The following is a 288,358-nucleotide window of genomic DNA, read 5'->3' on the forward strand; positions in this document are numbered from 1 at the left end:
AGCGTCTCCTTGACGCCGAATGCCTGGGTGACTTTGACGTCCTCGACGTCGAGGATCCCCTCAACGACGACCTCCTTCTCTTCGCCAATGGCGAGCGCCTAAGCCGGGCCACCTCTCGACGTCGATTACTCGACGGAGACGACGACGAAATCGTCACCGGTGATCTCGACGGCGATCTATTCAGTTCCCTCGACGCCGAACGTCGACGCCGCTTCAACCCAGAGCCCTGGGGAGACGGGGCACAGACTGTAGTTATCCCTCTCGACGCCGTAGTCGGTGCAATCGACGCCGACGGAGAATGGGGACGTTTGCTGGTCTTCCTGCCCCTGGGGAGCCCCCCAGAGGCCTCAGCATGGGCAGAGGAAGCCCTTCCAGACCCACCTTGCGCCTTCAGTCTTCTGTCTTCCAGGCCTTGGAGCCTGATCTTCATCCTATCTCTCAGGGTCCTGCTAGAGAAGCCCTGCCAGATGTCACACTCCTCTGGGACATGAGATGAGGGAAGGCAGATGATGCACACCTCGTGTGGGTCCGACTTGGCCTTCTTCCTCGAGCACTCTGGGCATTTGTCAAACAATGCAGGCATATTCACAAATAAAGAGTGCACCAAGACACACACAAGGAAGAAACACCAAAGTACTTCAAGAAAAGCACTCAAAAAAACTTGAAAAAAAGTGACAAATCACCAATTAAACCCTTGAAAAGGGAGAGCTCAATGCTCCAAGGTCCTGCTTGCAGGAGCCGGAAAAAAGAACTGAAAGTAAAAGGGACCTGCAGTGCATTCTGGGATACTGTGAGACTTCTGGAAAGTTCTCTTAAAGGCACAGTATCCTGTTCTGAGCCACATAACGGCAGCCTATGGGGGCGTGTCTGTCCATTTCTTCCTCGCTATCATTCCAGAGGGTTTTGCTGTTAAAGGCAAGGTTTTTCTCTTAGAGAAATCTGGACAGGCTGTGCTGTTTGTGGATTTTGGTGGAATTTCTAGTTTAAGTACTGGGCAGTGTAGCCTGTGGATATAGGCTGCATTATCTGTCTTTAAATTCTCTCTTAAGTGTCTGTGCAGTTCTGCATGTTTTGACAACTTAAGAGATTATTTTTGATTGCTCCGGGGTCCACGCACATGGGCGGGACTATTCACTAGATTATGACTATACGCAGAGATCCCCTACTACAGAAGGGTTAGTACCCATATCTCTTTTTTTCTTCATAGGTATAGGGACATCCTGTGGGAGGTCTAACTTCTGTTTTTTAAGAAGAGTAGCCAGAAGGTGTCCTGTTTTTGGATCAATACAAAGTCTTTTTTGCTTTGGATCCAGACGTATGTCTTTGGATGTAAGTTCCTTGGAAGGAGTATCTGTTCCCTTAGGAGTGGAGTTCGGCATCGAAGATTTGGGCTCAGTGTCTTTGGGTGCAGAGTGTTTTGAATCCAAATGCTTAGATTTATTTAGGCTGTGGAATCTTCGGAGTTGTATGTTTCGGCTCCAAATTTTTCAGTGCCGAGGGTGTCAGCTCCGAGCTTTTAGGTGTGGAGTGCTTCGGCTCTGAGGCTTGGACGATTAGGTTTCAGAGTCCTTTGTTTTGGAGGGTTTCGGCTCCAAGGTATTCGGTGTCGAAGGTGTCTTCGGTGCAGAAGGTGTGGGAAGTGGCAGCTGTTTCTCTCTTTATGTTTCGGTGCCGAAGGTGTTGCTTCGGCGCAGGAATGGGGCCGGCTCGCGCTGGAGCCGGAAGGCTTGTGTTTATGTTTCATAGCCGGGCTGGAAGGCGGGGCATCTGAAACTTTTTTCAGCTTCGACCGGAGCCCGAGGACGAGGGTGACACCGGAGCCTTATCTTTGGTTTAAGTGGGCACTTAGGGACGTTGACCTGGAGTGGCATTCAGGTCTTCCTCCATGTCGGAGTCAGCTTCGGACACGGAGACCAGTTCTTCTTCTTCGGCAGGACAGTGTTCTTCGCCAAAGATGTCCGGTACGGAGCCGCTGTTGCGTTGCATCTTGTGGCATTGAGCTCGACGATCACGGATGGTCTTCTTCGATTGGAATGATTGACACGCTTCGCAGGATTGTCTTCGTGTTCCGGGGATAAGCACAGGTTACCAACCTCGTGCAAGTCGGTGCGTGGAAACTTAGCACGACACCCGAGACATAGCTTGAACAGAGTCCGTTCCATCGACTGCTGGAGTGGTCGGCATGGGTAGGCATGACGGCCAGCCTCGAAATTCGCGATCAAAGGTTTTCACAGTGTAGGCGATATGCGTGGAATGGGAAATGGCAATCGAAAGACAATACAGTCAAGGGTAGAGGATTGCTCGTCGAACGGGTTTGAAAACGATACCAAAACGGAGCGCGGCAATACACATCCGAACCCGATGGCAGGAAAAAAACAATCTGGGGATGGGTCAATGCCCATCCGCACTATCACCGAAAGGAGGAGTCACCTACCTCGTGACTGCAAAGACTTCTTCGAACAAAAACAAAGTGCAAACATTCGGACCCAACACCAGATGGCGATCTATGCTAAAGCATATCATCTACAGCTTATATGCCTCGAACATAGTGTTATCGGTTTTGAGGTATTTAGTAGTGGGAGGTGAGGCTCTGGGTGTAGACTCAGGGGTCCCCCAGGGTCAAGGATGCACTCGTTACACCATCAGCGGCACTAGGGAGGCCGGGTGCAGAGTGCTGAGGCCCAATGTTATCCAATGCGGGACAGGGGGCCTCCGGTTGGTGGCTGCTGACAAGCAGGCCACTTGGGTGTGGGAGCACAACTCCTGGACTTTAGCTCAGGGCAAATGGGGAAACAAATTAGCACCAAAGGTGCACCCTCAGTGGCACGAGGGTGGCCAAGTGCAGGGTGCTGTTTCAACGTCGGGGGCCCTGTTGTTTTCAATGGAGAACCTCCGGTTTGCAAAGACACTGCAGGCTTGGGGACAAAAGTCTTCTGGGTGCGACCACCACTTTGAGAGGTAAGTTGGGAACTTAGGGGTTGGTTGGGAACTTAGGGGTTGGTTAGGCACTGTCAGTTTGGGCACATAAGGCCGTGGGGAGTCGGGTGCAGGGGTGCCTTTTGGGGTCAGATCTTCTTACCAGCTCCGCGTCACGGATAGGGGGGCCTTCTGGATTTAGACTGCAGGCGTCGTCTGGGGTCAGTGGACCTCAGGTCAGGTTCGCCGGGGTGACATCCTCGTGGTGTTTGCCCACTCGAGCTCGGGCCGTGGACAGCGGGTGCAGAGTGGTGCGGATTTGTGGTTTCCGGCCAAGGCCAAGGTTGCAGATGAACAAATCTGGTGGTCATGGGAGACAAAGTCTTTGTAGTTAAAGGCAGGCAGGTCCTCCAGAGTTTTTGAGGTTACTGGCTGCAGGACACACCGGGATTTCGCAGCAGCAGGTTCGAGGTGGAGACAGGCCGGTAGGGCTGGGGCAAGTCAGTGGGCGTCTTTCTCTTGTTAGCTGTTACACGGCTGTTCGGTCCTTCTTCTTCTTCTAGTTTCTTCTTCTCTGAGGAAGCAAGGTTCAGGGGTGCCTCTAAATACTAGATTTAGGGGTGTTACAGGTAGGTAAAAGGCAAGGACCAATGGGTACATTCCCTGGGGTGGGTACACTCCCTATTATGCCATCCTCCAGTGGGAGGGGGGCATGAGCCTGTCCCTGGTTGGCTGAGTTGCCCATCTTCAAGATGGCGTGGACTGAGAGTTGTGCTTCACATCGCCTCCCCCACCTGAGGGGTGGAGTAGGAAGAGGTGGGCACACCTCTCTTCCCCACTTGTTTTTCCTGCTGGTTCTCCCACCCAAAGTGGGGGTCAGAACCAGTGGGGACCAGTTGCTGAGAGCAGCAAGTGGCCTGGGGAAGCTCACAAAAATGACAAGCCTTTGAAGCTTCCCCTTCGTGAACCTTGCCCATCTTGGGGGAGGAGGAATGGCACCTCATTTCAGGATGTGCATTGTTTCAGGCCCTAGAGAGCAACATGCTCTCGACCCAGAAAAATGTCTGGTCGTGGTAGCTGAAAACAGCCACTCAGCCTAGACACTAGTGGTAGGTTAGTTTTCAGGGGGCATCTCTAAGATGCCCTCTGTGTGCATTTGTCATTAAATCCCACACTGGCATCAGTGTGGGTTTAATGTGCTGAGAAGTTTGATACCACACTTCTCAGTTTTCAGTATCGCCATTATGGTGCTGTGGAGTTTGTAATGACAAACTCCCAGGACAATATACTCTTAATGGCAGCACTGCATTTACAATGTCCAAGAATGGACTTAGACACTCTAGGGGACAGGACTCATGCACCTGTACCCTCACCACTGGTATAGTGCACCCAGCTAGAGGAGTGACTGACATATGCAAGGGCAGTGGGTTATAGGCATGGCACACAGAGATGTGTGCATGTCGACTCTTCACTTTGTTCTGCACCAAAATACGCAGTCTGCAAAGGCAGTGTGGAAGTGTAATGGTACAGGACCTCTAAGGGTGGCACAATAAGTGCTGCAGCCCTTAGAGGCCTTCTCTGGTCACTTTGCCCTGGGCACCTGTGGTACCATTTACCAGGGGCTGACCTGTGCCCAGAGATCCCAATTTGGTTTAGGATGCAGTTTTACGGAAAGAACATTGGCCCTGGGTACCTGATTAGTACGAACCCAGGACACACTCAGTCAAAGTACATCAGCAATTCAGCAAGAAGTGGGGGCAACCATGCAGAAAGAGAGCACTTTCTCACACCGTTGTCCATAGACAATGTTGGAGGAAGGGGGATAGGGGTAAGGACTACCAACAAGGGGGGATTAATCAATGACTTGCAAGGGACAAATCAATGTACTGCCCAATGTATCTTATTGAATATCCGCTCCATGCGAAAACATAAATACGAAGTGGAGGAACTGATTCAGGCATCCTCCCCAGATATACTTTTCCTGACGGAAACATGGACGGACAACACAGCCGCTCCCGACTGGAACATTGAGGTGCCAGAGGGATATGCCATCATGTCATAGGATAGAGAAAAGGGTTGAGGTGGGGAATAGCCATTATATACCGGGAGCATTTTAAGATACAGACAGAATCTATATCAGTCCTGCCGGCAGAAGCACTACGCTTTTGTATAAAATTAAATAATCTCACTTCGTTTCAGGGACTCCTTATATATCGCCCGCTTGGGGTTAGGCTGGCTTTCACCCAAGCTCTACAGATACTTTTGGAGTCTTGTACAGATTCCCTCCCTCTCACTATTCTGGGTGATTTTAATTATCACCTAGAACTGTCAAATAACTCAGAGTCTGCTAAATTGCTGGATACTTTGGAGGCCTACAGTTTCGGACAACTAGTGACCGGACCGACCCATAAGGCAGGTCATACCTTGGATGGCATCTTTACAAATAATCCAGATATTAAGCTGGGGAACATATCTACCTTAGCTTAGACAAATCATAAGGCTATTCATTTCCCTATTAGAACCATACATCCTATTCGAGAACCCCTCACCAAACCTGGTAAAGTAAAGGTCTGGGGTTGGAATAAGGTTCAGGGTAGTGACTTTGAGGCAGCACTGGTGCTGGTCCTGATCTGCCTTCATCGGATAATAATGCTGCAGCATTCCTGTTTAATGAATGGCTTGAGGTGGCGGCCAGGCAGGTAGCCCCTAAAAAAGTGTTAACAGTAAGGAGGCTAAGGATATCCTCGCCTTGGTACATTCCTCAGCTCAAAGTTCTAAAGGTGGAATTCAGGAGAGCAGAATGCGATAATTGAGGCCAAAGAGCACTATTTTACAATTAAAATTAGAGATGCGGCTAACTCTAATAAGGAATATGCTACTTACCAGTATGCATCTGTTCTTGGCATAGAGGGCTGCAGAGTGGTACATTTATGAATAGATCGCCATCTGGTGTTGGGCTCGGATGATTGCACTTTGTTTTTCTTCTGGAGAAGTCTTTGTCGTCATAGATGACTCCTCCTCTCGGTGTTAGTGCGCATGGGCATCGGCTCCATCCTTAGATTGTTTTGCCATAGTAGGGTTAGATGGAGTAGTGTAGTATAGTACATAAAGATATGCCCATGTAAGTGTATCTAAATAAGATAATGTTGGGACAGACATAGGTTTCCGGGGAGGCCGGGAGGGCATGTACCACTCTGCAGCCCTCTATGCCAAGAACAGATGCATACTGGTAAGTAGCATATTCCGTTCGAGGCATATGGGCTGCAGATGGTACATTTATGAATAGATTGTAAAGCAGTTACCTCCCTAGCGGTGGTCACCAGTGTCTGTCGCAACTGTTTGAAATAGAGTTTTTAATACAGCTTGGCCCACTCTGGCTTGTTGTGCAGCCTGTACATCAACACAGTAGTGCTTTGTGAATGTATGTGGTGTAGACCAAGTTGCTGCTCTACATATGTCATCTAGGGGAATGTTCCCTAAGAATGCCATAGATGCTCCTAGTTTTCGTGTAGAATGAGCTCTAGGAGGAACAGTTAATGTTTTCTTTGCTTTAATGTAACATATTTGTATACATCTTACAATCCATCTAGCGATGCCTGCTTTAGAGATAGGATTGCCCTTATGTGTTGGGGAAAATGCTACAAATAGTTGTTTAGTTTTCCTGAAGTTTTGTGTTCTTTCTATGTAGTACAAAATGGCTCTTTTGACATCTAGTGTATGTAGAGCCCTTTCTGCCACTGTCTGTGGCTTTGGAAAGAAGACTGGTAATTCCACTGGCTGATTGATGTGGAATGCTGAAATTACTTTAGGCAAGAACTTTGGGTTTGTTCTAAGAACCACTTTATTCTGGTGTAACTGTAGGAATGGTTCTTGTATTGTCAATGCCTGTAATTCACTTACTCTCCTGAGTGAGGTAATGGCTATAAGGAAAGCCACCTTCCATGTAAGGAATTGTATTTCGCACCTATGCATAGGTTCGAAGGGTGGCCCCATTAGTCTGGTGAGTACTACGTTGAGGTTCCAGGCTGGGGAAGGTGGTAATCTTGGTGGAATGACTCTTTTAAGGCCTTCCATGAATGCTTTTATCGCTGGTACTCTGAACAGTGATATGTGTTGCCTGTTTTGTAGGTACGCTGCTATAGCTGCTAGATGTACTCTGATAGATGTGTATGCTAGATTACATTGCTGTAAGTGTAATAAGTAGCAAATAATCTCCTTTGTTGATACGTCCAGAGGGTTGATATTGTTATTAGTACAGTGTATAGCAAACCTCTTCCACTTAGCTGCATAACATGCTCTGGTGGTTGGACGTCTCGCTTGTTTAATTATCTCCATGCAATTTGGGGGTAGATCTAAGTACCCAAATTCTAGGATTTCAGGAGCCAGATCGCTAAGTTCAATTGAGTTGGATCTGGGTGCATTATTTCTCCATGGTTCTGTGTAAGGTGCATGGGTAGAATTTGTAGCTTTTGATGTGGCACTTGTGAGAGTTGCAGGAGCGTGGTGAACCACGGCTGTCTTGCCCACGTGGGTGCTACTAGTATCATGGTCATTGAATGTTGTTGCAGCTTCCTGACCACTAATGGGATTAGTGGGAGAGGGGGAAAAGCGTATGCAAATTTGTTGGACCAATTTATCCATAACGCATTGCCCTGCGACAGGTGATGTGGATACCTGGACGCGAAGCTTTGGCATTTTGCGTTCTGATGAGTGGCAAAGAGGTCTATCTCTGGTTGTCCCCATCTTTGGAAGAATAGCTGCAGTATTTGTTGGTGCAGTTCCCATTCGTGTATTTGTTCCGACTGTCTGCTTAAGATGTCTGCTATCTGGTTTTGGACTCCTGGTAGGTGTTCGGCTAACAGATAGATGTTTTGAGGAATGGCCCATCTCCAAATTTCCTGTGCTAGTCTGGATAGTTGGAGAGAGTGCGTCCCCCCCTGTTTTTGAATATAATACATTGCTGTCATGTTGTCTGTTCTGATCAGGACTGCTTTGTTGGTAACATGTATTTGGAAGGCTTTCAATGCTAGAAACACTGCTAGTAGTTCTAGATGATTGATGTGCAGTCTTCTTTCCTGCACACTCCACCTTCCTTGTACTGTGTATTTGTCCATATGTGCTCCCCATCCGGTGAGCGATGCGTCTGCTGTTATTGTCACCTGTGGAATTGGTTCTAGGAACGACCGCCCCTTGGCAATGTTTGTTATGTTCCACCACTTCAGAGAGCGGTGTGTGCGGTCGTCTACCAACACCAGATCTGTAATCTGCCCTTGAGCCTGATTCCACTGTGTCGCTAAGAATTCTTGTAGCGGACGCATTTGTAGTTTGGCATATGGTATTCGCAGTATGCAGGATGACATCATCCCTAATAGCTGCATGAACACTCTTGCTGTTAGTGAGTGTTGTGGCTGAAATCTTTGAATGACTGTAAGCATTGTTTGGATCCTGACTGGGTTGGGGTACACTTTGGCTTTTTCTGTGTCTATAGTAGCCCCCAGATATTGTTGAACCTTGTTTGGTTGTAGGTGTGCCTTTGTGTAGTTCACCGTGAACCCTAGCTGGTGTAGTAGCTGAATTGTCTTTTGTGTGTTTTGAAGACATTCCTCTTGTGACCTGGCCTTTATTAGCCAGTCGTCCAAGTATGGGAAGACATGAATTTGTTGTCTTCTTAGGTGAGCTGCCACCACTGCCAGGCATTTTGTGAACACCCTTGGTGCCGTTGTGACACCAAACGGAAGGACTTTGAACTGATAATGTTGTCCTTCTACCACAAACCTGAGGTATTTCCTGTGGGCTTTGTGAATCGGGATATGAAAGTAAGCGTCTTTTAGATCCAGTGTAGAAAGAAAGTCCCCTTTCTTCAGTAAAGGAAGTACTTGTTGGAGCGTGACCATGTGGAAATGTTCCGAATTTATGTATGCGTTGAGAGGTCTTAGGTCCAGTATTGGCCTTAGAGACCCGTCCTTTTTGGGAATTAGGAAGTATAGGGAGTATACTCCTGTTCCTTGTTGGTGCTGTGGAACTTTCTCTATGGCATGCTTTTCTAGCAGTGATAGTACTTCTTGTTTTAACAGTGTCAGGTGATCTTGTTTCATTGGACGCTGTTTGGGGGGGATGTTTGGTGGGGTAGCTGTGAGTTCTAGGCAATAACCATGTTGGATAATTTGTCTCACCCACCTGTCTGATGTGATGTTTTCCCAGACAGGTAGGAACTGTGATAGGCGTCCCCCGACCGGTGTTATATGGTCTGGGGGGAGCTGTATGAAGTCACTGTTTTGGGGTTGGAGAGTTGCGGTTGTTGTTGTTTCCGCGACCTCTACCCTTGTTGTTGTTACCCCTGTAGCCACCTCTAGAATTACCTCTGGGTGATGTAGGTGTAAAAGAGGTTTGCTGCTGGCTTGTACCTGTATTTTTGAATCCTCCTCTATAGGTGGATCTACGAAAGGAACCTCTTTGTGTCGGCTGTTGCAATGCTCCCATTGATTTAGCCGTTTCGGTATCCTTCTTCATCTTTTCTAGGGCCTCATCTGTCCCTGTGCCGAAAAGTGTTTTCCCATCAAAAGGTTGGTTCAGTAACGATGTTTGTACTTCTTGTTTGAACCCCGATACTCTGAGCCATGCATGTCTCCTTAACATGATGCTTGTGTTTGTAGACCTTGCTGCAGTGTCTGCCGCGTCTAGGGCGCACTTTATTGAAGTGTTAGTAATTAACTTCCCTTCTTGTATGAGTTGATCTGCCCTCTTTTGATGTTCTTTAGGGAGATGTGTGATGAGTTTTTCTAACTCATCATAATGCGCTCTGTCATACCTTGCAAGTAGTGCTTGCGTATTAGCTATGCGCCAGCTGTTTGCCGCTTGAGATGCCACTCTCTTGCCAGAGGCATCTATTAGTTTAGACTCTTTGTCAGGAGGTGGAGCTTCTCCTGTAGATAAAGAGTTTGCTCTCTTCCGAGCGTTTGTGACCACTAGTGAGTCTAGAGGAATTTGCCCTTTAATGTATATTGGGTCTTTTGGAGCTGCCCTATATTTTTTATCGATTCTTGGGTTCAATACCCTAGCCCTCACTGGGTCTTTGAATATCTCTGATGTATGACTGAGAAGGCCCTTAAGCATTGGTAGTGTTCCTGATGTTCTTTGTGCAGTAGGTAGTGTTTCTAATAAGAAGTCCTCTATTTGAGGTTCTGCATGTAGTTCTACCTTATGATATGTTGCTGCTCTATTAATGAGTTGTGCAAACCCAGTATTGTCATCAGGAGGTGAAGGTTTTGAGGGATACAATTCAGGGTCGTTATCATTATCCGATCCTACATTATACTCTTCCCATGGGTCTGCCTCCTCTGGGATTGTGTCTTCATCATCCCCAGGATGTTCCCCCTCCCCTGTGTCACTCTCTACATCTGTTGTAGGTGTAGATGGTCGTGTGGGAGGAATATTTGGCCTATTGTGAGGAAGAGGAGAAGATGGTGTGTGTCTAGGTTTGGGAGAAGAGGGAGGAGTTGTATTCGTCCCCATTGTTCTCTTCTTCGGATGAGTCTTGTCGTCCGAATGTTCATTCTTCCTCTTTTTAGGTAGTTCTGTGACTACCTTGCCAGTCTTTGGGTCAATAAACAGAGTCTTTTGTTTAGGATCATTCCCGTGTTCCTGTGTCGGTACCGCAGTTTTCGGGTCCGAAAGGTGTTTTTTCTTTTGAATGTCCATTTGTATTTTCGGTGCCGAGATTTTATTCGGATCAGATTTCTTCGGTATCGAAGATGTCCCCGGTGTCGAGGGTGTTTTCGACGCCGAAGCGTGCTTCGGTGTCGACATGGTCTGCTTCGACTTCGAGCTTTCCTTGACTTGGAGCTTCGGTGTCGATGTGGTCCGTTTATCGGAACCGGAACCACTATGATGGGAGACCGAGTGTTTCGGTTTCTGTTTCGTTGCCGGGCTCTAAGGCGGGGCGTTGGAAACTTTTTTCGGTTGTCTGACCGGGCTCGAAGGCGGGGTCGATACCGTGGGGGGTCTGTTTTTTGGTAACGGGACGTCGTCACTCACGGTTTGTTGGACGTCGATTTCCTCGACGTCAGACTCGTCCTCTTCAGACCCCGCCTCGTCGGCCTCTTCTTCCTCCTCTTCTGGGTGCTGGTCCTCAAACAGCTCCGGGATTGCTTGTGACTGCATTCTCGATACCTCGTGTCTTCGGGCTCGACGGTTTCTAATCGTCGATTTTGAAGAGAACGCTGCACAGGCCTCACAGTCCCTGGATTCGTGTTCAGGGGACAAGCAGAGGTTGCACACCTCGTGTAGGTCCTTGTGTGGGAACTTAGCACCACACGTTGGACATTTTTTGAATGGAGTCCTTTCCATGGACCCCGGGCTGGACTACGTCGAGTTTCTCGTAGTCGTCGTCCTTCGAACCGCGTCGGTATGGAGTAAAGTCGCGTTCGATAACAATACCGTCGATTTGGAAAGGAATACGCGCCGGTTATAACCTTCTTTGTTGAAGTCGGTCCGGAGCGCTTCGATCCTCATCCGAACCCGATGGCGGAAAAAAACAATCTAAGGATGGAGCCGATGCCCATGCGCACTAACACCGAGAGGAGGAGTCATCTATGACGACAAAGACTTCTCCAGAAGAAAAACAAAGTGCAATCATCCGAGCCCAACACCAGATGGCGATCTATTCATAAATGTACCATCTGCAGCCCATATGCCTCGAACATAACTTTTTAGAGCGGTTCACCTTTTGGCAAAACCACAGCCGGAAAATGCTTTTAAGGCAGACCAGGAGATGTGCAACAAGCTGGCCCTTTTTTTTCAAAACAAGGTCCAAGTAATACATGAGGACCTTTTAAACATGCAGGGATCTTGTGATGCCAATGGGTACTCAGAGGAGGGTCTGTTGCTAACGCAGTGCAGATTGTCCTGCTTTCTAGAAATGGCAAATGAGGAGGTGCAAAAACTGCTCCTTTCTATAAAATCAGGCTCTCCTGAGGACCCATGCCCCCCTGCTATTATCCATTTGTCCTCCAAGAAGATCTGTGAGAGGCTGACGCCCCTCATTAATCAAGTATTGGAGACCAGTTCATATCCTGCATTGTGGAAACAAGTGGCCATTAGACCCTTGCTCAAAAAACCCAACCTGGATCCGCAGGTGCTAAAGAATTATCATCCGATTGCTGGATTACCAATGGTGGCGAAGGTCATTGAGAAATCGTTGAATAAGGTGTTGAGTGACTATCTGAATTTAAACAATTTTCTAGACCCAACACAACATGGCTTTCGTGCCTGTCATTCCACCGAATCGGCCTTGATTGTTGCAACTGAGGAAATACGGAGGGTTGTGGATGGTGGGGGCAGGGCGGTCCTTATTCTCCTAGACCTATCGGCAGCATTTGACACCGTGAATCACACGGTGTTAGTGCAGCGACTGAGGGATCTAGGGGTTGAGGGTTCCGCCCTTGTCCTGCTCTCCTCCTTTCTGGAGGACAGGGAAAAAATTTGGTTTAGGACGGACTCAAATCTGAGAGCTTTCATCTTCCATGCGGGGTTCCGCAGGGATCAGCTTTATCCCCCACACTGTTTAATATATATGTCACCCCGCTGGCTAGGCTCATCAGAAGGTTTGGTTTCGCGTTGGTATCTTACGCTGATGACTCACAACTTGTTATTTCCATCTGCAAGCAGCCTGAGGTCACAGCCGTTAAATTTCATGCCTGCCTATCAAAGATCATTACCTGGATGAACCATAATTTTTTGAAGATCAATACAGATAAAACGGAGGTGATAGAATTTGGAGGGGGACCCCCCGTGTGGAATGATTCATGGTGGCCAGTCGAGGCTGGGAGGTGTCCGTCTCCCGTCTCTAAGGTTAGGAACCTTGGGGTCATCTTTGATTACAAGTTAAATTTCTCCGCCCAGGTTAACAGTCTGACGTCATCCTGTTTCTTTCTCTTAAAAACACTAAGAAAGATTTTCCCATTTATCTCACGTGAGCTTCAAAAGACAGTAATGGTGAGTCTTTTCCTGTTAATGTAATGCCCTTTTTATGGGCATAGACAAAACACAGATGGGAAAGCTTCAGTCTCTTCAGAATGCAGCAGCAAGGTTGCTCCTGAACATCCCCAGGGGTTGCTCAACTTCAGCGGGCATTAAATCGTTGCATTGGTTTCCAGTGCAGCAGCGTGTGGATTTTAAGACCTTGTGCCTGGCTCACAAGGCGCTTTATGGAGGTGGCGCTGACGAGGTTTCCAAATTATTCACGCCCTATACCCCCGTACACCCTCTAAGATCCACTAACCTGGGTCTACTTAAGATGGCTAAGATTAAGCGGGCTAGATGGGGAGGTAGGACATTATCCAACGGGGCAGCGCACCTATGGAACAGACTACCTCTGGATTCCAAGCTGACAGGAAGGTGTTTAGGAAGGACCTGAAGACGCTTCTTTTCTCTGTCATCTAAGCTGTTGAAGCTGCAGTTTTTGGAGCTGTTCACACACATCAGCGTCAAGACGCCACGGCAATCGAGCGCTTTACAATCTTTTATCCTATCCTATCCTATACATTTTACTTTCGTTTGTGGGTTTTACAATTGTTATGCTAGGATGTGTGAATTCCCCCTGCTGAGAGGTACCTCAGTCTCCCGACACATCCGGTTCTTCGATACGTGCAGTCCCTACCAGATCTTATGGTTTGTTTTGGAGTTGTCACATTCTTTAAATATGCATTACAGCATAGGTGATCCCTGATGTTTTAATCTGACTTACACTCTTATTAGTGTACCATGGCTCCTTGTTTGTTTTATTTTATTTAAGGGATTGTGTTTTTAATATTCTGAATGCCCACTATATTTATGATCTCTTAACCTTGATGATGAGGATGACCTGCACTAGCCATCCCTTGATGGAGGGTAGCAAGGCTTTCATTGCCAGCCAGATTGCCATCTCCGAATGTTGATGTGGATTCCGGATTCTGCCAGAGACCAGGGGCCTCTGATGTCCACCTCTCCCAGATACCTGCCCCATCCCAGGACTGATGCATCTGTCACCATTGTCAGATCCAAACGGGGAAGGGAGAGGGGTCTTTCTCTGACCAAATCGCAGTTTGTTAACCACCACTGCAGATCATTTGCAGTTCTCCCCATGATCTGGCCATGTGGGAGAGGTTCACTGATGATGCACCCACTGGAACTGCCGGTCCCACTGCAGAGCCTGCATATGCCAGTGGGAATGTGTCACAAGCATGATGCAATAGGCCATGAGGCCCTTTTTGAGGAGGAAATAATTGAGGCGGTGCAGGTCTAGGATAGGACAAAGGCCTCTGTCCTTCTTGGGAACAGAAATTTGTGGGAACATCAACCACAACCTACTTCTGACACCGGCACCCTCTCTATGGCTCTCTTGGCTAAGAGAGCAGTCATTTCCTGGTGGAGTAAGGAGATATGGTACTCCGTTAGCCTGTCGCAAGCGGGTGGCATGAGTGGAGTCACGAAGGGGAGGGAATCGCCTATGTGTTATTGACCTCCCACTGGAGGTCAATAACATCAGACCCCTGGGTCTGATAACATCCGACCCAGCAGTCAGATGTTATTGACCTCCAGTGGGGCAGATAATGGAGTATCCTCCCTCCTACTGAGTGTTGATGATAGTAAGAGGGCAAAGTAAAGGGGTTTCGAGGCTACGGGTGCTGGGAGTGTGGTGCAAGGGCCTGAACTCTGGCTGACCTACGCAAGGGGTTTGTGAGTACCACGTCTTCAGTCAGACAGAGGCTGGAAAGCTTGCGCATTGCGGTGGCTTGGCGGGTAATGACATGGCTGGAAGACTCTTCCATGGCCGTGAAAGGCAGACTATGGTTAGCGAGGGGCCATGGAAGGGCGCAAGGACCAGGCGTAGCCCTGTTGTCCTTGAAGCGCTCCAGTGCTCAATCCACCTGGACTCCGAAGAGACGGGAGCCATCAAAGGTCATGTCCATAAGAGATGCTTGGACATCGCTGGAAAAACAAGTTCTCAGCCACCGACGAAGAAACCGATCTGCCCAGCGAGTCGGTCATGTCCAGACCACAGCAGATCGTGAACTTAACTGCATCTGCAAAAGCTTGGGAGAGTAGAGCCTGAGCGTCCTCCGAGACTATGGGCAGCACCCACGCAACAGAATCCCACAGTGAATGGGAGTAATGGCCCAAAAGGGACACAGTGCTCTTGGACTGCTGTGCCAGGCTGGTGAAAGACATTTTTTTTCCTAAGGCATCCAGCCTCTTGGATTCCATATACGGTGGAGTGGTAAGGAAAGTGCCAAGAGTTACACAGGAGGTGGAAGCTTGAACAACCAAGTTCTCCGGGGTAGGGTGTTAAGTGAGGAAATTGGGGTCTCCTAAGGCGGGCTGTAGGCAATCGTCCTGTTCACAGGACACCCATGAGGGTGTAATTAAATGGGGTCACTCCCAGCTGAAGCAGCTTGCACCTCTGTCACGACATTAGTCTTGACCGCCACTGACGGTAGGTTAAGGTCCGGGACCCCAGCTGCCCTTATCACCACCACAGTGAAAGATGCTCCCTCCTCCGTAGCCAAGGTAGTAGAGACCATGCCAGTATCTTGAGAGGTGTCCAGTCCACTCGTGCCCACCAAATCCTCACACCAGTCCATCTTTGGGTCTAAGGGCTTATATACTTCAGGGTCCAGAGACCCCTTCCAATCCTCCCTGAGTCCCAGCTCATAGTAATAGAGCTCAGGCTCTGGCCTGGAAGGCATGGCTTCAGTCGGTGCAGGCGTTGGACGGCGCTCCTCCAGCTTCACGGCAGAGTCTGGATGAGAACGGGGACGGTGCCAGAACCGCCGGGAGATTCAGCATCAGGACCGTCCTGGGTAAAGGTCAAGGTGGTATGACCGGCACCAGTCTGAACCCATCCGAGGATTCAAGGGCTCAGACTGGAGCCACAACTGCTGATGGAGAACCAATAGCAGCCCCTCCCCAGCCTGCACCTGCAGGAAAGGAACTGCCCAAATATGAGGTGCTTGGCCTCATGGAGTTGGGTGGGAGTAGCTCCAGCTTCTGAAAGCTTGGGGGGGCTCGGAGCCAGCCCAGGCTCAACCGCGGAGCCAGGCCTCAAATGACAACACTTCCTCGTCTCACCTGGTGACTTCAGCAAAGACGAAGACCTCTTAGACTTCTTACTCTTCTCCTTTCTGTGGGCTTACCAGAGGATGACTGAGTGTGATGAGGACCTTGGGCTCCGGGACCTTCTTTTCGACCGGGATCAAGACCATGGCGGCAACGAACGTCAAGCGGCAAAGTGCTTGAGGGAGCGCTCCCTCAAGGCCTTGGTATGCATGGCATGGCAGTCCACACAGGTCTTCACATTGTGGTCATGCTCGAGACACGAGAGGCAAACAAGGTGCGGGTCAGTCACCGACATCTGGCAGTGAGAGATGACAAAGGGGTTGAATCCGGCCTTCCTATCTGACAGCCTGCCACACACCAGGAGAAGAATACCAATTAAATAAGATTTTCTTTTTTACTTTTTTGTCAAAGTAAAAAAATGACTGGGTATAAGTTTCTATGAATCAGCACCGACTGACACAGAAGAAAAGAACTGATGTCAGTTCTTTGGTGTGGCTCCAATATAGACACTGTGCATGTCACTTCTGGTACGGATGCCACCAATGCCACGTGGAGCCCAACAATACCCCCTACGAGCATGCAGAAGTACAGCTCGCAAATACTTTCCATATCCAGTCTGATGCCTGGATAATTCTAAGATAAGGAATCTACGGCTAGAAGTCTAGGAGATGTATTTGTTACAGAATGTTTGGTTGGTTTCCTTTGCTCATCTATAATTTCTTGCTGTTTTCTGGGAGAGCTCCCCAAAATATTGCTGAATACTGTCCTTGTACACAAGTTCTATAGGCCTGTATCTCCTTAACTCCTTTCTTACGACTTCCTGGATTTATAATAGATCAGTGCAAATCCAGGTAGTGATCGACATGTGCCACCGGGGATCAGTGCTGTCCCTGTGGAAGAAAATCAAAACGAGACAGAGCGAGAAACAAGGGGTAGAACAATAACACAGAGAAATAAATTGTCCAAAAACAAGTATTTATTCTGCATTGTCACATAGTACAAAAAATACAAAACTCAAAATATAGCTGTTCAACGTATCGTCAATGGTCACATAACTGAGTTCAGTAAGCCAAGACATTTCGAAGTTGCCACCTTTTACTTTGTCGTCTTCTCAGTTCTCTAGAGTCTCCCAAACATCTACTCCGTCCCTGCACACCCAATTGTACAACTACTACAAGCACTGACAAATCCAATCAGGCACACATGCACACCCCAGTACAGCTCCTGCAAGCAGTAACCAATCCACCACATGCACAAACAACAATGCCTCACCACTCTATACAACTCCAGCAGGCAATGACCAACAAGCAGGTCTCAAGTCCATGTCACAAAGTACATTTCCTACGGGTGTCAGAGAAGTTTTAACATAGATGATGAATGACTCAACCTCTATGGAGGAAACAGATGCAAGGGGAAGAGAAGGGTGTGCATCCTTCAAGTACATCCTACTATTTGGGCCTATCTAGAGATCGTTATAGGAGTGTGGTACTGTGGTGGGAGTGAAAGGGGATTACCATGCAATCTCAAGGTCTCTTTGTATGGGGATAAATCTTTGGGTTGAAAGTTAATTTTGTATTTGCATCCAAGTTCTGGTCTTGTAGTGCTCTTCACTGCTTGCGCTGCAAATTTGTAAGTAAAGCAAGGACACAACAATTCAGAATGTAAGTCCCAGGCAGGGACCTTGTCTTTGGCTCATGAGCAGCCACACGCGGCACCCCTACATTCTCTTCTGTTGCATGTTACTTTTAGCGTTCTTGGGTGCTCTGCAGCTCAAAAGGACATTGATGCCTACACAGGGTTTCCTTGAACTTGAATGATCAGCAAAATTAAGGGCCAATAAAGAATTGCCTGCGAAGGCAGTTAATTTGGAATGATCAGGTTTTGAAACTATCTGGCTTAGGACGAACTGTAGTATATAAAGTACCCACACCGACTCATGTGGTGAATATCTGAGGCATCCCCAAGCACATACATACCACCTTCTAATCTTTACCACTAACTTAAAATAATGCCCTACGTGTGTTCCTCAATTAAAGGTACTTTGTCGTAACAGGAGATACAACTGCTGGAACAAACTGCAAGGCTCTACAGAAGAGGAAGGAGGTGAGTAGAAAAGGGCCCAGTTCATTTATAGGTTCTGTCAGCTCACCTACATGTAAAATGACTTTAGATTCACATCTGGGCTGCGGCCATCAAGAGTGTATAGGTATTTTGGTCAGTATTCAACCAGCAAGTAATTACCCACTGGTTTGCAATCTGGGTAGACGGTAAACAAACAGAATAAGTGTTGTGGATCTTGAAGCATCCATTATGGACAAGGTCTTGAATAGTAGACACATTTTGCATTACACCAACAGCAGATAACCATTTTCAAGAATCAAACTTTCATTTGAAAACATACTAAAAACTCAATTTTGCGGTGGGAAGCACATTCGGCAGATGGTGGTTATCCTTGTGGCACAAACTCCCCTGGACCCATCATTCACTACACCAGTGTGCAGAGGTTAGTCTGTGACAATATAGTGTAGGAGACTGGGAGACTTCCAGAAAAATAAAATCAGTGCCCTTAATATGCTGGGAACCACTGCCCAGCAGTCATGTGAAGGCCAATTTAGGGTACAAATACGCGAGCACATCTGCTACAGGAAATAGGGTGTCTGCCAAAAACTTTCTTTGACAACAGGATCTTACAATGGAAGAATCAGATATTCTGATGAAGAAACAACCCCCAGATTGACTGTAAATTTTAAATATTCTGAATGGAATATCTGCTCATCAAACTCGAAACCAAGCACAAAGTCTTGCCCTAAACTTTAGTGTCATATAGAGGAACCAAACAAAAGAGGAAGTAAACATTTACTTGTGGGTACAGGCTGTAGCTTCAAATATTCCACTGCTGATGTCTGATTAGTGAAGCTGGAAGGTAGAGGTGCATTTCCAGCTTCTTGTGCACCCTGAGATAGATTTTTGAGCTCAGTAATAGGGTCAATTGTTTGTTTTCATACCCAGATCATAAGAAACAAAATCATCCTACACAAGATGGGTAAGAGCCAGGACGTTGTGTTGCTTGTGGTCCATCGTGATAAAAATATTACCATCTCAAAACACTTTTCTACATCAGGGACTGTTATTTTCTGGCTAAGCCAGATTTCTGGTACAAAGCAACAGAGTTTCAAATTAATCAGTGGATGGTAAAAGGTAAAGCAGCTCCATGGAAGTCAGGCATACTTTCTACCATTACCACTGTCTGGACTTGCATCACAGAATGTTCCTCTTGGTCTAGAATGGGCGATGGAGAAACATACTTTAAGTGAAAACAGTATAAATCTTGTGTAATGTTACTGGTATTTCCCAAAACCGGTTCTTCAGCTCCCTCCCTTCTTCCTCTATGCTCGGGATGGTCATGTGGAGGGCAGTAAGCATAAGTTAGCTGTTTGGCGCCAATATATTTGTCATGACAAAGGGTTTTGTAATCTTCACTTGTGAATCAGGACAACACTTAGAATGAGCATATATTAAATAGATAATACTGCATATTCTCTAAAAAAAAAAAAAAATAGCTCCCACTCTTTTCTGTGGAGGAATACAAGCCTGATGAGATAGGCAAATGGAAATGCACTGAATTCATGGCTTTCTTTCTGGGTCAAAGTGGCACACATCACTGTTTCCTGTGGTACAAACATTCTTTTCTAGAATGAGATGCCATTCTAAATAAGTTAAACCCCCATATTGGTGGCACATGTCAGGCCCTCAGCAATTGTCCACTTGCCTTCTCGCTGCTTTGTGACATGAACTGCCTCAGTTTCTATTTCCTACTTCTCCCTCTTTGTCACTGATTGAACTAGATGACAAAGGTCCACATCAGTTCCTGTATTCAAACCATGACTGTCTTTAAAAGTCAGATTTTTTTTCTAAAACCAGTGGAGCCAAGAGAGTGAGAGGCTGGCGTATGGCAAGCAAGGAAGTTAATGGATTTGGGCAACGAAGATGGTGGACAGGAAACCTTGGCCCCAGGAGAAAACAAAAGGGTGCATGGGAAAAGCATGGGTGAGCTGTACTCACTCACGCTAGGGAACAACGCATGTCAATTTCACCGACAGGAGAAAATGGACTGAAGTAAGGAAGCCAGCAAGCATGGTATGTTGGTGGGTGAAGGCATGGCCTTCAGTGCACTCAGGAACCAAAATGAATAACTGTTGCTTTACAGGGAAAAGTTCAGCCTGCTTTTCCAAAAAGGTTGTCGTAAGAACCCATAAATGTGGACTGAAAATGCAAGACCTCTGGTATTTAACTTGGTCTCATAAAAAGGGCTGAATCCAATCAAAGAATAGTACGCCACTGACCCAACCGCCTGTTCTCTCTTAGAAAAAAATGCTAAAGTATATCTAGCTCCACAAGAATTGGATTATTAGTCTCATGTGCCAAGATGGTTTTACCCACAGCCTTAGTGACCCTCTTCTCATTTCTCTTTCACATGACCTAGGGATTCAAGCACCCTAGGGATGGGATGCAGGCATGCCACTGTTAACAACTCACTTAATATCACTCTTCTAAGTCCACCTCATTTAGCAGCTCCCTGTCTGCTTCCGGTAGTTCAGAACAACAAATTTATTAGATGATCGCACAGATGTAAACAAAAAGAAATCCACTCAGAACGGTCTTGGATGTTGTATGGGCCAGCTGCCAGGTTTTTGGGGCACCTCCCTTGGAGGCAAGTTATAAAATCATGGAAAAATGGAAAACCAAAATTCAGTTCCTCCAGGGCCATGCTTTTGAATCCCACATAGGATTGGCATGAGCAGGAAAACAGTAGGAGTCATAAAACTGGGCCACCAATGCAGAGTCCCTGCCCTCAGGATGTGGGGCTTTAAACAGGTGCCGCGCCATGGACTATGGCAGACAGACATTTGGATGAAACCGAGTTTGAAGCGTTTTACGCTGGTTTGAAGAGTGAAAAGGATGTCCTGGCAGTTATCTATTGGTGTTTACACGACCATAATCAGCCAATGTAGATGCGGTGGAAGTCGTTGGCTCCAAAAGCAGCGTTGCACTTGGGGCATTTCCGCTGGCGGGTGTCGTAGCGCGTCTTGACACACTCGAAGCAGAAGACATGGAAACACTTGGTCAGGACAGCGTCCATCTTGCGCATGTTACAGCAAGGACAGGTTAGGCGGGCCTGTTAGGACGACAAGGGTAGGAGTGAGAAGACATGGAAGTAAACATAGAAAGAGGAGCTAGAGAGAAGAGAACAGACTGAGGGAGGGAGGCATAACAATGGGGGAGGCGAATCAAAGCGACAGAGTGAGCTGGGATAGGTGAAGGGAAAAAGAAACAAAAGACATAACAGAGGCAAAATGAGGATTTGTGAAATGGGGTACAAGGCAGACCATGTATTAGGAGGGACAGAGCGATGAGTGAGAAAGGGAGACAATATAGGAGATACAAAAGTGTGCGGGCAGAGAAGTGTGGGGAAGCATAGGAGAGACTAGGGCAAAATGGGGACAAAGACAGAAGAAAAGACAATCGTGATATGGGTAGAGATAGAAAGAACAAGGTTAAGAGTGTAATCGATGAACAGATCTTCCTACATACACCGTGACAATGTGCCGAATAGCCTACTGTGACCATGGTCTCCAAGTGAATGGGCCACAGTAAGTAAAATTAGAAATAAAATGGAATATGTCCATGTCTTCTGCTGCACAACCATGAGCTCCACGAAAATTGCTGCGTGGACTACTGCTGGCAATTTCAAATTAAAACAAAATAAACACATATAAAAATCTGATCAGTTTGAAGCTAACAGGTTGGACAGTAAGTTAGCAAGAGGCTCTCTTTTCTCATTAGACGGTAAACATGGCCACTTTCAGTTTGAGAGATCCTCACTATCTCCATTACATTGTCTGCCATACAGCTGGTTAACTATCCTTCAGTACACAACTCCAAGGTGAATATCAGGAGCTCGATGTTTTCATGTCCACAATCAGATGCGCTCCATGAAAAAGATTTGTAAATGCCATGATTCAGCAACGATCAGAAGCAAAACAGTAATCAGGGGACACGTTTAACCTGATGCTCAGACCTGTGCATCTCACTCCTCAGCTGAGTCTCAGAGTATGCGCATGCAAGTTCCACCCTGTATGTTATCACTTTCAATGACACTGTAACTGACTGGGTTCTCTGGCATTGCTTCGACCAATGTACAGAGACAGGCCCGAAGCTCCTGAATTTTTATCAGGAAAGTGGACATCTGAACGGGTATAAAATCCATGGGCCCAAGACTGGAGGAGGAAGACAGCTAGAACACACAGGACAGGAATGAGTAAAGGGAAGATGATAATGAATGGAGGCTAGGTTACTTACACGTTACTAGAATTCTCCAGCATTGGTATCTTTCATAGATTTGCCGACTATGCTTCCCAGCTTGACAATGATGAATCTATGAAGGATCCAATGCTGGAGAACAAGTTAGACCATAGAGTAGGGGTGCAGAGGAGTGGCTGCAAGAAGGTCTGGGATAGAACAATGCAAAAAGAACAATTGATGGGCAGAATGCAGAACAATGTCATACATTAACCCCAGTAGAGAGATCTGTGCCTAAATCCATCGTTTTTTTGCTCACCATGCCATTCCAGTTTAGACCCAGCCATATGCAAATCAGTCTTGACCCTGCGCCCCAATGGGAACAGTCCAGCCCGAATTGCCAGGCCAGGTCCTCCCTGGACTGGAAACAAGCATCCCAGTTTCAGGCTTTCAGCCCACATCAGTCAGGAGAGCACCCTTGAGGCACAGGGTTTGATATGGCCATGTATGAACTGGGGTGGCGGAGTGAGCTAAAGAATAATGATGAGTTGACTAGGGGTGAGTGCTTTCAATGTTCAACACTCGGTCCATCATCCCCTTTGGTTTTGCTTTGGTTCAGCAGACCATAATGTAATGGAAGGGGTAAGAGAAATGATTGGGAACAAGGTCATGTGTGAGGGACATCAAGCGAAGGTTGTGTGAGAGAAGATCAGAGAAGTACAAGGAAGACTGCAAAATGAGAACGAAGGAAGCGAAAGTAAAATAAATAAGTGGAAAGAAGAAAGGGCAATAATGTAGAGAGGGCTCATCAATGGCAGTAATCTGAGAAAATAAGTGAGGGAAACATAAGTGGTACGATTAATAAAAGAAGATAACAAAGAAGACACCAGTACAGAGACAGGCATGAGTGAAAGCTAGTCAAGTACAGACCGGCAAGAGCTAAAACAGAGAAGAGCGGAAAGAGTGAAAAAAGAAGAGAGAGAATATCAAACAGGCAACAGTAAAAACCAAGAGACACTGTGGGGTCTGAGAGATGGGGGGTGAGTTAAAGGAGACAGAGTAGAAAATGTGTATGAGAGGCCTCCAGGATTGGGAGAGAAGGCACAATTAAACAAATGAGGGATTGGAATGAATTCAAGCAAATAAGAACATAAAGGCAGTCAAATAAGCGGGCTATCATGAAAATATAGACCAGGCTAGTAAGGGAGCAGAGACGGGAACCGGAGTTGCACTAAAAAGACTGCACAGTCTGTGGCGTGCCTAGTTCTAAAAAGGCAATATGTATCAATGGGCCCTTATAATCACCTTGTATTCTTTGATCTCCTCCATCAAAATCTCGTCACATTTTGGTCCTGTGTCTGGCTTCTTGGTGGTCTCTAGCTTCCTCCGTAGACGCGAGATATCCTCCTGCAAGAGAAGAGCACAATTACAGCGACAGCCACAGGGAATAGGGGTGACGGGATAGGAGTGGTGACGGGGTCCTTAATCCAAAACTCAGGTTCATTACATGCGGGATGAGGGAGGAAAGATCAAGCATATCAGGGATCAAAGAACTGGAAAGATGGGGGAACACCGAAGCTCAAGTGAGGGATTAAATGAGATACTTAATTAAGTTTGTGGGAACCAATTGTACAACACCCATAATCTCAAGAGGGTTGACAACAGTGCACAAAAGCAACAAAAGGAATGAGGGAGAGACCTGCAGCAGCTTTACAAAGATGTGCCCAACTATGGTCCCCATTTGCCTGAAAGGGTGAAGGAAAAGCAAGCAAGGAGAACCAAAGATGTCCATTCACAAACCTGCGCACGCTTGTAGTTGAAGGTGTCCTTCTCCTTTGAGACACTGTTTTCAACTATCTCCTCACGGATACTGCGAAGTTTCTTCTGTAGGGTTTCCAACTGAGCCTTCAGTTCATCTGCCTGCTGGTTGGCCTCCATTGCCTAATGGGCACAAAGGAAAGAGAATGGGTGAAGAGCGTAAAAAGGAGAATGCGAAAATAAAGCAGACTGGAAAGGGGCAGAGAAAGCAAATGGGTCAAAGCAGAGAAGTCTGAAAAAAGTCAGTCAGTCAAGGTAATGTTTATTTAGACCGTGGTCTTTAAACAGTAATAAAAACTATTGCAGTTTAAAACATTCTACAGAACCATTTATACAAAGTTCACAAAATAAATACATTGTTTAAAAAATGGGGTGGCAGTGGAAACGGGTAATTCTTTGGGCGACCCTGCCCTTTAAAAGGTTATATACACTTAAAACAAACATTTTCTCTTAAAAAGCTATATAATTCATCTATTTATAAAATTTCTAAAAGTTATTGCTCATATGCTTTTAGGAAACTTTGTATTACCTTTATATATTTCCCTAATGCAATTGCAATTTCAATAGTAGGCATTTCTGTAAGTAGGTTGACCGCCTGAGCCCGCGTCCTTATATCGTATTTTAAAAATAATGGACGGAGGTATAGTTTACGCTGCTCTAGAATTATTGTACAGTCTAACAGGATGTGCACTATGTCACCTTTTGTACCGAGCCTGCACTTACAAAACTCTTTATGGTCCAACATTTTTATTTTTAATTCTTTGTTTACCAACCATGGGTTTATGCCACTTCATGTTCTTAGTATCTCCTGTCTGTACCAATGGTTTGGTAAAATATCCAGGTAAGGGAACCAGTTTTCATTAGACCATGACTCCATCATGTACTGTACAGATTTTTTCTTGACCAGATGTTCCATGTCTGTTCTTCTAGACGCTTCTTGCCCATGATACTTCAGCTCACTTTTGGCACATTCTACTCGTAAGGATTCTTGGCAGATTCCAACCTTTATATACTCACAGGCCTGCTCAATTGTCTTCCTATTTGCTTTTGCCCACTTTGAATTAGTAGATTGTATCTATCTTCTGCACCATTGGGATACTTTCTGGCCATTCTCATTATACAGGCGTTTCCAAAATCTAATCAAAGCTATTGGGGATTGAGCCCCCCACGCTGTTATTCCTAGCTCAGATCTTATCGCTTGTATCATAGATGAACGTGGCAGAGTCAACAGGGTTTTCAGGCATTTTCCTTCCTCCAGGTCCCAGTCGCCTTTACCGCTCAAATAAAGGACTTCTGCACCATAAAGTACTTGTGAGGGTATCATTGCGCTTAACGCCTTTAACAGCGGACGGTGAGACATATCCCTGTAATCGCGGTTAAAAAATATCAGACCACAGATCGATGTAAGGGCTTTCACTTTCTGAGCCTCAAGATGCACATGCCACTTTAGGGACCTATCAAACCACATCCCTAGATAGCGATATTCATTGACTGATTCCAGTTTCAAGTCACCTAAAAACCAATTAAACTTAATATCTTTTTTTCCAAAGCATAACATTTTTGTCTTTTCCAAGTTTACTGTTAAAAATTTCATTTCACGGTATTGTCTAAAGGAGTTCAGCTTTCTTTGGAGGCCCCGTTCAGTCTGGTCTAGAATTATCAAATCGTCAACAAACAGTAGACAGGGCACTTTTTACCATCCATTCTTGGGCTTGCGCTTCTTTCAACCTCTAGACAGGTAGGTAAATCAGATACAAATATAGAAAATAACTGGGGGGCCAAGACGCAGCCCTGTCTAAGGCCGTTTTCAATTGCTATTTTTGGTGTCAATGACCCCTCAGTATCTTTAATTACTTGTGTCCAGTTACCTCAATGTAATTCTTTTATTATAGCTAGCAGGTCTTCCGGTATGTTTTTATTTACTAGAGTTTCCCAAAGACAGTTCGGATCTACTGAATCGCACGCTGCACGAAAGTCAACGAAACAGCAGCATAGCTTATCATTTTGTTCCGTCGACTTTCGTGCTATTGCCCATAGCACAAAGCAGTGATCTACCCTGGATTGCCCTTCTCTAAAAAAACCCTGTTCAGCAGGTATGATTGAGAACTCCTCTACCCAATCATTTAACCTATTCAGAACTATTTCAGAGAATACTTTTTCACCTATATCTAGCAGATTGATCAGCCTATAATTTTATTATGAATCGGCCTGATTACAGAACCCTTCCAGTTCATTGGGATTCTCCCTTCTGCTAATATTAATTGGATCAATTGGGAAAAGACTCTCGCCCACCACTTTATCTGTGATTTAAGTATTATTGCTGGGAGATTGTCTGGTCCTGCTGCTCGGGTTAATTTCAGATTCAATATTGTATGTTCTACATTCTGTTCAGAGAAATCTGATTTGAAATCTTCCGTTAGGGCTTGCCAAGGCTGGGGCTCTGCAACTACTTGAACACCACTAGGTCCATACAGCTCCTTCAGGTACTTCTCCCAGGCTGCCCCGCTAACGACACAGTTCATTGCTACTGCAGGGGGATCGGCTGCTGCTTTTACCAGCTTCCAGAACTTTCTTACATTTTCTTCAATCGTTTCTAACAGATTTACCCAGCATTTTTCGTTATAAAACCTTTTTGGGCGTGTGACTATCTTTTTATATTCGCTTTTCAATTTATTAAGATATCTTTGTCTTACTCGATTGAACTTTTTCCTTAGACTTCTTGTTACTGTCCTCATTTCCCTTTTTTTATTTTGGCAGTCGGCGGAAAACCATTTAGGTCGGCTAATGGGATTGTTACATCTTTTCTTTTATCTTTTTTTTAGTTCTATTCGGACGCATTGTATTACTTGGTCTATCTTCCCCTCATACCATACCAGATTGTTACTCCCTTGATCCCCCAATTCTGATAGAGCAAGATTTCGCATCGCGACTTGCTCAATTCAAGAACCTCGAAAATCTATTATAATCTCGTAACTTAATTGTTCGTTTTACTAATTTTATGTATTTTGGATGTGCGTAGGTATCATAGAGATGCTTGCCTATGTGTTTTACTAATACGATTAATCCGTGTTTCTAAAATGGCCGCTGCTTGACTTTCCTCTTCTGCGCATGCGTCAGTCACACTCACGTGACTTCATGTAGAGATAGTTTTGGAGGGAAAGGCTGCGCATGCGTAATAAGCAATAAGATGGCTATAACGTGGTGAAGCTTTGTGCTGCTGCTCTTGTGAAATTGTTCGTTGCACTTACCAATAATGCATAGTATATTTTTGTAATGATAAACCTGAAATGTGAAATCATGACATGTAATACATTCATTTATTTTTATGTACTAATTTGTTTTCGCGTACTTTTCATGTATCTTCGGCACTGAGGGGTGAATGGGGATGTGGAGTCCATCTTGGAGGGCAGATCGGCGCATGAGCAGATGCAGTGAAACGGCATTGAAACCAAGCCAAAGAAGGTTGTTGGCAGAGCCTGCCTGGGAACGTGCACCTTCACCCAGCCAGAAGCATCTAGATTATGCTATATTGTAATACATTGTATACATTTTCATTGTATTCCGTGCGACTTCTCGTGGGAACCCCAATCTTGCTAGGCGGCACCTTAGGATGCAAATTAGGCCTTAGAATAGTCTGTTCTGATTGGTGTGTTAACCAAAGCCTACCTTAGGGCCAATCCAAATTGGGGATACTGACATTTTGCAACATTTGGGGGGTGGTACCCTGTCCTAAAACAGTATAACTAGCCTAGGTTTAACTAGAGAAATTGTCCGACTTGTCTGAATAGCTGACCTGTCACTGACCCAACGCACTCAATAGGTGACTTGATACAGAGGTGCTGCGGAGCTCTCTGTCCGAAATCTGACCATAGACTCTGAAGGTTTTACTGAACCTTAAGTGCTGGCGGAGCACTTTTTCTGGGAATTCGCTGACCCAATCGGGGTCCTGATCGATAGCTGCAGAGAGGGTGGAGCGCAGGCGTTGCTTCCGAACTGCGGGTGCTGGTCGTGTCCTGGTGGTCCTGTCCTGATCCGAATCTGGGTTTCCTGTCCTGTCCTGGGGTGTCCATTCTGCACCTGCTGTCTCACTGAGGGTTATCCTTCCTTGAGGGTTTTTCCTGTCCTTCACTGACCCGTGGCCAGGGTTGGTTTTCACACCAGTCTAGGTAAATATCGCTCTGAGTTCTTAAACTGCACCTTTCTATTTTTTCTGTCTTTGCTTCAATAAAGACATACCTTTGCACGTGAATAATTTTCCATGCTTTCTCCTGCAACCATTGCATTTCATAAAGTCGTTTGCATTTGATTTTCATAGCGTGTTCCTATGTTACCCTACCTTTTAGAAATCATTTCTGTATTGCAGTTTGTAACTTTTTGTTATGGTCTTGGTTTTTCTCTCGTGAAACTGACTAAAGTAACTCAGATTTATAGCGTGTTCACTTTGCCCTTATCTTAGTTTTCCTCTCACTTAGCGGGTTCCCTGTCGCACTAGTATTCTATTGATAAAGCTGTATGACTGCTTTTATTTGAATTTAAGATAAAGCTTTCAAAATTTCCAGTTGTCCGTGGTCATTTCATAAAATAAAGTATAAAAGTTGGGTTTGTATTTTGCTGCCTTTCCTTTTACAGCTAGCTCCCTGACCCATAGTGGTCATAGGTACCCATAACGGTGGATGGTAACTTGGGTACACTAGAAGTCATCGAAAGGGAACTCACAATTATTGGTAGTAGATTGTGTGGTCACCTGATCAATGTATATGATAAAGTAAAGTATATGGGCCCGAAGCCAGAAGTGGCGACATTATTGGTCGGGTGACCCGCGATCTCTAGCAGTAATTTTCTGGTAGCAGAGGTATGGTTAGGGACTAATTAAAGGATAGGTAGGACTAGTTAGTCTAGCTAAGTCGGATGCTGCTAACAAGAGTAGGCAATTCGGGTGATCTGATCACTCACTTGAAGAGTTTGCTTTGAAAAATTATGAAATGTTTTAAAATTGTTATTCTTCTTATCATACTGTTATATGTATTAATCCATTCGTACGTAAAACGTCTTGCATGTTGTTAAGAATCCCCAGGGAATTGAATAGCGAGTGGTGAATAGAATCCACTTGCTTTGAGGTCACTGGCCCAAGGAAAGTTGGTGCAGGTTAGGCAGAACTGGAAGCACTAACTAGGGTTTTTCTGAATGTATGATTGAATAAATGTTAGTGACGAGGTTCATTGGCAAAATTCCTACTGTGGCATAACCTAGTGAGGGTCGCACCGGAAGAGTAGCAGGTTCATCGGAGCTCGAGTGAAAGCAAAGGGGTTCGTTAGGGAAACTTTGGGCTCGGATATATCCCGGAAAGGTGGATGAGTCTAGGGGAGTAACAGGTTCTCCAATGCTAGTGTGAAGGGTAGGCAGAAGAGATCTACTCGTAGTAAGTGAAAAGTAAATGGAAGTAGTTTACTTGCAGTAAAACAAATCTTTCTTGTCTAGACACTTGAGCACAGTGGCGAATGTGTATTCGTTGTAAAATAACCAAGCACTAAGCACTTTAGAAAGAAAGAAAGTTTCCGTTACCTTGTGAAGGAGGGAGTCAGTCGCGAAGTTGCTCTGACGTCACTCTGGGCCGCGCGGGGATTGGTAGACGCAGCGGGCTGGTAGCGGAGCTGGAATTGTAAAGGAGGGGCGAGCGCCGGAGCGTGGGAACTGTCTCGCGAAAAGGCCGCGCACCCATTGGTCGAGATTATTTGAACTCGTGCATTTCATTGGTCGCTCGAAAATAATAGACGCACTCGGATTGGAAGGGATTTTGTAAACAAAATCACTCGTAAAATCGTATGTGGCATTCGTATAGACCGCATACCAGACCTGATCCACGTTATATGGGATTTGAGAACGATCAGTGGAAAGGAGTTAAAAACGACATTATGTACGGAACTAAGAGAAAAGTATCTCTTGTAAATAAGGTGAAGAATTATTTCAAAAAGGACAAGCCGATTAAAACTAGAGAAGGTGTTGTCATACCGCAACCTAACACTCCCGCATCTTTCACGATGTTCGATAAAGGGTACAACACATGTGTATGGTTGGAGAATTGGGTGAAATACACGAAATATGACGGAGTATTGGCTTTTCCGTTAGATGGAACATTTAACAGCAGAATTCTATTTAATTTGAGAACCCGAATGAATGATTTACATCCCAGACCTAGATTAACGCAGTATGAAGCGCTAGAGGAATGGGAAATCGAGGCTTTCGAAAGGGATAAGCCACGGATGGACAAAGGGTTAACTAAATTTTATCCAAAGTTGAAGCAGGAAGCACGAGCTGAAAAGATGAAACAGTGGAGGCAGAATATGATAGTGGAGGGATTGTTTCCCATGATGCCAGCAGATGATCCTTCTGGGGGACAGAAACTGTTGGAAAAATCTAAACATTGGGTACCCATCGGAGAGTCGGATGATGAATTATTAGATGACCTATGTACAAGAAGTCCGCCTCCTTATAATGAGGGACATCGACCTTCCAGTGCAGGAGATATTTCCCGAAGACTTCCTCCTCAGGAAGAAGTTAGGTCCGCAAGTGTAGGAGGGGGTTACCACATTCCTCCCTATACCGAGAGTCTAGGACCAGTGGATACCAGAAACATTTACCCCAGAATGTCAGCCAGTGGGGAGACAGGATATTCCCGAGAAGGAGATTTTTGTTCTCGACCTCCCTATGGAGGCGAGGTGAGACCCTCAAGTTCAGGAATGCCGTTATTACAGTCACAATATGAGGAAGAAAGAAGATCCCTAGGTACAGGAAGCTTATTCCCAAGACCAAATTATGGTGAAGGACCTAGTGAGACTCATCCCACTGCCCCAAGTTATGCTCCCACACTAACCCCGCAGGTGTTACATGACAAATCCATAGAGAGATTACTGGAAGAAAAGGAGCGGGAGGTTCTAGCAAAACAGAGGGCTGAGATCATTCAGAAAATGACCCAGTTAAACACCAGTCCTGAAGCATTGACAATCCCAGTAACAATCGGACCCGTGGTTTCTTTGTACGGGGATCGGCATGAAAGTCCAAAACCTCCAGTCATTACTCCCGTAATAGCACAATCCAGACCAGAACCCTTAATTGTAGATGAACAGACGAGTGAGTGTGAATCTGAAGTCTCACTGATGGATCTGCCCATTAGAAATACAGGGAAAAGAATGCAGAAAAGACATAATCCTTTCAATGCGAGGGAGATTCAAATGGAATCGACTTCGGGTACTAGAAGTGTCACTTTGGTCACACCTGAGGAAATAGAAAGATGGAGTCAAGAATTAGAGAAACAAACTTTGCAAATGAAACCTTTAGACCTCTACAAACTGAGAGTAGAAATAGAAGAATTAATGGCAGGAAACGTGGGATTGGACAGATTAAATACCTACTCTGAAGAAGAGCTGTTGTTTATGTGCAAAAGTCTTACCCGCAATGTCCGAGTACTTCATGAAAAATTGACCGATACTGCTGCTAGTATGGGAATAGACATTTCAAAATCGAAACCTTTGCAGAAACCCTACCGAGCAGAATTTTCAGACAAAGATTTGGAAAACCTGAATGTGTCAGGGAAAAAGGCACAGGTCAAGGAACTATTGACAGTATTGCAGAAATGGGGAGACGTGGAAAAATGGAAAGCCAGATGGGCTAGGAAGAAAGATGAGGCCAGGTCTAGGCAGGTAACTCCAGAATTCGCTCTAAGAGAAGCTGAAAAGCCAGAACAGTTATGCCCTATGCGTGAAGTACCAGGGGGAAAATATGTACATGTCCCATGGTCCCGTCAGGATATTGTGTCCTTCACAAATGACTTCCCAAAATTACGAGAAAAACCAGTCGACTGGTACCGGCAGGTAGAGAGATTCGTAAAAGTGCAGAAATGCCTATGGAAAGACCTGGATGGGTTCTTCGACATAGTGGTCCCTGTAGATCTGTGGACTGAGTGTAAAATAGCCATTGCCTGGCCTAGTGAGGAATACCCGAGAGATGACAAAACAGGGGAACCATCGAAGGAAGTGATGAGGAAGTATGAACAAGTAATTCAACATTTGAAAATAAAAGTACCTGCAAAGGAAACTGATTGGACTAAGATAGATAGAACCACGCAGGAAAGGGACGAGACTGTGCATTCCTTTTATGAAAGGCTGTTGCAGGTATTCAAAACATACAGTGGTATAGATAACATCGAGATGAAGGACATGACCCACTTCATTTACAGGTTTGTAAACGGTTTAAGACCCGAAATTTGTCAGTGGATAAAGGTTAATAAAATTTGTTGGCATACCAAAAAGATAGATGAGGTCCTACGGTACGCCAAGTACTGTGAGGACGAAATGGCAGAAAAGAAAAAGGCCCTGAAGGAGAAGGTGATGTGGGCTCAAGTAAAGCTCGCAGAACAGCAAGAAAAGCAACTGAGTAAATTAAATAAAGTTACTCAGAACCAAGGTCCTGGGGGAGGGAATGGAGGAAAGCCCCGACCTAAAATGAGTAGGGAGGAAGCCAAAAAGAAATTTCCCTGCCATCAGTGCGGAGAAATTGGACATTGGCGAGACGAGTGTCCGTATTTACAAAATGATAATGCCCAAACACCTGATTTAATTCCACAGACGCAGAATGAAAAGCAAAGAAATACCCAGCAGCAGGTAAAAACGATTCAAGTGCCTCGAGCGCCAAAGCCTATATTTAAAGGGAAGTCACCACAGGGTGATGATGTAGAAGTCTGGGGAGGCAATGAGGATAGAAATACAGCAACTTCGCAGTATTTGTTGAACGACACCTTTTTCTGTGATGACCAATACTGATGGGGCCTGAGAGGGGAGGACGAGGAGTGCGTACTTGGCGCCTCTTTGCCGGTAGACCAGTCAGGGCCATACATTGAAGGAAAGGTTGATGGAAATGATGTCACCTTTCTATTGGACACTGGTGCTACCCGTTCTACTGTGAGAACAGTGGACGTTCCAAACCTACCCCTCTCGGGAGAAGCAATCCAAGTAGTAGGAGTATCTAATCAATTGATTAGTACACCTGTTACCGAACCCATGGAGATCTCAATTGGAAACTTTAAACAAATGCACAGATTTGTTGTCTGTGATACCAGTCCGGTAAATTTGCTGGGACGTGATTTGCTGTGCAAAATGAATTGTACCATCTTTTGCACACCAAAGGGCGTCGAAATTCAAACACCAGATGAGGACGGTATCTACAAGCTAATGTTAATTAGACCTGACTCAGAAATAAAACGAATGACTATACAGGACTTACCTGAAGAACTCCAGCAGACAGTGAAGTCAGAAGTGTGGGACTTTACTGGAAAGGATGTAGGGTTGATGAAAAACGTGGATCCCATACAAATAACAATGAAAGAAAATGCAGTTTACCCTAACACTAAGCCTTACAAAATGAGTGCCGAAGTGAGAGCAGGTGTTGCCATTGAAGTACAGAAATTGCTAGAAGCAAACATCATACAGGAAGTAATGAGTAGCCCGTGTAATTCACCCATTATGGGCATCAAAAAGCCTAATGGCAAGTATCGAGTAGTGCAGGACCTGAGAAAGGTAAACAAAATTGTGGTTCCTTGCTGTCCCATTGTCCCAAACCCAGCAGTCATCCTGTATCAGATTCCCTGGGATGCTGAATGGTTCACTGTGATAGATCTATGTCATGCTTTCTTTTCGATCCCATTGCATCCAGATAGCAAATTTCTTTTCTCATTTGCTTTCAACAGTAACGTGTATGTTTGGAACAGGGTCCCCCAGGGGTACACAGAAAGCCCCTCTATCTTTAATCAGATCCTGAAAAAATGCCTTGAAACTTTAGTCTTACCTGGAAAATCTGTTTTGGTACAGTACATTGACGACCTATTGGTGGCGTTCAAAAGCCATAGGGATTGCGTGGTTGACACCATTGCCCTACTGAATCACCTGAGTGAAAAGGGACATAAAGTGGCCCCTGAAAAATTACAGTTCTGTTCGAAATCAGTGAAATATCTGGGACACCAGATAGAAAAAGGTATCAGAAAAGTCACCTCAGAGAGAGTCAGGATAATTCAGAATATGCAGTTACCCCGTACTCAGAAAGAAATCAGAATGTTCCTCGGAGTTGTAGGTTATTGCAGGCAATGGATTGTGGGATTTGCAGTTCTTGCAAAACCTTTGATACAAATGACAAAGAAAGGAGCAAAGGACCCAGTTGAATGGAATGACGAGAGCCTAACAGCTTTCACACAGTTGCGAAATTGCCTGTGTACAGCCCCTGCTCTGGGAATGCCTGACTACTCCAAGGAGTTTGGCTTATTCTGTGACACTCGTGACAATTGTGCATTGTCAGTCCTGACTCAGGAGCATGGGTTGACCAGAAGGCCTGTGGCATATTTTTCTGCCACTTTGGATCCAGTGGCTGCTGGACTACCTGGATGTCTAAAAGCTGTAGCTGCAACTTGCACCAGTTTAGAACAAAGTGAGTCTATCATTATGGGACATCCTGTAACTGTATATGTTCCACATGCAGTTGTGATCCTATTGACTCGTACAAAAACTCAGTATCTCACCCCTAGTCGGCTGACTAAATATGAGAGGATTCTCATGGGTGCTGCAAATATCGTTATTACCCGATGTAACATTTTAAACCCTGCCACTCTACTCCCTGACTCAATGGTAATGGAAGAGAAGGGAGATAATGAGCATGACTGCATTAACCTGACAGAGTTCAGTACCAAACCTCGGCCAGACATTAAAGAAACTCCTTTGCCTGTGCATGATGTGGAATGGTTCGTGGATGGTTCCTGCTTAAGACATGAACTAGGAGGCCTAAGTGCTGCCTATGCTGTGGTCATGTTAGGCAAAATTGAAGAAGCATCTTATCTATTTGGAGTAAAGTCTGCACAAGTAGCTGAATTGATCGCCCTGATAAGAGCTTGCAAATTGGGAAAAGACAAAAAAGTAACAGTGTATACTGATAGTCAGTACTGTTACGGGGTTGTGCATGACTTTGGCCAATTATGGCTACAAAGAGAATTCCTGACTTCTTCAGGTACCCCCATTCGGAATGGAAAAGTTGTCCAAGACCTTTTAGAGGCAATCCAATTACCAAAAGAATTGGCAGTGGTCAAATGTGTTGCTCATAAGAAGGGCCTTGACACTGTATCTTTGGGAAATGATTTCGCTGATCGGGTGGCAAAACAATGTGCTAAGGATCGACTGAGAATAAATCCCAATCGGGGTGGGGTTGGAAACAGCTGCCAACTTAGAATGTTTGAAGAAGTGCCTACTTGGGATGAAGTGAGAGAATGGCAGCATGTGACGCCCTGGGAAGAGAAAGAGAAATGGAAAGAACAAGGTTGTAAACCGAGACGTGAGGATGGTGTCATGGTGGGCCCAAATGGTATGCCTGTGTTACCAAGACACCTGCTTGCCCCAATGGCTCGATTGATACATGAGGGATCACACATTGGGAGGGACGCCATGGTTCTGGTATTTCAACAGACTTGGTACAACAATAAATTCAGGAAGGTAGCAGAGTCCCTTTGCCAGAGGTGCTTGACATGTCAGCAGTTCAACGCTGGTAAGAAAACAGAAGTTGAACTGATGAAAATTGGGAGATCAGGGGGTCCCTTTGTGAGAATACAAATTGATTTCATTACCGTGCCTCGTTGTGAGGGAAAAAGATATGTCCTTGTCATTGTCTGCTTATTTTCAAAATGGGTGGAAGCTTACCCTGCCACACAGAATGACGCCATAACAGTAGCTAAGCTCCTACTAAAAGAGTTGATACCTAGATTCGGGGTTCCAGTCTTTATTGACTCAGATAGAGGCGGACATTTTCAGAATGAAATTTTGGCCCAGCTTTGTACAGCATTTGGGATCACACAAAAGCTGCACTGTGCATATCATCCAGAGGCTTCTGGAGTGGTAGAACAGATAAACGGTACCATAAAAAATAGATTGGCAAAAATATGTGATTCTACTGGCTTGAACTGGATAAATGCCTTACCTCTTGTTCTGATGGGACTCAGAAGCATTCCAGATCGAAGAACAGGCCTGAGCCCCCATGAGATATTGATGGGAAGAGTGATGAGACAAGCATGGGTACCAGGATACAAACTGTTAAGCATTTCTGATGATTTGGTACTTGAATACTGCAAGCAACTGGGTGACCAAGTGCGTTCTATCTCTCGCCAGATTGGGGCAGACGCCGTCGCCAACCCGACAACTCCAGTTCACAAATTGGTTCCTGGTGACTGGGTTAAGATAAAGAAGCATACTCGTTCAAGTTGCCTTGCGCCAAGGTGGGGGGAAAAGCGTCAAGTAATCCTGGTAACGACGACAGCAGTGAAGTGTGCAGGCGTTCCCAAGTGGATCCATGCCAGCCATACCCAGAAGGTGATACCAGACGAGGAGCCTGGAGCTGAAGGTCGTCCCGCTGAGGGGTCTACAGACGTTGGTCCTGAAGTAGCTGATATTAGACGGCTGAGCACCAGTCCAGTTGAGGGTCCTTTAGGCGTTGGTCCAGAGGCAGCCGATGACGTATGGCCAAGCACCAGTACTGCCGAGGAGCCCACAGACGTTGGTCCGAAAGTAGCTGATGACGAGCTGCAAAGGATTTGGCCAGAGGATTGGATACCCATAATCGATCTTACTGGAGATCCACTGAGAACAAGAGAGCTAATAAGAGAAGACAGAGAGTGGAATAGAGAGGTCGAGCAAGGCACAGGCGAAGACCCTCAGATCATTGAGATTCACATCAAAACTGAGGACGAAGAAGAAGGTCAGACAGGGACAGAACAAGTGATCGATACTCCTCCACAGACTCCTGATATCGAAAAGGGACAGACTAGACATAGTGTAATAGTTCGAGCAGAAGAAAATCAAGGGATCGAAGTGCTCGAGCAGGATCAGACAGAACTAGGAGAACATGTTCAGGACATAGAAACAGAGACAGTTGAAAGCGAAACACAAAAAATACCTGAACCAGGCCAGCTTAGCGACCAGGCAGAAGAAGTAGATACAAGACCTGGGACTAGTCAGACAGAAAGGGAGAAGACAGAAATTGAAGTGCCACAAACAAGTGAAAATAAAAGGACATTAGAAGAAAGCCAAATAACAGTGCCAGCTAAAAGACTCAAGAAAAAGAAGCACATTGAGCCGAGGTATATTAAAAGACTAAGATTAAGAATAAAAACAGTCCAAGAGAAACTTGCAGACATAAGAAAAAGTCCTCGAATTGCAGAAATACCTGAAGATAACTCCAAGAGAAGGAGTGAAAGAATAAAAAGACAAAACGAAAAATACAAGGATCCGGAGTGGACCTACTTAATCTTGGAAAACTTTGAGGATCTTGATATTACTGACGAAAGTGACGGAGAACCCATTCCTGATTACTCTGCAGAGGAAGAGGAAGAACCGCCGTGAAATTGCTCAGCAATAAAATTACCTGGGAAAAGCTGCAAAGAGGGGTTAAAATTTCCTTCTGAGCCAAAATGTCTGATACAAACGCGAGTGGTAGACCTAGCCGCAGTTGTTGCAAAACATGCTGCAAAGTGTGTATATGTAGTATAGTTATAGTAATATTAATTTGGATAGGATTAACAGTTTTCATTCCCTTTATGGTTAGCAAAAATACTAATATTGACCCTACTCAGATTACCGACACTGAAGAACTGACAACACGAAGTGTAGAAAGACGTGAGAAAGCACTCAGACAGACAAAACGAGACTTAGAAGCATCAGATGAGGAAGGACTACATTACCACGGAGTTAGAAACAAGACACATTTAAATGTTTTCGCAAATTTATTAGTGCATTACGTAGAAACTATGGAAATAGAAGATTGTTATGTCTGCATGAAGCTGCCTACTTCTGTGGCTGAAGGCGTGACATATCATCACCTACCTCTGACCTATGGAATCTCCTGTAGTATTTTAGCAAGCTTATTTTACAAAAGAGGACCGTTACAATACTATTATTCTAATAATGACGTGATCTTTTCTGAACTTCCCATTCGTGGAAATCTGAATCCTGTACATACCAAAAGTGACGTAATACGATATATGGGAGACTATTTTCCGACTATAGGAAATATAGACATAGCTGAAGCACACAGAGATAACTTGACCTGTACATTACATGAACAAGAAAGGAATATGCTACTTACCAGTATGCATCTGTTCTTGGCATAGAGGGCTGCAGAGTGGTACATTTATGAATAGATCGCCATCTGGTGTTGGGCTCGGATGATTGCACTTTGTTTTTCTCTTGGATAAGTCTTTGTCGTCATAGATGACTCCTCCTCTTGGTGTTAGTGCGCATGGGCATCGGCTCCATCCTTAGATTGTTTTGCCATAGTAGGGTTAGATGGAGTAGTGTAGTATAGTACATAAAGATATGCCCATGTAAGTGTATCTAAATAAGATAATGTTGGGACAGACACAGGTTTCCGGGGAGACTGGGAGGGCATGTACCACTCTGCAGCCCTCTATGCCAAGAACAGATGCATACTGGTAAGTAGCATATTCCGTTCGAGGCATATGGGCTGCAGATGGTACATTTATGAATAGATTGTAAAGCAGTTACCTCCCTAGCGGTGGTCACCAGTGTCTGTCGCAACTGTTTGAAATAGAGTCTTTAATACAGCTTGGCCCACTCTGGCTTGTTGTGCAGCCTGTACATCAACACAGTAGTGTTTTGTGAATGTATGTGGTGTAGACCAAGTTGCTGCTCTACATATGTCATCTAGGGGAATGTTCCCTAAGAATGCCATAGATGCTCCTAGTTTTCGTGTAGAATGAGCTCTAGGAGGAACAGTTAATGTTCTCTTTGCTTTGATGTAACATATTTGTATACATCTTACAATCCATCTAGCGATGCCTGCTTTAGAGATAGGATTGCCCTTATGTGTTGGGGAAAATGCTACAAATAGTTGTTTAGTTTTCCTGAAGTTTTGTGTTCTTTCTATGTAGTACAAAATGGCTCTTTTGACATCTAGTGTATGTAGAGCCCTTTCTGCCACCGTCTGTGGCTTTGGAAAGAAGACTGGTAATTCCACTGGCTGATTGATGTGGAATGCTGAAATTACCTTAGGCAAGAACTTTGGGTTTGTTCTAAGAACCACTTTGTTCTGGTGTAACTGTAGGAATGGTTCTTGTATTGTCAATGCCTGTAATTCACTTACTCTCCTGAGTGAGGTAATGGCTATAAGGAAAGCCACCTTCCATGTAAGGAATTGTATTTCGCACCTATGCATAGGTTCGAAGGGTGGCGCCATTAGTCTGGTGAGTACTACGTTGAGGTTCCAGACTGGGGAAGGTGGTAATCTTGGTGGAATGACTCTTTTAAGGCCTTCCATGAATGCCTTTATAGCTGGTACTCTGAACAGTGATATGTGTTGCCTGTTTTGTAGGTACGCTGCTATAGCTGCTAGATGTACTCTGATAGATGTGTACGCTAGATTACATTGCTGTAAGTGTAATAAGTAGCAAATAATCTCCTTTGTTGATACGTCCAGAGGGTTGATATTGTTATTAGTACAGTGTATAGCAAACCTCTTCCACTTAGCTGCATAACATGCTCTGGTGGTTGGACGTCTCGCTTGTTTAATTATCTCCATGCAATTTGGAGGTAGATCTAAGTACCCAAATTCTAGGATTTTAGGAGCCAGATCGCTAAGTTCAATTGAGTTGGATCTGGGTGCATTATTTCTCCATGGTTCTGTGTAAGGTGCATGGGTAGAATTCGTAATTTTTGGTGGGGCACTTGTGAGAGTTGCAGTAGCGTGGTGTACCACGGCTGTCTTGCCCACGTGGGTGCCACTAGTATCATGGTCATTGAATGTTGTTGCAGCTTTCTGACCACTAATGGAATTAGTGGGAGAGGGGGAAAAGCGTATGCAAATTTGTTGGACCAATTTATCCATAACGCATTGCCCTGCGACAGGTGATGTGGATACCTGGACGCGAAGCTTTGGCATTTTGCGTTCTGATGAGTGGCAAAGAGGTCTATCTCTGGTTGTCCCCATCTTTGGAAGAATGGCTGCAGTATTTGTTGGTGCAGTTCCCATTCGTGTATTTGTTCCGACTGTCTGCTTAAGATGTCTGCTATCTGGTTTTGGACTCCTGGTAGGTGTTCGGCTAACAGATAGATGTTTTGAGGAATGGCCCATCTCCAAATTTCCTGTGCTAGTCTGGATAGTTGGAGAGAGTGCGTCCCCCCCTGTTTTTGAATATAATACATTGCTGTCATGTTGTCTGTTCTGATCAGGACTGCTTTGTTGGTAACATGTATCTGGAAGGCTTTCAATGCTAGAAACACTGCTAGTAGTTCTAGATGGTTGATGTGCAGTGTTCTTTCCTGCACACTCCACCTTCCTTGTACTGTGTATTTGTCCATATGTGCTCCCCATCCGGTGAGCGATGCGTCTGCTGTTATTGTCACCTGTGGAATTGGTTCTAGGAACGACCGCCCCTTGGTAATGTTCGTTATGTTCCACCACTTCAGAGAGCGGTGTGTGCGGTCGTCTACCAACACCAGATCTGTAATCTGCCCTTGAGCCTGATTCCACTGTGTCGCTAAGCATTCTTGTAGCGGGCGCATTTGTAGTTTGGCATATGGTATTAGCAGTATGCAGGATGACATCATGCCTAATAGCTGCATGAACACTCTTGCTGTTAATGAGTGTTGTGGCTGAAATCTTTGAATGATTGTAAGCATTGTTTGGATCCTGACTGGGTTGGGGTACACTTTGGCTTTTTCTGTGTCTATAGTAGCCCCCAGATATTGTTGAACCTTGTTTGGTTGTAGGTGTGACTTTGTGTAGTTCACCGTGAACCCTAGCTGGTGTAGTAGCTGAATTGTCTTTTGTGTGTTTTGAAGACATTCCTCTTGTGACCTGGCCTTTATTAGCCAGTCGTCCAAGTATGGGAAGACATGAATTTGTTGTCTTCTTAGGTGAGCTGCTACCACTGCCAGGCATTTTGTGAACACCCTTGGTGCCGTTGTGACACCAAACGGAAGGACTTTGAACTGATAATGTTGTCCTTCTACCACAAACCTGAGGTATTTCCTGTGGGCTTTGTGAATAGGGATATGAAAGTAAGCGTCTTTTAGATCCAGTGTAGAAAGAAAGTCCCCTTTCTTCAGTAAAGGAAGTACTTGTTGGAGCGTGACCATGTGGAAATGTTCCGAATTTATGTATGCGTTGAGAGGTCTTAGGTCCAGTATTGGCCTTAGAGACCCGTCCTTTTTGGGAATTAGGAAGTATAGGGAGTATACTCCTGTTCCTTGTTGTTGCTGTGGAACCTTCTCTATGGCATGCTTTTCTAGCAGTGATAGTACTTCTTGTTTTAACAGTGTCAGGTGATCTTGTTTCATTGGACGCTGTTTGGGGGGGATGTTTGGTGGGGTAGCTGTGAGTTCTAGGCAATAACCATGTTGGATAATTTGTCTTACCCACCTGTCTGATGTGATGTTTTCCCAGACATGTAGGAACTGTGATAGGCGTCCCCCGACCGGTGTTATATGGTCTGGGGGAAGCTCTATGAAGTCACTGTTTTGGGGTTGGAGAGTTGCGGTTGTTTTTGTTTCCGCGACCTCTACCCTTGTTGTTGTTACCCCTGTAGCCACCTCTAGAATTACCTCTGGGTGATGTAGGTGTAAAAGAGGTTTGTTGCTGGTTTGTACCTGTATTTTTGGATCCTCCTCTATAGGTGGATCTACGAAAGGAACCTCTTTGTGTCGGCTGTTGCAATGCTCCCATTGATTTAGCCGTTTCGGTATCCTTCTTCATCTTTTCTAGGGCCTCATCTGTCCCTGTGCCGAAAAGTGTTTTCCCATCAAAAGGTTGGTTCAGTAACGATGTTTGTACCTCTTGTTTGAACCCTGATACTCTGAGCCATGCATGTCTCCTTAACTTGATGCTTGTGTTTGTAGACCTTGCCGCAGTTTCTGCCGCGTCTAGGGCGCACTTTATTGAAGTGTTAGTAATTAACTTCCCTTCTTGTATGAGTTGATCTGCCCTCTTTTGATGTTCTTTACGGAGATGTGTGATGAGTTTTTCTAACTCATCATAATGCGCTCTGTCATACCTTGCAAGTAGTGCTTGCGTATTAGCTATGCGCCAACTGTTTGCCGCTTGAGATGCTACTCTCTTGCCAGAGGCATCTATTAGTTTAGACTCTTTGTCAGGAGGTGGAGCTTCTCCTGTAGATAAAGAGTTTGCTCTCTTGCGAGCGTTTGTGACCACTAGTGAGTCTAGAGGAATTTGCCCTTTAATGTATATTGGGTCTTTTGGAGCTGCCCTATATTTTTTATCGATTCTTGGGTTCAATACCCTAGCCCTCACTGGGTCCTTGAATATCTCTGATGTATGACTGAGAAGGCCCTTAAGCATTGGTAGTGTTCCTGATGTTCTTTGTGCAGTAGGTAGTGTTTCTAATAAGAAGTCCTGTATTTGAGGTTCTGTATGTAGGTCTACCATATGATATGTTGCTGCTCTAGTAATGAGTTGTGCAAACCCAGTATTGTCATCAGGAGGTGAAGGTTTTGAGGGATACGATTCAGGGTCGGTATCATTATCTGACCCTACATTATACTCTTCCCATGGGTCTGCCTCCTCTGGGATTGTGTCCTCATCATCCCCAGGATGTTCCCCCTCCCCTGTGTCACTCTCTACATCTGTTGTAGGTGTAGATGGTCGTGTGGGAGGAATATTTGGCCTATTGTGAGGAAGAGGAGAAGATGGTGTGTGAGGTTTGGGAGAAGAGGGAGGAGTTGTATTCGTCCCCATTGTTCTCTTCTTCGGATGAGTCTTGTCGTCCGAATGTTCATTCTTCCTCTTTTTAGGTAGTTCTGTGACTACCTTGCCAGTCTTTGGGTCAATAAACAAAGTCTTTTGTTTAGGATCAGTCCCGTGTTCCTGTGTCGGTACCGCAGTTTTCGGTTCCGAAAGGTGTTTTTTCTTTTGAATGTCCATTTGTATTTTCGGTGCCGAGATTTTGTTCGGATCCGATTTCTTCGGTATCGAAGATGTCCCCGGTGTCGAGGGTGTTTTCGACGCCGAAGCGTGCTTCGGTGTCGACATGGACTGCTTCGACTTCGAGCTTTCCTTGACTTGGTGCTTCGGTGTCGATGTGGTCCGTTTATCGGAACCGGAACCACTATGATGGGAGACCGAGTGTCTCGGTTTCTGTTTCGTTGCCGGGCTCGAAGGCGGGGCGTTGGAAACTTTTTTCGGTTGTCTGACCGGGCTCGAGGGCGGGGTCGACACCGTGCGGGGTCTGTTCTTTGGTAAAGGGACGTCGTCACTCACGGTTTGTTGGACGTCGATTTCCTCGACGTCGGACTCGTCCGCTTCTGACCCCGCCTCGTCGGCCTCTTCTTCCTCCTCTTCTGGGTGCTGGTCCTCGAACAGCTCCGGGATTGCTTGTGACTGCATTCTCGATACCTCGTGTCTTCGGGCTCGACGGTTTCTAATCGTCGATTTTGAAGAGAACGCTGCACAGGCCTCACAGTCCCTGGATTCGTGTTCAGGGGACAAGCAGAGGTTGCACACCTCGTGTAGGTCCTTGTGTGGGAACTTAGCACCACACGTTGGAAATTTTTTGAATGGAGTCCTTTCCATGGACCCCGGGCTGGACTACGTCGAGTTTCTCGTAGTCGTCGTCCTTCGAACCGCGTCGGTATGGAGTAAATTCGCGTTCGATAACGATACCGTCGATTTGGAAAGGAGTACGCGCCGGTTATAACCTTCTTTGTTGAAGTCGGTCCGGAGCGCTTCGATCCTCATCCGAACCCGATGGCGGAAAAAAACAATCTAAGGATGGAGCCGATGCCCATGCGCACTAACACCAAGAGGAGGAGTCATCTATGACGACAAAGACTTCTCCAAGAGAAAAACAAAGTGCAATCATCCGAGCCCAACACCAGATGGCGATCTATTCATAAATGTACCATCTGCAGCCCATATGCCTCGAACAGATATTTTTAAACATGGCAGAGAAAAGAAGGGAGAGTTTCCAAAGGAAGGCAAATGACAAAAGGCAGAAAACACCTAAATGGGCTGAGAACATGGAAAGCACCTCAAATGGCGGGGCAGGGCCTGCTTTGTTGCTGGATTTCGAGAAGAAAGGGAAACTCTGTCTTCATCGCGAGAAGACTAGTTATTATAATAACATTTTCATTGGTTCCAGTCAATGTGAACATAATTACAAGGTAATTGGAGGTTGGGGATTCAAAAATGGGTCAGAGCCTGTGTTTCCTGGAATTTATTATATATGTGGAGACAAGGCTTATTTCAAATTGCCGGACCACTGGTATGGAAGCTGCTATTTTGGCATTGTCTTCCCGAAAATATACCATGTGAATGAAATTTCTGGAAGCAATGAAAATACTAATGGCTTAGTGCGTAGTAAAAGAGAAAGTGTAGGTGAAATAATGGGTAGTATTTTTAGTGCACTGATACCTGGAGTGGGAGTGGTTCTGAACACTCACAGAATTTGCAAATTATCCACTATAGTGGATGTGTTGTCTACTGACACAGCTCATGGATTTCTGCTGGTCAATACTGAAATGGTTGCGATCAGATCAATGGTTTTGCAGAACAGACCTGCTCTTGACACCTTATTAGCAAAAGAGGGCGGAGTCTGCCGGATGTTGAAGGCGCAACATTGTTGCACTTACATTCCGGACAAAAGCGTACAGCTCAAAAGATATGTGAAAAACATTACTAATTTGGAAAAGGAACTCAAACCACTCGAGGTTGACAGTGCATGGAAGAGACTGGTTGATGGTCTCTCCAATGTAGGTCATTGGTTTGCTAGTTTAGGTAAAAGCTTATTGTTAAAGGTACTGATGCCAATTGGAGTGATAGGTCTTATCCTATTTCTCATATTCGTCTGTTGCAAATGTCGCAAACACCAAAAGAAATACCAAGTGAATGCAAGAGGAGTGAAACGAAGTGCAGATGAGCTTGAATTAGAAGAAATGAATAATAAAATGTATAAAAAGGTGAAAAATTCTCACCCTACTTTAAATGAGAAAGAAAAATTGAATCGCCTGTTGGAAGAGATAGAGATGTACAAGGTGTGAAAGAAAGTTGGCATCTGGTTTCATTTTTTGTGATGATAGTAAATATCATCAAAGAGGGGATTGATAGAGCAAGATTTCGCATCGCGACTTGCTCAATTTAAGAACCTCGAAAATCTATTATAATCTCGTAACTTAATTGTTAGTTTTACTAATTTTATGTATTTTGGATGTGCGTGGGTATCATAGAGATGCTTGCCTATGTGTTTTACTAATACGATTAATCCGTGTTTCTAAAATGGCCGCTGCTTGACTTTCCTCTTCTGCGCATGCGTCAGTCACACTCACGTGACTTCGTGTAGAGATAGTTTTGGAGGGAAAGGGTGCGCATGCGTAATAAGCAATAAGATGGCTATAACGTGGTGAAGCTTTGTGCTGCTGCTCTTGTGAAATTGTTCGTTGCACTTACCAATAATGCATAGTATATTTTTGTAATGATAAACCTGAAATGTGAAATCATGACATGTAATACATTCATTTATTTTTATGTACTAATTTGTTTTCGCTTACTTTTCATGTATCTTCGGCACTGAGGGGTGAATGGGGATGGGGAGTCCATCTTGGAGGGCAGATCGGCGCATGAGCAGATGCAGTGAAACGGCATTGAAACCAAGCCAAAGAAGGTTGTTGGCAGAGCCTGCCTGGGAACGTGCACCTTCACCCAGCCAGAAGCATCTAGATTATGCTATATTGTAATACATTGTATAAATTTTCATTGTATTCCGTGCGACTTCTCGTGGGAACCCCAATCTTGCTAGGCGGCACCTTAGGATGCAAATTAGGCCTTAGAATAGTCTGTTCTGATTGGTGTGTTAACCAAAGCCTACCTTAGGACCAATCCAAATTGGGGATTCTGACATTTTGCAACATTTGGGGGGTGGTACCCTGTCCTAAAACAGTATAACTAGCCTAGGTTTAACTAGAGAAATTGTCCGACTTGTCTGAATAGCTGACCTGTCACTGACCCAACGGGTGACTTGATACAGAGGTGCTGCGGAGCTCTCTGTCCGAAATGTGACCATAGACTCTGAAGGTTTTACTGAACCTTAAGTGCTGGCGGAGCACTTTTTCTGGGAATTCGCTGACCCAATCGGGGTCCTGATCGATAGCTGCAGAGAGGGTGGAGCGCAGGCGTTGCTTCCGAACTGCGGGTGCTGGTCGTGTCCTGGTGGTCCTGTCCTGATCCGAATCTGGGTTTCCTGTCCTGTCCTGGGGTGTCCATTCTGCACCTGCTGTCTCACTGAGGGTTATCCTTCCTTGAGGGTTTTTCCTGTCCTTAACTGACCCGTGGCCAGGGTTGATTTTCACACCAGTCTAGGTAAATATCGCTCTAAGTTCTTAAACTGCACCTTTCTATTTTTCTGTCTTTGCTTCAATAAAGACATACCTTTGCACGTGAATAATTTTCCATGCTTTCTCCTGCAATCATTGCATTTCATAAAGTCGTTTGCATTTGATTTTCATAGCGTGTTCCTATGTTACCCTACCTTTTAGAAATCATTTCTGTAATGCAGTTTGTAACTTTTTGTTATGGTCTTGGTTTTTCTCTCGTGAAACTGACTAAAGTAACTCAGATTTATAGCGTGTTCACTTTGCCCTTATCTTAGTTTTCCTCTCACTTAGCGGGTTCCCTGTCGCACTAGTATTCTATTGATAAAGCTGTATGACTGCCTTTTATTTGAATTTAAGATAAAGCTTTCAAAATTTCCAGTTGTCCGTGGTCATTTCATAAAATAAAGTATAAAAGTTGGGTTTGTATTTTGCTGCCTTTCCTTTTACAGCTAGCTCCCTGACCCATCGTGGTCATAGGTACCCATAACGGTGGATGGTAAGTTGGGTACACTAGAAGTCATCGAAAGGGAACTCACAATTATTGGTAGTAGATTGTGTGGTCACCTGATCAATGTATATGATAAAGTAAAGTATATGGGCCCGAAGCCAGAAGTGGCGACATTATTGGTCGGGTGACCCGCGATCTCTAGCAATTCTACCTTATGCTGAAATTTCCTTAGTTTTTCCAAGTATTCTTCCGTCAACCTTGATGATGCTCGCTTGGGGTTGTCAACTTGTTGTGGGGTTACTTTCTCTCTATGTTCCCTAGTTCCCCCATATGTAATCAGTTGCACTTTTCTCTGCACCACTATGCTCTACTGCAATCCATTTCACTTCACTGTATGCCTTTCTACTCTACACCACTCTACTGGATGCCAGTGCAGTCTACCATGCATCACTGCACTCTTCACCTCTGCACCACTTTATTCAATGCGACTGCACTCTATGACACTCTACTCTGCAAGACTGGACTCTTTGCTACTGAACTCAACGTCACTCTACCCTGCACTCTATGCCAATGAACTATACCCCACACTATTCTACTATGTACCAATGCATTCTATGCCAATACACTCAAAGCCACTCTACTCTATTCTAAAACAAACTACTCTACGCCACTGAAGAACAAGTTACTAACCTTCGGTAATGAAATATCAGCAGGAGAAATATATTAAATATAGGTTCCTTACCTTAGAATTACCCCCAGGCATCAGAATGGATCTGGAGATTTTTTTCTTAGTAGTACCCCTGCGCGTCGGTAGGTGTCTATCATCGTCGCCGTGATGACATCGTGGTGCCTACTTAGATGCCACCCCTGTGCTCTGATGTCAGTTCTGACACAACTTTCCACGCCAGAAGAGCAGAGCCATAAAAGACATGGACCAACGGTGCGCCACAACTAGGGACTGCAAGGGAGTACCTATCCCTAGAAGTCAGTATGCAGAGCAGGGATGGGTGGGTGGGGCGGTAAGGAACCCATAACTAATATATGTCTCTTACAGATACATCGTTACCGAAGGTAAGTTACTTGTTCATCTGAAAGAGACCACTAGTTATTGATTCCTTACATTAGAATAGATACCCCAGCAATACCATCCCAGGAGGAGGGTCTGTGAACTAAGTTCACACCAGAAAGTCCTAGAGCACCGAATGGGCAGAATTGCCGTCCCTCCGGACTTAGCTGTCCAGGCAATAATGTCTGGTGAACGTGTGCAAGGATGCCCATGTGGTCGCCTGACCAGATGTCAAGAAGTGGGGCTCCACGTGCAACTGCAGTGGTTGCTGCCAAAGCCCTAGTGGTATAAGCATGCAGCCCTACTGGAGGTTCCTTTATTGCTAAAGTGTAACAGATTTTAATATTTTTATTTATTTATTTATTTAACTTGTAACGCGCAAGAGCTACCCGCAGTGGGTTTACCGGCGCTAGGGATAGACTCAAGAAGAAAGAAGTATCAGGTAATATCAAGCAGACCAGGACAACGGGCAGATCACTCAAAAAGCAAGGTCTTAAGTCCCTTCCGGAACCGCAGCAAGTTATTCTCCAATTTTAAAGCAACTGGTAAAGCGTTCCAGAGCTTGGGACCTAGATGAGCGAAAGACCGCCCACCCATTGTGGCAAGTTTAAATCTTGGGATAATAAAGTCTCCATTCCCAGAAGATCTAAGGGTTCGATGAGTCCTGTATGGTTGAACTAAGTTCTGTAGGTATTTAGGGGCTGTGCCCTGCCTAATCTTGAACAGATAACATAAGGCTTTAAATTTAATCCGGCTTGAGATTGTAAGCCAGTGTAAGTCACGCAGAGCAGAAGATGCTGAAGTTCTCCTAGGAACCTTCCGAAGCAGGCGGGCAGCCGCATTGTGGACTACCTGAAGAATCTTAATGGTTGCAGCATCAGCTCCCAAATAGAGAACATTACCGTAGTCCAGGCGGGAAACAACCAACGCCTGAACAACAGTTCTCTGAGTGGATAGGGGCAGCATCCATAACATTTTCTGGAGCCATCTTAAGGTGGAAAAGCAGATCGCAGCAACCTTTGTAGCCTGCTGCCTCATAGATAACTTGTCGTCAACAAGGAAACCAAGGTTGCGAACCACTGTGGCTGGTTGTGGAAGTGGTCCCATATCACTAGGCCAATGTAGGGGGCCCCATAGATTTTTATTCTTGCCCAATATCACCACCTCTGTCTTCTCCCCGTTTAATTTCAGACAGTTCTTCTGCATCCACTCGGCCACGCGTACCAGGCCGAGCTTTAGAGCAGAAGGGCTGTTCTCATCTCTGCCTGACAGAGAGAAGACAATTTGGGTGTCATCGGCGTAGGAGAATAGCGTCAGCCCCGCTTCCTCCACAATGGTGGCCAGGGGTCTTACTTAGATATTAAACAGTAAGGGGCTGAGTATGGACCCCTGGGGAACACCATAAGCCAATGAGCAGATTGTAGATGTAGCTTTGACCGAGAAAACCTGGAAGATACGCCCACTAAGAAAGGAGGCAATCCAGGCTAAAGCCGGGCCTGCCACTCCCAGGGAGCGGAGAGATCTCAAAAGGTTGGAATGGGACACGGTATCGAACGCGGCACTCAAATCCAGCAGGATGAGTGCCGATGTTTCACCTTGATCGATACCGTGTCGTAGACTCTCCGTAATTCCGAGAAGTGCTGTCTCTGTGGAGTAGTGAGCTCGGAAGCCGGACTGGGATGAGTGTAGAAAACCAGAACTCTCCACTAGATGGTTCAGTTGAGTGTTGACGTGCCTTTCCAGGATTTTCGAAAAGATGGGCAACAGGGATATGGGCCTGAAGTTAGAAGGATTAGAAACATCCGCACCAGCCTTTTTTAGAAGGGGCACCACCATTGCATGTTTCCATGCCTGGGGTACATGAGATTCCTTTAAGGAGGCATTTAACAGTTTTGTAAATACCTGATATAAATTAGGATCAAACGTCTTCAGGATTTTGGCAGGTAAAGGATCGCTGGGAGACCCTGATTTCACACTATTCAAGCACGAAAGGAAGGAGGCATCATCAAATAGTTGCCATTCCGTGAGCTTCACTGAGGTGACGGGAATGTCAGGCAACAACGAAAATCCAGTCTGGGATTTCTCTGCCGAAGGAGTAGAACTCAGTGAATCATAGATGCGCTCAACCTTTGAAATAAAAAACTCCGCCAGCAACTGACATTGAGCCTCATCCAAGGAAGGGGGAATTGGAGTAGTATCAGCTCCTGTTAATTTCCAGACAACGGAAAACAGAACTCGAGGACAATTTTGCGCTTGCGTTACCGTATTCGTAGTATAGGCAGCTCTCGCACTTTTGCACTGCTTATGGTAACCTCTAAGGGCTTCCTTATAGGCCACTTTCCGCGAGACGGAGTAATTACGCCTCCATCTCCTTTCAAGTGCCTTGCAGTTGGCCCGAAGAAGCTTCAACTCCTCTGAGAACCAAGGTACAGGCTGACGATGTGACATGGAACACTTAGATGTCAAAGGGAGCATGGTGTCCACTGCATTGCTCAACCATTTAGATACCACCTCATTTAGCTCTGATATGGGCAGATCAGCCTCTGGAAGAGACCCTAAAAGATGCCCATTAAACTTAGTGGCATCAAGTCTACCCCAGCGACGTATCTGCTCGTCTTTGCCCTTACTGCTCCTGACCTTGATCTTGCTAGGTGGCTAAGAAAAAAAGACGGCATAATGATCAGACCACTCCAAAGGGCGAGCTTCCTGTGAGCAATTATATTCAAGATTTGAAAGAATTGGATCCAACAGATGACCCGCTGAGTGAGTAGGTCTGGAATTACACAGTAAAAGATCAAAGACTTCAAGGTCAGATAGAAGATGTTGACTTATAGTGCAGGACAAGTCTTCAGGATGAAGATTCAAATCTCCAAGAATAGTGAAATTAGCCACCCTCAGCATCAGAGGGGCTAGTGCTTCCACCAGGGAAGACACCCAGAGATTAGCATTGCCAGGAGGGCGATATATCAAGATGCCCGACAAGGTAAATTGAGCATTGATCGTAAGCTTAAAAAGGGCGGCTTTACATCCACGGAGAGGGAAAGCTTCAAGTTGGCAAGTGTACATTGATTTAAAAATTATAGCTATACCCCCCACTTTACCAGTGTCTCTGTCCTTTCTCATTATTACGTAGTCATTCGTGATAGCAGCTGCAATATCTGGCCCAGAGCTCTCATGGAGCCAGGTCTCAGTTAAAAAGCATCCGGATTCTCGTCGACAAGGAAGTCATGGATATTAAACTTATGCTTAGGGAGGGACCTGCAGTTGATGTTCCAAAACTTCAATGGGGGGCGAGCCATTGCAATTTTATTTTTCCTCAGCCTACCGCGTGCTTGAGTACATTCCTTTGCACCTTATCATTTTCCCCATAGAAAAAGCACAGCCCGAGCACATAAAATTGGGTGCTGGTAGGACACACTGAATGCAGTCTGCGCGAGGAACTTGCCTCAATAGTTTGAGTTCTTCACCGGTGTATGTGTAGACATAAGTGGGAGTAGCATCCGAGACGGAAATTAATCCAGACGGTCCAGCCCCTGGGCCCGTCCAGGCTCGGACGGGCGCAGACAGGCTGGACTCAGGCGTGACTCTGGCGTGCGACCGGCGCACCCACTGCGCGCTACCGCTGCGCGCTAGCGAGGCCATCTTAAATACAGCTCTCGAGTGTCCTGCTGGCCACTAGAGCGCATACAAAGATGGCGCCTCCAGGCGTCCCTTTCTTCCCCCAATAAGGCCGCTGAATCGGATTCGGTAGTGCAAGGGATGGGACCCGCTTAAAGAGCAGTGAAATAAACTATTATAATGCGCATATGCAGAATGGTCAGGCTAAAAACAGGGGAAAAGTCAAAGTAATTAAAATAAAATGACAAAACAGGATGTTTTTAAAATCGCGCCAAGAATTATGCTGAAAGCGCAATCACACTCGCACTGAGCATAAAGTCCCTGATATTACCTTTAAGCGAGGGCTAACACTGACAACCCATCAAGAGATGGTATGCTTTTGAACAGCCCGACGTTTCTTGGCACCTACATAGCCAACGATGAATTGATCATCCACCCGTATATCTTTTGGTGCGGTCAAGGTAGAAAGACAGAGCACGTTTGAGGTCCAGACAGTGGAGTCTCTCCTCCTCCTTAGAAGGGTGTGGAGGTGGGAAAAAGGTGGGTTAAGTGATTGTTTGTCCTATGTGAAAATATGTAACCACTTTCAGAAGGAACAAGGGTCTCGTCCTAAGCACCACAAAGAAAAAAGGAAGCTTATAAATAATAATAAATAATAAATAAATATTGAAAGATAGATCCTGAAGCTCACTCACCCTGCGAGCAGAGGTGATGGCAACAAGGAAGGCAGTTATCAGACTGAGGAGCCTGAGAGGACAGTTGTGAAGAGGCTCAAAGGGAGCACACATACGATAAGTTAGAACAAGATTCAAGTCCCACTGGGGCTTTATGGAAGGAGATGGAGGAAAGAGATCAGAGAACCTGCCAGGAGTTGAACCATCAGGGTCATGCCCTGATGTTACAGCCATGTCCGGGGGTGAAGAGCCTCTTGACATAGTGTCCATGACCCCTCCCCACCCTGTTTGTTGCAGTACCACATGGCTGTGGTGTTGTCTGAACACCTGCACCACTTTCCCTTTGAGAGAGGGAAGGAATGCTTTCAGACGCCTCTGATCTCCGCCTCTCCCAGATGGCCGCCCCAGTCCAGGAGTGACGCATCTGTCACCATTGTTCGGTCTGGTTGGGGAAGGGAGAGAGATCTGCCTCCGACCCAAGCTAGGTTCATTAATCACCACTGCAGTTGTAGTGCAGTTCCCTCCGAGATCTGGACAAAGTCGGAAAGATTATCCTGATGCTGTGCCCACTGGAACTTCAGGTCCCACTGCAGACCCAGCATATGCCATCTGGCAGGATCCACCAGCAGGATGCAGGAGGTCATGAGGCCCAGCAGCCTCAGGGTCATTCTCATCGAAATCCGGGAAGAGGCAGAAACATCGGTATCATAGCCTGAATATCCCGGACTCACTGCTTGGGAGGATAGGCCAGAAACTGAACTGTGTCCAGAACACCTCCAATAAAGGGGAGCATCTCAGAGGAAGTCTGGTGTGACTTCGGCACGTTGATAGTGAACCCCAGCGAGTGCAGGAGGTCAGCCATAGTCTGGAGGTGGTAGACGACTGACTGGGGCGAGCCCACCTTAAACATCCAGTCGTCAAGATAGGGGAAGACTGGAACCCCTGATCTGCACAGACAAGCTGCGACCACCGCCATCACTTTCGTAAACATCCGAGGGGCACTGGTAAGGTCAAAGGTAAGCACAGTGAACTGAAAATACTTGTGGCCTACCATGAACCTTAGATAGCATAGCGTCTTTGGGCTGGCAGGATGGAAAAATGGAAATAGGTGTCCTGCAAGTCCAGCGCCACTATCCAGTCTCCAGGGTCGAGGGCAGACAGGACCTGAGCCAACTTGAGCATTCTGAACTTCTCCTTCTGGAGGAAGCGGTTGAGGTCCCTGAGGTCTAGAATAGAATGCAGGCCTTTGTTCTTCTTGGCCACCAGAAAGTAGCGGGAATAGCAACCATGACCTTCTTCTCGAGCAGGGACCCTCTCAATAGCTCCCTTGGCTAAGAGAGCTAAGACTTCCTGGCAGATAAGCGCCAAATGATCCTCCGACATGCGATCGAAAGACGGTGGCATAAAGTGAGAGGTAGTCTCAAGGGGGAGAGAGTAGCCCCTTCAGACTATTTGCAAAACCCACCTGTCCGACGTGATGGATTGCCAGTGGGAGAGGTGATGGCGAAACCTGCCACCCACTGGCCGTTGATGGGCCTGAAACATCGGACTAGGACGTCTTGGAGGCGGCGGAGGGGAGGAAAGGGTGGACTGGCCCGCCCACTGGCTCGCAGACCCGCGAGGTCGCTGGGTCCCACATCTGTGGCCAAGTAGAGGCTGGGCAGCTTGCATGAACCAGTTGCTAGGCTGGGCTGGACGTGGCTGGGCGCATCTTTAGTAGCCAAGAAAAAGACGAAAAGAAGACTGGGGTGATCGGGAAAGTGCAGCGAGGCTCAAAGATCTGGCCATAGCCCGAGAATCTTTAAAGTGCTACAGCGGGGGGGCGTGGCCAGGATGGCGGAGTGAGTGGTCGCATCTGCTGCGAGCTCCTCTGATCCCGGACCCTAGAACCGTCATCTAGCATCGATCTCCCCCGAGCTGCTGTGATCCGGCAGCGGGGGGGTCACGGGATCCCGGCGGAGTCGCCCGGTGTGGGGGCCGGCCCTGTGACGGCCAGAATCGGCATTGCCGGCGCCATTGCAAGGGACGGCTGACCGAAGCCCGGGCCCGTGGCGCAGAGAGGAGCAGCCCCGAGGGGGTGGTGCGGCCGGAGACGCCTGGCCTGGCGACCCTGCCCTGAGGTGGCGGAGAGGCGGACCCGGCCTCGCGGGGGGCCCCGGAGCCGCGAAGACGCAGACGCTGACGGCCGTGAGTGAGGAGGAATCAGTGCAGACCCGGCGGGAGGAGCTACGAGTGGCCGGGGCTGCGGCCTGCATACTGGGCCCTGGCGGGGGCTGGAGAGCGTCGTCGCCCTACCACACGCTCCCTACCATTGGAGCGGAAGCTGGGACCGGACACTGCCGCCACTCGAGGGGACGGCGGCCTGGGGCCCAAACCCGAAGCAAGTAAGGAGCAGCCCCCGGGGAGGTGGCACGACCCAGAAGCGCCTGTCTCGGCGCCCCTGCTGGGAGGTGACAGGAGGCCCGGCCACGAGGGAGGTCCCGGAGTCGAGTGAAGGCTGCCGCCCGAGGGTGCAAGGACACGAGTGCGGGCCCCGGCGGAGGAGCTACGGGAGGCCGGGGCTGCGGCCTACACACTGGGCCTTGGCCAGGGCTGGAGGGGGCCGGAGCTGCGGCCTACACACTGGGCCTCGGCTGAGGTTGGGGAGCGCCCTCGCCCTGCCACGCGCTCCTTGCTACCGGGACGGGATACCGGACTGGAGCACGCACCCGAGGGGGCCTGTTGTGGCCTTTATTTCTGCCATCGGGAGGTGCTGCGAGACACGCCGGCTGCGGCCCATCGCCCAGGCCCCTCTGGCGATTTGGCGATAATTGGGCCTACCAGTGCGGAAGGGGTGACGTTGTGAGGGGCTGAGGTGGAGTAAGCCGCCCCTCTACAGGATTGCTGCTAGAAGAGGAGGAGGGCTACCTGATTTGTGCCTCTGTGACTGCATGGCCCTGGCGGCTTGGGGGTTCGCCTAGAGTGCCTGGTCTTCGGCGCCCGAGGAGGGGACAGCGCGGCGAGCGGGGCTCCCGAGCGCCTGGGTGGCTCCTGGACGGGTGGAGTGACAGTGTGGCGCCCCTCGTTTGCCGCTGGCCCAGCCCTGGGATTGCGGACCCGGCAACGCTGTCCGGCCTAGAAGAGGGGGGGGACGGAGCGTGGTGCATGTGGCTGGGGTGCGGTGCGCCTCGAGAACCAGCAGCAGACTGCCGGTAGCACCCAGGGGAGGAGAGAGGCGACAGCATCGGATTGGCAGCGCCTTATGTGGCCCAGGAACGCGCTACTGCAAGCAGGATGGCCGGCAACAGAGGGCCCAAGAAGGGGGATCGGACCCTACCGGATATGCTGAACAGAAACGCTGCGAGGCAAGATCGAGGGCAGCAATCTTCGAGCCCCCAGGGTGGCTCCCAGGGAGCGCACGGAGGGGAACCCCCGGTCACCAGATCTTTCCTGGAATCTCTTTTCAGCTCCCTGCGGGAAGACTTTCAGACGCTAAAACAAGAGGTGGCTGGTGAAGTGCGGGAGGTGCGACGAGAGGTTGACGGGCTGGGCGAGAGGGTAGCCACGATGGAGGAAGCCGGTCATGCCCGAGACGAAGAGATCTCACAGCTGCAGCAGGAAGTGGTACGGCTACGGGACCAGCAAATTGACATCCAAGCACATGCCGAGGACCTTGAAAACCGGCCCCGGAGAAACAACATTCGCGTCCGGGGAGTTCCTTCCGGAGCAGAGGAGGAAGACATGGCCGGCTTCTTGAGAGACTTATTCAGGGAGGTCCTGGGGGAGCCGGCCGACTTTCCAGTTCGAAATGATAGGGCGCATAGAGTTGGCCTGCGGCGCCGTTCTTCCGCTCCCCCTCCGGATATCCTAGCGTTCCTGCCAGACTACCCTCTGAAGGAACGAATCCTTCGAGAAGCACGATTGAAACCCTCTTTGGAATTTCGGGGTCACCGGGTGGCCCTCTTCCAGGACTTGTCAACGATCACCCTACAGAAACGCCGGGCCTTTAAGATCGCAACTGACTTTCTGAGGGAACATGACACTCGATACTCGTGGGGACATCCTTTCCGCATCATCTTCCGCTGGAACGGGACCCTGCATCAGCTACGCTCTCTCCAAGACACTTGTGGTGTCCTGGGCATCACTGCGACGGACGAGGAAACCCCGACTCCGAATCGCTGGCGCGTCACCAGGGACGGTTGGCAGGCGGTCCCTAGGCGTCGCCCCTCTGCCTCTTCTGCCCGACCGGACTCACCTACCATTCGAGCTGAGATGGACGACGCGGTGAGAGGAGTGGCCAGGGACACGGCGTCTGGAGATATGGCGCTGACTGCTTAAGAAGTACTCCGGGGGGAGATCGTCAACGCTTCTAGTGTAATGCAGGTTTGGGGGTCCTGGGGGAGGGAGGGGGGCGGGGTTGATGCGTAGTGGCTGGACGTCCACTTTTGTGCCTTTCCACAGACTTGTCCGTTAAGGACCGGACTGGGACAATGGGTTCTTTGGGTCAGTTGGGGGACCAGGGGGAGAGGGTAGGGAGGGGAATCGGGGAATTGGATAGTTCAGGGGTTGTTCGGGGGAAGGGGGGAGGGATCCGGGAGTTGGGATGGGGGGGGGAGGGTCGTCCAGTGCACAGTACGAATGTTGGGAGTTTTGAAGATGATCACACGATTTAGTTTGCCTGCGTCAGGAGGCCACATGCACACATGCATATCCCTCTCTGCTTTGCTCCTTTTGATGCCGTTGTGGGCGCCTTTGCGCTCCGCCTTAGCAGGAGGGGTTCCTCTTGCTTGCTGCCTTTCTTCTTTCCATGCCTCTTACTTCCTTTAAGGTAGTCACCCTGAACGTTAGGGGTCTGAACAATCCTGTCAAACGGCGGGCGGTGCTCTCCCTCCTTGAGAATACACACGCTGACATTTGCCTCTTGCAGGAGACGCACCTGCTGCCGCAGGACACACAGCCTGCGCTCCCGTAAGTTCCCGTCACAGTTCTTCTCATCCAGTTCCTCCAAGACTGCAGGGGTGGCAATTCTGGTATCTAGTCACTTTAAAGGGGAGGTCCTCCACAAATTAGCGGAACAGAAGGGTAGGCTGTTGGCGTATCGGTTTAGAATTGGGGGTCTTATGTTTACCATAGGGTCCCTGTATAGCCCTAATGACCGACAAGAACGCTTCCTGCGTACAGCGGTCGAGGATATCACTGCCTCACAAGATAGATATGTCATCATTGGAGGGGATTTCAACATGGTCTTTGATTCGGCTATCGACCGGTCGGCACAGCGCTACCCGCAGGTCGGGGAGCTCCTCGACCTCTGGCGCCACTTGCACCCCACGGACAGGGACTACTCGTACTACTCCCATGCGCACAAGACGTACGCTAGGCTGGACCACTTGTTGGTCACGTCCCCTGTGCAGGCGCTAGTTTCGGGATCGGACATAGGGGTGCTGTCCCTTTCGGGTCACGCCCCGGTAGATGCCACGTTGAGTTTACCCCCAGTGGTTCTCCCCCCTCGGACGTGGCGCCTGCGAGACACCCTGCTGCACAGGAAGGTGGTGGTAGATCGTATTGACGACGCTATCCGGGAATACCTGACGCACAATGACAACACGGACACCGCCCGGGCTACACAGTGGGCGGCATTTAAAGCGGTCCTCAGGGGGGAATTCCTAGCGATCTCCTCGGCTGAAAATAAAGAGAGACAGGCGAAAAGGGAGGAGCTCACCGACACGGTCCGCGAGCTTGAACAGATCCATCGCAGAACGGGGGCCCCTAGAATATGGCGACAGCTTAAAGGTGCAAGGAATGCCCTAGCTGCTCTGGACTTGGACCGAGCGGAGTACGCTGCACTCCGGTTGCGTCACACCTTCTACACAGGGGGTGACCGCTGTGGCAAGTTGCTAGCCAACAGACTTCGAGTAGCACGCCAGAGTCAACTAGTGAAGGCGATCTCTAGCCCTACGGGGACCACGGAAACGGAGGACGCCCACATCGCGGCCGTTTTCCGTGGGTTTTATGAGGACCTTTACACTGGGGAGCCGCCGGATGCGCCGGCCGTGGCCGCGTATTTGGACTCTGTCGCCCTGCCCTCCCTGGACCCCCTACAGGCGGAACACCTGGACAGGGATATTAGGATAGAGGAGGTGATCTCCGCCATTGCCCGGCTTAAGCATGGCAAAGCACCGGGCCCGGACGGGTATACCGCGCTTTTTTACAAAACGTTTTGTGCATCGCTGGCCTCTATCCTTACCCGTCTTTTCAATTCGTTTGCCGCAACGGGGGCTATTCCGCCTGATCTTTTGCGCGCTTCCATCACGTTGATCCCCAAATCCGGGAAGGACCCGACGCTCTGTGGATCGTACAGGCCGATATCTCTGCTGAATGTCGATCTAAAATTGTATACGGGGATCCTAGCCGCTCGCTTGGCCCCGCACTTATCTGGTCTTATAGACCCTGACCAGGCTGGTTTTGTGCCGGGGAGGCAGACGGTTGACAATACGAAACGGATCGTTCACCTGCTCGAGAAGGCCTCCCGGATCCCGGGGGAACATATGATGTTAGCGGTGGACGCTGAGAAGGCGTTCGACCGAGTGCACTGGCCCTACCTGGAACAAGTACTAGTGAAGGTGGGCATAGGGGACAAGTTCCGCTCTATGGTTTTCAACTGCTACAGACGGCCGACTGCAGTAGTTCGGGTGAACGGGTATGCCTCTCGGGATTTTAACATTGAGAGGGGCACCAGGCAGGGGTGTCCACTTTCCCCCCTGCTCTTTGCTCTTTATATGGAGCCGTTCGCCCAACGGATACGGAACAACCCGGCGGTGACCGGCGTGCGGATGGGAGGCTTTACGCACGCTATCAGCCTCTATGCTGATGATGTCATCTTGTCACTTGACGAACCTCGGACAGCCTTGCCGGCCTGCGTCGAGGAGCTGGCCTCCTTTGGCGCGGTGGCGGGGTTTAAACTGAATATGGGGAAGTCGGTGGCTTTGGATGTCTCCCTTGATCCCTCCACCAGGACGGAATTGCAGAGCCGCTTCCCCATGATGTGGTCGTCAGAAGCGATACCCTATCTGGGGATCCAGATAGCGCCCACCTTACCGGCCATGGTGTCGGCCAACTACACGGCGTTAGGTGTTAAAATCCGGGAGGAGCTGGGCCGTTGGAACCGCGGCACCCTTTCCTGGCTGGGCAGGATAGCTGCGGTTAAAAGGACAATTCTCCCGCAGGTGCTATATTTATTCCGGGCCTTGCCGCTCCAACCGCCGGCAGGGTGGATCCCGCAGCTACAAGCGGACGTCTCGCGCTTCGTTTGGCAGGGGAAGAAACCCAGAATGCGTAGAGCACTCTCATTACTGGCCCCTGAGGCGGGAGGATTGGGGATACCTGACTTCCGTAGGTATTTCCAAGCAACGCAGTTGCGTTATCTGGTGGAGTGGAGTAGATGGGAGTCCGATAAACACTGGCTCTTCCAGGACCAGGCAGTGGCGGGGCGACCCCTGCAGGAAGTCCCGTTTTTGCGTCGAACTCATAGACCCAAGAACTTGTACATCTCTTTTGTTACGCGTGTGCCGCTGCGGGTTTGGGATGCAACGGCCACCACGTGCGGCCTCACCTCTTTCCCGTCACCGCTCACGCCGCAGGTGGATAACCCAGATTTCACCCCAGGTATGGAACAGGGGGCGTTCGCACATTGGAGACGGGCGGGATGTAGAGCTCTGTGCCACTTGTATGGCCAGGAGGGGGTGATCCCCTTTGTACAGTTTCGCCAGGAATTTTCACTCCCCGAGACTGAAAGGCACCGCTATATGCAGGCCCGCCATTGGGCTCTCCAGCCACAGGTGAGGGATGCTGCGGATAGGCGCTTCTTGCCATACGAACAATGGCTGCTTACGCGTACTTCGGATTCAAAACTGATTACGGATCTTTATAAGTTACTGCAATCTCCATCCACACACTTCTATAACCCGGGGAGGGAAAGGTGGGAGAGGGAACTGGGAAGGACACTGAGCCCTAAGGACTGGGAGAACATATCTTCTAGAGCAAGACATTCGGCGTACCATATGGGCCTTACTGACACACTAACTAAAGTTTCCACTTATTGGTACTACACGCCGGAACGGGTGCACAAATTTGATCGCAGCAGGGGGGACACATGTTGGAGAGGATGTGGGCACCGAGGTACTCTTACACACATCTTATGGGATTGCCCCCTCCTGGCCACATACTGGAAGGAAGTGCTAGACGACATTGATACGCATTTTGGCATTGAACTGCCGCGCTTCCCCGCCTACATCTTGCTGGGGCTCCCGAATGGTCTAATGTACCCCCTCAGATCTCGTAGGGGTAGGCAGATCGCCATTGCGCTGGGATCAGCGGTTCAAAACATCTTGATACATTGGCGCACTGCCACGATACCCTCTGTTACGGGCTGGCTCCATAGATTGTGGCACGTGTTGGGCATGGAGAAGTTGTCGCTGATGGTGGCTGGGGATATATCGCAATTTTCAGAACTCTGGCAGCCATTTCACTCCCTGTTGTCAATGGAATTTAAAGAAATTACTTGCCCTAAGTACCTCCGCCTCCTGCGGCTCACGAGCCCTGTAACACAAGCCCCGTGAATTGGTGGGGGACACACTCTCCTCGCAGGCGGGGATCCTGATGTTGGCCTTGACTGATGGCGGTGCACTGGACGTGGGGGGGAAGGAGGGAAGGGGGTTGGGATCCGGGAGTTGGGCTGTTGGGGTGCAGGGGGGGAGTTTGGAATGGGAATGTTATCCCACACTGAGCCGGGGCGCTCCAGGTATAGCCGAAAGGGACTGATGCCATACATTGCATTTAACCGTTGTAGCTGGAACTGGGGTTCTCCCCGACTGAACTGAATGTCTCCTGTTGTTGCTACTTGGTCTTTGTGTGTGGTGCTGAAAAAAATACTTTAAACCATAAAGTGCTACAGCGCAGAGTCTGCTTTGACGCCAAAAAGACAACAGCCATCAAAGGGCATGCCCAGCAAAGTTGATTGGACATCCCCCAAAAAGCCAGTTGTCCTCAACTAGGCGTTGCGTCTAAGGGCTACCGACGTGGCCTAGGGAGTCGGTGGTATCTAGTCCAAATCGGACTATGAATTTGGCTGCATCTCTCCTATCCGCCACTGCCTGGGAGAGAACGGCCTGGGCATCCTCGGGGCACTAAGGCAGCACCTGCGCGACCGTATCCCAGATGGTATGGGAATATTTGCCCAAGAGGCACGTGGTATTCACAGACCCTAGGTGATCCAGCTTCTTGGATTCCCTATATGGGGGAGCAGAAGGGAATGCGCACTTTGAAGAAGAGGCTTGGACCACCAAGTTCTCAGGGGAAGGGTGTAGGGGTAGGAAAACTGGGTAGCCCAAGGCTGGGCGATGGGGGCAGGTAATCATTCTTTCTACAGGAGCCCCTGGGCTGGGTTTGGAACAGGAGCCCAGGAGGACGTCAGTGAGGGCTTTGTTGAAGGGCAGAGGAGGATGGCACAGGCTGAAACACCTCTGTCAGGAGGTTAGTCCTGACTGCCACTGAAGGGAGCTCAAGGGCCAAGACCCTGGCTGCCCTTCGCACCACCACATCGCAGGACGCTTCCTCCTCCGTAGCCATGGTAGGTGGAGAAAGCATGCCTAGGTCTGGAGAAGTGTCCAGAACACTGGCGTCACCTAGGTCCTCTCTCCAGTCCGGTTCTTCTAGCTGGACTGCTAATGAGTCTAGCGATCCCTCCCAGTCCTCATCACCACCTTCTGGGCAGAAGGGAACACCAGGGAAAAACAAGAGAATAAAAGTACTCTCCGCTCCATCTTGGGAGTCAGGATGGGTACGGCGCTGATGGGTGGTACAGCCAGCACCGAGGGGTGTCGTCGTCTGGATCAGCGCTGGAGAATGTCGAGTAAGATCAACCAACATCGATCCAGGGGCCATCCCGGGCCTGGAACTGCTGGCATCAAAGGCCAAGGCCCCCGACCGACTCTGCGGGGCCCAGAGGCACGCCGGCAGAGTCAAGACAAGGTGGAGGGATTCATAGAACTTACAAAGTTGGGCATGGGATGCTCTGGCTCCCAGGAATGGGGGAAGCATGGAGTCGTCCCTGAAGTAGGCACCGGAGACGGAGCTTTAGAGCAAAAACGATCCAGGTCCCTCGTTGCATCATCCGACCGACGAGGAGAAGGAGAAGAGGGCCAGTGCTTCTTCACCTTTGTCTTCTTGGACTTACTTGAAAACCTCGAAGACTTGGAGTACGACGAGGTGTGGATGCCCTCAAGACCTTCCTCTTGAACGAGAACAGGAATGACACGGAACCAATAACTTCTCGGACCGCTCCTGCAAAGACTTCGGATTCATAGCCCGGCAGTCTGAGCACAGCTTTGTGTTGCGCTCCACCGTCGTGCGAGATGACGTCTCGTGTTCAGACATGCACTCCTCACAGCCAATTGTGTCTTCAAAATCTGCTGGAGTAACTACGGCAACCAAAAGCAGCACAGACACTTCTAGCACATGGAGACCTCACAGTCAGGAAAGCGTGCCACAGCAAGTCAAGAGTCGGTCAATTCACTTTACCCTGAATAATGCTGCGCCATGAGTCAAGGTAACGGTGCCTCCACTGTGCCTTGGGAACAACCTCTTACGCCGTTACATGGCTTCCATGTAGACCATGAAAATTCATAGCATGTGCCACTTACAACTCTTAAAGGAACAGATAGAGGCATGTACAATACAGTGGTAACATAAGTATGTAACCACAACATAGTACTACGATTCTCAAGGCCCAACGGACTCCTTTGCTAGCAGACAGGTAGTTTGAATATGTGGAAGCTGTTTTTATGGGCGTATTTGTTCAGGTTTTTGTTATATTTCATTGGTATCAAAGCAAATGAGGGATAGGAGCTACCCTGTGTATTTCTATTCCTTTTTCATAGAAATTATTACTATCTTGATATGTTACTATTTGGCAGTGATTTTATACATTGTATGGGTACATCTCTTATACTCACTTAGGTAATTGTGTTAACGGGTTAATTTATGTGTCTTTAGTTATGCTTTTGTGAATTGGTTATTTACATAAATTGCAGTGGGGACTTGATGCTATTTGATAGGCACAATCAGAAATGTCTGATGGTTCAGAGGTGTGTTTTGCTTTTACCAGTTGGCTGCTTCGAACGTTCTGCACCAGACTTGAATGGTCGAAGAAACGGGTGAGGCTGTGTGGGCCAACGGCCGTGCGCAGCATTACCGAGGTAGTGCTCGCGACGACCGTTGGCCGACGGCAGCAGCCAACGGGTTAAGTTATACTTGGGGTATTATGATAGATTGCTAAATCTTGTGAATTTGTTTTAAGATAATTTAGAGTATTGTTGATTATAAAGAGGATGTAAAGTAATTTCCTTACAAAGGTGAGCACATGTAGTTTGTTAAGCTTCGATTTATGTTGAGCTTACACTCACAGGACAGATAACTTTTAAATCTGACTTGCACATTCACTGGATGAGCCTATGAGGACAGGTGATACGTATTTGTTGGAACTTTGTGGTATATCGGACTTTCATCTCCCTCCATTGGGTGTTTAATAATTAATGGACCATAATTGGGTAGAGAAAATCAAAATGTAGGAGGATATTCTTCCTGAATTACTCACCATGTTTTCTTTGAGTACCCAAAAGGTTGGCGTTTTGCAATAGAGGACTTTCTGTTTCTTGATGTAGTCATGTTTAAGTATGTGCCTATTTGTTTAACATGAAAGGAGTCATTTATTGTTATATATTGTGTGATTTTCTAGCCCTGAGGAAGTCTTTGAAGAAGACGAAACACATGTTGGCTAGAGCGGAGGAATATGAAATAAACAAGTATCGACTTTATGAGGAGTTGGCCTTCTTGTTTTCTTGTGCTCGCAGGTCTCTGTTGTTTGATTTCTGTTTGCTTTGTGTCATTCTGTGTCAAAAACTGCCTATGAAGGTTTCAGTGGCAAAGATCTGCCTTCACTTTGATCTCTGCGTCACTGCCCAGTATATTCAATGTGAAATACAACATTGTTGATAGTCAATGCAGATTGATCAAACAGGTGGAGACAAAGTTACAGCCTATTAAGATTTAAAATGTGCTCTACCCAAAGAGGTAGGACAGCAAAGCAAATGCAACTGCCAAACAATGTATAAAATGTGAATTTAGGCATTTTGCTGAGCACCAGGAAGTTGCCTACTGGTTGCTCTGTATCCTTACCAAAAGGCTTAACACAAGTGTAATGCATTCTAGCCGTTCTGTCTCTATCTGAAATAGTAACAGAGGTATCTTGTAACGCTACATGTATGTGAAAAGGGCTAGTAGAAACAAAGAGTGGCGGATTCACCATGAAAAGATTAGTGTGTGCAAAAACAAGAATGGGGTAGATCTGTCAACACTGACCTCCCTATTGTTACTTTCCAGGGCTGGTGTGTGGTATACTAGTGTGACCGTAGAGAGGTGGGGAAGTGGGGGGTGGAGGACGGTAGGGAAAATTACCAACTCATGCACCCACCTTCCTCTTGTTCATCTCTAGGGCCTGTGTCCGGTGGTTTAGCTCTTTCTCCCCAGCGTTAATGTTGCTTTGCAGAAGGTGCTCCTTCTCTTCCAGCTTTCTCACCACCTGTAGCTGAGCATCCACCTAAGAGGGTATAGGAGAAGGCGAGGGACACACATTTGAGAAATGGGGTACAGGGTCACAGCAGGCCAGCAAAATCAACTGAAAATTAATTTTAAAAAAAGATAAAAGGAGGAGCCTGTGGTACCAATTACCAGGGGCTGACCTGTGGCCAGAGATGCCAATTGGGTTTAGGCTTCAATGCAATTTTAGGGAAGGCACATAGGTCCTGGGTGTAGGAAAGTGGGTTTCTGTTGCAGTCACCCCCCCCCACCCCCACTTGTTTCCAGACTACTGATGCACTTGTATCTTGGTGTGCCCTGGGTCCCTGCCAATCAGGTTCCCATGGTCTGTGTTCTTTCCCCAAAACTAACCCAACTGGCATCTCTGGCCACAGGTCAGGCATTGGTAAATGGCACCAAAGGTACCCATGGCACTGTGACCAGGGAATACCTCTAAGGGCTGCAGCACTTATTGTGCTACACCAAAATGAGGTATAGTGTGTAAAGAGTCCAGGTGAACCCAAAGGTAGGCAGAGGTTACAATTAGAGATAAACCTACTCTCCATTTCTGGTAGAGTGGTTGAGCAGTAAAGCAGTATCAGAGGACAGTATTAAGCATTTGATGTACACACTCAGTCGGCAAATGAATTCACACACTCAATAACTGAACTCTGGGCCAAATGTGTTTGTATAAAAATATATACTGTTTTATTTTTAGAACCAAGCAAGCCTGGTACAGGTAAAAATTAAATACTTTTCAGTGATAAGTTAATGGATTTAGAACAGTTTAAAAATGTAATAGAAATTGGACTTTGTTTGATTTACAGGGGATACAGCAGGTTGCAACACTTCGCTAATACAGTACATTGAAATGAATAGGCTTTTTCAGTAAATTACAGGTAAGTTACTTTTTACGTTACTTTTCTAATTCAGAACTCCACACTTAGAAACTTTCTGGAAGAAAATTGTCAATCCTATGGAGGAAAAACAGGTTATCAGTCACAGGTAAGTTATTGACTGGGAGTTAAGGTTTTAGGGTTAGACTCAGGGGTCCTCCAGGGTCAGTGATGCACTCTTGTTACACCCTCAGCGGCACTAGGGCGTCAGGTGCCGAGTGTTGAGGCCCAATGTTATCCAATGGGGGAATAGGGGGCCTACGGTTGGTGGCTGCTGGCAAGCAGACCACTGGGTTGTGGGAGCAAAGCTCCTAGGGGTTAGATCAGGGCAAATGGGGAAACAAAGAAGAACCAAAGGTGCACCCTCAGCGGCACTAGGGTGGCCGGATGCAGGGTGCTGTGTCAACGTTGGCTGCCCTGTTGTTTTCTATGGAGAACCTCTGGTTTGCAAAAGCACTGCAAGCAGGGAGACGAAGGACTTCTGGGTGCGAACACCACTTCGAGAGGTAGGTTGGGAAGTTAAGGGTGGTTAGGCACCATTGGTTTGGGCACACAAGGCTGTGGGGCGTCGGGTGCAGGGGTGCCTTTTGGGGTCGTATCTTCTTACCAGCTCCTTGTCGTGGTTAGGGGGGCCTTCTGGATTTAGGCGTCGGCTGAAAGCTTGAGGAAGGTCAGGGGTCGCCGGATCTCGGGTCAGGATTGCTGGGGTGCCCTCCTCGTGGTGTTTTTCCATTCGAGCTCGGGCCGGGTTCAGCGGGTGCGGAGTGAACTGGATTTGCGGTCTCTGGCTGCTGCCAGAGGTTGCAGTTGAACAAATCTGGTGTTCACGGAAGAAGCAGTCTTTGGAAGTGAAGGCAGGCAGGTCCTTCGGGGTATTTGCTGTTGCTGGCTGCAGGCACACCGGGATTTCGCAGGAGCAGGTTCGAGGGGAGACAGGCTGCAAGGCTCTCTAAGATGCCCTCTGTCGTGCATTTTACATTAAATCCCACACTGACATCAGTGTGGGTTTAATGTGCTGAGAAATTTGATACCAAACGTCTCAGTTTTCAGTGCAGCCATTATGGGGCTGTGGAGTTTGTCATGGCAAACTCCCAGCACCATATGTTGTAAATGTAAATGTTTTTGTACTTGTATAGCGCGCAGCTACCCGGACCGGGTCTCCCGGCGCTTGTACTCATACCGCTAAGGAACCCTTCCTGGTTTTCCTTGTGAAGTGTCCACTCCTGGGCACCCCCATGGTGAAACCAGGCATCCTCGCGCTGTTGTGGAGATTAAACAAGCTATTGCCCAGAGTTGCAGCGTGGGACCCATGATTAGAATAGACACTGAGGCGAGAATATCCGGTCAGAGGAATTTGAGCCCGAAACCCGCCGAGGCGGGAATCGAACCCTGGTCCCGGGCCAGAGCTCTGCATCAAGGTCTGCCGCTCTAACAATTTAGCCACACTTCTCCACCATATACTCTTAATGGCAGCACTGCACTTACAATGCCCAGGAATGGACTTGGGCACTGTAGGGGTACAGGGCTCATGCACCTGTACTCTCACCACTGGCATAGGGCACCCAGCCAGAGGGGTGACTGATTGTTAGACGGGGACCCGGAGGGTCGGCCGAGTACAGGGGGGAGAGGCCTCCGGTGAGGGTCCTCCCCGGTAATCGTACAGACAGGTAACTTCCCCCCCACAGATAGGCACCACACAGGGACGCGTTCTTCACACTTTTATATTTCTTAAGAGCAAGGTAATTGACGGTACAGCAGGACCAGGATACGAGGACCCTGTCAATTCTAGTCTCTTTGGGGGGAAGGGTAGCGGGACAGTCTCAGTACCGGACCGGTACGGGGGTAGCAGGTGTGGAGCTCACAATCCTCGAGCTGATGGTTCGCAAGGAGGGGCCGCGGCAGCGCCAGCAGGCCTTCAAGATGGTTCACGGAAGGATGGGCCGCGGCAGCGCCAGCAGGCCTTCAAGATGGTTCACGAAAGGATGGGCCGCGGCAGCGCCAGCAGGCCTTCAAGATGGTACACGAAAGGATGAGCCGCGGCAGCGCCAGCAGGCCTTCAAGATGGTTCACGAAAGGATGAGCCGCGGCAGCGCCAGCAGGCCTTCAAGATGGTTCACGAAAGGATGGGCCGCGGCAGCGCCAGCAGGCCTTCCAGATGGTTCACGAAAGGATGGGCCGCGGCAGCGCCAGCAGGCCTTCAAGATGAGTTTGTCTCGGTGTCTCTCGACTCCAGGATCCAACTGCCTTCCTGCTCTGGAGCTGCCCCAGTTATAGGCCTGGCGCCCTTTGATGTCCGGACCCTCGCACTTGGAGGTCGGGGGGTCCGGGATGAGGGAGTCCAGACACCCAGCAGGGGGGTGGAGCCAGCGCCCAGGGAGGCTGGGGCGATCGACACCTGGCGGAGGGGAGCCGTTGACACTCCTTCTCCCATTGACCTGCCAAGTGGTCTCTTTACCCCCTGGGTGGATGGTGGTGCCTCGATGTCGGGGCCTGGCTGGGCCCGAGGCCGAGGTCGACCCGAGGCCACGAGGCCTGGTCGAGTAGTGTCCAAAATGGCGGCTGGGCCGGGGACAGGGGTTCTGGAAAGGACCCGGGCCAGCCGATACGGTGGTGTTCAGGAGCCAGGGTTCCGTCGGGGAAGGGCCGGAGGTTGCCCCGGAGGGCTGCGGGGGTGGTTCTTGTCCGGGGAGCAGGAGGAGCAGGGGTCCGCGACCCGCCATGCGGGGAGGGGACAGCCTGGCCACGAGGCCTGTCCAACATGCGTCCCCCCCACCTGAAGGCAGGGAGAGTCAGCAATCCGCTTGGGTACTCTCCTCGCCGAGGCGGAAGAAGCGGGACAGGCCGTCTGCGTTGGCGTGATCTTGGCCTGGGCGGTGCTCCACAGTGAAGTCCATTCCCTGCAGGGAGATGGACCAACGCAACAGCTTCGGGTTTTCTCCCCGCATCTGCATCAGCCATTGCAGGGGTCGGTGATCTGTTTGTACCCGGAAGTGGGTACCGAAGAGATAGGGCCGGAGCTTCTTGAGGGCCCATACTACGGCGAAGGCCTCCCGCTCGATGGTGCTCCAGCGCTGTTCTCGGGCCAGCAGGCGTCGGCTGATGAAGACCACTGGCTGATCGACCCCCTCGGTGTTGAGTGGGGAGAGGACGGCCCCTATGCCATGATCTGAGGCGTCCGTCTGCACTATGAATTCCCGGCTGTAGTCGGGGGCTTGGAGTACGGGGGCGGTGCACATGGCGGACTTCAGGTTCTCAAAGGCCGTCTGACATTCCGGCGTCCAGTTGACTTTCTGGGGGTTCTTTTTGGATGTGAGTTCTGTGAGGGGCCCTACAATGCTGCCATAGTCTTTTACGAAGCGCCGGTAGTACCCGGTGAGCCCCAGGAAGGCTCGGACCTCTGTCTGGGTGACCGGGGGCTCCCAGGCTTGGATGGCGGCAATCTTGAGCTGGAGGGGGGCCACCAGGCCACTTCCCACCTGGTGTCCCAGGTAGGTCACGGACCCTTGGCCGATCGGGCACTTGCTGGCCTTGATGGTTAGCCCGGCCTGCCGGAGGGCGTTCAGGACCTCCCGGAGGTGGTGGAGGTGTTCTGCCCAGTGGCGGCTGTACACAGCAATATCGTCCAAATAGGCGGCGCTGAATTCCTCCAGACCCGCCAAGACTTTGTTCACGAGTCTCTGGAAGGTGGCGGGTGCGTTTTTCATTCCGAATGGCATCACCTTGAAGTGGTAGTGGCCGTCCGGGGTGGAGAAGGCGGATCGCTCCTGGGCACCTGGAGTGAGGCCGATCTGCCAATAGCCCGCTGTTAAATCTAAGATGCTCAGGTAGCGGGCGGCCCCCATGCGGTCGATCAGCTCATCTGCCCGGGGAAGGGGGTGAGCGTCGGTCCTGGTGACGTCGTTCAGACCCCGATAGTCTACACAGAACCTGAGCTCGGGGGTGACGCCCGGGGCGGCGGCCTTGGGGACCAACACGACGGGGCTGGCCCAGGGGCTGTCGGACGGCTCGATCACTCCCAGAGCTAGCATCTTGGAGACTTCCGACTGGATGCAGGCGCGTACTCGATCAGGCACCCTGTACGCCCTGTGTCGGATAGGGGGGCTTATCCCCGGTGTCAATGTCGTGGAGGCACCAGGGGGTGACCCCAGGGATGAGGGAGAACAGGTCGGCAAACTGTAGAAGCAGTTCTCTGCAGTCTTGGCGTTGTGCTGGGGACAGGGCCTCGGAGAGGTGGACTCCCTCCACGGAGCCGTCTTTCTCGAGCGTTTTCAGGAGGTCTGGGAGGGGCTCGGAGTCTTCTTCAGCCCCACTGTCGGTAGCCATCAGGAGGCTAAGTTCAGAGCGTACAAAGTGGGGCTTGAGTCTGTTGGCGTGGAGGACCCGCAGGGGGTTTCGGGGGGACTCCAGGTCCACCAGGTAGGTGACGGGGCCCTTGCGCTCCACCACTTTGAAGGGTCCTGTCCATTTGTCCTGGAGGGCGCAAGGTTCAACCGGGGACATCAACCAGACCTGTTGTCCCGGCTCGAACTCGATGAAGGAGGCATTCTGATCATACCAGCGCTTCATGTCCTCTTGGCTGGCTTCGAGGTTGGCTTTGGCGAGTTCCCTGAACCGCCGGGTCTGGTTACGGAGAGTCAAGAGGTACTTGTATACATCAGGGGGAGTCTTCTGAGGGGCCACCTCCCATCCTTCTTTGACTAGGCTGAGGGGGCCCCGGACGGGGGGTCCATACAAGAGTTCGAACGGGCTGAAGCCCAGGGATTTCTGGGGGACCTCCCTGTAAGCGAACAGGAGGCACGGGAGCAGCACGTCCCATTGGCGACGTAAGGGTTCTTCCAGGCCCATGATCATCCCTTTGAGGGTGCGGTTGAATCGTTCTACTAGTCCGTTCCCTTGCGGGTGATAGGGGGTCGTGAATTTGTAGGTGACCCAGCATTGTTGCCATAGGGACTTCATGTACTTAGAGATAAAGTTTGTGCCCCTGTCACTGACGACTTCTTGGGGGAAGCCCACCCGCGAGAAGATCCCCATCAGGGCTCGGCCCACCACGGGCGCCGTCACGGTCCGGAGAGGTATGGCCTCGGGATAGCGGGTGGCATGGTCCACCAGGACAAGGATGAACGGGTGTCCCTGTGCTGTCCGGGGCTCCAGGGGCCCCACAATGTCTATTCCCACCCGCTCAAAGTGGGTGGTGACGATGGGAAAGGGTTGCAGGGGGACCTTCAGTTTTCGACCGCTTTTCCCGCTGGCCTGGCAGGTGGGGCAGGCCCGGCAGTGGTTCGCTACATCGTTCCGCATCTTCGGCCAGTAGAAGTGGGTCACCAGGCGGCTGTACGTCTTGTCCTGCCCCAGGTGCCCGGCAAGAGGCACATCGTGTGCCAAGTTCAATAGGACGTCTCTGAATCGGAGGGGGACCACCCGCACCCAGCTGGCTCCAAGTTCGGCGATCTTTTGCTCACTATAGAGCAGCTCGTTGTCCCAGTAGATCCAGTGGGCCCCCGATGTATCCCCTGCGCTCTGGGCTATGGCTTGTTGTCGGAGGCCCTCGAGGGAGGGACACGCTCTTTGTTCCTGGCGGAACTGTTCCTGAGTGGGGCCACCTTCTTGGCGCCACTGGGCCAGCTCCGGGAGGTCTGGGGGCTGATCCCGTTCTTCGTCGTCAGACCCCGGAGGACCAGGCTCAGGGGTGGTTTCTTCGGTGACAATCGGTGGGGGAGGCTCGGGCCACTCTGGTTCCTCTTGGCGGGGGATGGCGCGGGCGGCCATGGATCGGGTCGTTACGCAGACCCATTCAGGGAGACCAAGCATCCCCAGGTGCTCCCTCCGTTCAACGGCTGACCAGGGGGAGCTTTCGAGGTCGTTCCCCAGAAGGCAGTCCACCGGTGCATCGTCGCAGACAGTTACTTTTAGCATGCCAGACACCCCCCCCCCCACTCGAAGGGGATGCGGGCCATCTGGCACAGGCTTTCGGAGTTGTCTGCCGACCGCACTGGACAAAGTACATTTGGTAGGATCTGGTCAGGGGTCACCAGGTGGCAGCGGACTGCGGTCACACTGGCCCCTGTGTCACGGAGGGCTTCCGCCCGGCGTCTATTGATTGTGACCCACTGGCTGTATTTCTGCGTGTTGGCGGGGATGGGCGCCCGCGGGACCATGTCCCTCTCTCCTAGACAGACCAGGGACATGGCAGCTGGTTCCCACTCGGGCTGGTACGGCTCGTACTCTTCGGCGTCTTCCTGGCCTAGCTCTTCTCCCAGAGCGGCGGCGGTGATCTGGCGGTTCATGGGACTCTGATTTTTCGGGCAGTTGGGATCATTGGCGTAGTGGCCGGGTCGCTGGCACTTGTGGCAGGTAACGTTGGCGCGGAAACCTGGTCGCGTTGGAGGGCTACCTCTTCCGGCCGGGGGCGGGGGGTTGCTAGTGGAGGGCACGGTGACGGTGTCCCGGCCCCGACCCTGGCCTCCTCCTCCTCCCCGTGGCCGGTGGGGCCCTTGGGAGGCTCTGTTTTGCTCGCTGGGCCAGCTTCGAGGGACTCGGGTGCTTTCCCATCGGTCTGCTTCGATGGCGAGTTTCCGAGGTTCGGTCAGTTTACTATCAAGGAGGTGCTGTCTTAGTTCGACAAAGCAATTATTGGAGAGGTGCTCCCATACAATCAGGTTGAATAATTGCTCGTAGGTGGTGACCTGGCTGCCCTTGATCCATCCCTCAAAGGCTCGGCTAAAAAAGTTCACATACTCCACCCAAGTTGTACCAGGGATCCGTTTGCAGTCCCGAAATCTCTGCCGGTACATCTCGGGCGTGAGCCCATAGCGAGTGAGGAGGGCGGCCTTCATGTGGTCATAGGATGTCATCTGCTGGTCGGGGAGTTGCAGCAGGGCGTCTCTTCCTTCGTTAACGAATTTACCCCATAGCCCGGCTCCCCAGTCGCTCCGTGGAATTCGGTGGGAGGTCATTGCTACCTCGTAGGCTTTAAACCATTGCTGGATATCATCGTTCCGGTAGTATTCCCGGACGACGTCCTTGGGGATGTGGACCTTGGGGTCTGTCGGAGCAGTGGGGCTTGGGTGCCCGGAGACGCCGAGGTCTTTGTTCTGCCGTCAAATTTCTAGCTCCTTCAAGTTGCGCTCATGCTCGTATGCTAGTCTTTTTTCTTCCAGCTCCCTCTGGCTCTTTTTCTCTTCTCGTTCTTCCCTGAGCCGTAAGTGTTCGAGTGTTATTTTTTTCTCTGCCAATTTGAGTTCTCCATCTAAGCGGAGTCGAGCCAGCTCCAATTCGTGGAGCCGGGTTTTCTCCCGTTCTCGGGCCTCTTCGGACGAGAGGCCCGATCTTCTTTCGTCTGCAGGGGTGGTACTTGTTTCGGTGGTCTCGAGGCTTTGATTTTGGGGTGGGGATGTTTCCGTCTCCACCCAAGCTTCTAAGGCGTGCTTGAGGTCATCTTTCGTGCTCAGTCCCGTGGTAGCAATGCCCAGCTCTATGCAAAATTGCTTTAGTTCTTTGTGGCTGTATTCTTCCAGCTTTTCCATCTGAAATGTTTCCGTTGTTCCACTCTCCTTTGTCGTCATGGTTGCTGTGTGTCGTGGGGTGAGTTACTCTCTGTACGATTATGCGTCGGCTCGGATCGCGCCGCTGGCCACCAATGTTAGACGGGGACCCGGAGGGTCGGCCGAGTACAGGGGGGAGAGGCCTCCGGTGAGGGTCCTCCCCGGTAATCGTACAGACAGGTAACTTCCCCCCCACAGATAGGCACCACACAGGGACGCGTTCTTCACACTTTTATATTTCTTAAGAGCAAGGTAATTGACGGTACAGCAGGACCAGGATACGAGGACCCTGTCAATTCTAGTCTCTTTGGGGGGAAGGGTAGCGGGACAGTCTCAGTACCGGACCGGTACGGGGGTAGCAGGTGTGGAGCTCACAATCCTCGAGCTGATGGTTCGCAAGTAGGGGCCGCGGCAGTGCCAGCAGGCCTTCGGGATGGTTCACGAAAGGATGAGCCGCGGCAGCGCCAGCAGGCCTTCAAGATGGTTCACGGAAGGATGGGCCGCGGCAGCGCCAGCAGGCCTTCAAGATGGTTCACGAAAGGATGAGCCGCGGCAGCGCCAGCAGGCCTTCAAGATGGTTCACGAAATGATGGGCCGCGGCAGCGCCAGCAGGCCTTCCAGATGGTTCACGAAAGGATGGGTCGCGGCAGCGCCAGCAGGCCTTCAAGATGAGTTTGTCTCGGTGTCTCTCGACTCCAGGATCCAACTGCCTTCCTGCTCTGGAGCTGCCCCAGTTATAGGCCTGGCGCCCTTTGATGTCCGGACCCTCGCACTTGGAGGTCGGGGGGTCCGGGATGAGGGAGTCCAGACACCCAGCAGGGGGGTGGAGCCAGCGCCCAGGGAGGCTGGGGCGATCGACACCTGGCGGAGGGGAGCCGTTGACACTCCTTCTCCCATTGACCTGCCAAGTGGTCTCTTTACCCCCTGGGTGGATGGTGGTGCCTCGATGTCGGGGCCTGGCTGGGCCCGAGGCCGAGGTCGACCCGAGGCCACGAGGCCTGGTCGAGTAGTGTCCAAAATGGCGGCTGGGCCGGGGACAGGGGTTCTGGAAAGGACCCGGGACAGCCGATACGGTGGTGTTCAGGAGCCAGGGTTCCGTCGGGGAAGGGCCGGAGGTTGCCCCGGAGGGCTGCGGGGGTGGTTCTTGTCCGGGGAGCAGGAGGAGCAGGGGTCCGCGACCCGCCATGCGGGGAGGGGACAGCCTGGCCACGAGGCCTGTCCAACACTGATCAATGCTAGGGCAGTGGTTTGTGGGCATGGCACACAGGGATGTGTTCAAACAACACACGGAGCAAAGTTTCACTCCGACGCCAGGTGCACAGCTTTGCGTTTAAGTTTTTACTGCTTCTTAGCCATCAGTTTTCCCAATTTCAGACAAACTTGTAAAGTCTACTCCAAAGTGTATTTCATCTTCATTTATTTTCTTCATTTTTGAATTCACACATATGAGACGATTACAGTTATAACAGCTTCATATGCCTCGGGTATGCCCATCCAAGCCTTTTCCTGGGCACGTGCATAAACGTAAAACATTCCCAGATGCAACTTGTGGATTACCCAATGCATTTCGGGCTTTGTATAGCCCTTCTTCAGGGGTTTGCTACAGATAAAAGAACGAAGCAATTAGTCTATGGCTTCAAACAACTCTGATTGACACTGTGAATTATTTAAAACAACAAATCCATGTCAGATTTTGGAATCACCCCATGCTTACGCTTTCCCTCTAAACACATAAACCTTAAGGCTCCCACATGCTGACACTGTGCACAGCTTTCAAACCTCCCGCTTTACTATCCTCATGTTGACTCGCCCACGGTACTGAGACATGCCCATCTACTGATTACCCATAACCTTAATTCCCACCTTAGACCACTTTAGTTTACATACCTTCGTTGCTACTTCGTACGTGGATCCTGTCTTAAACAGTTCCAAAGGTAAACTGGTGTTCCCACCCTTTCTCCACTGCATTTAAACTCAGGTGTTGTTATCCCGCCTCTCCTACCTAAACCAATTTTCTGCCACCACCTCGCTGTGTACTTCCAAGAAACTTCATATCCCATAAAACACCACATCTGACAAGATGTATGCATCAACTTTCTGAACCTTCAGATTCCAGACAATTATTTAGAATACCCCGCCCACCCTTCAGCTGTAAATTATAGCGCAAACAATTCCTAACTGCTGATTTGTGTAAAAAACTAGCGTATGAAATGCAACAAAACTCATCAGAGGTAAATCAGTATTAAAACAATGTAACCACAATGGGCAAGTTCTTTTCATGCGTGGTGTTCATGATTTTAATGTCCAAAAGCTTGATAAAAACCAATTGTTCATTGCGCGCACTTTTTTCTTTGTCTGGAATGGCAGACTCATGTGTGGACGTATATCTTGTTTAAAGTTGATTCACCGGTTCTTTTTCGTGGGTGCAGCTTCTAGGTAGAGCAGATGCACACCTCTTTTTTTCATCGATTACAGATATAACAGCTTCATATGCCTCAGGTATGCCCATCTGCATATAAAGCTGTTATAACTGTAATCGTCTCATGTGTGTGAATTCAAAAATGAAGAAAATAAATGAAGATGAAATTTCAATTAGGAGTAGACTTTACAAGTTTGTCTGAAATTGGGAAAACTGATGGCTAAGAAGCAGTAAAAACTTAAACGCAAAGCTGTGCACCTGGCGTCGGAGTGAAACTTTGCTCCGTGTGTTGTTTGATTGTATCTCAGCGTGAAAAGGGCAGATCACGCCCGCTAGGTTGCACGCAAACTGGAAACAAAAGGATAATGGTTATGGAGTCAAGATTACGATGAAAAAAAGAGGTGTGCACTGTAATTCCTGCAATGTCTATTACACAGGGATGTGTGCCATGTCGACTCTTCACTTTGTTCTGCACCAAGACACGCAGCCTGCAAAGGCAGTGTGTGAGTGTCAGGGTACAGGCACATTAAGTGCTGCAGCCCTTAGGGGCCTTCTCTGGTTACAGTGCCCTGGGTACCTGTGGTACCATTTACCAGGGGCTGGCCTGTGGGCCAGAGATGTCAATTAGGTTTAGACTTCAATGCAATTTTAGAGAAGGAGCATAGGCCCTGGGTACCTGATTAGTTGGAGCCCAGGGCATACTCAGTCAAAGAACGTCAGCAATTCAGCAACAAGCATTAGAAATGCAATCGGGTTCGGATTTATTTGAGTTTGAGCTAATGGCATTGTAAATGCCAATGTCTTTTTGCCATGTGTTATGGAGTGTGTGCATGTGGTGTGTAGTGGAAGTATCTTGGTTGAATTGTAATTTTACCAATGGTGGCATGCTGTGCTTTATATGAATATGTTTAAAAGTAAAGTGTACCATACTGCGATTGCTTGGTGGAAAAGTGCACTGCCGGCTGGAGGTGTGTGTGCCTGGTGGAAGGGTGCACTGACGGCTGGTGGGTGTGTGCTTGGTAAAAGCGTGCACAGATGGATGATGGTTGTTGGTGTTTGTGCATGGTGAAAGCATTCATTGACGGCTGGGGGTGTGTTGTTGTGTGTGTTGTTTTCTGTGTGCTGGTGAGTGTGTGGTGGTGAGTCTGTGGGGGTGAGCCTGGGGAGTGAGTGTGGTGGTGAGTGTGTTGTGTTGAGTGGTGACAAGTGTGTGGTGTTGAGAGACTGAGGCGTGTGGTTTGTGTGTGCGTTATGTGTGTGTGGTGTATGTGTGTGTGGTGTTTTCTGCACACTCACACACTGCCCCTACACATTCACACACTGCTCACCCGCACACTCCCAATGTCACCCTGCATAGTCACACACTGTTTACCCTGCACACTCATTCTGCACACTCACACAATGTGCACCCTGACACACTGTCTCTGCAGTCACTCTGCACTCACTGTCACTCTGCACTCACTGTCACTCTGCACTCACTGTCACTCTGCACTCACTGCCACTCTGCACTCTACAGTCACTCTGCACTCTACAGTCACTCTGCACTCTACAGTCACTCTGCACTCTACAGTCACTCTGCACTCTACAGTCACTCTGCACTCTACAGTCACTCTGCACTCTACAGTCACTCTGCACTCACTGTCACTCTGCACTCACTGTCACTCTGCACTCACTGTCACTCTGCACTCACTCTGCACTCACTCTGCACTCACTCTGCACTCACTCTGCACTCACTCTGCACTCACTCTGCACTCACTCTGCACTCACTCTGCACTCACTCTGCACTCACTCTGCACTCACTGCCACTCTGCACTCACTGCCACTCTGCACTCACTGCCACTCTGCACTCACTGCCACTCTGCACTCACTCTGCACTCACTCTGCACTCACTCTGCACTCACTCTGCACTCACTCTGCACTCACTCTGCACTCACTCTGCACTCACTCTGCACTCACTCTGCACTCACTCTGCACTCACTCTGCACTCACTCTGCACTCACTGCCACTCTGCACTCTACAGTCACTCTGCACTCTACAGTCACTCTGCACTCTACAGTCACTCTGCACTCTACAGTCACTCTGCACTCACTGTCACTCTGCACTCACTGTCACTCTGCACTCACTGTCACTCTGCACTCACTGTCACTCTGCACTCACTCTGCACTCACTCTGCACTCACTCTGCACTCACTCTGCACTCACTCTGCACTCACTCTGCACTCACTCTGCACTCACTCTGCACTCACTCTGCACTCACTCTGCACTCACTCTGCACTCACTGCCACTCTGCACTCACTGCCACTCTGCACTCACTGCCACTCTGCACTCACTGCCACTCTGCACTCACTCTGCACTCACTCTGCACTCACTCTGCACTCACTCTGCACTCACTCTGCACTCACTCTGCACTCACTCTGCACTCACTCTGCACTCACTCTGCACTCACTCTGCACTCACTCTGCACTCACTCTGCACTCACTGTCACTCTGCACTCACTGTCACTCTGCACTCACTGTCACTCTGCACTCACTGTCACTCTGCACTCACTGTCACTCTGCACTCACTGTCACTCTGCACTCAGTCTGCACTCGCTGTCACTCTGCACTCAGTCTGCACTCGCTGTCACTCTGCACTCAGTCTGCACTCACTGCCACTCTGCACTCTAAAAATGCACTCTCAATCTGCACTCTCAATCTGCACTCTGCACTCTCAAACTGCACTCTCAAACTGCACTCTCAAACTGCAATCTGATTCTGCACTCTGATTCTGCACTCTCAAACTGCACTCTCATACTGCACTCTCAAACTGCACTCTCAAACTGCACTCTCAAACTGCACTCTCAAACTGCACTCTCAAACTGCACTCTGCACTCTCAATCTGCAGTCTCAACTCTCAAACTGCACTCTCAAACTGCAGTCTCAACTCTCAAACTGCATTTACAAGTTGTGAAATGAATTCTTTGGCAGACTGTTCTAAAAACGACATAATCAAAGTATGTGTTCCGAGTTGCTAGACTTGGGGAGTTCTACAAACTTTCCTACCAATGTTCTTTACTTTATAAAAAATAAAAACAATAAAACTTAGCACACTTCCTCTTTTGCCATCGCGCAAACGCTGCAACTAGCAGGATACATAGATTCCATTCGGGGTTTCTCCCAGAGCTCGGAAGAATAGAATTTAAGTCAAGAACGGAAATCTACTTCTGCTGCTCCGCCTTTCAGCACGACGGTCAATATACAGTCCCCAATGTTGATAGGGCGCGAGCATCTGTATCAGCCCCACGCAGCCCTCGTGACACGCTTTGCCAGGCGCGTCTTACAAGCGCAGCTGTGGGCAGTCAATTTTCTCGCAAACACCAATCCCATTAGGAAAAACAATACCAATAAAAACCCCAAACGAAGGTCCGTAACTGCAAGCAAACAGTTACCTCACCTTTCGTTGTGTCAACAACTGACGGGCTCCTTGAATAATTCCTTTAAAACTCTGCTTGCTGTCTGAAGGAAGTAACAAGGCGCATTATTCAGAGAGAACAAAACTGTTGGAAATTCGTGTGTGGAAAAAAGTTGACGCAGGCGGTATGGGAAAATACAAACAATACAGCAGCCTGTCAGACTATGCTGAAGTTCAACACCACTGCAGGACTCTGCCCAGAAAGCAAACAGTTCTAAAAGGCGCTGCCTGCCAGCTTGCTATTCATTACCTCAGCTCCGAAAACAAAAGCTGCTGCAAAGAAACACATTATAAACTCGAGAGAACAATTCCATTCACACCGGCCACGGACCATTCCAAAAAAAAAATGAAACTGAGATTAAAAGAACAGCCCATGACAGAACGTCAGACTCTTGTTCTTGAACTAATGAAGCCCTTTCCCGGCCTGGCATGGAGCAGCTGCGCGCTGAGCGCTGCTGAATGGTGAACGCGCCCGGCCATCTGGATTCACTTACGGAGGCACCCTGACAGCTCCTAATTATAATTAATGTACTTCTTTGCGCGCACACGAACGAAAAATGCCCAACATGGCGGACGAAAACTACATTTACCCTATCACTTCAAGGCTATTAAAACGACACCACAACGAAGACGAATCACTGGCCAGATGACATAACACACTAAGGAATGTGTGGAATTTGTCTCGCCAAAGCCCTAGGAGATACTTTTTTTTTCTCTTCTTTAACATTAGGATCTCGAAACTCCTCCCACTTAAGTGGGCGGAGGCCGAGCCCTAAAAAGTGGGGGCATACCATGCAGAAAGAGGGCACTTTCTCACAACTACTCCCACATATTAGCTGAAAATCTTCAACGTATGGGTCAGGACTTGTGACCATGGCTTAAAAAAAAAGGGGAAGGTCCAGTAGGCAAGCACAGGTAGTGTGCTGATCCTGCACTTTAGACAACAGTGCTATTGCTGAGCGTGCACCGTTTTTTTTTTACAACTCAGCAATTACACAAAGTATTTTTTTTTACTTGGCAGTCTTCATGGAGATCACAAATAGTGGCAGAAAAACACTGGCTAAAAATAGGCTGGCATGAGAAAAACACAGCCTACTTAATAAAAAAACTCTTCTAGCTTTAAAAAAAGAAATTCTCACCTATTTTTTGATTGCATCAAAACTCTGGTAGAGAAAGTGCAACGTTTGCCAACTCCATGGGCAAGGGTTAACATTTCAGACATCTCCGATTATTACCTGCACCGTATTGCCATGCACAAGTGGATCAGTAGAACTGGCCAAATATCCTCAGACCTCAACTGGGCAACACACCCAAGGTTGCTAGTTCAGTATTAAACCCTCCAATTACAATCTTTGCATATGGTCTGCAGACATGGGTCAGTCACACTCCCACCTGATAAGCAACTGTTCGGCCACCTCTGCTGCGGCTTCATTCCATCCTATATACCTGTGTTTTGAGCGTAAGAAGCTGGTCAGCCAGCTCTTCCTTCTCTTCTTTAAGCAGCTTGTGGATCTGGTTTGACTTAATGCGCTCAGACATCAGTTTGAAGTTCGCATCATCCTTTTCGCGCAGCTGTTGCATAAGGCGGATGTTCTGCTCCTGCATGTCCTCGAAGGCCTGTCCTGTGACGTCCATTTCTGAAAGCAGCGCCTCCTCCTCCTGCTCAAACAAAGAAAGACAGATCAAATATCCCAATAACTAGCTATCCAAACACTCTTATTTACTCTGGCAGATAAATGAGAATTGTGCATGCAAAACTGCTTAGCTCATGAACTTTTCCAACATACTAGTATGTCAATGGGCATGTGTTGGCCTGCCAGACCCCTCTTTAACCTCCCATATCAAAAACATCACTAAATAGGTTAATTCCAGCTCCACAGGTACAGCTTTTCACTCAAGTTTGAGATCTAAGATTTGCTTTCTAACTCTTTTGCTTTAGAGACATGTAAAGGACATGGCCCATTACTCAGCCATAACCCACATTTCTACTAGCCAAAGCCATGTTACATGCTGAAGCCCGTCTTAACATGATATAAGATACTACAACCAAAGGATCACGCTTTCAGCTGTCCCCCTCATTTATAGTCGGCTCTTGGATCTTTTAAAAATGGAGTCTGAGAAAATTGCATTCACCTCCAAAAACTGACAGACCTAAAAAAATAGAACCACATATACAGAGGGTAGCTACCCAGCAGAATATATGTTCACCGAAAACTTGTGGCAAGACATTGGTACAGTCTATGTACAGAAATCGCTTGTACTTCTTCACATTTTCTTCACACCCACTTAGCTCTACATCACTGTCAATATGGTTCATTAAATCAATCACATTTTCAAATACCACAAGGTAAACGTATAATGGCGAAATCTAAATGTAACGCTCTGGTCAAATTGCTAAATCTATGCTTTTGTGTTATTTATCCAACTTCAGCCTGTACACTTTGCTGATAAACTTACCTCAGCAGCTCAGAATTTAAAATGGCACAAAACGTTGGTAACTATGTAGCACTGGTAATCTGATGCCACTTCACCCTGCTGTACAATGAATACAAATCTACAATAGTAACACTGATAGCCTTTTCTGCACCTTTCTACCTTTCAAATAATATATGTGCGTATTTGAAGACAACCTAAGTAGCCAACACCAAGATTGTTAAAATCAGTACTGTTTTGAGATCACAATTTCCAACTATTATCACAAAACTCTTGAATTTTCATCAGGGTTTTAATCAGGAAGAAGACAAACTTTAAAACTCATGACAATATTGGGTTGTTCGTAGGATCTCTGGGGTAGCTTAAGGTTGTCAGGAGGATCCATAGCTCAGCTTTAAATAATAATATTAGAGAAAACAATAAGAAATGTAGAATTCCAATCAACATTTGGAGAGAGCCCATTGTCTAATCATCGTACCACTCTTAAAGGTTAGCATGAGTTTATTCTTCAGTTATTTACACTAGGATGCAAAATTCCATGGGCAGTTACATTGGGAGACCAAATACACCAAGCTGAAATTAATTCATGAAGGACAATAGTATGTATGATGTTGAAAATCTTTTAAAAAGGTCATAAATTAATGAAATATGTTAAATATAAGATGCTCAATGAAATCATTCTGAATATGGATCACCACGATTACTTTCAAACTGATTGATGTTCAAGAAAAACATTTGAGAAACTCTCTTTATGAGCACGGCTAGCTTACCCGCTAATTGAGATGTCTATGGATCTCAGTCTCTACCAATTGTGGCCGGTTTTATTCACCATGTAGTGCACTTTGAGATTAACAACTGATTCTGACCCGCCCACCACCCGCTGCAGGCAACAAACATCTAACTCATGTCTTGATATTAATTGTACAAACTTCCCATCTGAACGAGACCTATGCTATAAAATTGTTCGATAACACTACTGTATAACTGAGAATAAAATAAGAATTAAAAAACAAACACATTGAAAGGTCATCGAGTTCAAAAACAGCCTCAAAGCCAAAATGTGTGACCAATAATTATCACCTCAGACCTAGCTCTTTGTTCCATTTTTAGCTTTTATTATCTCTCTAACTTAAAATAGTCTACATGGCACAACCTTTCAATGGGAGCCCCTGCAAGTCACCCAGAACCCTTTCAATCATACTATGACCTCACACCAAGCAGTAGTTCCTCCATTACGTTAGCGTTGTCTTGTATTTTATCCTTTTCATTTCCGCTGCCATGTTTCGCACTCTTTACTTTGTGCACTCAATATTTTTTATGTGAAGTTTTGCCCATTCTTATGCAAAGCATGTAGATGTACCAGCTTGGGGGGGGGAGAGGGGGGGCTCTCATGTTACGTGCAGCATGTGTTGAGTGTGTCTGTGTCCCTCATCCCCATGCCACCTCCCCTCACCTGCTTGGCGATGGCCAGTTTCTTCTGCAAGTGCTCAATCTGCTCTTCCACTGCCCGGATTTTGCGCAGTGCATCCTCGTCAGCCATCTTCTTACTTTCCTTCTTCTCTTTGTCTTCCAGCTCCCTCAGTCTCTGCCTCAGCTCGTCAAGCTATCAGGAGAGAATGGAGAGGATTCAGATGTGTAGAGAACAGAAAAAGAAAACAGGGAAGGGAGATACAGAATCATAGTCACTGCAATAGAAACTGCATCGCTTGCCAGAAATACCAACATTACAGCTGGGCTCTGCATATTGACCAAATCAAGTCCATACAGTAGCACAAACTAAGGACTGCAGTGCCATAAGGTGAAAAAAACTAAGAACACACAGCCTTTCTCCACAGTCCCCGTTATCAGATGTCAGTAAGGATAGCTCTTCTCAGAGAATCCCAGTCATAAAACATTGACCAATGCCCATCAACCAATAACAGACAACCTCAACATGAGGGAGTACTGACTATCTAACTGAGGCTTAGGAGACCGAGGGTACTTTTGTCCTGAAGAGACCCACTTGTTTAAACATCAACACCATCTCAGAGTTGTCCTTTAAAGTTATCTCTAAAAATAATGAACAATATCCACATTGCACTTGAGATCATCTTGAACAGGGTTCACCCCTGTTTGCATATATGTGTATCATATTGTACAGTTCATAGAACTTTCACTTTTGAGCACTGCACTGTCTATTTGTTAATTGTTGCACTAACCAAGGGGAAAACAATAATAATGTTGTTTTACACTTCGAAATGTCTTTGCTGTTTAATGTATTATGAGAAGTGTGTCCTATGCAGTTTCTCACATATGAGAGCAGACCTGCCAAGAAACAAGACCCACAGAGCGGTCCTTCTAATTCTTGTCATAGCTCGGTTTCCACATTTGGGCACAAAGTGTTTTTGCCTCATGTATATACTACTTCATAAGCTCCTCTGTCCAGAATGACAAACCTCGGCACACACACCCCAGACACTGTCCATGAGGTGTCATGAGCTGCAGTGTCCGGACCAACAAACCCCAGGTACAAGCACACACACCTCAGACACTGTCCTTAAGGGGTCATGGGCGGCACTGTGCAGAACAAACCACAGCTACAAGCCCGCACACACACCTCAGACACTGTCCGTGAGGGGTCCTGGGCTGCACTGTCTGCAACGACATACCAGCCGCAGCATCTATTATTAGCCAACAGTGACTATCAGGCTGTGGAGTGCGTTATTTAACTCCTCGTTCTTGTCCTAATCAGACACCATGGGCTGCATTGCCTCATGCAGCAAATCAACCAACTGCAAACAGACAATTGCTCAACCCTGGCCTCCTCAAGAGACATGAGCTGCATCGCCTCATGCAGCAAATGTCACCCAACCTCAAACAGACAATTCTTATGCCCTGGCCTCCTCAAGAGACATGAGCTGCATCGCCTCATGCAGCAAATCTCATCCGACCGCAAACAGACAATTCCTCAGCCGTGGCCTCCTCAAGAGACATGAGCTGCATCACCTCATACAGCAAATCTCATCCGACCGCCAACAGACAATTCCTCAGCCCTGGCCTCCTCAAGAGACATGAGCTGCATCGCCTCATACAGCAAATCTCATCCGACCGCAAACAGACAATTCCTCAGCCCTGGCCTCCTCAAGAGACATGAGCTGCATCGCCTCATGCAGCAAATCTCATCCGACCGCAAACAGACAATTCCTCAGCCGTGGCCTCCTCAAGAGACATGAGCTGCATCGCCTCATACAGCAAATCTCATCCGACCGCAAACAGAAAATTCCTCAGCCCTGGCCTCCTCAAGAGACATGAGCTGCATCGCCTCATGCAGCAAATCTCATCCGACCGCAAACAGACAATTCCTCAGCCGTTGCCTCCTCAAGAGACATGAGCTGCATCGCCTCATACAGCAAATCTCATCCGACCGCCAACCGACAATTCCTCAGCCCTGGCCTCCTCAAGAGACATGAGCTGCATCGCCTCATACAGCAAATCTCATCCGACCGCCAACAGACAATTCCTCAGCCGTGGCTTCCTCAAGAGACATGAGCTGCATCGCCTCATGCAGCAAATGTCACCCAACCTCAAACAGACAATTCTTATGCCCTGGCCTCAAGAGACATGAGCTGCATCGCCTCATGCAGCAAATGTCACCCAACCTCAAACAGGTAATTCCTCAGCCCTGGCCTCCTCATGCGACATGGGCTGCATTGCCTCATGCAGCAAATCAACCAACTGCAAAAAGACAATTGCTCAACCCTGGCCTCCTCAAGAGACATGAGCTGCATCGCCTCATGCAGCAAACGTCACCCAACCTCAAACAGACAATTCTTATGCCCTGGCCTCCTCAAGAGACATGAGCTGCATCGCCTCATGCAGCAAATCTCATCCGACCGCAAACAGACAATTCCTCAGCCGTGGCCTCCTCAAGAGACATGAGCTGCATCGCCTCATACAGCAAATCTCATCCGACCGCCAACAGACAATTCCTCAGCCCTGGCCTCCTCAAGAGACATGAGCTGCATCGCCTCATACAGCAAATCTCATCCGACCGCCAACAGACAATTCCTCAGCCGTGGCCTCCTTAAGAGACATGAGCTGCATCGCCTCATGCAGCAAATCAACCAACTGCAAACAGACAATTAATCAGCCCTGGCCTCCTCAAGAGACATGAGCTGCATCGCCTCATGCAGCAAATGTCACCCAACCTCAAACAGACAATTCTTATGCCCTGGCCTCCTCAAGAGACATGAGCTGCATCGCCTCATGCAGCAAATGTCACCCAACCTCAAACAGACAATTCTTATGCCCTGGCCTCCTCAAGAGACATGAGCTGCATTGCCTCATGCAGCAAATGTCACCCAACCTCAAACAGGTAATTCCTCAGCCCTGGCCTCCTCATGCGACATGGGCTGCATTGCCTCATGCAGCAAATCAACCAACTGCAAACAGACAATTAATCAGCCCTGGCCTCCTCAAGAGACATGAGCTGCATTGCCTCATGCAGCAAATGTCACCCAACCTCAAACAGACAATTCCTCAGCCCTGGCCTCCTCAAGAGACATGAGCTGCATCGCCTCATGCAGCAAATCTCATCCGACCGCAAACAGACAATTCCTCAGCCGTGGCCTCCTCAAGAGACATGAGCTGCATCGCCTCATACAGCAAATCTCATCTGACCGCAAACAGACAATTCCTCAGCCCTGGCCTCCTCAAGAGACATGAGCTGCATCGCCTCATGCAGCAAATGTCACCCAACCTCAAACAGACAATTCTTATGCCCTGGCATCCTCAAGAGACATGAGCTGCATCGCCTCATGCAGCAAATGTCACCCAACCTCAAACAGACAATTCTTATGCCCTGGCCTCCTCAAGAGACATGAGCTGCATCGCCTCATGCAGCAAATCTCATACTACCTCAAACAGACAATTCTTATGCCCTGGCCTCCTCATGCAACATGGGCTGCATTGCCTCATGCAGCAAATCAACCAACTGCAAACAGACAATTGCTCAACCCTGGCCTCCTCAAGAGACATGAGCTGCATCGCCTCATGCAGCAAATGTCACCCAATCTCAAACAGGCAATTCTTATGCCCTGGCCTACTCAAGAGACATGAGCTGCATCGCCTCATGCAGCAAATCTCATCCGACCGCAAACAGACAATTCCTCAGCCGTGGCCTCCTCAAGAGACATGAGCTGCATCGCCTCATGCAGCAAATCTCATCCGACCGCCAACAGACAATTCCTCAGCCCTGGCCTCCTCAGGAGACATGAGCTGCATCGCCTCACACAGCAAATCTCATCCGACCGCCAACAGACAATTCCTCAGCCCTGGCCTCCTCAAGAGACATGAGCTGCATCGCCTCATACAGCAAATCTCATCCGACCGCCAACAGACAATTCCTCAGCCGTGGCCTCCTCAAGAGACATGAGCTGCATCGCCTCATGCAGCAAATCAACCAACTGCAAACAGACAATTCATCAGCCCTGGCCTCTTCAAGAGACATGAGCTGCATCGCCTCATGCAGCAAATCAACCAACTGCAAACAGACAATTCATCAGCCCTGGCGTCCTCAAGAGACATGAGCTGCATCGCCTCATGCAGCAAATGTCACCCAACCTCAAACAGACAATTCTTATGCCCTGGCCTCCTCAAGAGACATGAGCTGCATCACCTCATGCAGCAAATGTCACCCAACCTCAAACAGGTAATTCCTCAGCCCTGGCCCCCTCAAGGAACGTGAGCTGCATCGCCTCATGCAGCAAATCAACCAACTGCAAACAGACAATTGCTCAACCCAGGCTTCCCTTATGCGACATGAGCTGCATCGCCTCATACAGCAAATCAACCAACTGCAAAGAGACAATTCTTCAGCCCTGGCCTCCTCAAGAGACATGAGCTGCATCGCCTCAGGCAGTAAATGTCATCTGACCTCAAAAAGACAATTCCTCAGCCCTGGCCTCCTCAAGAGACATGAGCTGCATCGCCTCATGCAGCAAATGTCACCCAACCTCAAACAGACAAATCCTCAGCCCTGGCTTCCTCAAGAGACATGAGCTGCATCGCCTCATGCAACAAATGTCACCCAACCTCAAACAGACAAATCCTCAGCCCTGGCTTCCTCAAGAGACATGAGCTGCATCGCCTCATACAGCAAATCAACCAACTGCAAAGAGACAATTCTTCAGCCCTGGCCTCCTCAAGAGACATGAGCTGCATCGCCTCAGGCAGTAAATGTCACCCAACCTCAAACAGACAATTCCTCAGCCCTGGCTTCCTCAAGAGACATGAGCTGCATCGCCTCATGCAGCAAATGTCACCCAACCTCAAACAGATAATTCTTATGCCCTGGCCTCCTCAAGCAAGATGAGCTGCATCGCCTCATGCAGCAAATCAACTAACCATAAACAGACAATTCCTCATCCCCGGTTCCTCATGCGACATAAGCTGCATCGCCTCATGCAGCAAATCAACCAACTGTAAACAGACAATTCCTCAGCCGTGGCCTCCTCAAGAGACATGAGATGCATCGCCTCATGCAGCAAATCTCATCCGACCGCAAACAGGTAATTCCTCAGCCCTGGGCTCCTCAAGAGACATGAGCTGCATCGCCTCAGGCAGTAAATGTCACCCAACCTCAAACAGACAATTCTTATGCCTTGGCCTCCTCAAGCAAGATGAGCTGCATCGCCTCATGCAGCAAATCAACTAACCATAAACAGACAATTCCTCAGCCCTGGCGTCCTCATGCGATATGAGCTGCAGTATCTGATACAACAAAACCTCAGCTGAGGCTAACCTGCTGCACAATGTCACAATATTGCCTCTAGCGCTCGAGCACAAATACAACAAATATTATATAATTTGTACACGCAGACAAAGATCAGCCAAATAATTCCATCTGTTCCATTACAGACCATTTATGTCAGCCCTTGCCACTGACATCATGAGCTGCACTGTCTCTATTCGGTTGACTTTGCGTACACCCTATTGGGCCTCAGGAAGCACATCTTCAACATTAAGTTATAACCCTGCAGCTCATTATAGTACATTTCAGATTTATTATGCATATTTCCAAGTAGGAGATACTTTAGAGACATCAAACCCCAAAGAAGGAATCTTTCTTTAGACCTGTCCTGCTACAGGCAAAATCCCTACCCCAAGTACTTCATCTGGGTATGTTTTTACAATCAATGCAAGGCTATAATGTGTTAAAATATTTGAATATAACAAACAGTACACAAAATGATAACAGCTCATTTGTGCATGTGTAGGTTTGCACCCAAAGTGGGGTGATGTTAACAACTTTTGATTCATTTGAGCTAGAAACACATTTGTCTTCGAGCTGTGCCACCCTGCTCTAATATGTTTTAAGAACATTCTTGTTCTTTTCTCCCCCGCAGCTCAGTAAACTTGGAAGACCAGTGGAGATGTTCCACATGCACGATTTTGGTTTGCTCTTATGTCAGGAGGATACCCAAAGTAAACCCTCATTCTGAGTGAGAGTGGATTTATCCCCACAGCTCAAGCTAAGCAGTGACTGAAGATGGGGTAACCTCATTCTGGTCAGAGACAAAACTTTTTTTTATTCTACTACTCCCGAGGAAGACTGCCTTCCAGCAATACCCTGTAAAAGGTCTGCTCAGAGTTCATAAGTGGAGATCTTTGGCCTTCACATGTTTGGAAGATGTGTGAAAGATACTGGTTGTATGTTTGGGAACGTGCAAGTTAATAATGGACTCACTAAAGCAGGGATAAACTAAATCCCGTATTTGTGGGCTGCACATGATGGTGATCTCCTATGGGCTGGGCTAGAGTTGGCCATCAAACTGCACATACACTCTACATATGCCTCTTCTGAAACCTGGTCTGCTCAGAGGGGTTTGAAGAGCACTCTCATGATAATAACCTCTGCTTTAGAGTAGGTTACTGTGCCTTTATGAAGACCATCCCTCCTGCATTTCCTGGGTTGTGGCCAACTCCCCTGACTAGGGGAACAGAAGGAGCCTTCAGATAGAGAAGAATATACATCACACCTAGGTCAGACACAAATTGCCTCATTTGGACAAAGGGCAGAAAGCCCACAAACATCTGGCATCCGCAACGAGAAGATGCTCCTCCGGGACTGTAGGAGCACTTGAAATTTCAAATGTTACATACTTTCCGATGTACAGCCCTTTTAGCCAAAACTGGATTCACCTTCGCCAAAAGGCACTGAGGAGACTTACACACCCGTGTAAGGAAAGACGGCAATGTACCAGGAGAAGAATCTCTGCTGGGCTCCCAAAGGATATAATACGGTCAATGTCATAAGGAATATGCTACTTACCAGTATGCATCTGTTCTTGGCATGTAGGGCTGCTGACATCCATATCTGTGCATAGATCGCCGCCTAGTGTTGGGTCCGGATGATTCCACATTGTTGTCCTGGAAGAGTCTTCGAAGTATCACGAGATAGGTGGCTCCACTCTCGGACTACAGTGCGCATGGGCATCCTCTCCATCCTCAGATTGTTTTTCGCCATTGTGGCAGAGATGGAGTATTACTCTGGCGGGAAACCGGACAAAGGATAGGGGGTGTAACCACCCCCCTTCCTAGTCCCACCCAGGGGAGGGACCTAGTCAGTAGTGCAGCCCCCCTATAGCAGGATAAAGGTAGGAGCTGGTCCCATTCCAAATTAGATTAATTCTGAACTACTCTACAAGAAGAAACTCTGGACTTCGACGTTCTGCTCCACAGAAGACTGAAGAAATCTCCCTTGGGGGCAAGGAGTGTCCACCCTGCTACTGCAGGCACCATCAAGCGTCCAGCGGCTTCCCTTTGTCGTCTTCCTTCCAGGATCCAGACTTCAGAGCCCGACGAGACCCGGACTCCCAGACCTCTCCGACCTCAACCTACATCTGCAGCACAGCTGAGATCCGTGGGTGCGACGAGACACGTGGGACCGGCCATATTGAAAGAACCTGCACTTCGCTTTCAGCACGACTCCCGAGGTAAACTCGACCAAGTGCTTTGGAGACTGAGAAGCCCCAGCCCCGAGCAGCCCCTGCACCGAAGATCAGCCCTCCAGCATCCACGAGATCTGCGTGGGGCCCTTCTGCTTGTCTGCTGCTCGACGCGTTGTCTGGTCACTTGCCGGCTGGTTAGTGGCCTCCTAGACGACGAACCTTTAAATCTTTGCTGCTGGTCTGGTTGCTCCAGACTGGCCCTTGCTCCCTTCCAAAAGAGGGGCACCCCGGAATCTCCTAGTCTGCTCCAGACATCTTTTCCACTCACCGCATGGGTTGCCTTTGCCAAGGCCTGTTGACTCCAAATCCGGATCCGACACCGCCGACAGCAAGAGCCTGCGTGGGACAGCTCGTGCCTCCATCCTGGTCGTCGAAGACAACTCCTGGTCCACGTGGCTGCAGAGTCAAGCGTCCACTCTTCACCTGATCGCGACAACAGCACCTGGTTCCTTCCTGGTTCCACACCAGTCACTGGCTAGTGACTTTGAACACTGTCCCCTCTGCTTTCAGGTCCTCTTCTTCACCGATCCACCCTTGGATCGCACCGGACATCTTCCTCCTGGTCGCCTGCAGCATCTTTTCTTTCAGGCTCTATTGACTTCAACGCGAGAACCCGACACACTCTGACACCTATGCACCCACAGCCCGTGGGTGAGGTAACAAGAGCATTTCGGTGCTCAAGGGTAGTTTAACTGTCCTAGTGTCCAGTTCCACAGTCGTTTTAGTCCTACCTAGTCAGGATTGTCCGTACTTACCTTTTAACTTGAACTGTACTGTCCATAGACGTTGTTACGCATCTCGCGTGTGAGTTCACACTCTGCACACGCGTTCCGTGGGCCTCCTATTACTTACCTAGAGTTAGTGTAGCGTGGTCCCATCGATCCTACAGCCACTGGACAGCTCCATTCCTTTTATCGACTTTCACATTCCACTTACTTAGTATATGGTTTGTCGTGCCCCTAGGGCACCATCGTAATTTTGTGCAACTTGTCGTATTTTTCTTAAGAGATTGTCATGTGCTTAGCCCTCTGACCTCATAAAGAGTTCAGAGGTGTTGTTATTAATAAATATTGTGTTTATTTTCATAACAACCTGCGTGGTGTTCTTTCATCTGGTATTCAAGGGGTTATATTGTGGTAAAACAGCTGGCTTCACATGCCAAAAGAGTTTAGCCTAAGACTGCTTTGTCCATACTACCATTAGGATATATGGTCTATAAGGTTGACTTACAACCAATCACGATAAGGGTTGTTTGGACTGATACAAGGTGATCACTAGAACTAGTGAGCATCATATATCAGGCCAACTTCTCACATTGTAGGCTAAGTTACATCTTTGGAGGTGCAGTAAGTATCCTATGATGTGTTGAATAGACACGTCTAAAGGATTAATATTGTTGTTGTGACCATATATTACGAAACGTTTCCACTTAGCTGAATAGCATGCTCTAGTGGTTGGACGTCTACCTTCTTTTATAACATTCATGCAGTCTGGAGGAAGGTTAAGATGTCCAAATACTAGGATTTCAGGAGCCAGATCGCAAGGTTGAGCTGAGCTGGGTCCAGGTGCCTGATCTCTCCACGGTTCTGTGTTAAAAGGCGTGGACACAGGTATAGTTTTTGGTGCGGCACTACAGACAGTTGTAGCAGTGTGGTGTACCATGGCTGTCTGGCCCACGTTGGAGCAACTAGGATGAGGGTTAGAGAATGCTGCTGTAGTTTGCGTACTACTAGTGGCATGAGTGGTAGAGGTGGAAAAGCGTAGGCAAATTTGTTTGACCAGTTGATCCATATTGCATTGCCTATGGACAGTGGGTGTGGATATCTGGCGGCGAAGCTTGGGCATTTGTTATTTTCGTGGGTGGCAAAGCGGTCTATCTGAGGTTGTCCCCACATCTGAAAGAATGGTTGAAGAGCTTTCGGATGAAGTTCCCACTCGTGGATCTGTTGTGTCTGACGACTTAACAGGTCTGTTATGGTATTTTGAACTCCTGGGAGATGCTGGGCTAAGAGGAATATGTGTTGAGGTATAGCCCACCGCCATATGTTCTGTGCTAGCTGAGAGAGTTGCAGGGAGTGTGTTCCGCCCGGTTTCTGTATGTAATACATGGCTGTCATGTTGTCCGTGCAGACTAACACAGCTTTGTTTGATACTTGCTGTTGGAAAGCTTTCAGTGCTAGGAATATAGCTAGTAATTCCAGATGATTGATGTGGAGTAACTTTTGTTCCGGAGTCCACCTACCTTGCGTGGTGTGTTGCAGTAGGTGGGACTCCCAGCCGGAGAGCGATGCGTCCGCTTTCAAGATTATTTGAGGAACTGGCTCTTGGAACGATCGTCCCTTGGAAAGGTTTTTGGTGTTCCACCACTGCAGAGAGCGATGAGTCCGACCATCTTCCAACACTAGGACTGTTAATTGACCGTGAGCCTGGTTCCATTGATGTGATAAGCACTCTTGGAGAGGACGCATTTGAAGTCTCGCATGGGGCAGTATGAAAATGCAAGAGGCCATCATCCCTATAAACTGCATAAACACTCGTGCTGGAAGGGAGTGTTGTGGCTGAAACTTTGTGAGAAGAGTTTGCATGCTGGCTATCCTTACTGGAGTGGGATAAGCTAGCGCTGTTGAGGTGTTTATTGTGGCACCGAGGTACTGTTGTACTTTGGATGGTTGCAGATGAGACTTGGTGTGGTTTATTGTAAACCCCAAATTGTGGAGCAGTTGGATTGTGGCATGAGTGTGTTCTACACACTGGTTGTATGAGCTGGCTTTTATGAGCCAGTCGTCGAGGTAGGGGAAGACGTGGATGTGCTGTCTTCGTAAATGTGCTGCCACTCCTGCTAGGCACTTGGTGAATACTCTTAGTGCTGTAGTGACTCCGAATGGGAGTACTTTGAATTGATAGTGCTGCCCGTCTATTACAAATCTCAGCTACTTCCTGAGAGCTTTGTGAATGGGAATGTGGAAGTATGCGTCCTTGAGATCTAGAGTAGCAAGGAAGTCGTTTTGTAATAGGAGAGGAAGGACTTGTTGGAGTGTGACCATGTGAAAATGGTCTGACTGGATGTTGTATATATTTAGCGGCCTGAGGTCTAGAATAGGCCTCATGGAGCCGTCCTTCTTTGGGATAAGAAAGTATAGGGAGTAAACCCCCTTGTTTTGTTGGTGAAGAGGTACTGGTTCTATTAAACTTTTTTCTAGCAAAGATATTACTTCTTGCTTTAACAGTGATAGATGTTCTTGTGACATTGGGCGCTGTTTGGGTGGTATGTTTGGGGGGGGGGGGGGGAGATGTTAGTTCTAGACAGTAACCTGACTGAATAATTTGTCGCACCCACCAGTCTGATGTGTTGTTGATCCAGGCAGGAAGGAACTGTTGCAGTCTTCCCCCCACAGGAGTGGAATGTTGGGGGGGAAGGGAAGGAAAGCCATTGGGTAGGGGTGGAGACAGAGTGTGAGTTGTTGGTTTTGCCTCTGCCTTTGTTGTTGTTACCCCTGTAACCCCCTCTCTGGTAGCCCTTAGTGAATGTGGATTGGCTAGGGTTCTTGTAGGAAGTGGAGGGGCTTTCGGAGAAGTTGCCTCTTGTGTTGCCTCTGTATGATAAGCGATAAACAGATCGTCTGGGAGCTTGCAGCTGCAAGGCTCCCATAGATTTTGCAGTGTCAGTGTATTTTTTCATTTTCTCTAAAGACACATCGACATTAGGGCCAAATAAATGTGACTCATCAAATGGCTGATTGAGGATGGAATTTTTCTACCTCAGGTTTAAAACCTGAAATACGTAGCCAGGCATGTCTACGCAAAAGTGTGCTGGTATTGATTGCCCTTGAGGCAGTATCTGCAGCGTCTAGGGCACAACGAATAGAAGTATTAGTAATATTTTTACCTTCTTGTATGAGGTCATTGGCCCTATTTTTGTATTTGTCTAGTAGATGTTGCATTATGGACTCCAGTTCATCATAATGTGCCCTGCCATAGCTTGCCAAAAACGCTTGGGTATTGGCAATGCGCCAGATGTCTGGTGGTGAGGCCTCACCTGATGTTTGTGAATTGGCACGTTTACGCGCGTTAGAAACTACCAAGGAATCAAAGGGTGCCGGGTCTCTAATGTAAGCTGGATCAGTAGGGGCGGCTTTGTATTTTTTGGGTGAGAACTCGCGCTCTGTCGGGATCTTTTAGGACCTCTGTCGCATGCTTAAGGACCCCTTTAAGCATTGGAAGAATGGCAGTGGACCTTTGTGTATTATCAAATGTGCCTAATAAGAAATCTTCCTCCACAGTATCAGTATGTGTATCTACCCAATGGTACTGGGCAGCCCTCTGGACTAGTTGGTTAAGACCTCTAGTGTCCTCTGGGGGGGGGAAGGCCTGGAGGGATATACATCGTCTTGAGGGACGTAAGGCACATCAGGGGTGTTATAATCATCTCATGGATTAGGTGACTGAGGGGGACTATTGTTCCCGACAGGCTCATAAGCATCCCCGCCTGTGTCATCAGAGTCTGTGTCTACATCATCATCTGGATGAGGGGATGGTGTATGAGAATGATGTGGTGGAGGAGGTGGAAGAGTGTGGGGAAGTGGAGAAGGGACCCTTAATGGAGAGGTTGCAATGTCTCTCTTCTTTGGAGGAAGAGGAAGAGGTGCAGGTAATAGCAGCAACGCACTTAATTACGGCATTGATTGACTGGCCTTCTTTGCAGGGGTATCCCCTGCTATTTGAACATGCTCTTTAACAGAGGAAGAAACAGGACGTGCAGCTTTGTTTTAGTAAAAGTTGACATTGTGATGATCTGCCATAAGCTAGCTGCCTGTGTGTTTGTATCATCAGATGGAGATGGTTTCATGGGATACAGCTCCAAAGACTGGTAATCTGGTCAGTCAATGTTATACTCATGCTACCAGTGTCATCTGTGGATATTAGATCCTCACAAGGTTCAGGCTGATCCAAGTCTGACTGGTCTGGGGACTGGGACTGAATAGCTCAGAGTGTGAGTGAGGGTGTGGGCTCCCAGGGTTTTGTTTTTCGTGTGAATGGAATACATCCTGAGCTCTCTAAAATTGCGGCCTCAAACTTACGGTGACGTTTTTGGAGTCATGTTAACCAGCTGGAGGACAATGTGCTAAAACATGACCTGAGATAAAATCTATATAGATCCTACTGTGCTTTATTTCCGGCTGCTCGCCTTTGTCTTCTGTTGCTGGCGGTGGTTCGCTCAGCATTGAGGATGCTCTCAAGTTAGAGTTCAGATTTTCAGGAGTCGAGGTCGGCTTTCTGGGACAAGATGGCAGCAAGTGGCCCCGACTGCCAAGGCTTCTTTGGAGGCGGCTTGGGGCTTAGCTCTCTCTGGGCTGTTCCTTGCCCTGGAACCAAGACTCTGTTTAAGGTCGAACCCCACAGGAAAGGTCTTCTAAATGTGTTGACTGAAAAACCAAGGAGTGTCCATAGTATTGGGCATAAGTTTCATCAACAGCCCTCGAGAAGAATGTTCTCCAGAGCCATGGGATGAGACATAATCTGGACTCTGCTCCCTGAGTCTCCAGAGTACAGGGTGGCCCACCTCTTTCACTATCCTTGTAGGTTCCTCTACAGCTTTGATGCTGGGTTCTATAATATGATAACGCACCCACTCCATATTACTTCAGTGCCAGTGTGTCTTTATACACCGAAAGTCGTTCCAGGCTGAACAGGTTGGTTCTTTGTGGTCCCCCGGGAGACAGAGGTTATAGACCCAATGCTTGTGAAATTACTGTTGCATTTAGGGCAGTAGATAAAAAGTGCAACATATGATGAGCCCAGGACCAGAGCAAATGGCCTCAGAGTAAAAATCAGCAAATTTATGTAGCAGATTGGGAATTATTAGGTAAGTATTGCAAATGTGTTTATCCAGGTTTCATGTATGTAGGCACTGGTATCTATATAGCACAAATCAAGCTATGAAGCTACTGAGTTGGAGTGCTGCACATTACGTAAGGGGTCGGAAGACTAGCAACAAGATTGTGTACATCAAGTTGGAAATACACAAATACATTTTATAGATATTTAGGCACAGAGTGATTAAGTGATTTGTCCAGAATGACACAATGTTAATCCAAGCACCAAGATCGGGATTCAAACCTGCGTCCCCAGGTTCCAAAAGTGTCAGTCCGAACCGCTAGGCCACATCTCCATGTGCAGCACTGACTAACACAACACATATGGGAAAGATGTGCAGACAGAGCTACTGCACAGCAGGACATACCTCAGCTTTGGATTTCTTCTCTGCTGCCATCAGTTGCACTTTGTCTCTCTGCTCCTTGGGAGCCGAGCGGTACATGTCCAGAAGAAGTTTCATCTCCTTCTGACTTTCCTGAGCTTTCCTGCCAATGAAAAGAAAAAAAACAATAAAGGCCTGAAAAGAGAGAAAGAGAGCTGAAGAGGAAGAACAAGAGAGCCCGAAGACCAGACTCTTTTCAAAGAGCATACCCACCCCACAAGAGATGAATCTATGGATAACTTCCCTCTCTGTAAACAATCATGAATCACATCTCAGGGTTCACATAGGCTGCCCAGCACTCCATTGCTTTTAGCAGATACATTTGTAAAATACAAGTGCCATTAGTTCGCGTACACACAAGCACACACATGGGTTCATCTTGATGGTGAAAGAAGTGACCCATATGGCCATATGCATTCAGGACACTAGTCCTTTGAGACTTGGCTTTCTCTCAGGGGACTAGAGTAGCTAATCAATAGATGCCCTGGGCTCAGCGCACCAGTAACAACTGCCCACTGCGGACAGTCACAGTTGGAAATTCTGCAGAAATGTGCACAGTTTTCTGATCACAATTTAAATTAGGAACCTGTTTTGGTATGTCATAATGAATATAATACTGAATATAACGTCACATGGGCACTGTGTCATGCTAGCGTCACACAATCATCATCACTAGCCAATCACTGTCGAAATACAAGTCAAGAATACATAAAAGGGAAGTATCGATGATATTCAAAACTAGTTTCATGTTTTCCTCTCCATGACCCTAGGGTCTGCCCAGTGGCAGAATTAAAGTATATTGTACTTGTAGGAGGCTGGCTCTGTATATGGTATGCCACTGTGACTCGGAGGTCATACCGTGCACAGAGTTCAGAGGTTCGCCAAATTGTATCCAGGGCTCAATGTAAACACAAAGTGCTCTATTTGTGGTAGTGTGGGCGAGCAGCCTTAGGCCTAACACAGAAGAGAGGAGTGCAAGATATTTGTTGTGCACGCAGTGAAATAAATAACACACAACTCAAAAGGAGATCTACACCAAGTTTAGAAAAATAAGCTTTGCTCAATATTTATTCTAAGACCAAGATCTTCACAAAAAGTTAAGTACGTTTTTAAATAGAAATTCTTTTCAGTTTCAAAAAGTGTACACAATGACATTTTCAGTCTTTGCACTGTTAACCTATGAAGGAAATGCAGTTTTGCAGGTTAAGTAACCAACTTACAGTTCCAAACTTCGGGTTGCAGGGTCAGCAGAGGACAAGGTACAGGTAAGCACAGACACTGCACAGGGGCGGCCAGGTGCACAGGTCAAAGTTGAAGATCAGGCCGAATGTTATCCATTGGAGACTGAGGGTGCTTGAAGACACACTGCTTGCGGGTAAGTAGATCGGTTGCAGGGCTCAAGCTTCAGAGGTTAAAACAAGCACTAGGGAGGCAGAAGGTAGCACCAAACATACACCACCAGCAGCACAGAAGCGGCTAATTGCAGAGTGCAAACAAAGTGCCGGGAGCCCAATACAATTAAATGGAGAAACTCTGTTTGGAAACCAGGCTACAGGCGACGAACTGGAGACTGCACTTAAGAAACCAGCGACAGCAGAGGTAAGTTAAGATGCTGTAGGTCACAGGGACACGGTTGGTCAAGCTCATCAAGGCCCAGGGGCTTTGGGTGCAGGGGTGTCCTTTGATGTCAAGTTTTCTTACCGTAGGCAGTCGGTGACAGCCTTAGGAATAACATTGCAAGAGTCGTTGTGGAGTCCAGGACCTGTCAGTCAATGTTGGAGTTGGACTCAGGATCGCTGGGGAACCTTTTCTGGATCAGTGGGCCACCTGTACACAGGCCGGTGTCGTCGGTTCCAGAGTGGTCAAAGATTGCAGATCCTCCGGTCACCAGAGTCCTTTGAGTTGCTTTCTTGTGGACAGAGCCGCTGTCTTCAGGAGTTCTGGTCTTTCACAAAAGCAGGCAGTCCTCCCAGGGGTTGTGGAGGTCGCTGGCTGCAGGGCAGGAGTCGTTTCTTCGCTGGTTCTTCGAGCGCTGCAGGCAAGCCAGTAGTGCTGGAGCCAAGTCCGTTGGCGTCACTGTCTTTTCTGCACAGCATCTTCTTCTTAGGTCGGCAGAAATTAGTTTCAGGGTCTGAGGGAGAAACCTAAATACTAGATTTAGGGGCGTTTAAAGGGACTGACAGGTAGGGCCAATGGGCACCTTACCTGGGGTGTTTACACCCTCAATAATGCCACCCTCCTGTAGGAGGGGGCATAGCCCCAGTTCAGATTGGAGGAGTCCCACCATCTTCAAGATGGTGGGGACTGAAAGACGTGTTTCACCTCGCCTCCTGCACCTTAGGGGTGGAGATGGCTGAGGTGGGCACATCTCCTATTCTTCCTAGTTTTTCCCACCGGTTTCCGCCCAAAGCGGGGGTGTTAGACCTGGCATCCTTGGCGTGGTTTCCCCTGACTTTTTGCCTCTACCTCCTGTATTTTTCACACTGTGCTAGATTTCGTTTTAACTGGTTTAGATGCTTTGGGCACTTTGCCACTGCTGATCAGTGCCAAAGTGCAAGTACTCCCTGTGTAAATTGTTATTGTGATTGGTTATCCATGATTGGTATATTTGTTTTACCAGTAGTTCCCTAGTAAAGTGCACTGCGTGTGCCAGGGCTGGTAATTCAGATGCTACTAGTGGGCTGGCAGTGTAGTGTAGTTCCTATTATCCCAATAGGCTCTGCGCATCTTCAATAGTATAGACCTAGGGCAGAGGTTAACTAGGTCTTCTACCGACGATATTAGACTTAAAGTTTTGTGTTTGCCAGCTAGCTCAGAGTTCACTAGAAACTTTCTCGAATAGGCAAGGAGGATTTTAACCTCCCTGGATAGACAAGAAGGGATTTAGTTTCTGACAACCATAGAACATGACAACTTTGCTCTCCCCTAATCAAGAGTGTATCTCTAGAGTCGTGTGAAAACAAAAGACGACTTATTTTACTCAGTCAGTTCAGTGCATTCTTAGTTTCACCAGATTGTAGAGAAAAGGAAGAGACGGGCGTGTACAATAAAAAGATGTTATTTATTGATCAGTCTCCTTTCTCATACAAGAGAAATGAATCGCTATTATTGTAATACTTATAGTTAAGTAAAGTGCATACAGTAAAAAAAGAATTATAAAATAATACTGTAAAAGCATTGATATGGTTTCTGAGCCATATGATACTTTAAAATGGATAAAATAGATACATACATATATACATTTGACTAATCATACTCAACTGGTGCTTCTAACCACGCCTACCCCAGTGTACCTGACCTAAGCCTAATACGTGGGCGGGAGTAGATAAGTAGCAGTTTAAGTTAAGTTTGTTTTGCCAAGGGACTGACTCGAGAATTCTCTGCAAGGGGTTATTCAGTTCTGTACCTGAGACCTAGAATGGTGGAGGGCTGGTATCTCTTATCCCAGGTCTTGATATTCCAGCTGCCTGCGAGGGCTGCTTGGAAGCGCCGGAGCTGGATTTCTCAGCAGGAGAAAGGCAGCGTCTCGTTCTCAGCGCGTCAGGAAGATGGGGCAGCGCCTGTGGGCTTCGCTCTCTGCTGGGCTCCTCGACACGTCTCGCTGCTCCAATCTCGTCACCACCGCATGTGTTTGCTTAAGGCAATGTCGGTAATATTTATACCTGAAAGGTGCCGAGATTGACGTAAGGATGGACATATATACGTCAATAAGGATGTCATATGAACGGGCTCGTTCGCACATTCTTTTGCTGAAGTTCTCGGTGAAATAAAAACAATGGCTATGGGAATTTCCCAGGTCGCTGTAGGTTTGATTTGTTTTGAGAACTCCGTATGCCTTATCAGGGGCTGGAGGAATATCGCTTGTCTAATTAGATGGCATGCGTTATGACCTAATCAGATAACGCGCTTCTGTGCCGTGGTGTGGCTTAATCAGATAACGGTTTTTGCACCGTTGGATGGCTGCTAGTTAATTATTAACCAAACCAGGGTCAGGAATAGGGGAATCGATACAGTACCTATAGGAATACATCACACCCACTCCATGTAGACTATGTCCATATTTACAAATCTAGGCATAGTGAAACGAGTAGCGTTTGTGTATACCGTACCACCCCAAAATACATTCATATGTATCCTGAAAAATTGGAACTACGAAATATACGAAACACAATCACATGTACTATCACATGTACTATATGCACAGGCAGTCTAATAATGCTAAACATATAACGCATATTTTAAATTTATCATGAAAAAATGCGAAAAATACACATGAAATGGCTCTTAATACAGAAAAAAAAGGTGCAAGACCATTTCATCACAATCATAAAGGTCTGTATGAGAGTGCTAGAGGATAGCGAATGTCTCGTGACTACCTAAAATAGAAATTTAGTTCTCTAAGAATAATGTCTACTTTAAGCAGAAGATAAGTGTCCCAAAAAATCGTAAATATTTTTGAATAGGGGAAAAAGCTCTTGCAGTCTGAAAAAATGATGAGAAATTTTTTTTCCATATCGCTTTTTAAAAGTTGAAGGCCAAATTCAGCATGTAGGGAACTCCGAGTGCTAGTTTGCTCAAAGTTATTCCTGCTGCTCTGGTGAAAACATCATATCATTTAGACTGTTGAAAAAACTGTCAACAGCTTCTTGCGTAAGTTCCACTAATTCGGAAAAAGTTGTTACCATGCATTCATGAGCTTGAGCATGATTGCCTCCATTGATGTTTTGATCAGCATAGCTGACTGAAGGTCGTACCTGATCGATGCTGCTTTCATCTTGTACTTCACTACCCCTCAATCGTAGTGGCGAAGTCTCCACGAATGCCGTCATCAGGATTGGTAGCCGCTGGGGACAGCACAATGCATGAGCCGTTACCGGACCCAACAAGGTATCTGCGTCCATTGGCACATCCGATTGTAGTGCCAGACAGGTGTCCAACACGCATTCTTCGCCGCATAGCAAGCACCTTAATACAGGCATAACACAACTTTGCCACATTGGTCTAAATGAAAGAGACCAAGTCATGTTCAGGTCTCTAAGCCGGGATAGTCCAAGTATTTTAGTTACCCGGTCCCGGTAGCCAATGGCTAGGATCATTTCTTCCCTTGTCGCAGGTGTTTTGTCTGTGACATGGTTTGCCATAGCGAAATAACAGGATCAAAAATAGAATACCCGCTACTAGTCCCAAAAGGAGTGGAAGTCCGCCAAAAATGGAATGGACAAAGTCTGGAAAAATACCCAGGATGGCTTTGAATGGAGTTAAAGCACCCGAAAACACTGCTTTAAATACACTGGAGACTGTGGTAAATAAATAAATAATACCTCTCTTTTTGACTAGACGTATATCATAACAGATAGCTCAATAAATAAGAGTCAAGATTCGAGGTAGTAGGAGTTTTGCAGGTTTAATACAGCATAAGGACAGGAACAGGACAACCTGCATGGGAATAGGATGACAGGGCCCAGCAGCTGCTGGGGCTGGATCTGGGATGAGCGCGCTGGCTTTTAATAACAATACATGAGCATATATACATAACGCAAACACATAGTATTACATTGCAGTAGGCGTAACAGTGGGTGGAGCAATAGGTGTGACGCGTAGCAGTCGCGAAAGATAAAGGCAAAAGTAGGTGTAACTGGGCGTATACATAGACATGTGGTGCAGACGTAACAGGATATGTCATGAATGGGGCGGAAACCATGGAGGGGGCTACCTGAGGAGCCGGGACCTCTAACCTGATGGTGCGCGCAAACTAGCAATGACGTATCACTAGGAGAAGCTGGGGGCTATGAACTCTGTGCTAGGAGCAGAGACTGAAGTCTGGAGGGTCGGAGCGACATGTACCTAAACCCTATCTAGTATCTGATGTTTAGGGAACATGTTGATATGAACTAGAAGTTAGGAGGGGAAAGGCTAACTTGATTCTAAGACTGGACCATGCATTATTCTACATGTAGTGCGTGATGAAGAATATGAAGAATATGAAATGACCATTAAATGCAGTATTTCTCTAACGTGGAGACGTGAAGGCTAGACAATGACGGAAACTATTGATGCAGTTCAGTAGCTTAGGAATGCAGAGAAGGAGGACTGAACTGATAACTGGAATCATAACATATTCTTGGCAGACTCAGAGACTGAGCCAGGCTGGGCCGGGCACTGCGAGGCAGGAAGTAAGTGAAGGGTCGAGGATACAGGTGGGGGCTGTATCCCTCCTCAGCGAGGCTTCAGGAGACAGGAGCTGAATCTGGTGTCCGGGCCCTTTTGAGGCCTAGAAACGGGGACTTTATAATGGAATAACGTGCACACTGAGAAACGTGGCAACGTAGCTTTACATTGATATTCGTATTATTCACGAGGACTGGAAACTGGCATACTAGAGGGGGACACAACTGTAATTGCGTCATTAATCAGACATGGGGAATGCATATGCATATTTAATCATGCACACATAACATATTATGGATGACACGTAGGGACACAGAACATGGCAAAATTTACTTTTCCACATTCCCTCCTTGTCACTACGTTTCCATCAGGAAACATCAATATTCATGATACCGTCTATCATTTCATACAGTATCATTTGCTCGTCTCGAATTATCCTGGAACGGGATTTAGAACTGGGCTTGGGACTAGGAATACAAGAGGTAGCACAAATGCCGCAAATCGCAGGGCCACATTGTATACAGAGGCAGCAGCTGAATATGATCGCTACTGCTATACCTAGAAAAGACAATATTTTCCATCCCCATGCGGAAATTATATTCCAGAACCAACCGGACCATGTCCAGGTGCCTGGATCTTGGTGTATCAGATGGGCAATTTTATGGAGTCTGGTTATAGCTGAATAAACAGACGGCGCGTTATTTGGAATGAAAATGCAGCAACTAGATCCGATGACTCTACAGGCCCCGCCCCTATCGGCCAGTATGACGTCAAGGACGAGACGATTTTGCAAAACGACAAATCTCATAGCAGATTGCTCTTCGGTTAGGTTACCTAGAGCAGAGGCAGTCTCATTTATCACAGCTTCAAGGGTTCTGGTTAACCTACGGATTAGTTTACTATTCTGGATAGGTCCTATAAAGAAAAAGAAACCTCTGTTGAAATCTGTATACTGTTCTAGAGTAGTTTCAGTATAATCGACAATTGGGGACTCCCTTCTATGTCTAATGTGTACTAGATGTGTATTTCTATGATAATCAGGTGGGGCTAGGAAAACTGGTGGCAGTAGGAAGGCAATGTAACAGGTTCCCTCCCAATCGAGGGGCAGACTAATATATGCGGTTTGACCACAAATAAAATATGAATGACGTGAAGCTTTGAAAATAGATTTCCCACTGTCACTATACTTGACAATAGTAGTACAATCACTATGTCCTACATGTACGGAACCATTATTTCGGACACATAATTCGCCTTTGACTGGTAGTACTGAAATAGCAGGTAAGTCTGGAGTAGTATCAGACTGAACATTCAAGACCATGAAATTCGACGAATAATTACCTAATTTATACACTTCATTTTCTAGATCTAAACCTGTTCGGTGAGGGAGACCTTGCTTGTCTGGGAAACATGTACTGTTAAGAAAAAACATATCTGTTGAGGATGACGTTAACGTAGACCATGCTCCACACGAACCATTATGTGAAAAAGGATAAGGAAAGAGTGGCAGAACTCCCTTCGGTGTCTGGAAAGGGGGGAGTCGACCACACACCCAACAATTAGTGGCATTGCTGGTCTGGTGTGAGTAATGTAACATGCGGATAAATGAGTTATTTCGCATAGCGAGGCGGTAAGAGAGTTCATGAGGGGGCAGATCACTAAACGTGTGCTCTACTGTAGCATTAGCAGACTTATTTACATGTGAAACTGGGAAACATAGGTAAAATGCATAACTGGTGCAGGAAATCATAAGGCTGGAAAACAATATGAAACATAGAAAAACGATACATCGGATTGAGTTTTGACTAACTCTCTCACTATGGGGGTCTATTTTATACATGTCAGAAACAGTCTAACCGTTTCACCTAGGGGAGGACTTAGACAATCAAACTGACTGACTCATTTTACTAGACCTTAATTTCTGTTTATACTCCTGCTGCGGAGTTTTCTCTAACAGGGGAGGGGTTGTAGCAATGTCTTTTGCGGGACAGTCCTTGAGAACAATATTCTGGCAATCCTTTGAATCCTGGGAAATGTTCTTTAAGACGGGTTTCAGTCCATTAAAAAGTTTGACATGAGAAAGGTGTACCCAGCCTTTGCGTCCTTCCAACTTCACGGCTGTACGGGTAGTGAGGAGGACCTGTCGGGGCTCTTTCCATCGAGGCTCCAGCGGACTTGATCTGTCAAAGTTGCGGACCATCACCATGGATCCTGGAACGATTTCATGCGGTGCCACCTCGGTATTGTCTGGAAATGCGGCGGCAACCTGTGAACGACATGAGTTGAGGGCAGACATCAAGGAAGCTAGGTAATCTGTCAGCATATTACTTGAAACATCGGTAATACTTCGGGGTCTAGGAGTACCCCACATGTTAGGGGGGCGGCCGAAAACGACCTCATACGGGGACAGACCTGATCTGGAATGTGCGACCATGCGCATATAAAATAAAGCAACTGGCAGAGCTACTAGCCAGTCCACACCTTTTTCTTTACATATTTTGGCGACTCGGACTTTCAGAGTCTGGTTATGTCTCTCAACGAGACCGGCTGCTTCAGGATGGCGTACACAATGGAACTTCCACTGGTACCCTAACAAAAGGGAAACATGCTTCATGAGTTCAGATGAGAATGGCTGGCCGTTATCAGAATATACGACTCTAGGGAGTCCATAACGGGGGAAGAACTCACGAACCAACTGCTTGGCAGTGGTCGCGGCTGTGTAATCTGGGACTGGATATGCTTCTGTCCACCTGGACAAAGCGCATACAACTACAAGGACATACTTGAAACCTCGACATCGCTCCATCTGAATATAATCCATCTGGAGGACTTCAAAAGGGTGGTCAGGGGGCTGGAAACCACCTTGTTCCACCGGGACACTTTTACCTGGATTAAACTGACAACATATCATACAGGTACGGACTTTCTGCTTAGCTGCAGCTCGTAAATGCTTGTTGAACCAAATGTTCTGGATACTGTCTAACATGGCTTTTTCCCCTAAATGTGCTGGACTATGTGCGGTATTAATAATGACTTGAACCATAGAGTCGGGGAGAAACCATGTGGCTCTACCCTTCGTTAACCATCCTTGATCTGTCTGGACCCCTCCTTGTTCGGACCATTTCTTGATTTCTTCGGGAGTAGCATGTAACTGGATATCTATGACATCTTGAGTAGGGTCCTTAACTGTCATGCATGTAGTCGGATCTGGAGTATGTGTCTGATTAACTTGAATGTCTGGAGTCTGTGCTGTAAGCTTGGCTGTGCGATCTGCTAGATCGTTACCCTGGGAAATAATGTCAGTGACCTTCGTATGTGCTTTGCATTTCATGATAGCAATGGATGTCGGTAAATGTATGGCATCTAACAGAGCTTGAATAAGGAGACCATGCTGAATCTTGGTTCCATGAGAAGTCATGAAACCTCTCTCCTGCCAGAGCACTCCGAAGTCGTGTACAACTCCAAATGCGTAGCGTGAATCTGTGTAAACATTAACTTTCAGGTTCTTGGCGTGTATGCAGGCTTGTGTCAGAGCAACTAGCTCTGCTGCTTGAGCGGACAGAGTATCAATACGGTGTGTCTCAATAACTTTAGTGTCAGTAGTCACTGCATACGCGGCTACTAGTTCTCCTGTACTAGTTCTCATACATGAACCATCCACATAAAGTGTCAGGTCGGGGTCTGGTAACGGAGTATCTGTCAGATCTTGTCTTGGCTTTGTCGTAATGTTAACTACTTCCACACAGTCATGTGGGTCAGGATTCGAAGTAACTGATGGTAACAGTGTAGCAGGATTTAAAATGTTGCAGCGTCTGATTTCTATGTGTGGCTGGAACAGTGTCAATTCATAACCTGTTAAACGTGCAATTGTCAAGTGCTGAGTTTGTGTTCGGTTCAGAAGAACTTCCACAGAATGTGGAACTTGTACTGTCAGAGAGTGTCCTAAAACTATGGAATCACTTTGTCTGATAGCTAGTGCTGTGGCTGCAACTGACTTGAGGCACGCAGGCAAAGCCTGGGCGACTGGATCTAGTGTGCTAGAAAAATAAGCACAGGGCTTGTATTGTCCTGCTTGATCTTGTGTGAGAACAGATAATGCTATACCTTCACGTTCAGTAACGAAAAGTGTAAAAGGCTTACTGTAGTTCGGTGTGGCTAGAACTGGAGCTTGACATAAAGCTTTCTTTAACTCATTGAAAATAAGTGTATGTTCAGATGTCCAAGGGAGAACAGTCGATACGGCTGTCTCCTGTGTCGTTAACTGTATCAGTGGCTTGGCTAGAAATGCATACTGAGGAATCCATTGTCTGCAGTAAGAAGTAAGGCCGATAAAGGCACGTACCTCCTTCTGGGTCTTGGGCTGAGGAAGACTCGCTATTAACTGGATACGGTCTGGTGTCAACTGCCTACCCCTCTTGGACAGTAAGTGTCCTAAGTATACCACTTGCTGGACACAGAATTGAAGCTTCGAAGGGGACACCTTGTGCCCCATCTCGGCCAGGAAATACAGAACCGTTAGTGACGCTCGCTCGCAATCACGTTCAGAACGGGCTGTGATCAGTAGATCATCGACATACTGGAGCAGGGCAGTGTCAGTTGGCATGTGAACATTATCAAGTTGTCTCTTAAGTGCTTGACTGTAAATACTAGGACTTTCTGTGAAACCTTGAGGAGCGCGTGTAAACATATAGCTCCTTCCATTTAAACAGAATCCGAAAAGGAACTGGCTGTCTGGATGAATAGGAACACTGAAAAATGCGTTCTTGAGGTCTATGACAGTGAAGAACGTGGCTTCGGAATCAATGGCTGTCAATAGGGAAGAGATGTCTGGGACAACTGGGTACTGCGGAATAATACATTTATTAAGCTCTCGTAGGTCGATCACTAATCGATATACTGGGGGTGCATTTGGATCAGTACGTTTCATAACTGGAATGATCGGAGAATTGCATACGTTGGAGTCAGTTTCTACAACCACTCCTTGAGCGATGAGCTCGTCAATAATTTTGGATAAGGCTGCTACAGCCTCGGGTGGCAATCTGTACTGTCTGATTCGTGGTAACACTACACCTGGTTTGAGAGTCACACGATAAGGTGTGATTTGCATATAACCTACATCAGTTGGACCTTGCGCCCATAAATGCTGTGGAACATTAGACAGTCTTGAATCAAAATCTCGTAATACATAGTGACCCTTGAAGTCACGTAGGAACAATCGTATTCCCTCTGGGGAACAGCATATAACTGCACCTAACTCTTTCAGTGTTTTAATGCCCAATAGGTTTTCTGGACATGACTTAGTAAGTAACAGATCAGTAGTACGGGACAATGGACCTACTTCTAGAGTAACTGGCTTTGAAATCTCATTTACGATAGGTTTTCCTGAAAATCCAAGGGAAACATTTCTTGAGCCTGAGAGCGGAGCCCCTGGAACTTCGGCATGACTAATTGTGGTCCTACTTGCCCCTGTATCAATCAAAAACTTTCTGTCTTTCCCTAATACTTGACTGTGAACATAGGGACCGTCTTGATCTACAGGTATCTCGATGAGAGGCAAGCCTACCTCCCTCTCTAGGCTGTTTCATGAATACTGCTGGTACTCTGGATACTCAGACTGTGCATACTGGTACATCTGCGATGTAACATGCTGTGTTGCAGCGATAGGCTGCGGTACTGTAACTATCTGTTGTGCATTCTGTGGCTGAGGAGTCTGTGAAACTTGCTCTTGTCTAGGCGGACGTGGTCTTTCCTTAGTCTTACCAGTAGCTATGTTGTGTTTCAGAACTGCACACTCATTTATGAAATGACCTGGCTGTTTACAATAATTGCAGTTCCCTTTAACGGGAGCTGCAGGATGACTGGCTTGATTCGGACCCCTCTTCTGACTGTCTTGAGGAACAGATTGTGCAACTAGTACTTTCATTTTCGTGTCTTTCATACGTTTTCTCTCGTGTTCTTGCTCTTCCCTGATTCTATTCTGGTGGTACTGGAGCATCTGGAGCATCTGGGACGGAGTATTAGCTTGCCAGGTGCTTTCGACTTTCAAAACTCGATTTTTAACTTGTGGGCTTGAATTCTCGACTAATTTAGTAACAAAAAGGTGAGGGTATGACTCACTACTTGTCTTGAGGCCACTATTGATGCTAAAACATTTTTCAAACCTAGAATAGAAATCACTAATATCTTCCTCTTGTTTCTGTTTACAGGCTGAGATTGCATCCCAGTCTTCTTTTCTAGTTGTCAATAATCTGGGTAAAACTTGAATCAATAATTCTGGTAATTCTTTACATTTCTCTCCTAGACCAGTACCTGGTACTCGTGCCTTGTCTTCAGCTTCTAGAACTGCCCAATCGATCTTTTTCTCTCCCACCTCCCATTCTTTTTCCTTTAGCTTTTCATACACCCCTGCGGGCAACAGGACCTTTAACATTTTAATGATATCTGGGTAAGTGTATTCTCCCATACGGAGCATGTCTTTTAATTCTCTATGGAACCCTGCTGGATCTTTGTCATGACAGGGAATTAATTTCTTCATTTCGAGGAGTTCCATCTTTGTAATCGGGGTGTAAACAAACACTCGTTGCATTTCACCGTCCTCTGTCTTAACTGGATGCACTTCTCGTAACGGGTTCTGTCTTTCCATGTAAAATGGTTTACTTTCTGGGGGTGAGACATGAACAAAATGCGGGTTCAGAAACGTTCTATATTTGTGGCGCTGCTCTAGAATGACACTAATTAAGTCGGTACCTAGACCTTTCCATCTATATTGGAGTAACTCGTTCAGGATATCGTGTAACGGACCTGGATCAGAGTGCTGACCCTCATACAGAGTAATGAGGTGCTGGATCATATACATACCCACCAGTCGCTGCTCGGCTGGGGGCAATTTCAGAAACATTTGTGCCACTATTTCGTCTGGAAAAGTGGTAGAATCAGTAATCCATCGGACTGCTGATCGGGCTAGTTCCTGTTCATGCATGGTACTTAACTCACTGTAACCGATTCGTGATTTCAGAATGTGATCGGTAGCTTGGAATACTTGTTCTAGGGAACCTTGTTCTGGTGCTGAATGATGGAAAATTGACTTGTGTTCTAGGCGTAAATGGCGATCTGGAAATCTAGATTTTCCTACATACGCTATTCTGGCGGTATTCTTGTCGTCTTCCTCTTCAGGATCAGAGTTACTTTCTTTCTCGCTTACTTGTGCTGCTTTACGTTGTTCGTGTATCTTTATTATTTCTCTACGGATTTTCTTGTACATACTCTCCATGGCACTAATGGTATTGTGCTTACCCTCGGCTATATTATCACTCCACTTTGTCAGGATTTTCATTTCGGCCTGATCTTTAGACGGGTAATCTTGTTCTCTTATTAGACAGTTAATTAAAAACTTTAATATCATACGCTGGATCTCAGCTTTCCTTTGAGACATGGCATCACTAATACTTTCTGGATCATCCCCTGTACGGATGAAACGATATATTCTGTCTAGATCTTCTTTCATATTGGGTAGGGTGACTAGATACTCGGTCACCCTCCTTACGCGTACTGAATATAAAACCATATTATTCTCGCCTGGGACTGGGTCATAGGCACATTCGCCAAGGGCTTGCCTGATTTCTGCAACAGACTTATTACTCTTGGGAGTACGCTGTGATGCTTGAGCATGTAATTCGAGTGCTGATAAACGCTTGCGTGGCGGCGGGGTTTGAGGAGGACCTCCTCCTGCGGCCCCTAGACTAGAATCGTCGACTGATATTCTTCGTGGTGGAGCGGGAAATTGAAATGCTGGCTGGACCGGGGGTACCGTAGTAGGTACTGCATGGGGTGCCCCGGTGTCTGGAGGAGCAGGATGTGCCTGATTTACAGGGACTGGCGGAGCGCGAACAGGATCTGCATATTCAGGGACTGTGTCGTCCAGATAGGACGAAATAAAAATATCAGCTGCGGTCGGTTTGTGACGTAGCTTGGTCGGAACTAGTGGTGGCGGGAAATTACTGGATGCCTCCGGGGTCGCTTTTGGCAAGCCCTCGGCAAGAAGAGGATACATACCCTTAATAAGGGCATGCCTCTGTCTGTCTGACTGTTCGGCTTTGACTTGTTCACCTATCTCGATTAATTCTTTTTCTTGGGCTCGCTCTAAGGATTCTCTACTTAATTCTGACTTTCTGATTTCTTTTTCAGTTCTTTTATGAGCTTCTTTACGCCATAACTCGATGGCATCTTTCTGTGACTGTCTGGCTTTCTTTTTCCATAATGCTTCTTCTACTCGCATGATGCATTCGGCATCCCATGTACCCGATACGGGCCATCTATACTTTTCTTCTAACTGTTTGGTATACTCCACCCATAAATCTAGATACAATATGGCACTTATGCCATGTTTCTGATACATAAAGTGACCTGGACTGTCCCTGGGCGGGACGGGAACTGCTGCTTCCAGCAGACCCTTTCTAGTTTTTAACTGACGTAACTTGGAAAATATGGGCATGACTGAACTGTAATCTAGACACAATACAATACACAATGAACACGATACTTATACCCCATTCATACCACGACATTGAAATACATGAAAAACATTTAAAATAACAGTTCGAACAGAATACTACCTGGAAATACTGAGAACAGAACACATAAATTTTCTCGAGAACAGAAACTGACTAGAACAGAAACTAGATGCACTGCTGAAACAGTACGAAACTTACCGGTCTCATAAAGAGACACGTCAGGACCCGCATCCACCGAAGTGGACACTTCGTTTGTGGGACTGTGTACCACCAACCCGCAGACCAGAGTCAATTAAATTGACCCTGTCTAGATACCACCCCAGTAACGGTACTCACCGGGCAGCAAGAACGGAAGGCCTCAGACTGGACTGGACTGCTACGACGACGGACGACAAACTTCGGACTTCAGTTACGGGTGGACCTCCGGATACCTCGGACCTTGGACTCTTGGCTTGGGCTCTGGTCGGGACTCGCCGCGTTCCTCCACCGTCTCGTCTGGATGCTGGACCGCCTCCTCCGTCTCCTCCGTGGGCCTGAGGGATACTTGAGCAGAAATATCTGCCACTGCGCAGAAGAGTTCCGTCACGACTGCAGAGGGTCAGGGGGTCGGCGTGGCTTCACCGACGCGTGGGGAAAGGGCAAGTCCCTGTTCGGGCGCCATTATGTGGTAAATAAATAAATAATACCTCTCTTTTTGACTAGACGTATATCATAACAGATAGCTCAATAAATAAGAGTCAAGATTCGAGGTAGTAGGAGTTTTGCAGGTTTAATACAGCATAAGGACAGGAACAGGACAACCTGCATGGGAATAGGATGACAGGGCCCAGCAGCTGCTGGGGCTGGATCTGGGATGAGCGCGCTGGCTTTTAATAACAATACATGAGCATATATACATAACGCAAACACATAGTATTACATTGCAGTAGGCGTAACAGTGGGTGGAGCAATAGGTGTGACGCGTAGCAGTCGCGAAAGATAAAGGCAAAAGTAGGTGTAACTGGGCGTATACATAGACATGTGGTGCAGACGTAACAGGATATGTCATGAATGGGGCGGAAACCATGGAGGGGGCTACCTGAGGAGCCGGGACCTCTAACCTGATGGTGCGCGCAAACTAGCAATGACGTATCACTAGGAGAAGCTGGGGGCTATGAACTCTGTGCTAGGAGCAGAGACTGAAGTCTGGAGGGTCGGAGCGACATGTACCTAAACCCTATCTAGTATCTGATGTTTAGGGAACATGTTGATATGAACTAGAAGTTAGGAGGGGAAAGGCTAACTTGATTCTAAGACTGGACCATGCATTATTCTACATGTAGTGCGTGATGAAGAATATGAAGAATATGAAATGACCATTAAATGCAGTATTTCTCTAACGTGGAGACGTGAAGGCTAGACAATGACGGAAACTATTGATGCAGTTCAGTAGCTTAGGAATGCAGAGAAGGAGGACTGAACTGATAACTGGAATCATAACATATTCTTGGCAGACTCAGAGACTGAGCCAGGCTGGGCCGGGCACTGCGAGGCAGGAAGTAAGTGAAGGGTCGAGGATACAGGTGGGGGCTGTATCCCTCCTCAGCGAGGCTTCAGGAGACAGGAGCTGAATCTGGTGTCCGGGCCCTTTTGAGGCCTAGAAACGGGGACTTTATAATGGAATAACGTGCACACTGAGAAACGTGGCAACGTAGCTTTACATAGGCCTGATATTCGTATTATTCACGAGGACTGGAAACTGGCATACTAGAGGGGGACACAACTGTAATTGCGTCATTAATCAGACATGGGGAATGCATATGCATATTTAATCATGCACACATAACATATTATGGATGACACGTAGGGACACAGAACATGGCAAAATTTACTTTTCCACAAGACACCAGTGGTATCAGAAATATTTAAGATTTCGTTCAGTATTTCTGCGAAATGTATGGGGGAATTAGTTGATAATAATGAATGAATCTCTTCTGTTGTCCTTGCAACTTGGAGATCATACGTTTCTTTTGATGACGTGAGCCTGGTCGGCGTCTGTAGGAGCAAAGTCTTCATTCTGCTTAAAGTATCTATTTGAATAGAAGCAATTTTTAAAATCGGGCCATAACCTTGCCTCCCTGTCTGGAGAATCGTTCGGGAACAATACTCGTTCACAGCACATGACCTTCCTAGTCACGGTTATGAGATAAGGTTTTCCGGGCAGCAAACTACAACATCTGCGATCTACTATTAGAATGTAACTCCCATTCGAGAGTCTCCTAAAGAAAGGTTCTATTTGTGTTGCAGGTGTGCCGAGTTGGTAACATGAAAGGTTATTCGAAGTCCCTTCACAGGCTCCATGCAAGCTAATACCCTGACACAGAAGTGTACCGCTTAGTGATTTTGCACAATTATTGCCACTGAGAAACACTTTCTGGCCTTTATTACTGACACATTCGTGTGTATAGGGCAAGTTCCATATTGACTTAATGTACCCTTTATCCAACCTTTCATACTGGCCTGCCTGTATATATTTTTGGCAGAATTGAAACTGGAAAGTAGTTATCGGAATATTTATTATTCCATGTATTATCCATTCAATGACAGGTCGTTCTGACATTGTCAATGGTAATCTCTCAAGTCTTTCAATGCTCAGAATTGTATAGTCAGCACCCTTCTGTGCCAAACTGATTTGTTTATCAGTAAGGTTAAAGATATTAAATAATGACGTTGTGTTGATTAAACGCCAAGGCACATAGCCAGAACGCAGATTTTGTAACGTCCAGCCAAGCTGTACAATAGAACGCAATTGGGACTGACCGTGTTGTAACATCAGTAAGTCTTGCGATATTATATCGATTGCTGAAGACACAATGCTGTCCAGAGAATATATTCTGGAGGACAGAGTCATTAACCCATTGTCCACCACAGAAAGTGATTTTTCCAAATTAATACGGTCAATTTCCCGTATTTTTTCTGCTGTCTCAATTTGAGTTACTTTCCAAACTTCGTTATAAGCTGCATATATAGAGGCCGCTATGAAACGTTTTTGACGCTGTTTGCGTGGTCCCAATATGAAATCACGCAAGTCAGCACCTTCTGTAAGTAAAGTTAGGTGTTGCTTAATTTCAGCCAGTGTGGACGTTTGTAGCCATTGAAGGCAGAGCTTGCCCACGCTGTAGGTGGTTACTATCCCTGGATGTTGTCTTTGGGAATATCTAGGGTCTGGCCTAGTCAATGTGAACCCCTGTATTTTGTTCAGGAATCTGTCTTGACAGTTATTCGTATCTATGGGCCAGATCAACCATTTTTTCCATTCAGGATGTGTTCTGTTTTGGTTTAATATATGGTTTACGTCTATCTCATCATCTATAGAGCTATTACTGTTCACTGTTGGCTTTGGAATAGACGGTTTGTTCAAATCTTTGATTTTGGCTAAGCCAAGACAGGTAGTTTGTTGAATAGTGTCATTCAAGAATATAATTTGTTCTGGGATCATGCAGGCTCTAAACAATGATTCTATACCTTGTACTTGCCAATCTCTTGTACCCCAAACAGTTTTTGCTTCAATATTATTGTTCCAGAAATCAAACCCAAATGTATTCATTTGTTCAAAGAATGAATCGGAATATATCAATTTTGTGTTTGTAAGCATGGTCTTCATACCTGTCTTATTTGACAATTTGAAATAAAATGTTTCTGCATTACTTGTGTTAAACCCTGAAAAGTATGAATATTTATCATAAAATGTTTTCGAACTATCTTTTGGAGGAGTAGCACAATGTTCCCATTGGTTATAATTTAAAACATTTCTAGGTTGTGCAGATTTATGTAGATAATGGTTACCATAGTGGTTGTAGCAGAACATCTGATCATAATTAGACGAACCCTGCAAATAATCATGTTCTGTGAATTTAGCAGACATCACAAGATCAGACATCATATCATTAATACTTTCAAAGTCCCAATCATCAGCAAATGAGCTTGGTTTTACAAAGTCACTCAATGAGATCTTGAATTGGTGTGGATACTTCAGGATTTCAACCGGACCATAGATCTCATAATCAGTTTTGTCCCATGCTACACCGCCTGGTATAGGATTGGCTGTGAAGTTCACTGAAGAAAGTTCTCTTTTCTCGATGTGTGAAGATGTGTGTGGTTTAAGGACCAAGTTGATTTTCTGGCTTGCTGTGTCCATTTTAGCATATTTTCCTTCAATGAAATGTCCCAAGCATAGTACCATGATGAGCCAAAGAATGAGGATAAATGCACCTAAGGCCACCCAAAATTCAATCCATGGAGAAATCAGATAGGTTTCTTTCAGCTGTTGAAGAAGTTCCTTAGCTTTATCTTTAAAAGTTTTTGTTGATGGCTGTTTCTTTGCTTCACTCAGGTCTTCAGATGAATCATCGAAGTTGATGAAGTAGCCGGATGCTGTTCTGTCAATTGTTCCAATTGCTTTTGGATTTTGCTTTGTTTCATTAGCAAAGTCTGCAGTTACATCATCATAGGTTGTTGTTTCTTGATGAAAAGCTTTGATTTGGGTTTTAAGAGGTTCAAGTTCCATTGCTTTGTTGCATAGTCCTTGTTGATTCACTGTAGATTTTCCAAATGTGATCAGTCTTCCAGTTTGAGCCTCTGTATTCGTAGCAAACATTGGTGTTCTGCTACTTCTTGGGAGTCCACTTGGCCTACTATTTGTTATCGGCCACATGATTGTGGTTTAACCAGGTCGATGGATATGACTCGGTTCTCCTTTTTACCAGCAAGGGGCGGTAGTACTACTGATCTTGTCCCGTTGATAGACAAGACAGGAACTGCTTTTCTGTAAGAAGGCCCAAATTCCTTCTTTACCGCGATTTTTTCTCTGACTATATCCCCGACTTTTGGAATCCAGACAGGCCTTGCTGGGACAGGTGGTTTCTCTTCAGTGGTTGTTGGCTGTTGTTTCAACTTTATGTTGCTCAGGTCTTTTCTTGTTTCATTTAAGTCCTGTAAAATAGCCAAACGATCTTTGATATCAAAGCTTTTGTCATTAACCACTGAAGTCTGACTATCAAGATCTTGGATCATCATTCTAGTCCCGAACAATAGTTCGTACGGACTGAACCCTTTCAGAGAATTCCTTGGCAGGTTATTTAGACTACGTTGGACACTTATTAAATGTTTGACCCACCCAGCTCCCGAACCTAATACCTTTTCCGTTATAGATTGCTTTATGTCTTGGTTTTTTCTTTACACCATCCCGTATCCCTCAGGAAGGAAGTGAGAAGAGTCCCGCTATGCAATGCTCATTTGGCCATGCTTCCCTATAAGCTTGAGGGCTAAAGGGAATACATTATTCAAAACGTAGCAGGCTCCTAGCGTATATGCTATTATAGACTTGCAAATCTTTTTATAACAGTCCAGACGTCAGCCGAGCGCTGGGGTCTACATTATAAGTGAAAATTAGTCTTTTTATGTTAATATGACGCTTTTTCATGATGGGTACTTTCTTATTGTTGTTGTTTATCTGGAGCGAAATGCCATGGCAATAGTCCTCCTCGCTCGCCACTGCGATCTCTGTTACAGTCTGGGCAGTTTTTTACAAAAATGTGATGATGCAGGCTCATGCCTGGCCACCAGTACACTGATTGTAATTCTTCCAGAGAATCTTTTAGCTTAAGGTGTCTGAGACCCTCACCCATATGTGCGTCTGCTATTAACAAGCCTCTCCTGTCCGTGTTTGGAATTACTCTATCCCCCACTCCAGGGATTCGAGCAAAAGGGACTGAGTTTGCATCGATTATGTATGTATAATTGAGTGGATAATTGATCGGTAGCGCTGAACAGTCGCCTTTTGATGACGTTTTTACTGCCAGTACTGTTTCACCGTCAATGTATTTTACTGCACGCTTTTTTGTAGCTACGGAAGCCGATTTACTTGCTACCGCTGTGGCTGTCTCAGCCAATAAATTCCCTGCAACGTGAACGCCATCACGCTGATGACTCAGTGAATGTATCACGTGAGTTTTTGGTAGTTCTTTCTGTAAAAGAACTACTTGTTCCCAGAGCACTTTTTGCTTTATTGTTGCACCTGTGTCATCTTTGTAACCGTTTTTAATCCATTTCTGTAAGTCGTTATTGTATGATTTGACGCAGTAATACGAATCGCACACTATAAGTGTCGGGAATTCGCGATCGGCATTATCTAGCGCCATTTTTAACGCTATTATTTCAGTTTGTTGTTCTGAATTATTTTCCACTGAGTGTGTTTTTGTAAGTAGAGGTCTTAATTTACCTCCGCGCCACACTTCTTTTACAATTTCGCACGTGGCGTTGTAAGCCAGCTCTCCCCAAACTGAGGGTTGAGCATGTCCGTCTGTATATATTACACAGGCGTATTGTCGTAAAGGCAGAATGTCGATTGGCAGAGGGTATTCTCTCTCATATTTTAGAAATTTTAATTCTTTCATTTCCGGGTCATAATAGTATTTTACTTTGTCTGTAGCAACAGAATTTACCCATTGTACCCATTCTGGATTTAGTGCAGTTGTCGGTAAATTACATGGTGTTGTTAATGCCTCAAAAGCTGATTCTGCGGTTCTGACTGTAACCTGTCTACCGTCTGCTTGGCATTTTTCCTTTGCTACAGCTGTTTGAACCGCATGAACAATGCTTTCCTTAATGCTGAACCTTTTTTCAGCTTCTGTCTACAAATGTGATTTGTATGCTATTGGTACCTTCTCTCCCTCATTAGAGGTCAGGTATGTGAATCCGCATCTTCCTGGGATGACTCGAATCACAAGGTTGCGTGTATTGTCACGTGTTTGTAATTTTGTTTTAACTAACATATCTGTTTGTAAAGATCTCAAAATTTCTGTGTGTTTTTGAGTCCAATTGATTCTTTTAAAATCTGGTTTTATAAGATCATAGAGAGGTTTAATTCTCTCTGCATAATTTATAATGTAAGTTCTTCAGAAATGTAGGAAGCCTAGAATTGATTGTAAGTTTTTCAGTGTTCTAGGTGCTTGGATTACAGCACATTTCTCTAGGAAATTGTCAGCCAGGCTTTTGCCTTCACTTGATAGTTCATATCCTAAAAACAGGACTGTTAGATGGGCAATCCTTGACTTTTTAAAGTTGAATTTGTAACCCTCTGCTGCGAACCCAAGTATTATGGTGTTCACTCTTTTCAAGTGAGTATCCAAGTCATCATCTGTTAGATAGATGTCGTCGACATAAGATAATGCCTCGTCATCATATGTTTGTAGTAATTCTGTTACTCTCGCTGAGAATAATCCTGGGCTGTTCTTGAACCCCTGGGGCAAACAACAGAATTTTTTTTGCGTGCCATTTATTGAGAACGCCGTCAAATATCTGCTCTCTGGTGCTATATTTTGACAAAAGAATCCATTAGAAATGTCTAATGTGGTTTTGTATTTTTTGCGCACTATGTTATTCATTAGTGCAGCACTATGCGAGTTTTGTACTGCAAATGTTTTGCAACATGAGTTAAGGTGTCTGTAGTCCAAAACAAGACGATATGAATTGTCTGGCTTGGAGACAGGAAACAAAGGATTGTTCATTTGTGAGGTGCAAGTTTCAATCACCCCCTGGTATTCAAGTTGATCTAGGATCTCTTTTACCTGTTTTTTAGCTTCTTGCTTAATCGGGTACTGCCTCTGTGCAGTAGGTTGTGATTTTAGCTGGATTTTGTGAGGAGGAGAGTCCTCATCCCATCCCACATGATTTTTATATAAGGCAGGGGCTTGAGCTACTGCCCACTTTCTTGCAAGTGTATATTTTTTATGAATTGGAATATTGTTTGAGAAGGCAGGCATAATTATTTCTTCGCCATGTGGGCACTCCCTGACCAACTCTGGAGGCCAGTCTCGTTCAGCTAGAAGGATGTCATAGCCCTTGGAGAGATTATCCCAAAATAGACCCCTTATTTTTCTAGTCTTATCCCCCTCTATACGCAATGTTATTTCATATATTTTATGAGGTTTGCTAACTCTGGTATCTGCAGTTTCCACCTGAATGTATTCATTCGTGTCCACTGTCTCCAGATGATTCATAAGGACTTTGCGAGCTATGCTCACTTCTGCTGCGCTGTCTAGCATTGTCTGAGCCCATTCTCCGTTTTTCAGCTGTGTCTTCAGTATTCTCGGCATTGTTAATTACTTTAATACTGGCTACCTTCTTTTTTGGAAATTGTAATTTTTTATTCAGATGAGCAGGTTCTTTGTCTTTGGACTTGACGTGCTCTTCCCTGTGTTCTGATCGTCCTCTTCTTTCCGATTTCTGCGTTGAAGTCTGAAAAGATTGAGAGGGACGTGTATCAATATCTTGATATCTATCAGGTTTTTTTTTTATATTATCCCTATTTCTAAGGTTGTATTTTTTCACAGAGGGCTCCCTTTGGGGAGACTTGCGTCCTTGGTCAGGAGATCTTTCTCTCCGCCGAGGAGACCTTCCTCTGGACTGGAATCTTTTTTCTTTAGGATTGGATTGTTTATTTCCATCCCAGCTCTTTTTTTGAGTGTTTAAATTATTTTTAATAAATACCTTTTCAGGACTTTCAACTAGTTGGGGTTTCACTGGTATTCCACCCAAACTATCTCTTCCTAGTTCTTCATAGGATTTTTCTATGATTCTGGCAATTTCAGATGGTTGGTCTGCTATATTTGTCTCTTTTAACCTCTGGCGAATCGCCACATTTGCTGCTTCTCCCTTTATGTTGGCTAATAATATTGCAGAGACCTGCTTGAAGTCTTTCAGTAATTTCATACCGAGAGTTAAAGCGGGTTCTGGACCGTATTCATCTTGAATCTGTTTTAGCACATCTGGTATTACTGACATGGATGGTACACCATGTGTTTTTGTGTAAATGGAAGCAAAGACTGTTCCCCAAGTGTCACAGTCGTCCACATGTGGTGCGATTCCCATTGGAAGACAGATAGTCAGAATCCTATGTTTCTCTACAGGGGTGGTATCTGGAAACACCGCCTCTATTTGAGTGATTTTTTGTGCTAGCCAGAAAGGAATTTGTTCCCGTTTTGCGGGTACTTTACCTAGACAGGACTGTATGTTCTGAGGTGTAATTTTATTTGTGTTCCCCTGATGACTTGTCAGCTGTGGAATTTTGATCGCTGGTTGGATTGTTGAAGTCCGCATTACATATTGGACTAATTGTCTATGTATTTTTATTAATTGTTTTAGCTGTGCTAAAAGCTCTGGTGCAGGCATTTCTTCAATGTCTGGATGTGGTGTGTATCCGGCTAGGACCGGCCACGTTGCTCCTGGTCTACCTAGTGGACCGAGCCTGGTGATGTGATTATTATGTTTTAGGGCGCCATTAAACAAGAGCAGGTGCTCTTGGAATTTGAGTGGTATTTCCACCTCCTCGAAAGGAGTGTACTCATTAGGAGGTTCCTCTATTTTGTAATAGTGGAAGTCCTTTGTTACAGCGTTTGCTGCTGGAAAGTTTATCCATGAATAGAATACCTCTGTCTGCCGATATTCGTGTGCCTCTATTACGAATATGACTGTACCACCTCTTGGTGTCAGTCCATTTTCTATAAGTTTTAGGGTTATAGATTTCCTTATGTTGACCGGGATCAGTATTATATCCGGGTCATTTTGCAGCAGAGTATTGTCTGCTACTAGGAGTTCAGCTGCTATTCTAACTGTCTCCCTTTCTTCTTCACTTTCTGTCATTTTACTGACAGGAAGGTTATTCTGTTTGTTTGCAGATCAGGTTTCTATGGAAACAAAGATTAGATGCACAATATTTTGGAACAGTGTATCCTTCAACGTTGAATAAACCAAGAACCATACATAGGAGTCTCCTCCTGCAAGGTTTGGCGCATATGACCTTTCACCCACTCCAGACGTCTTTGGAGTATTATGGGAAAAAAAGGGGTTCTGTGTGAAAAAGCACGACTGAGTTACTCTAATGTCTTGCGTTAATTTTATCGCCTATCCAAACGTTGGGCGCCATGTAGTGTAGTTCCTATTATCCCAATAGGCTCTGCGCATTGGAATAATATCTTCAATAGTATAGACCTAGGGCAGAGGTTAACTAGGTCTTCTACCGACGATATTAGACTTAAAGTTTTGTGTTTGCCAGCTAGCTCAGAGTTCACTAGAAACTTTCTCGAATAGGCAAGGAGGATTTTAACCTCCCTGGATAGACAAGAAGGGATTTAGTTTCTGACAACCATAGAACATGACAACTTTGCTCTCCCCTAATCAAGAGTGTATCTCTAGAGTTGTGTGAAAACAAAAGACGACTTATTTTACTCAGTCAGTTCAGTGCATTCTTAGTTTCACCAGATTGTAGAGAAATGGAAGAGACGGGCGTGTTCAATAAAAAGATGTTATTTATTGATCAGTCTCCTTTCTCATACAAGAGAAATGAATCGCTATTATTGTAATACTTATAGTTAAGTAGGAAGAGACGGGCGTGTTCAATAAAAAGATGTTATTTATTGATCAGTCTCCTTTCTCATACAAGAGAAATGAATCGCTATTATTGTAATACTTATAGTTAAGTAAAGTGCATACAGTAAAAAAAGAATTATAAAATAATACTGTAAAAGCATTGATATGGTTTCTGAGCCATATGATACTTTAAAATGGATAAAATAGATACATACATATATACATTTGACTAATCATACTCAACTGGTGCTTCTAACCACGCCTACCCCAGTGTACCTGACCTAAGCCTAATACGTGGGCGGGAGTAGATAAGTAGCAGTTTAAGTTAAGTTTGTTTTGCCAAGGGACTGACTTGAGAATTCTCTGCAAGGGGTTATTCAGTTCTGTACCTGAGATCTAGAATGGTGGAGGGCTGGTATCTCTTATCCCAGGTCTTGATATTCCAGCTGCCTGCGAGGGCTGCTTGGAAGCGCCGGAGCTGGATTTCTCAGCAGGAGAAAGGCAGCGTCTCGTTCTCAGCGCGTCAGGAAGGCGGGGCAGCGCCTGTGGGCTTCGCTCTCTGCTGGGCTCCTCGGCACGTCTCGCTGCTCCAATCTCATCACCACCGCATGTGTTTGCTTAAGGCAATGTCGGTAATATTTATACCTGAAAGGTGCCGAGATTGACGTAAGGATGGACATATATACGTCAATAAGGATGTCATATGAACGGGCTCGTTCGCACATTCTTTTGCTGAAGTTCTCGGTGAAATCAAAACAATGGCTATGGGAATTTCCCAGGTCGCTGTAGGTTTGATTTGTTTTGAGAACTCCGTATGCTTTATCAGGGGCTGGAGGAATACCGCTTGTCTAATTAGATGGCATGCGTTATGACCTAATCAGATAACGCGCTTCTGTGCCGTGGTGTGGCTTAATCAGGTAACGGTTTTTGCACCGTTGGATGGCTGCTAGTTAATTATTAACCAAACCAGGGTCAGGAATAGGGGAATCGATACAGTACCTATAGGAATACATAACAGCAGCACTGGTTGTGCCACCCACATGAGTAGCGCTGAAAAGAGGTCTCAGGCCTGCCACTGCACTGTGCAGTGCACTGTGCGCAGTTTGTGAACTGCCATGTCGACCTGGCCAGTGCACCCAATTGCCAGGCCTCACCCTTCCCTTTTCTTACACATTAGACACCCCTATGGTAGACCCAAAGTACCCCCTGGGCAGGGTGCCGTGTATGTGAAAGGTAGGACATGTACTAATGTGGGTAACATGCCCTGATAGTGAAATACTGCCAATTTCGTTTTTTACTATTGAAAGGCTATCTTGCCCATAGGCCAGAATGGGGAATGCTGTGTAACATGTTTACCTGCATATCATCCCATAGAAGCAAGATAGAAAATTGAAATCTGGTATCGCTGAACTCAGAATTTAATAACACACCCTTTAGGAAGGATGTTTTTTAAATCCTTTGTTTGAAAAAAGCACTTTCTAGAAAGTGTCTATTTTCTTGTTCAACCTTTCTGTGTGCCTCTGCTTGTTTGTGGATTGACTGTCTGGTTTGAGAGTGACAGGGGGTGGGGTGGCTGCAGGAGTCTGGGTGAGTCAGCACTAGGCTGAATAGACCTATCTGCATTTGGAGTGGTGGGTGGAGTAGCACCTGGGCCTGAATAGGCCTGTGCCTGCCTTCCACAATGCTGGCTCCACCTTCTGAGGTGCGTCTGATGACCCTGGCCCACACTGACAAAGGAATAAGTTGTGCAATGCCAGAGTGCACCCAGAACTGGTTTGGACTGGGTCCAGACCCCTCACACATAGAGAACAAAGACTTTTGGGGTATAAATATGAGAACTGAAGCCCCTGAAATTTAGACTACTTCGTGATCAAGCGGAACCTGTTGCCAAAGAGGACAGCTGAAAAGACTGAGGAGAAGTACTACCCTTGCTGTGTGTCTGGGGCTGGCCTGCAGTTTGCTGTTTCTGCTGAGGCGAGGACAAAGGGGCTTTGCTGCGTACTGTGTCCATCTGAAGAAAAGTCTACAAGGGCCTGAGAAGAGCTGGCCTCTTGCTTTTGAAGTCCCAGGAACAAAAGGACTTCACCCCCAGCTTCCCTAACTTCCTTGCTGGAAGTTCTGAGTTTCCCAGAGGTGCCTGTAACTGTGTGTGAGGCCCTTGCTGTTGGGAGCTGGAAGCGCGACGCAAAGCGGGAGAAGCGTGATGCCGCCGCAGTAGCCGCCGTCGCATCGCCGAGGAAGCACGCCGCCGCTGATCGACATCGCATCACTGGAGTAGAGTGTTGCAGAACCCGTCGTGGCTCAAGAAACCACCGATTTCGCCACACGGCCGTCGGGCGTGCACGCATCTCATCCACGTTGTCACATCACAACAGAGACGCCATTTTATCGCATCAGACCGTCGCAACGCATCAAGGTGCCATCTTTTCGCATCACAACCGGAGCGCAGGATGAATTGAAGCATTGCCTTCTCTGCGACCCTTTTGTGTGTTCTGCGTTATGCATCTAAGGTACTTTGAGAGAAAAGTGTCGCATTTACCATCTACAAGTTTATTTTTGCAACAACCCTTTTTAAAGACCTTCGACTGAGTATCTGTATGTTGGATTGCTATCGTTTTGGTCTCGTTTAGTTTAGATAGAGATGTTATTTTTCTATTTGTGGTGTTTTCACTGTGGTACTGTGAGTGTTGGTACAAATACTATACACATTGCCTTTGGGATAAGCCAGTCTGCACGTGCCAAGCTACCAAGCGGGAGAGCAGGGGTTATCTAAAGTGTGTATCCCCCTTATCCTGACTGGAAGCAAGGGTCCCTATTTGGACAAGGTGCCTATCTTTGCCAACTAGAGACCCCCAGTTCTAACAGGGGGTTTTAACCGGGGCTGCCATCTGCTGCTAGCAGCAGAAGCTGGGGTTCACATTACTAAGGCAGTAGGCCTTTGAAGCTTCCCTCTCGAGCACTGTGCCCATCCTGGTGGAGGATGGGTGACACCTGCACCAGAGATGTTCTTTGTTTTTGGTCCCAGAAAGCAGGGACTTACGACCCAGGGTCCAGAAACATGTATGGTGGTGACAGGCGGCCTGAAGCCAGTCGGTAATCACACTAGGCTTGGTAGGTTTTCAGGGGGCACCTGTGAGGTGCCCCCCTCCCCTCTCCCCCTCGAGGAATTGTTTCAATAAATCCCACGCTGGCATCAGTGTGGATTATTTTGAGAGGATTAGCTGGGTACCAAACAATCCTGGGTTCAGAGAAGCCATTATGGTGCTGGGGAACTCGAGTTGTCGAGTTTCCAGCCCATGTGCTCTCTATGGCTTCCCTGACACTTACAATATCTAAGATCAGACTTAAATATTGTAGGGGCATATCTGCTCATGTAGATATGCCCACACCTGTGATATAGTGCAACCTGCCTTAGGGTTGTAAGGCCTCCTAGAGGAGTGACTTACCTATACCTTAGGCAGTACTGGTTGGCATGGGACTCTGTTGTTTTTGTCTGCACCAGGGTATGCATGCTGCAGTGGCAGTCTGCATGGCCTAGGTGCAAGGTCCCTAGGGACCCCTCTTCAGTCCCAGTGCCCTGGGTAACCAGGCACCATTTACTTGGGACTTAAAGGGGGCCGGAAGGGCCAATTGTGGAACAGTTTTAGGGAAGAAGCACTGGCACAGGGGACGTGGGTGGCAGGGACACAGTGCACTACAATCAAAACCACATCAATATCCAGGCAAAAAGTGGGGGGCTAACCATATCAAAAGAGGCACTTTCTCACAGTACTATGACTGAAAAATCAGGGCTTGTAGCCAGTACCAAGAAATGTGAAGGATTTTATGCATGATTTATTACAAAGTGGTGTCGTCTGACCTGTGCGAGTTTCCACGCACCGTTGTGTATAAAGAGTTTATGAAGCAAAGGCACTGACATTTGTAAAGCCTGGAGCATAAGTAAAGCCATACACTCTCTCTCTTCTTCGTCCAGAGGTGATAGCTGATGAGTGAAACTACATTTTAATCACCCTCAAGACAAATCACAGGGAAGTGCAGGGTGTACCGACAGCCTTCCTTATTTTCTCCCACAAGGTGCGAAGAAAAGAATTCCCACTGGGTCCAGCCTAGGACGGTAACAGAACTGAGTAGATGCTAAACAGACATTCTACTTCTCATAAACAGTTATCACGACACGGAAACTAACAGGCCCTCACTTAGGGTCCCTAGCTCCTTAGGATCCCTGGTTGCCAGCAGTCTTAAAGTTACACCTGGGACATTGACATGGCTGAGGCTAATTCATAAAGATGGTCTGGCCTGCAGGAGTAGAAGACACAACTCCAAGCTCTAAGTAGGAGCGTTGGTATGGGAATAGCCCAGCTAGAGAGAAAAAAGCATGTGTTTCACAGTCGCGTCCATTAGGAGCTGGAGACTGACACTTATGTGTCAGGATTCATACACAAACAAGGGAATGCAGACAAATGAGGACAGTGAGACAGAGCTGGAGGGTACAAGCAACTAAACACATACTGGTCTCTACGGTTGTAGCCGCTGTATTTATAAGAGAGACTTCTGAGGCACAAAGAGATAGAGACCTCAGAGACTGGTTAGAATGCATCCAACCAGAAGAGAATTAAATTAAACCCATCAGGGTAGTGTAAGTAAAGAAAAAAGGAAGAAATAGTAGCCTCACTACTTTCCTCACAGTATGGTTGCCAGTGCTGCAGAGTTTTGCTGTTTGTCGACCATGCACTCCGTTTTTTCCTTCTCCCTGGGTCCTATTCTCCCTGCAGCTTTTGAAGAAGGTTTCCTGTATGGATTCCTTGCCACTTCATTCCTTCAGGGGTGTGGAATTTATTCAAATATCTGCTTGCCGATGGGGCAGGTTGTCTTATAAATCTACTGGTCCTATAACAAAATCCACTTGTCCCTTTTGCACCATGTAATGCAGTGACAAATTATGGCAGCAATCTCATTATATAAGAGCTCTGATATAGTTTCTCCGATTAAGCCCGGGCTCATCCCATAGTAGGGTTTGAATCCTAGCAATTCCATTACGTTGCCACGCTTCCACAGATCTACATACTGGGGCTGATGGTAGTGGTATGTAATAGTTCCAGGGTTGAAAAGCCCATTTGAGTCTTTGCAAACCTTCTAACTTGAATGTTTTAAGGGTTTTCACGAACTCTTATCTAATCTTTTACCCCATACTGAGAAAGACTGGAAATTTACTCCTGACAATGGCAGATGTAAAACTTCCTCCAGAGTTGGGGGAAAAAGTGGTTGGATGGAAAAAGAGCTTGCAAACACTCAGATTTTCGTATGAGCAAATCTACAGATGTACATTTGCTCATGCTAAAAGGCAGTTCACAAATATTATCTAGGAGTACTATTTCTTGGCCTACTTCTATAAACTCTTGTAAATTCACGAAAGTGGTATATCTGCACTTCATACATGGACATATATCGTGGGGGCACTTTTGAGACTTTCTTTAATAATTGGGCCCCTATTTATGTCTGGCGTTAAACATGACATTTTGTGTTTATTAAAAATCGGTCCCTCTCTGCCTATCGGCTGGCTTCACTGTGAGTGACAGCATTCTGCTCTTTCACATGGAGCATATCCGCACAGAGCATAGTTGTGTTCAGTGCCAGGAACTACTGTGGCAATATGTGCTTTTTGAGACCAAAAAAAGTTTTTACTTTTAGCAATGGTTGATACAGTGGTGAAGGCCGGCAGTTCCCACACCAATAAAGTTTTGAAAAAACCATGCCAAAACAAGTCGCACACTGACAAAACCAAAAGGCTGACCACCAATTTAAGACCAACTGGCTTTGCCGAGATTTGTTTATTTTTATGTTTCCCGTAACCTTATTGAAACTAGTTACACTGATTTTCCCATTATAAATATGTTTGGGAAATATCAACACATTGTACTAAATGATGCTGCAAAGAAATGGTCCCTAAAATTATACTGTAATTTAGTGGGATTTTTTTTTTTCCAACTTGCATTTTATTGTGAACATTTTATTATAAGAGCAAAGAATCATCAATCTTGCTTTAAAGCATCTGCAAATATTTGCCTCTAATTAGAGAGCATTATGGGATTGTTATATATAGCCTCATATGGCTTAACTTTGACGTTTTTGTGCTCATTTTATACTGAAACCACTGTCAGTAGTGCTGTCCGATATTACATTTATTTAGAGTGCTCACCCTAATAATAAAGGCTGTGCATTTATGAACCATAAATACAAGCTTGAATAGCATTAACACATGGACCCAAATATGACGATAACTGTAGACAATGCCCTTCCCTGGTTCGTAATGTGGTATTGTAAACAGGCAGCCAAAGGCTTTGTGCTGTAAGGGGTTGGGTCTACTTGTCCAAAGGACAAAACACACATGAAAACTGTTTGTCCTTGACCCCAAACTACATGTCCCGGGTGTCGGGCTATAGGAATTCCACATCCCTGTTCCTTCCTGTTCTCAGTCTTTATTTGGAGAGAAGTGCTATGATTCTTCAATACTTCCAGAGTGTGATTCCTTCAAGAACCTGAAACTTGTCAACAGCTTAATCTTGGCCTGTCTGCTATTGACATGCATGAGTGTGCACAACAACTTACTGAAGCACATACCACTGAATCACTTACCAAAATGCTGTCACATCTAGTGTTCGGAGGACAGGTGATGAAAGTCTCAGTCACTTCCAAAACATGCACAGAGGGAGCCTTATTTAACCAGTCCTCGGGGAGCAGAGACCAGTGCTTGTTTCTCTTCTCTTACCCCCATTTTCCTTGGTGGGGCGGGGCTGAAGGGACATTATGAACAGCCTGGCATCCGTAGATTCCACATAGAGGACTGGTGGACTTGCATTCGAATTCTTGCCTCACATCCCAATTACCCTGACAATACTGACATGATGCTCAACACAGAGAAGTCCTCCCATCACCTCGTTCAGAAGAGTAATTGGGTACCTGGCTGCTCACAGAATCTAGGAATAGAAGTTAGGGCCAGATTTAGATCTTGTCGGACTGGTTACTCCGCCACAATGGCGACGGATATTCTGTCTGCCAAAAATAGATTCCATTATTTCCTATGGCATTTATATTTCGGCGGACGGGTTATGTGTCACCGTTGTCACAGAGCAACCCTTCAGGCCAAGCTCTAAATCAGGCCCTTAGCCTTCGAGATGTAACATTACAATGTCAGAGAAGCTCCAATATGTTCCTGAGAATCTAATGTAGACTCCAGAGATGGATTCTATCCACTAAGCAGTGTCAAGAGCAAGGGTTTGGATGGAGATATAGGCAATGCTATGAAGGTCGCTATCCTCTTCTCCTTCAAGCGGCCCATGGTTACAAGCGTTGCCAAACAAGTTACTTACCTTCGGTAACGATGTATCTGGTAGAGACACAGTCTAGCCGCAGATTCATTAACTTAGAATATCCCCAGGTGTCAGACCGGATCTGGAAAACTTTTTGCCCAGCAGTACCTCTGCACGCCGGGCGGGGGACGCCGCCTGGCTCCGTCCTGACGTCGTCCACGGAAGTGACATCAATGGAGCCTTATAAGACCCCCTCGGAGTGCTGATGTCATTTTTCTGCAGTGAAACTTTTCCGCGCCACAACGCGTAGTCACTACAAAAGCTGTGAGAGTATAGGAACAGTGTGCCAAAAAAGCAACAAAAACCATTGAAACAACAATGATAAGAAACCAACCCATGTTGAAAAGTACTCAACACTTGGAGGGGCTGAAGGAAGCAAACACGCACCTGCCCCAATAAAAATCCCACCAGGCAAAGAACCGTGCCCCCCTAAAGAGGCAACGGCAGTGGATATGAATAACATGACAATCAAAGGACAGAACGCAGCCACAGGATGGAACTGTACGACAGAGTCTGTGAGCAAGGATGCAACTGAAAAGGGGGTAGAGGACTGAAAAGATGTGACTTATAGCCCGTGACCAGAATTAAACAACTACATAGAAGTGGTACCACATCCCCCCCAATGACCTATGCACTGATCATAGTCCAATAGAAGCTGAACCCAAGCGCCTGTAGCAGAGACAAGGAGTCCCCAAATACATGGGGAGACAGACTAGGGTGGAGGAATGGTTAGAAAACATGATAAACTCCATGCCGGAAGAACCCGGATGGAGTAGTAGCAAAAAGCACATAAGGATTAGTTACTTACCTGTAATCCTAGTTCTCTTCCAGGGGTATACTCATTAAAGTCATAAGCACTGAATAATCTCCGCCCATGAGCGGGAACCTGAAACACATAATAATAAATAAATAAATATATATATATATATATATATATATATATATATATATATATATATATATATATAAATATATAACAATAGTACATAGTACTAAACAAATTATACACATATATACGTATAAACCAATAATATGCAACATAACCTATAGGCTAATAAAGCCATCATTACATATTTTCTGCAGTATGAAAATAAACTATATAAACAATGCAATAAACAGGCATGAGCCTAAAAAGCATTCCATAATCAGCAAAAAAACTTTTATTTTCATAAAAGAATTTGTAATAAAAAACAATTAGCCTAAGAAGGCTGCATACAGAAAAATTATCCCTGTACAGAAAATCAGACTGACACCTCGCCTTTAAGGCCTCAGAGAATCTGAACACTTTGCCTTTAAGGCCTCCAGGGGAACTCTGTTCCCATCATGCACCACAGGTGACAGTTAGGTCAGTTCTTTTGTACGGTACAGTAAACTTAGCAGGTATCTGCATCCAGAAATACAATATTACTATATTCAAAAAACCATAAAGCTACTGCTCGCCCGGGGAGGCGGGAGGGTGCTTATGACTTTAATGAGTAAACCCCTGGAAGAGAACTAGGATTACAGGTAAGTAACTAATCCTTCTCTTCCAGGGGATACTCATTAATAGTCATAAGCACTGAATAGAGTAGCAAGCTCATACCCACAAGACGCGGGCGAACCAAAAAATAATAACAACAGCATTAACACACAGATCTCAGCTAAAATTAGCAAATACATTTCTGAGAGATGCTTGCCCAACTTGTGCATCTGCCTGTGTGTCTGAGTCAAGACAATAATGGCGAGTAAAAGTATGCACTGAACGCCAAGTAGCTGCCTTACAGATTTCTGCCATAGAAACATTTCTAAGGAGAGCTGTGGTGGAAGCTTTCCCTCTTGTAGAATGCGCCTTTGGTCTTCCTGACAAAGACCTATTTGACAACTGATAAGCTAGAAGAATACAAGAAACAATCCATCTAGAAATGGACCTCTTAGAGGCTGCAGAGCCTGTATTAATAGGACCATAGTTAATGAACAAACAGTCTGACTATCTCAAAGTCTTTGTTCTGTCCAAGTAAAACTTAAGGACTCTCTTCAGATCTAAGGAGTGAAGAGCCCTTTCAGCAGGACCGGTAGGATTGGGAAAAAAGTAGGCAAGGTTATGGCCTGATTAATATGAAAATCTGAGACTACCTTAGGCAGAAAAGCAGGGTGTGTCCGGAGTACCACTCTATTAGAATGAAACACGGTGAACGGTTTTTTGAAACTCAGAGCCTGGATCTCGCTCACTCTACGAGCAGAAGTAATGGCTACCAGGAACGCTACCTTCCAAGTTAAGTGTTGCAAGGAAGTCTTAATTAAATTGGAGACCAGATCTTGCTAAATGTAAGAGATAAGGCAAAATCACCTGTTCCTGACCATGGATAGGATCAAAACCATTACTCTCACACCACAGATAAAATCGTTTCCATTTAAATCCATAGGATTTCCTTGTAGAAGGCCGCTTCACCTCCTTAAGGATGTGCATATAGTCAGGATTCAACTGCAAGTGTCCATACTGGATGACTTTAGGAGCCATGCTGCCAGGCGTAGGGAGGACAGGTTGGGGTGGAACACTCTCCCCTTCTGCTTGGACTGAAGATCCGGGTGACACGGCAATCTCCTGTGTGGCACTTCCGACAATTGAAGGAGTTCTGGAAACCACCATTGGCATGGCCACTCGGGGGCAATCAGAATCATCCTGGAGTTGGTCTTGTACATCCTGTTGATAACTGTTGGTATCAACGAGGTCGGTGGAAAAGCATATAGTAAGTTCTGACACCAGTCTATCAAAAGGGCATTCCCTTGAGACCCGTTCTGGGGAAACCTGGACGTGAAGACTGGGCATTTTGCGTTTTCCGCGTCTGCGAACTGATTCATATCTGGTATGCCTGGAAAATACTGTTTGTGTCTTCCTCGTTGAGAACCAAATCGTGAGCCTCGACGAAGTCTCTGCTTAGGAAATCCGCTTGCGAGTTGAGGGTTCCCGGCAGATGCACAGCTGTTATCTACAAGTCTCTCGTTAGTAACCAATTCAAGATGGTCTGGGCTTCTATGGATAGAGTCCTGGACCGGGTACCCCCCTGCTTGTTTAAATAATACATTGTAGTTGTATTGTCTGTTTGCACCAGGAGGGACCGAGACTGGAATGATGGAAAGAGGGACTTGAGGGCTAGATGAACCGCCCGCAGCTCCAGCAGGTTGATGTGATAGCCCTTCTCGGAGTCGGACCATAGCCCTTGTACTTGCAGAGGGCCCATATGAGTACCCCAACCCTGGAGTGAAGCGTCTGTGATCAGAGTTTGAACAGGAGGATCTTGATGAAACGGAACTCCTCTCATCAAGTGTGATCTCTTCATCCACCACCTGATGGAGTCCTTGGCGGACTGATGAAGAAGAATTTGATCCTCCCAGCACCCCGTCCTCTGTCTCCACTGATCCTCTAGACACTGTTGCAGAGGACGCATGTGCAATCTTGCATTTAGAACTATGAAGATGCACAATGCCATGGATCCCAGAAGAGAAGATACTTGACGAACTGTCGGATAAGTGGATTGACGAAGAAGTTGACACTTTGACCTGATTGATAACCACCTCTCCTCCGAAGGACACACGTTTTCTCTTTCTGTGTCCAGAAGAGCTCCCAGGTAGTGGATCCGCTGAGTCAGGTTCATAATCGATTTTTTTAAATTGACCTGGAGACCCTACTTGTGCATGAGATGAAGGCAAATGGACAGATGATCTTCCAACAGAGATGGGGACGAACTTTTTAGGAGCCAGTCGTCCAAGTAAGGATAAATGAAAATTCTCTGTTTCCGAAGGAAGGCAGCAACCACCGCCATACACTTGGAAAATGTTCGGGGAGCTGACTTTAGCCCAAATGGAAGTACTGCATACTGGTAGTGATGAACAGACACTTGAAACCTGAGAAATTTGCGATGCCTTTCGGAGATTGGAACATGAAAATATGCATCCTTCAGGTCGATGGAACACATCCAGTCTCCCTGATGTAACTGGGGGAATATTTGATGGAGCGCTAACATTCGAAACTTCTCCTTTCGAATGAATCTGTTCAACTGTCTCAGATCCTGTATGGGCCTGAATTGTGTTTTGGGACCTTTCTTTTTCACCAGGAAAAAACGGGAGTACAGACCTTGGTTTCGCTGTGGACGAGGAACTTTCTCTATGGCTTTCTTGCACAGAAGGATGTTTGCTTCTTTCTGCAAAAGCTTTAGATTGTGATGAAACATTGTCTTCGGACTGATAACGGGAGGAGGTTTCTTGAATTTGAGGAGGTAGCCATTTTGGATAATGCCGATGACCCACCTATCCTTTGTTAATCTTCTACACTCGTCCAAGTATAACGCAATGCTTCCTCCTACCGGAGTGGACCATGGCTGCGGAGGAAGTTTCTTCTCATTGCTTCTGAGGCTGTTTTGCAGCAGAGGACTGTTGTCTGTTTCCTCCCCTGCCTCGCCCAGGTCTGCACTGCTGAAACTGAGACCTCTGTTGGTTCTGGCCTTGATTCTGCAAAGACCAGTTCGACGTTTGCCCACGTTGCTGATACGACCTCTTGTCGTAAGGAAGAAAATTACGGCGGCGGAAGTCTTTCTTCTTCTCCAGGCCCACTGCCTTTTGAGTGTCCAGCTCCGACTTCATCTTGGCCATCTCATAATCCGCATGAGATCCAAATAATGTCGACCCGTTGAAGGATAGGTTAACTATTTTCCTTTGGGCATCTGGCTTAAGACCCGTGAGACGCAGCCAAGCCGACCTTCAGGAGCAGATGCCGTGGGCATAACCGTGCGCTGCAAGATCCGCCGAATCTGCAGCCGCACTTATACTTTGATTTGCCACCAATCCACCTTCTTCAACAATCTCCAGGAAATCTTTCTGATCTTCCTTTGGAAGTTTCTCCTCAAACCTCGCCATAGATTCCCATAACAGGCGATCATAGCGACCCAGCAAAGCCGCAGCACTGGCCACTCATGACAGAACCAGCTGTGTTACACATCCTTCGGCCTAAGGAATCCATATTTTTACTGTTTTTCTCCGGTGGAGCTGATGACAGACGTAGCCGAATGGGCCTTCCTGGCTGCCGCCACTATGAGAGAATCTGGCGGTGGATCTGTGCACAGGAAAAGGGGGTCTTGATCAGGTGCCTTATATTTTTTCACAATTCTTGAGGGCCCTGATCCCACTGTCGCTGGCGTCAAGAATGTCTTCATTGCCGGCTCCAACAAACCGGGCACCAGTGGAAGAAGAAGCCTAGCAGAGTACTTATGATGTAAAGTCTCAAATATGGCAAACGACTTCACCTGGGGCACTATCATAGTAATGTTGAATTTGCTAGCCCCACGACACAATACCTCATTGAAGGTTCCTAAATCATCCACAGGCGAAACCCTAGAGGGTGGCGTTGATGAGATCGTGTAGTATCTGTAAGAAGACCTTGTTGGAGAGGAAGAAGCAGGAGATCTATGTCTTCTTTCAGGGGTAGTAGACCGATGCCTACTGCGCTCCCTAGAGCGTGAACGCCTTCGCACTGGAGATCTGGATCTCCTTGGAGATCCACCAGCCGGTGGTCTCGAAGCCTCCATAGCAAGTGATCTTTGATCAGGCCTTGGTTGCATCTTTCAATGACGGATGCTCTCAAACATCTTGGAGACATGCGTACAGGTGGTGTTTTACGCGCCAGAGAGCCCTCCGGGGAAACCATCACAATCTGTATTCCCATTGAAGAGGAAGAAGCAGATGAGGAAGAACTCCGAATAGAATGCGGAGATCCAGAAGCTGGAGTCTGCACCTCTCTGGGAACCAACTGTCTTTCGCTTGATGCGGACTTCCTTGACGTCGAGTCAGAATGCGCCACCACTGAAGAATCTTGATGTGGAGAGGCTCCGACCACTGGAGATCTGTCCACAGATGCCCTTGACTGCAGGCCGTGTGACGCAGGCCTTGGATGGTCATCCAATACCCTCGACGCCGACTCAGACCTCGACAAAGACCTATGGGAGGTCCGAGAGGCTGTTCTAGAATGCCTCGACGCCGACCGTGAGACAGGTGGCGGAGACCTCGACGTCGAACATTTTCTCGACGCCGACCGGACCTTCGACATCGAACCATGTCTCGACGGCGACCTGGATCGTCTTCTCTTCTCGAGGTCTCGACGTCGTACCTTCATCTCTCGACGTCGATCTGAATTTTTCTCTCGACGTCGACCTCACTCTTCCTCTCGACGTCGACCGCACACTCTCTCTCTCGACGTCGAACGCCTTGCTCTCGACGTCATCCTCACAGCAACCGACACCAGATGTCTCCACGTCGACGAGCTTCTCGACGGCGACCTCGATCTCCGCTTCGACGCAGACTTATGCCTCACCGGCGATGTCCTCGATGTTGATGTAGTTCTCTCTGGTCTCGACGGCGATCTAGGTTTCGACGCCGAACTTACTTTCTTCAAAGTCGACGCCTCCTGATGTCGTTTTTTCTTGCTTTTACCTTCAGGAGAAGCAGATCTTCGACATTTTGACTGAGAAGAGGGCCTTCAAGATGACAATACACTCCTTGCCCCCTTTTCACGACGTCCTTCTCTCTCCATAAGCCCCAAAAGCCGAACCTTTTCTCTTTCCTTCAAAGTTCTGCTGAAAGCTTGAGGCAATGATAACATTTTTCCACATCATGTGTGGAAGGCAGACAAACCACACAAACAGAATGAGGATCTGTTTAGGACATCTTCTTCCCACAGGAAGGACACTTATAGAATAAAGGTGGCATAACTGACTTTTAAAGATTTAGTCAGAAAGGGTAGAAAAACACCACCAATAACCAATACTGTTGCGGGTGGTGGTGGGTCGTTGTTCTTCTGAAGCTGAAGTGGATGCAGCTGTGGTCAGTCCAGTGGAGTCCGGTGGAGTGGCTGAAGGAGATGTGCTTGCTGGAGAAGACGGGGTCAGGCATGTGGCCGGCGTAGTGGGTGGGGGTGCTCACCAGTTGCTTGTTGGCGAGGTTGTCCAGCAGGGTGGTGGTGTTGCTGTCCTTGTTGTTCTCCAGGTGGAAGTTGAGGTCCCCTAGGAGGATGTAGTCAGCGGAGGGGAGGGTGTACGGGCTGATGAAGTCTGCGATGTCTTCGCTGAATTGTGTGCGTGGTCCCGGGGGTCTGTAGATGAGGGTGCCTCGGAGTGTGGTCTTGGGATCGGTGTGTATCTGGAAGTGGAGGTGTTCGGCGGCGGTGAAGGTGTCGTCGGGGTTGGTCGTGATGTGGATGGTGTTCTTGTGTACGATGGCGATGCCTCCTCCAGTCTGGTTGACACGGTCCTTCAGGGTGATCTTGTATCCGTTCGGGATGGATATGGCGATGTCGGGCGCTGAAGAGGCGTTCATCCAGGTTTCTGTAAGGAAGGCGACGTCTGGTGATGTTGTGTCGAGCAGGTTCCAGAGTTCGACGGCGTGTCTGTGGACGGAGCGGGTGTTGAGCAGGATGCACTTGAGGTGGTTGCTGCTGGTGCTCGGCTTGTCGGGTGCGGTGAGGTCCGGATGCAGGTGAACTTGCAGGCTTGGCAGGTAAAGGGTCCGTGGGTGCGTTTCGGGGTGACTCGGTAGCAGGCGGGGTACCGGTCAGGTTTGAGTGCGTTGAGGGTGGTGGTGTCGTAGGTTCGTCGCGTGGGCTGGCATCCTCGGGGGCCAGGGGTCCTGGCGCTGGGCGCGGGCTAGGCGAGGACGGAGCAGACGGGCTTGCCTTTGGCGTGCCTTCGGTGCACAATCGGCGCGAACGCTGCGCGTGAACGCTGCGCGTACGTGCGGGTGCCATTTAAGGCCAAGTGGGAGGGAGGAGCAGCTGGGAGGCGGGAGCGGGGCGGTCAATGGGGACGCAGAAACAGAAGGGGGTGGGGCCGCGGGGAAGCAGCGGCGGGAAACGGGGAGCGGAGGGGGGGTCACACCAGGGGAGCAGTGATACAGCACAAGCGCAAAGACAAACCTACTTACAGAAAGTAAGCACTAAACAGGAATAATACAAAATGTGAACAGAGGGCAAAACGGTCAAGACGGGCGAAAGTGACACAACACGGGCGAGACACAGACCTATTTACAAAAAAGCACTAGACAGGAATAATACCAAATAGTGAACAGAGGGCAAAAACGGTCAAGACGGGCGAGAGAGCGAGCAGCAGCGAGGGGGCGCCGAAGTCAGGGAAGGACCTGTGGCGCTGGGGGAGAGACGCGCCAACAGCTGGTGGGCCATGCGGCGTGGGGGTGTCCTGGGGCAGGTCACCCATGATGGGAACAGAGTTCCCCTGGAGGCCTTAAAGGCAAAGTGTTCAGATTCTCTGAGGCCTTAAAGGCGAGGTGTCAGTCTCATTTTCTGTACAGGGATAATTTTTCTGTATGCAGCCTTCTTAGGCTAATTGCCTTTTATTACAAATTCTTTGATGAAAATAAAAGGTTTTTTGCTGATTATGGAATGCTTTTTAGGCTCATGCCTGTTTATTGCATTGTTTATATAGTTTATTTTCATACTGCAGAAAATATGATATGATGGCTTTATTAGCCTATGGGTTATGTTGGGCTGCATATTATTGATTTATACATATATATGTGTATAATTTGTTTAGTACTATGAACTATTGTTATAGATTTACACATATATATATATTTTATTATGTGTTCCGGGTTCCCGCTCATGGGTGGAGATTATTCAGTACTTATGACTATTAATGAGTACCCCCTGGAGGAGAATCTAGACACCCAAACGAGAATGGGTGGAAAGCTAGCGTGCCTAAAGCAGAAAGAGACACCCTGTCCCTAAGGTGGGTGAACTATAGCACCCCTTAGGAAGACCATGGCCTCCTGAAAGGAGGCAAGGTGGTAGAACCCCAACTGGAAAGGTCCTTGCAGAACGGGGAGGATGGGCGGGCTGTGTCTCTACCCGATACATCGATAATGAAGGTAAGTAACTTGTTCATCTGATAGAGACATCTAGCCGCAGATTCCTTAACTTAGAATATATACCACAGCTACACCCTATGGGAGGAGGGCCTGCGACTGAACCCCACCAAGTTTCCGAAGGAAGCAGACCGTCAAGAACGTAGACCGCAACTAGGTGGGGTCCGCAATGCCAGTGAACCGGACACCAGACCCATAAGGCTCAGTATTACCAGCATAGCTGACACCAGACCCTGGAGGTCAGGGCGGTGCATGAACAAGGGAAGCAAGGTACCACAAGTCATCAGAGGACAACACAAGTCCACTGCCGCCCAGACAGGGACGCAACAAAGGCACAGGACCCGAAAAGTCAGTGCACAATGACAGAATGTCACAGAGTTGCACAAAAAGAGGGAAACTGAGTATAGGACCCCAGGGTCCGAAAGAGACAAAGGTCCAGCGAAGGGATGGCAACAATGGAATGTCAGGACAGAGGGCATCATGCTAAAACTATGACTACCAGGAGGTTTATAGATGTGAATGACAAGAATACACGAAAACCACTCCACACAATGGAGAGCTCAATGAAGCTTAACAGCAACATGTGTGGTCCGACCGAGATGACGGCACAGTAAGAGGTAGCCAACCAGGCAATCGTACCCCTGGGAACAATGACCAAGGGCAAGCCGAACATGCCCAAGACTAGCTCCCCTGAGGGAGAGCGTGGAGAAAAGAAATAGAAACAAATGGGGGACCTGGAACATTCCCCAGGATCCACCGCAGGGAGACCTGCACGCCTACCCCCTCGTGTGCGAACACAGCACACCGAAATGCTGGAAAAGTCAGGACATGACAACCAAAGGTAAACCAGAAGAACGCACTTAGAGAATGGACAGGCGTCCGAAAGGTAGAAACAGAATCGCCGTCTGTGAACCGTAGCAGGACAACAGTCCAACCACAAAGAGGACAGCCCAACCCCCCGATCAGGGAGGGAGACCAACGCCCGCGACACACGTGGTAATTCTGACTATCACACCAAGAAGAAGAAGTCAGTAACATGCAGACATAGAAAGTCTGAAAAAGGGGCATATGTATACACGATGAATTCAGAGATCATCCGAACAATCTGTTGAAACTTGTCGCAGCGGCCAGGAAAAGAACACCTGAGCCGTGTGCGACAATGTCAGGCCGGGGCCCCTCCAAGGGAGACCAGGAACACAACGCAAAATGGAACAGAGGTCCGTTCTGGTAAAAATGTACCACTCATAGGCCAACGCCCAATAGGGTGTGCCCAAGCCTTTCCTAACACCAGGGAAGAAGGCCTCAGCAAGAGAGCGAAGGCAAGACAATGGCTCAAGGAACCCAACGGGACCCCTATGATAACACCTACACATAGTATGGATCACAAGTGGTGACAGAAAGAACCGATCCGGAGCGAACGGAGCGCCCACAGGGACGCGTGCCAATGGCCAAGACCGCCAACGGCGCTTAGGGTAGAAAGAAGGCAGAATAGGAGCCAAAGCAAGGCAGGGGGGACGAGAAAACCCCTCTGGGGCGAGTCGGAAACGGCAGAGCCCCAACAAGACACCAGAGCCAACTGCGTCCACAGATGCCTGAGAATGCCACAGAACAACCGAAGGCAGCGATACAGAAGCACCAGGAGAGGACCATGACAGTCCGTGGGACTCAACCGAGGGTACGTTCCACCACAGCAGGAAGCATGTAACAAGGGGAGATACAGCATAACCATGGGAAAAAATCCCCAGGGGGTGTTGATAATAGCAAGAGAGCTCCACAGGAGCCTCCAAAACTTCCTGGCACGGAAAAGCTACACAATAGCAAACAAAGTGTACGTCACATCCCTATGAAAGCAAGGGACACCTCTTAAGACAAGCTCATAGGCAGAGGTCAATAGAAACACAAACAGCTGGCCCAGCTGCAGTAAAGTAAGGGAAAAAACCTCTGGCTGAACAACCACACAATCGTTATGGGACAAACCTCTTGGACCCAAAGACATAAACAGAAAAAACCGTCACAACACCGTCACACGAAAACATAGATCCACCATAGTGGACTAAACCCCAGGAAGTCAACGAAATCCTGAAAAGAGACGCTGTACTGCCGATTCGGCATGGTCGTCAAACAAATGGGCCCCATCAAAGGGCAGATCTCTGAGTCGCTCCCGAACATTTTCAGGGAAACTTCCATCGCGTAGCAAAGCATGACGACGCAGGGCGCCTGAGCTGGCCATAGCGCGACTCACTGAGTCAGTGGTGTCCACGGCCGACGGGTTGGTAAACTGCGCCATGTCGCAGCCATCCCGAACCAGCTGGAGCAGGTCAGCATGGGGGCCCTCCGGCAAGGAGGGAAGGAGAAGCTCAGAAGAGTCCCAAAGGGGAGAAGTAGCCCAAGCAAACACGCAGATCGTGTTGAGGGAACAAAGGCCGGAACTGGTGAATGCAAAAACATTGAGGCCACATGACTCCAACCACCTAGACTCCCAAGTGGGAGGAAGCAACGGTGGAGGAGAGGAAGGAAGCGCAGCCTGGACTACCGGTCCATGAGCCTTAGGATGAAGAGACAAACAGGCAGGGTCATCTGGAGCCGGTCGGTTGCAATGGGCCACAGCATGGGCAACGGGGTCACCAGACGAGGGTCTGGCCCAAGTCCCCAGAAGGACATCATAAAAGACCTGCCAAAAGGCAAAAGAGGCTCCACATCCACCGAGCCCTGGTGAAGAAGATCCAACAAAGGATCCAAAGGCAGGGAGACAGAGGGCGGCTGGATGTGTAAGACAGGGTCAGCCCTACTAACTGCCCGCGCAAAATCCCCACGGGGTCCGTGGCCATCCGAGGTGGAGACAGCATCCGTTGGGGATGGCTGCAGTCTAATCCGTCCGCCCAAACGACAGCGGCCCTGCAGAGAAATAGGCCAGCCAGTGCCCCATGGGATTCTGTTCTGTGGCGCATGGGAACACCTGTGTGGGCGGGGAGCACACTGGGGTCACGTCCTCCAATAGAGGGACAACCGATGGCGTCGGAAGAGGGCTCAACCACCCGGTGTCAGACCGGCATCGACTCAGCCACCACCAAGGCCAGAGCTGGCGGGGAGGAACGAAGTCGACTCGGAGTCGAACTCCGCGCTGCAGCCACATCCAGCGATGACGCAGGAAGCCCCGCAGGACTGTGCGAAGATGCATCAGGAGGGCTGGACGTCAGAGTGGGATGGCCATCCGGGCCGAGTCCCGATGTCGCAGCAACTCCGGAACCGGAGTCAAGACCCTCAGTCGGCCCCGCTGGCGAACCCCGTACCTTAGTCCCTACCCCCAGTGTGGGGCCCGAAGGCACACCAGGAAGAGGGGGTGACCCAAAGAAGGCCTGGAAAGCCCTAGAATAGGCTTGCATCTGGGTTCGAGTTGCCCCAGCACAAGAAACGGTGGATAGGCGGGGGCCGACTCCTGAGGGCTCACGTCTGGTGAAGACTGAGAGCGGCGGACCCCAGCGCTTGTGCGAGGTAGACATCCTCCGTGACTTCTTCCGGTGTTTACCGGAGGCAGGCGAACAACGTCCACGCAAACGACTCCAGGATCTGTCCCGAGGAGCGACCTCAGCGTGTGAGGAAGAGCTGCGCCTTTTGGAGCCCTCCACTGGGGACGGCAGCCAGCGCGGCAAAGACTCCGACCGGGACATCCAGGCAGACAACAGTTTCATCCGTTGTTCCGGCAGGGACTTCGGCTTCAGCTGCTGGCAGGCGTTGCACTCAGCTGAGTCGTGGTGCTCACCACATTCAGATCTCGAGTGGATCCGTCGCCGACATCTGCCGCAAGCAGGACGCACACGATTTGAAGCCCCCAGGCATCGGCACACTGTTCCAGAGGCGAAAGGCATCACGAAGGCCTGAAAATAGGCAAGTTGAACCACTTAGCTCCGGATCCGCGTTGGGACATGGAAAAGAAGAAAACGGATGTCAGCACGCCTAGGGGTCTTATATGGCAGCATTGACGTCACTTCCATGGATGACTTCAGGACGGAGCCAGGCAACACCGTCCCCCGGCGTGCAGAGGTATTGCTGAGGAAAAAGTTTTCCGGATCCAGTCTGACACCTGGGGATATTCTAAGTTAAGGAATCTGCGGCTAGATTTCTCTATCATATAAATATTTACTGGCTGATGGACAGGACTTCTACAGAATTGTATACCATTGCAGCAGGTATCTACGACCTAAAGCGTACTGCTAACCTTGACCTGGAAACAAATACATTTTGCTGGAATCACTCAAAGACTGACTATTCTGTAATTATTTGAGGGAAATGCACAATTTTGCAATCTGAACCAAGAAGGAACTGTATGATTCAGACAAAATCAATTTATATTCCAGAGATGACATCACTATTACAGACTCCACTCACTTTAGTCCTGTGACACCTGCAAAATTCAAGGCCCTTGAGGACGATATTAATGAACTAAATTGCCCAGCCCCCGCAATACTCACTTAAGATCCGCTTTCAGCTGCTTGATGACATCAGCCTCCCGCCTCTTCCCGTCCTCATGTTTGCTCTTTTCCTTCGAAGACGACTCCCTGTCCTTATCTGGCTCCTTTTGCTTTTCACGGTGTTTCTCCCGCTCCTTCTCCCGCTCACGCTCCTTCTCCCGCTTGTCCCGATCACGGTCTTCCTCCTTCACTTTCACCTCAGGGACATCATCAGAAGGTTTGGCTGCTGCCCCAGGGGCTGTGAAGGGCTCATCCGGGTCTGCCTTGATCTCAAGTGCTTCCTCCTTCACATCTTCCGTGCTGGACTGGGATTGCAGAAGTTGACTGTTGCTACGCTGACGGATCTGTGCAAGTGAGAGAATGACAAAGACTACATGTGTGAGAGCCAAGAGGGGATTTAATATGAATGAAATACAGGAGGACAGAAAGGAAAAACAGTGAGAGAAAAGAGGAAAGGGCACTGGTGGCTTGATTAAGAAATGGAAGAAGGGAAATAACAGAAGTGAGAGAGATGGAGGCGGTTGATGAAAAAAGGTAGAAAAGAAAAGACAGATTGGTAAGTGCTGTGGGAAAAAAAGACAAAAGGAACTAAGGCAAGTAAAGCAATGAGAGAAGATGAAGAAATGGCAAGAAGGGGAAAAAGAGACAAGTAAAATAAAAAGAGAGAGAGAGAAAGAGGAAAAGCAGAAATAGAGAGTAACAATTAGAGCAGGATAACAGATCGTTAATCCAACACATATATAGTCCCGTACATCTCTGCAAGCCTCATAGTTCTAGAAATATAAAATCCCACCCTATTTAGCACTACTTCTGTGATAGCTGTCTTGTTTACAGTCCTCTGAAGTCACTCTACTAGAAGTGCCAAGTTACAACTAATTTAACATGATATCAGTCCCACGCCTCGTACACTTAACAAGTCTAGAACCAGCCAGAATCCCTCTTTTATGCACATACATGAAACCTCTAGTTCCGGCATAAGGTCCCCTCATCAGCAGCCCCACTGTAACATCCCACTGATTCTCCAATGCACACACAGTATCTGTGGTGACCTTTGTTTATAAGACGATAGTGGTGTTGTCACATGGATCGGTATAAAAATATATCTGATCCCTTACAGCACTGCACAGCTCAGTAAAATATAACATTAATTGCAGAGTGTTACTCATCTAATGGATAAAAATATGCATTTATGAAGTATCAGAAGCCTCTTTTAAATGATAGTAGGTCATTTTACGTAATTTATAACTGAGTGTGAACTAAATATGCAAATATATTTGTTCTATTGGTAACATCCAGCAAACCAGAACTTGGAATTTCTTGTAAAAACTAAACTAGAGCACACCGGTCTGTGTCACTCATTTAAATATTAGGTGTAACTAATAGATTTCAATGTCTGTACTAAACAGTAACAACCAATCCAACAAAGGCATACTTCTTTCACTCATGGATAGACCCATATTGTTGTTTATTGCAAATTCGATTCAGTGGTGGCTGATTTCTGCCATTTTGGAATAGGGCACTGTGGGATAGTTTGCAGTAAGGCTGTGAAAAAGCGTCTCTTTTGATATAGTTAGCCCCCACTTTTTGCCTGGTATTTGATGTAGTTTCGATTGTAGTGCACAGGGTCCCTGCCTACCAGGTCCACTGTGCCAGTGCTTCTTCCCTAAATCTATTCTACTATTGGCCCTTCAGGCCCCCCTGTAAGTCCCTAGTCAATGGTGCCTGGGTACCAAGGGCATTGGGACAGAAGAAGGTCCCCTTGGGACCCCTCACCCAGGCCCTGCAGACTGCCACTGCAGCATACATGGCCTGGGGCAGACAAAGCGACTAAGCCGACATGGCACACTGTCTAATGTATAGGTAACTCACCACTCTAGCAGCCCTTTCAGCCCTAAGGCAGATTGCACTATACCACAGCTGTGGGCATATCTGCGTGAGCAGATATGCCCACACAATATTTAAGTCCATTCTAAAATACTGTAAGTACCAGGGAAGCCACAGAGAGTACATGGGCTGGAAAGTCAACATCTCGAGTTCCCCAGCACCATGATGGCTTCTCTGGTACCAAACTACTCCTCTCAATAAACCCACACTGATGCCAGTGTGGGATTTATTGGACCATGTATTCAGAGGGCACCTCAGAGATGTCCCCTGAAAACCTACCAACCCTTTAGGCAGCCAGACACCATCAGACATGTTTCTGGACCCCTGGTTGAGAGCCTCTGCTCTCTGAGACCAGAAACAATGCATATTCTGGGCACAGGTGTCACACCTCCACTCCCAAGATGAGCACAGTGCTCGGGAGGTAAGCTTCACAGGCCTGCCACCAATGTAATGCGACCCCCAGCCTCTGCTGCTAGCAGCAGATGGCAGCGCCCGGTTTACTCTCCCAATTTGGGTGGGAAAACCAGCAAGAAAACTTCTCAGTCCTTGTGATCTTGGAGATGGGGAGACACCTCCAATCAGGGCTAGGACTATGCCCACTTCCACAGGAGGGTGGCATAATTGAGGATGTAGTCACCTCAGGTAGGGTGGCCATTGGCTCTACCTGAAAATCCCTTAAAATTCCCCTAAATTTAGTATTTAAGAGGGTCCATCAGACCCTGAAACCAGTTCCTACCAACCTAAGAAGAAGGACGAAGAAGACGTCCTGCAGCGAAGCCTGAGGACACCTAATGACTTGGCCCCAGCCCTACCAGGCTGTCTCCAGCTTCGAAAAACCCTGCAACAGAAAACAACACCTGTCCTGCAGCCAGCCTGAACGCAAGGAAGACTTTCTGCCCTTTGACAAAGACCAGAACTCCTGAGGACAGCGGATCTGTCCCCAAGAAACCTACACAAAAGACTCTGGTGCCCTACAGAACAGCGAGTCCTGTCCACTCTGCACCGGACGCCTCCGGCCCGAGTCCAGGTGGCCCACCGATCTAGAACAGGTTCTCAGCGATTCTCACCTCATGTCCAGCGTGGCTGACTTTACCTGGACTCCGCGAAGCCGCCTGCAGACTGAATCTGGAGGCTCCGCCCAACCATGACTGGCTCCGGTAAGAAAAATCCGACGTTAAAGGACACCCCTGCACCCGAAGTACCTAAGCCTTGGTGAGCTGAACAGACGGTGTCCCTACGACCCTCAACACCTCAACTTACCTCTGCTGTCCCTGGTCTCCTTTCTGCAGCCTCCGGTGTGACACCTGTAGCCTGTTTGTATAACCATGTTTTCCATTAAATAGCACTGGGCACCCCATGCTGTATTTGCAACCTGCATCCGGCCGCTCCTGTGCCGCTGGTGGTGTATGTTTGGTGCTGTCTTGTGCCCACCCCAACCCCCTGTGCCTGCTCTAACCCCCAAAGCTTGGCCCCTGCAACTGATCTACTGGCTTCAAGCACTGCCAGTCTCCATTGAAATGCATTGGGGTTATCTCTGAATTTGAACTCTGCACCCGGCCGCCCCGTCCGCTGGTGGTGCAGACTTTGTGCTTACCTGACCCTTGCCCTCTGCTGATCTTAAACCCTGAAGACTGGAACTGTAAGTTGGGTACTTACCCATTAAACCTCATTGTTGTTTTCCTCTACAGGATTGCATTGAACTGTCTAAAAATTGCACTGTCGACTTTTGAAAGACTAAAGTATTTTTCCTGAAAAATGTACTTGCCTTTTGGCGAAGATCTTGGTCTTAAAATAAAACTTAAAAAAGCGTATTTTTATAAAATTGGTGTGGATCTCCTTTTTTAGTCGTGTGTCTGTTATTGGTCAATGTGTGTGCAATAAATGCATTTTACTCCTCAGTGTTTGGCCTAAGGCTAGTATCCCACACTGCCACTAATAAGAGCACTTTGTGTTTATATTGCGCCCTGTACACTTCTAGGGTATCTTTGGACTCTGAGCACGGTATAACCACCTAGTGGTATACCATATACAGAGCCAGCTCCCTACAAAGGTGAAACAAGATGTGCTGCAAAATTGGAAAGGTTTTTCTCATTGGATAAGGAGTATCCATGAGTCACCCCCATCCACTGGCTAGTGAAGCCTACAAAGCTGGCACCTCATCCAAAGCTCACCAGAACAGTCTCTGGACCTGCAGAAAAATATAAGAGGACTGGACCTGCTGTTTGCGAGCCATGAGCAGACCTGAAGGGCTAAACCTGTTCCCACCTTCTATAAAGGACTAAGAAGTGGACTTAAAGGTAAATTTGGCGACTTCCCAGTTGCAAGAGGCCTTTTTCCTGAAATGCCCAGCAGACCTGTAGCAACTGGATCTGAACTGAACTCTGGTGGAAATTGCCTGAGTGGGTCCTGGCACTTAAGCACAGTTCCTTGGGTCCTGGGAGTCTTACAAGCGGCCAAAAGCTGCTTCAGAAACTCAGAAAAGTTAAGTCTTAGAAATCGCTTGGACTTCCAAGACCTCTGGAGAGTCAACCTAAACTAATGGCAAAGGTGTCAAATTTCAAAGGAACTTCTTCAGATCCAGCTTCAGGCTTGCCCCGCTAAAGGATTTTGAGCTCCATTAAAAAGAAGGTAAAAACCTTGACCAGGAGAAGGGGTGAACAGTATCCGCTCAACGCGAGAACTTCTGTGGCAACGAAATTCTAATTTCTCCTGCTCTGAGCTTTTCCTGCCAAAACCAACAGCTTCATTGGGTCCTTGCCTAGTAGCTATAACGCTTCAAGAGGACTTTGGCAGATACAGCCAGCAAACTTACCCTGTAGAAGGGTTTTGACTTTCTTTTCAGAGATAAAATCTTTGACTGGGACAACCCCACTTGATGTATCTGACCTACATTCCCTTGTGGTCAGTCTTAAGTCCTGCCTAGTTCTGAGTCAAGTATAAATACAGACTGACTGGCACTTAACTTTTTATTGGCACTTTTTGACTTAAACCTTTACAAATATAAATATCTCCGATTCCACTTATTGGATTTTTTTTAACTCATTAAATTTTTCTCAGCTGGTTTTTAACTGGTTGGTACTGCTAAATTCTTTACAACTTTTCCTAAATTAAGTCTTTCTGCTTTGTTCCACACCTACCATGGGGTAGAGCACAGGTATAAATTATCAAAACTATGTTTTACTTTAACAAGTTTAGTACCTTATTCTGCTTTTCTTCCCTCTGTTTTACCTTTCTTTCTGCTTGTTTTTCTGCCCCCTGTTTTGCCTTTTGTTAGTAGTTTCCACCCTCATCCTGCTGTTTTCCTCCTCACCCACCCAGGGACCCACCCTTCCCCCGGACCAACTTAAAGGAGGCCACAGCGCGACCCCATTTTGCAGGTCCTGTGCCAGCTCCACATTGACACTTCTCCTGTCCAGCTTGCCAGCAGTTCGCTACCCTCTGCTGCATGTCAATATACTGCCCTCTGTTTGTACCTCCTCTGCTCATTTCTTGCTCTGTTTTGCCTGGTCTACTAATTTTTTCTGCCTGTTCTTCTGCCCTCAGTTTTGCCCTTTCTGCTCGTTTTTCTACCCTATGTTTTGCCTTTTTCTGCTCATTTCTTTCCTTTTTCCTGCCATTTGCCCAAGACCTGGCTTTTTGACAGAGAACTCGCACCCCAGTGTACAGATACCCTCAGAGTTGAGAGACCGTGCTCAACAAATGCTGAATGGTTACAGTCATATGTTTAGAAGCTGCTTCCATGCATCTTGTATTTGGTGTTATAGAACATCCTAAGCCATATCGTTAAACAACATTTTCTCACTGCTTGCTGCAAAGCAATCACAGAAAACCCTATACTGGGACGTTTTAAAAGAACAGGACCACAGAGACCTAGTGTTGGGTGTATTTGGTGCTTCTACCTCTTGAAAGCTTGCTCTTTATATGATATATCAAAATTAAATATATCATGCAAAGAGACCAGGGGTTCTCTTATGAGTGAACAGGGCCTTGCTCTAGCAATCCTAAGGTGCTCTTCTAGGGAGTAGTGTGGTCGAGCAGACTTAGGCTTGTCAGAGAGGAGTGCAGGACATCTGCAAATACAGACAACAGTCAATAAATGAGACACGACTAAATAAGGAGCTCCACACCAATTCATAAAAATAACAGGTATCTTTATATTTGTTTGGGCACCAAGTCAAGTCAAAAAAAGTTTATTTGTAACGGTACTCTATTGAGGACCACAAAATAAAATATATACATTATACATTCTCATTTAATACATTTTCAATGAAATTTTCAAAAACTTAAAAATTCTATAGCAAACATATTCATTTGGGGGGTTTTTACAAATTAATAAAAAGTCCTTTGAGTTTACGATCCTACATGATCGGTAAATGGGTATAAGACATAATAACCTTGCCTTCACAATTACTGTATTAGGACATATAAAAAGAAGATGTTCCAAATTCTGATTGCCCCCTTGACAAAAGGTACATAAAGCTGTCTTATCTGATCTCCAGGAAGAGATAAAAGTTAGTACAGGAAGGGTTCCCAGACGCAGCATCATAATTGCGCGCCTTGCACCGTGTATGAGGGTATAGTCTAGATAGGGCAGATATTGCTTATATTCATGGGAGTCTGCATAGGTCTTATACAAAGATAAACTAACACAATGTGAGTGGTCAATGTCATAACTCAATTTAGGGGTGAATTTTTTTAAAAATAGTTTGAGTTGGGCTGGAGACCATGTAGACAATATTTCCACACTTACTTTAGCAAGCTGAAAGGCCTCTCGCATGTTTTTTGAAAAAGTGAGATTGGTAGAACCGATGTTAAATGTCTCAGTTTTTAGTAAACTTCGGAGAGTGCCTTCTTTAGAGTGGAGAAGGTTATAAGCCCACCTTATGATACTAGCTACAGCTGTAGCATAGGCACTCGTGATGTTACATTCCAGTCTCAACGCCTGTACTGGAGTAGATGTGGAGATCTTCAGTAAGTTTTTTAGTATTTTACCTTCAATTAAGTTCATATATGTCCATTGATTAATAGGAATGTATTCCGAAGCATAGGAAATGACCGGCGGAATCTTCGCTCGATAAACTTGAATTAGTGCTGAAAAGTGCCTATGTCCAGTAGCAGAATATAGGCGGGACAAAGCCCCAGCATGTAGGTCACTTTTCCTTTTTAAGTGTTCAATTTGACTGTTGTTACTCGTGTTTTGCGAAAAAATTCTGCCCAGGTAAGTATATTCCTTTACCTGCTCTACTTTCTCCCCTCCCAACTTCCATTCGTATCTCACCCTTTTCTTCTGGTTTGAGAAAGCAACCACTTTGGTCTTACTTATGTTTGGGATTAGGAAATTTTTCCTGGAGTACTGATGTAAAGTGTCTAGGAGATTTTGAAGTCCGAATGGTGTTAGGTCGAACAAGACAATGTCGTCCGCGTACAGCAGGGAGTGAATATACTCATTGGCTATCTTTGGCGGCGTACTTAAACATTGTTGTAGTTTGGATGGTAAATCACTTAAGTACAAAGAAAATAAAATTGGAGCCAAGAGGCACCCTTGTTTTAAGCCATTTGATGTGCAAAATACCCTTGATAGACCCTTATCGCTTCCCATTTGGATACGGCACCAGGTGTCGCTGTGAAGATTCACTATTAAAAGCAATAGCTGTTCCGGTATGCCCATTCTTCTCAGTTTTGACCACAAGGTCGGTCTATCTACTCGATCGAAGGCCGTCGAGTAGTCTATGAACGCTGCATAGATGGTTTGCTTTTTCCCTGATACATATTTATCCAGAATGGTTTGGAAGATCGCTACATTGTCAGTCACTGCATGGTTTGGACGAAATCCAGACTGAAACTTAGGGATTAAACCCAGGGAAAATGCCCAAGTTTTCAGCCTATCCAATATTTCTGCAGCAAAAATCTTCCCGACAGCATCCATGAGGGCAATTTGCCTATAGTTTCCCGGAATGCTTCTTTTTCCTTTTTTATAGATCGGGATAATTATACTCCCCTTCCAGGAGATTGGCATTTTGCCACTATCGATTATATAGTTAAATAGTGGCGAGAGCAGCCGTCCCCACTCTTTGTGGTCAATTTGATAGGCCTTGATAGGTATCTGATCGGGTCCCGACGCACCAGTACTTCTTGCCCTTCTTATGATCGTAGAGACAGACACTGCCGACGTTTTATTAATTTTTATGTCATTCTTTCCCAAACATTGTACTTCAGCCTCACCATTATTAATCAACTTGTTTGGACTATATAGCTCTCGAAGGTAAATTTCCCAGTCTTCTTCTGTAACAGGAGTTGATTCTAACTTTTTCTTGGTTCTAGTCATTATTGCAATCAGGGCCCAATATTTGCGCTGGTTCTTTTGTTTAGCTGCTTGTTGGATTTCAATCCAATTGGTGTCCTGCTTCAGTTTTTTCTGTTTAGTATTTTCTCGTCGTATTTGATTTTTTAATCTATTGATTTCCTTTTTATTTGTAAATGAGAAATTCAAAAACTGGGCACGTATCAACCTGTTGATTTGTTTTACGACTGGTTTATTTGAATTTTTATGTTTACTACTTCGTTTGCTTTTCCTTAATTTTGTTTGTTCTAACTTACTTTGTAGTGCATATTTCAGCCTATTTAATATGCAGTCAAAGTTCTTTATAAGATCAGCTGAGTATGTAGTAGTCAACAGATTAGTTTGGGAGACCAATAGCCTCACGTGGTCCAAATTTTCTGTCCCCCAATAAATTCGGCCCCTCGTTGCGTTTACTTCCAGTTTGGTTTGATGAAATATCGGCTGATACTGGAAAGTGGCTTGTACAATCCATTCAGTTGATAGACATAGGATAGCATGATCACTTTCCTCATTGAATGTGATCGAAAGTTGACTCATTCGATCTTTTTCTCCGATCCCACATATGAAATAGTCAAGGATAGAGGGAGATCCATTACCCTGCCTCGTATACGATGCTGGTTTATCACCATGTATATTACCATTTAAAATTGTCCCGTTGATTCTTGGGAGAAATGATAATAATGCGCGACCTCTCCTATCAGATTTCATTCCTTTTGGGAGTACAGGGAGTGATGTTTCCAAAGATTCCTCATTGAAGAGGAGAGCCCATTTCTTTATTTCGCAGTTTGACATTTTTGCATTCATGTCTCCCATTATAATATAAGGCAAATTGAGTTGGTCTTCAATAATTTGAGAGATGGTCTCCATTAGGCGTTCAAACAACAGATCGCAGTTGATGCTGGGAGGCGCATAGATGTTGAAGAGTAGTAAAAAAGTGGCTGATATTTGGGATTTAAGAGATACCTTTAAGCATTGTAAATTATCCGTATTTGTATTAATTATTTCCTGTGACCAAGAGTAATCTTCTTTTAATAAGATTGCTAGACCGCCTTTGGCATGGCCCCTTCTAGATCTTTTTGCCAAGGTTTCAAATACATAGTATCCTTTTTGTTTAAAAGGGTTAATGTTCCACGTTTCCTGTAAACCAATAATGTCAGGGAGGATTTCAGTTACATACTTCATTTTTTTGTCCGTCTTCCCAGCCAAATTCCAGGACAGTAGCGTCAGACCTTTGCTAAACTTGATATTTTTGAGGTTTAACAGATTTTTTACTATTTAAGGTTTCTGATAACCATGCCCAAGATTTTGTTGAGTTCTCATTATCGGTAGGTCTTAAATCCCTGGACCATACTGACCTCTCACCTTGCTTTACTTGTATTTTTAGCGAGTCTTTTCTTGTGGAATTTGATACTATTTCTCCCCAGAGTGTACTAGTGATTTCGTTTCTTCGGTTAGTTTGTCCTAGGATACCTTTGTTTAAATTATTAGTAGGTGTGGGTTCCACTACGGATATTACATCGTAGCCGTTTTTATGAAGAATTTCCTTCTCCCTGAGTATGATTCCAGGCAGAACTGGCGAAAAAAAGGATACCTGTGCTAGTTTCTTATTCTCTTTATTTGGAAAGAGAACTAGATCAATTTCATTGCTTGTCAGAGAGATCAGAGGTGGCATTTCTTGTAAAAGATTCAGTATTCTACCGCGATTCAATGGCATCTTGTCAATAGGAAACAGTTCCTCTATAATTAAGTGCTTAGATGGAATTCCTTCCCATGGTTGCGTAATAATATTATTCGCTTCTTCAGTAGCCTTAGAATTTCGTTCTGTTGTTCTATATTCTACCACTGGACAGAATTCTTCAGCTTTTGGGTTCAGATGTGTTAACAGCGGAGATTTTTGAATTTCTGAAGAGTTCATCAAGATTTTGGGAGTGAATTTTTGAAATTTCAGTTTATTCCCTTTTTTCCTCTGTATTCTCCTTAGTGGTTTTCTCTTCTTCTTCCCCCTAGCATTTTCCCTCTCATTTCTTTTTTCAGACTGTTCTTGTTGACTATTTTTCTGTTCAGCAGTAACGCCCAATGGCTCTACTTTGTTGTCCCTAATACCCTGATCCTGCTTGTTGTTAGACACTTTGTACGAAAAGATAGGAAAATGCTTATTACTATTTCCAGTAATGGTTTCCGATTCTTCTTTAAACAATTTTTTAAGAGAATATGTAATAAGAGGATTATTCTTCTTTCTTAGTTCCTTTGTTTTGGTCACAATTTTTGCTATGTTATTCGTTTGTGTACTAGCTTCTCGCTGTTTTGGAGTTATATTTACATTGTTTTGAAGATCTTCATCTTTTAATGTTTCGAGTGAATCAGGTTTTTTTGATATGTATTTATTTTGGAATATTTTCTTTTTTTCCTCAACCAAGTATTTCAGTATTCCTATTTGCACGTCCAAAGTGTCATCAGAATTAGCAAGAATTTGACCAAGATGAGTAAGCACTGATTCCAAGATTTCTTGCAGTGTAAAAAGCGCCTTTGAGAGAGGAGAAGTAGTATTTCCAAAGGTTAAATGTGAAAAAATTGGATCAGTAAAGTTGGCCTGGTTAGGGTATAGGATAGGGGATTTTTCTGGTGAGCTGGTTAAAGGATGTATTTGGCTCAATATTATTTCAGATTTATCTTGTTCTGGCTTCATATTCATACTTATAAACACATCAGAGGGTAACTCATAATCCTGTTTACTTATTGGTATTATAGGGGTTATTTGAGCCGTATCTACGGGAGGATTTTGGCCTTTCCCAGTGAAAGAAATATTTGCCAAATTACTTTCAGATTTTGTCTGTCCTTGATTGTCAATAATCTGGACGAAGAGAGGTAGAGAATCGTAATTTTCCTTATTTATAGAAGGTTCTAGCTTATTTTGGTTTTCAGTTGAAAGTGAAGATACAGTTTTTTTCTTAGAAAGGGTAGAAAAATACGTGTTTATAGCTGGAGTACTTGAAATTTGGCCAGGTTTCAATGATTTATCTGCAGTCTTTCTAACAGCTGTTTCAGTCCCCATACGCCTCATATAAATTGTTCGTGAGCGAAGTTTTTTTACAGCCCTCATATTTGGGATCAGAGGTCTAATTAATGGTATGTTAGCCGCAGTTGATTTTATTTAATTATAGGATCTTTATTTCAGATGTCTAATAGAAAATTTTTCCGTCAAACTTAAGATGTATTTACGAATTGGTTTCGGAGTATAGGTTTGGTAGATCCTCAATGGCCAAGCGTAAATGGGGTGGCCCGTCCCGTCCTCGGTCGTCCCCGGACGGCCACAGACGGCCCGCCCTTTGCCCGGGCTTAGCCCCGCGCTTGGTCCCGCACGCGTCCCGCTACGCGTTGACCCGGTTGTAGTATATAATTGTGACTCAGATGGGCGTGTCGCCTGGGGGAAGAGGAACCAGCTGACCCCAGCTGGGATTTCTGGTCCTCGCAGTCCCCCGGGCTTGACGCGCTGTAGTTCTTTTACCCTGGCCTCGACCCTACTGACTCCAGCTGGGAGCGAAGGGCAGAGCTTGCAGATTGCAGCTCACGCTCACACCAGCGAGTCAAGGGGAGGCGCACCACGGGGCACAAAAGGAACACGAGCGTCAGCTCTGGCAGCAGAAGCGGGATACAATCAGCAGTTAGGGATACAGATCCCTCGTCAGGCACAGATGAGCAGCAGTTCAGAGTGAACAGAGAACCGGTGAGTGGCGCCCGCGAAGCGGGTGTCACGAAGCTTTATCCTGCCTCGTCAGTGGTTGTGACTCAGATGGGCGTGTCGCCTGGGGGAAGAGGAACCAGCTGACCCCAGCTGGGATTTCTGGTCCTCGCAGTCCCCCGGGCTTGACGCGCTGTAGTTCTTTTACCCTGGCCTCGACCCTACTGACTCCAGCTGGGAGCGAAGGGCAGAGCTTGCAGATTGCAGCTCACGCTCACACCAGCGAGTCAAGGGGAGGCGCACCACGGGGCACAAAAGGAACACGAGCGTCAGCTCTGGCAGCAGAAGCGGGATACAATCAGCAGTTAGGGATACAGATCCCTCGTCAGGCACAGATGAGCAGCAGTTCAGAGTGAACAGAGAACCGGTGAGTGGCGCCCGCGAAGCGGGTGTCACGAAGCTTTATCCTGCCTCGTCAGTGGTTGTGACTCAGATGGGCGTGTCGCCTGGGGGAAGAGGAACCAGCTGACCCCAGCTGGGATTTCTGGTCCTCGCAGTCCCCCGGGCTTGACGCGCTGTAGTTCTTTTACCCTGGCCTCGACCCTACTGACTCCAGCTGGGAGCGAAGGGCAGAGCTTGCAGATTGCAGCTCACGCTCACACCAGCGAGTCAAGGGGAGGCGCACCACGGGGCACAAAAGGAACACGAGCGTCAGCTCTGGCAGCAGAAGCGGGATACAATCAGCAGTTAGGGATACAGATCCCTCGTCAGGCACAGATGAGCAGCAGTTCAGAGTGAACAGAGAACCGGTGAGTGGCGCCCGCGAAGCGGGTGTCACGAAGCTTTATCCTGCCTCGTCAGTGGTTGTGACTCAGATGGGCGTGTCGCCTGGGGGAAGAGGAACCAGCTGACCCCAGCTGGGATTTCTGGTCCTCGCAGTCCCCCGGGCTTGACGCGCTGTAGTTCTTTTACCCTGGCCTCGACCCTACTGACTCCAGCTGGGAGCGAAGGGCAGAGCTTGCAGATTGCAGCTCACGCTCACACCAGCGAGTCAAGGGGAGGCGCACCACGGGGCACAAAAGGAACACGAGCGTCAGCTCTGGCAGCAGAAGCGGGATACAATCAGCAGTTAGGGATACAGATCCCTCGTCAGGCACAGATGAGCAGCAGTTCAGAGTGAACAGAGAACCGGTGAGTGGCGCCCGCGAAGCGGGTGTCACGAAGCTTTATCCTGCCTCGTCAGTGGTTGTGACTCAGATGGGCGTGTCGCCTGGGGGAAGAGGAACCAGCTGACCCCAGCTGGGATTTCTGGTCCTCGCAGTCCCCCGGGCTTGACGCGCTGTAGTTCTTTTACCCTGGCCTCGACCCTACTGACTCCAGCTGGGAGCGAAGGGCAGAGCTTGCAGATTGCAGCTCACGCTCACACCAGCGAGTCAAGGGGAGGCGCACCACGGGGCACAAAAGGAACACGAGCGTCAGCTCTGGCAGCAGAAGCGGGATACAATCAGCAGTTAGGGATACAGATCCCTCGTCAGGCACAGATGAGCAGCAGTTCAGAGTGAACAGAGAACCGGTGAGTGGCGCCCGCGAAGCGGGTGTCACGAAGCTTTATCCTGCCTCGTCAGTGGTTGTGACTCAGATGGGCGTGTCGCCTGGGGGAAGAGGAACCAGCTGACCCCAGCTGGGATTTCTGGTCCTCGCAGTCCCCCGGGCTTGACGCTCTGTAGTTCTTTTACCCTGGCCTCGACCCTACTGACTCCAGCTGGGAGCGAAGGGCAGAGCTTGCAGATTGCAGCTCACGCTCACACCAGCGAGTCAAGGGGAGGCGCACCACGGGGCACAAAAGGAACACGAGCGTCAGCTCTGGCAGCAGAAGCGGGATACAATCAGCAGTTAGGGATACAGATCCCTCGTCAGGCACAGATGAGCAGCAGTTCAGAGTGAACAGAGAACCGGTGAGTGGCGCCCGCGAAGCGGGTGTCACGAAGCTTTATCCTGCCTCGTCAGTGGTTGTGACTCAGATGGGCGTGTCGCCTGGGGGAAGAGGAACCAGCTGACCCCAGCTGGGATTTCTGGTCCTCGCAGTCCCCCGGGCTTGACGCGCTGTAGTTCTTTTACCCTGGCCTCGACCCTACTGACTCCAGCTGGGAGCGAAGGGCAGAGCTTGCAGATTGCAGCTCACGCTCACACCAGCGAGTCAAGGGGAGGCGCACCACGGGGCACAAAAGGAACACGAGCGTCAGCTCTGGCAGCAGAAGCGGGATACAATCAGCAGTTAGGGATACAGATCCCTCGTCAGGCACAGATGAGCAGCAGTTCAGAGTGAACAGAGAACCGGTGAGTGGCGCCCGCGAAGCGGGTGTCACGAAGCTTTATCCTGCCTCGTCAGTGGTTGTGACTCAGATGGGCGTGTCGCCTGGGGGAAGAGGAACCAGCTGACCCCAGCTGGGATTTCTGGTCCTCGCAGTCCCCCGGGCTTGACGCGCTGTAGTTCTTTTACCCTGGCCTCGACCCTACTGACTCCAGCTGGGAGCGAAGGGCAGAGCTTGCAGATTGCAGCTCACGCTCACACCAGCGAGTCAAGGGGAGGCGCACCACGGGGCACAAAAGGAACACGAGCGTCAGCTCTGGCAGCAGAAGCGGGATACAATCAGCAGTTAGGGATACAGATCCCTCGTCAGGCACAGATGAGCAGCAGTTCAGAGTGAACAGAGAACCGGTGAGTGGCGCCCGCGAAGCGGGTGTCACGAAGCTTTATCCTGCCTCGTCAGTGGTTGTGACTCAGATGGGCGTGTCGCCTGGGGGAAGAGGAACCAGCTGACCCCAGCTGGGATTTCTGGTCCTCGCAGTCCCCCGGGCTTGACGCTCTGTAGTTCTTTTACCCTGGCCTCGACCCTACTGACTCCAGCTGGGAGCGAAGGGCAGAGCTTGCAGATTGCAGCTCACGCTCACACCAGCGAGTCAAGGGGAGGCGCACCACGGGGCACAAAAGGAACACGAGCGTCAGCTCTGGCAGCAGAAGCAGGATACAATCAGCAGTTAGGGATACAGATCCCTCGTCAGGCACAGATGAGCAGCAGTTCAGAGTGAACAGAGAACCGGTGAGTGGCGCCCGCGAAGCGGGTGTCACGAAGCTTTATCCTGCCTCGTCAGTGGTTGTGACTCAGATGGGCGTGTCGCCTGGGGGAAGAGGAACCAGCTGACCCCAGCTGGGATTTCTGGTCCTCGCAGTCCCCCGGGCTTGACGCGCTGTAGTTCTTTTACCCTGGCCTCGACCCTACTGACTCCAGCTGGGAGCGAAGGGCAGAGCTTGCAGATTGCAGCTCACGCTCACACCAGCGAGTCAAGGGGAGGCGCACCACGGGGCACAAAAGGAACACGAGCGTCAGCTCTGGCAGCAGAAGCGGGATACAATCAGCAGTTAGGGATACAGATCCCTCGTCAGGCACAGATGAGCAGCAGTTCAGAGTGAACAGAGAACCGGTGAGTGGTACTTCAATAACCAAAAATAAAAGAGAGGGCGCAGACCAGTAGATGAAATCCCTACCAGCTGCCCACTTCAGGTAACTGAGAATGATTTATCAGCGAAGGCAGGGGTTCCACCAGAACACACAAAAATCCAGGAAACGTATCTTCTGGCTCAGAGCACAATACACACTAGGTAATTACACCTTACCTTGAATGTCACGTACATGAATACCTTCACCGCTTCCCTACAAATGACTTCTTTGCAGGCAGAAACAAAAGGAGAACCTTTCCGGCACAGTAAGAAAGGCAAAGGGAGCGTGAGCTCTGAGTCCCCCAACAATTGGGTGAAGAATGTGAGCGCCGCGGCGATATCAGCTGAGGTCGCGGTTTCCCGACCTCCAAATGCGGGAAGGAAAGCGTCCACTTCACTGTCACTCGCAAAACATAATAATCCGGCTCCTCGTGTGAAATTACAGCAACTACAAGGCCGGCTCGCTGAAGACCAAATCAAGGTAAAACGGCTAATAGCGGTGAAAACAATTACCGCGATTCCTGGCCAAGGCAAAAATGGTGAAGTACACGGAATCCACAGCGGGAAAGAAAGCGTCTGCGCTTCCCCGTAGGAACAAACAATCACAGCTGCAAGGGTTTCACTCGGAACGGAAATGACCAGGTTGATTGACGGGCCTTCTCAGCATTAGCACATTCTAGGCCTTCTACAATTCAACATCGTTGTTTGGGCACCAGAATCATTTAGTTCAGGTAAGTATGTTTTTCAATAGAATGACTTTTGTATTTAAAAAGTCAACAATTAGGATAACATTGCAACTTCTGAAAATGGCACTATGGGAGGAAAAGCAAGTGCGGCATTCAGTTGCAGTACAGCGACGTACAGGACTAGTCTCCAGGAGTTACAGTGAGTGATGTGGAAGGTCTAAAGCAGCACCAAGACAAAACCACCAGCGGCGCTACGGCAGCCGGGTGCAGGGGTGCAAAACAGGGTTGGGTGCCCAATGTTACTATAGAGGGATTGGTCACGGTGTAAAAAGGCTGCAGGTTTTGACTGAGGGGGGCCAGTCGTCTGAACCAACAGTGGAAGCTCACGCCTCACGATCATCGTGGACATAGGGATACCTTTAGTCCTCTTTTCCAAGGCTTAGGGGCGACAGGTGCAGAGGTGTCCGTAGGCGTCGTTTTTTTCTTGCCGGGAGCAGTCGTGATATAGGAGGCCTGCGGGCAGAGGCTGCAGGCGACGTTGGAGAGTTCACCAGGGGTGAAACCAAGGAGGACTTGGTTTCTCGAGGGCTGGAGGACAACAATGGCACCGTTGGCCCACTTCAACTCCGGCTTGGAGCAACAGGTGCAGTGGTGTCTTTTGGCATCGAGTTTCGGACCTCACAAACTCCTCTCAGGCATCTTGGGGCGCCTGCACGATGTTGGGCAGCAGGCTCGCTACTTCATGGGAGGTCTTGGTTCCTAGGTGAAGTGCTGGCAGGTCTCCCGAGCTTTGGACAAGTCATCTTTTGGCACAACTGTTATAGGCAGACCGGCAGGGTTGGTGCCAAGTCAGTTGCTGCAGTTGCGACTCTTTACATCCGTCTTCAAATCGGTCTTCTTTCAGGTCTCCAGTATCTGATTTTCTGGTGCCAAAGGCTCCCCTAAAAACTGAATTTAGATGCGGTAGGGGAATGTAGGATAGTAGCTAATGGTTACTGACTCTTGCAATACACCCCCTATTTGACCACTTGCTGTGGGAAGTGAGCATAACCCTGTCCTAGAATTCCTAAGTTTTTTCATCACAATGATGGCCACTTCAGAAAAGTCATGTCTACGTCAGATTAGGCTACCTGGGGGTGAGGTTTGGGGACTAAGGCCACTGGGCTGGCCCAGGGACTTTCAGAGGACTCAGTTACCCCTAACTCCAGCATCTTCCTGACTTCAGCTCCGATGCTTTACCTGATTTGGTCAGACTGTCTATACAGTTTACATTTGACAGACAGACACATCATGGACACACGTTAGTCTAACCAGGGTTAAGGAAAAAGAGCGCAGCATACTGTTCCAGTACATGCCTGAAGTCAGGTTGCTGTTGGGTAGAGAGGATGTCGGACAAGATTATTCCATCTACTGACCCATCTTTGGGGCTGTTGGAGAGGAGGTCAGGGAAACGCTCGCACTCTTCTTCCTGATCCTCATCAGTGACCATAAGCATGGCCACATCAGCCCTGTCAGGCGGTTTACATGTGTGACTCTCTTGAGATTCCTGCAAGAGCCAAGGTCCACCAGAGAGGAGACCTCACCATTTCTTTCTAGGATAGGGTGGGGTCCACTCCATTTGTCCTGGAGGGCCCTAGAAGCTTCAGGCTCCAAAACCCACACCTCCTGCCCAAGTTGGAAATCCACCAGTGCAGCCTTTTGGTTATACCAGAGCTTTTCCCATGTACTCTTCAATCCTGGAACAAAGGCCAAGCACATAGTCCTCAATGTCTTGCTTGGGTTCTTTGAGAAGTCTCTCCCAATCTTTCTTCACTAGACGCAATGGTCCCCTGACAGGATGACCAAACAGAAGTTCAAAGGGGGAAACATCTCCTCCGTTCTGTGGTACTTCCCTGTAGGCAAAAAGCAGGCATGGTCTAAAAACATCCCATCTGCTTTTGAGTTTTTCAGGGAGACCATCCATCATACTTTTCATGATCGGTTGTATGATGGAACAACGCATTCCGTTGTAACACATGCCTTTATCACGTATCCGTTACAACGTGAATGCCTTTACCATGTATATCCTTTACCAAGCATGTTTTCACAATGCATTTTCATGTAAGACATGCCTGGCTAAGGCATGTTAAAAGTTTTCCCTAACCTCTGCCCTCAGTCCCTAAACCCTAAATCTACATCCCCAGCGCGAACCCTCCCTCTTAAAAAATTCCAGACCTTTCCATAAACCCTAAATCTAGACCCCCAGCGCGACCCCTCTCCCTGTTGCAAAATTCCCAACCCTTCCCTAAACCCTAAATCTAGACCTCCAGCATTACCCCCTCCCTGTTAATAAATACTCAACCCTTCCTAAACCCTAAATCTAGAACCCTGCGCGATCCCCTCCTAGCCTCCAGCCCTTTTAAAAAATACCCAGCCCCCATCCCGAAGCGTAAATCTGTCCCATGGCCCCCTGATCGTTTAAATAAAGTCAACAAAACCCCTTACCTTTTCCTGACGAGGCAATGCACACACATCCTCGAAAGGAAGCGGAAGGATCCCTTCACTCTTCTAACAACGCCAATAGCCTTTACCACGCAAGTACCGTTACCACCATAGGCCTTTACCACGTACGTTGTTAAAAAAATGCTTTGTGAAGGCTATACGTGGTACCAGTGTACCACGTTGTAATGGCTGTTGCGGAATCTCTCAACAACACCATTTGTTTTAAGTGGTATGGGGTAGTGAACTTATAGGTCACTCCACATTCTGCCCACATGTGTTTCAGGTAGCCAGACATGACGTATGTACCTTAGTCTGACACCACCTCCTTAGGAAAGCCCACGCAGGGAAAGATTCCAATGAGGACCCTAGCCACTGCAGGAGCAGTGGCAGTCCTTAGGGGAATTGCCTCAGGGTACCTGGTAAGATGATCTACTACTACCCGTATGAATCTGTTCCATGATGTAGTTGGAGGGTTTAGGCGACCAACCATGTCAATCCCTAACCTTTCAAGGGGAACCCATACCATTTGAAGTGGAATTAAGGGGGGATTTGGGAGGCCACCTCTCGCAACTGGCTGGACAGGTGGCACAGGAGATACAAAACTTCTTCACCTTCTGAGACATTCATGGCGATTTGAAGGGGGTGACTAACCTAGTTCAAGTTTATGCCTGCCCAAGAAGCCCAGCTAGGCTGATGTCATGAGCCAATGTGAGGAGAAACTCTCAATACTACTGAGGCACTACCACTCTCCTAGTGACACCAGGTTTGGGGTCTCTGGCCTCAGTGTAAAGGCGTTCCCTCCTCCCAATAGGTTCTGTGGGAGCCACTGACATCTCCTTTTTCCTGATCAGGAGCCTGCTTTCTCTAGTTTTCAAGACTAGGGCAGGTTTTGGGTCGAGCTGGGATAAAGTGAGAGGAATCGTGGAGTCCTATGGTCTCTGAGAACAGCGTATTGGTTTGACAATGTTTTGTGCTACATAACATTTAATTTGTGGAACTGTGCCGTAAAAGCAATAAAAAGATTTGTAATAAAAAAGTGTAGGACAGGTCATCTGTCCCTGACACACATCTTCCCTAGAGGGTCACCCTGGGCCCATGCGCTCTGCCGTGCAAGGCCCATGTTCCTGTGGCTCAGTTCCCTCTGGGGCTGACAGGTCTTCTCCCGAAGGAGAAAGAGTCTGAGTTGGTGTCTGTTTAGAAGCTAGTTTCACAGTCTTCTTGCCTTTTCTCTTGGAAGGTTGGTCCATTATTCAAGGCTCCAGCTCTTCCTTTTCATCCTGGGTTTTGCATTGTGGTCTTGTTTTTACATGCACCCATTCGGGTATACTCAGCATAGCTACCTGGGTCCTTCTTTCCAGCTCATCCCATGCTGAGGACTCCAGCTCATTGCCTAGTAGATATTCTACAGGTATTGTAGAGAATTCCACCACCTTCTTTTGGTCGGTAACCCCTTCCCATTCTAAGGATGACATGCGATGTACCTTAGCCTGATTATCAGGACTGTGAATGTCTCACCAGTCAGGTATTGTCTTGGAGATATCAGTTTCTCAGTCACCATAGTGACATTTGTATCCCTCATTGCTTCAACTCTAACCTCATTGATATGTGGCTGTTGTCTGTATTTCTCCAGGTTACTGGGCCAGACAGCCATGGCAGCTACATCCACCAAACCCTCTGAAACTAAAGTTGTTTCAGTAAGCTCTCTGACATGGTCAGGGCTCACCTGGGATCCCGTCTGGAGACTTACCACTGCATTTACTAGAGGAATTATTTTTGTTAAGACAGCCAACGTCTCCAGTTTGGTGCCCATTGGTCTTACAATCAGAGCACAAAGTCGTCTTGGGACCGCCGTTCGTACCCTGTTACCCAAGTTTTTGGAGGCCCTTAGAAGTCTCTTTGTTTTTATCTTTTGCCTAGTTACTATCTTTCCCTTGGTGGTGCTTAGCAAACCTCTTTCCTCTGGTCACCCCCAACCAGTGGTAGTTTTGGTCACTCTTGTCTTGACCCAGTAATCTGCCTTTTTCCCCAGCTCTTGGGTAGAAAGTAGACCTAAGTTTACCAGGTACTGATGTAATTTCTCAGGAACACAATTACTCAACAGATACTTTTTCATAATTACATTATAAAGCCCATCATAGTCGTGCCATAGCTGCCTTTCAACCAGCCACCTAGTGACTTCACTGAAAAATTCTGACTCTGCATTTCTCAAGTCTCCCTGAACCTGATCCTGTTTTCTTCAGTGGTGAGTCCAAAGACCTCAATCAGGGTGTCCTTCATGAGGTCATAGGACTCAGTATCTGCCTCATTCACTGTCAGGAACCTATCCCCACACTTTCCAGAGAACAGCTCCCAGAGAAGAGAGCCCCAATACTTCTTGCCGAGCTGCCTCATTTTAGCAGCCCTCCCAAAGGCTGTAGACCATTTGGTGATATCACTCTGAGTATTTTGGGATAATCGCTTTGTGGATTTTAGGGTTGAAAGTTGTATCCTTCTTATTTATGATTTTGCTGCCACCAGAGATGGGTCCTAGGCCCATCTCAGCTCATTCCATTTCTATAACCTGGAGTTTAGCCTCTTGGCTAGTTTACATCATCTATAGACAACAGTTAATCGTAGTATCATTCATAACAGTCAGTAGTTTACATCACTTGATGTTTCGTAGCTAGTTAAGCGTCAATGCTGAAAAAAAGCAAGTAAGGTTAACAGCGCAGAGTGCCTATATGCAATCACATAACACTGACAGCAGCCATATCCAGCACGCAGTCCATCCACCTTAGAATGCGTCCCAAGTTCTGTCCAATGAAATGGAGTGCAATCAACTCCAAAGACCTCATGAGCTCAACTCTCCCCCATCAACTTACCCTTCTGAATCTGCTGAACTGTCACAGTCTGCTTTACTTCTGGTTATCTTCAGAGATCTTTTAGGCCGGTCAGGTCTGCACTTTGCCCCTGGTGCCCGAGTTCTCAGCATGTACTGTATTTCAACCCTGCTTACATTCCGTAAATCCCCCTGAATCACACTGTTTCTAACAGCCATAGTCTATGCCTTCTCCTCTATGAAGGGACTCAGTGGGTCTGTTTCAGTCTATACCATACTTGCCTTGTTTAAATCCCCCTGGGCCTCTCGCAATTTCCTCTTGTATCTCAGCACCTCTCCCTTCAGCTGGTGGTTGTGGTTCTGGAGGCTGCTTATCAGGTGTCGCATTTCCCTGTTTATTGGACCTGAAACAGGGAACACACAGGGAGATCTGCAAAGGTTGGACTCAGCATTCGCAAAACCTTTGGCAAGAGGATCATAAAGCACACAAAGATGTAAAACTGATAGCATGAACAAATAAAAGCTTCTGTAAGATTCATGGAGACACACGTGCACTCAGTGTCATGAAATGTTCCACATCACATATTTAAGAGGGATATGTAACCTTACGCTGAGTAGCACTGAAGGCAAAACAAATGTTAACATCCTGAAATTAGTCAATAGTCGATCAAAATAAAAATTATGCAAGGGAAGATCCTCAAGAAAAAGAACCACTCAGCGATGGGTTTATGCATTCACAAGTCCTGTATGTCAGATTCCAAGCAGAACTGTGGGCCATTAGAATGATCAACAAACCACCAGTTCTGATGTTGTGACCTGTGGCACATTCACATAACCATGTCTTCACTGTATCACAGTTCCTGCATGTACATTAACTATAGTGACAATTGTTGACAGGCTCACAGTAAATAAAACAGTTCATGAAATACTACCAAAGGGACATAAAACTACGAAATGTGCTGTGTGTTCTACTGAGATGATAACATTTCATGGAAGAGCAGATCTGTGATGATCCACAACAGAAAAACTAAGGCATCATGAGATATGCGTGGCAAGACGTGCTGAAGCCTAGATCTGGACATACCAGCTTGCTCGTTGGCAGCAAGTGTCTGCTCAAATTCAATCCGCAGCATCTCGTACTCTTTCCGCACCTGGGCAAGGGTGTCCTCCAGCTGAATCACCTCAGTTCGGAGCTTTTTGTGTAAGGTAACCTCATCCCGCTGGAAGGCAAAGAGCAGAAGGGAAGATTACATTTCTGGCATCTCGACAAAGAAAAGGAAAAAGAAAGCTATCAAACAGGAGATGGTGCAGAAGAAAGAGAGCAGGGAGGAGTAAAAGAAAAAAAAGAGTGCCATAGACAGAGAGAGAGAAGACGAACCTCTATCATCCAAAAGCCCACAAGAGCAAAGACAGTGGGAGAGAACATTAAAAGAAAGCGCAACTAGGGGTGGAAAGGAAAAAGCAATCCTGAGGCAATATTACTAAAAGAACTGCTCGGAAAAAGATGGCGTAGTGCACCCACTGTAAAATCTGAATAAAGCTCAAAGTGGCATAGATGAGGGGCATTACCTCTATGAGATCGACCTGCCGCTGGTGGGTAAGCCGGGTGGCATGCAGGAGTGTGCGAGCCTCATCTAGCTGTGTCTTGAGCTGCAGGCTCTCGTTGTAAAGGACAGAAAACTGAGACTGCATGCAGCGGTACTCCGGAGACTCCTTCACCACCTCTTCTACAGCCATCCGCAGCTCTGCCTGGAAAAGAAACAGAGCAGCATTTTTTTTAGCCTTTTACAGTCATCATGCATACCCTTTACTTGGGTTCAAATGTAATTGAAAACGTCCATATCTGTCCTATTGCAGGGCCATTTTATTAGCAGAAGTAGAAAAACCCACATATATTACAGAAAGAATTGTACCAGTATCCATGTTACTTCTTTACTGATTTCAGCAACAAAAGCAGTGTCTGTTCAGCTTTGGTTGCAAGCCCATGGATGACCAGCTGCTAGCAACTCCCTGATGCCTTGTTGGAAAATTCGCATCTTGTTAGCAGAAGATCTCCTGGACTACAAAGAGCAGTCTTGCCCTCTGATGTTAGGCAAAGTCCAAAGCTTGTGCTACAAACTAGGCCTGCCACTAACCCTTTCATTCTTTGACTACAGCAATACCCTCTAGATGTTTTTTAAAGAAACTGAACCTGATACATACAATACATTCAGATCCAGACAATGGCAAACACTCAGAGACGGGTAGTACTTGCATCTAAACACAATACAGAACACGCCTCCTACGTAGAAATTCTAACAAGCATTGTTCAGCTAGAACCGGCACTGTACAATCAGTACAATGAGCATGACCTGGTGTGTATTATTTCTCTTTCATCTATTCCGTCTCTTGCTGCCCTTGTCTGGGACAAGGAAGCGGAAGATCCTTGCAGATAGCTTTTGTCTAATTAGGATGGCCTAAAGGCACTTAGTATCTGTACTGGCCAAAGGAAATGCTTCCCAGATATAGAAATGTTATGGTAGATCATCTTGTAATTTGTATTGTAGCGGGAAGCCACCACTGAGGCACTGTAGAACTCGCACTAGAGTGCCACGAAGGGAACACTGTGGGTGCTGTGTCCATGAAGTCCTCTACAGACCATAGACCAGTGAAGAGCAGTGTAAAATATCATCAAATGCAAAGCATGCAGAGGGGGGTAAATATTTGCCAAAATGATTATGAAGCCTGTAAACATGCCGGCGCTACCTGAATACGACCACCAAAGGATTTAGGATCCTATGCCAGTCTGACGTTCCTTCCCAAAGGTGTATTCATAGAGCTCAGTGGAACATTAATATCAGGTGTGTGGTGAACCGGAGAAGCAAATGCTAAAAATCTCCTCAAGGCCTAGTCAACAGTCAACAATAAATCTGCTCTGGCCCAAGAGGCGAGCCTGTGCTATATAATGTCTCAGTAGATAGCAGGAGTACAGCAAATTGGGGATTTTAAGAACGACGCAGTGACAATGGCACCTATGGTATCTTATACTAGATTTACTATAATGGTTGGCCTTCACTGGAACGGGAAAAGCTCTGGGAAGATGACTGGACAGGCAGATGTAAGTGATGTCAGAGAAGGTTAAAGAGAACAGGATTTGTTTGGTAAAGAAGGGCTATGCCCGGTCTGCTTTGTACACACCTTAAACTCCTTTTATCTTTAGCCAGACACTTGGAAGAAGTAGTTTCTGTCCTGTAACTCCAGTTCTGTAGTAGGGGTATCTCTGTTATAGTCATAATCTAGTGAATAGTCCCGCCCATGTGCGTGGACCCCGGAGCAATCAAAAATAATCTCTTAAGCTGTCAAACCATGCAGAACTGCATCAACACTTGAGAGAATTTAAAGACAGATAATGCAGCCTATATCCACAGGCTACACTGTCCAGTACTTCAACCAGAAATTCCACCAAAATCCACAAACAGCACAGCCTGTCCAGATTTCTCCATAGAGAAAAACCTTGCCTTTAACAGCAAAACCCTCTGGAATGATAGAGAGGAAGAAGTGGACAGACAAGCCCCATAGGCTGCCATTATGTGGCTCAGAACAGGATACTGTGCCTTTAAGAGTACTTTCCAGAAGTCTCACAGTATCCCAGAATGCACTGCAGGTCCCTTTTACTTTCAGTTCTTTTTGAAGGCATAACACGCCAGACCTGTAGCATTTCTTACATGAATATCTCTCTCCACCGGGGAGGAGGGCGGGCGCTTATGACTATAACAGAGATACCCCTACTACAGAAATGGACTCCTTCTGTAGTAGGGGATCTCTGTGTATAGTCATAATCTAGTGACTAGAATGGCAAGCCCATCCCCACACCAAAGCGGCAGTGGAGGAAAGAGAAATAACACCACTACTGTGCGAAAAGATTTTGCAGCAAAGCCTGCCCAACCTGAGCGTCTGCCCTGGCATCAGTGTCCAGGCAGTAATGCTTAGCAAAGGTATGGACCGACTTACAAGTGGCCGCCTTGCAGATTTCTGCAATTGGAACATTACGGAGCAAAGCAGTCGTGGCAGCTTTGCCCCTGGTGGAATGAGCCTTAGGTTTACCCCCTAAGGTCTTATTAGCCTTTTGGTAACACAATTGTATACAGGACACAATCTACCTCGAGATGGACTGTTTAGAGTTAGCAAGACCTGTCCTGACTGATCCATAATTGATAAACAATTGGTCTGACCTACGAATATCCTTCGTTTTATTCAGATAAAATTTCAACACGCTCCTGACATCCAGGGAATGCAGGGACATTTCCGCTGGAGAGGAAGGATTCTGAAAAAACGTAGGTAAAGTTATGGTCTGGTTAACATGAAAATCGTATATAACTTTTGGAAGAAATTTAGGGCGAGTACGCATAACAACCTTAGCAGCATAAAAAACAGTATAAGGTTCTTGGCAACACAACGCCTGAATTTCACACACCCTGCGGGCCGATGTAATGGCCACGAGGAACGCCGCCTTCCAGGACAGGTGCTGCAACGAAGCCTCATGAATAGGTTCAAAAGGCTCCTTCATCAATCTGGACAGCACCACATTCAATTCCCATGAAGGCGAAGGAAGCCGGACAGGAGGGAACACTTTCTTCAAGCCTTCCAAAAAATCTTTGATCACAGGAATCTGAAAGAAGGAAGTCTGTGAAGAGCATTTCCTGTAGGCAGTCAGCGCCGCCAGATGAACCTTAATGGAATGGACATTAAGGCCACACTGCGCCAGATGTAGAAGATACGGAAGGATGACATCTTCCTTACACGTCATCGGGTCATAGTTCTTGGACTTGCACCAGATGCAAAACCTCTTCCACTTGTAAGCATAAGAAGTCCTAGTGGAAGGTCGCTTAGCCTCCTTCAGTCTTCAGTATGTCCATGCAATCTTCTGGTAGATTCAGATGGCCATATTGCACTATCTCAGGAGCCATGCCGCAAATCTCAAAGACGAGAGGTTGGGGTGCAACATCTGCCCCCCGAACTTCGTGAGAAGGTCCGGCCTGCACGGCAGCCGTATGTGAAGAAGGAGAGACCGGTGAAGCAGGTCTGTGAACCACCACTGTCTTCGCCATTCCGGGGCAATCAGGATCATCCGCGCCCTGGACTGGGACAGTTTGATGAGCACCGCCGGAATCAGGGGAATGGGTGGAAAAGCGTACAGAAAGCTGTTCGACCAGTGGATCCATAACGCATTGCCCAGCGTCCCCGTCTGGTAGTACCTGGAGGCGAAGTCTCGGCATTTGCTGTTTTCGGCGGTGGCGAACAGATCTACGTCTGCAGTCCCCCACCTTGCAAAGACTTCTCCTAGTACTTCGTCGTTTATGACCCATTTGTGGTTTTCCTGAATCAGTCTGCTCAGTGCGTCTGCCTGAACATTCTGCACACCTGTTAGATGGGTAGCCGTTATCGTCAGTCCTCTGGCTAGAAGCCAGTGCCAGATCACCTGCGCCTCCTGCGACAGAGTGCGCGATCTCGACCCCCCCCTGCTTGTTGAGGTAATACATCGTGGTCGTATTGTCAGTCTAAACAAGCAGAGAGTTGGTCCGGAAGGACGGATGAAAGGCCTTCAGTGCCAAGTAAACAGCTCTGAGTTCCAGGAAATTGATGTGGTACGTGGACTCCGTCGGGGACCACATCCCTTGAATCTGTAAGTCTCCGGAGTGCGCCCCCCAGCCGTGGAGAGACGCATCTGTCACGATAGTGTTGTGTTTCTATCTAGGACCCTAATTCGATATTCCTGATTTATGCCCTGATATGGTTATAATAAATAATATCCTTATAGAGGCATAAGAATCATATCCATATTTAGTAATAGCCCATGCAGTCCAAATAGAGGGGAGAGGGTTTGGCCTAACGGCTAAGGCGCTCGACCTCGGACCTGGGGTTCTGGGTTCGAGTCTCGGTAACAACGCCAAAAACCTCCTGTGATTCTGGGCAAATCACTTAATCTCCCCGTGCCTAAAAAAATGAAAGTGTGTCCTCATGTAACGTAACTGGTGCTATGTAAAGCGCTCTGATACCTGATTCGGTGCAAGTCTAGTTCGCGCTATATAAAACTCTGCAAAAAAAAAAATACGGCAAGGCTACTCCCCTAGACTCCTAGAAAGTACAACGCGTTCTTTAAACAAACCAAGCCTCCAGCAGCCCGGGAAATCCACCTGCTCTTGTTTTGATTTGCACATGAACTCCAAGAGTTAAGAAAGAACTATTAGTTCTTAGTGACGTCTTATGTCCAACCTTACGTCAAACCCGGCACCTTTCACGTATAAATATACCAACGTTGCCTTAAGCAAGCACACGGTGGTTTGGAGCAGAGCGGCTATCTACTTGCCCGGAAGCCCAGCTGATGCGAGAGCCGAAGGAAGCCGCCCATCCCTTTTGACGCACTGAGAGAGATGCTGTCTTTTTCTCCAGCCGAGAAAATTCAGCTCCGGTGTTTCCAGTCACCCTTGCGGGTTGCTGGGATATCGAGTCCTGAGAGAGAGATATAAGACCTCCTACATTCTATTACCAAGGTATGGAGCTGACTAAACCCTTGAGAGAATTCTTGATTCAGATCCTTGGTAAAAACCTAACTTAACTTAAACTGCAACTTACTTACTCCTTCCCACGTATTAGGCTTAGGTCAGGTACACCGGGGTAGGCGTATCTTAGAAGCACCAGTTGAGTACGTTAGTCAATGTTTTTATGTGTGTGTATATATTTTATCCATTTTAAAGTATCATATGGCTAAGAAACCATATCAATGCTTTTACAGTATTATTTCATAATACTCCTTTTTCTGTACGTACTTTACTTCATGATAAGTATTGCAATTGTGGCAATTCCTTTCTCTTGCATGAGAAAGAGGACTGCTCAATAAATAACACCTTTTATTGAAAACGCCTGTCTCTCTCTTTCTCTGCACTCTGGTGAAACTAAGTATGCACGATTGACTGAGTGAAATAACCGTCCATTGTTTTCACACGACTCTAAAGATACACTCTTTATTCTGAGGGAGCAAAGTGGTCATGTTTATGCGGTTGTCAGAAGCTAATCCCTTCTTGTCTAAATCCGGGGAGTTAACTCTTTCCTGAACATTCGAGAAAGTTTCTAGCGACCTCTGAGCTAGCTGGCAAAACTAATTAAGTCTAATATAGTCAGTAGAGACCTAGTCGACCTCAGTCCTACGTCTACACTACTGTTTATATCATTCCAATGCGCAGAGCCTATTGGGAATATAGGAACTACACTACATGGCGCCCAACGTTTGGTAAGGCGATAAGCAAGACATTAGAGTAACTCAGTCGTGCTTTTTCACACAGACCCCTTTTTCCCGTAAAAACTCCAAAAGACGTCTGGAGTGGGTAAAAGGTTAAAATCCGCCGGAACTTAGTAGGAAGAGATTCCTATGTATAGTTTTTGGTTTAGTCAACGTTGAAGGATACAGTGTTCCAAAATATTGCGCACCTAATCTTTGTTTCCCTGAAACTTGATCTGCAACAAAACTTTCTGTCAGTAAAATGGGGGGAAGTGAAGACGAAAGAGAGAGAGCTAGGTTAGCAGCTCAACTCCTAGCGGATGACACAAGTCTCCAAGATGAAGACCCGAATGCTATAATCATTCCGGTAAATGTAAGAAGAACTATAACTAAAAAACTTATAGAAAATGGAGTATCATCACGAGGTGGTACAGTCATATTCGTGGTAGAGGCCCATGAATATCGGCAGACAGAGGTATTCTAATCATGGATAAATTTCCCAGCAGCACATGCTGTAACACACGAATTCCACTATTACAAAATAGGGAAACCTCCGGATGAATATGCTCCTTTCGAGGACGTTGAAATCCCACTAACTTACCAAGAGCACCTGCTCTGGTTTAATGGCGCTGTGAAACTGTGGGCTGGACGGACCGGAATAACAGGCGGGGAGGCCGAATGTAGTGAGCTATGGTCAAGGATTTATTTGTTGATAGTGCACACAAAGTCTGGATCAAAAGAATTTGCAGGGAAGAAATGCCGCCGAGAAGCTCCCAGCCGGGAGGGTGTGGATGTTGAGTGGATATCCGGGTTGTGGTCCTCTGCGGGGCTGTTGTCGTCAGGGTACGGCCGGTTGATGGGTCTCCTCGGAGATATGTAAGAGAGAGAGTACAGGGGTTAGTCCCGTCCAGTAAGGACTACTGAGTACTTCCACCGTCACCGGGAAGTGAAGGGCCAGGTTATGAATGTGGGGAAGGTGGGAAGGGTAGGTAGGGATAAGACCAATCAGCAAGCAGGAGGGTAGTGTGATGGGAGGTGTCCGGGATAAGTGCGAGGTTTTTACGTACAGTGCTCGTGATACTTCTCTTAAGGACTAAGGCGAGTGCGGGGTGCTCGTGAGGCTCTATATACAAGATTTTACAGTCAATTACACTATTTACACTAAGGGACACGGAGAAGGATAGAGTGTACTCACGTGCCCCGCCGTAACTCTCATCCGAGTTACGGCCGCTCTCCAGCCACCTCCGGAGGTCGCCACCAATCCTCCGTCCACAGGTCTTCTTCCTCGTTCTCTTCTCCAATCTCCGCCTCCTCTCCGCTCTCCTCCTTCCTTCTGCTCTCCGTCGGGGGTTCCGCGCCATTCGCTGTCTCCTGCCACGAGTCCGCTGGGCTGAACGATGTTTCCCCGTTCCTGCCGTCTTTTCTATGTTCCCGGCGGACTGCAGTGGACGAGCTTCCGGTTCCAGATGGGTCGGGTTCCGGGTCGCCGGCAAGGGTTCCGCTTCCGGTATCCTGTTGGTCTGTTTCCGGGTCTTCGTGGGTTAGCGGATCCTGTGGGCAAAGAGAGGATGTCCGGTGACCAAGGGACGCTGTTCCTCCCGGTGTGGGGGTGTGGCCCCCCCGACTACACCGCCCTTCCGACGAGGTAGGGACCACTGGTCTTCCACAGGCGCCCTAAAACATCAAAATCACATCAGCAGGCTCAGTCCACTAGGTAGACCAGGAGCCACGTGGCCGGTTCTAGCCAGCTACACACCACATCCAGACATTGAAACAATGTCAGACCAGGAACTTTTAGCTCAGCTAAAACTGCTAATTAAAATACATAGACAATTGGTCCAATATGTAATGCGGACTTCAACAGTCCAACCAGCAATAAAAATTCCACAGACCACCCCTCACCAGGGGAACACAAAGAAAATCACACCACAGAATATACAATCAGCCATTGGCAAAATACCCGCAAAACGGGAACAAATTCCATTCTGGTTAGCACAAAAAATCACTCAAATAGAGGCAGTATTTCCTGATACTACACCTACTGAGAAACACAGAATTCCGACTGTCTTCCAATGGGGATCGCACCACATGTGGAGGATTGTGACACTTGGGGCACAGTCTTTGCTTCGATATACACAAAAACACATGGTGTTCCGTCTATGGCGGTAATACCAGATGTGCGAAGACAGATTCAAAATTAATACGGTCCAGAACCTGCTTTAACTCTGGGTATGAAATTACTGAAAGACTTCAAGCAGGTCTCGGCTATATTATTAGCCAACATAAAAGGAGGAGCAGCATCTGTGGCGATCCGCCAGAATTTGAAAGAAACAGATATAGCAGAACAACCATTTGAACTTGTCAGAATCATAGAAAAATCCTATGAAGAACTAGGAAGAGATAGTTTGGTGGGAAACCGGTAAAACCCCAACTAACTGAAAATCCTGAAAAAACCTTTATTAAAAATAATCTGAACACTTCAAAAAAGAGTTGGGATGGTAATAAACAATCTACTCCCAGAGAAAAACGATTCCAGTCCAGAGGAAGGTCTCCTCAATGGAGAGATAGATCTCCGGATCGAGGACACAAGTCTCCCCAGAGGGAGCCCTCTGAGAAAAGATACAACCTTAGAGATAGGGATAAATTGAGAAAACCAGATAGATAAAGATATTGATACACGTCCCTCTCGATCTTTTCAGACTTCCTCACAGAAATCGGAAAGAAGAGGACAGTCAGAACACAAGGAAGAGCACGTAAAGTCCAAAGACAAGGAACCTGCTCATCAAAGTAAAAAATTACAATTTCTAAGAAAGAAGGTAGCCAGTATTAAAATAAAACATGCAGACGATACTGAGGACACAACTGGAAAACGGAGAGTGGGCCCAGACAATGCTAGACAGCGCAGCAGAAGTGACCATAGCTCGCAAGATCCTGATGAATCTTCTGGAGACAGTGGACACAAATGAATACATTCAAGTGGAAACTGCAGACACCAGAGTTAGCAAACCCCATAAATTATACGAAATACCATTGCAAATAGAGGGGGACAAAACTAGGAAAATAAGGGGTCTCTTTTGGAATAACCTTTCGAAAGGCTATGACATCCTGTTAGCTGAGAAAGACTGGCCACCAGAGTTTGTCAGGGAGTGCCCTCATGGCGAAGAAATGATTATGCCTGCCTTCTCAAATCATATTCCAATTCATAAAAAATACACATTAGCAAGAAAATGGGCAGTGGCTAAAGCTCCTGCATTATATAAAAATCATGTAGGATGGGATGAGGATTTTCCTCCTCACAAAATCCAGTTAAAAAATCAACCCACTGCACCAAGGCAGTACCCAGTTTAGCAAGAAGCTAAAAAGCAAGTCAGGGAGATCTTAGATCAACTTGAATATCAGGGGGTGATTGAAACATGCACCTCACAAATGAACAATCCTTTGTTTCCAGTCTCCAAGCCAGACGATTCATATTGTCTAGTTTTGGATTACAGACACCTAAACTCCTGTTGCAAAACATTTGCAGTACAAAAGTCACACAGTGCAGCACTAATGAATAACATTGTGCGTAAAAAGTATAAAACGACGTTAGATATCTCTAATGGATTCTTTTGTCAAAACATTGCACCTGAAAGCAGGTATTTGACCGCTTTCTCAATAATGGGGTCGCAAAAACACTTCTGTCGACTCCCACAGGGATTCAAGAATAGCCCAGGATTATTCTCAGCAAGGGTAACAGAGTTACTACAAATATATGATGATGAGGCAATATCTTATGTCGATGACATCTATCTCACAGATGATGACCTTGAGACACACTTGAAAAGAGTGAACACCATAATACTTGGGTTTGCAGCTGAGGTTTACAAATTCAACTTTAAAAAGTCACGAATTGCCCATCTACCTGTCCTATTTTTAGGATATGAATTATCAAGTGAAGGCAAAAGCCTAGCACAAAACTTCTTAGAGAAGTGTGCTGTACTCCTAGCACCTAAAACGCTGAAGAACTTACAATCAATACTAGGTTTCCTGAATTTCGGAAGACCATGCATTCTAAATTATGCAGAGAGGGTTAAACCTCTCTATGAATTAATAAAACCTGATTTCAAACCAAGCAATTGGACTCAGAAACACACCGAAATTTTAAGATTATTGCAAACAGACATGTTGGCTAAAACAAAATTGCAAACTCGCGAAAACATACGCAACCTTGTAATCCGAGTCATCCCAGGAAGATGCGGATTCACGTACCTGACCTCTAATGAGGGAGAAACTGTACCAATAGCTTACAAATCACATTTGCACACACAAGCTGAAATGAGATTCTGTTCTACTGAAAAAATTCTAATAGCGGTCCAAACTGCTGTAGCAAAAGAAATAGTCCAAGCCCAAGGCAGGAAGATAACTGTTTTAACAGCAGAGTCAGCCCTTGAGGCATTAACAAGCCCACGCAATTTGAATGCTGTGGCATTAGATCCAAAATGGATACAATGGGAAAATTCTCTTGCTGCAGAAGACGTAAAATACTATTTCGACCCGAAAATGAAAAAACTTGAAGATCTAGAATATGAAGAAGAATATCCTCTGCCAATCGAACTTCTGCCTATCGAACAGTACACATGTGTAATCTACATGGACAGATTTGCACAACACTACGATGTAGAGAAAAAATCCTACAACGGAGCGTGCGCGATTGTTAAAGGTTCCTGGCGCTTTGGTAAATTCGGACCAATAGTCACCAAAATTAAATCACTCAGAAACTGTTCAGCTCAGCGAGCTGAAATAAGATCTTTAAAGATGGCGCTTGAAAATGCCGATCGCGAATTCCCCACACTAATAGTGTGCGATTCGCATTACTGCGTCAAGTCTTACAATAATGACATGCAGACATGGATCAAAAACGGTTACAAAGATGACACAGGTGCTACAATAAGGCATAAAAAGCTTTGGGAACAAGTAGTTCTTTTGCAGAAAGAACTACAAAAGACTCACGTGATACTTACACTGAGTCATCAACGTGATGGCGTTCATGTTGCAGGGAATTCATTGGCTAAAAGAGCCACAGCGGAAGCGGTCCAACGGGCTTCCGTAGCCACAAAAAAGCGTTCTAAAAAATACAAAGACGGAGAAACCATGCTAGTGGTAAAAGCCTAATTAAAAGGCGACTATGCAGCATTACCTCTCGGCTATCCACTCAATTATACATACACAATAGATGCAAACTCCGTTCCTTTTGCTCAAGTCCCTGGAGTGGGGGATAGAGTAATTCCAAACACAAACCGGAGAGTCTTTTTAATAGCAGACGCACACATGGGAGAGGGTCTAAGGCACCTAGAGATCGTGAAATCTCTAAAAGAATTACAATCAGAATACTGGTGGCCGGGGATGAGCTTGCAACATTACAAATTTGCAAAAGATTGTCCTCGCTGCAAACAAGATCGCAGTCGTGAACCGGACCAGACTAGTGCCAGGACACCTCTATTAGAAAGCATAAGGCTATCTATACGCAAAAATCCAGCAGGAGAAATGCGATCCCATAAATATTAAGACTAGATTTACTTAAAATGCAGACTCCAGCGCTCGGCTGACGCCAGAACTGTTATACAAAGATTTGCGAGTCTTTACCGGCACATACGCAATTGGCATGCTACATTCTGACCAGTGTCCTGCGTTTAGCTCTAGAACTTACAAGGAGGCCATGGCCAGCATGGGCATTGCATTGCAGTACTCTTCTCCATTCCATCCTGAGGGAAATGCGGTAGTGGAAAGTAAAAAACGGGACATAAAGCAATCTATAATGGCGAGGGTATTAGGTTCGGGTGATGGGTGGGTCAAACATTTAACAAGTGTCCAACGTAGTCTTAACAATCTGCCAAGAAATTCTCTAAATGGTCTCACTCCCTATGAACTATTGTTCGGTACTAGAATGCATATCCAGGACTTAGATAGTCACACTTCAGTGGTAGAAGAAAAAGCCTTTGATATCAAAGACCGTTTGGCTATTTTACAGGACATAAAATGAAACAAGAAGAAGTCTGAGTAATATAAAGTTAAAGCCAACAGCCACTGAAGAGAAACCACCTGTCCCAGCAAGACCTGTCTGGATTCCAAAGATTGGGGATCTAGTCAGAGAGAAGATCGCGGTGAAGAAGGAATTTGGGCCTTCTTACAGAAAAGCAGTACCTGTCTTAGCTGTCAGCGGAACAAGATCAGTAGTACTACCGCCCCTTGCTGGTAAAAAGGAGAACAGAGTTGTATCCATCGACCTGGTAAAACCACAATCATGTGGCCAATAATAAGTAGTAGGCCCAGTGGACTCCCAAGAAATAGCAGAAGACCAAATCTTGCTACAATCCAAGAGGTTCAAACTGAAAGACTAATCACTTTTGATAAACCTGCAGTGAACAAAAAAGGACTATGCAACAAAGCCATGGAACTTGTGCCTCTTGAAACCAAAATTGCAACAGTTCGTCAAGAAACACCTGTCTACAATGATGTAGCATCGGACTATACTAATGTCCCAAAGAAAGATCCAAAGACTAAAGAAAATCTGGAAACAATTCCAACAATTGACAGAACTGCATCTGGCTACTTCATCAATTTCGATGACTTTTCTGATGATCCAAGTGAACATGAAGAAATGCCAGCAACTAAAACTTTCAAAGACAAAGTAATTGAACTTTTTCATCAACTCAAAGAAACATATCTGATTTCTCCATGGATTGAATTTTGGATTGTGTTAGGTGTACTTTTCCTCCTCCTTTGGCTCATCATGGTTCAATGTTTGGGAAAATTCATTGAAGGAAAATACAGTACAATGGACACAGCAAGTCAGAACATCAACTTGGTCCTAAAGCCTCACAAATCATCTCACATCGAGAAAAGAGAACTGTCATCAGTGAACATCACAGCCAATCCAATACCCGGTGGGGTAGCATGGGACAAAACGGATTATGAAATCTATGGCAGTCTATACATTTTTCTTTAATTCTTCAAAATTCTTTCATGTCTCCAAGAAGTTTTAGCAAAATGTTCTAGTAAGTATTTGACTTGTGTATGTGGCCAATAATAAGTAGTAGGCCCAGTGGACTCCCAAGTACTTTCTCTGATGATTAGGACTTTGAAAACATTAATAATATGATGTCAGATTTAGTAATGTCAGCAAAATTCACAGAACATGATTATTTGCAGGGTTCATCAAATTATGAAGAGTTATATTGCTATAATCATTATGGTCATCAATATTTGCATACATCTGCTCAACCTAGAAATGTTTTAAATTATAACCAATGGGAACATTGTGCAACACCGCCTAAAGGCAGCTCGAAAACATTTTATGTGAAATTCCCATACTTCTCAGGGTTTAACAACAGTGATGCAGAAACGTTTTATTTTAAAATGTTAAATAAGACAGAAATGAAAACAATGTTGTTGTTTTTTATATTTATTTTTATTAATTATAACACAAGAGAAGAAATGTACATATCGGGTGTCATCATTTGGAGGAACATACTGTGATGGGGAACGGGCAAATGATTTGAGGATATACACAGCAGTTATAGACATCTGAAAATCAACAATGCCAGCTTAGAGCTGGGGCTAAACAATACAGTACAGATAACCTTAAGCGAACAGCATCGGAACCCGCCCGCCATTAAGACAGGATATTAAAATCTAACATTCGACACCCAGATATGAGGAACTAAGCGGCTCAGGATAATATGCCACATCTCTTGTGAAGAAGGGAAAAGGGAGAAAGAAAGGCCATAGAACATAATAAAGGAAAAATAAAATAAAAAAACCTTAGCCCCCCACCCTGCACCCCTGCAGATGGCTACGACCTAACCCCACTAGCAGCGTGCCTGTCGCCCACTAAAATAAACCCCAAGGAAGGGAAAAGATGGAGGAGGAAATGTCATACAATACAATACGAGCTCCCGGACTCCCCTCCCCCCGCCAAAAGCGGACAGCCCCTACCGTCGTACAAAGCGAAGGAAAGCAGACTAATAAGCAAACAGATAGGGGAGTCACAAACGAAAGAGAAGACCTTCCCGCCCAACCCCCGGCACAACAGAGGCAGCAAATCCCTTATCAAACAGAGCAATTGTACCAAACCCAGACGATCAGACTTCCATCTGGCCCCTACGCTCACAGACACCACCCAGCAGAGCCAAAAGATAGTCACTGTACCGAACTCAGACAATCAAATTAAACCCTGGCCCATCGCACAAACCCCATCCGGTAGGACCGACATAGTAGCAAAAGAGTCAAAACGTTGTAAGAAAAGAAGACCTATACTGCTGGAAAGGGTCAAAAATGTTAAGTCTCGAAGTCTCCCGGATACACGAAAGTCAGTCAGAAAAGTATGAAAGGAAGCCTCCAGAAGCGAAGGAAAAGATGAGTCCTGCGCGGGCGATGATTCTGCCGGTCGTGCTGGTTGTTCAAGGGCTCCGGCAACGTCCCGCTGCACTCGTGCATAGACAAATGGCACCAGGTCTCGATTATGTTCGGGGTTCTCCTCTCGAGTTAGATCAAGCTTCGTGGGGGTCACCGTATATTGCAGGTCTGACACAGGGCTGGAGTCCGGTCTCAAACACACAGTCTCGACGTTTACGGCCAATTTGTAGAAGATAGCCTCCATTTGCAAGTGTAGAGCACCAATGGCGGCCATTACGGTCCCCAGTGATGGTCCACACATCGTCCGATCCATCGCTGCTTGCACGATAACTGAGCAGGTCCTTAACCCCGGAGGCCGGCTACTCCGGGGAAACAAACAGGAGCAGGATGGACGGAAGCGACGGGCGACTTGTAGGCTTGGCGCTCTTTACACTGTTGCCGCGAGCGGGGGCCCAACCCGCGGACCCCGCGGACGCTACATGGTCCCCGGGACCTGGCCCCCCACCCACCTCAGCAAACACGTCTCGACGCCGTCTGTCAAGTATTCGCCGGGACCAGAAACCACCACCAGGATCGAAGAATAAATTTCACTCCGATGAGACCTGACTCCGACAGATACCCGCGGCCGATGTTGTTCAACTGAAACCCGTCTGGGTCAGTACTCGAGGCCCCGGCTTACACACTGGAGTAGGCCCAAAAATGAAAGACGGTGTAACTTCGTCAACCAGTACGAGAAAAACTCCGGGAATGCCCCCCTGGGCTCAGCAACGATTCAGACACCCGGGAGTCGGGCGGGAGGTCAGGATTAATTGCAGGATAGGTCCGCCAGCGACGGAGGTCGACGGAGCCGGGAGCTTATGCGGCCATCTTGTTTGCTAGCGTAGCTCCTCCTCCAATGAAAACAATGTTGACAAACACTAAATTGATATATTCAGAAACATTTTATGAAAAAATGACTACATTTGGTTTTGAATTTTGGAAAAACAACATTGAAACAAAAACCATCTGGGGTACAAAAGACTGGCAGGTCCAAGGTTTAGAAGCATTATTTAGAGCCTGCATGATCCCTGAACAGATAATATTCCTGAATGACACAATTCAGCAGACAACTTGTCTTGGTTTAGCCAAGATAAAAGACTTAAATAAACCGTCTATTCCGAAGGCAATACCTGATAGTAATAGCACTACAGATGTGGAGATAGACGTATCCCATATATTACACCAAAACAGAACAAATCCTGATTGGAAACAATTGGTTGATCTGGCCCACAGACACAAATAACTGTCGAGATAGATTCCTGAACAAAATACAGGGGTTTAAACAGAACAGGCCAGACCCAAGATATTCTCAGAGACAACATCCAGGGATAGTTACAACATACAGTGTAGGGAAACTATGCCTCGAATGGCTACAAAAATCCACACTGGTTGAAATTAAGCAACACTTGACTTTACTTAAAGACGGTGCTGACTTGCAAGATTTCATAATGGGACCTCGCAAACAGCGTCAAAAACGTTTCATAGCGGCTGGTATATAGGCTGCATACAACGAAGCTTGGAAAGAAACACAAATTGAAACGGCAGAAAAAATACGAGAAATTGATCGTATTAATTTGGAAAAATCACTTTCTGTAGTGGACAATGGGTTAATGACTCTGTCCTCCAGAATATATTCACTGGACAGCATTGTATCATCTGCTATTGATATAATAGAGCAGGACTTGCTAATGTTACAACATGGTCAGTCCCAATTGCATTCTATTGTACAGCTTGGCTGGACGTTGCAAAATCTGCGTTCAGGCTACGTGCCATGGCGTTTAATCAACACAACGTCATTATTCTCTATCTTTAACCTTACTGATAAACAAATCAGTTTGGCACAAAAAGGAGCAGACTATACGATTCTGAGCATTGAAAAACTTGAAAGATTACCATTGACAATGTCGGAAAGACCTGTCATTGAATGGATAATACACGGAACAATTACAATTCCGATAACAACTTTCCAGTTTAAATTTTGCCAAGAGTATATACCAGCAGGCCAGTATGAAAGGTTGGGTAAAGGATACATCAAATCAACCTGGGATTTACCTTACACACACAAATGTTATAGTGAAGGAAAAAAGGAAGTATTCCTTAGTGGTAATAATTGTAAAAAATCACCAAGTGGTACACTTCTGTGTCAAGGTATTAACTTGCATGGAGCCTGCGAAGGGTCTTCAAATAACCTTTCATGTCACCTGCATCGCACTCCTGCAAAACAGATAGAGCCATTTTTCAGACAGCTTTCCAACGGCAGTTATGTTCTAATAAGTGACCACAGCTGTTGTGGCATGGTGCCAGGAAAAGCCTATCTTGTATCCGTCACTTCCAGGGTCATTTGCAGTATGCAAGTATTGTATCCACACAGCAATCCAGACATGGAGGCTGCGTTATAGCCTTCTTTGAATATCTCTTCTACTCGAATTGATACTTTAAGCACAATGAAGTCAATTCTTTTACAGACAACTGTGCCTTTAACCTCGTCCAAAGAGACGTATGAACTGCAAGTTGCAAGGACAGCGGCAGAGATACATTCCCATTTATCAACAAATTGCCCCGTCCATTTCGTAGAAATGTTAAGTCAAATCTTAAACATGTCTGATACCAGTGGCATCGCACATGTATTTAAGCCAATTTTTTCGGGATTGTTAGCACCCTTTGAAACAGTTCTGGGCATTTTTCTGAATTTTGTCCATTCGTTATTTGGCGGCCTGCCTCTACTTTTGGGACTCGTAGCAGGAATTTTATTTTTGATCCTTGTGCTCCGATATGTCATGGCAAGCCACAGACAAGACTCCAGGAACGATGAGAGAAACGATCCTAGCTATACGCTACCGGGACCGCATCACTAAAGTCCTCGGATTAGCCCGGCTAAGAGATCTAAGTGCAACACGGCTTCTTTCATTCAGACCAATCTGGCAAAATTGCATCTTATCTGTGCTTCGATGTCTGCTATGCGGAGAAGAATGCGTGTTGGACGTCTGTCTTACACTACCATCAGCAGTACCAATGGATATAGATACCGTGCTAGGTCCGGTAACGACACATGCATCCCCAGCGGTTACCTATTCTGATGACGGCATTCGTTGAGACTTCACCACTACGAGTAGGTGGCGGTGAAGTACGAGAGGAAAGCAGCACCAAACAGGTACAACCTTCTGTGAGCATTGCTGATCCAAACATCGATGATAGCAATCACTCTCACATATGCACTGTTTCAGCATTTTCGAACTTGGTCGAACTTTCACCTGATGTTGTAGACCAATTTTTTGCAAGCCTGTCTGATATGATGTTCTCCGCTGAACAACGAGAATAACTTTTTAAAACAACGAGCACACAGCGTTCCCTGAACTCTGGATTCAGCCTTCAGTTTTTGATAAACACAGCTACTGAAAACATTTGGAACTATTTTTTCCCCTGAAATATTTACCCTTTTTTCTGGCACCAAGTACTCTGCTTAAAGTAGAACTATTCTTAGAGAACAGAGCTTCTATTTTAGGAACTCTTGAGACAATATTTTACCTCAGCCTCTAGCACATGTATAGCATTTGCATAAAATGTGATGAAATGGTCTCGACCTTCTTTTCTGTATACATAGCCATTTCTTGTGTAAATTTCGCAATTCATTCAGCTGATATATATATGCATTTTAACTGAATGATGACACTGCTTGAAAAGCGTACAGTACCAATACTCATTTTCGTGTATTTACCATATACCATTTCAAATGCGAATTATGTATTTTGGGGTGGGTTGGAAAACACACATTCATCGTTATGTTTAATATTGCTTAGTTTTTAGTAATGATGGACATTAATACGTGGAGTGGGTGTTGTGTTTCTATCTAGGACCCTAATTCGATATTCCCGATTCATGCCCTTATATGGTTATAATAAATAATATCCATATAGAGGCATAAGAATCATATTCATATTTAGTAATAGCCCATGCAGTCCAAATACGGCAAGGCTACTCCCATAGACTCCTAGAAAGTACAACGCGTTCTTTAAACGAACCAAGCCTCCAGCAGCCCGGGAAATCCCCCTGCTCTTGTTTTGATTTGCACAAGAACTCCTTGAGTCAAGAAAGAACTGTTAGTTCTTAGTGACGTCTTCTGTCCAACCTTACGTCAAACCCGGCACCTTTCAGGTATAAATATACCAACGTTGCCTTAAGCAAACACACGGTGGTTTGGAGCAGAGCGGCTATCTACTTGCCCGGAAGCCCAGCTGATGCGAGAGCCGAAGGAAGCTGCCCCTCCCCTTTGACGCACTGAGAGACGCTGTCTTTTTCTCCAGCCGAGAAAATCCAGCTCCGGTGTTTCCAGTCACCCTTGCGGGTTGCTGGGATATCGAGTCCTGAGAGAGAGATACAAGACCTCCTACATTCTATTACCAAGGTACGGAGCTGACTAAACCCTTGAGAGAATTCTTGATTCAGATCCTTGGCAAAAACCTAACTTAACTTAAACTGCAACTTACTTACTCCTTCCCACGTATTAGGCTTAGTTCAGGTACACCGGGGTAGGCGTATCTTAGAAGCACCAGTTGAGTACGTTAGTCAATGTTTTTATGTATGTATATATTTTATCCATTTTAAAGTATCATATGGCTAAGAAACCATATCAATGCTTTTACAGTATTATTTCATAATACTCCTTTTTCTGTACGTACTTTACTTCATGATAAGTATTGCAATTGTGGCAATTCATTTCTCTTGCATGAGAAAGAGGACTGCTCAATAAATAACACCTTTTATTGAAAACGCCCGTCTCTCTATTTCTCTGCACTCTGGTGAAACTAAGTATGCACAATTGATTGAGTGAAATAACCGTCTATTGTTTTCACACGACTCTAGAGATACACTCTTTATTCTGAGGGAGCAAAGTTGTCATGTTTATGCGATTGTCAGAAGCTAATCCCTTCTTGTCTAAATCCGGAGAGTTAACTCTTTCCTGAACATTCGAGAAAGTTTCTAGCGACCTCTGAGCTAGCTGGCAAAACTAATTAGTCTAATATAGTCAGTAGAGACCTAGTCGACCTCAGTCCTACGTCTACACTACTGTTTATATTAGTCCAATGCGCAGAGCCTATTGGAAATATAGGAACTACACTACAATAGGCTGCGTGGGAATGTCCTTGTGGAAGGGAACCCCTCTCAGGAGATTCTCTGCCGAACACCACCACTTCAGAGACTGAAGAGCATGCAGAGACAGCCGTATCCTGTCGTCCCAAGATCCTCTCCTCTGATCCCACTGATCCTCCAAGTACTCCTGCAATGGTCTCATGTGCAGCCGTGCGTGTGGTGTGAGGAAGATACAAGAGGCCATTGATCCCAGTAGAGAAGACACCGTCCTCACTGTTGTAGATGGAGCGGTCATAAGAGCCTGAGCCTTCCAACGGAGTGATAATCGTCTCTCCTCCGAAGGAGACACGCTTGCTGACAGCGTATTGATGGAGGCTCCCAAGTACTGTATGCACTGGACCGGAGTCGGGACAGACTTGGACATGTTGATGTGCAACCCCAGCTTGTTCAAGAGAACACACGTCTTCTGGAAGTGCGCTTGAGCTTCCGAGGAGGAGGCCTTTATTAACCAATTGTCCAGGTACGGGTAGAGAAACACCTTGTTCTTCCTCAGGTGAGCAGCTACCACTGCCATGCACTTCGAGAATGTTCTGGGCGCAGACTTCAGCCCGAATAGCAGTACTGTGTACAGATAATGATTGGCGCCGACTTGGAATCGCAGGAACTTCCTGTGTTTGTGTGCAATGGGCACATGGAAGTACGCATCCTGTAGGTCTATAGCGCAGAGCCAGTCTCCCTGTTGCAGCTGAGGATGAATCTGATGCAACGACAGCATGCAAAATTTCTCTCTGCGAATCCACTTGTTTGCTTGTCGCAAATCCAGAATGGGCCTGAACTCGTTCTTGTCCTTCTTGCGAACCAGAAAGAACCGGGAGTACATACCTCTTCCCATTTGAGACAGAGGTACGTCTTCTATCGCCCTTTTCCTTAACAGGATATCTGCCTCCGACTGGAGCTCGCGCAGTTGAAACTGCGAGCTGACTGGTGGAATTGCTGGAGGCAGGCTGGTGAACCGAAGACTGTATCCATTGCAAACAATATTCAGCACCAACTTGTCCTGAGTAATTTTTCTCCACTCTTCCAGAAAAAATTGAACGCTTCCCCCCACCGGAGCGGGTAAGGGATGTAGGGGCAGTAACCGCTCAGGGCCGAGACCCAGCTGGGCCTTTGTTCGCTGCCGCGGACTGCTGGCCGCCTCTACCCTTCTGGCACTTCTGGAAGGGCTTCCGGAACAGCTGCTGCTGTTGTTGCTGCTGTCCCGATGTCTGTCCTCGCCCTCGGCCTTGACCCCTGAACCGTCTCTGGAACGGGCGGTAGGCCTTCTTCTCTTTGGGCTTTTCCAGCCCGACCGCCGTCAGGGTCTCGGCCTCCGCCTTCATGCGGGCCATTTCGTTATCCGCATGTTCGCCAAACAGGGTTTCACCTGAGAAAGGCAGATTGGCCACCCGCTGCTGAGCTTCCGGCTTGAGTGACGTAAGCCGAAGCCACGCGTGGCGCCGCTGGTTGATACCATGACAGTACCCGTGTGCAGCCAGAAGGGTCGTATCCGCAGCCGCGCTGATGAGCTGGTTCGACACCAGCATCCCCTCCTTCAGGACCTCTTGAAAGTCTTCTTTTTTCTCCCGGGGAAGGAACTCAGCGAACTGCTGTAGGGACTCCCATAGGGCACGATCGTACCGCCCTAGCAAAGCCGCAGCACTGGCCGCCTTCATAGCAGTAGAGGCCGTCCCACAGACCTTTCTGCCTGCCGAGTCGATCCATTGGCTCTCCTTATCCGGTACAGTAGAGGACGGGGAGGTGGCATGTTGCACTATGACAGAATCCGGAGTAGGATCCATCCGAAGAAAGGCAGGGTCAGAATCCGGGGCCCTGTACTTCTTAAGGAGCCGCGAGGGAGTGGACTTCGTCACCGCAGGGGTGAGAAACAACTCCTCTGCAGGCTCTACCAGCCCCGGCACTTGGGGTAGTAAAGGTCGAGACCGGTGTTTTTTATGCAGTGTCTCGAAAATCACGGATGTCGTTGGAGTAAGCACCGTCACCCTGATACCCAACTTCGTTGCACCCCTCAGGAGAACATCCTGGAACATGCTGATGTCGTCCACCGGCGATACTCTCGTCCCCGGGGATTCCGACAAGGTCGGTGAGTAGGTTCTGGTCCCGGTGGAATCCCTGCTGGACCGTGACCGTCGCCTCCTGTGACGCCGTCTCGATCTCGTTGAGGACCTGTGACGACTCCGCGATCTCCCCCTCCGACCCGAGCGAGATCGCGATCTCCTTGGCTTTGGGCGCTCAGCCGGCTTCACCGGAGTGGGCGACTTTGGCCTGGCAGGGTCCCTCGGCCGAGGGGTACCCTTAGGGGGCGCCGGGAATCGAGGCAGCGACACGTCCTCGGAGGAACCGGAGGAGGCGGAAGCGGAGGTTGAGGTTGAGGAGGAGGAGGAGGAGGCGGAAGTGGAGGCGGGGTGGGAGCCCGCGGCGGTGGCCCCCTGGGCAATGGAGGAGGGGCCGTAACCGACTTCGGCCTAGAAGGCGGACACACTTCAGAATACACCGAGCCCGGTGATCCACCTTCTTTCCTAGGCTGGGGCGTTGGAGAATTCCCCATAGGCACCTGCCGCCTGCTCGACTGACTCATGGCGCCAGAACTCCTTCTGCGCCTCTTTGACGTCGAAGAACGTCGACTCGACGGTGAGCGTTGGCCCCTCGACGGCGAGCGTCTCCTCCTCGACGCCGAACGCCTCTTCTACGACGTCGAACGCCTTCGTCCCGACGGCGACCTTTGCTTTGCCTCGACGGCGACCTTCGTCTCGACGGTGACCTTCGCCTCGACGGCGATCTTCGTCTCGACGGCGATCTTCGTCTCGACGGCGATCTTAGTCTCGACGGCGAGCGTCTCCTCGACGCCGAACGCCTCCTCGACGACGGCCTTCTTCTCTTCGCCAACGGCGAACGGCGGTGTCGCCTCGACGGCGAGCGCCTACGCCGGGCCACCTCTCGACGTCGAATACTCGACGACGACGCCGACGAAATCGTCACCGGTGATTTCGATGGCGGTCTATTCAGTTCCCTCGACGCCGAGCGTCGACGCCGCTTCAACCCAGAGCCCTGGGGAGACGGGGAACAGACTGCAGTCATCCCTCTCGACGCCGTAGTCGGTGCAATCGACGCCGATGGAGAATGGGGATGCTGGCTTTGGGCGCTCAGCCGGCTTCACCGGAGTGGGCGACTTTGGCATGGCAGGGTCCCTCGGCCGAGGGGTACCCTTAGGGGGCGCCGGGAATCGAGGCAGCGACACGTCCTCGGAGGAACCGGAGGTTGAGGTTGAGGAGGAGGAGGAGGCGGAAGTGGAGGCGGGGTGGGAGCCCGCGGCGGTGGCCCCCTGGGCAATGGAGGAGGGGCCGTAACCGACTTCGGCCTAGAAGGCGGACACACTTCAGAATACACCGAGCCCGGTGATCCACCTTCTTTCCTAGGCTGGGGCGTTGGAGAATTCCCCATAGGCACCTGCCGCCTGCTCGACTGACTCATGGCGCCAGAACTCCTTCTGCGCCTCTTTGACGTCGAAGAACGTCGACTCGACGGTGAGCGTTGGCCCCTCGACGGCGAGCGTCTCCTCCTCGACGCCGAACGCCTCTTCTACGACGTCGAACGCCTTCGTCCCGACGGCGACCTTTGCTTTGCCTCGACGGCGACCTTCGTCTCGACGGTGACCTTCGCCTCGACGGCGATCTTCGTCTCGACGGCGATCTTAGTCTCGACGGCGAGCGTCTCCTCGACGCCGAAAGCCTCCTCGACGACGGCCTTCTTCTCTTCGCCAACGGCGAACGGCGGTGTCGCCTCGACGGCGAACGCCTACGCCGGGCCACCTCTCGACGTCGAATACTCGACGACGACGCCGACGAAATCGTCACCGGTGATTTCGATGGCGGTCTATTCAGTTCCCTCGACGCCGAGCGTCGACGCCGCTTCAACCCAGAGCCCTGGGGAGACGGGGAACAGACTGCAGTCATCCCTCTCGACGCCGTAGTCGGTGCAATCGACGCCAATGGAGAATGGGGATGCTTGCTGGTCTTCCTGCCCCTGGGGAGCCCCCCCCGAGGTCTCAGCATGGGCAGAGGAAGCCCTTCCAGACCCACCTTGTGCCTTCAGTCTTCTGTCTTCCAGGCCTTGGAGCCTGATCTTCAATCTGTCCCTCAGGGTTCTGCTAGAGAAGCCCTGGCAGATGTCACACTCCTCTGGGACATGAGATGAGGGAAGGCAGATAATGCACACCTCGTGTGGGTCCGACTTGGCCTTCTTCCTCGAGCACTCAGGGCATTTGTCAAATAATGCAGGCATATTGGCAAATAAAGAGTGCACCAAGACAAACACAAGGAAGAAACACCAAAGTACTTCAAGAAAAGCACTCAAAAAACTTGAAAACAGTGAAAAATCACCAATTAAACCCTTGAAAAGGGAGAGCTCAATGCTCCAGGGTCCTGCTTGCACGAGCCGGAAAAAAGAACTGAAAGTAAAAGGGACCTGCAGTGCATTCTGGGATACTGTGAGACTTCTGGAAATTTCTCTTAAAGGCACAGTATCCTGTTCTGAGCGACATAATGGCAGCCTATGGGGCTTGTCTGTCCACTTCTTCCTCTCTATCATTCCACAGGGTTTTGCTGTTAAAGGCAAGGTTTTTCTCTTAGAAAACCCTGGACAGGCTGTGCTGTTTGTGGATTTTGGTGGAATTTCTAGTTGAAGTACTGGACAATGTAGCCTGTGGATATAGGCTGCATAATCTGTCTTTAAATTCTCTCTTAAGTGTTGATGCAGTTCTGCATGGTTTGACAGCTTAAGAGATTATTTTTGATTGCTCCGGGGTCCACGCACATGGGCGGGACTATTCACTAGATTATGACTATACACAGAGATCCCCTACTACAGAACCTACGTCTTTCATGGGATTCAGAACCTTGCAAAGGCTGCATTTAGGTGTTTAATGGACAGATGACAGACTGTGCAGTCACTGATCATGCACATCTGACACAGTCAGATGCGATGTCCAGCTAAAGTAGATTAACAAATGGATACTTCAACCAAGAGAAACATTCAGAAACCATTAAGTGAAAATGAAATTAGTGACCACAGTTCCAAACGGCTTTAACCATAAGAAAGTACAAGAGGGTAAAGGCCTGTGCAACACCTGAAAAAGGGGACATCAAAATATGGAGTCTACAACCATAATCTTCCACATCCCAAATGCAGTTCTGCTCCTTTGCCAAAGGTGGGCTCCATCCTGTGCAGCTTCTCTTGGTTAATAAAAAATGGTATGTTTCATCTAACTCATGGATTGCTGTAACTGGTGACTGCTCTATGTGATGAGTTCCGCACTAATTCAATATCTGAAACTGAGAAATAGTAAGGCAGATTACATGCCTGAATCCATTCTTGCATTGAGCAGGCTTATAGAATTGGCTTGAGGGAGTAATGAGCCAAGGCAGTTGCTTGGGCATATTCTCATTCATAATTAACAACATATTAGATGTTGTGCACTAATATTCTCCGAAATTAACTTCAAAAGCTGCCCACCAAGCCACTTACATTTGCATGCAAAATTTAGCAGTTATCATTCCAGACACTCAACAATTACGATTCTTGGGAGATGGCGGATTACTCTGGGATTTAAGGTTTTCACCATCATTTGGAATAACCTCTAAAATATTTTTGGTGCATTTTTCACAATTACAGGTGTATTTTGGCCATCACCTTTGTTTCAGGTGGATCCTGGGAATAAGTGTTTCTATACTGTGGCAAGGAACTGCCAACCTCGTAACTGAGTGACAAGCATTTGAGCCACACATCACAATTATGCCAATTACAGTAATTATCTAAAACTAAAGTGTTTATAGGTGAAACTTGTCTGAGATTCAAACAAGTTTAAGGTTTCCACGACAGACAGACAGACGTGCTAATAAAGGTACATCAGCATAACATTACTATTAGGTCAGCAAGTACCAGTATGAGACCACTAGTTCCTACGACTGCACAATTGTCTTGTGTGTGTTTGTATCAGCAATGAAACAAAGCGTTCCTGCTTTGTTAACACATTAATAAATACAAACCCATTTGGTACACGTTATGGGGTGCACAAGCTTAAAATAGTAAGCACTTGAATGGGTAAAGAGTAACTCTTGAAACAATCACAGTCATGAAGGTACAGCACTTTGATGCAAACTGAAATCAAAATCTTCCAAACAACTAAATGTGTTTTAACAGAGATTTGATCTCTTAAAGTGATAGTGGCAATTAACATGCATTTCTGACAGGATTGGACTACAGTAAGTGCATAAAATGTAAGATCACCAATGTTATGTTATGTATATTTGTATAGTGCACTAATCATCAGTGAGCTAATCAGCAGCATTGAAAGGCATCAAGGCCAGACATGTATAGGTCTGAACGTATAACTGTTTCCTCAAGGTAGCGTTTAGGTCTGAACCACAAACGCTGCCATCACACAGCTGTCGCTCTCAAGCTGGGTTTAGGATTAGGCCTGGACAATCATCCAAAGTAGGCTCAAAGTAAGATTTACTCAAACTTTTAGTTCATGGGTTCCAATTTGCCTTCAGTAATCCTAATTTGAAATCACATTTTGCTACCTTAATTTCCAATAAACCTTAGTTTGTAGTTAAGTGATCCTGGCCTGTAAAGGGACACTATTCCAGGATACTACTGACCCCACTGGCATCTCGATCTGCGGGTATCAGGACCTTAAGGGATCTATGTGTTTGCGACTTCTAATGAAGCCATGTTTTAGCATATCTTCCGCAGGTCTGACACAGCCTGAGAACAGTGGAGCTCTGAGCAATCATGTAATGACACCCTGCTGTCATCCCAGCACCACGACACAGCCATAAGGCAAATTCACAGACATTGGCACCCTTACCCTATGTGACCATAGGAGGAGACTCACCTTGAGCCCGTCGTTATGCGAGGTCACCTCATCCAGATCTTGGCGTAACTTCTCCAGCTCTGTCAGGCGGTTTTCTGCCAGCTCTTTGTTCTCCTCAAGCTCCACGGACATCTCCTCAAACTGGTTTCAAGTTGAAGAAGGGTGTGGAGAAAAGGGAAATGGAACAATGATATTGGAGTAATGAACAGAAGGAAAAATGTGCAAAGGAGAAGAGGACTAGTCAAACATAGAAATAAAGTAAACTCCTCTGTCAGGAGCACATAAGGGTACAGCGCTTACTCCAGCTACGTTTTACTATTTTCAAGTCCATGCCTGAAGCAGAATGACTGCATCGGACCCTTCTGCCCAACTGTGGGTTGTGGGTAGAAGGAGAATAAAGGTGTGTAAGGCAAGAAGCTGACGTTAAGCTGTTATGGGGCAGATGTCTGAGTTTCAAAGAAACAAGGTGGCTCATTGCTTAGTTACCCATTTTAAATTAAGTTTCATGTTGCATATACAACATACAATTAATCATTATGGGTGCTTCAGCATTGCCTAACAGATAGGTTACAAGAGAAACGGAATAGAGCAAACTCTGTAACCCAAGGTCCTAACTAACACATTTGAAACAATAAAATGGAGTCACGTCATATAAACAAGCACAAAACAGGCATGACCAGACAATGCCAGACACCTGTATATCAATTATTAGTTATAAGAGAAACAAACAAGGAACAGAAGGATGGAAACAATACTCATAAATGTTGGACTAAAGTGATGGTGCAGTAGTCAGTGTATCATTTGCATCTCACACAGAACTTTACTGGTGTCTGAACAACAAACACAGGAATAAAAAGCATTTGTGGCTGTTTGATTTAATAAATGGCCTGGGGCAGAGAAATCTATAAGAAACTATATCCTACGTGATTTTAATCAGGGCTAAAGCTCCTTAGTCGGGCAGTTAAAAAAATTAATAGCCTGAGAAAAGCACTAAAGAAGATAAAGGTTAACTAAAAGAGATTTTAAGTCTTTCCTTAAGCAAAAGTTTGCAGGGGTAGGTCTAAGGCTTGGAGGCACATACCTCCACAACAAAGGGGCGAGCAGTGAAAATGCATGTCAACCCATGGGAGTCTTACAACATCTGAGTATGTGTAGTAAGGGCAGGTTGGAAGAAGAGAAGGGAAGAAGGCTCGCTTGAATGACAAGGAAGCCTCTAGCTCTTTAGTGCTGAAAGGAAGTTTCGGTTTTCCTTGGCAAGGTTGACAGAAAATGTGGAGCTTTGAACCTCGATGCCTTAAGGAAGAGGGAGGGCTTATATCTGATCTGCAGAGATTGGGCAGGGTAAAACATTAGAACTGCTAAGTGTGGGTGGGCCACTAGGGCTTTGGTCTTATGCACTCAGCTTCTTCTAACAACTTGTTACGTGTGGTGCAGAGTTCTTGAAGGAGATATGTGTATTTCAGGGCAAAGGTGTTTAACACGTTTTTATACTGCTTGGAAAGTTCTGAGTTAATAAAAATTCTGAATTTTGACTAAAAGCACTTTTGGTCATTTTGCCTCGAAGCATCATAGTGTTTAAGTCATCTGGGTGAAGCTTTGTGAATTTGGCACTGGAACCAGTCAGTGTTTGGAAAGACAGTTACTTTGAGGGAGGATATCTCATCACCAGAGCAGACGCAGTTTCTTGTACGATGAAGAGGGTTTTAGAGCTCCCTTTAAAAGACTTAATTGGTGTAGGAGGACAGCTGTTTGCAGGTTGATCCTTACTTTTAGATGAACTATGTGCTGTTTTTTTTACTCTAGTGCACTGGGCCCTGCCTGCAGGCCAGGCTCCAGTGCATATGATCTGACCCCCAAAGTATATGTACATTGGCTAACACCTGATTGGCATATTTAAATTACCTCTATGTCCCTAGTATATGGTAAAAGAGAAACTCATGCCTAGTACTTTAAATAGCACTAGTGGTCTGCAGTTCCTAATTGCACCACCAGGACAGTAAAAAAGTGAACACATGGCTTTAGGCTTGCCAATGTAGCAGTCTGGAAGCTTTAAAAATGTCAACCCAACATGGCAAAATAAACCCTTTTGGCCTAGTCAAAACCTCCTTTTTAATATTAATAAGCCACCCCACTGGAAGGCCTTGGTAGCCTACAGGGCAGGGTGCTAAATATTTAAAAGGGCATGTTCCTCTTGTGTTTAGCAAGTCCTGACAGTGAAAACTCAAAATTGCTATTTTTCACTGCAGTAAGGCTGGTAGCCCCAATGTCACCGCACTAATTGCTATTTTTCATGAGACTACCAAAGATAGTCCTCCAAGGGATCAAAGAACAAGTTACTTACCTTCAGTAACGATATATCTGTAAGAAACATTAGTTAGTAATAGATTCCTTACCTTAGAATTACCCCGAGGCGCCAGACTGGATCCGGAACGTATTTTCGGCAGCAGTCCCTTTGCATGTCAGAAGTTGGCATCGGTCAGCTCTGCGTCCGTCGTTGGCATTGTGTCGCCGGGATGACATTGCAGCAGCTACTTAGACGCGCGCTGACGTCAGTTCTGTATACGAATTTCCGCGCCAGAAACGCAGAGCCATGCAAGACACTGACCACTGATGCACAAAACTAGGATCCTGAAAGGAAAATCCTTAAACCTAGAAATCAGTTAGCAGAATGGGTGGGGCGGTAAGGAATCTAAAACTAACTAATGTTTCTTACAGATGTATCGTTACTGAAGGTAAGTAACTTGTTCATCTGAAAGAGACAAGTTACTTATAGATTCCTTACCTCAGAATAGATACCCCTGCAATACCAACCCCAGTGGTGGGTCTGCGAACTAAGACAACATAAGAAAGTGCTGGGGAACAGAACAGCCAAAGAAGCGGTCTCTCCGGACCTGAACATCAAGACAGTAGTGTTTTGTAAACGTGTGCAGTGAGGCCCACGTAGCTGCCTGACAGATGTCATTTAGAGGAACGCCTAGTGCCAGAGCAGTAGTCGCTGCCGTTGCCCTGGTAGAATGGCTGCGTAGCCCCACTTGAGGCTCCTTCTTCGCCAGAGAATAGTATGCTTTGATACACAAAACGACCCATCTGGAGAGAGTTCATTTGTGTATTGCCAGACCTTTCTTTGCACCCACGTACCCAATAAAAGCTGGTCATCCACCGGGACTGTTTTGTGTGGTCCAGACAAAAGGAAAGCGCACGTTTTGGGTCCAGACGGTGGAGCCTCTCCTCCTCTTTCGAAGAATGTGGAGGCGGGAAGAAGGAGTGCAAAATGATGGTCGGCCCGATATGAAAGGCAGGAACAACCTTTGGCAAGAAGGATGGACGGGTTCTAAGGACCACTTTCTCCGGATGGACAGACAAGAAAGAAGGTTTTAATGAAAGAGCCTGGAACTCACTCACTCTCCTGGTAGAGGAGATGGAAACCAGGAAGGCAGTCTTAAACGTGAGAAGCCTTAAAGGACAGTTGTGGAGCGGCTAAAAGGAAGCACACAGTAAAAAGGTCAAAACCAGATTCAAGTCCCACTGAGGCATAACAAAAGGAATAGGAGGAAAGAGGTGGGTTATGCCTTTTAGAAAACGATTGACAACTGGGGACTTGAAAAGAGAAGCCTGATCTGGAAGCCGAAGAAAGGCAGAGATGGCCGAGAGATAGCCCTTGATAGTGCCCAGGGCAGAGCCCTGCTGGGCCAAAGAAAGGAGGAACAAGAGAACCTCAGAAAGAGTGGCAGAGAGGGGATCCACAGCCTTTGCTCTGCAACATGCCACTCATTTGTTCCACCGACAGACTTATACCATGTTAGTGGAGGGACGTTTAGCTGCCAAGATTAAATCGCAGACTTCAGGAAGCAGGTCAAACAACCTCAACTGCGGCCGCTCAATCTCCACACAAGGAGGTGGAGTCTGGACAGGTTCGGGTGGAGGATCGTCCCCTGCTGCTGCGTCAGAAGATCCTCCCGAGAAGGCAGTCGGATCGGAGGATCGATGGCCATGTTAAGCAGCTCGGGATACCAGACTCTACGTGCCCAATCCGGAGCAACAAGATTGACTTGGGCCCGGTCGCGCCTGATCTTCTTCAGCACTCTGGGCAGAAGTGGTATATGCGGGAAGGCGTACAACAGACAACAAATCCACTAGCGTCGAAAAGCGTCGCCTAGCGAGTGCCGCCTTGAAAATTCCAATGCGCATAATTGCTGACATTGCGCGTTCTCTTCGGTGGCGAACAGATCTAACCAAGGCTTCCCCCACTGCTGAAAGAGACCTTGCACCACCTCCGAGTGAAGACGCCATTCGTGATCCATCATGCACCTACGGCCGAGTTCGTCTGCCCTAGCGTTCAGGGAACCTGCCAGGTGCTGAAACCACCAAGGATATGCCCTGATGTTCCATCCATATCCAGAGGCGGAGAGCCTACTGACATAGGGTCCACAACCCCACCCCGCTCGGTTTGTTGCAGTACCACATGGCGGTGGTGTTGTCCGTGAACACCTGCACTACCCTTCCCCGGACAGAGGGAAGGAATGTGTTCTGCTGTTCAGCCAGTGAGAGTACAATGTTGGTGTGGATGGTGATTTCACTGGAATGTTAGGTTTGCTGTGAGGCAGAGTGTCAGTTAGATCCTGGGCTGAGCAGCAGAGAGGCTGCTCCTGGTGGGGCTGATTACATCTTTACTGGAAAACCTATCTGACCATCTAAAATCAATAAACTTATCATCTGTAACCTAACCAAGTCTACTGGAACTCCTTGCCTACGACACAACAGCATGCTTTTAGTGCAAGATGAATCGCCTGAAGTTCTAAAAGGTTGATGTGGAGCACGGACTCTGCCGGAGACCAGAGGCCTCTGATCTCCGCCTCTCACATGTGGCCGCCCCATCCCAGATGGGACGCGTCCGTCACCTTTGTGTGGTCTGGTTGGGGAAGGGAGAGGGATCTGCTGTTGACCCAATCCTGTTTCGTGAGCCACCACTGCAGTTGTCAAGCAGTGCCCTCTGACATCTGGATGCAATCGGACAGATTCCCCGGATGCTGTGCCCACTGGAACTTCAGGGCCCACTGCAGAGCCCGCATATGCCACCTGGCATGATCTACCAGCAGAATGCAGGAGGCGATGAGGCACAGCAGCCTCAGAGTCATTCTGACCAAAACCCAGAATAGAGGCTGAAAGATCGGAATCATAGCCCGAATATCCCGGACTCGCTGTTAGGGAGGATAGACCCGAAACCGCGTCATGTCCAGAGCCTCTCCGATGACAAGGAGCTTCTGAGAGGGAATCGGGTGTGACTGTAGTCTGGAGGTGGGAGATGACTGCTTGGAGCTAAGCTGCTATCTACTGTTACCTCTGCCTACCTATGGGGTTCCGCTGGACTCTGAGCACACTATACCTCATTTTGGTATAGTATATACAGAGCCAGCGTTCTACATGTGGCATATCTAATACAATGGAAAAGTGATCGATAAAACGTGGAGTAAATATAGCAAAACAGAATGCTTGTCTCAGGAGCCCATTTGAAGATAGCAGAAAAACGCACATAAACCCTTCTCCCCCTGACTGGAGCTGTAATTGTTATTCATCATTTTGAATCAGGAAGCAGTCTATTTACATTTTCAATCTTTAATGCATTGCGCATTTACAATCCTTATAACACAGCTCACTTTATCACTCACAAAGCCACTACCTTATTGACCTTATCTATTACGTGCTGTGGACTATAAGCATCAAACTTGAATGTAAATAAGGAAACACTAAAGACAGCTATATTATCATCCTACTCTGAGCTAGTTTTGATTGCATGCAGGAAACCGGCTAAGTTATTAGAGCAAATTAGGTAAAAAAAAGAAGGAAAAAAAATAGAGATATGGAAACTACGCACTCAGCTACAGGGCTACAGACACAACAAGCGGATAAGCCTTCTTAATAGTCAATGTCCCATTACTTGCCAGTCCATTCAATGCACAGTCACCACCACTACATGCTGTCCTTATAAGAAGCTGCTACAGGGAGGTGCCCCTCAAACAAACAGGAAAGGAGCAATGTTTCAGAGTGCTCGGTGGTGCTCTTGTGAGAACAGGGTTAGTGTGGATGAACCCCTCCTAATCAGCTGCAATGGGTGCAGACAGTGCCCCAGGTCATTGAAGCGAGCCACTTAAAAACAGACTACTTCTAAGCCATTCGCCAAATTTAAAATATCCAGGTTCTCAGCAGTCATAGGGAAGGTGTATTTCTTAGTAGAAATAATACAGGTCAAAAAAGTGCCAAACTTAGCGGACATTGAAAACCTTTGTCTTAATAGATGTGTTTTATAAACACGACACGAGTACAGTATCTGACTCCACTATGTCTCAACATCTCCTATTCTTCCCTGAATATCTGCAGACCTAGCATCACAATGGTGTTAAACATGGTTTCATCAGTAAAAAATAAATGAACGCAAGGGCCAAGGTTCTTCTTAGTAGTCCACTGCCCCAGACACACTGCAAATGTCATTACTGACTTAAGAGAGTTATAGCCCCCAGCAGTAATACGTACTTCCAGTAATAAGTACTTCCTCCACCATTGTAATCAACAAAATTCAAAAACAGGGCTTGTTTCAAACATAACTACAAACACAGCAAGCAGTAAAATGATGCCCAGGAGGAGATGCGGACAGTTGATTGCTTCCGAGTATTCCCAAGTCTATTCTTGAGCAACTCATCCAGAGCAGGTTTTTTCTTTACATCCTTGGACTTATTGACTACAAGTAACAGAAAGCAAATAAAAAGCCTGGACTACGCAACACAGGCATAAAGAAACTTTGAAGCTTTGGTGCTGTTCAATGTTTACTATGGTGCAGCCTCCTAGCACAAGTGTTTTGTTACTTGAACCTGTGCAGATGGAGCCCATAGGTGATTGGAACTTCTTGGAGCCCTACCCTCCTCTGCTTTTGAATGCAATCAGTTTGTATGCTGCTCGACACCTCGGTCGTGTTACATGCCTGGTGCTTTGCTAACTGAGCTATATGTTGTTCATTATGAGGGGGTAATATATTAAAGTAATTCTGGGCCATAACATACCCCAGTTGGGAATTTCAATTGAATTAGGATCTCTTGTGCCTCTTGGAATTCGATCTTCCAAGTTACTAATTGGTCTTTTGTGACAGATGTGGAGCTTCTATTCTGCGCTCCTCTTAGAGAACATCTAAGTGCTTCTCTTTCCGGTACGTGGCTGATAATCGTCTGGTGCTACTAGCAAGATTAACAGACATCACAGTCCTTGCTGACTGAACTTCGTATGCATTTGTGCACTAAATACTGCCATATGTTTTTTGTATATAGGCCATTATTGGTCAGTCTAAGTTCTTTTGCAACACACTGTCCTGATGATGGCCTTGGTCAATTTCACCATTGGGCTGAAACGTAGACTTTTATCCATGTAATATTGACTGCCTGATGTTTGTTTATTTACAGGATCTAAATTCTGTATTAGGATTTTGATCGATTTTCAATATGGAGTGATCTATTTATTTATTTTGATACATAGTTGGCAGCGTATTACACTTCATAGTTTCTATCAACTCTATTTGCATTGCTTATAAAACTAATGTTTTGGTATTAAACGATTTCAGATCAAAATGTTGGCATGTGAATAATTTAATTGCAGTGATATATGCAATGTGTTAGTCTATTTGGGCTTTTACTTTTTCTTCTTTTAATAGATGTTTTCCTCTTCCTTTTCTCTGGTTTCTAAAGGTCACTTAATTTAGTGGACTTTTTAAAAAGCTCTTTGTGTCAACAATTGTTTTTTATAGTTTCAGTCTAATTCAGCTGAAACAATCCCAAGTGAACCATGGTTATTTGCTGACATAACTTGAAAATCCAGGCACAATCCTCAAAACGTGTGCATGAGAGTGGTAAGGCTTTTTCACCTCTTTCAGCTGCTACACCGGATCTCTGTTAAAAATCTGTTACAAGAGCAAGACGGTACCAGTGCTTCAGAAAGGAGTTCTGGTGTTGATATGCACATGCTGAGCATAGGCTTTGTGAAATAATTAATTCACACTTAAATGTATGGAAGTAATTTTACAAATATATACCTTTCGAGCATTGATTGTAATGGTCCCACCATACACACTGCTCCCTGCTCCGTAAACCTTGTAGCCTTTCGAATTTACCTGCAGGTTGATGAGAGACAAACGGATTGGAAAATATTAGGTTAAGAGGTCATTGAAAGAAGACGGTCACAATGTTCAATATCTCAGAGCTAAAAAATATGACAAATTATCTAACTGACTTATCAACAAAACCATCAAGTTGATTCTTTATACCATGATTTAAAAACACTTACCCACTGTGGAATATTGATAGCAGAACGAATTTAAGTAAAACACGATGAGCCTCATTGGGCTTGTACACACTGAATTGCACATTGGAAGGACAAAATAGCACCTGGTTCGGTTAGGCTTCTTTGAAAGAAGAAATGTATCTACCTCATGCCAAATAGTCCCAAGAACAGAATTTCAGTTCCAGGTGAATGAATACCTTGTACAGGTACTACTGATGTGGGAAGTTGGACAACGATCTTCAGAACAATCTAGCTTTCCCTACAACATCATGACTGCCCGGTCATAAAAGGCTGGTGGTCTATCTTAGCCCAAAATGCGCTTATTAACAGTGAGAAAAAAAAGCCAAGAAACATATGCCACCCAATAATCAAAATGCACTTTTGTTACTAAAGACATAATATGAAAGCATAGAGAAGAATGTGGGTGAAATACCTGCAGCCATTCCTCTGCAATGAACACTTCAGAAAGGGCTACAAACAAAAATATTTGGGAACTGTAGGTCACTTGTTCGCGGCCATTCTCTAGGAGCATGGTGGTCCATCTGTCATACAATGTCTTAGCTCTCCTTTGTGTATCCATTTCACTTATTTTTATGCTTTATGAATGATAATGTTCCATGGGTTCACCTTCTGATCACAAATAAAATACTGAGCACATTGCAAGCGCTGCACTCACCCTCTCCAGTACTTCCGCCAAGTGGCGGTTGAGCCTCTGTTCCCTCTTCCGGATCTTGTCAATGTCCCACTGCAGATCCTCGATCATGGTTTCCAGCACGGACACGCGCGACTCTGCAGTTTCCACCTTCTCCTGTAGCTTAGAGAACTAAACAGGAATTGACGACAATGAAAGGTTGATCAGCTATAAAGGTGGCCTCCGTCACAATGCCTTAGTAATCCTGAATTGGGGCATTCCCAGAGTGTGCAGATTCACTGCATACTGAGCTTCGCCAATTGTGCGCACAATCCCACACTACTGAAACCAGGCCCTGAATGATTTCAATTAAGCTTCAAACAGAGGGTGAATCAACCCTATAAAACAACAAATATAAGTATGAGGTATGGTTTTAAAAAGCTAATAGATTGTGCTATGTTTTAAGTAATGTAGAAGGCACAGGGATGAACATCTGTGAATTTACTATGTAGCATGCTTTTTACTTTGTTCCAGAATATCAAGCACTTTATCCAGTACAGTAAGCACTATCCAAGCTGTGACCTTTACATTTACCTCCTGCATCATTCCATTGTGTTTCTCCTGCAGAAGCTCCGTCAGTTCCTGCAGGCGGCCGTTCTCATGCATCAGGAGTGCATTCAACTCCTTCACAGTCTGCTCCTCCAAGCCAGGGTCTAGAAAGAGATGTGTGGCCAATTAATGCAGAGAATATGCTGTAAACACATGGACAGATGGATAGTAGATATAAATGCTATTTTTTTTTTATGATATTCTTAATTAGAGAATGACAAAATCATTTTAATCACTTACATTCTCCTTCTTGAACAGTCTCAGGACACTGAAATCTTTAACAAACCACCCAAAGAAGCACAAGACATGGAGACAAGAAGAGGGCCAAGAACCCAAGTAGAGCACTAGAAAACACCAGGGACAGTCCAATGAAAGACACCCAATGAGATGCCAAGCACTGAAACCCCAGGCGAGCAAAAGAAAAGGCCAAGGAGAGTGCAAGAAAACATACTCTATGAGAGGGCATCAATCCCAAAGAAAAGCACAAAATAAAGCAAGGAACCTCCCACAAGGAGAAAGCAAAAATGATCAGTAAAGGCGAGCACAGCAAATGAGCTAAAAGGGAACTGCAAGAAAAGACCACCTCCCTCCACCCCCCCAAAGAGAATGAAAGATCAAAACAATGCGAGACTCCAGTGACTAATTACTGCTTAGCACAGTCTTCAAACCAGATGAGCTCTCTGATAATGAGCCAATCATACATGTTTGTCCTCTTCTTTCCTTAGGAAGGTCACAGTGTGGACTCCAAGAAAAGGTGAGCCTGATGGACCCAACCATTTTGCGATTGCAGCCCTGTGATTCCCACAATCCTAGGGTATGCATGAAACCCATTTTGAAAATAGGAAAAGCATATCCAACTCGTAAAATAGGTTAACTGACCCATTTTGAATTTCAATTAGGAAGGGGTGAGAAAGGGGCTTCCCATCCTAACTGCAATTTAGAACAGTAAGTAGCAACGGCTTGCGACTGCAATTGTGTATAAAACTACTGAAAAATCTTAAAAGAACAGATTTGACAAAGATTAGATAATCATGTTAGGCAACCTCACAGGGGAGCAGGCAGTAGACCAGGGTATTAATCTATGACCCCCCCCTCCCACCACCCTCACCCCCCCGACCCCCGCTGATGTGCTCCAAATGAGATTTTATTTTATTTTTTTCGAAAAGCAGCACCAGTTCTTTTAAAGAACACAGGCTCCCATTTAAAAAAATACAAATCCTCTTGGTGAATGCAAATAAAGGCATGATGGTCTGCTGTTTGTTGCAGGCTGCCATCTATGTGTTGGTAGCCAATCACAGGGGGTCGCAAACAGCAAACTTGCCAATTAATATCCCATGCAACTAAACATTTTGCGGTGCCGCCTATATTTAGATTGCATCACAAAATTAAAACTGGTCGCAAATGGACAAGCCTGAAAATGTAGGACTCCTTAGAGGTGCTCAAAGGCGGCATCAGGAAGGCCGCATGAGCACAGTGTTGCAGCCATCCAGATGGGACAGGAATAAGTATAGCACTGCTACTTTGATGTAGGTTTTGGGTACGAAGGTTCCACCATTTTCAGGAGCATGAGCGGTTACCACGCAGTCAGTGTTTTCTTGGTGATGAATTCCTTGAAGGAGAGGTCTTCATCAAAGCTGCATCCAATTGATTGTTCAGTTGCTGTCGTTTGGAGCCCGATGCAATCTAGCCACATATCAGAAAGACAACTACATCTCTAGCTCTCACCTTTGCGGCTTGGGTTGTGAACACAATTTCCCTGATGCAACAAAGATTAATCTCTCTCGCTTGTGCTATTCAGATTGGAAGTATGGAAATATTGCCTCACAACTGTACCTCTCAAACCTGATTCTTAATCTTGGGACATCATGTTGCCATCTTTGTTAAACCTGGCCCAATCATTGTTGTCAGATTTTTGGAGATTGTTTTTCAACTCCTTGACGGATATGTAATGCTCACCTTTACATTTAAGTGGCTGAACAGTGAATAAGCCACTATGGCTGATCTGTCTCTTTAGAACGATGAGTTGCCCCCTCAGATTTGCAAGTACACCTCACCTTTGCTGTTTAGGTTGTGAGACAGGGTCTCTACCCTCGCCTGCATTTTGTCATACACGGCTACAATCTGTGCCACAGCCCGACGAGAGGACTCCACCCGTTCTTGCAGCTGGGTTTCAATCTCCTCACTGCTGCTGCTGGCCAGCGTGGCCAGGAAGGAGAAAGCCGGTTCCAGCTGTCCCTCAACTGCAAAGAACAAGAGAAAAAAGAAAATGTCAGAGACGCGTAGGGACCTGGAAGACAAGAAAAAGAGGAAAAACAGGGAAGTCGAAGCCCAGTTTGGCTGGAAGGATGAAAATAATTTGTGATCCTTCCCTGGAAAGTGCTGTTTGGGGAGCAAATTGGCAGTGAGAATGGAGTTCAGTAAATCAGCCCGGAGCTCAGGAGGCTTTTCCCAAGTTATGTTGATTCTAAATACACATGCAATCCTTAACGTTACTAAAATCGCAAAAATGAGTTTAATACCTAAAAAAACGTCCACAACATCGAACAGTGTAGTAGAAGTCCGCATACTCTGAGCATGCATGGAGGAACACGAGAACCACAGCATAAAATCACGCTTCACCCTGTGCCATTTATTTAGTCTACTAAATGTACATTATTCAAGCTGGGAAGTGCATGTGTAACAAGTGAAAAAAAATAGAGGCCAGACTCCTTTGGTTGCAAATTGCAATCCACAATTGCCTTTCCTCATAAGTGAATGGCTGCACAGCTGTAAACTTTACACCTGAACGCCATCATCCTCAGGCCATTGTGGGGAATAAAGACCTTCTGTGGGTAACTTCCAAAGGAGACCAAGCGATAAACCAGTGTACGAGTGTCTTTTGACTTTTTAAGAAAAGATCAAGGATTTGACTAAAAATGGAATTACATCTGGATGATCATACCAAAAGAACAAAGAAGAAGGAACAGTAATATTGTATCCTGCATTTGGTTCAGACTTAAAAATGTGTTAAACAATAATTTATGACTGTTCTTTTTCACAAATCTAAATTGGAATGAAGACAAAAAAGCTATTAAATCCAGAGCACTTTTAAATTCAAACTCACTTATGAAGTTCAATTCCAAATATGGACTGGAGTCACACACTGCTTTTGTAAGTAATCGTGCACAAAACCTTTCACTAGCATTTAAAGGATCGGGAAAAAAAATGTATTTGAAGAAGTGATATTTTAGACCCTCTGAATAGCAGTTGTAAATTTTAAAAAAGTCATTGATTCAAAGCATAAGCTGTGAAATGAATTTATAGTGTGGTCACAGGTACTTGGAATACGTTTTTAAAATGTTTGAATACATTTACATCAGACGGTGGAGTAACTAAATGATCCCACATATGCTAACTGGGAGCACAACATAGTGAGCTTAAATGGGCAAGGGCTCTTTTGAAATATACAAATGTTACCAAGGAGTATTTTCGGTCCTCAGTGGCGTTTGGAAGGGAGGCGGGGGGGGGGGGGGGGGGGGGGATGCACACATAAAAAGTCACTTAATGACATGGTGTTTTCTTTGTCCTTGGAAAACTATAGGATTTCTTTATCCGAAAACCCTCGATTAGGTTAACATTGCAGACCCTGGGTAATCCTGATGGGCTTCCGAATCTTTTTTATCTGCCTGACCCTGCACTTGGACCTGAACTCCCTGAACCCCCAACACAACGGCCACTAATAATCTATACACGAATCGGCCCGACCCTATCCACATAACGCCGGATATTGAATATACATGACATCCTCCCAATATACCCCAATTACAGGGCTTCACCGCCGTAATTAAACTATATATTACTCCCCGCTAGCGAGGTTGACATGTGGCTAAACCAGCAGCGGGTTAACTTAAGGACGAGAATAAATGCCTCAACTCCGCAAATACGGCACCCTTTTAAGATGGCCGCCACGCATTCGTCTTTGCCCATGTGACCTATGGCGGTAGGCGGAGACTTGACTGGGCGCGCCGGTCCTCCGGTGCTGTTTAAATGACCCGCGCCGCCGAGCTCAGACATCTACTCGAGCTCGGCGGGAATGGGTAGGTCACTGGACACAGACACGGAGGACTGGAGGTGAGTGCGTTAGCGCAGAGTAGGGGGCGGGCACCATGACCATCAGCCTGCATCCCGATTGAGCCTTCAGGCAGTTACTAAGGGGCGCTTTTCTTTACCTTTACCTCTTCCCCTATACCAGCTACTAAACCTTTGGGCTCTGCTCTGATGTACTGCCCCGCCGAACCCTCATGTGGTTATTAGTTCATGACCAATAGGTGAGTAGGGTAGCATATAAGTGTTTCATTTGCATTGCTTTACATATCACTGTGTGAGCTTTTTACTGCATCCAGCTACTATTATAAATGGTGTCCTTACATGAGACCTGCCTATCTCTCCAACACACTATAGGCAGAGAATCACTTTAGAACTGCTGCATTTTAACCTTAATACCTTTTTAAATATTGATTTTAACCCTCACCTTCACCAACCACAGACCCTGCCACAGATAGAGTTATTGCGTGTGCTCTTCACCCTGAACTTTGCACGCTCAATACACAGGGCATGCGGTGGTTATATAGAATCACTCCTAGTACCACCAGCATGGCAATATATTTTTACTTCCTCTGGCCAATGTTGTGACTTGCATATCTGTACTGAATGTAAATTACTGTTGTTTCCTTGTTCCTTCTCTATGTACAGGCATAGGAGAATCCACTGAGGTAACACAACACATATGATACAAGCATGTCGTTGTTGTCTTTGCACTTCACCTTTTGTGTATAGGTCCTGAAGAATCGCGGGTAATCCACCCTTAGCGAGAAACATGTCGACCACACTCACTACTAGTCTCCTCTAGGGTCACACAACCTTTATTAGTTGACACCTAGCGAGCTAGCCCCACTTTTTAATTGCAGCCAAGGGACCCCCAGAATAAAGTCAATTCCGGTACCCTTAGCTACATTTTAATCATCCCATCACAGGAGTATACCATCTGCCCACACACCCCCACTTCACCAATAGGCTGTTGGAAAAAGATCTCCGCTAAAGAGCCCCTCTTTGAGGTGAGCCCGTCGGGGATTGCACCGCCTCCCCGACGAGGAGCAACCGCCAATGATGAAGCATGACACCCTTCTGGGTGTGTGAGGCAATTACGTCCAACATAATGGATGCCCCAGGGTATCATTGGAACACCCTTGGTCACGCCAGATAAATCCTTTCCCCCCCCTACTTTATCTCTCAATAGGAACAGTGCAGCACCCCCCCTTTTTTGCAACTCCAGTACTGTGTACGGACACCCTGCTGCTACTGGACCTTCCACCATCCTGAGTGGTAAATAGTGTCCGCTGACCTCCCTTCTTTTGAAATATGACCCTGCACTTCATCACAAAATTGCAAGTGCAGACTACGATGTCTCCCCCATACTGGGGGGTCCAGTGTGTGGCTGCAAAAATTAAATAAAAGAGAGGATTTTTGTGTATGCCCTTTGAAGATGAAAAGGACTATTATCCATGTTTTAATTAATTGACCTTTGTTTTTAAATTTGCACCATAAAGGTTTAAAACCTTTTTTAAAATATGGGGTCTACATCAAATATAATGCCATCAATTTTTTTATCCAATATACGATGTTTTGATTTTACAGTCTGATTACGACACTTTTTAAAGAGTGTGAAAAATTTGGATAATTGTGAAACGTTGTGATAAGAAACTGAATTGATTTATGGACAACTGTCCTAATAAACATATCGTACTACAACGACTACTTTAAATAATATGTAATGTGTCACATATGCTGGGTTATACGAATACAGACATTTATAATGAATTTCACGACATACAAAACAAATATTTTTTTGGGGCACTAAATATTATCACTTACCCAACAAATCAATGTCCTAAGAATAATTATTTGTCTAGATCCTGTAGGGCTTCAAACTTACTAAAAGCAGGGCCAACCTATGTGCTTGCATAAGGTGTGTAACCCAATAAACTAGTTCACAGAATCAGAATTTATGAACTGCAGGCTACACTAGGAATAATCATTGGAACCCATTGAGTTAATAGTATAATCTGAACCTTGGATTTGCGGTTTACACACAGTGCTGTACAAAAGAAATCTCAACATTGAAACTAAACTGTAAGACTGGGGTTTCACATTGCATGTTAAATAAGCATTGGCAAAGCAGACAGGTCTTACTCTTCAACATACAATGGCATAGCTAATGGGTCTGACTTTTTGTTAGAGGTAGTGTTTGGAAGAACCAAAAGTAAGTAACCTTTTGGAAGCTGGGAGCGAGGTGCCTCTGTTGAATATACTGCATTAGCGAAGTTAGGTTGTATCCTCAAGCAACAAATAGTGGACAGATAATTTTCACAGTGGGTTAGTATTTTTGTTGCAGCCTCGGAAAGCTTAAATGTGTGCATATCTATATTTTGTGGATAAAACAAATCTGGAAATTAAACATTTTATCAATATAGCGAAGTAAAACACATGAACTTGCAAGGGTGATTAGTGGGAAGCCTTAGGCTGAAATAAAGACTAACAGGGCATGCTTGCTAAAAAAAAAAAAGCAGCCATAAACTAACAATTAAAATACCACGACAGTAAATACAATAAACACACAGTGACTCTGAATTTCAGACTACATGTCATGTCTCAGTTAAACAAAAGGACTACTCTAGCACCATCACCAAGGGGAAAACCAACCGGACACTGCAACTAACCAGAACATGTTTTGGCCTTGATGGACACACAATCCAAGCAATGGCAAGCCATGAAAAACCCAAGGGTTGAAGTAGGTTGGTCCAATGCCCGCTGTCTGTACTACTACTTCTACCTTCTTTTTAAAGGATTGTTAGCATTATGCCTCCAAGAATGCTCAAGCTGTCTGGAGCAGGGTGTGAACAGGCTCAGTCAAATGTGAGCAATAAAGGTTTCTATAGAGGGGATGCCACGTTCACACTGGAGGGTTTGAAGTCCAGGTTTAACTTGAAGCAAACGTAGTATCCTGGGAGCTGCACATCAGTAAAGTCGCTGGATGCGCAGTGAATACAGGTGGGTGGGGCCTCTTTGCTAAGGCCAGACCAGGAAAGAGGCTCTGAAGGCCAGTAACAGGTGTCTAAATGGCTCAGATGGAAGTGAGGACTAACCGATATTACTTGAGGATATCAAAGAGCCATTGTAGACAGTCTGAAAGTAAGTTTAAATGGTTTGTGATAGACTCAAAGAGCCAGTAGAGAAAGCGAAGGGAATTTGCCAGGTTGGGCCAAGGGGTCTTTTTAGGGCTGGCTGAGGGGTTATGAGGCTCATCCAACACCTAGAGCGAGTTTGATGTGGGTCATTCGAGGCTGATTAGGGGTCTCATAGGTCCTCTGAGGGCTCGTAGATGTGGCTTACGATAGGCTGAGGTCAACTGAGGTCAACTGAGGGTTTCAGATGGTGGCTCAAGCCTAGAAGAGGGTGATTAATGGACTGATTAATGGACTGAGCACTGGTAGCATGTGCCTGGACAACATCTGAGGGTCAATGGAGGGAATCTGAAGTCTGGTAGAAACTCTTGGTGCTAGAGGAGTGTTCTGGATAGTCAAATGTTGGTTCCCGAGGACTGTCTGATGGTCAAAGGAAAGTGTCTGAGGATTGGCAGATGGTCTTTTATGGTATCTGAGAACTAATTTATGGTTGGTTGTGCTCCAGCTTAGATGACTTTGATGAGTGTATATACAGGTCAAATTAGAATGTGTGACAGCTGGTAGAAATAATCGACTAAGAGCCACTGAAATCCAGCAGAATATAAGTGATGGCAAGTTGAGTGTGAATTGATCAGCTGGAGAAGGCCAAGGGGCTCTTAGTGGGCAGCTGAGTTATTGGCCCTAGTGAAAGATGTCTACAGTGGGTCAGACAATGAGGTTAATAGGGGGTTGGGTGGATGGACAGCCTTGGGTCTCAACACCCTCTACCAGTCTATGCTCCCAGACTTACAGCAGGGCATGTTGGGGACACGACAAACATGGAGGGTCTGCTGCTTCAAGTGTCTCTCCAATGCACGCTATCGGGGCATAAACGCCCCATAGCAGAGCCCTGTGTTCACTACTTCATGCAGACACTCTAGGGGTGAAAAGTCCCAGCACTGTAGAGCAGTGTCCCTGTGCATGGGTCTATGCAGCCCTGGCAACACCTGCTCTCCCTAGGATGCAAGCTTGCATACTTCCTGCTCATGCTGAACCTCTCCGTGAGCGAGGAAAGCCTGCCCGGCTGCATCCTTAGCTATAATATCTGTCCTGTTCAGTTTTCAGAGGCAAAGCTTGTGTGGCTGTTGCCGAGGCCTTGGTCGTTCTGTGTGTGGACGTTTGTACAACTCCTAGAGCGTGTAACAGAGATCCCCATTGCCACCCGACTTGTGCTGTGGATGGTCTGGCACACTTTACATGTATGGGCACGCGCGCGCCACTACATATCAGATGTGAGCAGGTTTCAACAATCACCAGGAAATGCTTTAGTGAGTTATGTGAACCAGGAGGTGGCACCAAAGGATTAGAAGGCAGCTTGGTACAGGAGGCCTCTGTCCCTAGGGCTTCCCCTCACCTCGCTCCCGGTCATCCTTTCGCTCCTGGTTGCTGTCGGAGTCCGGCTCCGGTTCCGGCACGACGAGGGTCTTTTTGCCCTCGGACAGCAGGTCCGCCAGCCCCTGCTCCATGTCATACCGCTTCAGGATGATCTTAATGTTCTCGTCGAACTGTGGGGAAAGTAAGGACACGTCACCACCGATGGGATGAGCTACGGGGCGCAAAGAAGAGCGACAGAAGTAGGGGGTGTTAGAGAGACAGAGAATGAAGGAGAGAAAGAAGAAGAAGAGAAACAAATCACGAGTAAAAGAGAATAAAAAAGAAAGGAATCAGTCACGTGAGAGGAACGCACCTGGCTCCAGTAGCGGTTCACGAGGAGCAGCGAGGCGTCGTCCGTGGCCTGGCGCCGCTCCAGCTTCTCAATGTGCTCGCGCAGCTCATCCTCGATCGCCTGACGCTGGTCCAGCATGTCAGCCAACTTCCGGTTCTTGGTTTGCAAAGTGCGGATGTCCAGCTCTTCCTGGATGAAGAACGGGTGACATATCATCAGAGCTAATGGGGTAACATTTCCTCAGAACAAAAGGGGTGACATACCATCAGGGGTGACATACCATCAGAGGTGACATACCATCAGAGCACAAGGGGTGACATACCATCAGAGGTGACATACCATCAGAGCACAAGGGGTGACATACCATCAGAGGTGACATACCATCAGAGCACAAGGGGTGACATACCATCAGAGCAAAAGGGGTGACATGTCATCAGAGCAAAAGGGGTGACATGTCATCAGAGCAAAAGGGGTGACATATCATCAGAGCAAAAGGGGTGACATACCATCAGAGCACAAGGGGTGACATACCATCAGAGGTGACATACCATCAGAGCACAAGGGGTGACATACCATCAGAGCACAAGGGGTGACATACCATCAGAGGTGACATACCATCAGAGCACAAGGGGTGACATACCATCAGAGCAAAAGGGGTGACATGTCATCAGAGCAAAAGGGGTGACATACCATCAGAGCAAAAGGGGTGACATATCATCAGAGCAAAAGGGGTGACATACCATCAGAGCACAAGGGGTGACATACCATCAGAGGTGACATACCATCAGAGCACAAGGGGTGACATACCATCAGAGCAAAAGGGGTGACATACCATCAGAGCACAAGGGGTGACATACCATCAGAGCAAAAGGGGTGACATGTCATCAGAGCAAAAGGGGTGACATGTCATCAGAGCAAAAGGGGTGACATATCATCAGAGCAAAAGGGGTGACATACCATCAGAGCACAAGGGGTGACATACCATCAGAGCAAAAGGGGTGACATATCAACAGAGCACAAGGGGTGACATACCATCAGCGCACAAGGGGTGACATACCAACAGAGCTAAAGGAGTGACATACCATCAGAGCACAAGGGGTGACATATCATCAGAGCTAATGGGGTAACATTCCCTCAGAGCAAAAGGGGTGACATACCATCAGAGCACAAGGGGTGACATACCATCAGAGCACAAGGGGTGACATACCATCAGAGCAAAAGGGGTGACATGTCATCAGAGCAAAAGGGGTGACATACCATCAGAGCAAAAGGGGTGACATATCATCAGAGCAAAAGGGGTGACATACCATCAGAGCAAAAGGGGTGACATACCATCAGAGCAAAAGGGGTGACATATCATCAGAGCAAAAGGGGTGACATACCATCAGAGCACAAGGGGTGACATACCATCAGAGCAAAAGGGGTGACATATCATCAGAGCAAAAGGGGTGACATACCATCAGAGCAAAAGGGGTGACATACCAACAGAGCACAAGGGGTGACATACCATCAGAGCACAAGGGGTGACATACCATCAGAGCACAAGGGGTGACATACCATCAGAGCAAAAGGGGTGACATACCATCAGAGCAAAAGGGGTGACATACCATCAGAGCAAAAGGGGTGACATACCATCAGAGCAAAAGGGGTGACATACCATCAGAGCAAAAGGGGTGACATACCATCAGAGCAAAAGGGGTGACATACCATCAGAGCAAAAGGGGTGACATACCATCAGAGCAAAAGGGGTGACATACCATCAGAGCAAAAGGGGTGACATACCATCAGAGCAAAAGGGGTGACATACCATCAGAGCAAAAGGGGTGACATACCATCAGAGCAAAAGGGGTGACATACCAACAGAGCACAAGGGGTGACATACCATCAGCGCACAAGGGGTGACATACCAACAGAGCTAAAGGAGTGACATACCATCAGAGCACAAGGGGTGACATATCATCAGAGCTAATGGGGTAACATTCCCTCAGAGCAAAAGGGGTGACATACCATCAGAGCACAAGGGGTGACATACCATCAGAGCAAAAGGGGTGACATACCATCAGAGCAAAAGGGGTGACATGTCATCAGAGCAAAAGGGGTGACATACCATCAGAGCAAAAGGGGTGACATATCATCAGAGCAAAAGGGGTGACATATCATCAGAGCTAATGGGGTAACATTCCCTCAGAGCAAAACGGGTGACATACCAACAGAGCACAAGGGGTGACATACCATCAGCGCACAAGGGGTGACATACCAACAGAGCTAAAGGAGTGACATACCATCAGAGCACAAGGGGTGACATATCATCAGAGCTAATGGGGTAACATTCCCTCAGAGCAAAAGGGGTGACATACCATCAGAGCACAAGGGGTGACATACCATCAGAGCACAAGGGGTGACATACCATCAGAGCACAAGGGGTGACATACCATCAGAGCACAAGGGGTGACATGTCATCAGAGCAAAAGGGGTGACATACCATCAGAGCAAAAGGGGTGATATACCAACAGAGCACAAGGGGTGACATACCATCAGCGCACAAGGGGTGACATACCAACAGAGCTAAAGGAGTGACATACCATCAGAGCACAAGGGGTGACATATCATCAGAGCTAATGGGGTAACATTCCCTCAGAGCAAAAGGGGTGACATACCAACAGAGCACAAGGGGTGACATACCATCAGAGCACAAGGGGTGACATACCATCAGAGCACAAGGGGTGACATGTCATCAGAGCAAAAGGGGTGACATACCATCAGAGCAAAAGGGGTGACATATCATCAGAGCAAAAGGGGTGACATATCATCAGAGCTAATGGGGTAACATTTCCTCAGAACAAAAGGGGTGACATACCATCAGGGGTGACATACCATCAGAGGTGACATACCATCAGAGCACAAGGGGTGACATACCATCAGAGGTGACATACCATCAGAGCACAAGGGGTGACATACCATCAGAGGTGACATACCATCAGAGCACAAGGGGTGACATACCATCAGAGCAAAAGGGGTGACATGTCATCAGAGCAAAAGGGGTGACATACCATCAGAGCAAAAGGGGTGACATATCATCAGAGCAAAAGGGGTGACATACCATCAGAGCACAAGGGGTGACATACCATCAGAGCAAAAGGGGTGACATATCATCAGAGCAAAAGGGGTGACATACCATCAGAGCAAAAGGGGTGACATACCAACAGAGCACAAGGGGTGACATACCATCAGAGCACAAGGGGTGACATACCATCAGAGCACAAGGGGTGACATACCATCAGAGCAAAAGGGGTGACATACCATCAGAGCAAAAGGGGTGACATACCATCAGAGCAAAAGGGGTGACATACCATCAGAGCAAAAGGGGTGACATATCATCAGAGCTAATGGGGTAACATTCCCTCAGAGCAAAAGGGGTGACATACCAACAGAGCACAAGGGGTGACATACCATCAGCGCACAAGGGGTGACATACCAACAGAGCTAAAGGAGTGACATACCATCAGAGCACAAGGGGTGACATATCATCAGAGCTAATGGGGTAACATTCCCTCAGAGCAAAAGGGGTGACATACCATCAGAGCACAAGGGGTGACATACCATCAGAGCAAAAGGGGTGACATGTCATCAGAGCAAAAGGGGTGACATACCATCAGAGCAAAAGGGGTGACATATCATCAGAGCAAAAGGGGTGACATATCATCAGAGCTAATGGGGTAACATTCCCTCAGAGCAAAAGGGGTGACATACCAACAGAGCACAAGGGGTGACATACCATCAGCGCACAAGGGGTGACATACCAACAGAGCTAAAGGAGTGACATACCATCAGAGCACAAGGGGTGACATATCATCAGAGCTAATGGGGTAACATTCCCTCAGAGCAAAAGGGGTGACATACCATCAGAGCACAAGGGGTGACATACCATCAGAGCACAAGGGGTGACATACCATCAGAGCACAAGGGGTGACATGTCATCAGAGCAAAAGGGGTGACATACCATCAGAGCAAAAGGGGTGACATACCAACAGAGCACAAGGGGTGACATACCATCAGCGCACAAGGGGTGACATACCAACAGAGCTAAAGGAGTGACATACCATCAGAGCACAAGGGGTGACATATCATCAGAGCTAATGGGGTAACATTCCCTCAGAGCAAAAGGGGTGACATACCAACAGAGCACAAGGGGTGACATACCATCAGAGCACAAGGGGTGACATACCATCAGAGCACAAGGGGTGACATGTCATCAGAGCAAAAGGGGTGACATACCATCAGAGCAAAAGGGGTGACATATCATCAGAGCAAAAGGGGTGACATATCATCAGAGCTAATGGGGTAACATTTCCTCAGAACAAAAGGGGTGACATACCATCAGGGGTGACATACCATCAGAGGTGACATACCATCAGAGCACAAGGGGTGACATACCATCAGAGGTGACATACCATCAGAGCACAAGGGGTGACATACCATCAGAGGTGACATACCATCAGAGCACAAGGGGTGACATACCATCAGAGCAAAAGGGGTGACATGTCATCAGAGCAAAAGGGGTGACATACCATCAGAGCAAAAGGGGTGACATATCATCAGAGCAAAAGGGGTGACATACCATCAGAGCACAAGGGGTGACATACCATCAGAGCAAAAGGGGTGACATATCATCAGAGCAAAAGGGGTGACATACCATCAGAGCAAAAGGGGTGACATACCAACAGAGCACAAGGGGTGACATACCATCAGAGCACAAGGGGTGACATACCATCAGAGCACAAGGGGTGACATACCATCAGAGCAAAAGGGGTGACATACCATCAGAGCAAAAGGGGTGACATACCATCAGAGCAAAAGGGGTGACATACCATCAGAGCAAAAGGGGTGACATATCATCAGAGCTAATGGGGTAACATTCCCTCAGAGCAAAAGGGGTGACATACCAACAGAGCACAAGGGGTGACATACCATCAGCGCACAAGGGGTGACATACCAACAGAGCTAAAGGAGTGACATACCATCAGAGCACAAGGGGTGACATATCATCAGAGCTAATGGGGTAACATTCCCTCAGAGCAAAAGGGGTGACATACCATCAGAGCACATGGGGTGACATACCATCAGAGCAAAAGGGGTGACATGTCATCAGAGCAAAAGGGGTGACATACCATCAGAGCAAAAGGGGTGACATATCATCAGAGCAAAAGGGGTGACATATCATCAGAGCTAATGGGGTAACATTCCCTCAGAGCAAAAGGGGTGACATACCAACAGAGCACAAGGGGTGACATACCATCAGCGCACAAGGGGTGACATACCAACAGAGCTAAAGGAGTGACATACCATCAGAGCACAAGGGGTGACCTATCATCAGAGCTAATGGGGTAACATTCCCTCAGAGCAAAAGGGGTGACATACCATCAGAGCACAAGGGGTGACATACCATCAGAGCACAAGGGGTGACATACCATCAGAGCACAAGGGGTGACATACCATCAGAGCACAAGGGGTGACATACCATCAGAGCACAAGGGGTGACATGTCATCAGAGCAAAAGGGGTGACATGTCATCAGAGCAAAAGGGGTGACATACCATCAGAGCAAAAGGGGTGACATACCAACAGAGCACAAGGGGTGACATACCATCAGCGCACAAGGGGTGACATACCAACAGAGCTAAAGGAGTGACATACCATCAGAGCACAAGGGGTGACATATCATCAGTGCTAATGGGGTAACATTCCCTCAGAGCAAAAGGGGTAACATTCCCTCAGAGCACAAGGGGTGACATACCATCAGAGCACAAGGGGTGACATACCATCAGAGCACAAGGGGTGACATGTCATCAGAGCAAAAGGGGTGACATACCATCAGAGCAAAAGGGGTGACATATCATCAGAGCAAAAGGGGTGACATATCATCAGAGCTAATGGGGTAACATTCCCTCAGAGCAAAAGGGGTGACATACCAACAGAGCACAAGGGGTGACATACCATCAGCGCACAAGGGGTGACATACCAACAGAGCTAAAGGAGTGACATACCATCAGAGCACAAGGGGTGACATATCATCAGAGTTAATGGGGTAACATTCCCTCAGAGCAAAAGGGGTGACATACCAACAGAGCACAAGGGGTGACATACCATCAGCGCACAAGGGGTGACATACCATCAGCGCACAAGGGGTGACATACCAACAGAGCTAAAGGAGTGACATACCATCAGAGCACAAGGGGTGACATACCATCAGAGCAAAAGGGGTGACATGTCATCAGAGCACAAGGGGTGACATACCATCAGCGCACAAGGGGTGACATACCAACAGAGCTAAAGGAGTGACATACCATCAGAGCACAAGGGGTGACATATCATCAGAGCTAATGGGGTAACATTCCCTCAGAGCAAAAGGGGTGACATACCATCAGAGCACAAGGGGTGACATACCATCAGAGCACAAGGGGTGACATACCATCAGAGCACAAGGGGTGACATACCATCAGAGCACAAGGGGTGACATGTCATCAGAGCAAAAGGGGTGACATACCATCAGAGCAAAAGGGGTGACATACCATCAGAGCAAAAGGGGTGACATACCATCAGAGCAAAAGGGGTGACATACCATCAGAGCAAAAGGGGTGACATATCATCAGAGCAAAAGGGGTGACATATCATCAGAGCTAATGGGGTAACATTCCCTCAGAGCAAAAGGGGTGACATACCAACAGAGCACAAGGGGTGACATACCATCAGCGCACAAGGGGTGACATACCAACAGAGCTAAAGGAGTGACATACCATCAGAGCACAAGGGGTGACATATCATCAGAGCTAATGGGGTAACATTCCCTCAGAGCAAAAGGGGTGACATACCAACAGAGCACAAGGGGTGACATACCATCAGCGCACAAGGGGTGACATACCAACAGAGCTAAAGGAGTGACATACCATCAGAGCACAAGGGGTGACATACCATCAGAGCAAAAGGGGTGACATACCATCAGAGCAAAAGGGGTGACATACCATCAGAGCAAAAGGGGTGACATACCATCAGAGCAAAAGGGGTGACATACCATCAGAGCAAAAGGGGTGACATACCATCAGAGCAAAAGGGGTGACATACCATCAGAGCAAAAGGGGTGACATACCATCAGAGCAAAAGGGGTGACATACCATCAGAGCAAAAGGGGTGACATACCATCAGAGCAAAAGGGGTGACATACCATCAGAGCAAAAAGGGTGACATATCATCAGAGCTAATGGGGTAACATTCCCTCAGAGCAAAAGGGGTGACATACCAACAGAGCACAAGGGGTGACATACCATCAGCGCACAAGGGGTGACATACCAACAGAGCTAAAGGAGTGACATACCATCAGAGCACAAGGGGTGACATATCATCAGAGCTAATGGGGTAACATTCCCTCAGAGCAAAAGGGGTGACATACCAACAGAGCACAAGGGGTGACATACCATCAGCGCACAAGGGGTGACATACCATCAGCGCACAAGGGGTGACATACCATCAGCGCACAAGGGGTGACATACCATCAGCGCACAAGGGGTGACATACCATCAGAGCAAAAGGGGTGACATACCATCAGAGCAAAAGGGGTGACATACCATCAGAGCAAAAGGGGTGACATATCATCAGAGCTAATGGGGTAACATTCCCTCAGAGCAAAAGGGGTGACATACCAACAGAGCACAAGGGGTGACATACCATCAGCGCACAAGGGGTGACATACCATCAGAGCACAAGGGGTGACATACCATCAGAGCAAAAGGGGTGACATATCATCAGAGCAAAAGGGGTGACATACCATCAGAGCACAAGGGGTGACATACCATCAGAGCAAAAGGGGTGACATATCAACAGAGCACAAGGGGTGACATACCATCAGCGCACAAGGGGTGACATACCAACAGAGCTAAAGGAGTGACATACCATCAGAGCACAAGGGGTGACATATCATCAGAGCTAATGGGGTAACATTCCCTCAGAGCAAAAGGGGTGACATACCATCAGAGCACAAGGGGTGACATACCATCAGAGCACAAGGGGTGACATACCATCAGAGCAAAAGGGGTGACATGTCATCAGAGCAAAAGGGGTGACATACCATCAGAGCAAAAGGGGTGACATATCATCAGAGCAAAAGGGGTGACATACCATCAGAGCAAAAGGGGTGACATACCATCAGAGCAAAAGGGGTGACATATCATCAGAGCAAAAGGGGTGACATACCATCAGAGCACAAGGGGTGACATACCATCAGAGCAAAAGGGGTGACATATCATCAGAGCAAAAGGGGTGACATACCATCAGAGCAAAAGGGGTGACATACCAACAGAGCACAAGGGGTGACATACCATCAGAGCACAAGGGGTGACATACCATCAGAGCACAAGGGGTGACATACCATCAGAGCAAAAGGGGTGACATACCATCAGAGCAAAAGGGGTGACATACCATCAGAGCAAAAGGGGTGACATACCATCAGAGCAAAAGGGGTGACATACCATCAGAGCAAAAGGGGTGACATACCATCAGAGCAAAAGGGGTGACATACCATCAGAGCAAAAGGGGTGACATACCATCAGAGCAAAAGGGGTGACATACCATCAGAGCAAAAGGGGTGACATACCATCAGAGCAAAAGGGGTGACATACCATCAGAGCAAAAGGGGTGACATACCATCAGAGCAAAAGGGGTGACATACCAACAGAGCACAAGGGGTGACATACCATCAGCGCACAAGGGGTGACATACCAACAGAGCTAAAGGAGTGACATACCATCAGAGCACAAGGGGTGACATATCATCAGAGCTAATGGGGTAACATTCCCTCAGAGCAAAAGGGGTGACATACCATCAGAGCACAAGGGGTGACATACCATCAGAGCAAAAGGGGTGACATACCATCAGAGCAAAAGGGGTGACATGTCATCAGAGCAAAAGGGGTGACATACCATCAGAGCAAAAGGGGTGACATATCATCAGAGCAAAAGGGGTGACATATCATCAGAGCTAATGGGGTAACATTCCCTCAGAGCAAAAGGGGTGACATACCAACAGAGCACAAGGGGTGACATACCATCAGCGCACAAGGGGTGACATACCAACAGAGCTAAAGGAGTGACATACCATCAGAGCACAAGGGGTGACATATCATCAGAGCTAATGGGGTAACATTCCCTCAGAGCAAAAGGGGTGACATACCATCAGAGCACAAGGGGTGACATACCATCAGAGCACAAGGGGTGACATACCATCAGAGCACAAGGGGTGACATACCATCAGAGCACAAGGGGTGACATACCATCAGAGCACAAGGGGTGACATGTCATCAGAGCAAAAGGGGTGACATACCATCAGAGCAAAAGGGGTGATATACCAACAGAGCACAAGGGGTGACATACCATCAGCGCACAAGGGGTGACATACCAACAGAGCTAAAGGAGTGACATACCATCAGAGCACAAGGGGTGACATATCATCAGAGCTAATGGGGTAACATTCCCTCAGAGCAAAAGGGGTGACATACCAACAGAGCACAAGGGGTGACATACCATCAGAGCACAAGGGGTGACATACCATCAGAGCACAAGGGGTGACATGTCATCAGAGCAAAAGGGGTGACATACCATCAGAGCAAAAGGGGTGACATATCATCAGAGCAAAAGGGGTGACATATCATCAGAGCTAATGGGGTAACATTTCCTCAGAACAAAAGGGGTGACATACCATCAGGGGTGACATACCATCAGAGGTGACATACCATCAGAGCACAAGGGGTGACATACCATCAGAGGTGACATACCATCAGAGCACAAGGGGTGACATACCATCAGAGGTGACATACCATCAGAGCACAAGGGGTGACATACCATCAGAGCAAAAGGGGTGACATGTCATCAGAGCAAAAGGGGTGACATACCATCAGAGCAAAAGGGGTGACATATCATCAGAGCAAAAGGGGTGACATACCATCAGAGCACAAGGGGTGACATACCATCAGAGCAAAAGGGGTGACATATCATCAGAGCAAAAGGGGTGACATACCATCAGAGCAAAAGGGGTGACATACCAACAGAGCACAAGGGGTGACATACCATCAGAGCACAAGGGGTGACATACCATCAGAGCACAAGGGGTGACATACCATCAGAGCAAAAGGGGTGACATACCATCAGAGCAAAAGGGGTGACATACCATCAGAGCAAAAGGGGTGACATACCATCAGAGCAAAAGGGGTGACATATCATCAGAGCTAATGGGGTAACATTCCCTCAGAGCAAAAGGGGTGACATACCATCAGCGCACAAGGGGTGACATACCATCAGCGCACAAGGGGTGACATACCAACAGAGCTAAAGGAGTGACATACCATCAGAGCACAAGGGGTGACATATCATCAGAGCTAATGGGGTAACATTCCCTCAGAGCAAAAGGGGTGACATACCATCAGAGCACAAGGGGTGACATACCATCAGAGCAAAAGGGGTGACATGTCATCAGAGCAAAAGGGGTGACATACCATCAGAGCAAAAGGGGTGACATATCATCAGAGCAAAAGGGGTGACATATCATCAGAGCTAATGGGGTAACATTCCCTCAGAGCAAAAGGGGTGACATACCAACAGAGCACAAGGGGTGACATACCATCAGCGCACAAGGGGTGACATACCAACAGAGCTAAAGGAGTGACATACCATCAGAGCACAAGGGGTGACATATCATCAGAGCTAATGGGGTAACATTCCCTCAGAGCAAAAGGGGTGACATACCATCAGAGCACAAGGGGTGACATACCATCAGAGCACAAGGGGTGACATACCATCAGAGCACAAGGGGTGACATGTCATCAGAGCAAAAGGGGTGACATACCATCAGAGCAAAAGGGGTGACATACCAACAGAGCACAAGGGGTGACATACCATCAGCGCACAAGGGGTGACATACCAACAGAGCTAAAGGAGTGACATACCATCAGAGCACAAGGGGTGACATATCATCAGAGCTAATGGGGTAACATTCCCTCAGAGCAAAAGGGGTGACATACCAACAGAGCACAAGGGGTGACATACCATCAGAGCACAAGGGGTGACATACCATCAGAGCACAAGGGGTGACATACCATCAGAGCACAAGGGGTGACATGTCATCAGAGCAAAAGGGGTGACATACCATCAGAGCAAAAGGGGTGACATATCATCAGAGCAAAAGGGGTGACATATCATCAGAGCTAATGGGGTAACATTTCCTCAGAACAAAAGGGGTGACATACCATCAGGGGTGACATATCATCAGAGGTGACATACCATCAGAGCACAAGGGGTGACATACCATCAGAGGTGACATACCATCAGAGCACAAGGGGTGACATACCATCAGAGGTGACATACCATCAGAGCACAAGGGGTGACATACCATCAGAGCAAAAGGGGTGACATGTCATCAGAGCAAAAGGGGTGACATACCATCAGAGCAAAAGGGGTGACATATCATCAGAGCAAAAGGGGTGACATACCATCAGAGCACAAGGGGTGACATACCATCAGAGCAAAAGGGGTGACATATCATCAGAGCAAAAGGGGTGACATACCATCAGAGCAAAAGGGGTGACATACCAACAGAGCACAAGGGGTGACATACCATCAGAGCACAAGGGGTGACATACCATCAGAGCACAAGGGGTGACATACCATCGGAGCAAAAGGGGTGACATACCATCAGAGCAAAAGGGGTGACATACCATCAGAGCAAAAGGGGTGACATACCATCAGAGCAAAAGGGGTGACATATCATCAGAGCTAATGGGGTAACATTCCCTCAGAGCAAAAGGGGTGACATACCAACAGAGCACAAGGGGTGACATACCATCAGCGCACAAGGGGTGACATACCAACAGAGCTAAAGGAGTGACATACCATCAGAGCACAAGGGGTGACATATCATCAGAGCTAATGGGGTAACATTCCCTCAGAGCAAAAGGGGTGACATACCATCAGAGCACAAGGGGTGACATACCATCAGAGCAAAAGGGGTGACATGTCATCAGAGCAAAAGGGGTGACATACCATCAGAGCAAAAGGGGTGACATATCATCAGAGCAAAAGGGGTGACATATCATCAGAGCTAATGGGGTAACATTCCCTCAGAGCAAAAGGGGTGACATACCAACAGAGCACAAGGGGTGACATACCATCAGCGCACAAGGGGTGACATACCAACAGAGCTAAAGGAGTGACATACCATCAGAGCACAAGGGGTGACATATCATCAGAGCTAATGGGGTAACATTCCCTCAGAGCAAAAGGGGTGACATACCATCAGAGCACAAGGGGTGACATACCATCAGAGCACAAGGGGTGACATACCATCAGAGCACAAGGGGTGACATGTCATCAGAGCAAAAGGGGTGACATGTCATCAGAGCAAAAGGGGTGACATGTCATCAGAGCAAAAGGGGTGACATACCATCAGAGCAAAAGGGGTGACATACCAACAGAGCACAAGGGGTGACATACCATCAGCGCACAAGGGGTGACATACCAACAGAGCTAAAGGAGTGACATACCATCAGAGCACAAGGGGTGACATATCATCAGAGCTAATGGGGTAACATTCCCTCAGAGCAAAAGGGGTAACATTCCCTCAGAGCACAAGGGGTGACATACCATCAGAGCACAAGGGGTGACATACCATCAGAGCACAAGGGGTGACATGTCATCAGAGCAAAAGGGGTGACATACCATCAGAGCAAAAGGGGTGACATATCATCAGAGCAAAAGGGGTGACATATCATCAGAGCTAATGGGGTAACATTCCCTCAGAGCAAAAGGGGTGACATACCAACAGAGCACAAGGGGTGACATACCATCAGCGCACAAGGGGTGACATACCAACAGAGCTAAAGGAGTGACATACCATCAGAGCACAAGGGGTGACATATCATCAGAGCTAATGGGGTAACATTCCCTCAGAGCAAAAGGGGTGACATACCAACAGAGCACAAGGGGTGACATACCATCAGCGCACAAGGGGTGACATACCATCAGCGCACAAGGGGTGACATACCAACAGAGCTAAAGGAGTGACATACCATCAGAGCACAAGGGGTGACATACCATCAGAGCACAAGGGGTGACATGTCATCAGAGCAAAAGGGGTGACATACCATCAGAGCAAAAGGGGTGACATACCATCAGAGCAAAAGGGGTGACATACCATCAGAGCAAAAGGGGTGACATACCATCAGAGCAAAAGGGGTGACATATCATCAGAGCAAAAGGGGTGACATATCATCAGAGCTAATGGGGTAACATTCCCTCAGAGCAAAAGGGGTGACATACCAACAGAGCACAAGGGGTGACATACCATCAGCGCACAAGGGGTGACATACCAACAGAGCTAAAGGAGTGACATACCATCAGAGCACAAGGGGTGACATATCATCAGAGCTAATGGGGTAACATTCCCTCAGAGCAAAAGGGGTGACATACCAACAGAGCACAAGGGGTGACATACCATCAGCGCACAAGGGGTGACATACCAACAGAGCTAAAGGAGTGACATACCATCAGAGCACAAGGGGTGACATACCATCAGAGCAAAAGGGGTGACATACCATCAGAGCAAAAGGGGTGACATACCATCAGAGCAAAAGGGGTGACATACCATCAGAGCAAAAGGGGTGACATACCATCAGAGCAAAAGGGGTGACATACCATCAGAGCAAAAGGGGTGACATACCATCAGAGCAAAAGGGGTGACATACCATCAGAGCAAAAGGGGTGACATACCATCAGAGCAAAAGGGGTGACATACCATCAGAGCAAAAGGGGTGACATATCATCAGAGCTAATGGGGTAACATTCCCTCAGAGCAAAAGGGGTGACATACCAACAGAGCACAAGGGGTGACATACCATCAGCGCACAAGGGGTGACATACCAACAGAGCTAAAGGAGTGACATACCATCAGAGCACAAGGGGTGACATATCATCAGAGCTAATGGGGTAACATTCCCTCAGAGCAAAAGGGGTGACATACCAACAGAGCACAAGGGGTGACATACCATCAGCGCACAAGGGGTGACATACCATCAGCGCACAAGGGGTGACATACCATCAGCGCACAAGGGGTGACATACCATCAGCGCACAAGGGGTGACATACCATCAGAGCAAAAGGGGTGACATACCATCAGAGCAAAAGGGGTGACATACCATCAGAGCAAAAGGGGTGACATATCATCAGAGCTAATGGGGTAACATTCCCTCAGAGCAAAAGGGGTGACATACCAACAGAGCACAAGGGGTGACATACCATCAGCGCACAAGGGGTGACATACCATCAGAGCACAAGGGGTGACATACCATCAGAGCAAAAGGGGTGACATACCATCAGAGCAAAAGGGGTGACATACCATCAGAGCAAAAGGGGTGACATACCATCAGAGCAAAAGGGGTGACATACCATCAGAGCAAAAGGGGTGACATATCATCAGAGCTAATGGGGTAACATTCCCTCAGAGCAAAAGGGGTGACATACCAACAGAGCACAAGGGGTGACATACCATCAGCGCACAAGGGGTGACATACCATCAGAGCAAAAGGGGTGACATACCATCAGAGCAAAAGGGGTGACATACCATCAGAGCAAAAGGGGTGACATACCATCAGAGCAAAAGGGGTGACATACCATCAGAGCAAAAGGGGTGACATACCATCAGAGCTAATGGGGTAACATTCCCTCAGAGCAAAAGGGGTGACATACCAACAGAGCACAAGGGGTGACATACCATCAGCGCACAAGGGGTGACATACCATCAGAGCAAAAGGGGTGACATACCATCAGAGCAAAAGGGGTGACATACCATCAGAGCAAAAGGGGTGACACATCATCAGAGTAATGCAGTTTGACAAGCCCCTAAGCTTTCAATGTCAATCCTGTTCATCTGAAGTATTAAACCCAATTAAAGAAAGAGCTTTAAATCTGATCGGACTAAATGAGATGGGTTGAGGGGGCATGGCCCTTATCTAAATTCCTACAAGTAGTCAATATACGATGAGAATATCCTCATGCCCCTCCCCATCGCGTTTCAGGTGGTTTTAGAAACAGTATTACACTCCTGTAAATTTACTGTTCTCGTCAAACACCTTACTGGTGCCTTTAACAACACCAACCATCCATTCTCACTCAAACAATTCATGCTCAGATGATCCTAAATTGTTTTCCCACTTCTAGACTCCACACCACCACTGCCAATGAACACTCATTTAATGTGATAACAGGCAGGCTGCTCTTCTGTGCGGAGGCAAATGGATCCCTGACAGGGGAAGACAACGGAACTGCAGATTAGACGAGTGTGACGAGAGAGAGGTGGGACACAGGAGTGGGAACGTGAGAGAGAGAGAGAGAGAGAGAGAGCGGTAGTGGAGGACACAAGAGAAAGAATTGGCTATAGTTGGAGGAAAACTGGAAGTAAGGGCTGTGTGCAAGAGGAGAATGGGGGAGATTTTGTCATATTAAAACTGTGAGACACTCCACCAAATAACAAAGAATTGGAAACAAGCTATATAGCGTTCTTTTCTAGCTTGGTGGTATAGTGTTTGCTATATTCATATAATCATCAACTTGATCGTGCATATGTTTCCCCTTTATCTTTACTCCTGAAAAGACAACTTTTATGGTCCCCTGTAACCACTTTCATAGATATATCAGCACAAAAATCTGGTCTACATCATCCCTTAGTGGAAGAAGTTCCCAAACCACCATGAATTGTTTTTTTATTTTTATTTATTTTTTTATTGATCGTTTATGTATAAATTTATTTATCTATCTATATAATCCATTTCTCCTTTTCCTTTAATACTATATTACAGCTATTATTCTATAAAGTGTTGAGTCTATATTGTGTTAAGCCCTCCTACTCTTATATCGCACATGTTATCATAATTACTGTTATACCCTTTCCTCTTCCCTCCTTTTTCTTTCCATAGTTATATTATTCTTTTTCTTTCCATGTGCAACTACTTTGATTGAATCTCTGTTACTATATCTAAATTGTTTATACTTGGTTGTATCTTTTTCAAAATAAAGTTTCTTTGTTCAAACTAAAAAACTGTGAGTCACAACTAGAGTCGAGAGGGGTAAAAGGAGGAGAAATGTGCTACAATCAAATGAGCAAGAGACAGGAAACAGTATGAAGGCCGGGAGCACTGCGAGGCAGACAAGCAAAGTTAGGGAAGAGGTGTTGTACAGATTGCTGTACAGAATTTAGCAAAACAGAGACAGTGGTGACTTGCTAGAAGAGAGAAATGTAATTCAGTAAGAGTGCAGGGATTTCAAGGGGGTCTAAGGCAGAAGAAGGGAGGTAAAAAAGTAAAGTGTAGACCCGGGGTAAGCTATGGAGAATTGATCAGAGAGATATTAAACAGATAAGTTTCAAGTTCTTTGGGGAATTTGATTTCTTGATCACCTCAGATCTAATAGCAGCGGGTGTCAGAAAGACAGTTCCAGAGGAAGTCTATTTGGCAATTTTGGAAATTTTAAATATTTTGGTTTCCCGTCTTAGCTTGTCAATACTTTTTAAGTTCTTTTTTAATACCTGAGATTTTGAGAGATGCGGAGATATTCAAGGTGATTATTATGTATGGCCCTAAAATAATATATCGTACCATTTAGCTGGAGAGGACGTCGGCCCGCGATCCGTGTAACACCGAAGTAATTTGAACACGAGAACGCATTACCTTGAATATTAATCTGAAAACAAAGAGAGTAAGGAGTATCGAATGGAAGAACAAGATGCCTCTATCTCACTAAATAAAAAAGTTGAGGGACATACCATGTACTGAATCGGCAAATACCTACGATACGTTCCCTCGGTAAAAATCAACCGAGTACAAATGAAATTCGTTTCTCCTTCTTGTTTGGATATATCTCGTTTCAGCTGAAGGACATACCATGTACTGAATCGGCAAATACCCTCGATACGCTCCTTCAGTAAAGATCTATCCAGCACAAACGAAAGTCGCGTTTCCTTCATGTTTGGGGAATTAAAGTTGAATCGCCTTGATCTACAATTACACATGGTTCATCACTTTTTTGACATCTTCCTGCACGGGCCAGGATTAGTAAACTGGTTTTAATCGACCCCTGCATACATGGGTTTGGTTGTCTGGAAGAGGTCCTGAAGAAGGTGGCCTTGTGCCGCCGAAACGCGCGTCGACCAAGTGCGGGGTCTCATAGAAGTGTCCTGAGACCTGCAAATTGGCAGGACGTTTCTGCCAATCCAGACTCAGTTCTCTTTTTTCAGACGTTGTGGTTATGAATGTAGTGAGGGTATGATTGTGTGTGACTGCTGTGACAGATTGGGAGTTACCAGGGGCATGAGGATTTGGGTGAATTGTTTTTGTGTATATAGTTATTGTCGTATTTACTTTATTATCTGTTATCCTTTTTGTATGAACCATGAAATTATTTATGAAATTTACATTTGTCAAAATGTCTTTTATGAACTAAGTAATTATGAAAAAAGATAAAAATAAATAAGCAATGATAAATAGAAAATAAAAAATTCTACATTTTTTGAAGAAAATAAACAAGACTATTTTGTATTTGTCACCTGCATTATATCAGGAATGGGATATATACTGACATTGTAATACTGTGGCCATTGAGGGAACACTGCTCTCGTTGTTGTACCTAAAATAATGTATGCCAGCTTGAATTTAATTCTGTGTTGCAGGCGATATGTGCTCTAACTTTCAGGTTCCTGACATTGGTATGGCCGCTGAATGTAGAATGGCTCTTATATGCTTTCAATAAAAGCTGAGAAGGCACCCTGAAGAAACGCTTCCATGTCTTAGTACTTACTTCCGACCACTCTGCCAACAGTACTTTGAGAAGGTTAGAATCGGCTAGGCCTGCCATGCTCCAGCTCCACATAGCCACTGCTATGGTAATCTTCAGTAACACCCCTAAACCTACTCACAGGAGTTTTACTTGAATTCCTCTTCTCCTCACACCTCCTTGTAACTAGCACTAATACTAGTATTCAGATCATTGTGATATTTTAAATAAAAAGGGTTAAGAAACATACATCGATAGTTAACTTTCAAATGTAACACAATTAACTCAGTAGAAGAGACAGATGCTGCATGCAGGGGTGAGAGTCCTTGCATGAAGATGTGCCATTTTGACTCTGTCTGACTTTGTCTGGACTGTTGTGTGTCCTTCTTCAATCTGAGCAATGACCAGCAAGTCCTTGAGAAGCTGCCACAAATCATCAGTTACCCTAGCGCCTGGCACGAGGGATCTATAGTCATCCTCTACTATGGAGGAGGTACACTTTGGGTGAAGATCATCACAATAACAGAGCACCTACTGCGGACAGTCCAGTCTGTCTAGGAGAAAGCACAAGACTGGTTAGAAATGGTGACGCCCTTGTCAGCCGGCCTGGCGAGGCTTTTGTACCTCCATACTGGGAAAGGGAAGCACAAGATCTAAAGGATACTTGAACACTACCCTAAAGCCAAATTACAGGTCTAGGAGAAGAGAAAACATCAGGTCCCTCTACACTATTCTATAGCCCAGCGAGACAGGAGCAAAGGAAACACCCGGAGTTGAGGCCTCCTTTAATAGAACCTGTAGCACACAGGTGACTGATGAAAATAGAAAACCAGGAGCGGATATTGGTTACTCTAGAACATGGGCACTCACAAACTTTAACTCTGGGGCCAAAAATATAGTCTGGTTTGTGGCCGAGGGCCGCACCGATGGGCCGGCAGGTGGGGGCGGAGTTAGGTGGAGGCGGAGTTAGGTGGGGCGGTGGAGGGGGTCCTACTAGAGTAAAAAAAATCACCACATATTCAAAAAATTTCTTGGCAGTGCTGTATTTCAAAAGCAGATGTAACTATAATGCTACAAGGAGGACACAAGAGGGTTGGTTAAGTCTGTACTGTAACGTAATGTTGCATGTATTCACATGCATTGGTTCCTCTCTTTTCTGTGCCTACTTTGACTTTGATACATTCAGAATTATTTATTGCACCATGGTGGGCAATGGGCAAAACGCTCATGTACACACACACACACACACACACTTTCATAGACATACAATTATGTATACGCACACACTCACTTACAAACACACAGTATTTGAGGCAGTTCATGGTTTGTTTTTTTTACACTTACTGGGGCTGTAACTCCCCTCCTATGTATTTTAAGATCCATATAGGTTATAATAACCTGGGTAGCAGGTGCGTAAAGGGCTTCGGCTTCAGCCCCACACCACCCCCACAACCCCACCCCATTGTGTGTCTCAACCCGGGCTGGCACAGCTCGAGCTGCTGTGGGCTCCGCTGGGCGGTGTCTGCAGTCTTATCTCCAGCATGCCCGAGTTGTTCACAAGTCTTTAGCGACCATTTGTATATTTACATACCTTTGTAAACTGGTTACTCATGCTTTTGTGGTTCCAGTACCCCCTGGGACCCACACTCTGCCTTATATTTATATTTTAAATTTACTGCTTTAGTGTGCGAATGTATTACATGAAAAGGATTATAAAATAGGGATGCCATAAGAGAAATGCCAGCCATGTGTCTAAAGAGTCTGCAAAGACCTGGTCTTGACACTTAAGGACCCAGGGATGGTGGGCGGAACACCCCTGCCAAGCCAGCGGTAGCCACCGATGGCCCGGCGGGGGCGATCCTCCCGCCATCCATGCGTGATTGACCCCAGCCATATGACTATGGCTGGGGGGTCCACGGCGGACGGAAAGACCGTCCAGCACTTTTCCGCCAGCCGACTCGTCGACCGGGCGGAAAAGGGGTATAATATGGTGTCGGTGTCTGCAAGACACCGCCATCCATATTATGTTGCCGCCATGGAAAGGCATGCAGTTCTTGCTTTTGGGGCCCTGTTGAGGGCCCCCAGAGTGTTGGAGGAGTGGGGGTGCACCTGGGGGGTACCCATGGTACCCCCCCACATTGCAATGCATTACGTGGCAGGCACCACGTGGTGCCTGCCATGTAGTGCATGGCAATGCTGTGCACAGTCCTTTTACATTGCGAGTGGGTCTGCAGCCAACAGATCCACCCACAAAGTAAAAGGCACAGGAGGTTCCCGCCAGTGTGGGGGGCGCATCCTAATACACATGGCGGGTCTGCCGCAACTTCGGAGGTCGCTCCCTTGCGATGGCGGGTGGCATCGTAATGGAACCCTAAATAGGGTTATAAATAAAAAGTATGTATTCATTTGTAATGTGGCTTTTCTATCTTTGTTCCCTTTAATTATCAGTCATGGATCATTCTGGCAGCCCTAAAACACAACTAAACGCGCTTTCTATTTAAATGTGGTGTTCCAAGTATGCACAAATAAGTGCCGAAAATATATCTTTAGGGGACTGCTTATTTTTGTCCATCTGGGACATCAAAATAATGAGCTGGGAACCCTAATCATAAGACTGGAACTTTGTTGCGGGATCAGCACATTTTATTTATTTTCTACACCCTCGATCCCTGATTAATGCCATAATAGCAATACTTTAACTTAGATCATAAACCCTACGCCGCCAATAACATGCTGAGTAACTTCAAGTGTCTGCGAATGCACTCTGCATTCAGACAAAGGTCTGTGGGCCGCCTAGGAAGGTCTGCCGGGCCATACTAGGAGCACCACGGCTCTAGAAAAAGGAAATGGAGAAAATGTATAACAGGAGCTGTGGGATTTGTGCACTTCTACTCAATTATACAAGAACGTTATGTGAAAACAGCTTAAACTGTTCGAACTTGTTAGGGGGAAATCTGGAAACAAGACCCCACAAAAACAATAGTGGGACTCTGCGATGACGTGCACACTGGAGAAACAAAGACAGATTGAAAACATTGGATTTAGGAAGTCAAGTCCAAGAATGCACATACCGTGGATGAGACTCCACCAAGTTTGATAGTCTCCACTTTGGTACCAGAGTCCTCGACCGCTGCTTTCTTTTCGGGGGGACCAGAGGTGCCCCCATCACTGCTGGACCGCTTGCTGCCAATCCCCGACATCCTGCTCTGTAAATCTGTAAAAGAGTAAAACACAACTCAAGTAGTGAGATACTTTCCAGCTGAGAGCCTTCAGAGTGATTGGATATGCTCTCAAGGCATATTCCGGGTTCATCAGAAACTACAGGAATGTCTTAATTAAGGCTCCCAGTTTTCCGTTTTTACTGGTGTTTACAGATAAATACAGACAGAAAAAACTGATTGGATTTATTTTCAAATATTTAAAAATACTGAAAATAGGTTTTCTTTTGGACGATTCTCACTACTGTTAATCATGCGTGCTGGTCAACAGCTGACTGACACATAGCCTAGTTTAAAAAAAAAAAAAGGTTTCCTTGTGACCCTAGTTTAGCTGCTTAAGCTGTTCTACAATGCAAATGATTGCAGATGACTGCATTGTATTGTAAATGGCTATAACTCATTGGACATTCAAAAATGAGTAAACATTTTTCGGTTAAATAAACGTTGAAATATGCGCATTGCAGCTTCATTTTTTACACTAAGCACAGCATAATTATGAATATGTACAAATAAAATTAGCTAAAAATAAATATGGATAAATACAGACGAAATTGTAAATATATATATATATATATATATATATATATATATATATATATATATATACACACACCATAAAACCGGGAGCCCTAGTCACAATGAATTCTAGTGTAGTTAGTTGTGTTACTGCTGAAGATGTGAAGCATCAAAACTTGGAGGAGAGGTGGGTGATGTGCTACTGTAAATAAAAGTTTGGTATGCCGATTGCTCTGGGTCAACATTCACGGTCTCTTCCATTTACTTTACAGAAGATATATATTCGAACCTCATCTAATACTTTAAATACAAAGAATGTCAGAAAGAGTGAACCTTCCCTCCTCCCAGCACACACACAACACCATAATGAATGGATCTCCTTTGAAACAGCAAATACACTTCGATTGGACCTATTGAAAAGGTTTAAGTTATTAAGTCAGTCCATATGAACTATAATAATGAACGATATTTGTATATATAAAAAAAACAATTTACATTAAATATAGAGTGTACAGTAATAATTTTAAAACAATTGGCAACATTGTTAAATGAATAGCTGTTTCACATAACGTGATACGGCCACAGTTACAAAAGTGCATTAAAAATACATTCAAAATCATATATAACTAAATCTTGAACCACCGTCCTACAGGACGCAGATGAATGCTCTTGCCTCCATAAAACTGCACTATAGCAAACGAAGATGTCAAAGCTCATCTGGCGCTTTCCAATAACACAGGCATTTTTTCCTCCCCAGCAATTTGTGCATAATTTATTTCCTCCATCTAACCTCTGTAGTATTTGGTCCAGTCCCAGATGATGCCTTGTGCCAAATACCTCCAAGCCAACAAAAAGATCTAGGCGGGAGATACCAATTTTGTTTGTGGTGCATGCTTCCAGAAAACATAGAGGTGTAACCATTGAACTAAACTGCCAAGGCCTTATATTTTAAAGCTTGTTGGAACTGGTGGGTGGGTAGAACAACTACTGTCACCCACCACACTTTGCATCACATCTCCAGACAGGGCAGCTCCGTCCTGAAGAACATAATGTAAGACACACTGAAATCACTGCTGTGAGAAAGGTCATGTTTATGTCACCACTCTGCTAATTATTATGCTAGTAAGTAATTGCATTACCTTATCGTCCCCTCCTCCGCCTCCCTTCATTAAGAGAGGGAAACGGGCTCATGGCAATGCAAGTACCAGTAAGTCATTGAAGCAAAACCTGAAAAGGCATACCTCTTTTGGGTCACAGAATTTCGGCAAATATGAAATCGTAAGCGTGTAACAACATGCTCATATGCTGTTCATGCATGCTTTGAAAGAAACCTCGTGCTGCATCATGAAATGTGGCTACATCGGACAAATGTAACGAAAAAAAGAGAAGCAAGGACATAATAGCCTTATATCAAGTCATTTAAGAAAGAAAAAGTTTAACTAGCGTCGCTAATAAGAAAGTGACCCCGTATGATCCCAGTTTATTCCATTATCTGCAGCGATTCACCAATGTAAACAATGAAGATAGAATCACACGCCACAATGGTTCTCCTCTTACACGGAGCCCCGTGTGAGATGCCTGTAATGCTGAGCTTAGCTCGCGTTACCACTTTGACGTGGGTTTGGCTCGTGAGTTTGACTCGCGTCTATATCACGAGCCAAAGCCTGGGACTAGTATTGTTTCCTATTAAAATGTATACCCACGAGCCACGGCCCGTGCATACTATGTTGTGGTTCAAACTACTTCCCTCGTGCATGAACGCCTGAGTCTTTCCGTTAGCCATTGTAACCACCGGCTTCACGGAGACCAGACGTTCATGACGGGTGGAGTTACCTTTCAGAAGAATAAACTTCACTTACCGAATTTCCTGCTTCTTCCTCATTTATAACATATTTTGGCGACGATCGGGAGACTCCACCCCACCCACGCTGATCTTTTTCCCCGATTCAGCACCTCGTCAATTGGTAAAAATCTCATTGGTCGGATGAAGCTATCACTTTCCCAATCAGCGGAGTTGCTTTCCTAAACGTCTTCTACCAGCAACTCTTATTGGGCGGTTTCAATCCCCTTCAACACGACCAACCTCATTGGATATTCCTTCGTGCAACTTTATTGAGGTATCGTGTGAAGACTGTTTACAAGACACGATGACAAGGTACTGTTTTATTTGAAAATATTCCTTGGATTAAGCAAAACCCCAACGATACGCACGTTGTAATTGAAAACATTGCGTGTCACTCCAGCGACACGCACGCTTTCGACTTACAACGCTTTTGTTATTTAAACAATTGCTTTTAAACACTTATGCGTGTCATCTTCAACGATACGCACGTTATTAATGGACCTAAATGTAACCATTGCGTGTCATAGTTGGAACTACAGTTAACCATTATATGTCATTTCAGCGTATCACTGCAGCGATACGCACGCTTTTCATTTTAAATTAGCATATTTACAATGTTATAGAATTAGCATATTTACAACGTTATTGATGAGTTTAGAAACTTAAACTCCTTATTTAAATCACATATACTCATTTTAAAGCTGAATACTTTGGTAGTATTGATTGTGATTTTAATATTTATTAACCTTTTACTTCTGCATTGACTTTGAAAATGGCTAATAACCAATGGCATCAGATTACCCAACCCCCACCTTTCCTGGACAAACCAGGCACTCCAAACATAATTTGGTCTGAGTGGTTCGGGTTGTTTGAGAACCATTTAGTTGCTATTGATGCCGCTGATTATTCTGACAAAAGAAAATTCGCTATTCTCTTTGGTTGTTTGGGACAAGCTGGCCAACGAATCTTCAAAAGTATTGTTCCTATAGCACCCCCCATTGTACAAGATGAGAGTGGGGATAATCCTTGGAATGTATACACTGAAGCCATCGCAAGATTAAAAAAACAATTTTGTGATGAACCTAACATTATGCTAGAGAGGCACAATTTCTATGCCAGAAAACAAAAGGAGAATGAGAAGGTGGAAGAATACATCGCTGCACTCAGAGTATTAGCAATTACTTGCAATTTCGAACCGTCCCCTGATAAATTTATTAGAGACCAGTTCGTATTTAATTGCGCTTCAAGGAAGATTAAGCAGAGAATTCTGGGGTGCAAGAATCCATCTTTAACCGAAGTCATAGACCTTGCTCTTAGCATTGAACGTTCTACCCTAACCAGCAAAGTTGTGATGGATCAACCAAAACAAGGAGTCAATGCTATAGACTGTCATGACTCTGATGAAGAAGAAACTCTGTGTGCCATTTCTAATAAAAACAGAGTTCAATACAGTAAAAATACCCAAAAGAAAAAAACATTCTTTTGTTATAGGTGCGGATCAAAAGACCATATTGGAAACGCTCCAAATTGTCCTGCACTCAAGAAGCGGTGTTCTATTTGTAAAAAAATTGGACACTTTCAAGGGGTTTGCAGATTCGCCAAGAAGCCCCCCAATGTTAATATGGTAGACTTTGATGCATGTTCTGAATCTTTTAAGAACATTGTTGTAACTCTTGATTCTAATGGTGATATTGATTCCATTAAGGGTCCTCTATGCACAGCTATTATTGATAATGTTCACCTTCAAGTCATGGCAGATTCAGGCTCCCCGTATACTATTCTTAGAGATTCAACCTTTTATGAAAAATGGGACAAAAGAATTGAATTGATTGAATCTGATGTTAACCCACTTGCATTTGGTGAGAAGAATATTAACATGCTTGGATATTTCGAAGGATTGGTCCAATGTCTGGGGAGGGAGACCGTCACTAAAATTTATGTAGCAGAAAAAGGTAAAGACATCGTGGGCTGGAAAGATTTAGCCAGGATGGGTCTTTATTTAGTCCCCGGTGATGAGAATCCCATCAAAGTTGGGAAATTACCTACTGTTAAAACTGATTTACCCATTGCTGTAGTTGATAATCATAATACAGAGGTACAAGAAATTATATCAGAATTTAAACCGGTGTTCAAAGAAATGGTAGGGAGTGTCAAAGGATTTGAACACAAGATTAGACTGATACCCGGAGCTCAACCAATAACACATAAAGTTAGAGCAGTTCCACTGAGCGTCAGGTCAGAATTAAAAATAATGTTGGATGATTTGTGTAAACAAGGTATCATTTCTCCCATCAATTCTTCACAATGGGTCGCACCAATTGTAGTCGCACGTAAAAAGACAGGTGAAATCAGATTATGTGCGGATTTACGCTCATTAAATAAGAACATTATTATTGACTGTCACCCAATTCCAAGAATCCACGAGCTTCTGGCTAACATAGGCGACGCTAAATGGTTTTCATTGATCGACCTGAGGTCAGCATACCATCAGGTGCCTTTGACGAAGGAATCCCAAGAACTTACTTCTTTTATTACTCCATTCGGAGCTTTCAAATTCCTTCGCCTCCCTTTTGGTTTAGCGTCTGTTGGAAGCGTTTTCCAGAAGCTGATGGATGTGATGTTCCAAGGAATGACAGGTGTACAGGCATACCCGGATGATATCTTGATATTTGCCAAAACATTAGACGAACATAACATTATCCTCAGGAATGTGCTTTCAATTTTGATGTCTAGAAATATGACAGTTCACTCAAATAAATGCAAATTTGCAGTTAACAAGATTGATTATCTAGGACATACAGTTTCTGACCAAGGTATCACTCCCAAGTTTTCAGTCATTAGAGCCATTGAGGATGCAAAGCCCCCTCCTGATAAAGACGCCTTACGTTCCTTCCTTGGACTAGCAGAATATTATGCAAGGTTTGTCCAGTCATACTCACAACTAGTTGAACCTTTAAGGAAACTTTTGAGGAAAGGATCTAGTTTTGTTTGGACTCAGGAGTTAGACAAGGTTTTTTGTGAGATCAAGAAGTTGATTATTTCTGCAAAAGCCATACATGCCTTCAGGGAGGATGCCATCTCCGTTATCACTGTGGATGCAAGTATTTCGGGTCTAGGGGCAGTACTTACACAGAAGGTTGATGGTCAGGAACAAACTGTGGCGTTTGCGTCTAGGGCACTTAAAGAATTCGAACAGAGGTATAGTACTATCGAGAGGGAAGCCCTGGCTTGCGCATGGGCGGTCCACAAATTTAAAATGTACATTTGGGGTAGGAGATTCGAGTTGGTCACGGATCACAAGCCATTAATTTACATCTTTAATAAATCCAATTCAGCGTCCATGTCAGCACGACTGATGAGAATAGTCTCAAAGTTGCAAGAGTTCAACTTTTCTGTTAAGCATATTGTTGGTGGCAAGAATTTTCGGGCTGATTGCCTATCTAGAATGGCTATGGACAAGGATGATGAGGAGGATTTTCTTGTGGAGGATGTCGAATGCGTAACCTTTGTGGATGCAGTGGATGAAATTAGTGATGTGATTTCCGAGAAGGATTGGAAAGAAGCCACTACCTTAGACAATGTGTTGTTAAAAGTTATCGAATTTACCACCCGTTGCTGGCCTGAACCTAGAAGTTTGAGCGGCGATCTACGCAGTTTTGCTCAAATTTCTGAGGAACTGTCTGTTGAGAACGGCGTAGTACGAAGGGGTGAGAAATTTGTCCCGCCTTTTAAATTGAGAGAGTCTATTATTAATAAGGCCCACCAAGGGCATTTGGGGACAACTAAAACCTCCATGCGCATTAAACAACATTATTGGTGGCCCTCAATAGATGTCCAGGTTAAAAATTTGATTGACTCTTGCCCAGAGTGTTTATTATCCGACAAACATTGGCGCACATTGAAAGTCCCTCTTCATCCGACGGTTTTTCCTAACTCACCCTGGGAGAAAGTTGGAATAGATTTTTCAGGGCCATATTCCATTCTCCAACAAGAGAATAAGTACATTATTCTTTTGGTGGATTATTTTTCAGAGTGGATGTACTTTGATTTTATTAAATCTCCTGATTCAAATTCCACCATAACCTTTCTCAAGAAAGTGTTTGAATTAGAGGGATCTCCCAAGTTTATCGTCACAGATAACGGGACTCATTTTGTCTCGGATAAAATATGCAAATTTTTGGAAAAATTGGACATTAAACAACTCAAAGTCTCTCTTTATTCTCCAGCTTCGAATGGTCTTGTCGAGAGGGGGAATAAAGTGATCAAAGAGGGTGTCCAGACGGCGATTTCTTGCGGTTACAGTGTAGATGAGTTCATAAAACAAAAAGTTTGGCACTATAATACCTCCCCTCATTGCGTAACTGGGGTCTCCCCATTTTCATTACTGAGAGGTAGAGAGAATCGTTCTGTTTTATTTCCTTCCTGGTTGCACCAGGACTCTGCCGGTAAAACTATTGATATAGATTCTGTCAAGAAATCTGTTCTAGAAAAACAGTGTCAAATGAAGTTACAGTTTGATGGCACCTCTGATGGTAAATTGGTGGACCTGCTGGCAGGTGACTGGGTTTTAATCAAGAACCCAGGTAGAGTAATTAAAGGACGTTCAAAATTTTTTGCACCTGTTCAGGTAATTAAAGTGAGTAAAGGAGCAGCCTTTCTGGGAAAAAAGGGTTGGTGGAACAAACGCCAGTTAGTGAAAGTCTCTGATCACCAAGCAGAAATTATCAAAAACAGGAAGTATAATGATAAATCTGGTAATTTGGATTGGAGTTTTTGGATGGATGCGCCTTCTGTTTCTGGTGTCCCTAACCATTCTTACTCACAAAACCCTCATTCTTCGGAGCAGCTTCCTGAGAAGGGTTCACTGGATCCTCCAAACGTTGTCATTAACCAAGATACCCCTATTCACATGAAAGTTTCTTCTTTCGGCAGGCACATCAGGGCTCCTGAGAGGTATAACGAATTCATTAAATTCTAGACTTTTGTCTACTTGTATTTAGCACATATTAATTTCCTGTGTTTTCTCTTTTATTTTGTTGTAAGGGGGAAGGTGATGTAATGCTGAGCTTAGCTCGCGTTACCACTTTGACGTGGGTTTGGCTCGTGAGTTTGACTCGCGTCTATATCACGAGCCAAAGCCTGGGACTAGTATTGTTTCCTATTAAAATGTATACCCACGAGCCACGGCCCGTGCATACTATGTTGTGGTTCAAACTACTTCCCTCGTGCATGAACGCCTGAGTCTTTCCGTTAGCCATTGTAACCACCGGCTTCACGGAGACCAGACGTTCATGACGGGTGGAGTTACCTTTCAGAAGAATAAACTTCACTTACCGAATTTCCTGCTTCTTCCTCATTTATAACAATGCCATAGCAAAAGGATGAATGGCTGTCCATGACCCGGGCTAAGTCTGGTCTGTTCCGCAGGTATCAATTTTAAAGTAAACCGAGAGAAGGGGAGGGTGCGTGAGCACGGCAAGCAGAGAAGTTTAGCTTCCACTGATAAAGGGAGAAGAGAGATGTGTGGCCTAAATGCATCATCTTGATTTTGGCTCCTAAAACTCAAGGTGATACATTCCACATTTTAAACATTCAACAGAAGGCAGACAATTTAGAGGTTTGCAACATGAACATATAATCCCTGGCAGTCGAGTGACATGGGGGTAACTAACATTTCCTTCACATATAACTAGAGTATTCATGTTTCTGGAATAAACACACAAGAACTCGCACCGAATGCTTTACTGGGGCTGCAGTCTGGTGCTAAATGCAACAGTGGTGCCGTCTAGATGCAGTGTTGGTACAGTATCAAGGGACGTGTTTACTGCAGGCCTCGGAGCACTGCGGGTGCAAAGCTTCAGACCAGAGGCAATGTTGATGCACTTCTAAACAAAATACGTTTTCTGTAGTGGATGCCGAGCAGGGACACAGCTGGCTGCAAGGTACACTGCAAGTGGGTGTATTGTGGTGCAGTACTTGTAGATTGTATAATGAAATGTTTAGTGTAAGATGCAGTGATGGCACATTATTGTTGTCAGTTGCACTGAACACACTGGTCCAATGTTTGGTGCAGTGACAAGTGCAATGCTCGACTGGTCTAGTGCTAGAGGCAATGCTTGGAGTGAGCTGCAGCGTTAGATGCATGCATGCTGCCGCGGTAGCTGCAAGAGAAGCATGCAGGTGCAATGACGAGGCCTCAGTGTCTGCACAGCTGGTGCTCTAATAAATGCAATATTAAGTGCAAAGCTAAAAGGTGTCAATTTAGATGCAATTCTCGGCCCAGTACTTTCTACTTCTGGACGTAGCATTAGTAATGTGGTAGTGTTCGACTTCGAAGCATTTCTGGATCTAGAGGCACCTCGGTGGGTGAAGTGTGGTACCAGCTGCAGTGCAGCGCAGGTGCTCGCTGCATACCGTTCTGGAGATGGTGCAGCGCCAGGGACAACGGAGTGTGACGTGCTGGGAGTAATGCTGGTGGTAAGGGGGCCACCTATCTGCTACTTACACGGTCCGTCGGTTACTACAGGTTAACGTCGATTGCCGGTTATCGATCTTTTCACAAACGACATTTGTCCCCAGCTCCAGTACTTCCGGATCACATGACAGCCAATCCCAAGCCTGAATACATTCAGCCGAATAGAAGTGGGAGGGACCCGTAGTGGGTAACATGAACTAGGATTGGGAAATCCCTTGTCTCTGAAGCCAATCCTCAACCGCCGCACAGAATTCCGAGGTGCTGATTGGTTGCGCGGTGCGCACGTGCTACTGCGAGGTACACAAACGACGATCCGTTCGAGCCGAGCATCGCCTGTAAACAATGTAGGCCAGACGGGCGCTGGCTCGGGACCAAGGCTGAGTCAGCGGTGACTCCTGCCGGGTTTTAGAAGCGACAGCAGGTGGTGTGTAGGAGCAATGTCAGCTAAATGACTCCGGGCCGTTGCTGGGACCTTTTTGGGCCTGAGCAGAAATGGAATGGTAGAGCACCCCCCCCCCCAATTTGCATATGGCGTGACATAACATTGATACGATACATTGACTATTAATTCTGTGGCGTTGTTAGAGCGATTTTGCATGAAGCACATTTACTGATGCAACATCAACAGAGACATAAATAATTGCATTGATAAATAGGTTCAAATATTTTTAAAATATAATAAGTGGAAATGCATATTATTGACTGGGGGAGAAAGCTTGGCCCAATTTCTACAAACTATATATCTTTGCTCCAATGTTAACATTTATTCCGGGCAAGTAATTTATTCTATTCATAGGTATGTGGTATTTATATAGTGTGAACCAAACACAAAGGGATTGAAGAGCTGTACTGGGTTAAAGACACAGTACATGTGTGTGAAAAGGGGTATGTGCTTAATGGACTGTTATAACATCATGGTATGGTGAACTTTAAAGAGGTCAGCATTCAGCGGTTTCCTAAATTGGAGCTGGGTTAGCAATATGCTGAGGGATATAATTCCAGATCATTGGTGCATCGATGGAGAAGATCTTTTGCTTTGTTTTTTGCACTTCTTAGTCATTCTACTGAAGGTGTCCTGGCTGTGGGTGTGCCCAGAGACCCCTGGAAATTGTAAACTTGACATTCAAGTTATCAGGGGTGCTGTACTCCAAAAGGAGACTAAGGAGTTCCATCAGGGAGAACTGATGTGGTCATTTTATTCCAAGCCTTATTGAGGCATGATGAAGCATGTAAAATACCCTTAAGGGGTGGTAAACTGGATTGAAATTCCAATGCAGTTTTCCAGACAACCAAAGGCGCAAATGATTTTTGATCAAGAAATATATAAAAAGAAACAGAACAGTTGAAAACTAGAGTCCTATGGAACGTTTCACTCAAGTCACTGTAAAATAAAGCAATGGGATTGAGCGAGGTCACTCTTGAGTTCTGATAAATTCAAATTTCCATTTAAAATGGTACTAGGGGGCGTGGCCACGATGACGGGGGGCGTGGCCAAGATGGCGGCGAGAGCAGACCTGTAACTTCGCTGCTCCCGCCGACGGCCTTACTAGAGCACCGGTTCCGGCGCTCCGGAGCTTTCCTTGCCGGTTCCATGAGTGGCCGGGACTGCGGTAGAAGAAGAGCGGGGCCAGAGACCGTGTCGCGAGGGGAGACCCGCATCCGCCCGGCTGCCTGGCGCTCGTGAGCTGCGGAGCGCCCATCCCTCACCGGGCCTGCGGCGAGGCCCTCCCCGAGCCGGAGTGAGGGGCCGTGCGGCGGAACCCGGGCGCGGATGGTGCAGGACTGCGGCTGTGTACCCTGACTGGCGCCGGCGGCGAGGAGACACCGAAGCTGTGGGCACCGCTGGGGAGGAGTGTGACGAGACCCCAGGGCAGCTGAGAGGAGCGGCAGAGCTGCGGAGCCGCGAGGGGATCCCAGGAGCCGGAATCAAGGCCCGAGGTGAGGCGGAAGCTGCTGGTAACTCGGCCAGTGAGTGGCGGCCGATGAGTGAAGCAGAAGAGGCGCCCTTCAACAGAAGGACCCGGGTGTGATTGCTGAGGCGGACCGGGAGTGCGGAGTGAGCCCTGGCTGCATCGCCCGAGGGCAGTAAGGAGTCCCCGTGGTGTGTCTAGACCTTTGAGTGGTGCTGGCCGGTATCGAGGGCCACAGCTGAGGAGTGGACAGTGCTGGTAGCCCAATGAAGTGAGGGACGGAGCGGGAGAGGAGGCCAGCTGACCCGTGGGCTGTAGCACGGTGAGGAGGACGCTGCGGGGACTGAGGCGGCGGTGGTGTAGAGGCCTGGAGGAGCCATCTTGTGAGAGTAAGGGAGCGCCCGACCGCCCCAGTACTTGCGACGCCAGTGGGGAGAGGACGGACGGAGGGTCCCAGCAGCGAGCGGGAGTGAACACAGTGCCAGCTGCGACAGAAGCGGCAGGGTAGCAGCGCGGACGCCGCGACGGTCTGGAATCGCCCTGCAGGAGCGGCGGGGGGAAAGGCCTAGACCTCGCCACAGAAGGACACCGCGACTCCAGGCCCGAGGAAAATAGAGCAAAGTGCAGACGGCGGGTCCGAACCCATCACAAAAGCGTTTTTGGAGTCCCTCTTTACGTCCCTGCGACATCCACACTTTCAAAACTGAATTCACTAGCGAAATCAAAGAAGTCCGGCGGGATGTGGATGGTCTAGGTAAAAGGGTGGCGGACCTTGAAACCAAAAGCGACAACAAGGACACTGAACTGGCGGCGCTGCAACAAGAAATCATCCGCCTACACGACCAGCAGGTGGATCTTCAGCTCCACATGGAGGATTTGGAGAACCGCTCGAGACGACATGACATCCGCATTCGCAATGTAGCCGTATCAGAGGCTACCCAGGACGTGTTCCGCTATGCCCGGGAACTTTTCAACCATGTACTGGGGCGCCCATTGGACTCGACCCTCCTACTCGATAGGGCGCACAGAACGGGTCCTCCCAGAGCATCGACGGCGCCCCCCGCCCGGATATACTGGTGTGTGTCCAGGATTTTCGTACCAAGGAAGAGATACTGCAGAGGGCACGACAGAAGCACCCGCTCTCATTCCAAGGCACGTCGCCCTTGCTTTTCCAGGACTTGGCGGCCCTCACACTACACAAGCGTCGTCTGTTCAGGCCAGTCACTTTCTACCTACAACAAAAGAAGATTCCATACAGCTGGGGTCACCCCTTCCGTCTAGTCTTCAGGCTGGAGAACAAGCAATACCAGCTGCGGTCGGTTGCAGAGGCATGCCGTCTGCTGGGAATTGAGCAACCGGAGGACGAGGACGAGACTCAGAGAACCACCTCAGAGACAGGGGACCGCAGGCCACAATGGCGCCAACAACGGCGACGGAAAAGAGTGACGAAACCTCCAGCGACAGAAATTGCGGAGGGCCAGCGTGCAGCACTGGAGGCAGTAGCTATTGATGGGGGTGCTGACCCCACAGGGTGAACGACCTAAGCTGATCTGGTGGCATAACTACCCGTTCTATATAGGTTGCCGTCGGCGGGAGAGTGATCCCGAACGCCCTAGTACAACTACCCTGTGTTGAGAGACATTTTCCATTCATCTTTGGATGAAGGACTATCAAAGTTTGTATCTTGGGTTTGTGGGGGGTTGGGGGGTTGTCAAGGGTTTTGTTCATGGTGGGGGGGGGAGTTGTTGGTAAGGGGGGCAACTCCGGATCCGAGTGAATGTTGGCATGAAAGGGTGCGGCGCGCTGCGAAGACCTGAGGGTCCTGGGTGGCCGGGGCTACTGCGAGACGGGCCATGGCTGAAGTTTCGGCCGCCGGGTGTTTTCTCAGAGCGCGGGTGGGGAGAAACTCTTTATGCCTGCGACTGAGTTGTGTGTGCTCACGTTGAATGTGCGTGGGCTTAACAATCCTGTTAAGAGGCGGGCGGTGCTGTCCCTGCTAGAGAATTCGAAAGCATATATCTGTCTCCTCCAGGAAACGCATTTGCTAACTAAAGATTGTCATAGGCTTAAGTCCCGCCACTTTCCTACACAACTTTTCTCATCCACAACCACAAAGACTGCTGGGGTGGCGATCCTGGTCTCCAGGCGATTTAAGGGGGAAGATGCTACACCGGGGGACAGAGATTAAAGGGCGACTCCTATCCTGCAGGTTCTCACTGGGAGCTCACACCTTCACTGTGATTGCGGTTTATGCGCCAAATGAGGGGCAGGAAAAGTTCTTCCATCAAGCGATTAATGAAGCAGCGGCTGCACCTGATAGACACGTTCTGGTGGGGGGGCCTCAACCTAGTTTTTGACAACCTACTTGACAGATCAGCGCAGCGATCCACGCAGGCAGGCACTCTATCGGAAGGGGGACGGAACAGATTGACAGAGCTGGTTATGACGGACTTGTGGCGCTCCTTCCACCCGGCGACCGGGACTACACGTATTACTCCAACGCCCACAAAACCTATGCGCGCCTAGATTACTTTCTAACATCTACTTCATTTAGAGTGCTGGCGTCAAGCGTTGAGATAGGAGCGGCAGCACTTTCCGATCATGCACCTCTCACGGCGGTGTTTACCTTTCCGCCGGCGGGGCGCAGCGCCCGTTGCTGGAGACTGAGGGACTCGTTACTGCACAGACAGGGGGTTGTGGCCAAGATCAAGGAAGCTATAGCTGACTACCTGGTGCACAACCAGCCAACAGACACGTCACATTCGACACATTGGGCAGCACTCAAAGCAGTTATGCGGGGCGAGTTCATTGCAATTGCGGTGGCAGAAAATGCGGAGAGGGCCCGTAAGAGGGAGGGGCTCTCTTCCCGTACGAAGGAATTGGAACAGGTACACCAGAGGACAGGGGCGCCGCGGGTGTGGAAACAGCTGCGCGCAGCGCGTCAACAGTTAGCAGCATTGGACCAGGATTGAGCAGAATACGCGGCACTACGGGTACGACATGCATACTACACAGGAGGCGACAGATGCGGGAGGTTGCTAGGCCGGGTGCTCCGCGAGCAGCAGCAGCGACACTCGGTGCAGGAAATACATACGCAGGAAGGGGTATCAGTGACCGAGGATGGAGCTATAGCGCAGGCATTCAGTGACTTTTATACTACATTATACGAGGGTGCTACTCTGGATCCGGAAGACGGGGCGGCCTTCCTGGACTCGGTGTCCCTTCCGACTTTATCGACAGAACAATCGGAATTCCTTGACAGGGAGATCCGTCCTGAAGAAGTCATTGCTGCAATTGCTCGCCTTAAACTGGCCAAGGCGCCAGGACCGGATGGCTTCACCGCCGCCTTTTACAAAACGTTCTGCCCCCAGATTGCTCCGTTGCTGACTGCCCTCTTTAATTCCTACTTAGAACCCGGCGCCATCCCAAGAGACCTGATGAGTGCCATGATTTCGGTCATTCCAAAACCGGGGAAGGACCGAACGCAATGCGGGGCCTACCGCCCTATATCATTACTTAACGTAGATCTGAAGCTTTACACCAGTATACTGTCGAAACGGCTGGGTCCACTCATGCAAGGTCTGATTGACCCGGACCAAGCTGGCTTTATCCCGGAGCGACAAACGGTCGATAATACAAAACGGACGCTCCACTTAGTGGAACCGGCCTCCAGGCTACCGGGAGAGTTCATGATGTTGGCGATTGATGCGGAGAAGGCCTTCGATCGTGTCCACTGGCCGTATCTGGAACAGGTGCTTGTCAGGGCTGGGTTAGGCACGAAATTTCGTACGTGGATTCTAAATTGCTATACCTTCCCCACAGCGGCGGTTCGGGTGAATGGCTGCTCATCGCCCACATTCCCCATCGAACGCGGAACTCGACAGGGGTGCCCACTCTCACCCCTGCTCTTCGCGCTGTATATGGAACCCCTGGCGCAGGCCATGCGATCGCATCCGACCATTAGAGGGATTAAGTTCGGGGCTTATATTCACACGATCAGCTTATACGCTGATGACGTCTTGCTTTCCTTTGCTTCCCCTGCGGCATCCTTGCCGGCCGGAGTGGCCATCCTGGAAGCGTTTGCAAAGGCTTCTGGCTTTAAGGTTAACATGACGAAGTCGGTGGCCCTTGACCTTTCCCTGGAGGCGCAAACGCGGGCCTCACTAGAAGCGCAATTCCCCTTCCGATGGGCGGACGGCGCAGTCCCCTACCTGGGCATACAATTGGCGGCCACGCTGCCGGAAACGGTGCGTATCAATTACGCTAACCTTAGTCGCACTATCCGCGCGGAGGTCGGGTGGTGGCAGCACCTCCCACTCTCTTGGCTGGGCCGAGTGGCAGCAGTAAAGATGACGATCCTCCCACAAGTTCTATACGTTTTTCGGGCCATTCCGCTTCGTCCCCCGGTGGGATGGATTCGCCGCACACAACCAGAGCTGGCTCAGTTTGTGTGGAACAGGAAACGTCCCAGGCTCAAGCTGCGGCTAGCGATGCTTCCTCCGGAGAGCGGTGGTCTGGGCCTGCCGGATTTACGACTCTACTACCAGGCGACCCAACTCCGGACCCTAGTGGAATGGAGCAAGTGGGAATCGGAGCGCCATTGGTTGTTCCAGGACCAGGCGGTAGCAGGGCGTCCGCTCCAGGAGGTGCCTTTCTTGCATCGTTAACACTGGCCCCCTAATCTTTACGCCTCCTTCATTACGAGGGTAACGCTAGAGGTCTGGGACCGAACTTGCATCCTTCACGACTTGACAACCTTCCCGTCCCCTCTCACACCCCTGTTGGAGAATCCTGACTTCGGACCGGGTAGGGATGTCCAGGCTTTTGCACGGTGGCGCCCAGCAGGATGCCGATGCCTCTTCCATATGTATTTAGGTGAGGGAGTGATGTCTTTTGAGGAATTTCGGAAGACCTATGATCTCCCGGAAGCCGAGCGTCTTCGGTATTTGCAGGTCCGACACTGGGCGCTTCACCCCCTGACTCGTGGGGACGCAACGCGCAAGCTCAGTAAATATGAATACTGGCTTCTTTCGCGCACCACAGATAAGCGACTCATCTCAGACATATACCGACTCCTCCTGGACAGATACTCGCGCGTTTATAATGCAGGACGGGCGAGATGGGAAAGGGAACTAGGGCGGACTCTGCGCAACAAAGAATGGGAGGACATTTACTACCGCGCCCGGCACTCGGCCTACCACATGGGGCTGACCGACACATTTACCAAACTAGTAACCTACTGGTATTACACGCCAGAGCGCTTGTACGAGATGGGCCAAATGGGGGACGCACTCTGCTGGAGGGGTTGCGGGGAAAGGGGCACTCTGACACACCTTTTGTGGGATTGCAGTCATATACAGGGCTATTGGAAATTGATTCTGGATGAAGTCGATGCCCACTTTGAGACGGAGATCTCGCGATTTCCGGCCTATGTCCTATTGGGGCTCCCTAATGCTCTAACCTATCCTTTAAGAGCCCGTAGGGGTCGGTTGATAGTGATAGTGCTGGGCTCCGCAGTGCAGGCCCTGTTGGCCCTGTGGCGTACCACGCAAGTCCCCACTCTTCAGAACTGGCTGTGGCGACTCTGGTCTGTCCTTGGTATGGAAAAACTCTCCTTGGTGAAAGCGGGGGAAGGGACGAAATATGCGGAGCTGTGGCAGCCCTTTCTATCCCTGCTAACCACCGAATTTCGAGAAGTGACCTGTCCTAGGTATTTAAGGTTGCTCCGCTTGTCACAGGTGAATGACGACTCTGGGTGAATGTCTGGGGGATCAGTATGGTGTTGGAAGATGGATCCGGAGGGTGGGAGTGGGGTGGGGGGCTGGGGAATAGGTTAGGGGGATGGGTTAAAGTTTGGTGTTTTTTCCTTTTGTGTCTCTGAGCGCTGGACAAACTCTGCTAGTTGAGCTCGTAGCTCCCAAGGACTATAAGACATTGTGACTTTTGCGTAGGGTGGAGCTCTGCGGATATTGCTAAACATTGGACGCATTGTTATCTGTAAGACACCCTGATATTTCCCAGCTGTGTGTAAGAGCCCTCTTTTTTTTTTGTTTTAGTTTCTTTTTTTCGCAAATAAATAAAAGATTTAATACTAAAATGGTACTAAGCACAGGCTATACCTGAGAAAAGGGCACCAGAGTGCTGCACAAACAAAGCATTATTGTCTAAGGCGTTCTCTGACAGTAATTAGCATTCTGGGAATTTTCATCCCAAACTTACATTATTAAATGTGAATCTACAAGAAGGTAATGAGATGTAGGCTAAAAGATTGTTATTGGCATGTGCCCTGAGCCACGGCTACAAGACTCCTGCCAACCCCTTCTCCAGCCTTTAAAACGTCTAATAATATCAGTGTCCAGGGCCGGACTGGCTATAGCGGACACCGGGCAATCCCCCGGTGCGCCACACGGGTGGGGGCCGTTTTTGGTACATGGCCGTCCCTGTACCAAAAACGGCCGAAAACCGGCCCTGGCAAAGAGCTCGGCAGCACCTCCAACCCCCGAGTCGGGAGGGGGGGGGGCGGTCGAGCACTTTGCCTGGGCCGGTTGTGGTTCCCAGTCCAGCCCTGTCAGTGTCCACTTACAATTTGGCGGCGCCAAAGTACATTTGCCTCCCTTTCTCTCTCCTGTAGCCCGGCTTGTGCCTGCTGAAATTAACCCTTCTCGTTGTCTTCGCTCATCCACCCAAGGGAAATTTTCTGTGCCTAGAGTCAGACTATTCCGGATGGGCGGCCGATCGTTCGCATATCTTAGTCCCTCCTTATGGAACTTCCTCCCTACATCAATTCGGAATGAAATGGTGTATGTCCAATTCCGCAAATCCTTCAAAACCTGGCTTTTTAATCAATAATTGTTAAGCTAGTATCTATTCCTTGGTCTGGTCGGCGCCAGGAAACCCTTTTTGGGTAGCTGTTGCACCGTATAAATTAAATTAATAATAATAATAATAATAACCACAGGGAGTTGAAGAAAGTGAAAGAGGTGACCGGAGCACCCTTGGGTCTTCGAAAAATGGGCTGATGAAATAAAGGGGCAGTGCAGCCCAGAACCATCGAATATGTCCATGCATCCATTTTCTACTGTGACATTGCTGCCTGTGTGGCCAGCCCTATGATCTACACAGATCATTTTTGGCAAAAATGCAAAAACAGTAAAAAGGGCAAGCAAATGGTAGGAAAGTAAAACTATAGTTTAACGTACAAGGGTGTGCGCTAAAAAGGCAGAACTTTCACACTGACACAGGAGAGCACATTATTATGTCCATTTACGTGAATAAACTATTGCATTGTTGGGACATCACATATAAAAATTGATCATACCATTGCACGTGCCACCAACCAAGCTTTCTCTAGGCGCTAAAATAATTGGTGTCTCATTTCATCAACTTGGGATGCCTGGAGTAGTTGTGCTGCAATCCAAAGGGGAAAGCTGCAGCAGTATGCACTCATAAGACAATATAATCAGGGCAGTAGTGCTGCCAAAGGAAGTCGGAAGCTGCATCCTTATGAGTTGATATCACATATGCACAGGCCAATGGTAGAGGTGGTCAAGCCCCTTAGGCCACAAGCCAGAAGCCCAGCACTGGCTCAGCTCGAGGTTCTCTTGGACCCTCATGCATGAAACAAGCCAAGCATTCATGTCTTAAGGACGCCACCTATGGTCTAGCCTTGTGCGTCAACAACACAAACAAAGCAATAACCATTTTGTGTAAAACATGAGAATGAAATACCCATCTCGTACCTGTATTGCACAATCTAAAACCAGAATACCTTTAAATACTCACCTGGTGTGCTAAGGTGAAACTCTTCAGCTGTGTTAAAGAAATATAGTTTTTAGAAACTTGGAAAGACTCTTCAAGTTTTACTTGATGGTTTTGCACAAATTACATGTCTGAAATATTCATGGCTTGCCTTACGCAATGGCTCTTCGAGCCAAGCTAGACCCATGGTTTTGCTCTCCTTGTTAATTTGTTGGCTTACCTATCTCTATAGGCAGTAGTGCTGCCATCTGTAATGGAAAGCCACAAGTCAATGAACCAGCCCTGTTAAGTGCCACATACTTTTTTGTTAGACTAAAACATTATAGGTTATGCTACAGCATCCCAGCCAGACCTGCATACATTCATGCGAATGCGTGGCATTTGGCAGGTCGACAACTAAGCATATCGAAATGGCTTACAGGGTATAGGTGATGGGCGAGGATTATGGTGTGATTACATAAGGGCTTCCTCTGTTAGCACTGTTGTTGTGGTGATTTGGCTGGCAAACACCCCGGCTTGTCTTTGCACAGTAATGTGAATTGCCAAAATTCATGCTGACTGTTAAAGCAGAGCTGCTTAGATGTGTGGGCGAAAGTGTAAATGGCATTATTTAAACATGGGTACCAGCAGAGCATGCAGCTCCTGACTTCCCCAACAGGCTAGATTGCATGCATCTGCTGGCAAACACCAGAGCCCCCTAGAGCTCTATGACCTCCATCTCCAAGGCGCCACTCTATTTTTCCAGATGGCGTGTTGTTCAGCTAGTCCAGAAAAACAAAAGGTTATCACGTTGATGAAAAAATAATAATATAAATTATTCTCAAATTTCTTTGCCAGATTTAACAGTCTTTCAGTGGCCCACTTGGGTAGAAGTTTTGAAACTGGAGCATAATTCAAAGTGTATAAGAATATACTCATAGTATAGCACATATATTTTTTCTAGCTAGGAATGCTTAAACTATAATGTTTTCATCCAAAGTAGTCGTTCTCTTGCAGGATATCTGTCCTGCTGCACTAGACCGTAATGTAACCTGCAGAAGTTGTACCATACAAAACAAGCATTGGCATTGCCAATAGGTCTCGCTTGTGGGACCTTATAAGTATTTAGTTTTGCAGCACAATATGATGAGTGGCGTTGCGTGTGTGAGTGGCGTTGCATGTGTGAGTGGCGTTGCATGTGTGAGTGGCGTTGCGTGTGTGAGTGGCGTTGCGTGGATGAGTGGGGTTGCGTGGATGAGTGGGGTTGCGTGGATGAGTTGCGTGTGTGAGTGGCGTTGCGTGTGTGAGTGGCGTTGCGTGTGTGAGTGGTGTTGCGTGTGTGAGTGGCGTTGCGTGTGTGAGTGGCGTTGCGTGTGTGAGTGGCGTTGCGTGTGTGAGTGGCGTTGCGTGTGTGAGTGGCATTGCGTCGATGAGTGGGGTTGCGTCGATGAGTGGGGTTGCGTGGATGAGTTGCGTTGCGTGTGTGAGTGGCGTTGCTGTGTGTGAATTGCTGGTTGGGGGAGTGGGGGGGGTGGGCGGGGGAGTAGCAGGCAGATGCGAGTGGAGCGCGCGCTGGAGAGGGAGGGGGTGGGAGGACTAGGCAGCGGGAGAGAGGGAGAAAGGAGCGCGAGGGAGGCGTTTTTAGATACATGAAGCCAAAATTACAAGTGAGCATGTAACAAAAGCAAACGTTACGTTACATGAGACAATAGTGACAGTTGTGCAAGTATCAAGAGCAACAAAATACAAGAGGTAGCAAACGATATGCAATAGCATATCTGAGGGAACACGGCCTGGGGGAAGCTGGCTGGGGAGGGGGAGGAGAAATGAAAGGAAGGCTGTGTTTGCGGGGAGAGAGAGGGGAGGTGCTGGTGTGGGAGGGGGGAGGTGCTGGTGTGGGAGGAGTGCTGCTACGGCAAGGCTGTGTTTGCGGGGAGAGAGAGGGGAGGTGCTGGTGTGGGAGGGGGGAGTTGCTGGTGTGGGAGGAGTGCTGCTAGGGGAGGAGAAGCCCTGGCCGTGAATGCTCGTGCATGTTCACGTGAACTGCAAGAAAACGCCGGGCTGAAACCCCTTAGTTTGAAGAGGATTTTGCCGACATGAATTCGATCCTATCCATTCCTGCGGAATGGGACAGGCTCGACCTAAAAAGAGGCACATCCCACCATTTTCAAATAATGTGTATCAACTTTGTTTTATTTCCTTTGAGAATAGGGCGCAATTTCCATGTTCATCAATGGCGCTCAATACTCTACATAGTTAGCAATGTTCCGCATTCATGTTAGTGGGAAGAACTGCATTTTGTCAGACTAGGGAATGCATGGACCATTCCTTACTAAAGGCACAATATAATTGTTAAAAATCAAACTATAAGATAATATATACATGCTCACTGGCAAACCTGCCCAGTTAACCAATATCACTTACACCACAGCGAGCGGTGGTATACCCCTGCAAAGCCCACGGTAGGTGACCCTCTCTTGAGCCTCACAGCAATTGTGTGTTGGTGCGAGGCACAGGGTCGGGGGCCCCTTCCTTAGGCCTCCCAATTGATTGTGAAACAAGCATTGGAAATGCAATAGGTCTCGCAGCATTAGAGTTAGTGCTTTTAGAATTGTTTATGGTTTTTTTGTTGTAAATCTTTAGCATTTTTATTTCTTGTAGCCAATGCTAAAGAATTACAAATCAAAAAAGCCATAAACAATTGTAAAAGCTTTAACTAAAAATCCTCTGAGACCTATTGCACTGTGTGAGGGTGAGGTGTTGAGGGTGAGTGAGGGTGAGGGTGAGTGAGGGGTTGAGGGTGAGTGAGGGGTTGCGGGTGAGTGAGAGTGAGAGTGAGTGAGGGTGAGGGTGAGTGAGGGTGATTGTGAGTTAGGGTGAGGTGTTGAGGGTGGGTGAGGGTGAGGGTGAGGGGTTGAGGGTGAGTGATGATGAGTGAGGGTGAGTGAGGGGTTGAGGGTGAGTGAGGGTGAGTGAGGGTGAGTGAGAGTGAGTGAGGGTGAGGGGTTGAGGGTGAGGTGTTGAGGGTGAGGTGTTGAGGGTGAGGTGTTGAGGGTGAGGTGTTGAGGGTGAGGGGTTGAGGGTGAGTGAGTGTGAGTGAGTGAGGGTGAGGTGTTGAGGGTGAGTGAGTGAGGTTGAGGGGTTGAGAGTGAGTGAGGGTGAGGTGTTGAGGGTGAGGAGTTGAGGGTGAGGGGGTGAGGGGTTGAGGGTGAGGGGTTGAGGGTGAGGGCGAGTGAGGGTGAGGGGGTGAGGGGTTGAGGGGGTGAGGGTGAGGTGTTGAGGGTGAGTGAGTGAGGGTGAGGCTGAGGTGTAGAGTGTGAGTGAGAGTAAGAGTGAGGGTGATTGAGGGTTTCAGTGTTAGTGAGGGTGAGGGGTTGAGGGTGAGTGAGGGTGAGTGAGGGTGAGGGTGAGTGAGGGTGAGGGGTTGAGGGTGAGGGGTTGAGGGTGGGTGAGGGTGAGTGAGGGTGAGGGGTTGAGGGTGAGTGAGGGTGAGGGTGAGTGAGGGTGAGGGTGAGTGAGGGTGAGTGAGGGTGAGGGTGAGTGAGGGTGAGTGAGGGTGAGGGGGTGAGTGAGGGTGAGTGAGGGTGAGGGGGTGAGTGAGGGTGAGTGAGGGTGAGTGAGGGAGGGTGAGGGGTTGAGGGGGAGGGGTCGAGGGGGAGGGGTCGAGGGTGAGTGAGGGTGAGGGGTTGAGGGTGAGTGAGGGTGAGGGGTTGAGGGTGAGTGAGGGTGAGGGGTTGAGGGTGAGGGTGGGTGAGGGTGAGTGAGGGTGAGGGTGGGTGAGGGTGAGGGAGGGTGAGGGGTTGAGGGTGAGTGAGGGTGAGTGAGGGTGAGGGGTTGAGGGTGAGTGAGGGTGAGTGAGGGTGAGGGTGAATGAGGGTGAGGGGTTGAGGGTGAGTGAGGGTGAGGGGTTGAGGGTGGGTGAGGGGTTGAGGGTGAGTGAGGGTGAGGGGTTGAGGGTGAGTGAGGGTGAGGGTGAGTGAGGGTGAGGGTGAGTGAGGGTGAGGGGGTGAGGGTGAGTGAGGGTGAGTGAGGGAGGGTGAGGGGGAGGGGTTGAGGGTGAGGGGTTGAGGGTGAGTGAGGGTGAGGGGTTGAGGGTGAGTGAGGGTGAGGGGTTGAGGGTGAGTGAGGGTGAGGGGTTGAGGGTGAGTGAGGGGTTGAGGGTGAGGGGTTGAGGGTGAGTGAGGGTGAGGTGTTGAGGGTGAGTGAGGGTGAGGTGTTGAGGGTGAGTGAGGGTGAGGGTGAGGGGTAGAGGGTGAGTGAGGGTGAGGGTGAGTGAGGGTGAGGGGTTGAGGATGAGGGGTTGAGGATGAGGGGTTGAGGGTGAGGGGTTGAGGGTGAGTGAGAGGTTGAGGGTCGCTGCATCCCATCTTCCGTATTGGGGAACAAAGGAACGATCCGAGCAAGCTCCCTGTCGGGTCATTCTTAAACGCCCCTTTGAAAGCACGTCAGCGGCAGTGTTGAGCGCCAGAAGGATTCGCTTCAGGGAAGAAGAGCTGGCCGCTTTGTTTCGGCGACTGCAATCCAGGAATGTGAAGTCAGGCGAACTTGAAAAATAAAAGTCTGGAAAAATGAAATCTTTCTGCCCTAATTTCCCCCAAAAGAGCCTCCATTCGCCTTGGTCAGGTTTTACGTTGCACATCTGATAGAAATGCTGGATCGCCATTTACAGGGGCACGTCCTGCCTCTGCGCAGAAAGTACGTTTCTATTTCCAGGAAATAAGTGAGCGGCGCCAGACAGTGATGTCATCCAAGAAGTGCAACAGAGAAGCCACCACCACTGGATGCAGGACGCGTGCCTCGTAAAAGAAGCAACCTAACCCAAATCTGAGAGATCTAATACCGCATTAAAAAACAATGGCAAGTAAAAAAAACAAGCCATAATTGCTGCAAAATACATGTCGGGCGGAACACTATGCTAAGCACAGATTTTTAGCTTAGGTGTGTTTAAGCAACGCACTTAATTACTTTGGCCATGGCCCTCTGTGAGACCACCACCCCTGTGTTTTCATCTCACTTAAAGCCCTGCTGGGGAAACACTTTGAACCTAGCCTGCCTCAGCTTTTAGCGTGTGCTCTGTGGCTGTTTTTCATAAACAATTTCATGTGTCACATCTTTATTGGCGTGTTAATTAAAAAGCATTGCAATTATAGAATAAAAGCAAAAGGGCACTGGCAGTTCAACAGAGCTTTCAGACATATGTATAACCATAGAAGGACATTAAAACGTTTGAGATGAAAAGTGACCATCATCTGCAAGGCTATTTTAGTGCAACTGAGAATGAAAGTGGAATTCGGCACCAGTTTTCAAAGCACCAAACCTTATGGAGATTGCATGCGCCGTGCGACATTCCCAAGAATAAGCATCAGCAGTCCGAAGTAGTAAAACATAAGAGTTCGCTGCACACAGATTCCTACCTTGAGTCGCAACAGCTCCGGCTCAACTAACAATGTAGAGGGGACACTTTGCCAATCAGCGCAGCTCTTCTCATCGGGCCGACCCACGGCGGGAGGCAGACTTGTGCAAACTAGGCACCGTCGAGCCCCTATTTCTCTTGTGAATCACACGTACATGCAAAGCACGCAAAAACTTCTTTGAAGGAACATGGTAGCGACCTATCGACTTTGTCAGTGACTAATTCAAGTTGTTCCGCTGTCTGGCACTTCAGAGCCATTTGGATAGGGCAAGTAGCATAGCGACGGACTTTAACAAAACGGAGGGAAGAGAGGGGAGGGGGGAGGAGAAATGCGACACGGCGGGAAGGGGAGGGGGCGGAGCGGGTCAAATAACCAAACAAGCCGGAGGGAAGAGAGGGGAGGGGGGAGGAGAAATGCGACACGGCGGGAAGGGGAGGGGGCGGAGCGGGTAAACAAAGACGGACGTGCACGCGCTTTTAAGCTCAATGCGCATGCGCATTGAGCTTAAAAGTCACGGGCACTGCAAGGAATCGCCACGATTCCTTGCAGTGTGGATAAAGAGTAGATAAGTCGCAATACTCTCGCCTTGCTCGATGCGCATGCGCATCGACAGGCGAGACCTAAAAAGCAACAGAGCAGCAGAGACAGAGGGGCTGATTTTTCCTCCTCCCCGCCCCTGACCTTCTGTGCAGGGTGTTAATCATCACCCCCACCTCCCCAGACAATCTACCATGCTCTTTGAAGTGCGAGGCAGCGCCACACCTGGCTGCTAAATAGTGCATGGATGGGTGGGGGCGGGCACAAGAGGAGCACACAGCATGTGCAGAAGTACATGTGAGAAGAGTGCTGTGGTCTGTGACTCAACTGATGTGGAGCCCCATGGGATAAGGTGAAGGTGGGGCCCTTGCCTAGCGCGGGCTCTGAAATGACATCCGTCCGTGGAAGAGACATTGAGTGTCTCCATCACTCACGTTCTTCCTTTCTCACCACTTATCTCCAGTCTCCCACGGTTAGCCACCTACAGCCCTTTTCTCTCTGCATCCTTCTGAGTCTTCCATCTGCATATCTCACACATCATTTCTTTCCTCTTCCTCATTTCACTCGTTTTCATGAATAAACCCTCTCCCTTTATCACACACCCACCCATTCTCTTGCCTCACATGTAAACACAACGCATTCTTTTCCTGTAGGACTGTAAACATGTTGACAGCTGTGTACCTCATTCACACGCTTTCATGTAAAATGATAATTACATTTTGCACATATGTAACCATCGCTCTGCGCCCTCTGCAGAGATGCCAAGTATTGGATGAGCATGCAGCCTGACACCTTATCGACTTACCATTAGTACTGTGAGAAATTCACACTGACTTCAGCCTCAACTTCAGAGTCCTCAGTTGTGCCCCATCTTACACACCCACGCATTCCCTGAACCTACATATGCACCTGGAGGAGACTCAGGTCACGGTATGTAATATATAGAAGTTGTGTTGCACAGGGAAAATAAACTTCAGAAACATAACATATGGATAAAGCATATACTCTTAGGGGATGCAAGATGAAGTAAAATGTCAAATGAGAGCAGGGCCTGCATTGCTGACATGGATTACCTTAAGTGTTTACCACATGTCTGTGTACTCTGCAGAGAGGCCGAAGATAGGATGAGCATGTATTCTGAACACCTTATTGACCCACTAACAGGTATTGTGATAAACTCTCACCTCCCTCAGTCTTAACTCCAAAGTTCTCAAACATTCCCAGTCATGCATACCCACCCATTATCTATAGAACTATAGGTGCCCCACTTCACAGTTACCACCATATAAAAGTCATATGTTGAATGGAAATTCACAGAAACCCAGTTTTAAAACGTGAATTGTAATTAGGGACTCAGAATGCATCACGGACATGGATTACCTTGAGGGTGGATGCTATGTGATGCTTTGCTGACGCACTGAAGCTTACATGTGGCTCGGGCAGCAACAGTGGGGTTTGGGGTCCACTGTTGTCTCTACATATCCATTAAGGCACTCTGAGTGGTGGGCAAACAACAGCTGAATCCCAGCAGGACGGCGCACACAAGAGCTCTGTTCGAGAGATCATAGCTCTGAGGCTGCAGCTAAGGGCAGGCAGGATGTGAGCAGAGATGAACTAGGGTTAAAGGATGTGTCTCAGGAGGGTGAGGACATGCATCGTTACAAAGCAAACACATGCGCTCACCTCTGCACGTCAACAGTCTGCAGAGTCAGGCTATCACTGCTCACTAGCATTCTGAAGTCACTGAAACATACATTACCTATACCAGTGCCAGGAGAGGCAGCTTAGAGTGTACTACCACCAATGAATGTCATTCGTCCCAGAGGGGCACCTCTGATCTGTCTTTCTACTGATTACATATAGCCAGGGGGCAGAGCACAGTTTTTTTTTAACCCTCTGACTGTGCAAAATCTTTAATAAGAACATGCTGTCAATTCACAGCTGATGTGTGACGAATGATTGGCCATGGTGTAATGCAGAGCATTTTTAAAAATACATTATAACTCGAGATGCCTGGCGCTTGGCAGGTCTGCAGCCAGCCCGTGGGTGACCCTGCGGGTGATTGACTATATTAAGGCCCACTTTTCAATACTCCACAGCATGGGGCAGCAGCTTTCTAAGATTTGTCTAGTATTGCTGGAGGAAATTTGGCTCAACTGCTATAGCTGCCGACTTTAGAACTAAGGAACCTGGTCCGAAAGCTAGCTTCAGCACAATACCCTGTGGTTCTGGGCAAATCACTTCACTTCACTGTGTGTTAAGACAACAAAAAATGTGCAACGTGCGGCTCATGTAAGGTGCTCTTAAGCCAAGATTGCACTATGTACAGCTGCATAAATAAATCATGAGACTGTGTGGTTGTGTTCAGCTTGTCACCCACAGGCCTTTCAAGTGTCTGTTAGAGTTGCCGCCATTGCATGCCACCCTAATGAAAGTCATATGCCCTTTTACACTTTTAATCTTCAAAAGTAGGCACCTTCCTATATTTTTGTGCATTTTACATCCCACTTTTTCCCACAACCTTTGGGTTCAGTAGCAACATCAGAAGTTCATTTATTTGGTTTATTTGGTTTTAAATAGTGCAGACACTACCCAAAAGTGTTAGAGTGCTTTACAATGGGCAAATCGCATTACACCTATCCACCTAAAGTACAAGTCATATATAGAGTGCGACAGAATGCAAATGGATGCGTGGCTAGGAAGATGTTGAGTAATATTGAGCTCGAGAGGTACGCCTCAAGGCACAGACCATTGCAAAACATAGTAGGTTAAGTGTCGTGCTGAGAGGGGAAACTAAAATACTTTTAGAATAGAAGGGATTTCAGTTTGGATTTAAAGATTGTGAGGGAAGTTGTGGTGTGATTCCAGGATGTAGAGTTTCAGGCTCTGGTCACACTCTTTGAAATGGATTAGGCCATAAATAATTTCTTTTTAAATGTACAGGGTTTTAGAAGCAGCGCTTCAACATTCTGTGATAGTCTAGACCCGCTAGATATTTTTAGCTTGGCAGCCAGCTAGTGTGGAGTAGTTGTTTGTAAAGCCTCGTGAATGATTCAAGCTGTCTTGTACAATGTTCTGACTTCAGTGGAAGCTAGTGGAGTGTTAACAGTACTGGTAAGATGAAGACACTGAGGACAGTTTCACTGTGGTAATCTACATTTGCTTGGCTTTCCTGAATAGACTGAGGACCATAACGTGTAATCTTTCCTGGAGGAGAGGATTCACAGGAACTGAGTCCTGGGCGCTTGTCAGACAGGTTTGCGTAGTGAAGGATGCATAGGGCCATGGTGGTGCAGCCTCCTCCTGCAGCCCTGCCCAGGCTCTGATAGCCTGCATACTCATCCACAGAGCGAGAGACTGTTAGACATGGCCCTTCTTAGAGGAATTTACCCAAAAACATTTTGTGTTTTTCTCCTAGTCTTTGCAGTCTCTCTCCGCATGGCTTTAGGAATCTGGGCAACTTCCCCCTGTACTGAAGAGGGAAGGTGCGCGCGCCCACCTTGGCCGAGCTAGACAGTACTCAATAGGGTTTGGTGCTGTACCTCCATGCGCACTGTTTACAGGTACCCCACATACCCGGGGCATTTACAGCATTTGTTAGTAGTGGGATGATGCACTAAGTGTGCCACCTACTGGATAGCATGTCAACTGTGTATTAGGCCTACCATCGCAGGCCTGTGGGGAGCCATAGCGCCTCTGCCTAAGTTGGCATCACTTAGGCCTCAGCCAACCCTGAGTGGGTCATCCCATACCATGAGGGTACCCCCTCCCCCCATTGAAGTCCTGAAGGGCGTAAGGGGGGGCAGTAGGCTGAAGGCCCGGCGCGTACATATGGCTGTTCTTGGCCCAGATAGTGAGGAACCCCCCACTGGGGGCTTGCCCTGCCTTGGAGTTCTATTCTTCCCATCTTCCTCATCTCATGCTGTTTTGAATACGTGGCCAGCCTGCCATTGCAGGCTTGACGTTGCGCCCTGACACCTTTAGCATTTTAGATAGGTGCCAGGCCTGCCAACGCGGGACGCTGAGTGCATACATTCATCCCTGGTGTTCTAACATCCTGTCCAGGCCTGCCGTTGCAGACCTGTGTCCGCGCGCTTGCTCCGATGGTGCTACTGGCAAGGAGCCCTGTCTGCTTTGGCATGCCGGGTGTGTGCAGTCGCACCCATAAGGGGTCAACCTGTGTTGGGCTGGCCCAGGCAGGGATGTGTGCACACTCTCACCTAAGGTGCCAGGGCCTTGGAGACCTGGTCCAGCCTGGCATTGTAGGCCAGTGTGTGTGCACTGGCATCTATAATGAACAAAGTCATCTGCAGGTGGCCACTGCAGACCACTGTTTGCGCACCCACACCTATGGTGGCCATGACTGTGTGTGCAGCTTGCCATCACAGGCCTATTTATACCCATTAACACCCTTATTAGTTAAACTTATGTCCAGTCTGCTGTTGCAGACTTGGGTGGGCACACTTGGACCCCTGGTGCTCAGGACTATGGGCCTGATTAGGATGGTGGGCGGGCTCATGTCCGCCCACCATCCTAACAAGGATGGGCACCAACCGACAGTGTTGGGGGTCCCACAGTCCAAATTACAATGTGACCGCCACGGTGGCAGTCGCATTGTACAGGTTTTTTATTGCAGTTGGTGCTGCTGGCTGCAGCACCCGCTGCATGGCAAAAAGCGATGTGTAACACATCCCTGTACTACGTGACAGGCACCATGCGGTGCCTGTCACTTGATACGTGTATCTGTTCAGGGACAACAAAGGTGCAACCCCACACCCAAAGAAAAGAGCCCGGGGTGAAGAGGGGCCCGCTACGGGCCTCCAATGTCCATCCCCGCCGGCCTTTCCATGATGGGTGAACTGCCATGGAAAGGCTGGTGGGGAATGAGCATCCTAATCCCTACTGCTGTGCCTGGTAGGCACTGCCACAATTGTATTGTAATAGGGATTGGGAGGCCTCCGCAGCACCGGCGGGCTCAAGTAGCCCGTCAGATGCGTGGCGATTAGGCTTTCGGCCCGGCTGCACACCTCCCGCCATCTAAATCTGGCAGGCAGTAAAGCTGCTTAGGATGGCGGGGAGACCGCCATCCTAATCAGCCCTTATGTGTCCATTCTGCCATTGCAGATCAGTGTGTGCACTAGCTCACATGCGCCCAGGTAGTAAGGAATACCTGTGTGTTTCCACTACCTATAGCACTTACTCTTCCCTTAAGCTAACATGGGGATACAGTTGACACTACTTCGGGCTGCAATAATTGATTGCCGTGGAGCAGCTTCATTATGTTTCCTATTAATGGATTCGCCATGCCAAGTGGTAAAGCTGGTTTTGCCATAACTCACTTAAAAATGTCACTTATAGAATATGGACATATCTATGCTCTAAGAGCCTTGTGTGCCATGATGCCAGAGTCCAGTGGACACCAGAGGTCAGGGGAGCACATTTGTGCATTCTCCGGCAACAGCCATAAACCATAGACCATGAGATACAATGGGACAACAGACCTCTGCCATTTGAGGGCAAGATGGAATAGATAGGAGAGAGAGGTTTTGACAGGTCTCTAGGGGCTGGATCATGGCCCGATTAAAGATTAAGATCTACATTCCACGGTCTCATGGCAGATTGACCTACAATTTAGGGGAGACATCTCTGGTTCAGAGGGAAACCCCTAAACCACCCCTTACTTCAAAGACACACAATATTATAACTATGGGTGCCATCCTTCAGCAAAGGGTGAGATACACTTGTGGGGATGTGGAACCGAAGAACCCGGACTGGGTGGTGCACATTGCCAGAAGACTCTGTTGTGCACATGGATGATTACTGCCATTGAAAGGGACAGCATGCTCTTTCGGAATAGTGGCTGGCTTGGTCTGAAGACGTGCTGAAGTGTGCCTGCCTGAAGTGTGCTCTTCACGGGCCTGTCGGTTGGCCTCCTGTTCTCTTGGCGATCTTAGAGATATCAAAAATTTCCCATGAGGGACCTATACCATCTACCTGACATCCGGAGAGCGGTACCCTCTCAAGTGCCCACATCTAAGTCGTGTGGTTCCCGTATCGCAGGATCCCTGACACTCGTTAGCATCTTGTTGGGAGTCAGCAGATTCACAGGTTGTGGGTTCCAAGGTGACCTGCTTCGCCGATCGTGCCACATCTCTCATGTGTCACGCCAACTCCATACTCAGTGCGTGCGGTATCCGATTCACAGGGTGCGAACCTGGAAGGTGGAGATTTACCCATTATAGTGCCTCATTCTGCCTCATGTGGCTCTGCCGAACTTGCGCCTTTGTGTGTGAACGGACTGGTCTGGTCCAACCTGATCATCGTACACTAGATGTGGTGCCTCCTGTCAATGGAGGTAGGGAATTTGCAACTCTTCATTGTGTGTGACGGGAATTGACTGGTGCAACCCTTATCAATGTGCACCTATCACAGTGCCTCATTTCCAGGGTGGTACGGAATTTGCAACTCATCCTGTTTGAGATCTGAGGTGTCATGTGTGACTTATGCCAAAGTGCACTAGATGCGGTGCCTGGGTTGCCCGGGCAGTACTCTGGTCATCGTGCATCTGTTAGGGTGCCTCCTCCTATCCTCTGTGTTACTCCCCATTCTTTTGTTGTTCCTGTCTTTACCCATATCACGGTGGACCAACTCCCTCTCCACAACTGGCCCCTCCCGAAGACATCTTGGTGCCAAGTAGTAGCAAGAGGGATTGACTGGGTTGAAGAAACACTTCTGAGACAGCTTGTTTATGTCTACCTCCTAATTAAGGCAAAAAGTAAGAGAGGGGTCCAGTAATACCAAAGGGGTAGGACACCAATAGTAAGCACTAAAAACAACAATCCCTTTGGGTTCTTGTTTATACCATCACACACATATTACCTCCATTCATACTGTTCTCTAATACCACTGTAGTCAGCACCAATCAGAACTCCAAAAGATAGTGTAGAAAAGTTCATACATTTTTATTTTTCATTAGATATATATGTTAAAAAAAATATATATATTCCTTTTGTCACTGAGTTAAAAGACTAGCCGTTTACGAGCTTGTCACACAACAAATAAAATCACTAGTACAATAAAAGATTATTTTTCAACAGCAATATTGCAAATATTGGGGAATTATAAGACAGTATTCGGTAAGTCTTAAAACAACCTCCTGTTCATCGTAAGAGAATCTATTCACAAAACAGAACCTTCTATGTCTTCAAAATGTAACATGCTAAACACATAAGTATTCCTTTTCTTAGCTATGGCCTCAATGTTGCTCCAAATATGTTATTTAGGCCACCTATGTTGTGAACAGGAGTTTTTTGTAGAATTATTTATGGGCACAGAAGCGACGCGTTTCGGTGGTATCTATCCACCTTCTTCAGGCTAACAACAAAATTTGATAGTGCAAATCTCCCCTCGATTAATCTAAAAATAACAATAAAATCAATTGATGTTACACCCCAACATTTTGCTCTTCAGTTGCTAATACAGAAAAATGGTATCTCGTTTGCATCCAGATAACATCATATTTGTATTGCATAGATCACCAGATAACAGTTCAATCAATGTTTAATCCCTATTTCATAAAAGATATGAATTTCGACACTACATTTTAAGCTAAAAAATTGGTGCTGTAAAGGGTCTTTTCTGACTCAGATCTCCCAACATTCAACCTAACCATTCTATCCTCACTCTCACACACAATATAGTTCCAACACAGATACCCACCCTTTCGTTCGTGGGAGGAAGGAGAAAACACTCAATTCGTGTGAAGCGGCCAAATATTTAGGACAAGTACATCGGCAATCAGATCCTCACAGAAGGGGTCAGGTTCGATCACCCTAGAATAACATACATTTGTTGGTCAATGCACAACAAAGGGAGAAAGTAAAGGGGTAACTTATCTAAACTGCAATGAGCCAATATTTCTCATATCTCCATTTTATTCATTTTGGGAAAAATAGCTAGTATTATGTGCGTAAAACACGGGCAGTTTTTTATATATATACATATATATAAATCAGGCCTCTATGCTAATAATCCTGTCAAGGAAAAAGTCTGCAAAGCAATTTTACCTATTTCATCGTGTCTCTTAATTTCTTTGTTAGTATTGATTAGAATGTGGATTTGTTTTCATCACACTAGAAGTGGCATCAGTCAGGGACATATGTCTCCTTAATTCCACTAAAATCATGAGGAGACATAGACACGTAAATTAAGTGTTCATTCTCAAACTCACAGAGTATTTTAAATTCAAAGTGGTCCTATTGTGGGAAGTTTACCTGTTTAGTAAAAGAAGCAGATTCAGATAAACGAACTTCAAGGTGGTACGCCGTCCAGGTAACTTTTAAGGGGATCGGGCACTCCACATTTAGCCTGTGTTTATAAGGAAACATCATAATGTTTAGAAGGAGCCCCATATAGCATCCACTAAGTTCTCACATCGCCGGGACCTGTAGCCACCAAGCGTCCCATGCATGGGACAGCCCGCAACTAACTTAGTGTCAATCTAAAGCCGAGTGCGAACCACAATGTGCTATGACCATCACTGCCCCCTAACTGCCTAAACTCGCCCGAAAGCACTCACCGAGATGTCGGCGTTTCCTTCGCTGCCCTTCAATGCTCGTAGCAGCCGTGTATAGAGGACCCCGGAGGCCCCGCACTCGACTTATAAGAACACTTCCTACGTGAGGGCGTTGCGCATAAGGTGCGATAGAAAGCAGACTGGTGAGAGAATGGCCGCCATCTTAAACGGTAGTCGCTATCGCGTACCACCTCATATACAAAGGTGTTACGCTGTCTGTCGACAAACTACAAAAACAGAAGGGAGCTCTGTATCGTCATTTGGGGGCTGTACAGCAGCTGCAGAACAACGGCTCCTGACTGAGTGGGGCTTACCTTGTTTCCTTGCCGCTACCACCGCCGAGAGTCACAGGGAGGCATCATCAGCGCCGCCGCTGCTCCGGGCAAACAACTCCTGGCAGCCTTAGCGGCGCGGTGCACTGCCCACACACCCAGCAGCGCCAGGAGGCGCTTATAATCGGCGCAGCCCTTGGCAGAGCGGGGGAGCACTATATCGTCATCTGGGGGCTGTACAGCAGCTGCAGAACAATGGCTCCTGACTGAGAGGGGCTTACCTTGTTTCCTTGCCGCTACCACCGCCGAGAGTCACAGGGAGGCATCATCAGTGCTGCCGCTGCTCCGGGCATACAACTCCCGGCAGCCCTAGCGGCACGGCGCGCTGCCCACGCACCCAGCAGTGCCTTGAAGCACTTATAATCGGCGCAGCCCTTGTCTCGCGGGATGCCCGCGGGACGCGCCGGGCTAAGCCCGGGCAAAGGGCGGGCCGTCTGTGGCCGTCCGGGGCCGTAGGAGGCCGGGCTGTCCCACGGATATAGTTTTGCTGTTGTGGATTCGCATTCCCCAAGTGAGACTTTTATTCTTTGACATTGGGCAGGGCCCTGTTACAGTCAATATCTTAGTACATATGTTTGTAACCCTTGTATTAGGGTAACTTGTTTTTTACACTTGTTTTGTTCTATTAACTTTTAAGTATCTAAGTACCTATAGTAAGTGTTGATTATGTCTAAAACTAAATCGGACAAAAATGCATCTGGACTGGCCACCATTGACAATTACCTAGTGAAAGTGGTCAACAAAATTAATAATGACTGGAGAGCCTCGCTAGGAAGGGGGAGTCCTCCTGTTTTACACCCAGTCACTCCTACCCCTCTGGTGGAACTACCAGTGGATGACAGCTTTGATCTGGGTAATCGGGTGCCCGTAATAATTGAAGCGCAGGTTCACTCTGAGCTTAATCAGGACATCCCGTATACATCTTTTGAGGTAACGGAGCAGTGTCCCCCAATCCCAGAGCAGTAAGGGCTTGTAGGAAACCACAAACTAAACGTGGGGGAAATCGTAGCAAAAAAAAGAATAGAAACAATCTGATCGCCCCGAACCGGCCCCTCTGGTGGAACTGACCCACAGGAAAGAAAAAGCGCAGCTAGCATAAATATAAACCCTGAGCAATTTGAATTATTAGTCTGTGCTATAGAAGCCAGGATAGAGGCTTAGATGGAAGAGATCATTAAACCCCTAGTGCTTAAATTGGATACTGTTGCTCTAGAAGTTAACAGACTGGGAGGTTTGCCAGCAACACATCTAGCCTCGGCAGGAAGAAATAAGGTTGTCACAAAGGGTCCTGCTGGAGAGGGGCAGGGTTCTAGCAAAAGCATTCTACATCAACCCAGCCAGCTAATCACAGCAACTGAAACTGCTTTGCCTGATCCTACACCAATAATTTGTCAGAATAAACAGGCAATAGCAGTACCAGAGGGTAAATTGGGTTTTAGACAGGTAAAGAAAAGTCGCTTTATTAATCTTCCCCCTGACTGTGCACCCTATGTGGTCGTCCTAACCAATGTCCCGCCTATTGATCATCATCCTGCTCAGCCCCATGAGGAATCTCATGATTCGCTTAAAAACAAAACTGTCTCATGGCTGAACAAGAGATGTGGCTTTCCAATTACCTACTCTGAGCAAATATTGTGCACCAGAAGAATACATTGGATTGGGCCGTCTAGAAAGACATGTAGTGGGGATTGTGTCATTTTTAATTTAAATACCCGCAACATGTTGCAACAGCCTTGCTAAGAGCAGCTTCCCTCGTTTATGATGTGAATAGTGTATGTGTGCGACCACTTGGCTACTTCTACACTCATCTCATTAAAGCTCCTTCTGATCTTAGCAGAAGTAGACCATTCACTCCTATTCATCATCTCGCCCCTGAAGTAACACAATTTAACAATCCTAATAACTACTGTAGGAATGGGTTTAATGTTGTGATGCAAAATAGATCTGATTTACTCTCAGGCCTAGAGGCGTGTGACTGACGCGAGGATTCTGGGGAATAGGGTAGGTAGAGACTGGCAGATTTGGGTGGGATAGAAACCACACGGGAAAAGAGGAGTCACAACAATGTAATTTCCTGGAACATTGCGGGCTTGGGTGCTAAGATGCAGGATTGTAATTGGATTAGGTACATAAAACAGTATCATATAATTTGTTTGCAGGAGACCTGGTCCATTGAATGCAATCATTTTCTAGAAGGGTATAAGGCATTCTACATCCCCGCCACTGCAACCACCAGGGGAAGACCGAAGGGGGGAATTGTTACGTACATTTCTGTTGCACTGACTTGTAAAGTACGTAGAGTACCATCTGCCAACCATGGAATTATTGGTTTAGTTTTATTTGGAGAAAACTGTATAGCTGGTCTGGTTAACTTTTATAATTCTGTCAATTCATGCTCAAATTCTAGTCAAGTATCTGCGTTGAATGTTTTTATTAGCACGTCAATGAAACAGAGTCTTCACAATCTCATGATCATGGGCGACTTTAATGTCCACCCCTGTGGTGACCCCCTTTTTAAGTGTATTCTAGATCTGAACTGTGCACGATCTAATGGGTTACATTTAGAACATACGATTGAGGGGGAACTTTTTAATGATTTACTGAATGATCTGGATGTGACACCGACCATGGCCTTGATGGATCCTGCCAAGAGTTTTGAGATCCCGACTTTTAAGAGGCATGGGAGGGGAACCTTCATTGACTACGTATTAATTTCCTTATCAATGCAGTCTTTTGAGGTCACTTTTACTATTGAAGACAGTGAATTCAGTGACCATAATCCGCTCACTGTTCACCTGATGGGACCGTGGATAGCTAAAGTAGGGCCGAGCCATACTCAGGGTAGGGTGAGCACAACTGATGGGAGACGCCGACTGAGATGGTCTAAGATCACCCCAGATCTGCTGTACAAAGACACCAAAGTCATTTGTGCAGATGAAATCACCACCTGCACTCAAGAAGGCGAACAGCCGAGCAAGGTACTTAGTGCGTTTCAAGGACTCTCGGACAAGGTCTCTCAGCTGTTGTCGGTACCAGTAAAAAACTCAGTCAACGTGGGACCAAAGTGGTTTAACCATGACTGTTCCAAAGCAGCAAGTAACCTAGGGATGGCTCTAGTAGCTAAACCAAGAATACAGGCGTCTGTCCAACTTTGCCGGAAAGAATACAAATCTACTATTGCCAAACGTAAGGAACTCCTAAGGGAAGAGGCCTGGAATGAGATCCTTGATCCCGCCATCTTGAGGTGCAGCTCCAGATTCTGGGCTGTAATGAAAAAACCTTTTTTGGTTCATGAGCCCGGTGACAGCTTAGAATGTTACATACAAAAGGAGGAGTGGGAAGCACACTTCAAGCAATTATACTGCTGCCGGGGGGGCGCTAGAGGGCGCACTGCGGAATGGCTGACTTCTAAGTCGGCTCCGCCGGTCGGGCGCGTTTCCTCGGACCCCTTGCCCTAAATCCACCCCGATTCCCACGCAAATCAGCAGAATGGATGACTGAGGGTCTCGGCTCCGCGCTGTGATGGGGCCAGCAAGAAATTGTGCAGCACGCCGAAGAAATCAGCAAACACCCTCACGGCGCTGAAAGGCTGGCGAAAATGGCGGCGCGTGGCGGTGACGACCGCAGCTGACACCGAGCGATGTCGCCCTCGGACGATCACAGGGCTGTCCTCATCCCAGCGCGCTAGCTGTGGGGAACGAGAGCTGGCGAAAATCAGGTGCGGTGTACCTGTCCAGCGAGCGGATCTCGGAGAGTACTTTGTGCGTTCCACGGCGGCCAAAATGGCGGCGGCGGTGAAACGCAAGGTCGGCGACCCTGCCCCGGACACTGCAAACTCCCCGTTTTCCTGCACCAGCGAATAACCAGGAGCGGGAACGCTCCACAGCGCGGCAGCAGAGGCGGACAGGAGAGAGAAGCGGCTGGGGGCTCGCCGGGGAGTGTGCGGAGGTGAGAGGCTTCCCGTTGCTGCTGCGCGCCGCGCCTGAAGGCGCGAACCAGACCCGCCGTCACTCACGGGACCAATTCCCACGGACAGAGGGATACGGGGACACGCTGCAATTCCCTCAACACTTGCATTATCACGGGACACTCCTGCGCAGTAAAGTGCACTGACCTGTACCACTATGTGGCTGAATGGACAGTCTAATGAATAGATCCACAACGCAGGGGGCGGTTGGGACACAATTACGTCGCACACGGACAACGGCCAAGCCAACAGCTCCAACGAGCCCGACGATCGCTAGCCCAGCTGAATCCCAGGGTACAATGGGGAAGCCCGACAAGCAGCAATCGAAACTGCCCTTTGAGGCGAGAAAGCAAACGATGAAAACGGGAGCTGCTCAGGACGCTGACGGAGAGCAGGTACTGGGGGACGGCGCTGGCATGGAGGCAGTACTAAGGGCTATTCAGCAGAGTCTGCACGATATGAATAACAAAATGGACAGTGTCGTGGCACGGGTGGACTCTTTGTCAAACAAGCTGGAAAACCACGAGGAGAGACTAGTGGAGGCGGAGCAGAGGATCTCCTCGGTGGAAGACCACTCCAGAGACATCGCGAAAACACACAGCGCCATTGACAAGACCCTGGAAACCCTGAAGGCGAAGGTGGAAGACCAGGAAGCGAGGTCCCGCCGCAACAACGTACGCATCTCGGGCCTGCCGGAATCCACCAACACAGGCAAGATGGAGACGTACGTGGAGAGCATGCTAAAAGATATCTTCGGGGCTAGAAGCTTCTCGGACGTCTTCCTGGTCGAACGCGCACATCGTTCCCTGGCCCCCACTCCGAAACCAGGGGCTCCGCCTCGAATAATCATCGCCCGAGTGCTCAACTACAGGGACAGGGACACTATACTCCGACTGGCGAGGGAAAAGGGCGCCATTACTCACCAGGGCAACTCGCTGGAGTTTTACCCAGACCACACTATGGCGGTACAGCAGGCTAGAAAGGAGTTTGCTCCAGTGAAGAAGAAACTTCGAGAGCTGGAAATTGGATATGCGATGTTGTACCCTGCAAAACTAAAAATCCTAACGGATGGCAAGCCGGTGGTTCTCACGACGGTGCAAGCCGCACAGGATTACGTCAAGAACCTCACCAAACGTCGGAAAAATCAGGAGACTGCGGGCAGAATGAGCGACAACGACTGACGGCACGTTGGCTGACATGTGCGCACCATTAGATTGCTTCTACGAAGTTGGCAGCAGGCGACGGACAATTTGAATAGAGTGCATCTACACGTTGTGATCCACGAGACCGAGGTCGTAGCTGCTGACGAACTTTGGAAGGGAGTCATACTTGGCAGTAACGCAGTGAGTACACTTGGGGAGCGTTGATGCAGGGCCAGCACACGGGCTCTGGGTTTCAACTGACTAAAGACATGCGGCCGGCAGGCTGTACTGACTGCACTATCACTGTGAAACCCCGAGACACTGACTACGAGGAAGTGCGGCATTGCCTGCATGTGTTCTGAGACCTCGGAGGGAACCGGGGGGGGATAACACGGGTCATAAAATACTTGCGGAGGATTGGGAGCGAGGTGAGAGGGATAGGGGGTGAATGTTGACAATGTCATTATGTACAAATCGCGCTCGACCACATCCACTATGTGGATGGAGATGTGTGCTTCGGGCGGCACCCCCAGGAGGGTGTTCCCCACAACAAGTTCAATCACAGTTCTGAAGTTAGGGGGGCATGGCTTTGGCAAAGTTTGGGCGCTAAAGTGGGAGGCGGGGGGTTGGGGAAGCTAAGTAGAGTTAATATGTTTGCACTGTGTCTGAGAAGCATTGCGACCTCTTTTGTTGCCTGCACTACGTATGTTGAGAACGCGCTGTTTCACAGGTGGCCACACAGAACACGCGGCGCACAATTTCACCTGATCACGTGCTAATGGCATGCTCTGACACACTCAACTTCATCACGTGGAATGTCAGGGGGCTGGGGAACCCGAAAAAGAAAAGGCAAATGTTTGCGTACTTTGACAGACTTAAGGTAGATGTGGCGTTTCTACAAGAAACACACCTGGCACCCACTTCCACATCCAGGCTGGGGAACAAATGGGCAGAATCCGCCACAGGCGCATACTACTCGACGTACTCCCGAGGCGTCAGTATCTTGATCAAGAAAGGCACTCACTTCAAGATCAAAGACACGTACACTGACACAGGGGGATGATATGTTATAGTGGTGGGCGAGACGAGACACCAAAAACTAGCCCTTGTAAATGTGTATGGCCCGAATGTGGATGATGCAGGGTTTTTTGAAAGGTTATGGCACACTATAGCTGATGTACAAGCGGACAATGTCATCTGGGGGGGGGATTTTAACATAACACTCAGAGACGGGCTCGACAGAGCAACACACACACTAGAGCACCACACTAAGGCGAGGGAAATGCTACTGGACGCAATGTCTAACCTACATGTACGTGACCTGTGGAGGATACTGCACCCAGGGGAAAAGGTTGCCACGCACATAAATGCTGCAAATAGGAGCTGGTCCAGATTAGACTTTTGGCTAGCCACACAGGACGTCCTTGCATGGGTGGAGCAGATAACACACCTCCCGAGAACACTGTCGGATCACGGTCCTGTACTCCTAAAGTTACGGATCCCACGATATGTCCCACCGCCCTACACCTGGCGGTTTAACGCGCAAGCCTTGCGAGATCCACTGTATGTCGATACGGTCCAGAAAGCGATCACCGACTACTTCGAGCTGAATGCCCCCACCACGGAGGACCCGTGCCTCCTGTGGGAAGCGTTTAAAGCGACAATACGAGGCGTGTGTATTAACACGTCCGCTGGCATATTGAAAGATATTCGTCACCAACTTACTAGGAGGGAGGAGATGCTCCGGGACCTGGAACAGCGATACACAACCACAGGAAACACGGCACTATTGAGTGACATTCAGACAATACTGTTGGAATACAACACATTTGCTGATGATGAACTTAAATACATCTTCAAGAGGACAACGGCTAGGAGATATGGGGAAGGGGGTAGACCGGGCAGGGCCCTAGCAGAAAAGATTTGCTCGGGAAGGGCGCCACAACATATAGCGACTATACATACCAAACAGGGCACACGTGCACACGACATGCCGACCATTATGGGTGAATTCAGAGACACCTATGGGGCACTCTATGAGGCCAGGGCTCAAATATCACGGGAGGAGCTACTGGAATACATGGCAGACGTGGAGATCGCCTGGCTGGCGGACGGACACAGGGAATATTTAGCAAGGCCTCTCACGATACAAGAAGTCATAGACACTATCAAAAGACTCCCCAATGGCAAAGCGCCGGGCCCAGACGGCTTCGTCATAGAATTTTACAAAACGTATGAAGACAAGCTAGCAACACATTTGGTGAATTTGTACGAGGCCGCGCATGAAGCCCAGACACTGCCACCGTCCATGAGAGAGGCGTTGATTGTCGCTCTACTAAAGCCGGGCAAAGACGAAGAACACTGCGACTCATACCGCCCCCTCTCCTTAATAAACGTGGACACTAAGATATTAACTAGCATTCTAGCGGACCGACTGAAGCCACTAATGCCGATGTTAATAAGACCAGATCAGGCAGGTTTCATCCCAGATCGGTCGACCACGCACAACACTCGCACCCTTTTTGCTCTGGCACACTACCTGGCCCCAGATATCAACACGGTTGCCGTTTTACTGGACGCGGCCAAGGCGTTCGATACGATTGACTGGCCGTTCTTACACGCTGTCCTAATCCGGATGGGGTTCCCCCCACTATTCATCGGCTGGATCACAATGCTATACTCGGGCCTGTCGGCCCGCATACGTGTAAACAAGCATCTATCGTCCCCAATAAACATCGAGCGAGGCACCAGACAAGGGTGTCCTTTATCGCCAATGCTATTTGCCCTTATACTGGAACCCTTGGCATGTAAAATAAGACAGCACCACCACTATTCAGCTATTCAGTTGCCTACGCGACCCATACACATAGCATTATATGCGGATGACATGGTCCTATACGTAAAAAACCCGGAGACAAATCTCAACCCACTACTGCGGGAATACATTAAATTCGGCCAATACTCGGGACTCCACATCAATTGGAGCAAATCCCTCATACTCCCGCTGACGGACGGTACCCAGCCCACGGCGCTGGACTACCCCCTGGAATGGCAGGAGGAACCGACGAAATATTTGGGTATTTGGTTCCACAGAGATCCGGAGTTGGTCATCCGCACCAACTACGGGAGAGTCATCTCCACGCTGGAAGATAAGGTCAAAAGATGGATTGGACTCCCGCTCTCACTGGCAGACAGACTTGCCATTGTGAAGATGGTGCTCCTGCCCAAATTCTTATATCTCTTCAATAATATACCTATTAAGCCCCCGGCGGAGGTGTTTCGCAACATTAAATCCCTCATGCTCTCCTTAATATGGGCGGGGAAGCAGGCCAGATTGGATCTGCAGACTCTGACACTCCCATACGCTAAAGGGGGTTTCAAGGTGCCAGATATTTACCTATACTACCAGTGTGCACAGGCGCAATTCGCGCATTATTGGTTTCACGAGATTCCTTTTTTAACGCACGTAGCTGTAGAGCATGGTGATGCTGATCCCATCCCACTGACGAGTATCTTAACGCACAAACGTCCCAGACTACATGACCACGACATCAACCCGGTGAACACCACGATAGAAGCGTGGAGGACACTAAGTAAGATGGCACATTGCACACCAATCTACGCACCAACACTCCCCTTAGCTCACCATCCGGCACTATCTGTCACACAAGAACAGGTGGGGATGGATCTTCTTAAACGCGCTGGCATAGACACCCTAGGGGATTTGTATAGAGATGGGCAGTTTGTAACGCTGAACCAACTGACATACATCCAAAATCCAACTCTACTGTTTAGTTTCAACTACTACAGATTACAGAGGGCGGTGAAGGAGCATTTTGTAACTTTCCCAGCAGAACCACAAACACTCGCACCACTGACACTCGTGCTCGACACCCCCTCGGCGTCACACCTGGTGTCTCGACTATACCGCAGCGCGCAATCTAGCAATGGGGGTAACACTGCAAGAGCCAGAGAGAAATGGAACGTAGCACTAGGGGATGACCTCACGGAAGAGGAGTGGGAGGCCACCTGCATGCTAACGGGGATGCTGACACCAAACGGGAATCTTAGACTGATTCATTATAAATATTTACACCACATGTACCACACGCCTGAACGGCTGCACAGATATGGTCTGAGGGACAACTCTAACTGCACTAGGTGCGGACAGGAACACGCGGATTTCATACACTTGGCGTGGCGCTGCGATGCGGTGGCTCAATACTGGGATCAGGTGGTGCGGACACTCAACACTATATTGGGGACACAGTTACCGTGTACTGCTAAAGTCTGTCTCCTTGGGCTGGTGCCGCACCTGAGAGCGAGACGACGTAAGCTTTGTGTGATTGCACTTTTGATGGCGAAGAGGAGAATATCCTTGCATTGGAACAGTAAGCGGAAACCTAAAGTGAAAAACTGGCTGGAGGATTTGACCTATTGTAGAGACACTTTGGTCACATATGAGGAAGAGTTGCCTATGGGGTCCCGCCCCAGAGACTTCTGGGAACCTTTCCAACAGTATCTGGTGTCAGTGGCCTCTGACGACGATGCGTGCTGAGCGCTCAATTGCTACAGGTTGCTTGCTACTCTGAGCTGCAATTGGCGGGGCGATGAGGGAGGGAGAATGTTGTGACACAGTGCTTTGAGTTTTATGGGGGGTTATTATTTTGTTGTTTGTATCATCCTCCCTAGGTTATGGGGGCTTAGGTTGACAAAACTGATAATGTAAGACTGACCAGGCATATACACCATGCAGATGCATTGCCGAAATCCGAGCCTACACTGACACCGAGCACGCGCCGCCGGACCTATGGTTGTCGGCTGATGGGCTGTGTATGGATAAGTCTCTGATTTACTCTTGCATACTGTGCACAGCCGGCCTTCTCAGGTTGTAGGCGATATTGACTGTACTATTTCTATGACAATGTGCAATAAATGTCTTACCCAAAAAAACAAACAAAAAAAAAATAATTATACTGCTGCCGGATGGATGAAGCTTTTATCCTATCGTCTTGCACTACCGGGGAGCAGATTAGCATTGATAGGGGTGAAGTCATTGAGGGTGTTATGGGATTAACAGCCGGGAAAGCACCCGGTCCCGATGGGATCCCCCCAGATCTATTTAAATCTGAACCAACCTTCTGGGTCCCTATACTACAGTCTGTGTTTAACACTGCAGTAAAAAGTGTTTGCTCACAATCGTGGGGGGTTTCTACGATTGTCCCGGTTTTTAAAAAGGGTGACAAGAGTAGCACACACTGTTACAGACCAATTTCATTAATAGACTCTATGGTTAAAATAATAGGAAGGATACTACTGCCGAGACTCTCAGACTGGGTGGTGGAAAACAACATCATGTCCATCTCCCAGTATGGATTCTGCAGTGGTCGCTCAACAATAACTCAATGCCTTAACCTATTTTTAATTTTAAGTAAGTATACAGTGGTTCATAGGGGTACCATCCACCTCGCCTTTATGGACCTGTCTTCGGCTTTCGACTGTGTGAACAGGGGGAAGTTGTGGCAGTCCATGCGGGCGAGGGGGGTGGACAGTGGTATTGTTGATTTCCTCATAGATCTTCACAGCAATACCAGAGCCAATGTCAGATACTCTCAAGATTTGAGCATAACAAACAATTTTGACATTAGAAAGGGGGTCCGTCAAGGATGTATTTTGCCCCCCTTCCTTTTTAACTTTTACATTAATGACTTAGATAGTGTTTTGCAGAAGGTATCGGCTGACTGCCCTAGAGTCGGCAGGCGGGGAATTCCAGTACTTTTATATGCAGATGATGCAGTTTTAATATCCAGAACTGAAAGGGGCCTCCAAGTTTTATTAAATGCTTTTAAGTCCTTCATGACAGATAGAGACCTTATGATTAATAACTCAAAATCATTTGTCATGCAAGTTGGCCAACAACCAAGTAGGAACTTTTTATTTAAAATTGATGAAGCGGTAATCCCAATATCAAAAACGTTCTCCTACCTTGGGGTTCTTTTTGATACCAAACTAAACTGGGGCCCACATCTTGCCAAAAAGAAAGGTGAATTGGTCAGGGTGAATGCCTCCATTTTTAATTTCGCCTCGAAACTGGGGAAAAAACCTACCGGTGCCATGCTGAAACTTTATAATGCTAAATCCGTGGCAATGGCTACATACGGTAGTGAAATATAGGGGTATGTCGGGGATGAGCAGCTGCAGATTGCTGACATTTTTTTTATGAAGCGTCTCCTGTGTGTCCCCGCAGGCACGTCAAATCTTGCTGTACACGAGGAATTGGGGACGCAATATTTATGTGACATTTTCTCCTTACGCCCGTTGACTTGCTGGATAAAACTGTGGCTGAATCCGGATATTCCATTGACACATTTGATTGTGAGGGACTGTTTGTCCCAGGACAAGGGTATCCCATGGATAAAATACCTGAAATCCAGCTTTGGTAGGCTCGGGCGTCTTGATTTGTTTGAACAGCCAAGCCAGATTGTGAAGGGGGACCTGGAGGTAATCAAACGGGCCTTCCTTACGGATAGGAAGAACCAGAGGGAAGGTGTGGAGCTCCAGAAACAAAGTGTGAGAAAATTTGTCATGCTGAAAACGTGTGTAACCACCGAGCCATATTTACTGGGCTCCCTGACCTCTCATGAAAAGTTCCTGTTAACAAGGTTCAGGTTAAATCTCTTTCATCATCTGCTGGCTAGGCCAAAAACTGTTAATTTGAATAAGAATACAGTACCCTGCGGCTGCGACGGAAAGTCTCCGCAGGATATGCTGCATTTTTTTTTTTTATGTAGGTTTGATGAATATCCCCGCAAGCGCTATCTGGTGATTCTTTTAAAAAAAACTCATTTTACTCAGATCAGACCGGCTTTAATGTATTTACAACTTTTACACAGTGATAGTATTCTCCAAATTACTGAATTTTTAAAATTAAGTGTAAAGTTGAGAAAATGTTTGGATCAGTAGTGGATTCTTGCAATGAATTTTCGAATCTCTTGATTTTTATGTAACGAAGACAGCACATTTTAGCACTTCTTGCACTTTATTAGATATGTGTTTACAACAAATGTATTTTTAATTGTGGCATCATTGTATTTGTACTTTTATGGTTTGAACTAAAATCGAAATAAAGTTTATTGACTGACTGACTGACAAACTACAAAAACAGAATGCTTTCGTATCATGTATCTCACAAACAACGATCTATCAGTAATTTATGTGAATGTCCTCTATGCCTTGTAAAGAAGTCCCTTTTTGTTGAAGTATAAACTATGTTTGATAAAAATGAACTAAAATGAAAATTAAGCGAAATAGTATTAAATAATATCATCTAAAAAGTAAGGAAGAATCGCACACACGATCCCATAAACTTGGGTCTCATAATGAACACAAGAGCTGCCATAACAGTCAACAGTTCAATCTGATTGAGCCAGGAAGGATCCGTAGTTATTTCCCATATATAGTTTAAGGGCAATACCAGTTAGGTCACTAAGGCATAAGCCTCTCTCAGCCTACCAGGGATAGGACTGCTTCTGTCTGGCTTGTTCAATCGCCATTTTGTTAACCATTTTATTTCTCAAATTGATCAGCTGCAATAGATCAATAGATTAATGGCAATACCAGTTAGGTCACTAAGACATAAACCTCTCTCAGCCTACCAAAGAAAGGACTTCTTCTGTCTTGATTGTTCAATCGCCATTTTGTTGACCATTTAATTTTTCAAAGCGATCAGCTGCAATAGATCAATATCTAACCAGGATGGAATCCTTAAATTACAGACAACAGATTTGTCATCCTACTATTAATTCAGTCAAAGGTACATTTGAAAGTTAAGTCAGCGATGTTCATAATAGGCACTTTAGAGGGTAGAGTCAGCGATATTCATAAGAGGAACTTATCCCATTCCTCACGTGTTTTCAGACCTTTTCTCATAGTATTGAGTATGGATATATACCACTGCTCCCTTGCCTTTCTTTTGTCTTCCATGTTGCCCCCTCTTTTGTTTAAAATTACCTTCTCTAAAATAAACCACCTAAAGTCTGTTTCACTATGGCCCTGTTCAATGAAAAGGGCCACTAGTGGGGCATTGACTTTTTTTAGTTTTTATTGCAGATCTATGTTCGAGGAGACGTATCCTCAATTCCCTGCTGGTCTCCCCCACATAGGCCAATCCACAAGGGCACCTCAAAAAATATATAATATTTTTGCTGAGAAAGTTGTTTAAGGTATGCGCAACCAAGGTGCTGCCGTTATGTTTCAACTCCTTGGCTACAATGCATTGGGCACATAAAGAGCACATAAAGAGCAATTGCCACATCTGGTATTTCCTGTGGCTTTTGTGTTTTCCAAAATTTTCTGTTTGAGGATTGGTACTTCTCTGTATGTGTGCACTAACTGATTACGTAAATTAGTGTTCCGTTTGTACGCAAAAATTGGTTTTTCAAGTTTCACTATTTCTTCGTTGTTCAGTATGTGCCAGTGTTTATTTATTATGTTTTTAATTTTATTACTGGCTTCATAGAATTGGCTCACAAATACTACCTTGGTCATGGGGTCTTTCTTCTTGGGCCCCTCAAACATGGCCTCTCTGTTATAGAAACGTGCTCTTTTAAAAGAATGTGAGACCAACTTTATCGGATAGCCTCTGTCTCTTAGTTTGAGTTTCAGTATCTCAGAATGCTTGTAAAAATCCTGTAGTTCCGTGCAGTTCTTCCTTAAACGGAGGAACTGACTAAAAGGAATGTTTTCCTTTTGGGATTTAGGATGGAAACTGGAGAAATGGAGCAAGGTGTTCTTGTCCATTGGCTTAGTATATAGTTCTACCTCCAGTTTGCCACCCCTTGCCCCAATCGTGATGTCCAAGTAATCTACACTCACCTTGCTATATTTTGCTGTAAATTTAAGGTTCACGTCTCCCAAATTGAGCCAAGACAGGAATTCCTCCAAAAGTTCTGTTTAGCCAGTCCATATAAAGAGAACATCTTCGATAAAACGATGCCATTCACTAATGTTTTTAGGTCTCGTGTAAGCGAAAGACCTATTGCTGCCTAGTTAGCTCTGAAGGGACCACAGACCGGGGCACGAGCGCCGATTGCACCTCGTGGACGCGCATGCCCAGCCCCGCCTCCCGAGCCGTGCACATCTCAGGTAGTCAGCCATGCCTCTCAGTCGCGCACGCGCACACCAGCTGCCCATACACGCACCAGCCACCCCTAGCCATGCACACACGCACCAGCTACCCACACACGCACCAGCCGCCCCCAGCCCCCCACACACGCACCAGCTGCCCACACACGCACCAGCCGCCCCCAGCCCCGCACACACGCACCAGCTGCCCACACACGCACCAGCCCCCCCCAGCCCCGCACACACGCACCAGCTGCCCACACACGCACCAGCCGCCCTGGCCGCGCACACACGCACCACCAAGTCCCACTCACCGGGTGTCATCTCCTCCGCCTCCATTGAGGTGGCTCACCACTTTTCTGCCGCCACCGCCGGGCTTCCCCTCCGGCATGAGAGCCCCGCGTCACTACTTCCATCTCGGCAAGTCACTTCGTGCACAAGCTTATGGCGGAAGTCCCGCCCCACAGCAAGCATGACGCTGCCGGACTTCCGGATTTCGCGCCAGATCGGGCCGGTGGCTTGCCCGGTACTCAAGCGATTTCCAGGTACTTGTTTGGGGGGGTTATGGCTGATCGGGCACCAGTTTACGATGGGGTGAAACCACATCTCACATTCTGTTTTACCGACACATTAGACAACGTGCTTATTGGAAATTGTGAGGAAAACGAGTTTCCTATAATGTTTACTGTTTTCACTCTGGAGCACGAGAGAGAGGTGAAGGTGTATACGCCTAAATGTAACCTTTTCCTCATGCAGCACTTTGGACTGTCATTTAGCCACTTTCTTAACACTCGCAATGTTGATAGATTGGCCAGCTAAAGACAGGTAAGATGAAATGGCTTATCCCAGGTCATATAACGTAGTCCAGAGGGAAAGCAAGAATATCATTACAGTCCCTTTTCAATTTGGATGACTTAACTGCTGCACCACGGCCAACATTATGAAAACAGTGGAAGGATACCGGAAGTGAGACCCAGCATTCAGCGTTGAACGTGTCCCCTGCCGAATATGAAATTATACAAAGTGCTTCTCTGGCGAGAAACCACACATTGATGCTCTGTCTGAAGGATTCCGCAGAGACAGATAAGCACTAGAGCTCCTTTTACCATTCGAGAGGCTGCCATAGGGTGAAAACATGGTAGATGTGGTTGTAGGTGACAAATGAACACGCAAACAAACCGGAGACCCTCTCCTACAGTGGCAACAAAATACATGGTACGGTTACAGGTAACTGGGTGGCTCCTCTCTATGTAGGCAGAATGCATGGTACACTTAAAGGGGGTAGTGGCCTATACAACATTCCTCCTATGAATTCCTGCTTTAATGTAATCTTATTGTGATACTGGTTCTTTTCCTCTTTAATGTCATCATTATTAGCTGAATTTTGCACCTAACTATTGCTACAGTTCGAAGGATGTTCAGTTATCTCTATACAAGCACTTTCTTCTCTCTTTTTCAAGATATATCCCCTGTCGATTTTATGGCTGTGGTTTTATCTGTTACAAAATTGAACTTTCACGATATGCTGCTACATTTATTTTTTTTAACCCTCTAAAAAGTGAGTGATTCGTCTCTTGTAATTTATGCGAATAATATTCTACGGTAAAGGTCTCTATTTGCGCAACGTAAAATGTTATTTTATCGTGCTATTGTCTTGTAACCTTTTAAGTGGACCTCTTTTCGAGTTCCATACCCTAATAAAAAATGTATTGAATTGCTATGACAGCAGCAGGGGTGATGCAAATGATACAGGAGGCTCTGTGGGCGATGTGCCTGTTCTCACCCAGTAGGGTGAATATATTTGTCATAGGGGCAGGGCTTTAAGTGGGCCGGGTCGTGCTGGTGCTGAGCACCGGCAGTTGTAAAAAGCAGGTGAGGAGACGGGTCCCTATCTGGCTCCCTATTTTTGCCCTCGCCCTCAGGGTGAAAACAAATCTTACCTCTGGACCAGTACCACCCTTCACTGCCTTTGCTTTGAGGTAACTTCAAAGGGACTAGTTTTACTTCTTTCACAGTCTCATTTCAGAATGGAATCATTTCCAATACTATATTCAACGAAGCCATAGTTGGTGCGAATTTTATTTTATGCGACCAACAACCGTTGGCAAAGCCAATAGTCCTGGCTTGTTGTATGTATAATGCTACTTGTTTTATCTGGATATCTGGATGCAGTGATAAAACCAGCAAAATACCAGAGGGACAGCTTACTATGCTAAGCACACATTTTTAGCCTAGGTGTTTTAAAGCCACGCCCTCGGCCAAGCCCCTTTGGGAGACAAACACGTTTTTTCATCCCACTTATAGCCCTGCATAGGGGCTATATGTTTTCTGTTAGTTTTTATTACATGTTCGAATCATGCAGCCATGGTAGTAATAAAGGATTCAATACATTCATTACAAAACAAGGAAATTTGAAAATATCACCACGTTTGGCTTTCGTTGTGTAATGAGTAAAACACACCTTCTATGTTTATTGAAAGACATTTTTAATGTGTTTTGATATGTGCTGCAAGTAGTATATAAGTCAAGAAGCATGTCTTCCCCTAAGCCCCGCCCCCTCGCCACATTTAAATGAGTACCTGCACTCCCCCCCTCCCCCCTTTTTAGGTCTCGCCTGTCAATGCGCATGCGCATTGAGCGGAGCAAGACTATAGGGGCTTAAACAGATTTTTAACTAGACTGGCGATTTGATGCAGTGCATGTGCACTTTAAGCTCAATGCGCAAGCGCAATGAGTTAAAATGCGCGTGCACAGCATCAAATCGCCAGCCATCTGTTGCCCAGCTTGGTGCCGCCAGCAGCTCTTCCCGCTCCACCCCCTGCTGCATCAAAGGCTTTCATGGTCGGCCGGCCGTGCTTTCAGTTTCACGGCCGGCCGGCCGTGTCTCCTTTTCTGTTGCCCAGCTTGTTTTCCTTTAGGGGGTTAGTAATTATATAGATAGATGAGCGCTGTATACAGCTAAAGAATAGAAGGCTCATGAGGTGCTTTAATAGACTTTAAAAAATGTGAGCATAAGCACATTCTATGAATTGTTTTATAGCCCAATCTCTGCTCAAACACTACCTCTTTAATCCCCATCTGCATCCACCACTCTCCCCCTCCCTCACAAGTATTTCCTTGCTGTTCCCATATCCCTCCTTCACATCGCACACCATTTGGCTTCGAGGCTGCCCTCATGTCTAATTTACCACCCTGTGTTTTTATTGCCTTTCTTTGTATTGCGATCCGAACACATTATGCTTCGTTTCATTTGCAACATGCACTGGCGAGCCATGGGCATGCTGCAGCTCCCGATTTATGTAACTGCTACTTTCAAGCTTCTGAACAGAAGCTGCTCGGTTGCAAGTTAAATGATAATTCAACCTCCTACACACACAAACCCACACACAACCCCTCCACTCACACACACACAACCCACACACACAACCCCACTCACAATCACAACCCCACATACACACAACCCCAAACACACACAACCCCCCACACAGACACACCACACCCCCACACAGACACACCACCCCCCACACACACACCCCACACAGACCTCCCCCACACACACACACCCACACACAACCCCCCACACACACAACCCCCCACACAGACACACCACACCCCCACACACACCCCACACAGACCTCCCCCACACACACACACCCACACACACCCACACACAACCCCGCACACAACCCCACACACACACAACCCCCACACACAACTCCACACACACAACCCCACACACACACAACCCCCACACACACAATCCCACACACAACCCCCCACACACACAATCCCACACACAACCCCCCATACACACAACCCCACACACACAACCCCACACGCACAACCCCACACACACACAACCCCACACACGCAACCCCCCACACACACAACCCCCCCACCCACACAACCCCTTCACTCTTGGGCTCCCTCTCCGTGCTTCTCTTCCTTGCTGCACTCTCTGCTCCCTCTCTGTGCTTCTCTCCCCTGCTGCACACTCGTGCTCTCTAGAGATGTGGCCTAACGACCAGAGCTGCCATCTAAGTCACGTAAATACAAAACATGTTGCATTCCAAATGCTATAGGTGTCACCTTCGCGAAAGTTATAACTATTGGCATTGTAAATGACAAAGCTATCAATTTAGCTATTTTAAAAACCAACACATAATTAAAATATTTGTCATTTACAAGACCAATAGCTCCAACTTTTCTAATGCGAGACCTATTGCATTTCCAATGCTTGTTATAAAATGATGTCAATTCATTATAAATATGCTGTTTTTCAAATTCGCCAACGTATAAACAGGCCAGACTAGGGGCGCAAGTTGCGCCCATGCTGGTTCCCTTCTTTTAGCGAAACAATTCATTTTTTAAAAGAAAAATGTTGTTTCTGAGTACTAAGTCAGTGCAAGTAATGATAAAATCTTTACTGACCCCATCCATTGTTGCATTTTCTAGGATTTCCTCTATTACCTGTACCGTGACTTCCTGCGGTATATTTGTTTATAAAGCCTCAATGTCTAGGGTAACTAGACATTGAGTAACTTCACAAAAGGCTTATTTTCTACCAAACTAATAATGTGGGTTGTATCTTTAACGTAAAATTTGAGTTGGCTGACTAGAGATTTGAGGAAAAAATCAATGTACTGGCTGAAGGGCTCTAATATAGAGCCTAAGCAGCTCACTATCAGGCGCATGGGAGGTTTCAGGTGGTCCTTATGTATCTTCGGTAAGCCATAAATGGCTGGGGTCTTGGGGTTGTTGTTAAAAAGTAACCTCTGTTCTTCATCACTAATCCATTCATATTCTTTGGCTGTACCTAACAGATCACTACATTTCTTCTCAAGGAGGGTGAGTTCTTTTTCTTGTACCCTCTCATAATGCATGGTGACATTTAGCAAAGAAAGCATCCTGCTGTCGTAGTCCTTAGTATCAAATATTACAATCCCGCCCCCCTTGTCAGCGGGTTTTATAGTAATGGAGTAATCTTCTTTGAGAGTTCTAATTGCTATTCTTTGAGCCTTCTCTAAGTCGTAATTATGGATAGAATCTTTCTTAATGATATTTTGAATTTCCATTTCTACCACCCTTTCGAATGTTTCAATGTTGTGTCCTACTTGTGCTAAGGATGGAGTGAAATTGGACTTGGGTTTTAGTCCTATAATGTTGTTAGAATCTCTTACAGGTTTGTTTTCAAAGAATCTTCTCAGCCTAATTGTTCTAAAGAAAGATCTCATATCCCTCTCTAACTGAAACCTATTAGTTTTGGCAGTGGGAATGAAACTATACCCTCTCCCCAATACCTCACTCTCGTCTGGGCTGAGGGTTCTACTAGATAGATTGATTATGGGTATCTTATCTATCTCCAGCATTTCTGACGTCTGGAAATTAAGAGACACGACGAAATAGGTAAAATTGCTTTGCAGACTTTTTCCTTGACAGGATTATTAGCATAGAGGCCTGATTTATATATATATATAAAAAAACTGGCCGTGTTTTATGCACATAATACTAGCTATTTTTCCCAAAATTAATAAAATGGAGATATGAGAAATATTGGCTCATTGCAGTTTAGATAAGTTATCCCTTTACTTTCTCCCTTTGTTGTGCATTGACAAACAAATGTATGTTATTCTAGGGTGATCGAACCTGACCCCTTCTGTGAGGATCTGATTGCCGATGTACTTGTCCTAGACATTTGGCCGCTTCACATGAATTGCGTGTTTTCTACTTCCTCCCACGAACGAAAGGGTGGGTATCTGTGTTGGAACTATATTGTGTGTGAGAGTGAGGATAGAAAGGTTTGATTGAATGTTGGGCGATCTGAGTCAGAAAAGACCCTTTACAGCACCAATTTTTGAGCTTAAAATGTAGTGTCGAAATTCATATCTTTTATGAAATAGGGATTAAACATTGATTGAACTGTTATCTGGTGATCTATGCAATACAAATATGATGTTATCTGGATGCAAATGAGATACCATTTTTCTGTATTAGCAACTGAAGAGTAAAATGTTGGGGTGTAACATCAATTGATGTATGTTTTTATTGTTTTTTTTAGATAAATCAATGGGAGATTTGCACTATCAAATTTTGTTGTTAGCCTGAAGAAGGTGGATAGATACCACCGAAACGCGTCGCTTCTGTGCCCATGAAAAATTCTACAAAAAACTCCTGTTCACAACATAGGTGGCCTAAATAACATATTTGGAGCAACATTGAGGCCATACCTAAGAAAAGGAATACTTATGTGTTTAGCATGTTACATTTTGTAGACATAGAAGGTTCTGTTTTGTGAATAGATTCTCTCATGATGAACAGGAGGTTGTTTTAAGACTTGGCGAATACTGTCTTATAATTCCCCGATATTTGCAATATTGCTGTTGAAAAATAATCTTTTATTGTACTAGTGATTTTATTTGTTGTGTGACAAGCTTGTAAACGGCTAGTCTTTTAACTCAGTGACAAAAGGAAAATAAAAATAAAAATGTGTTTTTAACATATGTATCTAATGAAAAATAAAAACTTATGAACTTTTCTACACTATCTTTTGGAGTTCTGATTGGTGCTGACTACAGTGGTATTAGAGTACAGTATGAATGGAGGTAATATGTGTGTGATGGTATAAACAGGAACCCAAAGGGATTGTTGTTTTTAGTACCTCCTAATTAAAACTTGCTATATATTCCCACCTGCTTCCCGAGGACCCAGACTATGTGAATTTGGCCCTGGGAAGCCTAGTGTCCGGGAGGCAGAGTAGGTTATCTTCCATCTGGGGGTATAGGACAATTGGAGTGAATTAGAGGGTGGAGGGAGGCTGGAGCCACAGAGTCTGCAGAATGTTATCCGTTGACCTTATGGATACCAGTGTCAAGCATTAGGGTGCTAAGTGCATATGTGTGCAAGGGCGTTCCGTACAGACTGCTTGTTAGACCTGACATTATTGGCGTGAGTCTCCCTTCCATTTTTGACGGATTGCCTCCTCTGTTTTGACATATTTTTGCTGGTTGTATGTTTTGGGCCCTGTGCCACTGCTAATCAGTGCCACAGTGCAAGTGCTCCCTATGTTAAATTGATATACTGATTGGATTCCATAATTGGCTTATTTGATCTACTGTCAGCCCCTAGTACAGTGCACCATGTGTGCCCAGGGCTTATAGAGCAAATGCTGCTTGTGGGCCTGCAGCACTGGTTGTGCCACCCACAGAAGCAGCTTGTAAAGTGTGTCTCAGGCCTGCCATTGCAAGGCCTGTGTGTAGTCTGTGACCACCGTGTCGACTTGGCCAAGTGCACCCACTTGCCAGTCCTTAAAGCTTGCCTTTGCTTCATATTAGACACCCCTATGGTAGGCCCAAGGGCAGGGTGCATTGTAAGTATAAGCTAGGACATGCTCTGGTGTGTGTAGCATGTTCTAGTGGTGAATTACAGCCATTTTCGTTTTTCACTATTGAAGGCTACCTGTTCTCATAGACTAGAATGGGCAGTGAAGACTGTTACATCCCTACAATCCTAACTGAAATTCGAGTTTAGTATGCATGAACTCAGAATAATAAAATATATCTTTTAGTAAAGTTTATTTTAATATTCTGTGTTTGCAAATACCACTTTTAGAAAGTAGGTATTTGCTTGCCTAACCATTTGAGCCCGCCTCTGCTGACTTGTGTATTCCTTGTCTGGGTTTGTGTGTGACAGGGCTGGGGAAATTCCAGGAGACAGTCTGGGACAGCCCAGTGGTGAATAGGGATATTTACCTCCAGATGGGAGAGGGAAAGTGCACCTGGGACCTGAATAGGGCTGGGCCTTCCCTCCACAATGCTGGCTCCACCCCCTGTGGCTTGTCTGATGTCTCTGCCCTGCACAGTGAAAGGAGAAGGAGAATCCTGTCAACAGAGTGCTCCAGAGCTGCATCTTCCCTCTCCTGTGCTGGCTCCACCTCCTGTGGGGCGTCTGATGTTTCTGCCCTGCACAGTGAAAGGAAGAGAAGAGTCATGTAAGCACAGTGCTCAGGAACTGATTTGAACTAGGCAGACGCCTCTCTGCCTTCAGAGAACAAAGGATTTTGGGGTATAAATATTGGGCCCCAGTCCCACACACTTTAGATCACTTCTGGAACAAGAAACCTTTCTGCCAAGGAGAAGAACCAAGGAAGCTGCAGGAGTTTGGACTGCCCCTCTGCCAGTGTGCTGTTTGCTGGGTTGGCCTGCAGTGGTTATTTCATTGCCATGGGAAAGCAGAAGGAACTTTGTAAGGACTTTCATCTACAGAATATTCTCCAAGGGCTTGAACTGTGCTTGCCTCCTGCTGAAGTCTCAGGGCCAAAAGATTTCACCCCCAGCTCCCTCCTAAATTTCCTTGCTGGGAATTCTGACTCCAGTCACTTGCGTGCCGCTGGGAGCTGGAAGCGCGACGCATCGAGAAGAAGCATGTCGCCGCCGCAGCTGAAATCATCGCAACGCCAGAGAAGCGAGAGTTCGTCGCATCTCCCTGGAAGCGTGTGTCCATCGAAGCTGTCTTTTGTTGCATTGCCGGAGAAGCGCGACGCATCGAGAGAGCTGTCATCGCATCACCGGAGAAGCGCATCGCAGGGCCTGTCGCGGCTCCAAAGTACAGAGTCGTCGCAAGGCTGCCAGGGCGTCATCGCATCGTCATCGCATTGCCGCATCAAGGGCGCCATCTTCTCGCATCGCAACTGGATCATCGCATCGGCATCGCATCAAGGCGCCATCTTGCGCACCGCAACAGGTCGGGAATCTACGCATCACCTCCGCACCAGTAAGGCTCACGACGAGTCCCCCACTCTGGGCAAGCATTGAGGAAGGACGCAACCGTCCCCCCTGGTCACGGAACCGACGCATCTCCCCTTCTGCGAGCCTTTTGTTTACTTTGCGTGCCGCATCCAAGAACTTTGTTGAGAATTTTGTCGCATTTACCAACAACTTGAACTAAGAGACTTCTATCATCCTTTAAGTAACCTTTAGTATAGTATTGTGGATTTTTGTCGTTTGTGGTCTTGTGTTTAAGTCTATATAAAGAATACCTAATTTTATAAAACCTGTGTTGTGTCCATCTGTAGTGCTATCACTGTATTGCTGTGTATATTCACAAATGCTTAACACACTGCCTCTGAGATAAGCCTGTCTGCTCGTGCCAAGCTACCAAGGGGGTGAGCAGGGGTTATTAAGGAGAGAAATCCCCTTGTCCTGACTTAGAAGTAAGGGTCCCTATTTCTTATCTTATCTTATCTTATACGGAATTTGTAGAGCGCACGGTCACCCAGGGGTTTCATGGCGCTGAAGGAACCAGATAGTAGATGGTAAGTAAAGGGCAGAAGGGATAGTGCTCTAACCGTACGCTTGTATGGACAAAGGT

The 288,358-nt window shown here is 47.0% G+C and overlaps 1 protein-coding gene across 2 annotated transcripts; it reads right to left on the minus strand.

Annotated features, from left to right (window-relative positions):
* Positions 1-16,965: 16,965 nt before the first annotated feature.
* On the minus strand, positions 16,966-240,402 carry RNF20 (ring finger protein 20). Of its 2 annotated transcripts, none has more exons than XM_078672289.1 (20): positions 240,286-240,402; positions 231,275-231,417; positions 210,368-210,535; positions 210,035-210,185; positions 203,476-203,661; positions 201,407-201,525; positions 200,858-201,004; positions 199,934-200,011; positions 191,884-192,003; positions 165,725-165,904; positions 165,240-165,375; positions 164,438-164,559; positions 142,769-143,112; positions 96,932-97,049; positions 83,154-83,303; positions 80,714-80,926; positions 64,859-64,984; positions 24,112-24,252; positions 23,617-23,718; positions 16,966-21,187 (listed from the first exon to the last, which is right to left on the minus strand). In XM_078672289.1, exons 2-20 carry the CDS (start codon positions 231,401-231,403, stop codon positions 21,011-21,013), a joined length of 2,907 nt encoding a protein of 968 aa, XP_078528415.1. In that variant the 5' UTR covers positions 231,404-231,417; positions 240,286-240,402; the 3' UTR covers positions 16,966-21,010. The 2 variants fall into 2 exon arrangements, with proteins under 2 accessions (XP_078528415.1, XP_078528422.1); XM_078672296.1 differs by having other exon boundaries at positions 231,275-231,409; positions 240,286-240,373.
* Positions 240,403-288,358: the final 47,956 nt, after the last annotated feature.

Source organism: Lissotriton helveticus, chromosome 1_2 (genome assembly GCF_964261635.1).
Source record: "Lissotriton helveticus chromosome 1_2, aLisHel1.1, whole genome shotgun sequence".
NCBI classification, from domain to species: domain Eukaryota; kingdom Metazoa; phylum Chordata; class Amphibia; order Caudata; family Salamandridae; genus Lissotriton; species Lissotriton helveticus.

Bases quoted from the DNA above. Each gene is read 5' to 3' on its own strand.
- RNF20 (XM_078672289.1), bottom strand. From the start codon at position 231,403: ATGTCGGGGATTGGCAGCAAGCGGTCCAGCAGTGATGGGGGCACCTCT. The intron at 201,526-203,475 runs GTGAGGTGTACT...ATCTCTTTCTAG, and splicing joins TCACAACCTAAACAGCAAAG to ACCCTGGCTTGGAGGAGCAG. The intron at 165,376-165,724 runs GTAATGCCCCTC...TTTGCCTTCCAG, and splicing joins GGCAGGTCGATCTCATAGAG to CGGGATGAGGTTACCTTACA.